Source organism: Styela clava, chromosome 14, assembly GCF_964204865.1.
Source record: "Styela clava chromosome 14, kaStyClav1.hap1.2, whole genome shotgun sequence".
Classification (NCBI taxonomy): domain Eukaryota; kingdom Metazoa; phylum Chordata; class Ascidiacea; order Stolidobranchia; family Styelidae; genus Styela; species Styela clava.
In genome coordinates this window covers 14,274,445-14,543,472 of record NC_135263.1, presented here as the reverse complement: position 1 = coordinate 14,543,472, position 269,028 = coordinate 14,274,445, and the positions used below count along the sequence as shown (strand labels likewise).

The window sequence follows — 269,028 nt, the reverse complement described above, 5'->3', positions numbered from 1 at the left end:
TCAGCATAACTTTTCTAGCGCATGTAATTTATTACATTAGATCAGTTCGTCTGTAATTTGCATAAAGGTGGTCCGCCAAAATTTTGGTCAGATTTTACCGGTCCGTCACTGAAAAAAGGTTTCCGATAGAGCAGTTGTTCTCAGCCTGAGTTACACGCATCCCTATAGTGGTATGCAAGCAGCTTTGAATAACTGCAACAATTTACGTTTGTATTCGCTAAACGGCGTTTACAGCGCTACCAATCCTTGTATTTGGAAATCGCCACCGCCCGTTACTGTCCACCAAAAACGGAACGGGCGTGTTTTCGCCGTTTTGCGTGTTACGTTACAATGCGTCTACATTAATAAATAAACCAGCTAATAAGGGAGTGTTCGTGATAGCGGGTAGAACTGATCAAAGTGTATTCGTCCGAGGTTTCGGATAATGGTTATGATGAGATGTATTGTGACGTGTCGCGCAAAATGGCAAAAACATGCCTATTTCGTTTTAGGTGGACAGAAGAGCGATAAAAGCTATTTCGCGAATACAAAAGTTAATCGTTGCAATAATTCAAAGCTGCTTTCGTACCAATCAAAAAGCTCCCGCGTATCAGTAATGGTATGCGTAAAAGGTTGAGAACATCTGCTCTGAGGCGTAGATTGATGACTTGTTGGGACAAAATTTCAGAAGAAACCATACGTGCCTCGTGCAGTCAAGTTCCAATCAGATTAGGGCGTGTAGTGAAGGCAAGGGGAGGATATATCAAAAAATAACAACGAATTCTATTATTTATCTTTATAATGCTGTTTTCTGCAAAATATCTTCTTTTCTCTTATATTATAGATATTTTAATGAACATTTGTACACACCTGTTCTGATCATCCTGTAGTCGGAGTCAATTGCCAAAAAAGCCCAACCAAAGTTGTCAGAATTGGGTGCATGAAGAGGTGGGACATTTAGACAGACAGCGCATGAACTCTCGATGACAATATGGTAAATGAAGACAGCCGGGATGATTTCCTTCTTTCTTTGGAAGCGTCCCGCTTTGGGGTCACAAAAATATGGTAACCCTATTCATATATATTCTTTAAAACACACCACCCATGCAACATAATAATAGATTTGAATTTAAAGTCAGTAAACTCGCGGTATTTCGATCATTTTTGGGTTTTCTCCGACTGCGGGCGGAGAGACCTCCTCATTGACACACTCCCCCAGGATTAGAGCTCAACCGATATATCATCCATGGTGACCGTAAATTTGAACCCATGCGTATATCCACGGGTTCAATCTATATGCGGGTGCTAAAACCCATGGGTTAGGGTTAGTATGGGTTTAACTATCCGTGGAACAAAAAAAATTCCATAGGTGCAATAGCATACAGGTGCAATTGTCATGGGTTCAAATGTACGTGGGTTCAAATGTAATGGAACCATCATCCATATATTGCGTGTTTGCCGATATATCATATCGGCAGTAAGCGGCCGATGTATATCGCTTATATATAACAGTTAAATGACCTAAAGTTCGTAAAAATTGTTTTATTCACTGTTGGACGTGATTATTTTTAATACATAATACACTTATGTGGTTTATTGTTTTTATATTTCAAATTACACATAAGGGGGTACCAAAAGTCTTCAGTGTTTCTTCAGTGTCAGTGTTTCTTCAGTCTTCAGTGTTTCAGGGCACCAAAGGGGCATAATCCGCCCCTGCGTAGAGATAAATAAGGCCCTTGATGTAAGTTACTAACATTGATCCACTTAGCCTACATGGTGGCGTGATAATAAAACGTGTTATTACATTTTTATCAAAACTTGCCCCTAAAAATTTAGCAGTTCCAGCAACCTCAACTCCCCCTGAATTGAGGTTTAGTTTAACAGGAAGTAGCTCTTGTGTTTTTAAAACGATATGTTATTTGTTTATGACTGCATAACATTATTAATTACGATTTTCTTATTTGTCTCCAGTTTTCTTTCATTTAAATGTTGTCATTAAGCAGAAACCTTTGGAATTATCATTATCGTTTCATGCGCTTGTCTTGAATTAGATTCCAGTGCTTCCTTTTTGTGGATTTTATCCCGGAAATTATGTGCTATTATAAATTAAATTCGATAGGTAACAATGGCACCATGTTTCACTATTTGTGACAACACTATTTGTGTGTTTTTCGTTGCGAAGGAAATATTTCGCTTCGATTTCGAAACCCAGTGTTTCGAAAATGCCCAGCCCTATCAGCTAGTCAATCGTTTATTGCTCAACACTGAGATGAATTACGCAATTGGTCTATAATTTTAAATATTTGGAAGAAGATAATGAATAAGCAAATTCAGTTTTAATACAGACATTGACATGGGATAGCCTACTGTAAAAAGTGTCTCGGTGAAATTCTCAATCCTACATCTTGAGTCAAAATAGGACAAGAATACTAGAAAGACTTATGATCATTTCTGAAGAGTGATATTGGTAATTCTGAATCCAAAATAGTAAAAGTATACACAAAATAGTAAATAAATAGCAGCGGTCTACATGTATATATATATTATACATTCAATAGGCTTGTAGAAAATGGAACTATGGACATAAGTCGGAACATTCCGATATTGGTTTGTCATTAAAACAGCAGGCTTGGAATTCAAACTACATATAACAGGGTGGCCCAAGTTTGTCAGCTTCCGGAGCCACAAAATTGTTTTTGCATTTTTCGCATGTCACAATAGTGCCAAGAATAGGTGCGACACAAAACAAACATTTTTATTTGTATCAATCAAGCCAAAACTAGCAAAAACTTACTGAAATGTGCAAAAATCAATATTTAGTACAAGATTTCAGACTCTTCATAACGAAAAGAGTGCTTTTGCAAATGTATCATCGATAGGATTCTTAAAGCAATTTCCCTTGACTTTGAAAATGCTCATTGCTCACAAGATTCCAAAAAGCTGTTTCAGATTGTGTTTTTTTGGCACCAGCACAACTTACAGACATACTCATCTCTATTGTGGTACAGTAGAAACTCTACTTAGGACATTAAAGCATTCCAGAAGTAGAAAATATCGTATTCAGGGACGCATTTTACCTGTAAATGCCCTAATCCTCAGTTTGAGAAACGCTGCTATAAAGAACAAGAGAGCAATGCTCAAATATATGGACACGCAGAACAATTCCCCAAAAATCATATGCGGTGACCAACGACTAACATACCGGCGGTGACTTACTAGTACCTGTATCGGGGTACCGTGACGGTACAGGGACTGTCATAGATATTTTAGGTCCTGTGACAATTGAAACATCAGTTGAAATATCTCGTGATATGAGTCAATTATGTACCGTATTATCGGATCAGGTACCGAACCACAGTCAAACATTTCACATAAAAACGTTACTAAATAACATGCGTCAACTTAACACCACCCGAATCGGGGTACAATTTTTGGTACAGTGACTGTCATAGCCGTTTAGGGCTGATGGACAATTCGACTACACGGACAACTCACCAGGCCTAGGGTGGTGTAGCCAGTCTGCGGACAATTTCATTCAAACCGCTATAAAACAAAAACCAATATATCTAACCCGTTAATTTTTTCACCGTGGGTGCATTGGCGGCATTTATTCTACACGCTGAACCTCGTATTAACTTTCTACGACAAAGGGTTAAAGCTATACAAATCCCCAAAGTACGGCACTCGAAAGACGTATTTGCGACCGAACGACCAGTGTGCGACCACGGATTTCAAGCCTTGATCATCGTTTCTGCTGCGTCGAGACTATCGCATACGCAGCCATACAGCAATCAAACAGACAAAACACGGTGGTCGCAAATTGGTTGACAATTGTTGGTATTGTGACAGCGTGAAAACATTGGGCTTCTAATTGCATTTCTGACCGTCATATATTTCAAGAACACGGTTATTTCGAACAAAACTCGTTAAATTATAAACAAAGCACCCCATCACAGCAATCAAACAGACGAAAACACGGTGGCCGCAAATTGGTTGACAAAGATATTATCGACGTATCGGAAATGCACAGCCCCTATTCCCCCTCCTTCAAATGTAGAAACGCGAAACTTTCAAATATGGTTAAAAGAAACACAACTCTACCCACCTGCCAAGTTTCATCTTTTTATTTCTCATATTTGTATGGATTTTCAAGCTTTTGACAGCTACGAGTTAGTCCAGTGTCACCGCGCTGTGTTACGGTACCAGAACTTCTCTATCTTTAGAAGGTCCTGTCTTGTGACAGCGTGAATTGAAATTGCAAGATGGTCCGTTGGACACAAAATGGCGTCCGATATCCGCAGAACGTTTAATGACGTCATAGCAAACAAAAACAAATCTTACAGAGCTAACAGAAATATTTGAAATAAATAAAAGTAATAGCCTTCTGGAGAAAAATTTCATCTTCAACCACTGAAAATTTCAAAGCAATTAGTCCAGTAATCAAAGAGAAAAGCGACTTTTTAAAAACGTGTCAAAGAAGAAGAACAACAACAACAACAACAACAACAACAACAACAACATAATATTGAAACGATCGTTATGTCCACTACGTGTCCAATTATTAGGGATGGAATCCACGAACTGATTCGATTTCGAGTCTATCGAATACGAGGCTGCGTTGATTTATTTCGCAATTTCTCTTCCGCCTTCATATTGCGCGTCTCTCGCGACATCTTGACGCCGAGTAATCACACTTTTCGCTTTTTCGGCTCTGATTCATCGCGAATGCGCTCCATCAAATCTCGCAATATTTAAAAATCTAAAAATCAGCACGCGTGCTTTTCCTGTTCTGCGTGCTTTTCCTGATTAATATGACCATCCGTATTAAACGGTATCGTATTTCTTTGTTTCAACCAGAAAATAGTCGAGAACAGGTAATATTTCTGTAAGATATGAACTTGTTGCGACCCAACAGGTGGTCACAAGACGCGCAAAAAAGCATGGGCCGCTGAGATCTTTTCCAGTATTTTGAGCGGGTACAGTAGGATTTTGAGCCTGGTGCCAAGTTACCGACGTCTTTTCATTGTAATGTAAATTCATTTCGTTTGAGGCGTCGATCAACTGCAGTTGCAACTGCAACTGCAACTCGATTAAAAAGAAAAAGCTTGATTAAAATTGTGATTCTATCTTACAGTCCAGATTTAAAAAATATTCATTTTCATAATTTTGGATATCTCTTGATTACGAATGTTCATCGCTAAGTAATCGAGCAATCAAACTGTTTTCCGTATTTTCAACCAGTTACTTATGCGTTATGCGAAAAAACAGTTTCATCACTAGCTTTTATTAAAACGAAGCAGGGAAATCGGCTACACGCCGATGCAGGAACTTCTTTACTTCTCTGAGGCCTCGTTTGCAATCCTATATTAGAAACGAAACAGCAGCAAAATTCTCACTAGAGGTAATTGTGTTTGTACATATGACTTGGCATGAATTATCAGAGTTTTTTTTTTTATATTGACGAGTGAGAACTTGAAATTCTCGATGTTATAGGCTGTCACGTAAGGGCAACATTACAACACCATCTGTGTCTAATAGTGTTAGTAGTGCATGTTGCACATCTGTGTTTTAGGCAAGTAAGGTCTTGAACATATATCCCATCTCTGTTATACTGTTTAATTATTATGCAGTTACTGTTACATTTTAGGGCGAATAAACATATATATATATATATATACATAGTCGCTCAGATTTAACGGAAGCAGGTGGGCGGAAAAGTCAGTTTACAAACGAGATAAACATTACCGTACATTTGCGTATTACATTAACATATTGTCCCAATATATATACAGGGAATTTTTTTAGGTACGCAACATAGAGCGTTCATTTTTTCAGGAAACATAGCATCGATAAGTAGCATAATTTATGTATTGTTTGCATTTTCAACAACCCACAGAATGGCAAGGAGATTAACCCAAGGAATGGGGTGAAAAATTGCTGTTTGGCAAGAAGCATATAAAACAGTGAGGCATTCAGCACTTTACGACGAAGTATTACGCAATTTATCAAAAATTCATGGAAACTGAATCTGTAATTGATGCACAAAGATCCGGAAGACCAATGGACGGATACTCTGAGGTAGCTGAATTACTTTCAAATTCTCTGTTAAAGAGGCGCCAAGTGTGCCTTACTGATTTACATGCTTCTTGCCAATCAACAATTTTGCGCCTCATTTTTTGAGGGTTAATCTCTTTGTCCTTCTACGGGTTGTTTAGATGCAAACAATACCCAAATTTTACTAGTTATCCATACTATGTTTCCTGAAAAAAATGAACGCTCTACGATGAGTACCTGAAAAGCAAATCAAAACTAAAAGTGTATACTTACTTTTGAGACATCCCGTATATATATATATAAATCTGAAATTGTCATTGCGGTGAACCACCCAACGGCGGCGAGAAGTCCAGCAATCCTCCCGCACATGGCTACATGTGATTTGAACAAGAGTACCCACACAAGGTAATCAGAGGTGCGGTGACGAGCGTATTCCTAACGCTTAGCACGATGCGACGCACCGCCGAGTCAAATGAGCAGGCAATAGTTTCATAACGATAGAATAGGAGATCAAAAACCTAGTTTAGCGGTTACTTAACTAATCCTGGTTTAAGTCCGACGCCACGAGGCAAAACGTCGTGGCATGTTGCTCTTTGACCCCGTATTCCCATGGCGATGACAACGCGAACCCAATTTTGTTGTAATTTGCTGTCTTTGCAAAGTCGGTTTTTGATGTATTTCGTTGATTTTGCCGAAGCAAAACAAGCTGGGCGGCAGAACTACGAAGAGCTGACGCGCATTACCCGAAATATCAAAATAATAACGATTTACCATAAATAGAATTCTTCCCACTACTGGTACAGTCTACAACAGGGTCGGCCAACCCTTTTTGGTCGAAGGGCCACATGTGATTCATTAATATTTGCGCTGGCCACTTGACATGGTAGTTATGAATATGATATAGTTTTGCTACTCTACTACAGGTTAATAATAAAAAAAATACCCTCAAATCAAACTTTCACAATTATTAGAACAATAAAACTGTTGTTTTCCAACCATTGACGGGGCGCCATCAGTGGTTATTACCGAAAGTTTAGCCAAAGACAAGACAAGACGCTTGATCATTTTTATCACAGCTCTCGAAAAAGCAATGCCTCTAGTCGTACCTTTGACAGGGGCAATGGCTGCGGTCTCCACGGTCATTTTATATCATCATCAACTACCTGCAAAAAGATAGCGAGTCACCAACTGAGCAGTAAACTTAATGTCACCGCTTCGTCCAGGGGTCGGTCGCTTCGCTACCCGCGAGGGGAAATGTAAAGAAATGTGTTTAGTAAGGTAAAAAGTAGGTGTTTGTTCTGATTTTGTTGGAAGACCCTGGTCGTTGCGCCGGACGAATGGCGGCATTCGTCCGGCGCGGTGCCCCCGACCTTTTTAGTCCATTAAATAGTTTAAATACCAGGTTAGAAACCGATCACCCCCAATGGAAATCAAGTTTTATTAATTTTAGGGCCCGTGATCACTCAACCGTGACGAATTTTTTTTGACATAAATTAGACCTCAATTAACTTGTATGACCCAGATATGGCCTCTCTACCTATTACCATTCTCGAGATATAACGTAAAATCACTGGAGCATGACTGAAGAGTTGGAGGAAAAAAATTCCTTTTAAAATGGATTCAAATAGTTTTTCCAAATATGCCCATGCTTTCACTTTCTCAATATGTCCTTTCAGAGGCCTGCAATAAGCCAAAATCACTAAAGCGTGACTGGGGAGTAAGAGAACAAAAATTTCTTCAAAAAAATGTTAAACTAATTTTTCCAACCATACCTATCTATTTCATTTCTCAATAGCTCCATTTTTAAGTGCGCAACCTTCTTACGCCACTGGAGGGCTATTGGGAGGGGGAAACACCGATTTTTCAGTAAAGAAAATTTCAAATATTTATACTCTTTGAGAATTAGGCAAATCTTGGCCCAAAATCCCATTCACATGCCTCAGAATTGCCTAAAAACAATAGAACCTAAGTGGGCGTGGCTTTGCACGAGTTCTCTCACCACAGAGGGCGTGGGGGCACAGCCCCCACCGCCAAAAAGACTTGGAAAAATTCCTAATAGTCGGGCAAACGCTTTCCGGCCCCGGAAACTTAGCTAAACGGCCTCTAAACCCCTAAATCACTCTCGCGTGACTTGATTGACAGCTGATTGACCAATGAACAGCCTCGGGCCACAAAAACCCCGTTTTGACCCCTTTCCTCTGGCCCGATCGTTTCCAAAAATTTTCTGCGTCATGCGGACAGGGATACCTGACTAACGTGCTAATCACCTACCTCATCTGCCCTACCCTACATAGTGGAAATGCTCATCAGTCGGTCTCCCACGCATAGAATTTTAACTTCCACCTCACGTGCAACGTTTTCTGATTTAGACTGTGCATTCGCACTTTCAGTGCGACAGGTTGCGAGACCATCCAGAGACGGTCGCTGCGCTACCCGCGAGGGGAAATGTAAGGGAGATATTTGAGTATAAACGAGCGTATGTTTCATTATGAGTTTGTTGGATGCACCAGGGTCGTTGCGCCGGACGAATGGCGGAAATTCGTCCGGCGCGTAGCCCCCAGCCACTTTAGTTCATTCAGTAGTTTAAATAACACGTCATAAACTGATCACTCTTGATGGATGTCGATTTTTATCAATTTTAAGGTCCGTGATCACTCGACCGTGACGAAATTTTATAGGCATAAACTTTACTCCAACTACCTTGTATAACCCAAATATGAGACCCCTGTCTATTACCGTTCTCGAGATATGGCAGAAAATCACTGGACCGTTACTGAAGGCTACTAGAAAAAAAATTTTGCTGATACGTGATTGAAATGATTCTTCTGATCATGCCCATGCCTTTAGATTCTTGATAAGACATCTCTGAAGCCGGCAAAAGACCAAAATCACTAGACCGTGACGGAGGCACGGGAGCAAAAAAATTTCTTGAAAAAAGTATTAAACTAAACTTTCTCAACCTACCTATGTATTTTTTTTTCTCAATATCTCAATTCTAAAGCGCAACATTCCGAACTCACTGGACCGTTACGGGGACGGGGAATCCCCAAAGTTCGGGTGGTGATATATTCTATTAATTAGTCCCTTCGATATTTATGCATCGCTTTGCCCGAAAACCGATTCCGAGTGCTCCTATTCGCCCGAAAACCATATTACCTAAGTGGGCGTGGCTTTCTACACGTTTTTTCGCCACTGGGGGGGCGGGGGCACATCCCCCACCCCCAAACATGTTTGGATAAATTCCCAATGCTCTGGCAAACCCTTTCCCGGCCCGGAAACGCAGCCAAAGGGCTTCTAAACCCCAAACCCACACTTGCGTGACTTGACTGACAGCTTGATTGACAGGTGGCCACTAAAAGCCAGTTTTGGCCCACTTCCTCTGGCCCGATCGTTCCGAAAAATTTTCTGTGTTCGTTTGGTAACAGCCCCCAGCTACATGCCAAGTTTCAACCCGATCGGCCCGCCAGTTTTCTTGGAAATACCCTTTTCACCCCCACATATCGCATATACTTTCAACTAACCTGCCCTACGTGCAATGACCTCTGATATATACTGTGCATACGCACTAAAGTGCTACCGGGTTGCCATACCATCCAGGGGAGGTCGCTACGCTACCCGCGAGGGGAAATGTATAGAAATATTTTTAGTAAATTAAGAAGCAGATGTTTGTTTGAAGTTTGTTGGAGGACCCGGGTCGTTGCGCCGGACGAATGGCGGAAATTCGTCCGGCGCTCTGCCCCCGACCCCTTCAGTCCATTAAGAAGTTCAAATACCACGTAATAAACTGATCACCCCTGACCGGAGTCGAATTTTTCCAATTATAAGGTCCGTGATCACTCAACCGTGACGAAATTTTTTTGACATAAACTAGACCTCAACTACCTTGTATGACCCAAATATGGCATCTCTACCTATTACCATTCTCGAGATATAACGTAAAATCACTGGAGCGTGACTGAGGAGATGAGGAAATAAAATTTCTTCCAAAATAGATTCAAATAATTTTTCTTAACATGCCCATGCCTTTACTTTCCTAATAGGTCCTTTCAGAGGCCTGCAATAAGCCAAAATCACTAGACCATGACTGGGGAGTATGAGAAAAAAAATTTCTTGAAAAAAGCATTAAACTAAATTTTCCCAACATACCTATCTATTTTATTTCTCGATAGCTTCATTTTTATGTGCGCAACCTTCTTACGCCACTGGAGGGCGATTGGGAGGGGGATGTCCCAAGATTCAGGTGGTGAAATATTCTATATATTGGTCCCTTTGAGATTTAAGCATCACTTTGCCCAAAAACCGATTCCAAGTGCTCCTAATAGCCCAAAAACCATATTACATAAGTGGGCGTGGCTTTCTACACGTTTTCTCACAGCTGGGGGGGGTGGTGGCACTGCCCCCACCCCCAATTATACTTGGAAAAATTCCCAATACTCGGCCAAACGCTTTCTGGCCCCGGAAACGGTGCTAAACGGCCTCTAAACCCCAAACTCACTCTTGCGTGACTTGATGGACAGCCGATTGACCAATCAGCAGCTTCGGGCCACTAAAATACCGTTTTGGCCCACTTCCTTTGGCCCGATCGTTCTGAAAAATTTTCTGTGTCATCACGACACCTTGCCCTGCATACGTGCCAAGTTTCGTCCGGATCGGCCCGCCAGTTGTCTGGGAAATGGGTTTTCATGGGGTCTGCTCTAGAAGACTTCGTCACATTATTTTTGCTCTATGAGCAAAGGCTTTTGACCATTACTGTGCATACGCACTAAAGTGCTACCAGTTTGCCTTACCATCCAGGGGAGGTCGCTACGCTACCCGCGAGGGGAAATGTATAGAAATATTTTTAGTAAATTAAGAAGCAGATGTTTGTTTGAAGTTTGTTGGAGGACCCGGGTCGTTGCGCCGGACGAATGGCGGAAATTCGTCCGGCGCTCTGCCCCCGACCCCTTCAGTCCATTAAGAAGTTCAAATACCACGTAATAAACTGATCACCCCTGACCGGAGTCGAATTTTTCCAATTATAAGGTCCGTGATCACTCAACCGTGACGAAATTTTTTTGACATAAACTAGACCTCAACTACCTTGTATGACCCAAATATGGCATCTCTACCTATTACCATTCTCGAGATATAACGTAAAATCACTGGAGCGTGACTGAGGAGATGAGGAAATAAAATTTCTTCCAAAATAGATTCAAATAATTTTTCTTAACATGCCCATGCCTTTACTTTCCTAATAGGTCCTTTCAGAGGCCTGCAATAAGCCAAAATCACTAGACCATGACTGGGGAGTATGAGAAAAAAAATTTCTTGAAAAAAGCATTAAACTAAATTTTCCCAACATACCTATCTATTTTATTTCTCGATAGCTTCATTTTTATGTGCGCAACCTTCTCACGCCACTGGAGGGCGATTGGGAGGGGGATGTCCCAAGATTCAGGTGGTGAAATATTCTATATATTGGTCCCTTTGAGATTTAAGCATCACTTTGCCCAAAAACCGATTCCAAGTGCTCCTAATAGCCCAAAAACCATATTACATAAGTGGGCGTGGCTTTCTACACGTTTTCTCACAGCTGGGGGGGGTGGTGGCACTGCCCCCACCCCCAATTATACTTGGAAAAATTCCCAATACTCGGCCAAACGCTTTCTGGCCCCGGAAACGGTGCTAAACGGCCTCTAAACCCCAAACTCACTCTTGCGTGACTTGATGGACAGCCGATTGACCAATCAGCAGCTTCGGGCCACTAAAATACCGTTTTGGCCCACTTCCTTTGGCCCGATCGTTCTGAAAAATTTTCTGTGTCATCACGACACCTTGCCCTGCATACGTGCCAAGTTTCGTCCGGATCGGCCCGCCAGTTGTCTGGGAAATGGGTTTTCATGGGGTCTGCTCTAGAAGACTTCGTCACATTATTTTTGCTCTATGAGCAAAGGCTTTTGACCATTACTGTGCATACGCACTAAAGTGCTACCAGTTTGCCTTACCATCCAGGGGAGGTCGCTACGCTACCCGCGAGGGGAAATGTATAGAAATATTTTTAGTAAATTAAGAAGCAGATGTTTGTTTGAAGTTTGTTGGAGGACCCGGGTCGTTGCGCCGGACGAATGGCGGAAATTCGTCCGGCGCTCTGCCCCCGACCCCTTCAGTCCATTAAGAAGTTCAAATACCACGTAATAAACTGATCACCCCTGACCGGAGTCGAATTTTTCCAATTATAAGGTCCGTGATCACTCAACCGTGACGAAATTTTTTTGACATAAACTAGACCTCAACTACCTTGTATGACCCAAATATGGCATCTCTACCTATTACCATTCTCGAGATATAACGTAAAATCACTGGAGCGTGACTGAGGAGATGAGGAAATAAAATTTCTTCCAAAATAGATTCAAATAATTTTTCTTAACATGCCCATGCCTTTACTTTCCTAATAGGTCCTTTCAGAGGCCTGCAATAAGCCAAAATCACTAGACCATGACTGGGGAGTATGAGAAAAAAAATTTCTTGAAAAAAGCATTAAACTAAATTTTCCCAACATACCTATCTATTTTATTTCTCGATAGCTTCATTTTTATGTGCGCAACCTTCTTACGCCACTGGAGGGCGATTGGGAGGGGGATGTCCCAAGATTCAGGTGGTGAAATATTCTATATATTGGTCCCTTTGAGATTTAAGCATCACTTTGCCCAAAAACCGATTCCAAGTGCTCCTAATAGCCCAAAAACCATATTACATAAGTGGGCGTGGCTTTCCACACGTTTTCTCACCACTGGGGGGGTGGTGGCACTGCCCCCACCCCCAATTATACTTGGAAAAATTCCCAATACTCGGCCAAACGCTTTCTGGCCCCGGAAACGGTGCTAAACGGCCTCTGAACCCCAAACTCACTCTTGCGTGACTTGATGGACAGCCGATTGACCAATCAGCAGCTTCGGGCCACTAAAATACCGTTTTGGCCCACTTCCTTTGGCCCGATCGTTCTGAAAAATTTTCTGTGTAATCACGACACCTTGCCCTGCATACGTGCCAAGTTTCGTCCGGATCGGCCCGCCAGTTGTCTGGGAAATGGGTTTTCATGGGGTCTGCTCTAGAAGACTTCGTCACATTATTTTTGCTCTATGAGCAAAGGCTTTTGACCATTACTGTGCATACGCACTAAAGTGCTACCAGTTTGCCTTACCATCCAGGGGAGGTCGCTGCGCTACCCGCGAGGGGGAATGTATAGAAATATTTTTAGTAAATTAAGAAGCAGATGTTTGTTTGCAGTTCGTTGAAGGACCCGGGTTGTTGCGCCGGACGAATGACGGAAATTCGTCCGGCGCTCTGCCCCCGACACCTCTAGTCCATTGAGAAGTACAAATACCCTGTAATAAACTGATCACCCCTAACCGGAGTCGAAATTTCCAATTTTAAGGTCCGTGTTCACTCAACCGTGACGAAATTTTTTTGACACAAACTAGACCTCAACTACCTTGTATGACCCAAATATGACATCTCTACCTTTTACCATTCTCGAGATATAACGTAAAATCACTGGAGCGTGACTGAGGTACTGGAGAAAAAAAATTTCTTTTAAAATGGCTTCAAATAATTTTTCTAAACATGCCCATGCCTTTACTTTCTTAATAAGTCCCTTCAGAAGCCTGCAATAAGCCAAAATCACTAAAGCGTGACTGGGGAGTAGGAGAAAAAAAATTTCTTGAAAAAAGCGTTAAACTAAATTTTCCCAACATACCTATCTATTTTATTTCTCGATAGCTTCATTTTTAGGTGCGCAACCTTCTTACGCCACTGGAGGGCGATTGGGAGGGGGAATTCCCAAAATTCAGGTGGTGAAATATTCTATATATTAGTCCCTTTGAGATTTAAGCATCACTTTGCCCAAAAACCAATTCCAAGTGCTCCTAATAGCCCAAAAACCATATTACCTAAGTGGGCGTGGCTTTCCACACGTTTTCTCACCACTGGGGGGGTGGTGGCACTGCCCCCACCCCCAATTATACTTGGAAAAATTCCCAATACTCAGGCAAACGCTTCTTGGCCCCGGAAACGGAGCTAAACGGCCTCTAAACCCCAAACTCACTCTTGCGTGACTTGATGGACAGCCGATTGACCAATCAGCAGCCTTGGACCCCTAAAATCCCGTTTTGGCCCACTTCCTTTGGCCCGATCGCTCCCAAAAATTTTCTGTGTTTGTTTGGTAACTACCTCCCGCTACATGCCAAGTTTCGTCTCGATTGGCCCGCCAGTTTTCTGGGAAATGGTGTTTACCAGCGGCGGCTGTTAATGTACTTCCAGCTTTAGTCTTTCGTGCAACGAATTCTGATCCATACTGTGCATACGCACTTTCAGTGCTCTCAGGTTGCCTGACCATCCAGGGTCGGTCGCTTCGCTACCCGCGAGGGGAAATGTAAGAAAGAGATTTGAGTATAAATGAGCGGATGTTTCATTATAAGTTTGTTGGATGCACCAGGGTCGTTGCGCCGAACGAATGGCGGAAATTCGTCCGGCGCGTAGCCCCCAGCCACTTTAGTTCATTAAGTAGTTTAAATGACACGTCGTAAACTGATCGCTCTCGATGGATGTCGATTTTTATCAATTTTAAGGTCCGTGATCACTCGACCGTGACGAAATTTTTTAGGCATAAACTTCACTCCAACTACCTTGTATAACCCAAATATGAGACACCTGTCTATTACCGTTCTCGAGATATAGCTCAAAATCACTGGACCGTGACTGAAGCCTACTAGACAAAAAATTCCGCTGATACGTAATTGGAACAATTTTTCTAATCATGCCCATGCCTTTGCATTTTTGATAAGACCTCTCAAAAGCCGGCAAAAGGCCAAAATCACTAGACCGTGACGGAGGCACGGGAGCAAAAAAATTTCTCGAAAAAAATATTAAACTAATTTTTCCCAACATACCTATGTATTTTATTTCTCGATAGCTTCAATTTTAGGTGCGCAACCTTCTTACGCCACTGGAGGGCGATTGGGAGGGGTAATTCCCAAAGTTCAGGTAGCGAAATCTTCTATTTATTAGTCCCTTTGAGATTTAGGCATCACTTTGCCCAAAAACCAACTCCAAGTGCTCCTAATCGCCCAAAAACCATATTACTCAAGTGGGCGTGGCTTTCCACACGTTTTCTCACCACTGGGGGGGCGGTGGCACTGCCCCCACCCCCAATTATACTTGAAAAAATTCCCAATACTCGGGCAAACGTTTTCCGACCCCGGAAACAGAGCTAAACGGCCTCCAACCCCTAAAATCATCAAGCGTGACTTGACTGACAGCGGATTGACCAATCAGAAGCCTCGGGCCGCTAAAACCCCGTTTTGGCCCCCTTCCCTTGGCCCGATCGTTCCCAAAAATTTTCTGTGTCCGTTTGGTAAGTGTCCCCAGCTACATGCAAAGTTTCGTTCGGATCGGCCCGTCGGTTCTCCGGATAATAGTGATATTGCAGCGCTCCCAGGTAGTACTTGCCAGCTATATCTCACGATCAACGTTTTCTGATTTCCACTGTGCTTTCGCACTTGCGTGCTCTCGGGTTGCCTAACCATCCAGTGGTGGTCAAAGGTGCGGCCTTCGGCCTCCCAACGAGGGGGAAAAGCGCTAAAGCGCACATTTGTAACGCTCGACGCTTTTTTAAAAACGTAGCACTCGCGTGTCTATCACCGCCGTAAGTCGCGCCGATCGAATAGCGGAAATTCGATCGGCGCACGCCCCCCAAATTTGAATTGTTTACCAAGTTTAATCGATCTGTAGGCGTTTCACCACTAGGGGGCGCGTGGAGGACTCTAATTCATGAAATAAAGAATTAGGGTCGTTAGTACAACGTGTCGGCCAGGTTTACAGGTTCTACTAACTACAGAACTCGAGATAAAGATTTTTGCGATTTGACCACTAGTGGGAGCACGTGTGCGGTAGAGACTTTAAACTAAGAAAAAGTACCACCTAAGCTTTCCACTGACAGAGTTTGAACACTCTATCTATCGCAGAACTCGAGATATAGATTTTCGCGATTTGACCACTAGTGGGAGCTCGGGTGCGGTTGGGTCCCCAAACTAAGAAAGAGTAACACTAGAGCTTCCCAATGACTGACTTTGAAGCCTCTATCTATCGCAGAAGCCGTAATTTAGCGATTTCAATATTTGACCACAAGGTGGCCGGATCCGTCCCAAATTTTTTTTGAGGGGTTAATTAGTTTAGTTATACACGTTTTCCAAGTATGAGCCCTCTGCCTACACGGGAACCCCTATTTCCGATAACGACACAGACCAGACTGCCGAAATGGTGTTGCCAGGTTTTAAAAAACTAAGAAATCCCTTTCTCGTTATCTGGGGCGGGGAGGGGAAACCCCCCCGCCTTGAAAAAATTCAAAATAATTTTAGCGAAGTCCCTCTCGCCTCGCGCGGCCCGGAAACCCCGGGAAACTGCAAGAAATCAAAGGATTACCTTATATGGAACGTCATGTGACCTACGCATTGAAGGAGAAAGGCACTTTTTGGCTTTCGGGCCGTTTTTCGGGCCCTTCCCTTGGCGGGATCGTTCTGAAAAATTTTCTCAGTAATGGGGGGACCGTCAGCTCTCTTTAGACACCTCGGGCGACCCTGTAGGACTTGCGGTTTTCTCTATTAGGCTTGTTGACCCCGACTTTTGCACTTCACAACCCAACCACACTTCGCACGTTATACGTGCACCGAAAACTATTACCTATTCGCGCCTCACGGCGCGGTCGGTTTGACAAACCGTGCTGCAACATCCAGTGGTGATCACAGGTGCGGCCTTCGGCCTCCCAACGAGGGGGAAAAGCGCTAACGCGCAAATATATAACGCTTGACGCTTGCTTAAAAACGTAGCACTCGCGTCTCTATCACCGCCGTAAGTCGCGCCGATCGAATAGCGGAAATTCGATCGGCGCAGGCCCCCCAAATTTGAAATGTTTATCAAGTTTAATCGATCTATAGACCAGAACTCGAGATACAGATTTTTGCGATTTGATCACTAGTGGGAGCTCGGGTGCGGTAGAGACTTAGAACTAAGAAAGAGTACCACCAAAGCTTCTCACTGACCGACTTTGAAGACTCTCTCTATCGCAGAACTCGAGATATAGATTTTTGCGATTTGACCACTAGTGGGAGCACGGGTGCGGTGGAGTCCCCAAACTAAGAAAGATTATTACCAAAGCTTTCCACTGACCGACTTTGAAGACTCTATCTATCGCAGAATCCGAAATTTAGCGATTTCATTAATTGACCACAAGGTGGCCGGATCGGTCCCAAATTTTTTTTGAGTGGTTAATTAGTTTAGTTATACACGTTTTCCAAGTATGAGCCCTCTGCCTACACCGGAACCCTTATTTCCGATAACGACACATACCATACTGCCGAAATGGTGTTGCCAGGTTTTAAAAACTAAGAAATCCAGTTTTCGTTATCTGGGGCGGGAAGGGGAAACCCCCCCGCCTTGAAAATATTCAAAATAATTTTAGCAAGGTCCCTCTCGCCTTGCGCGTCCCGGTAACCCCTTGAAAAGGCAAGAAATCAAAGGATTACCTTATATGGAACGTCATGTGACCTACGTATGGAAAGAGAAAGGCACTTTTGGGCTTTCGGGCCGTTTTTCGGGCCCTTCCCGTGGCGGGATCGTTCTGAAAAATTTCTCTGTTTCTGGGGGGACCGTCAGCTCTCTTTAGACACCTCGGGCGAGTCTCTACGACTTGCGGTTATCTCAATAGTCGCTGCGGCACCCGTTTCGCTAACGTACAACCCAACTACACTACGCACGTTACACGTGCACCGACAACGATCGCATGTTCGCGCCTGACGGCGCGTTTGTGTGACAAACGGTGCTGCAACATCCAGGGGAGGGTCGCTACGCTACCCGCGAGGGGAAATGTATGGAAATATTTTTAGTAAATTAAGAAGCATATGTTTGTTTGAAGTTTGTTGGAGGGCCCACGTCGTTGCGCCGGACGAATGGCGGAAATTCGTCCGGCGCTGTGCCCCCGACCCCTATAGTCCATTAAGAAGTTCAAATACCCTGTTATAAACTGATCACCCCTAACGGGAGTCGAATTTTTCCAATTTTAAGGTCCGTGATCACTCAACCGCGACGAATTTTTTTTGACATAAACTAGACCTCAACTACCTTGTATGACCCAAATATGGCATCTCTACCTTCTACCATTCTCGAGATATAACGTAAAATCACTGGAGCGTGACTGAGGAGCTGGAGAAATGAAATTTCTTTCAAAATATATTCGAATCATTTTTCTAAACATGCCCATGCCTTTACTTTCTCAATAAGTCCTTTCAGAGGCCTGCAATAAGCCAAACTCACTAGACCATGACTGGGGAGTAAGAGAAAAAAAATTTCTCGAAAAAAGCATTAAACTAAATTTTCCCAACATACCTATCTATTTTATTTCTCGATAGCTACATTTTTAGGTGCGCAACCTTCTTACGCCACTGGAGGGCGATTGGGAGGGGGAAGTCCCAAGATTCAGGTGGTGAAATATTCTATATATTAGTCCCTTTGAGATTTAAGCATTACTTTGCCCAAAAACCAATTCCAAGTGCTCCTAATAGCCCCGAAACGATATTACCTAAGTGGGCGTGGCTTTACACACGTTTTCTCACCTCTGGGGGGGCGGTGGCACTGCCCCCGCCCCCAATTATACTTGGAAAAATTCCCAATACTCGGTCAAACGCTTTCCGACCCCGGAAACTGAGCTAAACGGCCTCTAAACCCCAAACTCACTCTCGCGTGACTTGACGGACAGCCGATTGACCAATCAGCAGCTCCGGGCCACTAAAATCCCGTTTTGGCCCACTTCCTTTGGCCCGATCGCTCCCAAAAATTTTCTGTGTTCGTTTGGTAACTAGCCCCCGCTACATGCAAAGTTTCGTCCGGATCGGCCCTGTGGTTCTTCAGATAATAGTGATTCACGGTCGCTTAGAGTAGTTAGCTTTAGCTATTGACTTTCGTGCAACGAAATTTGATTCTATACTGTGCATACGCACTTTCAGTGCTCTCGGGTTGCCTAACCATCCAGAATAAACGTCTGCCTGCGGCACACGACGAGGGGGGCCGCGGGCGCACAAATGGTTGGTTGGGCTCGGGCCGGTTTTGTCTACGACGCTCGAGCCGCCATCCGTTGCGTCGGACGGATCGCGGCATGATCCGACCGACGCCATCGGCCCCCCCTAACATAAAGAGTTTCAACGATACGGACTGGAGTATATTTTTATCAATTTTAAGGTCCGTGATCACTCGACCATGACGAAATTTTATAGGCATAAACTTTACTCCAACTACCTCGTATACCCCAAATACGAGACCCCTATCTATTACCGTTCTCGAGATATGGCCTAAAATCACTGGACCGTGACTGAAGGCTAATAGAAAAAAAATTTCGCTGATACGTGATTGGAATAATTTTTCTGATCACGCCCATGCCTTTAGATTCTTGATATGACCTCTCAGAAGCCGGCAAAAGGCCAAAATCACTAGACCGTGACAGAGGCACGGGAGCAAAAAAATTTCTTGAAAAAAGTATTAAACCAAACTTTCTCAACCTACCTATGTATTTTTTTTCCTCAATATCTCAAATCTTAAGCGCAACATTCCGAACTCACTGGACCGTTACGGGGAAGGGGAATCCCCAAAGTTGAGGTGGTAATATATTCCATTAATTAGTCCCTTCCATAAATATGCATCACTTTGCCCCAAAACCGATTCCAAAGACTCCTAATCGTCCAAAAACCATATTACCCAAGTGGGCGTGGCTTTCCACACGTTTTCTCACCACTGGGGGGGCGGGGGCACTTCCCCCACCCCCAAACATGTTTGGAAAAATTCCCAATGCCCGGGCGAACCGTTTCCCGGCCCGGAAACGCAGCCAAACGGCTTCTAAACCCCAAAATCACTCTTGCGTGACTTGACTGACAGCCCATTGACCAATCAGCAGCTTTGGGCCACTAAAAGCCAGTTTTGGCCCACTTGCCCTGGCCCGATCGTTCCGAAAAATTTTCTTTGTTAGTTTCCCCCCGTCCCCCATCTTTTGACACCTCGGGCGTGTCTCTACCATTTGCGGTTCTCCGAAAACACTCACTACTAGAGCCGTCGCCTATATTACCCACATATCATACACTTGGCCGCCGGCTTTCGATTTCTGTTGCAACTATCGTTGCCATATGCACTGACGTGGGCGGAATAGCATCCAGGGTCGGTCGCTTCGCTACCCGCGAGGGGAAATGTAAGAAAGAGATTTGAGTATAAATGAGCGGATGTTTCATTATGAGTTTGTTGGATGCACCAGGGTCGTTGCGCCGGACGAATGGCGGAAATTCGTCCGGCGCGTAGCCCCCAGCCACTTTAGTTCATTAAGTAGTTTAAATGACACGTCATAAACTGATCGCTCTCGATGGATGTCGATTTTTATCAATTTTAATGTCCGTGATCACTCGACCGTGACGAAATTTTTTAGGCATAAACTTCACTCCAACTACCTTGTATAACCCAAATATGAGACACCTGTCTATTACCGGTCTAGAGATATAGCTCAAAATCACTGGACCGTGACTGAAGCCTACTAGACAAAAAATTCCGCTGATACGTAATTGGAATAATTTTTCTAATCATGCCCATGTCTTTAGATTTTTGATAAGACCTCTCAAAAGCCGGCAAAAGGCCAAAATCACTAGACCGTGACGGAGGCACGGGAGCAAAAAAATTTCTCGAAAAAAGTATTAAACTAAATTTTCCCAACATACCTATGTATTTTATTTCTCGATAGCTTCAATTTTAGGTGCGCAACCTTCTTACGCCACTGGAGGGCGATTGGGAGGGGTAATTCCCAAAGTTCAGGTAGCGAAATCTTCTATTTATTAGTCCCTTTGAGATTTAGGCATCACTTTGCCCAAAAACCAACTCCAAGTGCTCCTAATCGCCCAAAAACCATATTACCCAAGTGGGCGTGGCTTTCCACACGTTTTCTCACCACTGGGGGGGCGGTGGCACTGCCCCCACCCCCAATTATACTTGAAAAAATTCCCAATACTCGGGCAAACGTTTTCCGGCCCCGGAAACAGAGCTAAACGGCCTCCAAATCCTAAAATCATCAAGCGTGACTTGACTGACAGCGGATTGACCAATCAGAAGCCTCGGGCCGCTAAAACCCCGTTTTGGCCCCCTTCCCTTGGCCCGATCGTTCCCAAAAATTTTCTGTGTCCGTTTGGTAAGTGTCCCCAGCTACATGCAAAGTTTCGTTCGGATCGGCCCGTCGGTTCTCCGGATAATAGTGATATTGCAGCGCTCCCAGGTAGTACTTGCCAGCTATATCTCACGATCAACGTTTTCTGATTTCCACTGTGCTTTCGCACTTGCGTGCTCTCGGGTTGCCTAACCATCAAGCGCCAAGGAATAAAAAATTTCCCGCTTTTGCAATTAAAATTCCCGCAATAGAATTCCCAAGCTCTTCTACACGACGAGTTATGGTCTGTCTTGACAGGCTATTTTTGCAAACACCTAGAAATGCTTCTACATATGGCCCGCGGGCCACGAGTTGGACGACCCTGGTCTACAACACCAACTGAATCTAATATTCTTTTCCTAAAATCTCAGCGTAACAACAAACAGACTTAAATTATAGAACCCACATCCTACTTAAAAAACAGACAAAATGAACACATTTTAGCTGAAAACCTATCCCTGGCAAGTTCTGGGCCACAGGCTTCTACATATTTAACATTTTATTATTTTGAAAATTTGTATTGCAAAAATAACTAATATTCATTTGTTCAATTGACTGCTAAAATGTACTGACATTCAAGAAATGGAAAAAGTATAGAATCAATTCGGAAGAGGTGCTAAATTTTATCCTGGCTCTTACAGCTTTGAGACAGGAATGTGTCAACGTAATGCACACAGACACAGGTGCAATCATAGTTGTTGCTTTCGTTGCTATTTAAAAGTTTTATTTATTTCTTCTGCGGAAGACTCGCCAAGTGACCAAAAAACTCCGTTTCCTTCAAATGTTTTAGCATGCAAGGATTATTTGTTTGTTAAGCTTAAGTTAACCGGGTTCCACATATTTGTTGGACACAAAGGCGAGTTCCACATATTTGTTGGACACGAAGACGTAGCATAAAGCACTGCTGCAACCTTGACTTGACAACACTTTTACTATAATCCTATCCATAACAGTTGTTTGTCTTCATGACCTGAACAATATAAATAAAAATACAGGGTTAAAGATAGTATATTGATGAAGTGCGCTAGATATTAAAGAAGCAAATTCGACCTAGGCAATGACTAAAACCGAATAATTTGTATTCGAATTTGTACAGATTTTTTCGTATTCTGAAATGATATTTTTGAATAACATAAAATCCAACGTATATTTAATTATATGAATTTGGAAAAGTAAAACAGAGTATTTTTAGTTTTCAGATATAAAATGAAGGCTCTTTTGTCTTCGATTGTGATTGCATGTCGAACAACTTTGCTCTACTCTAAAATCATGTGACACCAGTTTTGCCTGCATGTAACAAGAAGTGACTAATGGGAATGATTTTGAAAAGTTTGTCACATCTCGGTTACTTGAACAGATCTGTGACAATACCAATAAGAATTATCGTAAGCATTTGGTTGATAAAAGTATCCTCACACCTCCTACGAATAATACAGATTATACACACAAAAACTAGAAATAATTTTCTTTTAACAGCTGATACTAAAGAGGCTCCTATTTTTACTGAAAAATGCGAACATAAATTTAGGACAGTTTACCTACAAATAATATGGCATTTAATAGTGACAAACTCACAAATTTGCTCTTCCAATAGAGCTGATGAAATTGATCATCATCATGGCACTCAGGCAGTTTACTTGTCTTGAAACAGCTGTAGAAATAAATGAAAAATCAGAAAACAATGTTACATTGAAGAAATAGTTATGATAGCATGAACCATTGCATTCATGATAAGTTATTGGCAATATATAGTTATCAATATACTCATTCCTGCATTCTAGCATTTGGTGAAATTCATGGGCATGGTACTACAATATTCTAGTTTCATTTTATATAGCAAGAGTCAGAATCATTAATACCATAAATATCGTACATCTGTGCATACCAATAACATGCAATATGATTTTACATTGGTGTATATCAAAATATCCAGCCAACCTTCTGCTATCTATTCGCTTCTTGCCTATTTTTTTGATCCAACTTCGGGAAGTTGCAGACTTGTGAATTAGCCGATGACAAGATACATACACCGGGGCACAGTGCAGTAGTGATACATGGATATCATAGGTAAATCTCAGTTCTGCTCATACACAAAATATAACCAAAAGGAATCTTTTGGGCACTGGTAGATCTAAATATCTGAAAATATATCATTTTTGTTAAAACATTTTGAAGTTTATATTACTGTATTGGGACTAGGAGTATCTGTTCGACGGTACCACTGCGCAACTGCTTACCAACGAAAATATACTAAAATACTAATTTTGAACAAGCAGTTGAGCTCTCTCCATCTGTTTTGCATTCTAGTTGGCCATTTATTTTGTTCTATAGCAGGGGTCACCAACGCGTTGCCCGCGGGCACCAAGTCGCCCGCGAAGACCATATGAGTCGCCCGCAGGTCTGTTCCAAACTAAGCTTAATAACGGCTTTTATAAGTAAGCTAAATCAATTAAATTTTGTCCTGCTATTTTAGTATAAATCACACTTTTATGGGAACTAAAAATGACACTATATTAATTATTGTAATCATCAACCTTATTTTATTTGACCTCAAAAATGTGACGGGTCAATTAACACTCTTCCAATTATGACGTCACACTGAGATCACTCTCCACGAACTCGCGCTTTTTCTTGTCCGTTGGTTAGCGGAGCAGTAACAATACAATTATTGATTCCAAAGAAAAATCCAACATTTTCACGATGAATGGTAGGTGGATATATTTATACCACCATAAAAACAGCCTGCGTGTGTCTCATTAGTGGGGCAATTTTAGCGACGGCAGAGCGGAGAAATATTTCACATCTTGTCACGTAATCTTCCGCGCTAACTACCCACTGGTCAGCACAGTACGGACAGAAAAAGCTCGCGATTCGAATCATACAGCAATCCTATTTTACGAGACCATCGTTCGTTTCAACCTATCCTTTCGAATCAACATTTTTGACAATCTCAGGATAGGAGGAGATTTACATATTTATCCCGGGGGAGAAGATAGCCGATAGGACGGCTTAACCATATGACAAACCACGGCTTCTCGCCGGTTACCATTCGATGTCGGGTATGGGATTAGTTAGTTATTTGTTTCCGGAAGCCTGGACTTGATGGCGAAGGAAGCCTTAACCGGCCAGTGGTTACGTGAACCACCCTACGGCGGCGAGGAGTCAGCAATCCTTTCGCACATAACTATCCCCGTATGAGATTCTAACCTGCGAACCTAACGCTCACGATGGGCCATAGCGCCGCGACTCACTCCACCAGGAACAAACATGGAACACGCCTCACTGATGAAAATCCGCAAGACTCGCTCAGAGTTACAGTGTCAAGTTACACGTCGGAGTATAATACAATGCAACATTTGATAGTACAACTGTTAAGTCCATTTTATCTTAGACTTGTGCAGAGTGTTGAAAATCAATTTAAAAACACTCAGTTCTGAAATACAAGTGTTATTGATAGAAATTTCTTTGCAACGTTGTGATAATCGTTTGATTTCCTGAAGAATCCTAAAGTTTATTAGTGTCTATACTTCACTAAATACCAGTAATTATATCAATAATTGAAGCTTAATCGAGCAACTGATTTTTTTAGAAGTGTACATTGAACTGGTAGCCCGCAGCTTAATTTGTACCCTAAAAGTAGCCCTCGGCTTCGAAAAGGTTGGTGACCCCTGTTCTATAGCATAAGATTCTCCTTAATATGGCTGTTCACATTCTGATATCTGCATGTTGTGTTTGCAATGTTGCATGCAATGTTGGGTTTCTGATATTCCACATGCGTGAACTTTGTTTTCTGTTTGGGTGGTGTGATTTTTTGTGAGGGTTGTAGACAGTATAATTTAACTCCTGTACCTAATATTGTAATTAGGTGACCAGTCGAGGTATATTTGGATTCTCCCCTACATTTTAACTTGCTGTAGTACTATATGCTGTGTCCTGCGTGTGTACAAAGTTTTTTCCTTGGTCGAATTTATGCTGTGTATAGCATGCAAATGTGTAAGGGTTAGTGTGATGTTAATGACTAAGATAATGGCATACATGTGTGTGGTTTGACTGACATCGAAAGGTTTTTGCATGGTTTGTGAACAATGTCTCTTGTGTCCCAACCACAATCTCTTCTTTCTCAGGTCTTTCAACTAGCAGTCTATTGATATTTAATTAATATTAATCAATATTTACACAATTCAACAACTTCCACTCAAAGGTGTAGGGTAGTTTTCTATTGATTCCTTATTTGCAATCATTGAATATTGTACTCGCAGATATATTTTTCGTTTTTCAGGACGTCATGATGATCAATTTAAATCCGTGATGAATTTGAACTGACCGCAGTGATCAACAACCTCAATTAAATTTACTTGCCTATAATCCATGACCCTAGAAACCTTACTTGAACCTTAAACAACATATATATTCCCTTAACCAATTTTCCTAACTCTGTATCATACCGCCCTAATTAATTTTGATTACCGGTACTGTTATTGAAAAATAGTATTTAAAATAATTTGGACGTTATTTGGCTTGTTGTGGGTTCTATTTGATGAGTGAAGCAGGTCTAGCCCACCTCTTCATACATCCAACTTGGCAATTCTGATTGGGCAATTTGGCATTAGGTGACTCCAATTATAATCAGCTTGACGATATCTTTTGAGGAATACTTTTCTATCCACAATACATTACTCTTGTTGCCCACTAATTCGGTATCCAATTTGGCAATCCTCATAAAATTATTAATTTGGTGTGGCAAAAGAATTTATTCATTTTTTTTTTTATTTGTTTGTATATTTTCCTTCCTTTTTACTTTTAAGTCTCGCTTTTTTCGCTTCCGACTGTATCATGTCTCGATGATTGTGTGTGCCTTAATTACTTTTTTTTTTACTTTTGGGTGAGCGAACACGTACTACTTCTTTTATCAATACCTTTCCATCTAAAATCTGTACGTTTCAAACCTTACTCTAGGTTTTGTTCGCTTTCCCGATTCTATAATCAGTTACTTTTACTTTTGTTTTTATCTATTTTTTTATCGTCTATTGCTGATTATGGAGTCGAAATAAACTTATACTTATATACTTACTGGGCTCTATGTCTGTTTATGACAAGAACCCACATAGCAATAGACTACTGGTACAAATGTAGTCTACAATCTAAGCTAAAATAAATCTTCACAAAAACTGCTGAGAAAATGAAAAAAACGCCAATACAGAAATATATCAAAACGCCAGGTATGTATTTACCTTACGGTCCTTACTATATTTATTATAGTATAGCCCAATTCCAGGGACGGACTAAAAGTAGGCACTTGCAAATTAGGCACTTTTTTAGGCACTTTGGAAAAAAAGTAAAAAGGTCGTAATACCTTTAAAAAAACATAATTAATTAGTTAAAAATGGTCAAATTAAATGTTGAAAACGCAAATTGCAACGGGCAAACTCAATAGCAATATTTAAAACGCAGTATTAAAGGCATCACTAATAAAAGACAGGGAAATAAAAATGTTACCGACACTGATTAGCCTGGGTAAATATCCAATAGATGCACTTGAGTCTAGTACTGGAATTTAGAAATAATAAATTGTTACCGGTAGGCACTTTTTAGGCACTTATTTAGGCACATCGAAAAAAAAAGTGAAATGGGCGTAATAACTTTTAAAATGATGATTAATTAGTTAAAAATTGTCAAATTAAATGTATAGCACGCAAATTGCAATGGGTGAACCGAATAACAATATTTAAAACGTAGTACTAAAAGGAGTCACACGCGCTCGGTCACCACATATGCTAGGCACATATTTAGGCACTTTGAAAAAAGAAGAAAACCGGAATTATCACCAATAAAAGACAGAGTATTAAAAATTTTACCCACACTGATTAGCCTGGGTAAATATCCAATAGATGCACTTGAGTCTAGTACTGGAATTTAGAAATAATAAATTGATACCGGTAGGCACTTTTTTAGGCACTTATTTAGGCACTCCGAAAAAAAAGGTGAAATGGACGTAGTAACTCCTAGAAAGATAATGAATTAGTTCAAAATATTTAAATTAAATGTTGAACGCGAAAATTGCAACAGTTAAACCCAATAACGATTTTTAAAACGTAGTATTGAAGGGAGACGCACGCGCTCTGTCACCACATATGCTAGGCACATATTTAGGCACTTCGAAAAATAAAGAAATAGGCAATTATCACTAATAAAAGACAGAGAAATAAACATATTACCCACACTGATTAGCCTGGGCAAATATCCAATAGATGCACTTGAGTCTAGTACTGGAATTTAGGAATAATAAATTGTTACCGGTGGGCACTTCGAAAAAAAGGTGAAATGGACGTAGTAACTCCTAAAAAGATATTGAATTAGTTCAAAATATTTAAATTGAATGTTGAACGCGGAAATTGCAACAGGTAAACCAAATAACGATTTTTAAAACAGAGTATTAAAGGGAGACGCACGCGCTCTGTCACCACATATGCTAGGCACATATTTAGACACTTCGAAATATAAAGAAAATGGTAATTATCATGAATAAAAATACAGAAAATGAAAATATTAGTCAAAATAATTAGCCTATTTGAATATCCGATGAATGCACTTGAGTCTAGTAGTGATATTTGAGAATAATAAATTGTTACCGGTAGGCACTTTTTAGTCACTTATTTAGACACTTCTAAAAATGCGTAAAATGGGCGTAATAACTTTTAAAATGATAATGAATTAGTTTAAAATATTTAAATTAAAAAATTAATATGCAAATTGCAACAAGTAAACCCAATGATATCGGTTTTTATATTTTGCATATTTGAAAATATCTTAATTCTTTACTTTGTAATTTTGTTTTTGATAAATTAAAATATAAGACATCCCCCGAAAAAAAGCCCTAGTGGTAATTTTAGGAAGAAATTTGAAATAAGACACTGTCTTAATTTCGGGGAAACACGGTGAAAGGTGTCTACCGGTAACAATTTATTATTCTCAAATACCACTACTAGACTCAAGTGCATCTATTGGATATTCACCCAGTCCCAGGCTAATCATTTTGACTAATATTTTTATTTTCTTTTTTTTATTGGTGATTATTCCCATTTTTTTTTTCGATGTGCCTAAATATGTGCCTAGCATATGTGGTGACAGAGCGCGTGCGTCTCCCTTTAGTACTAAGTTTTAAAAATCATTATTGGGTTTAACTGTTGCAATTTTCGCGTTCAACATTTAATTTAAATATTTTGAACTAATTCATTATCTTTCTAGGAGTTACTACGTCCATTTCACCTTTTTTTCGAAGTGCCTGAAAAAGTGCCTACCGCTAACAATTTATTATTTCTAAATTCCAGTACTAGACTCAAGTGCATCTATTGGATATTTGCCCATGCTAATCAGTGTGGGTAATATTTTTATTTCTCTGTCTTCTATTGGTGATAATTCCGGTTTTCTTCTTTTTTCGAAGTGCCTAAATATGTGCCTAGCATATGTGGTGACCGAGCGCGTGTGACTCCTTTTAATACTACGTTTTAAATATTGTTATTCGGTTCACCCATTGCAATTTGCGTGTTCAATATTTAATTTGACAATTTTCAACTAATTAATTATTCTTTTAAAAGTTATTACCCCATTTCACCTTTTTTTCGATGTGCCTAAAAAAGTGCCTACCGGTAACAATTTATTATTTCTAAATTCCAGTACTAGACTCAAGTGCATCTGTTGGATATTTACCCAGGCTAATCAGTGTGGGTAATATTTTTATTTCTCTGTCTTTTATTAGTGATAATTGCCATTTTCTTTTTTTTTCGAAGTGCCCAAATATGTGCCTAGCTTACGTGGTGACAGAGCGCGTGCGTCTCCCTTTAATACTACGTTTTAAAAATCGTTATTGGATTTAACTGTTGCAATTTTTGCGTTCAACATTTATTTAAATATTTTGAACTAATTCATTACCTTTTTAGGAGTTACTACGTCCATTTCACCTTTTTTCCGAAGTGCCTAAATAAGTGCCTACCGGTAACAATTTATTATTTCTAAATTCCAGTCCTAGACTCAAGTGCATCTATTGGATATTTACCCAGACTAATCAGTGTGGGTAATATGTTTATGTCTCTGTCTTTTATTCGTGATAATTGCCATTTTCTTTATTTTTCGAAGTGCCTAAATATGTGCCTAGCATATGTGGTGACCAAGCACGTGCGACTGCCTTTAATACTACGTTTTAAATATTGTTATTGAGTTTGCCCGTTGCAATTTGCGTTTTCAACATTTAATTTGACCATATTTAACTAATTAATTATGTTTATAAAAGATATTACGCCCTTTTTACTTTTTTTCCAAAGTGCCTAAATAAGTGCCTAAAAAAGTGCCTAATTTGCAAGTGCCTACTTTTAGTCCGTCCCCCAATTCCACGTTGTGAATAATTTTGTTCGGGCGTGGTACGGTACCGGTAGGGCGGTAGGTACTGCACAGGTATCACCGCAAATGCTAACTTACATGTCGCAGCCTCGTGGTACAGATATACAATTATTTATTCGTCGTGACGCTTGTACAAAGCTCCCTGCTACTCCTTTTGTCGCCCCAGAATACAATATAGATTGTACGGTAAGCGATAACATCCAACACGACAAGCGCCGCAATCCAAATGCACTCGACAAACCGAGTTAAACCACCTCCAGACCAGGTTTAAAGAACACAATACAATATAAATCGCCGATTTTAAGTCGAGATTTACGTCACAGAAAGTTAAACCATCTTTTTGATCCGGACTTAAACCGCCGATCCAAAGTTAAACTCCGATTCGAGGTTAAACTACCTTTTTGATCTCCACCCTTAATCATATGGCGAACCACGCCTCTTGTCCGGTTACCAGTCCATGTCGGGTATGGGAATGTGGCTTTTCACCTTTTAAAAGTTTGCCTCCAGAACTATTGAAAAATCTGACTACTGGCTACCATACTAATGCTACAAAGTTTTGTTGGTATTCCAAAGAAGACAAAAAGTTTATTGAAATGGAGGTCAACCGTTTGTTACAGGAAGGAATTGTAACGCCTAGCAGATCTACGTGGAGAGCTTAAGGTGTCGGCATAAATTGTGAAAATGGGAAAATAAGGTTTACAATCGATTATTCACACACAACAATAAATTTACTCAGACACGTTTCAACGAAATTGCTCATTATCGTGTGTATGGCATAAAAAGTGCATACCATCAGGTTCCACCTAAAATAAAGACCAGAAAGATACTGCTTTCGAAGCTGAGGGTGCCTTGGAGTCACAAATGGTGTGGGCTGCTTCCAGGGGGCAATGATGAATCTGATAAAAGAAGAAAACCTGACCGGTGTTTTCCCGTATCTTGATAACATTACCATTTTGTGGCCATACTCAAGAAGACCATGATATCAACTTGCAAAAGTTTCTAGAAGCCGCTCAATGACAAAATCTAAAATAGAACGAAAATAAAAACATATTTTCGACCAGAAAGCTTTTTATACTAGGTTACGAAATTGACGAAGGCCAAATACGTCCGGATCTTAAGCGACTAGCACCTTTGCGGAGTTTGCCCATTCCTAATGCAGTTATAATATTTCGCTTTAAAGCGTTGTCTTGGATTTTTCTCGTACCACTCAATTTGAATATCAAGGTTTTCTGATACTACCAAACCACTAGCATCTTCGACAGCATTGGCGACAATATCTCACTTGTAAACACCTCACTCCTATAACAGATCAGAGGTATGTATCATTTATGTTCAATCAAATCACAAAACAAAGATCAAAAATGATAAAATCATGCGATGGCGACTTTAACTCTGCTGCTATAGTTTCGACATTCGTTATCGTCCAGCGCGAGAAAATATATTCTCCAATGCACTTTCAAGAATATCGTGCGCAATTGTACAGAATCCTGAAAATCGTCACGCTCTGTGCCACTCAGGAATTACGTGAATATCTCGCTTTACTTGAGTCAGATTTTGCCATATTCGATGGATGACATTCGAAAGACCGTCTCAACATGTCCTGTTTGTTGTGAATGCAAGCCCCAATTCCATAAACCTCAAATCGGGCTACACAGGCGTCTCAATATAGACTTTAAAGGACTTCCACCGTCAATAATATTCGATACTTTTTGTGTATAGTTGAAGGATTGTCGAGATTTCCGTTCGCATTCCCACGTCCAGATGTTTCCACAGCAAGTGTCATTAAATGTCTCACACAACTACTCACCACATTTGGAATGCCTGCATTTATACATTCGGACAGAGGTTCTGATTTCATGAGTCAATAATTGAACTTTTCTGGATAACAAAGATATTGCAATAAGTCGCACTACACTATATAATTATGCAGGAAAAGGGCAGGTTGAACGTTTTAAAAGCACTTGTCCCGGCTTTGACCCGGATGGAATTGAACATCCAGACGTAGATCGTCTAGCGAATTTGAAAAGTTGTTCATGAGGTGTCTCATTTGTGGAATGCAAAACATCAGGCAAAGCCTCTTGCCATAATTGAACGGGATGGCGTTTCGACTTCACTCCATTCCATATCGTGCCATTAAAGAGATATATGTAGAGAAGTCGAAATCTGATCTTTTAGTAGATGAAGTCGAGCTTCTGGAAGCAAATCCGCAATATGCTCATGTCAGGCCTCTGTCGGTTACGAAATTTCCATGAATAAGCAAGGAACGGACGCTATCAAACATGAAGCATCATCGCACATTAGACACGAGTGTTCGATTCAATCAATGTCTCCATCTGTTAATCAAGGAAACAGTGAAACTCAAAGGCAAGGAGATGTTGTTGAAGAGCATATTGTCTCTAGACCCCCATCTCCCCCGGTTCTACAAAGATCAACCAGGGAACGCCGACCCGCAGACAGACTAAATCTCTAAAGTGGCAGAGAATCTAATAACTTGTAAATGTAAATCAATGTAAGTATTTCTTTATATTTAATTGATTGCTGTAGCGCGTTTAAATCAGACATCAATAATCGCCGTGCTGTAATTGTAGTGTGTTACTTCATTCAACTTTATTCATTTAACTATTGACACGCTCACTGTTAGCGTCAGCAGTTCGCTATGTATTTATTTTCTTATTTAATAGCATTTACTTGTGTTATATTTTACATTAGATTCATCCTATATGTGCTTTAGCTTCAAGTTGAACAAAGCCTCATATCAAGGTAGGCTACTCAATCCTTTTGTGTTGATTTTGCGTCAAAATACATATATTCAGTCGAAAATTGACATAATTCCAGGTTTTTGTAGAAATTCATTCGACTTTATTTACATTTTTTATGAATATATCTTGCCTTTAAAATAATAAAATCAGCCGCCTCCTGATCGAAACAATATGATGCTGAGTTTTGAAAATCACCAAAAGCGTCATATGCGTGTTACGTCAGTTATTCGTAAGCATACCAAAATTCAATCGATAATTTGACATATGATGCTGCGCCTAAAAAATCACATGAATCGCTATGTTCGTTTGAGGTCATTGTTGTTCCTGTTTCCTTCGCTGATTTTTTTTTCATTTTGAAACCTTTTTCGCCGTCTGCTTCATCGTTCATTCGATCTCCATGTTCTAGCAGCAGCGATCGTCACATCCTATATAGAGAAAGATCTTTAGCAAAGGATGTCTAATTGGAACTTCGGTGCACGGTACCAGGTGCTATTCAATATTTAGTTGAGATTCATTGATGTTATATACATAATATATATATAATCTTTGATTTCTATGTATTATTCACACGAAAATATATTTACTGCTTGACGGAATTAAAACCACGTCAACGATTTAACTGTTCATCGGTGAAATGTGTTTCTTGAAAACGAACATCAGTTTTTATATTTTAGAAAGAGAAGTCCTTCTCTTGATTTCGTGTAAAATCGGATACCGCCTGGCATTAAAGAGGCAACTTTAGCTTGCCTTCAGACATTTAAAGTATTTAGTAAATGCTAGATATGGATAAATATTGTCTAGGCCTAGGGCCACTGTATGGTGTGCTGTCTGATACCTTTTCAGTACCACAAGGTCAATTGTAAATATTATATGAGAGCTCGCTATTTAGCACTCGCTCACTTTTCGTGGGCTCTTTTGTTGAGGAATTAATTTACTGGTTCTGCAAGAAAAACAAAGATTCAGGCAGTTGCTACATGTCTAACAATCGCTTTCCAAAGCGAGTGGTTTTGAGTGGAAAGGAGGCGTAATAGTCGATAGATTTTCTAATTCCCTGAGTCCTTTTAATTGTATTTTTATTAGTATCAGAATTTGGCGCACCGAGGCTATAATATAGGATTGACTCTATTTTATCTGTTGGCTCCCAGTTGTCACTTATCCATATTCTTAAGTTGCAGTTTTGTTACATGGATTGCTCAAATGTCCTCTTTATCCGCTCAAAGACGCCGACAAAATATTCTCCAAATTTGGATGCATGCTGATCGCCATTGGATATATAAATGATATATTGCTTCCGATATTACATTTGAAGTAGTCAATAGCTTAAATTTTTTACTAATAATCATTTTCAATTTATTATACAAACAAATATTAATTGATTTGCTTGATTATTCCCCTTTTTCAAATTTATTTTATTCTTTCGTTTCTTGTTCTAAATCTAGGCGAACGTGACATCATTATGAAAAGCCCGTAGTAGACGTGACTGACCTCCTACACATTTGTAATTCATATTCAAAACGTCATTGATGGATTTTACAAAATCGCTTGAAATACTAGATTGCAAGTATGCCAAATATCGGTGATAATGAGACAGAATTATTGAAAGTATGAAGAACTGCGAACAATTTTCGAGAGATTTGACTTGCGGTGTTGGTGAGTTATAACAATCTTTGTCAGTTCAAGTTCACATCGACAAAAATATATGGACCATATCAATTTTTTAGTCGTAGCAGGATTTAAATTAATTTGTACGACACCTCCATGTGACGTCATAATGGCGAACTGTGAATTCAGGATTACGTAGAAATGTGCCTATGACTTGGGGATATACGCGATTTTGACTATATCCATCAGCCCTGAAAACCAATCATTCGAAAAACGTATGTAATTTACAATATCTACGATGTTGAATACCCAAAATAGCTTATCTGGTTCAATAACAATTTATTTTATATCTGAAATATATATTTCATCAATATATATATATATATATAGCGCTCTCTGCACACCCACCGAAAATAAAACTTTCCATGAATATTAAATATAAAGAATGAAACAGCAATGCATTCTTGAATAAGAGTCAACCAATATGAATTGGACTCAGATAGTGAATATCACAAGTCCCCACTTTTCCATGCTATATAGTAAAGTCGAATTTATACGCGCAAAGCTGGAATTTTAAAATAACGACAATTCATTATGACGAAACAATTGCAAAAATTGCACAGCATTACATAAATAACTATTGTATAAAAACCGCCAAAAATGACTTACGGTTATTAGCCTGACGCATCGTTTCGCTGTCACAATTCTTTCAATAATTTCTCAATTGCAATTTTAGAACGTGCTAAACGCCATTTTCTCAACAAAAATATACTGTAATCTGTTATGAGTCTGTTGCAGCAAATTTTATAGATATATTTTGGAAAAATATTTAAAAATCGGGAAAATGATGATGAAGCATTATTTATGTCAAGACACAATGCCCATATAACGTTCCGCAAAGTGGTGCAACTGATTTCCTTTTTTTAACCCAAAACATTGTCATGTTTTATTAACTATCTTCTATTCCTCTGTCTTTGATACGGAATTTTGTTTTCCAATTACTTCAATTTCTACTAATGACGTCGTTGCTTCATTGTAAATTTCCAATATGAATCGTTCCAAAGAAACGAAAAACACCAACAATCCATAAACTGGTATTAGGAGTACAGTGACATTAATATTAAATTATCGACAGGATATGTAGTTCCCAGCAGCAATTCTGGTATAATGACTCCAGTGGGCCCTCTAACAGTCATGACTAAAGGGTGAAATATGCCGATAGCAATGATGTTTCTGAAGTAATGACCGAGAAATATTCCAGCTGAGCACAGAACTGTCGCAATGAATGCTGAAAAAATAAAATAAAAACGTTACTTCAGTACATTCTACATTTAATTTGTCTTTGAAATTTTAAATAATGCATTTTTTGCTGTTTGGCCTCAATAACTGATGATGGGCGATAAAATTTAGACAGGCAAGGAAGTTTCACACTATTGGTTCAAATGGCACAATAAAGCTAGAATTAGTGCTCTTTCTTCAGATAGTTTTACTCACCGTTACAACTTACCTATGATACTCACATGACTCCTTGTGGTAACCAAATTTATTCAAAAATCTTCCAGCCGCGATAGATGTAAGGGCTTGTAAGCAGCATCCAATGGTTCGTAGAAATCCTGGGAACGAATCTGACATTCTTGGAAATGACTTCAGTATCATTGAAGAGTTTAACACATTTGCCATTGCAAATGCCGACATTCCCGGAGCACGACACGCGGTTAGCAACAAAAAAGTTCATATTTAGTAGCAAATGGACAACTGTCTTCATATTTGCTAACCAGTTTGCGTTTTTCCGCTCATTTGTTTGTTTTAATACGTTTTGCTGAGCAGCGGTTGGAGGAGACGGAGGATGATTAGCATGCAAATATAAGCATGGCAATCGTGGATGCAGACAATGAAAAACATGGTACTCCAAAAGCTGCCGTGAAAACTTCTTCAATCAGATTGGTAGTGATTAACCGTACATTGGCCTCAGTGGCATTATTGAATGATTCTAAAAATAGTGCGCCAAAAAAGCACTGCCTAGGCCATCTGCAAGAAATGCCATACCAATGACTGTTGCTCTTTCATTCACTGGAAACCAGCTAACAGCAAGTGTCATAGGAAGAACGTAAATTAATCCGCCAGATATTCCGACGAGCGAGTTTCCAATAAGCGTCAAAATAAACAGTAGATATAGAAAGTAGTAACAGTAGAAAAGTAGATATAGTTTAGGAACTTTCAAAATAGGATCATCCAACGCAGGGGCGTTGCGGCCCGCGGGCCGAATACGTCCACAAGGAAAATTGTGCGGAAAAATTTTAAATAGTGTGCGGACCGCGAAACAAGTTTTTAATTTAGTTTAATCCACGTGTACAATTGTTAAAACACCTTTATAGTTCAGAATCAAAATTATTATAATATATAAAGTTATTCAAAAATATTCACCGATAAAAGTGAGTTTATTCACATTTCGTTCGCGTTTCCAATCATTGAATATTGACTAATTTTCTGGGGATTAGCTCATCCCCCTTGTCATTATGTAAGTACTCCTACGGTGAATAAAGAAATGTATTAGGTGCACACTGGCTACTAGAATATATAAAGCAAGGTGGGCAACATACGGCCCGCGGGCCGTGTCCGGCCCGCGAGTAAATTTTGACCGGCCCGCGGACTGTAAGAATAAGCAAATTATCACACCGCACTGTCAGTGCGAGCTGGTGAAATAAACAATTGCTTTAGTGAACAAACAATTGCGTTAGCACACCTGTTAAACAAACAATATAAGGTCAAAGCGGAGGACGTTGTAAACATTCCCCATCACTGTTATCAGTCATATTTAGTTAGATTCTAAATATAAATAGATTTTAGATATTAGATTTTATATTAATTTTCATTAATCATGGAATATCCCAAGAAACGTAAAGTTAACAGACAGTGTCGAGTATTTAACAAAAATTGAATACCGAAGTATTCTTTGTGATAATCCGGCCCGCCGAGGACTTCATTTTCCCCCATCTGGCCCGACTAGTGAAGTTGCCCACCCCTGATATACAGTGTACTCAAATATAATTTGAAATTTTCAGTACAGTATTCCCAGTAATAAAAATTTACAAATGATATGTGCGTGATGCATTGAAGTGACTCAACCACAAGATATATGCGTCAACTTCTTCATGGGCCTCATAACACCAAAAGTTTGAGAACCCCTGTTCTAGAATACACACCGTCATTTATTCACCGTTTTTACCCTTGCCGGCGGAAACGTTTTAAGCTTCTCGAATAATGTCCTCTGCCAATGGCACGTCGCAAGCTAGTGCGCGGTTAGCCGCTCGCAAGAATCGTTTAGGAGGCAGACATTTTAGCAATCAATTTCAAAGACGAACGATTCCTGCAGTTTGCGTTTTTAGCAAACATTAAAAGCAGTCAAATAGATTGCAGTGAACATAAATTTTTACCAAAGCAGGTTTGTAGTCATTTAGGTGTATAACAAAGAATGCGCATTGGCTTTCGATTTTGATCCGAATTAACTGATCGCGGATGCACTCTTTTAAGATGGGAATGCACTGTGCACTTAATAGTGCAGTATGGATAATATTGCTTCTGCATATCGTAATGAATTCTCACGTAATGGTTTATGGTTTAGCCATTTGAACCTTACTGCGTTACTCTATTACGGCGTTATGTTGCTTGACTTTTCTTACGAAAAACACAAATCGCTTACGTGTGACGCAGTGGCGTGCCTAGAAGGGGGCAACCGCCCCGGGTAGCACATTGTAGGGAGGCAGCAGAACCAAGCTGTAGAGTTTGCGTTATCACACATGCTCTTCTAGATGTGTTCCTATTTAATTAAAAGCTAACAAGCAGTATGTGTTCTGTGGTGATGGTTATTCAACAAGGGTTGTTTCCCTAAACTTTGACCCCAGAAAAAAATTTTCTATATTTTATAATTGCAACATTTTTGATGCTAATTTTAATTAAACAAACGTTTCTTTCTTACTTGACCTTTACTTGATTTATTCTCGTGTATAACGACATCTATATTCTGTTTATCACCCAAATTATTTTAGAAGTTAGGTACAAGGGGCAGCAGACTAGTTTGGCACGCCCCTGGTGTGACGTCATTCCCCTATGGCCAACGACTTGTAAGCGACACGCAATATACACTGTTATTATCGCTTAATCGTAAATATATACTACTACTACTACATAAATATATGAAAAAGGGGAATGACGATATAGGTATATCTCGGAACGCATCGCTTAACGCCAATACTGGACTTCATTGCGCCAGTCAGACCATCGATTGATTGATTATTCTATTAGTTTTCTGTGTATAGGAAAACATCGCAGTGAGTGCATTAAGATATTTTTATGGAGCAATGACATCTTTTTACCACCTCTTTTGACGAACAACAGACCTGTTGCATGTGCTGGCTTTTGTGTCCTGTACTCATCATGCCGACGTTCAAATCCATTCGTTTTACATTGTTTGTTTCTGGAGATGAATTCCCGATTTTTTGAGAAACGTTTGCTTGCTCCAGCCACCATGTCTTATACTAACAGCGGAGAACTACCTTTTTGTTTTCTACTGACGTAACCTATTATTCACGCGTTGATCAAATATATAAGCTAGGGGGCGATTTGCTATGTGCGCCTCGATTTAATCGAATTGTAATAAACATAGCCAATATATGATTGAATATTATACATATTGTAGCCTACTTGTTTTGAATTTTTTGTTGTTTCTTATTTTAATAAATGATCTGTATATGAATCAATAAATGCATTTTACCTTAATATGTCGGTCGTTTACTTTCTGTTACGTAGCAATATACTCACTACATACCACAATATCGCAAGATGCAGATTATTTATCCGCTGGGCCGCGTTTGGTGTTTCTGAAGTATGCGTACCAAGATGGCTGCACTGGAACGTAGTATATGTACCAGGTTAAGGGTAGGCCCTAATTTTAGGTACAAATACTACGGGAGTCACTTGGCTAGTCCCCGAACTCGTAAAAGAACTAAAATATGGAAAATTGGAATAAAATTATGGCCTAACCCTAACCTGGTACACATACTACGGGAGTACCGAATAAAGAACAACAACAACCTAATAACAAAACGATCCATAGGCCCACTTCGTGCCTAAGAAGAGAGCAATGAACAAATATGTGGACGCGGGGGTCCAAATATGTGATTTAAAATAAAAAATACTGTATTGCGATTTTTGAGGGCGTCGTGGGGATTTAGGGTGAAAGATTAGCGTCGTGTTCCGGGGATTTCGATTTCAAAGAGTTTTTAGAATGGGTGTCCTAAATATAACTTGAGTCGGCGTACGAGATCTTTGGTAGCTCTTTAGTCGGAGCTCGGGCTCTTGTCTTCTAGACTTGTACAAATTATTCTACATCACGTTGTTCGGTTATGAATGCGCTCGCCCCCAGCAGACAATAGATGATAGCAGACAAACGACAATTGCGACAATTCTTCTTTCGTTTATTGTACAGTATACACAACATCAAGATTGTACTACAAGACTGGTTACTACAAGACTACATCTTACAAGACTGGATAATACTACAGAGAAAGCGATCCTTATATACAAAAAACGAACGATAATTATGTCTCTCCCAGGATTTTAACATAATCAAAATTTTAAAGAATATTATAAGGATTTGATCTATAAATCTATATTCCGGGGATTAGAATGGTACTATCGATCCCATTAGCCTTATTGATTGGGGTTTTGAATACTAATTACCACCTGGACGTTATTGATCCAGTTATTTTTCGTTGCCACATGTTGCCTAATTTAAAATGGGTTTTTTATCGATCTAATTTACGAATTCGGAGAATTTCGTCAATACTAATAATTAGCCTTTTTCTATGTATTTAAAAATGTTTGTCCAAATTACCAATATTTCCCTCTAAAATACTCCCTTCTTTTGGAATGAAATTCCGCGTTTCGAGACATAATTATGGTGCCCATACGTTCTAAAAAATTCACTATGAAACATTAAAAAAAACGGAAAAAAAACACAATTGAAAAATATACACATTGGAATCCAAAAATATGGGACAAGAAGATTTAAGAATGAGAGGGAAGTATAGGATGAGAGTAGGAGTTAGAGATTAAAAAAGAAAATGCGATTTATTGTTTTTTTAAATTTGATTTCGACAGATAAAACTGATATTTCAATCCAATATACTTCGTCACACTGAATTACTGATAGCTCATGTGTTTGAATAAATAGCGCTTTGTAAGTTCGCTTGTTGCGATATGTTGATAATGCCAGCTTCGGGCTTTGAAAAAAAAAGAAAAAATAGCGCTTTTTTTGTTAAAAAAATTGTCATATACTCGTGTTTAACGAATATATTGATGAGCTCATTTATGCACCGTTCTTATGACGATGTTATAAACGCTTAAAAGAGTGACTCGTTTGAATCATCTTTTAACAATAGTTCAGTGTTAATGAAATCTATCTAATCGAAATAGTTTGCATCCGTCAATGTTTAATTATTATAAATCACAAGAATTTTGAAATTGAATATTCACCTTGCTTGCATAATCAATTGGCCATAAGATTAGTTGCAATTTGAGTAAACACTCGAAGTCTGTTTTCAAGGAATTCATAGAAATTAAGATCCGAATTAATATCGCCAAAAAAAGCTAAAGAAGGACTATACATTGAGGAAAGAAGTAGTACGATAAATGTCCCAGTAGGAAAAAAATCTTATGTATATATATATACCAAAGTAAAACAAATTGATGAATAATATTTTCATTCGATTGTCTTGCTCGATCATTTTTCGCTGTGATCTTTAAAAATATCTACAAGCGTGCGCTTCCTTCGTACTTTTATAAAACTTATCGTTCGTTGTATTATATCATCAGTTAAATTTAGCCTGATACGATTTTTCACCTTTTATTTTTGATTTCGAACAAAAGTTCATATCGTTCATTGCGCGGACTTAGGTTTATCCGTCGTCTGATTCTTTTCCTGTCCGTACCTTTGTTCTACCATGCTCTAATTATCGTCATTTCAGTACCATCGTATGTGTTGTTGTTGACTTCTTTGATACGCGCTGTTGCTTGCTGATTTGACTGCCTCGAGAAGGTCACCAATTAATTTAGGATGGGTGTCCTAAATATAACTTGAGTCGGCGTACGAGATCTTTGGTAGCTCTTTAGTCGGAGCACGGGCTCTTGTCTTCTAGACTTGTACAAATTATTCTTCATCTCGTTGTTCGGTTATGAATGCGCTCGCCCCCAGCAGACAATAGGTGATAGCAGACAAACGACAATTGCGACAATTCTTCTTTCGTTTATTGTACAGTATACACAACATCAAGATTGTACTACAAGACTGGTTACTACAAGACTACATCTTACAAGACTGGATAATACTACAGAGAAAGCGATCCTTATATACAGAAAACGAACGATAATTATGTCTCTCCCAGGATTTTAACATAATCAGAATTTTAAAGAATAGTATAAGGATTTGATCTATAAATCTATATTCCGGGGATTAGAATGGTACTATCGATCCCATTAGCCTTATTGATTGGGGTTTTGAATACTAATTACCACCTGGACGTTATTGATCCAGGGGTCGGTCGCTTCGCTACCCGCGAGGGGAAATGTGAAGAAATGTGTTTAGTAAGGTAAAAAGTAGGTGTTTGTTCTGATTTTGTTGGAAGACCCTGGTCGTTGCGCCGGACGAATGGCTGCATTCGTCCGGCGCAGTGCCCCCGACCTTTTTAGTTCATTAAATAGTTTAAATACCAGGTTAGAAACTGATCCCCTCTAATGGGAATCAAGTTTTATTCATTTTAGGGCCCGTGATCACTCAACCGTGACGAAATTTTTTTGACATAAACTAGACCTCAATTAACTTGTATGACCCAAATATGGCATCTTTACCTATTACCATTCTCGAAATATAACGTAAAATCAATGGAGCATGACTGAGGAGTTGGAGGAAAAAAATTCCTTTTAAAATGGATTCAAATAATTTTTCCAAATATGCCCATGCTTTCACTTTCTCAATATGTCCTTTCAGAGGCCTGCAATAAGCCAAAATCACTAAAGCGTGACTGGGGAGTAAGAGAACAAAAATTTCTTCAGAACAATGTTAAACTAATTTTTCCAACCATACCTATCTATTTTATTTCTCAATAGCTCCATTTTTAAGTGCGCAACCTTCTTACGCCACTGGAGGGCGATTGGGAGGGGGAAACACCGATTTTTCAGTAAAGAAAATTTCAAATAATTATACTCTTTGAGAATTATGCAAATCTTGGCCCAAAACCCCATTCACATGCCTCAGAATTGCCCAAAAACAATAGAACCTAAGTGGGCGTGGCTTTGCACGAGTTTTCTCACCACAGAGGGCGTGGGGGCACAGCCCCCACCGCCAAAAAGACTTGGAAAAATTCCTAATACTCGGGCAAACGCTTTCCGGCCCCGGAAACTTAGCTAAACGGCCTCTGAACCCCTAAATTACTCTAGCGTGACTTGATTGACAGCTGATTGACCAATGAACAGCCTCGGGCCACAAAAACCCCGTTTTGACCCCTTTCCTCTGGCCCGATCGTTTCCAAAAATTTTCTGCGTAATGCGGACAGGGATACCTGACTAACGTGCTAATCACCTACCTCATCAGCCCTACCCTACATAGTGGAAATGCTCATCAGTCGGTCTCCCACGCATAGAATTTTAACTTCCACCTCACGTGCAACGTTTTCTGATTTAGACTGTGCATTCGCACTTTCAGTGCGACAGGTTGCGAGACCATCCAGGGACGGTCGCTGCGCTACCCGCGAGGGGAAATGTAAGGAAGATATTTGAGTATAAACGAGCGTATGTTTCATTATGAGTTTGTTGGATGCATCAGGGTCTTTGCGCCGGACGAATGGCGGGAATTCGTCCGGCGCGTAGCCCCCAGCCACTTTTGTTCATTAAGTAGTTTAAACAACACATCATAAACTGATCACTCTTGATGGATGTCGATTTTTATTAATTTTAAAGTCCGTGATCACTCGACCGTGACGAAATTTTTTAGGCATAAACTTCACTCCAACTACCTTGTACACCCCAAATATGAGACCCCCATCTATTACCGTTCTCGAGATATGGCAGAAAATCACTGGACCGTGACTGAAGGCTACTAGAAAAAAAATTCCGCTGATACGTGATTGGAATAATTTTTCTGATCATGCCCATGCCTTTAGATTATTGATAAGACCTTCCAGAAGCCGGCAAAAGGCCAAAATCACTAGACCGTGACGGAGGCTTAGGAGCAAAAAAAATTTTTCAAAAAAGTATTAAACTAAATTTTCTCAACCTACCTATGTATTTTTTTTCTCAATATCTCAAATCTTAAGCGCAACATTCCGAACTCACTGGACCGTTACGGGGAAGGGGAATCCCCAAAGTTCGGGTGGTAATATATTCTATTAATTAGTCCCTTTGATATTTAGGCATCACTTTGCCCGAAAACCGATTCCAAGTGCTCCTAATCGCCCAAAAACCATATTACCTAAGTGGGCGTGGCTTTCCACACGTTTTCTCACCACTGAGGGGGCGGTGGCGGTGCCCCCACCCCCAATATTACTTGGATAAATTCCCAATACTCGGGCAAACGCTTTCTGGCCCCGCAAACAGAGCTAAACGGCCTCTAAACCCCAAAATCACTCTTGCGTGACTTGATTGACAGCCGATTGACCAATAAGGAGCTCCGGGCCACGAAAATCCCGTTTTGGCCCACTTCCTTTGGCCCGATCGCTCCCAAAAATTTTCTGTGTCAGTTTGGTAACTACCCCCCGCTTCATGCCAAATTTCGTCAGGATCGGCCCGCCAGTTCTCCGGGAAATGGTAATTCAAGTGCTCTCACCTAAGATACTTCGTACCAATGACTTTCGTGCAACGAATTCTGACTTCAACTTTGCATTCGCACTTTTAGTGCTCTATGTTGCCTGACCATCCAGTGGTGGTCAAAGGTGCGGCCTTCGGCCTCCCAACGAGGGGGAAAAGCGCTAAAGCGCACATTTATAACGCTCGACGCTTTTTTAAAAACGTAGCACTCGCGTGTCTATCACCGCCGTAAGTCGCGCCGATCGAATAGCGGAAATTCGATCGGCGCACGCCCCCCAAATTTGAATTGTTTACCAAGTTTAATCGATCTGTAGGCGTTTCACCACTAGGGGGCGTGTTAAGGACTCTAATTCATGAAATAAAGAATTAGGGTCGTTAGTACAACGTGTCGGCCAGGTTTACAGGTTCTACTAACTACAGAACTCGAGATAAAGATTTTTGCGATTTGACCACTAGTGGGAGCACGTGTGCGGTAGAGACTTCAAGCTAAGAAAGAGTACCACCTAAGCTTTCCACTGACCGAGTTTGAACACTCTATCTATCGCAGAACTCGAGATATAGATTTTTGCGATTTGACCACTAGTGGGAGCTCGGGTACGGTTGGGTCCCCAAACTAAGAAAGAGTAACACTAGAGCTTCCCAATGACTGACTTTGAAGCCTCTATCTATCGCAGAAGCCGTAATTTAGCGATTTCAATATTTGACCACAAGGTGGCCGGATCCGTCCCAAATTTTTTTTGAGGGGTTAATTGGTTTAGTTATACACGTTTTCCAAGTATGAGCCCTCTGCCTACACGGGAACCCCTATTTCCTATAACGACACAGACCAGACTGCCGAAATGGTGTTGCCAGGTTTTAAAAAACTAAGAAATCCCTTTCTCGTTATCTGGGGCGGGGAGGGGAAACCCCCCCGCCTTGAAAAAATTCAAAATAATTTTAGCGAAGTCCCTCTCGCCTCGCGCGGCCCGGAAACCCCGGGAAACTGCAAGAAATCAAAGGATTACCTTATATGGAACGTCATGTGACCTACGCATTGAAGGAGAAAGGCACTTTTTGGCTTTCGGGCCGTTTTTCGGGCCCTTCCCGTGGCGGGATCGTTCTGAAAAATTTTCTCAGTAATGGGGGGAACGTCAGCTCTCTTTAGACACCTCGGGCGACCCTGTAGGACTTGCGGTTTTCTCTATTAGGCTTGTTGACCCCGACTTTTGCACTTCACAACCCAACCACACTTCGCACGTTATACGTGCACCGAAAACTATCACCTGTTCGCGCCTCACGGCGCGGTCGGTTTGACAAACCGTGCTGCAACATCCAGGGGAGGTCGCTACGCTACCCGCGAGGGGAAATGTATAGAAATATTTTTAGTAAATTAAGAAGCAGATGTTTGTTTGAAGTTTGTTGGAGGACCCGGGTCGTTGCGCCGGACGAATGGCGGAAATTCGTCCGGCGCTCTGCCCCCGACCCCTTCAGTCCATTAAGAAGTTCAAATACCACGTAATAAACTGATCACCCCTGACCGGAGTCGAATTTTTCCAATTATAAGGTCCGTGATCACTCAACCGTGACGAAATTTTTTTGACATAAACTAGACCTCAACTACCTTGTATGACCCAAATATGGCATCTCTACCTATTACCATTCTCGAGATATAACGTAAAATCACTGGAGCGTGACTGAGGAGATGAGGAAATAAAATTTCTTCCAAAATAGATTCAAATAATTTTTCTTAACATGCCCATGCCTTTACTTTCCTAATAGGTCCTTTCAGAGGCCTGCAATAAGCCAAAATCACTAGACCATGACTGGGGAGTATGAGAAAAAAAATTTCTTGAAAAAAGCATTAAACTAAATTTTCCCAACATACCTATCTATTTTATTTCTCGATAGCTTCATTTTTATGTGCGCAACCTTCTTACGCCACTGGAGGGCGATTGGGAGGGGGATGTCCCAAGATTCAGGTGGTGAAATATTCTATATATTGGTCCCTTTGAGATTTAAGCATCACTTTGCCCAAAAACCGATTCCAAGTGCTCCTAATAGCCCAAAAACCATATTACATAAGTGGGCGTGGCTTTCCACACGTTTTCTCACCACTGGGGGGGTGGTGGCACTGCCCCCACCCCCAATTATACTTGGAAAAATTCCCAATACTCGGCCAAACGCTTTCTGGCCCCGGAAACGGTGCTAAACGGCCTCTGAACCCCAAACTCACTCTTGCGTGACTTGATGGACAGCCGATTGACCAATCAGCAGCTTCGGGCCACTAAAATACCGTTTTGGCCCACTTCCTTTGGCCCGATCGTTCTGAAAAATTTTCTGTGTAATCACGACACCTTGCCCTGCATACGTGCCAAGTTTCGTCCGGATCGGCCCGCCAGTTGTCTGGGAAATGGGTTTTCATGGGGTCTGCTCTAGAAGACTTCGTCACATTATTTTTGCTCTATGAGCAAAGGCTTTTGACCATTACTGTGCATACGCACTAAAGTGCTACCAGTTTGCCTTACCATCCAGTGGTGATCACAGGTGCGGCCTTCGGCCTCCCAACGAGGGGGAAAAGCGCTAACGCGCAAATATATAACGCTTGACGCTTGCTTAAAAACGTAGCACTCGCGTCTCTATCACCGCCGTAAGTCGCGCCGATCGAATAGCGGAAATTCGATCGGCGCAGGCCCCCCAAATTTGAAATGTTTATCAAGTTTAATCGATCTATAGCTGTTTTACCACTAAGGGGCGTGTTGAGGACTCCAGTTCATGAAATAAAGAATGAGTGTTGTTAGTACAACATGTCGGCAAGGTTTACAGGTTCTACTAACTACAGAACTCGAGATACAGATTTTTGCGATTTGATCACTAGTGGGAGCTCGGGTGCGGTAGAGACTTAGAACTAAGAAAGAGTACCACCAAAGCTTCTCACTGACCGACTTTGAAGACTCTCTCTATCTCAGAACTCGAGATATAGATTTTTGCGATTTGACCACTAGTGGGAGCACGGGTGCGGTGGAGTCCCCAAACTAAGAAAGAGTATTACCAAAGCTTTCCACTGACCGAGTTTGAAGACTCTATCTATCGCAGAATCCGAAATTTAGCGATTTCATTAATTGACCACAAGGTGGCCGGATCGGTCCCAAATTTTTTTTGAGTGGTTAATTAGTTTAGTTATACACGTTTTATAAGTATGAGCCCTCTGCCTACACCGGAACCCTTATTTCCGATAACGACACATACCATACTGCCGAAATGGTGTTGCCAGGTTTTAAAAACTAAGAAATCCAGTTTTCGTTATCTGGGGCGGGAAGGGGAAACCCCCCCGCCTTGAAAATATTCAAAATAATTTTAGCAAAGTCCCTCTCGCCTTGCGCGGCCCGGTAACCCCTTGAAAAGGCAAGAAATCAAAGGATTACCTTATATGGAACGTCATGTGACCTACGTATGGAAAGAGAAAGGCACTTTTGGGCTTTCGGGCCGTTTTTCGGGCCCTTCCCGTGGCGGGATCGTTCTGAAAAATTTCTCTGTTTCTGGGGGGACCGTCAGCTCTCTTTAGACACCTCGGGCGAGTCTCTACGACTTGCGGTTATCTCAATAGTCGCTGCGGCACCCGTTTCGCTAACGTACAACCCAACTACACTACGCACGTTACACGTGCACCGACAACGATCGCATGTTCGCGCCTGACGGCGCGTTTGTGTGACAAACGGTGCTGCAACATCCAGGGACGGTCGCTGCGCTACCCGCGAGGGGAAATGTAAGAAAGAGATTTGAGTATAAAGGAGCATATGTTTCATTATGAGTTTGTTGGATGCATCAGGGTCGTTGCGCCGGACGAATGGCGGAAATTCGTCCGGCGCGTAGCCCCCAGCCACTTTGGTTCATTAAGTAGTTTAAACAACACGTCATAAACTGATCACTCTTGATGAATGTCGATTTTTATCAATTTTAAGGTCCGTGATCACTCGACCGTGACGAAATTTTTTAGGCATAAACTTCACTCCAACTACCTTGTACACCCCAAATATGAGACCCCCAACTATTACCGTTCTCGAGATATGGCAGAAAATCACTGGACCGTGACTGAAGGCTACTAGAAAAAAAATTCCGCTGATACGCGATTGGAATAATTTTTCTGATCATGCCCATGCCTTTAGATTATTGATAAGACCTTCCAGAAGCCGGCAAAAGGCCAAAATCACTAGACCGTGACGGAGGCATGGGAGCAAAAACATTTTCTTAAAAAAGTATTAAACTAAATTTTCTCAACCTACCTATGTATTTTTTTTTCTCAATATCTCAAATCTTAAGCGCAACATTCCGAACTCACTGGGCCGTTACGGGGAAGGGGAATCCCCAAAGTTCGGGTGGTAATATATTCTATTAATCAGTCCCTTTGATATTTAGGCATCACTTTGCCCGAAAACCGATTCCAAGTGCTCCTAATCGCCCAAAAACCATATTACCTAAGTGGGCGTGGCTTTCCACACGTTTTCTCACCACTGAGGGGGCGGTGGCGGTGCCCCCACCCCCAAAAATACTTGGAAAAATTTCCAATACTCGGGCAAACGCTTTCTGGCCCCGGAAACAGAGGCAAACGGCCTCTAAACCCCAAACTCACTCTTGCGTGACTTGACTGACAGCCGATTGACCAATAAGCAGCTCCGGGCCACTAAAATCCCGTTTTGGCCCACTTCCTTTGGCCCGATCGCTCCCAAAAATTTTCTGTGTCAGTTTGGTAACTACCCCCCGCTTCATGCCAAATTTCGTCAGGATCGGCCCGCCAGTTCTCTGGGAAATGGTAATTCAAGTGCTCTCACCTAAGATACTTCGTACCAATGACTTTCGTGCAACGAATTCTGACTTCAACTTTGCATTCGCACTTTTAGTGCTCTCAGGTTGCCTGACCATCCAGGGGAAGGTCGCTACGCTACCCGCGAGGGGAAATGTATAGAAATATTTTTAGTAAATTAAGAAGCAGATGTTTGTTTGAAGTTTGTTGGAGGACCCGGGTCGTTGCGCCGGACGAATGGCGGAAATTCGTCCGGCGCTCTGCCCCCGACCCCTTCAGTCCATTAAGAAGTTCAAATACCACGTACTAAACTGATCACCCCTAACCGGAGTCGAATTTTTCCAATTTTGAGGTCCGTGATCACTCAACCGTGACGAATTTTTTTTGACACAAACTAGACCTCAACTACCTTGTATGACCCGAATATGGCACCTCTACCTTCTACCATTCTCCAGATATAACGTAAAATCACTGGAGCGTGACTGAGGAGATGGAGAAATAAAATTTTCTCCAAAATAGATTCAAATAATTTTTCTAAACATGCCCATGCCTTTACTTTCTCAACAGATCCTTTCAGAGGCCTGTAATAAGCCAAAATCACTAGACCATGACTGGGGAGTGAGAGAAAAAAAATTTCTTGAAAAAAGCATTAACCTAAATTTTCCCAACATACCTATCTATTTTATTTCTCGATAGCTTCGTTTTTAGGTGCGCAACCTTCTTACGCCACTGGAGGGCGATTGGGAGGGGGAATTCCCAAAGTTGAGGTGGTGAAATATTCTATATATTGGTCCCTTTGAGATTTGAGCATCACTTTGCCCTAAAACCAATTCCAAGTGCTCCTAATAGCCCCAAAACGATATTACCCGAGTGGGCGTGGCTTTCCACACGTTTTCTCACCACTGGGGGGGTGGTGGCACTGCCCCCACCCCCAATTACACTTGGAAAAATTCCCAATACTCGGGCAAACGCTTTCCGACCCCGGAAACGGAGCTAAACGGCCTCTAAACCCCAAACTCACTCTCGCGTGACTTGACGGACAGCCGATTGACCAATCAGCAGCTTCGGGCCACTAAAATCCCGTTTTGGCCCACTTCCTTTGGCCCGATCGCTCCCAAAAATTTTCTGTGTTCGTTTGGTAACTAGCCCCCGCTACATGCAAAGTTTCGTCCGGCTCGGCCCTGTGGTTCTTCAGATAATAGTGATTCACGGTCGCTTAGAGTAGTTAGCTGTAGCTATTGACTTTCGTGCAACGAAATTTGATTCTATACTGTGCATACGCACTTTCAGTGCTCTCGGGTTGCCTAACCATCCAGGGGAGGTCGCTACGCTACCCGCGAGGGGAAATGTATAGAAATATTTTTAGTAAATTAAGAAGCAGATGTTTGTTTGAAGTTTGTTGGAGGACCCGGGTCGTTGCGCCGGACGAATGGCGGTAAATTCGTCCGGCGCTCTGCCCCCGACCCCTTCAGTCCATTAAGAAGTTCAAATACCACGTAATAAACTGATCACCCCTAACCGGAGTCGAATTTTTCCAAATTTAAGGTCCGTGATCACTCAACCGTGACGAATTTTTTTTGACACAAACTAGACCTCAACTACCTTGTATGACCCGAATATGGCACCTCTACCTTCTACCATTCTTGAGATATAACGTAAAATCACTGGAGCGTGACTGAGGAGATGAGGAAATAAAATTTCTTCCAAAATAGATTCATATAATTTTTATTAACATGCCCATGCCTCTACTTTCTTAATAGGTCCTTTCAGAGGCCTGCAATAAGCCAAAATCACTAGACCATGACTGGGGAGTGAGAGAAAAAAAATTTCTTGAAAAAAGCATTAAACTAAATTCTCCCAACATACCTATCTATTTTATTTCTCGATAGCTTCATTTTTATGTGCGCAACCTTCTTACGCCACTGGAGGGCGATTGGGAGGGGGATGTCCCAAGATTCAGGTGGTGAAATATTCTATATATTAGTCCCTTTGGGATTTAAGCATCACTTTGCCCAAAAACCAATTCCAAGTGCTCCTAATAGCCCCAAAACCATATTACCTAAGTGGGCGTGGCTTTCCACACGTTTTTTCATCACTGGGGGGGTGGTGGCACTGCCCCCACCCCCAATTATACTTGGAAAAATTCCCAATACTCGGGCAAACGCTTTCTGACCCCGGAAACAAAGCTAAACGTCCTCTAAACCCCAAACTCACTTTTGCGTGACTTGATGGACAGCCGATTGACCAATCAGCAGCCTTGAGCCCCTAAAATCCCGTTTTGGCCCACTTCCTTTGGCCCGATCGCTCCCAAAAATTTTCTGTGTTCGTTTGGTAACTACCTCCCGCTACATGCCAAGTTTCGGCCCGATTGGCCCGCCAGTTTTCTGGGAAATGGTAATTCATAGGGCCTTAGCCACTAGACTTCGTCACATTATTTTTGCTCTACGAGCAAAGGCTTTCGACCATTACTGTGCTTTCGCACTAAAGTGCTACAAGTTTGCCTGACCATCCAGGGGAGGTCGCTGCGCTACCCGCGAGGGGAAATGTATAGAAATATTTTTAGTAAATTAAGAAGCAGATGTTTGTTTGCAGTTTGTTGAAGGACCCGGGTCGTTGCGCCGGACGAATGACGGAAATTCGTCCGGCGCTCTGCCCCCGACACCTCTAGTCCATTGAGAAGTACAAATACCCTGTAATAAACTGATCACCCCTAACCGGAGTGGAATTTTTCCAATTTTAAGGTCCTTGTTCACTCAACCGTGACGAAATTTTTTTGACACAAACTAGACCTCAACTACCTTGTATGACCCAAATATGACATCTCTACCTTTTACCATTCTCGAGATATAACGTAAAATCACTGGAGCGTGACTGAGGTACTGGAGAAAAAAAATTTCTTCTAAAATGGCTTCAAATAATTTTTCTAAACATGCCCATGCCTTTACTTTCTTAATAAGTCCCTTCAGAAGCCTGCAATAAGCCAAAATCACTAAAGCGTGACTGGGGAGTAGGAGAAAAAAAATTTCTTGAAAAAAGCGTTAAACTAAATTTTCCCAACATACCTATCTATTTTATTTCTCGATAGCTTCATTTTTAGGTGCGCATCCTTCTTACGCCACTGGAGGGCGATTGGGAGGGGGAATTCCCAAAATTCAGGTGGTGAAATATTCTATATATTAGTCCCTTTGAGATTTAAGCATCACTTTGCCCAAAAACCAATTCCAAGTGCTCCTAATAGCCCAAAAACCATATTACCTAAGTGGGCGTGGCTTTCCACACGTTTTCTCACCACTGGGGGGGTGGTGGCACTGCCCCCACCCCCAATTATACTTGGGAAAATTCCCAATACTCGGGCAAACGCTTCTTGGCCCCGGAAACGGAGCTAAACGGCCTCTAAACCCCAAAATCACATAGCGTGACTTGATTGACAGCTCGATGTCTTGCAACCTCTGAAGGTGCCACTAAAACCCCCGTTTTGGCCCACTTCTTTTGGCCCGTTCCTTCTGAAAAATTTTCTGGGTTCATTTGGCAATAGTCCCCACGTACATGCCAAGTTTCGTCCCGATTGGCCCAACAGTTTCCCGGGAAAGCCAGAATGTTGGGGTCTACTCTAAGTAACTTTGTCCTGGCTACTGGCTTACGCGCAAAGGCTTTTGATCTATACTGTGCATACGCACTTTCAGTGCTCTCGGGTTGCCTAACCATCCAGGGTCGGTCGCTTCGCTACCCGCGAGGGGAAATGTAAGAAAGAGATTTGAGTATAAATGAGCGGATGTTTCATTATAAGTTTGTTGGATGCACCAGGGTCGTTGCGCCGAACGAATGGCGGAAATTCGTCCGGCGCGTAGCCCCCAGCCACTTTAGTTCATTAAGTAGTTTAAATGACACGTCGTAAACTGATCGCTCTCGATGGATGTCGATTTTTATCAATTTTAAGGTCCGTGATCACTCGACCGTGACGAAATTTTTTAGGCATAAACTTCACTCCAACTACCTTGTATAACCCAAATATGAGACACCTGTCTATTACCGTTCTCGAGATATAGCTCAAAATCACTGGACCGTGACTGAAGCCTACTAGACAAAAAATTCCGCTGATACGTAATTGGAACAATTTTTCTAATCATGCCCATGTCTTTAGATTTTTGATAAGACCTCTCAAAAGCCGGCAAAAGGCCAAAATCACTAGACCGTGACGGAGGCACGGGAGCAAAAAAATTTCTCGAAAAAAATATTAAACTAATTTTTCCCAACATACCTATGTATTTTATTTCTCGATAGCTTCAATTTTAGGTGCGCAACCTTCTTACGCCACTGGAGGGCGATTGGGAGGGGTAATTCCCAAAGTTCAGGTAGCGAAATCTTCTATTTATTAGTCCCTTTGAGATTTAGGCATCACTTTGCCCAAAAACCAACTCCAAGTGCTCCTAATCGCCCAAAAACCATATTACTCAAGTGGGCGTGGCTTTCCACACGTTTTCTCACCACTGGGGGGGCGGTGGCACTGCCCCCACCCCCAATTATACTTGAAAAAATTCCCAATACTCGGGCAAACGTTTTCCGACCCCGGAAACAGAGCTAAACGGCCTCCAACCCCTAAAATCATCAAGCGTGACTTGACTGACAGCGGATTGACCAATCAGAAGCCTCGGGCCGCTAAAACCCCGTTTTGGCCCCCTTCCCTTGGCCCGATCGTTCCCAAAAATTTTCTGTGTCCGTTTGGTAAGTGTCCCCAGCTACATGCAAAGTTTCGTTCGGATCGGCCCGTCGGTTCTCCGGATAATAGTGATATTGCAGCGCTCCCAGGTAGTACTTGCCAGCTATATCTCACGATCAACGTTTTCTGATTTCCACTGTGCTTTCGCACTTGCGTGCTCTCGGGTTGCCTAACCATCCAGGGTCGGTCGCTTCGCTACCCGCGAGGGGAAATGTAAGAAAGAGATTTGAGTATAAATGAGCGGATGTTTCATTATGAGTTTGTTGGATGCACCAGGGTCGTTGCGCCGGACGAATGGCGGAAATTCGTCCGGCGCGTAGCCCCCAGCCACTTTAGTTCATTAAGTAGTTTAAATGACACGTCATAAACTGATCGCTCTCGATGGATGTCGATTTTTATCAATTTTAATGTCCGTGATCACTCGACCGTGACGAAATTTTTTAGGCATAAACTTCACTCCAACTACCTTGTATAACCCAAATATGAGACACCTGTCTATTACCGGTCTAGAGATATAGCTCAAAATCACTGGACCGTGACTGAAGCCTACTAGACAAAAAATTCCGCTGATACGTAATTGGAATAATTTTTCTAATCATGCCCATGTCTTTAGATTTTTGATAAGACCTCTCAAAAGCCGGCAAAAGGCCAAAATCACTAGACCGTGACGGAGGCACGGGAGCAAAAAAATTTCTCGAAAAAAGTATTAAACTAAATTTTCCCAACATACCTATGTATTTTATTTCTCGATAGCTTCAATTTTAGGTGCGCAACCTTCTTACGCCACTGGAGGGCGATTGGGAGGGGTAATTCCCAAAGTTCAGGTAGCGAAATCTTCTATTTATTAGTCCCTTTGAGATTTAGGCATCACTTTGCCCAAAAACCAACTCCAAGTGCTCCTAATCGCCCAAAAACCATATTACCCAAGTGGGCGTGGCTTTCCACACGTTTTCTCACCACTGGGGGGGCGGTGGCACTGCCCCCACCCCCAATTATACTTGAAAAAATTCCCAATACTCGGGCAAACGTTTTCCGGCCCCGGAAACAGAGCTAAACGGCCTCCAAATCCTAAAATCATCAAGCGTGACTTGACTGACAGCGGATTGACCAATCAGAAGCCTCGGGCCGCTAAAACCCCGTTTTGGCCCCCTTCCCTTGGCCCGATCGTTCCCAAAAATTTTCTGTGTCCGTTTGGTAAGTGTCCCCAGCTACATGCAAAGTTTCGTTCGGATCGGCCCGTCGGTTCTCCGGATAATAGTGATATTGCAGCGCTCCCAGGTAGTACTTGCCAGCTATATCTCACGATCAACGTTTTCTGATTTCCACTGTGCTTTCGCACTTGCGTGCTCTCGGGTTGCCATACCATCCAGAATAAACGTCTGCCTGCGGCACACGACGAGGGGGGCCGCGGGCGCACAAATGGTTGGTTGGGCTCAGGCCGGTTTTGTCTACGACGCTCGGGCCGCCATCCGTTGCGTCGGACGGATCGCGGCATGATCCGACCGACGCCATCGGCCCCCCCTAACATAAAGAGTTTCAACGGTACGGACTGGAGTATATTTTTATTAATTTTAAGGTCCGTGATCACTCGACCATGACGAAATTTTATAGGCATAAACTTTACTCCAACTACCTCGTATACCCCAAATACGAGACCCCTATCTATCACCGTTCTCGAGATATGGCCTAAAATCACTGGACCGTGACTGAAGGCTGATAGAAAAAAAATTTTGCTGATACGTGATTGGAATAATTTTTCTGATCATGCCCATGCATTTAGATTCTTGATATGACCTCTCAGAAGCCGGCAAAAGGCCAAAATCACTAGACCGTGACAGAGGCACGGGAGCAAAAAAATTTCTTGAAAAAAGTATTAAACTAAACTTTCTCAACCTACCTATGTATTTTTTTTCCTCAATATCTCAAATCTTAAGCGCAACATTCCGAACTCACTGGACCGTTACGGGGAAGGGGAATCCCCAAAGTTGAGGTGGTAATATATTCTATTAATTAGTCCCTTCCATAAATAGGCATCACTTTGCCCCAAAACCGATTCCAAAGACTCCTAATCGTCCAAAAACCATATTACCCAAGTGGGCGTGGCTTTCCACACGTTTTCTCACCACTGGGGGGGCGGGGGCACTTCCCCCACCCCCAAACATGTTTGGAAAAATTCCCAATGCCCGGGCGAACCGTTTCCCGGCCCGGAAACGCAGCCAAACGGCTTCTAAACCCCAAAATCACTCTTGCGTGACTTGACTGACAGCCCATTGACCAATCAGCAGCTTTGGGCCACTAAAAGCCAGTTTTGGCCCACTTGCCCTGGCCCGATCGTTCCGAAAAATTTTCTTTGTTAGTTTCCCCCCGTCCCCCATCTTTTGACACCTCGGGCGTGTCTCTACCATTTGCGGTTCTCCGAAAACACTCACTACTAGAGCCGTCGCCTATATTACCCACATATCACACACTTGGCCGCCGGCTTTCGATTTCTGTTGCAACTATCGTTGCCATATGCACTGACGTGGGCGGAATAGCATCCAGTGGTGGTCAAAGGTGCGGCCTTCGGCCTCCCAACGAGGGGGAAAAGCGCTAAAGCGCACATTTGTAACGCTCGACGCTTTTTTAAAAACGTAGCACTCGCGTGTCTATTACCGCCGTAAGTCGCGCCAATCGAATAGCGGAAATTCGATCGGCGCACGCCCCCCAAATTTGAATTGTTTACCAAGTTTAATCGATCTGTAGGCGTTTCACCACTAGGGGGCGTGTGGAGGACTCTAATTCATGAAATAAAGAATTAGGGTCGTTAGTACAACGTGTCGGCCAGGTTTACAGGATCTACTAACTACAGAACTCGAGATAAAGATTTTTGCGATTTGACCACTAGTGGGAGCACGTGTGCGGTAGAGACTTCAAACTAAGAAAGAGTACCACCTAAGCTTTCCACTGACCGAGTTTGAACACTCTATCTATCGCAGAACTCGAGATATAGATTTTCGCGATTTGACCACTAGTGGGAGCTCGGGTGCGGTTGGGTCCCCAAACTAAGAAAGAGTAACACTAGAGCTTCTCAATGACTGACTTTGAAGCCTCTATCTATCGCAGAAGCCGTAATTTAGCGATTTCAATATTTGACCACAAGGTGGCCGGATCCGTCCCAAATTTTTTTTGAGGGGTTAATTAGTTTAGTTATACACGTTTTCCAAGTATGAGCCCTCTGCCTACACGGGAACCCCTATTTCCGATAACGACACAGACCAGACTGCCGAAATGGTGTTGCCAGGTTTTAAAAAACTAAGAAATCCCTTTCTCGTTATCTGGGGCGGGGAGGGGAAACCCCCCCGCCTTGAAAAAATTCAAAATAATTTTAGCGAAGTCCCTCTCGCCTCGCGCGGCCCGGAAACCCCGGGAAACTGCAAGAAATCAAAGGATTACCTTATATGGAACGTCATGTGACCAACGCATTGAAGGAGAAAGGCACTTTTTGGCTTTCGGGCCGTTTTTCGGGCCCTTCCCGTGGCGGGATCGTTCTGAAAAATTTTCTCAGTAATGGGGGGACCATCAGCTCTCTTTAGACACCTCGGGCGACCCTGTAGGACTTGCGGTTTTCTCTATTAGGCTTGTTGACCCCGACTTTTGCACTTCACAACCCAACCACACTTCGCACGTTATACGTGCACCGAAAACTATTACCTATTCGCGCCTCACGGCGCGGTCGGTTTGACAAACCGTGCTGCAACATCCAGGGTCGGTCGCTTCGCTACCCGCGAGGGGAAATGTAGAAAGAGATTTGAGTATAAGCAAGCGGATGTTTCATTGTGAGTTTGATGTAAGCACCAGGGTCGTTGCGCCGGACGAATGGCGGAAATTCGTCCGGCGCCTGCCCCCAGCCACTATAGTTCATTAAGTAGTTTAAATAACACATCATAAACTGATAATTCTTGATGGATGTCGATTTCTAGCAATTTCAGGGTCCGTGTTCACTCGACCGTGACGAAAATTTTTTGTCGTAATCTTCACTTCAATAGGCCGAACATGGAATGCGTTTTCAGTGTATGACTCGAATTTTTATTTTCTAGACTTATTAATAATGATAGCTTGAAATGCTTAAACGCTGTCAAACTGGCTTGTCAGACATTTCAAATTATTTTTAATCCCGGAATTACCTTAATAAAAGTCACAATGGAAATAACCTGTAACTATTACTCACTCACGACTTTAAAACGCCACTAGCACAAAACTAAAAGCCCAGTCCACTGTCACGACTTACACATCAATAACGAAAACTCTTTTTGTACATAAAACCACTTCTATTTTATATATAAGTAACGCGAATACAAATTTGTATAAGTTTTATTGTGCTGGCATACGCATTTTGTCACAAATCACACGGAGAAAATAAAATTTTTAAATGAGAAATAATGCATATAGTACATTTTCTAAGAGCTAGAAGTAGATTGTTCATTGGTTCGTGCTCTTTTAGGAGGCATATCATGGCCCTCCGACAAAACAAGGTCTCCGCTTCCCCACCGTGGCATTTTGGCACCAAGTATTTTGAGCTCGCTTATGTGCAATTTGAAACTGCTTGTCAGAGTGTCAGACCCACTTTTGCCCGGCCTGAACCAACCTAATACACGGAATCTTTTGTGTAGTCGCAATGCATTCCTCAAAAAACGCAACATTTCAATATAATTTAATCTACTTGGAGTCACCTTCAGGAATGAATGATCGAAAACGGCAAGAGCGATCGTTCTGCTACTGTAAGGCTCCCATTCCACGTCAAGTCCCGGAATGTCAATCCCAATTCTTACAACACTCATTTTCATGTCCACGGTACTGCCTGGACATTCAATTCCGTAACGTCCGTCACAATACCTGTGATCGCAGCTTTCCACAAAATTGGCGTGTACCACTCTTATGTGGTCCACTTCAAAACAGAATGATTGCATTGTGGTCGTTTCCAGTAACCCTTCTGGCAGTTTCATAATGTTTGGGACCCGAGGAGCTGTTGCAGGTAGGATAGGATGTATTGTCTTAATGACGGGCAGACCTCGCCATTCGCTCCGACATGTTGGATCAATCACAGTAACATGTTGTCCCATTTGGAGCCTGTTTTCCAATCGCAGAACAATAGCTTCCATCTTAGCTTCTACCATTAAGACTGACATTCTTGTGCCAAATCTGATGTACATCATTCGGTAGTAATTTACCGTTATGTTACCATGATTCGATCTTTTGCCAAGATTCTTCGTTTGAACATTGGTTGTCATTGCAGCTCTATTTGGTTTCTTTGTACGAAGAAGTTCTCCTATCATTTTGAAACCTTCTTCCATAACCACTTGGCAATTTTCAATCTCCTCAATCACTTTTTCTTCATAATTGTTTTCAACTATACGCTGCAAGTGCTCAAAGTCATTAACGTCCAACTCTCTAATTAGTACAGACATAGTTAGCTAAGTTGTTTAGGTTTCCTACGAAAATCTATTGAAATAATTGTATAATTTAAAAAACGACTTTGAAAACAGAGATGAGCACGGCAAAATTGAGTGCAATCAGCAATGATACTCATATCATACAATAAACCTAATCAACTTATAAGTAAACATACACACTATTTCCTTTGTGCCACAATATGTTAATTCTGAATTTTCAATAAAATCTTACGTTCTCTTAAATGAAACCAGTCATAGTAATATTAAACTATTTCAGTTTGAACGCGACATGTAGTGCTTTAGTTTTTTTTATAGGTGTAACATGCACATTTTTATTATTATTTTAATATGTGCGACACCTACAAAGCTTCAGTTCATTTTTAATGCATTTCTTTTATGTCGTACATTACTAACATCATTCGGTTTCATTTCTTAAAAGCGGGTTGACAACATTTCATAGCTGAATTATTTCATTTCTTCATTCAAATTTATGCATACCTAGAATATACGAACAAACTTCACTACGCGTTTTAATACGATGTCCTCCTGGAGACATTACATCGATGAATTAAAAATAACATATTATCACACCCCAAAATAAAGAAATTTCAATTTACAAAATCATTAACAGCACCATAATTTGTTAAGATATCTTTAAAAAATCTAAACCCTTATTGATATGAAACCGCGCTTTCAAAATGCTGTTTAATCAAAACAACTCTGAAACCGTATGCTAATGCTAGATCTATATGTACGCATTTCCTTTTTCATTCAAATACGTTTCTTCCTAACATTTCGTTAATATTTCTTCAATTTCTATATCATTGCAGAAAAGTCAACGCAAAATGTCACCGCCATTTTTTATGCGACGACTTTACATTCCTACCGGATTAATATCTGCTCCTACTACATATGTTGCCAACTCAATTATTGTCGACTTATCTTATTCAGTAACCTAACTTATCAGTTAGACCGACAGTTCGGAGATGATATGGATTAAATTACAATAGCATCTAAATCAGTTATAGAAAACTTGATTTTAAAATAAATTAAATTCTTGTGATCTTTATATTTACAGTTATATCTTGTATTGTTTGAAGAAATTAGACCATGATCTAACGAAAGCTCACAAATTTACTTACTATTTCTTTGAAAGAGATCATGTTATCTTTACTTATCACTTTAATACTATCTCGTTCAAGCATCCTTGTGGTGAGTACCACATACGGATCCGAAGTAGAAGGCAAACAAGGAGAAAGGACCTGCAGTTCAATACACAATATCCAAGTTCCCTTAGTTATCTTACTCAGATATGGAATATTGCAAATTAACAAACATCACAAATATATTGAATGTTGAACGTTCAACAATGGTAATGATACATCTTACTATCAATTTTAGACTTTATATGCCAATCACGCCAGTTATTGCTCGCTTTGTTGTGTGTTAGTTGTAGCCTTTTCGACGTAACAATGCCAGAAGGGATAATCGATTTGATGTCGCCTTCAACTCTGAATAAAACAAACATTCTATCTATTTACATACATGTCATCAACGAACTTATTGCGACGTCACTGTCCCTATGCTAGCGGGTTAGTGTCGTCTTAAAGCCGGAGTTTCATATCAAGATCAGGGCTTAGGCTAAGCCACTTTATAATACATGTTTGTTGTGAGTATTTGAATGCGGTTTGCCCTGCGTCATTTATCAACAAAACGCATTCGCACAAAAGTTCAGTCTAGGGACTATGCGGGCAGTTGAAATGCATTAGCATTAGAATATAATTGCGTTCGTAGCTATTCGTCTTGAAGATCACTCAAATTAAAGATTACTATTCCAAAATACCATAAATAAACTGCCAACCATAAATAAATTATTTTCGTATTTTTGCGTTCCTGAATTCTTCAAAAATTGATTTCTTCTTTCAGCACTTAAAATTACTTTAAGCAAAATATCCCCATTACAAAAGTATCGGCGTTCAAATCTCAATCAGCACATTTTACAAATGTTCAATCATTAGCCGATGAGTATATATCTAAAATGCCCTATTTCTTTAGCCCTGTTGTGTGCAATGTAACCTGCGGTTGCGTCTAATTACGATAAAATATAATTAGTACTCAAAAACACCGCCTGGATCCCCGAACATGAAATGAAATCAATGTAATAAAGTCTAGTAAATGAAGCTCATGTAGACAACAACGCTGTTATCCCAAGATATTAAAAGTACTGTTTTACTGCCCACAAAAAAACATACCTACCATCGGCGCCGGTAATTTGATTAATATATTTGTGCCTGTTCCGATTAATTCGCAATCATTACATACTTCATATATCGTCACATACCCAGAAAAGGTTGCATGCGGCTCCGTCGGCAGTTTTGGAATGAGTATAGAAATAGCTGATATATCACTCCCAACGCCCACTTTTCGTCCCTTAGACATTTTCAACCGCAATTTTGTTAGGATTTCGCTATACGAGTATATGTTGCTACTGTGATGACTTCATATTCGTAATGTAAAAAATATTTCCTTGCTGACACATGCTATGACTTCCTACAATTTTTCCATTTCATAGCTGCTTCCGTCCGAAATAGCTAAAGGAGTTCAAAATCGCCAAATCAAATGAGAACATTTTTTGAGAATGACATACAATACAATTATTTTAATTACACTTTCAACCTTCATAAAACTTATTTTAAGATACACATAAAGATGCTTCGATCATGTGTATACTTAACTGATTTCAATCCAATTAAACAACATAATGACATATTATTGAAATTTTCTGTTAAATTCAGAATTTATGTGCACACTAAAACTAATGTGTTTCTGCAAAGTTTTGTCTTACAGAGGGCGGAATCAAGAGAAGCGACAAATACATTCATCCTGTATTATATTAATAATACACACTAAAACTGCTTATTTTTACATTTCAACTATGCCTCAGATATGAGTCGTGGCAATAAATTCTAGCCTACATTGATGGGTTCAAATCATCGCCCGCTTGAAATACTTATAGCACTCCGAAGACATTATGATCGGACATATTATGCAATTGTTATCATGCATGTCCAGCATGTAAATCAAGCTCATTAACTGATTTCACCCCGAGTTTAGATAGTGATCGTTGGTGGATGGACATCTGTTTATTACGTTCACTTATTTAATAAAGCCGATGATCGCATTATAACAGTGCGTTAAATTTACGCACAAAGTTTCGCGAACAAAGTAAGAATTAGTTTGGAATCAAGAAAACTACTAATTGCAATTATACCAAATATGTCATTCATATTTACATTTCTTACGATTCGTATATTTATGGCTGACACACATGAGTGGATTTTTCAAATTATTTAAAGTTAATAAAAGCTTTGGGTACGGGCAAAAATTCAGTTAACTTATTAAACTTCATTACTGAAGACAATGAACGCTATTAACACTTGTTCAATTTTCTACCAACGGATTATTAAATTTTGAAACGTTGAATTTTTTTTGCAAAATTTTCTTCAAAACTGTACATATCTAAAAAGAAATACTTCATTGATTTCTAATGGAAGATCGACGTAGGTATAGCAGAATGTAATCGAATATCGCGACCTTCTAATAACCCTTCAAGCCTTAATAAGTATACCGAATAGCTTACACGCATTCTAGCGCCGCCGTCCTCATTTTGTTTGAGCATTTTAAAATTATTTTACTGAAGACAATAAACGCAATTAACACTTGTTCAATTTTGTACTAACGGATTATTAAATTTTAAAACGCTCAATTTATTTTCTAAATCTTTTTCAAATCTGTACATATGTAAAGAAATTACTTCATTGACTTGCAATGTAAGATCGACGTATGTATAGCAGTATGTCATCGAATATCGCGACCTCCTATTATTCTTTTATGCCTTAATAAGAATATTGAATAGATTACACACATCCCAGAGCCGCCGTCTTCATTTAGTTTGATCATTTTAAAATTCTTTTATTTTACAGTTTATCATAATCAAAAACACTATCTGCGCATTGACAATAAATTATAGCAGACTTTAACGGGTTTAACTGCTTATTCCGAATATTCCACGCCAAACTTCCATTTTATATAATAGATTATAATTAATATTTCAAATATCATATGTTATGGCCCACAGCCTTGTGTCGATTTCACTACTGAATACAATGAACGAAATCAACACTTGTTTGCTTTACTACTAACGGATTATTGAAATTTCAAAACGTCCAAATTTCTTTCTGAATTTTTCTCAAAATCTGTACATATGTAAAGTAAATATTCCGTTTATTTGTAATGTAAATGAAACTCACTCGCAGCAAGAATTGTTATTGTTCATCCCTGGTTGCATTACTTAATTATATTCAAAATATAGATTAGATCACTTAGTACAAAATCTCAAAACGTTCATTCAAGTTTAAATGAAACTCACTCGCGGAAATAATTGTTCTTATTCATAGATGGTTGTACTATTTAATTATATTCAAAATATATTATTTCAATTAAACGAACTATGACTGCCCAAAATTATGTACTCCACTTACTCTTTTCCGTTATAATAGATGGTGAGGTTTTAAACCAACTATAATGATAACATTTTTGGTGAATTTACAATCGAATAGAGATTCAACCAGATTTATTAACACACACTCCGATCGTGTGTTTCTTTCATCAACTTTGATTCAATAAAACAAACTCTTATGAGAATTTCTCACGCTAAATTTGTCGTTCAAAATTACGTAACACAGATTATAATACCGCAAAACGAAACGAACATAAAAAAAGTAAGTAATATAATATACATTTGAGGTACACTGATTTAGTTAATATTATTTGCAGTGCCTTATTTGAACCAAAAACCTGACACATATTATTTAAAACAAAGCACCAAAAATACACTACTCAACCACCAATGCTCAATATTTGCTTAAAATTTAATAAGATTTTTATTTTAATACACCTACACTTATTCTAAATAACGGTTAACGGTAAATGGGGATGCATGCGCAACTAGTACGAGACATTCCTTTTCCAGTTTTAAACAAACACTATACTTCCAAACAGTACTAAATCACAATATATATACCGATGTCCACGCCTCACGATTAATCATGTCGAACTGTGAACAACTAGTGTGAAAAAGGGCAAAACAAAAACACTACGACTTTTGATTGAGTAAACTCAGCATGCACTTTTATTTTTCACATAGCGACCTAATATAAAACAATGGCTTCCCCCCATGACTTCCCTTTTCTTTAGACATGAAATCGTTTAATTTAAATTCCTAACGATTTCGCATTTGCAGACTTGACGGATTGAGTTCTAATTTATCATTCACATTATCGCACATGACCAAGTAGTGTGAAAAGGGGCAAAACAAAAACTTTACGACTTTTGATTGCGGAAACTTAGCATGCAATTTCATTTTTCACAGAGTGACCTAATATAAAACAATGTTTTCCCCCTCATGACTTCCCTTTTCTTTAGACATAAAATCGTTTAATTTAAATTCCCAACGAGTTCATAATCGCAGACTTGACGGATTGAATCCTAATTTATCATTCGCATTATCGCGCATTCCCGTGACACAGAATGGGTGGAAATGAATTAGCACTCGTATTTTTAAACAATTGCAACAACTCTCGTCTTTTAAGCGTAGAAATAACTTGATAATTAAATTAAATTACTTGATTTATAAATTACAAACATTCGCTATGATTCCGATCTAAACATTATCATTGAGATATCTCAACCTTCTTGTACAGTTAGCTATACAGTCAACAGGCACTTCATAACCGCTATAATGTGGACATAAGAAATTTCGGTATATATGCTAACACTTACTTCTATTCCTTATCGTCATATATTTTGAACGATGCTTCGAATGCCGGAAGAAAAAAAATTATCTGCGGGGCAATATCGAATATGAGCGTAACGTCGTTCTAAATTAAAAACATGGCTTAAAGTGCGGCCAAGGCATTGCTGCATATATGAGATGTTCAGCAAATCTACGTTTGAATAAACGAATACTATTATCACATTAAGTTGCTTCATCTTGCATATTGTAACGAGGAAGTTCGCAGCCGATAACATGAAGTAGACTAATATTGACCTGGCGCAGCATTCCGGCATTGCTTGAGTTACCGCCTTCGGCTTTGATCCATCCAGTTAATTTAAAACCACAATGCTGCCTCAAAACCAACTTTAGAAATTTACCCATATCGAAGTAATTTCGATTTAGATGAGAACTATTTAACAAATATTCTCTTTCGAATACTAGCAGTCCTAACTTTCTACTTATGTAAGTCGTGACGGTGTTGTACGTGCCATCCAATGTTAGCGTGACCGCGGGAGCAAGCTCACACGCACCAGAACTGCTGCTTGGGCAGTTTTTCCCATAACGGCCATCGCATAATTCGTGTAAACAAACCTCGACGAACCCAACACTTAAAACTTTGAGACGTTCCTGGTAAATGGAAAAAGGTTTCATCACTCCTCGCAGCAATCTGCCAACTGGTAAGTTCACAAATATAGAACTGTTCGATTCTACAGATGCTGGTAGAATTGGATGTTTTGTTCGAAGAACGGGAACATAACCCCAGAACCGTACACAAATTGGTTCAAGAACAGTACATGCTTTCCCAATTGACAGCGTTTCTTCAAGTCGTAGCGTAACAGACTTCATCGAGGTTTCTGCGACGACACATGCGATGTCATGACCAAATTTGATGTAGATTAAGCGATAACAGTCTTCATCCTCCCATTTCGTGTCCGATGATCCCACAAATTTATGTTCGCTTTCCGACGTTAAACTTTCCGCAGGAACTGCTACATGCAGAATATCACCGATAATTTTGATGTTGGGTTTTGTGTCTCCTTCATCTAGCAACGTGATGTCGTCCAAGCTAACCTCTGCGTAGCCATCGCGTACTGCACTTTTAACGTGTGCTAAACCTTTACGATTCAAATCGTTTAATATGACAGACATTTTTTATTAATTCCTGCAAAATTTAAAATATTGTGTTCATGTGACGTTTTAACTATTTAAGTACTTACTATCAGAAGGATATCGTGATAAAGAGTTTCTAACTGCAGTTTGCGACTGCATTTATTAATATAATTGCACATTTTAAATATAGAATTGAAGAGATGTCGATAAGACGCCAACAATTCCATTGAAATATTTTTCTATACAATTGCCTTTTTTCAATTCTATAAATTACCGACCTTTGAAATTGAATGGATTGACTTTACGAACTTGCAATAATTTATGCATTCAATTAAAAGTTATATAGTAGCATGTGCTCAAGTATCATAGTTGAATGTCTTGCAGTATACTGGGAATTTAAAACGACATGGCAAAACAGGCAGAGACGCAATTATTTGTTAAATTTTTGTTCTCCAATTTGAAGTCTGCAATTCTTTCATTGCCTGAACTTATGAGCTGCTTTCAAGAGTGACGAACTCATTTTCGCCCGCTCTAACAGACAACTACTTTATCACTCCTATTATATATATCTTTAATCTGCAATTTAAGGATAAAACTTTCATTGCTTAGAATTTATTGGTTTTAAACGAAAAAAAAATAATAAAGCTATTTCAGTTTCATGTTGAATTTTTTTTTATGCACTGCTAAATTTAATGTCGTAAAGGGGGCAAATACAGTAAATTACAATTCAGTTTGTATTGATCAGTTAAACTAAATCTATGTTACATTCACTCAAACCCTTTCAGTTCCACGACATTCACTACGCTGACTCCGCACTTTAACAGACGCCTTAACATTATCCCCAGAATACAAACTATTTACTCTATTATGTTATCCCGATTAACTATATTATTTGTTAAATATTGAACAACAATTTGGACAACAAAAGTGTAATACTTTCGTTTCACCTTTAACTTTACAACTAAATCAGATGATAGTTGAATAAAATCAGATAAAAATTTATCATGTATCTGTAACGTAAATTTACTGTTGACAACGAACTGGTAAGATCAAAAATATAATCGGCGTTACATTAATTAGCATTCGCTTTCTTGGTTTTTTAAACAATTGCAACAACTCTCGCCTTGCGTATAAATAACTTTAAATTATCAACAATCGTCATGGTTCTAATCTGAACATTATGATTGAAATCTCCCAATCTTCTTGTAAGGGCAGCTCAACAGTCAACATGCACTTCATAACCGCTTTATTGTTGATTAATGAAAACGCAGTATATATGCTAACACTTATGTCTATTTTTCATTACCATACCTTTCAAGTGATGCTCCGAATGCCGGAAAAGAAAAAATGACATCCGCGAGAAACTATCGAAGATAGGATCGTTCTGAATTAAACAACATGGCTTAAAATCAGACTAAGGCATTGCGGGATATCTGAGGTTTATGAAAAATGCACGTTTAAAAAAAATTTTGTTGCCTTGTCGTGGCAGGTATGCTTTATTCCGTTAGTGAACCCACAAACTGTGCTGCCTAGAGTTTCAACTCCTGTAAAGGTCGTCCATGCCAGAAATTTCGCGAGGGAAAGGGTCAACTATAACAGTCCAACCCGGGGCTATGGGAGTCACGTTAACAGCTCTAATTTTTGCAAGTCCATTTATATATTTCTACACCTACTTTACTTATTTATTTTAGTCATGGCCACCTGTGACACAGTTATAAAATATTTGTACATTTTGCGATTTGTTACATTTATCAACAGGTTATGTGCCATTTTGAATATCTAAATTTTTCCATGAAACGCTTCATATGACATCATTTCCATAAATTATTTTTATAATTTTGCAATATCTTTATTTATTTGACGCTCATTAATATGTGTAAATATACACAATAATTTAAAACTTCAAATTTAGTAACTGATGGCCTAACAGCAATTCCAGACAGTTGGTTTACCATTATAATGTATAGCCTTAGTTACGGCGCACGATTTCAGATTATGACATTTCAATTGTCTGTATATTGTGTGATTGATATTTTAGAGATAATGAATTTGCTTCAGGACGTCATTTTCTGCCATGAAAACGCACCTAAAACCGATGTGAGATGAATTTAATGTTGTGGGACATAGCATTAAATTTCTTCGGTTATACTGTTTAACTGAAATATTACATGCATACTTTACACGTCAAATACGTAATACGTCATTCAAATTATAAGTTAAATTAAATTCATACTGGGCGACAAAGACTGCGGGAAGTCGATCGTAACTTTCTCGCTCAAGTTGTCGGGCAATCAGTTCATCCTGTACATAATTGAAGATTACTTTATTTTATCTCCAATATCCCTGTGGCGTCATTTGACCATCGTTGTTTAATTTAAATACTTCTTCTGTGTGCGCGCGATATGTTATCAAGTATTTCATTGTTCTTTCTTCTAAACTCTATCCAACTGTTTTACATAATTAAGAATTGACGAGACATAGCTATATAAATCCTTCAAAATTAACGAATTTCATATTAGTCAGGCAATGACGGTTAGAGTCATTCATAATTATATCCAGATCGAAACCTAAAAGAATATAGGTATTTGCAATTTACTTGTTAACTTTTTGGTCATGCCGTAGTATCTTTTCATCGCTCTGTACTATTATATATTCATTAGGCTTTTGCTTTACATAGTTTTGGTATAGATCAACATTTGATACAATATCCACAAAGCATTACATTAGTATCTTGTGTACATGAGGTAGGCAGTGAGTATCAAGTGTTCTTTCATTTTAACATGTAGCAATATTCCAACGACTTGTATCTTTCGCGTATTGTCGGTTTACAGATGTCGATTTAATTTTTTTTTAATTTCATGGCGCTCTATAAATAAATTATATTCCAATGTGAATAAATTCAATGAAATATGGCTGAGAATTTATAACCAGATACAATTTCGCAACGTTTTCCACTTTAAGTTGATTTTTCTTTAATTTATCCGGCCTCGCCGCTATGCCACTTTTTACCGGTGCGTACAAATTTATGTAGTTAGTACACGTTAACCACAGATATATTGCGTTACCCGGAGCATGACAACATTATCGCAACTAGCATCGTTTGCGCCATGGCGGTTCAGTAATCTTGTTGGATGACATATTCCATCCTACCGTTATCTTAAAAATGATTATATGATTACCAATTTATACTCTTTATCATAGCATCATTTTACAGAGTAATATCTCCATCTCCGTAAACCTATTGAGCTCCATAAGCTACTATCCAAATTTCAACATTACGTTCCATTACGTGATATATTTGTAACTGATAATACAGCACTAAGTTCAATCAGTTAGCCACCAGTCCAGTAAATTCATTCGCGTGTTTTCCATATTTTGAAGATCAGCTACGATTTAAGGTAAGAAGAAACAATATCATTTGTGTTAGACTTTGCAATGTTGCTTCAATATTTATTAACATACAACATTATTCAGGTATTGTGCATAATGGTTGGACGCAAACGCGCCAGACGTTCATGCTCATATTGCAACGCTGCTGACCACAACGTGAGAACGTGTAGCGTGAAATCATTAGTGGAAGCCAATGGTGAGAGGAAATTGCTTCAATGGTTGGCAACTGGCAATGAAGGCAATTCCACTGAACCGACTTACGAGAACGTAGAGGCAACTGGGACTTTTACAGGACGACAAGTATCGACTCGTTATCCTGTTTTTGGAGATACAGTTCGAGATTTGTTACCGACAACTGCCCCTTCGCCTTGCACTGACGGCCTTCGTGATGGTTCCTTTCAGAATCCAGGTGGTATGGTATGGCTTCAAAAGGTCTGTCGTTTAAACAATTTTCATTTATTAAACAATACTGGAGATGGTGACTGCGCCTACATTTCAATGCTAGATGGCATGCGATTTTTAGAATTACCCAATAAACCAGATAATGTCGAGCAATTTAGATCAATCGTTGCAGATGAACTCAGTTCTCGTGCTCATCTTTACATAAATTTATTAGAAACCGATGCTGATGATCTAGAGTCAGAATTTACTACTTTCGTTTCCTTAACACGAACTACTCGTGAATGGGCCCAAACATGTTGTTTTTATGCAATAGCTTCCTTATTTCCCATAACAATTCGTTTATGGGACGACAGGACGAGACATTTTGGTTCTTTTGGTACTTTTCCGCAAGTAATTAACATTGGGTATTTATCTAATGACTTACACTATGTAGCTCTTCTCCCTTCTTCCACATTGTATGCCAATCCACCTGCTAATGATTTTACAAGTTGTACTTCAGAAAGTCAACAGCCTACAATGGATGGAAGAAATTTCACCAACAGTTCCGACCCAATGGATGTAGATGGAAGTATTACACGTCGGATCAATAACATGCTCGAATCTTTCAACCTCTACAATCATTTTGTGCATATTCAGAGATCACCGCCACATGGATTTTACGAGGCTCTTATCGATTCATTGAAAAGTTATTCAACGTTTCGATACACGGTCAAATCACTTCGTCGTCGCTGTTGGAAGGAACTATACAAAAACGTTGGCGAATATCAACGTCAACATGCGATTACTTCTGATACATCTGAATACGGTGACATGTTGCGTGGAACACTGACTGATTCCCCACCCTATTCCATACATTTCAAAGCAACGGCTGCTAGCCTGTCTGGTACTATTGAGATATTCGACGCAGATGAGGGAACGAAAGTTTGTTACGGAAAAGGTAGTACGTTCTCTGTGATGCTAGCTCAAGCCAATTCTATGTTTTGGGCTGTTCTGCCACAAACAAGAATTCCATTTGGAGACTCATATACTGAAACAACACATGTATCCCCTGACGTTGATTTACAACGCCAAGCGGAAATTGATCAACACACTTTAACTTTTCACATGACATCAACCAACCCTGTACCTAAGCGCACGGAAAGGCCAAACAGACCGGACTATCCATCCACACTTAAAGGATTTATGCATGCTACCATGACATGTGCCAATTGCTGCCGGAACAATACCACTAAATATAATATCAATTTGCGTGCCAGGTCTCAACCACTGAAAGGAAAAAAATACGGTTATCTTACGCGTGGTTTAACAACCTCGCCACAGGTATTGTTGTGCGATCTGTGCTGTAAGTATTTATCTTCTACTTTTTATAGAATTTCATCATCCTGGTTTTGTTCTTGGCCTAGTGTAGTTTGGTCTACTTTGTCGCTGAGCGGTGACAACTTGCACATTTCTAATAAAGTTTGGTCTGTTTTGCCAATGACGATCAAGGAAATGTGGCGTGAAATGGATTTAAATAATACAGAGTGCCGGTTTTTGGATCGTACTCATGACATTCATAAATTTAATTCCCTTGTGGCAAGTTATGACATAGGATTTATCAAAGAAGCTTTCAATACATTTCCAGTCGCTGACGTTATATGCCCTTTGGGTTGTTGGGAATTTTTAGAAGATTGTGATTTCATTCCATTTTTGCATTATTTAGCAGGGCTAACAGATCTCAAAATATCAGGAGCTGACCCAGACGCATTCAGAGGAGCACGACCGGATTGGCCGCCTTTACCAACTGAGTATCTAGAAAGTTATATCTGCGCAGCTGGAATGGCAATATCTGATCGATATGGATTAAGTATTTTATGGTGTAAAGATAAGCACGATTCCCTCAAGCGTCCAACGATTCATCCACCAACAAATCCCGTTCTTCGACCGAATGCTGAACAAGGGTGCGAATTTTTAGCGCCGTGTACTCTTATTCCTCATATAAAACGTTTGGGGAAAATAAAGAAATGGAATTCATCTGGACACGTAATAGACGTACGTGGTGGACATTTCGGGATGTCGTCGTGCTCACTAAATCCAAATCCGTCAAAAATGAACATTTCGCAAGACCATCACAAAGTAAATTCTCTCATATTGGGTCAACGTCACGATGTCAGACAAAGACTTTTTGGAGACCCCAACAAACGCCGAGATGCTGAATCGTACTTATTTACATACAATGTACATCGTCGTGAAAAATCGGGTGTTTATGACGAAGACATCATATCGAAACATTTGTCTTCGGGAACGTACGTATCGCGAATCGACGCTTATTATATGTGGCGCGCCACAAGAGCAAGGCAAGTACAGACTTTACAACAATCCGACGGTGAGTTCATTAATCCATATAATATGTTTATAGTAATTGTTCATCCGGCCGACTCCTTCGGCTGCAGACCTTTTAGATGCCAGCTTGGAACCAATTTCAGTAATGAAATAACTTTTTCTAGTAATGATAGCGGTAACTTGTGGTCGCCTGCTGGATTAATAACTTTTATACTTATCCACTGCAGACAATTATACAACTTAGCCCTAATGCAGGCAATTGAAGAATATGACAAATATACCGCTTCGATTTTATGTACTGTTGCCTTTATTGAAAAATTTCAAACGCGTTGTAAACTTAGTATGACAAAGATTGTTTTTCAGAACAGCTTCAAAAGTAAGGTTCTTTCACTGCAACAACGGGACAAACATTCAGAAGCACACATACTATCAGTTATTCTGACCCTAATTGTTAGGAAATGCGCGACTCGCGTTACAGAAGATTTCATCGATACACCTTCCGAATTGCAAGATGAAGAGATGTTGTTAGTTGTCAAGCCTCCTACTTCCCGAAATCGTCACAATTTGCCTCCACATCATTTCATGAACAGGCATCTGCTTATGCTGTTGTCTTCCAAACATGGGCATGCTTTTAGGTGGGATTACGTTACTTATATTACTTTGTTTTAATTTCAACTCGTTTTAATTACTCAATTTATATTTTAGGTGGGATCAATCCATGTGTTGGTGGCTGGTTTATGATACAAAGATGTGCAAGTGCAATGTTATGCCAAATTTAATTTCGTGGCAACTAGCTATATACGGTGTCGTTTCGGACGCGGTTGACGAAGAACATCTTTCAAGATCATTAGACGGGCAGAGACATTTTAAGTGTGGAAATTCGCTCCACCATGCCTTTTTAATGAAGGAATCTCGTAACACTTGTAAACAATGCTTCAAAAGAACTTGCCCCAATAAAGCTGTTTGGGGGTGTCACTGGAGCTACTTAGGCACACAATGCAATGTCGGAATATGTCGGGCTCACTTCACGTCAGAAATGCGTAACGGTGAGGTTGTTCAAATACAGGTTGAATGTGAGTATGATCTGGCTGCTAGTGCGGTAAGTATGAACGAAGGTAATGATACACATTATGACAATACTGACAACTATTCTGTAAATAATGAGGATTTAAGCTCTGATGACGAATATAACAATAGTCTACTTACATTACATCATTCTAACATGGACTTTATCAATGATGAGTCGCCATGTGATCCATTACATACTCTATCGACAAATCTACCTTCATTTTACGAAAAGAGCGCTATCTTTCCTTTACATTTTCTGTTAAATGATACTTTCCAAGTTTTAAAAAGATGCGTACGGCGAAGGAAAAATGCAAGATCTCATAATCTACTTCATCACTTTGCTGGGAACGTTGATTCAACAACCGTATCTTTACTCTTCCCTGAGGCACAAATTCTTCCGACAACTTTTTGGGGAATGAAAAATAATTCTCCAGTTGGCGCAATGCATCAGGCCCATTTCTGCAATTTTAAACGTTCTCGTACTTGTAGATCATTGAGATCCAAAGACGATATGATTGGCATTCGAATTAGGGATCATAACTTGCCAACGAGTCAGCAACATTCAAACTTGCATTTTTATTTTGATTTGAAACTAAACGACAAATTGAACAATAATTCATCTGCACTTGTTTTCAGACGAGGACTTGAGCACATAGCCGAAAACAACTCTCTTCACTGTTCAGTACAAGACAGTCCTTTGCCTTACGACGAGTCTGACAGCAATGTGAAAATTCGGGAATTGACAGCGCTCACTACAAAGTATCCTTGGAGGTATTGGATGACAATGACATGCAACGAAGCAAGGACTCCTGGTATTATGATGGTAATTAAAAGTATCAAACATATGTGCAAGTCTCTACCAGATTATCCTAGAATTTATAATGCTAATATGGGAATGATTAACAGAATGTGGCTTCGTTTTGTTAACGTCTTTCTTAAGTATCTTGTTAACAGCCCAGATCAGCCTGCAGGACCAATAAAGCATATGTTCGCCCGCTTAGAATTTCAATCAACTGGATCTCCTGGCAACAAAGCCCACGTCCACATCGGTGCTGCTTTATTTGACGAAGAAGAAGAAACAACGTTGAGTCGTATTTCTTGCAATCCTGAAACAGTGTTCAATGATGAGAGATTCGGGGTCACGCGTCATCAACTTCTTCAAAAGGGAATCGTTGAAAATTCTTCTGATTTCGATGACCTCAAAAAGCTATATCATAGTCTTTCCACGCATGATTGTTCAAAAGCCGGCGAACGCTGCATGAAACGAAAAAACGACAAAGGAGAGGTAGTATGTAGAGTTCCTAAGCACCCAACAAGTTCTCAGTACTTTTTTCAGGAGAAACTTGATCTTTATTGTCCCGACATGATGGAACGAATGCGAAAAATCGGATTTGCCGACAACACAGAATGCCAACAACCGGATGGTTCAGTGTCCACCAGATTGATCATGACTGATCCGAGATTACGCGGAGGCAGATTCCACTACCCAACTACGCGTCCGCCTACATTTTTACCAACTATACCTTTACTGCAGTGCGCATTGGGATCAAGTTTCAATTGTACAGCTTGTGATCGTCGATTCGCAACATCGTATTTAATAAAATACCACGTAGGTAAAGAGAGCCACAGCGGTGGTAAGTATATGAAAGGACTCGAAAAAGGTAATATACAAATTATTGATGGTGGATTAAATCACGTTAAAATTTCTGGACAACAGCTACTTCATAACACAAGAAATAATAATTATAACTTAAAAGGTTTGGCTGTGACTGAAATAGGATATTATGAGATGAATACTTTCATTAACGACGCCGATTACACAACCTCAACAGCTGATTTTATTCATGTAAACACAAATCCTCCAGAGTATCGCGTTTGGAGAGTTAAATATAATAAAGCAGAAAGACAACATCGTACTTATGGCATGACAGGTGGTCGATCAACCTTTGTCGACTGTAGATTAGCTGATAACGTTCCTCATTGGCGACGCTTCACTATTAATCAACAATCGCACGCGCGAGAGTATTTGGATTCAGAGTTTAATTATTCCAATACGGAAAGATATAATATTCGACCACCAGAACTGTTGTGTGTCAATAAATTATTATTATATCACGAAATATTCACCTATACAGGTCATCGACCTTCTGAATCTAAATTTCGTTTATCTTTAGATCCAATGTCCGGCCCTTTCTACGATGCATGTGGATATGAAGTAAAAATAAGAAGATGTGGAATACACAAATTGCGACACTTCTTAACGGAGACAGAGCAGACTCCAGATAATATCGACGATCACCATATGCCCAGTCGGAACTTTCTCAAAGATCTTCTTCAACGTCTTTCACTGGAAAAGAGGCCCGGCACCCAACATTTTTCGAAAATTTTTGTTCACGACAAAACTGCCAAAGAAACCGTTGCTGTTAACTCGTATATATATCCCGATAAGAAGATCAACTTTATTTACCATCTAGTCATCAGTCTCGGTTGGTATGACTCGGAATTTGATTTGTTTCGCGACACAAACTCTTTCCGTGAAGTTTTTGTACGCGCTAAACTTCTTCCAAGAAAAGCACATTATACCCAAAAAGATGCAGATTACCTTTTCAAACTATATATGGATGCTGAAGGTCTCCACCTTCCGATCACTAGAAGAAAATTGGAACGATTAACGAAATTAGCCGACGAAATTATAACGGAAATTGTCTGCGGTTCCGGTGAAATAATTTCGACAGTACCTCCTATTTCCGAGTTGGCAATACGAATTGCTGCTGATGAGGAAATAACAACTATAGAAAACGTTCGAAAAAGAACTTTAATCGAATCAATACGTAACGCCTTAGTTTTCGCCGGTGTAGCAAACCTTCCAACAACGGATGAAGTTTTCAAGGCCAATTTACAACAACCACTTCAACATTGGATTGCAGATGTATTGGGACCTACCTCTACGTCTTTGATACCAAGATCAGTTCATCAATCTAACGAAAGTTATTTGGAACAGGTGGACAGTTTTATGACTACAATTAATGCATTGCGAGTCTACATGAGCCCCGAACCACATACTTCAGCCAAAAGATTTCCTTGTATTGTAGGACCGCCAGGTGCTGGCAAAACTTTTTTGATCCAACTTGCTGCGTTCGTCGCAATGTGCATGGGATTCCGAGTGGCGCTTCTCTCTTTGACCTCCGAACGAGCACGAGCTCTGGGCGGAATACATATTCATCAAGCTTTTCCGATACCAGTTACTCATAAATACAACAAATCACCGGACAGGACTTATTGCCACATGATGCAGGGATTACGCAAATATGGAAAGAAAATGGTTTTATTACAAAGAACAGACATATTCATCTTTGAAGAAATTGGTCTCATCTCAGCAGAAATGTACGCAATGTTGGACAGGTGTATGAAAGACATCATGTCTTCCGATGAATCGTTCGGACACAAATTCGTAATAGCCAATGGCGATCCTTGCCAACTTCCACCTCCGCAGGGCGCACCATTTTGGACATCCATTCACTTCACGGCATCTTTCCATTCAATATCTCTAAAACATTTCGTACGATCAGCGAGTGACATACATCTTCAGAAAATAATAACATTAATCCGACAGACTTCTTTACAAGAAGAACAAATTCGAGATATCGTCAGCATTCTAAGTGCTTCATGCAATTTTGTCGAAAAATGGGATGACGTTCCAGAAGAAGCAATGCGAATTGTGTCGACTCGTAAAGCGGAACAGATGGCTATTAGTGATTTTTTGAAGAGTAAATCGGAAGATCATAATGTGGAATTGAAAAAGTTTGTTGCTATCGATGAGGTGTATGACGGAGTTTCCTGGGGAACAGCCACAACGATGCAAAGTAATCATATAACCCGACAAGTTTTAGAACCTAAAGAAATTTTCCTGTTCAAGGGCTCTGTGCTAAGATTGACATATAACAACAATTTCGGAAATGCCAAGTTTTCACAAGGTCAGCTATGCGTTGTTGAAGACTTTGAAGACACCAATGATATCAACCCAGGATTTGCTGTTCGAGTTAAACTAGTTCCACCAGGAGAACGCTGTTTTTCTAATGTCGATTCCAATTGGAAAGATTTCATACTGAAGCCCAGGTATAGCGCGGATGTTCTACTAAGCGGATTGACACATGCGCGACGATTGCAGTTACCCATTAGATTTTACAAGGCGAATACCATTCACCGGGTTATGGGAGAAACGTGCCAACTAGTCGCCACGGAAATAAATAATGAAGAGCAACAAAAGCGTCATCTACGTCTATGGGAAAAGTCGCAACTTCTTGTTCTCTTATCGAGAGTTCCAACCTTGTCTTGTCTATTTTTTGTTGGTCATCGTTCCATAACATTAAGTACTGTGACTGAAATATTGCAGACCGAAGACTACTGGACAACACATATCAATGAAAGACTACTATCAACTGCAACTCGCCAATCTACTCCCATGCGAAATTACAACTACCCTTATTCCTTCAGCGCAAGAGAAATACCAGCTTTTAAATCCGGGGTAGTATATCTTCTCATTTCTCTACCATTCCCGAACGTATCATATTTAGGACAGACTGGACGCAACATCAAACGCAGAATAGCAGAACACAACGCCGGCAATGGTACTAATTTCACTAGTCAAGGACATTACATGCCATGGGTTCCGCTTGCTATAATTTACGGATTTTCGGACTATCTTACTGAACTAGATGCGGAAAGGCAGCGTAGACACGTCGAGAAAACAATACATCTTCATGTCCAACGAAATTCTACGCCTGAAACCGTATTATCTGTTATGGTAAATGTGGTGAAAGGAAATATTGACTCTGAAAACAGGATGCATTATTATGACAATCTCGTTGTTGAAAGATTGGGAAAACTTCGATTGAATGACAATAATGGAATTGTTGCAACTGAAAGCACTGAAACATGATTAACCTCAATATTCTTCTTTAATGCTTAAATTAAAAATTACAATACGTCTAACGCTGATAAAAACAAATATTTTTCCTACCTATAGTACTGTTGCCTTGTCGTGGCAGGTAGGCTTTACTCCCTTAGTGAACCCACGACCTGTGCTGGCTGGAATTTCCACTTCTGTTAGGGTCACCCATGCCAGAGAGTTTGTGGGTGAAAGGGCAAACTAAAACAGTACAACTTTTGCAATCAGTGATCTTAATCTTACTTACATTATTAAAATGATGCCGAGACTTTCCTTTACCTATTACGGTGATGAAATGGTAACATTAACTTTTCGTTCTCAATGATTACAAATATTTTAACGTGTATTTGTGCATTGACAGTTTTCTTGTCTTGATTCTCAACAGCTTTCGCAATACCTCATCATTTTATTTCCATTACTTACTTTATTTTAAAGTTAGTGTTTTTCATGTACAATTTAAAATTTTCTCCTTTTTAAAAAAACTAATATCGGATATGTAGAATTCCAAAACTTTACCAATTTCAATTATCAGACATTCAGATTTATTTTGAGTTGCGCATTACCATAATAAATGTCTACTTACATTACATTTATATTCAACAAAAAATTTCATTCGAATACTTAACGCCATTTGGGTGAATTTTTTTGTAACATTTTCTGATAAAATAGTTAAGTTTGTATATGATATAACTTATAAAACGATTTACAATGACGTACACGGAATATCACATCCTCATTTTTACAGTATCAATTGATTTTCATAAAATGCTGTTCAGGTACTGATTATGAAATACCAGTTGGGACGTTTTTAATTAAACCGCATAAACGACCAATACAGTAAGATCAGGCAGACTTTTAAAATACCACTCACCGGCGCAAAATCATGCGGAATGATCCACTGATACTAATTGCACAGCTAGCAAGCAACCTTAATTCTTATGAGCTATTGTGAATACTAATTACTAATATACAAACAGTATTATGATCATTTGCTACATTACGTATAATTCAGAATGCTTGAGTTAACTGCACCCATCCTTCAATAGCGGAAGATGTTCATAACATAGTAAATTAAATGCACCTTGAATAAAAAAAAAATATCAACCGCCCAGTATGAGCATCTCAATTCCCTAAGAAATGTTTATTGAGAAACATCGTTTAAAATTTAATGTCAACATATTATTAACTAGCTTTGCTTCAAAACACGCCACAAAACAACTGCGTTTAATGAAAAAGCATAATACAATATTTAAACAGCTCCCGCTATAGTTGACTCATCTGTTCGTGATCTTTCACCTGGCATTTCATGTTCCCCTATTACGAGTTAATCATTTTTAAACTTTGGAAATTTCTAGCCAAGTTTTTTAGGATCGCTAATATGCCATTTGAACTTGCTTAAATACCACGTCATAAACTGATCTTTCTTATTGGAAGTAGATTTCTATCAATTTTAGGGTCCGTGTTCACTCAACCATGACGAAAATTTTTTGTCGTGAAACTTACTTTAATTACCTCGTACAACCCCAATATAACATCCCTATCTATTACTGTGCTCGAGATATGATCCAAAACCACTGGAGCGTGACTTAGATGTGAGAAAAAAAAAGCATCTAAAACTGATTCAAATAATTTTTCTAGGTATGCCCATGCCTTTAGATTCTTAATAGGACCTTTCAAAGGCCTGCAATAAGCTAAAATCACTGAAGCGTTACTGGGTGGTAGTAGAAAAAAAATTCCATCCAAAACTGATTCGAATAATTCTCCTAGTCATGCCCACGCCTTCGGATTCCTCATAAGACGTTTCAGAGGCCCGCAATAAGCCAAAATCACTGTAGCGTGACGGGGGGGTTGCAGAAAAAAATGTCCACCAAAAACTGATTCAAATAATTTTTCTAATCCTGCCCATGCCTTTAGATTCTTGATGAGACCTATCAGAGGCCTGCAATAAGCCAAAATCACTAGACCATGACTGGGGGGTAGGAGAAAAAAATTTTCTTGAAAAAATTATTAAACTAATTTTTCCCAACATACCTATGTATTTTATTTCTCGATAGCTTCAATTTTAGGTGCGCAACCTTCTTACGCCACTGGAGGGCGATTGGGAGGGGTAATTCACAAAGTTCAGGTAGTAAAATCTTCTATTTATTAGTCCCTTTGGGATTTAGGCATCACTTTGCCCAAAAACCAATTCCAAGTGCTCCTAATCGCCCAAAAACCATATTCCCTAAGTGGGCGTGGCTTTCTACACGTTTTCTCACCACTGGGGGGGGCGGTGGAACTGCCCCCACCCCCAATTATACTTGGAAAAATTCCCACCAGCCACTTTAGTTCATTAAGTAGTTTAAATGACACGTCATAAACTGATCGCTCTCGATGGATGTCGATTTTTATCAATTTTAAGGTCCGTGATCACTCGACCGTGACGAAATTTTTTAGGCATAAACTTCACTCCAACTACCTTGTATAACCCAAATATGAGACACCTATCTATTACCGGTCTCGAGATATAGCTCAAAATCACTGGACCGTGACTGAAGCTTACTAGACAAAAAATTCCGCTGATAAGTAATTGGAATAATTTTTCTAATCATGCCCATGCCTTTAGATTTTTGATAAGACCTCTCAAAAGCCGGCAAAAGGCCAAAATCACTAGACCGTGACGGAGGCACAGGAGCAAAAAAATTTCTCGAACAAAGTATTAAACTAATTTTTCCCAACATACCTATGTATTTTATTTCACGATAGCTTCAATTTTAGGTGCGCAACCTTCTTACGCCACTGGAGGGCGATTGGGAGGGGTAATTCCCAAAGTTCAGGTAGCGAAATCTTCTATTTATTAGTCCCTTTGAGATTTAGGTATCACTTTGCCCAAAAACCAATTCCAATTGCTCCTAATCGCCCAAAAACCATATTACCCAAGTGGGCGTGGCTTTCCACACGTTTTCTCACCACTGGGGGGGCGGTGGCACTGCCCCCACCCCCAATTATACTTGGAAAAATTCCCAATACTCGGGCAAACGTTTTACGGCCCCGGAAACAGAGCTAAACGGTCGCCAACCCCTAAAATCATCAAGCGTGACTTGATTGACAGCTTATTGACCAATCAGAAGCCTCGGGCAGCTAAAACCCCGTTTTGGCCCCCTTCCTTTGGCCCGATCGTTTCCAAAAATTTTCTGTGTCCGTTCGGTAAGTGTCCCCCGCTACATGCAAAGTTTCGTTCGGATCGGCCCGTCGGTTCTCCGGATAATAGTGATATTGCAGCGCTCCCAGGTAGTACTTGCCAGCTATATCTCACGATCAACGTTTTCTGATTTCCACTGTGCTTTCGCACTTGCGTGCTCTCGGGTTGCCATACCATCCAGGAAAAAACGTCTGCCTGCGGCACACGACGAGGGGGGCCGCGGGCGCACAACTGGTCGGTTGGGACCATGCCGGTTGTGTCTACGACGCTCGGGCCGCCATCCGTTGCGTCGGACGGATCGCGGCGTGATCCGACCGACGCCATTTGCGCCCCCTGACATAGACAGTTTTATCCGTATGGACGGTTATTACCAAAATAGGTCGCATTGTCGAAAATTCTAACTTTCCTGATTGAAATATCGACATTGTGACAATTTTGTAGCAATGTCGAAATTTCATTCCAAGAATGTCGCAATGTCAATTTTTCATACCAGATTAGGGTTGTTATACGAATTATATAGTTTGTCGCAATGTCGATTTTTAGTTGTTGAATTTTCGACAGTGCGACAAAAAAGGATTAGGGTTGTTATGCTAATTAGATAGTTTGTCGCAATGTCGATTTTAAGTTTTTGAATTTTAGTCTGTTTTCATCGATTTTAAGGTCCGTGATCACTCGACCGTGACGAAATTTTATAGGCATAAACTACACTCCAACTACCTTCTATAACCCAAATACGAGACTCCTATCTATTACCGTTCTCGAGATATGGCCTAAAATCACTGGACCGTAACTGAAGCCTCCGGGAAAAAAAATTCCGCTGATACGTGATTGGAACAATTTTTCTGATCATGCCCATGCCTTTAGATTCTCGATAGGACCTATCTGAAGCCGGCAAAAGGCCAAAATCACTAGACCGTGACGGAGGCACGAGAGCAAAAAAATTCCTCGAAAAAAGTATTAAACTAAACTTTCTCAACCTACCTATGTATTTTTTTTTCTAAATATCTCAAATCTCAAGCGCAACATTCCGAGCTCACTGGACCGTTACGGGGAAGGGGAATCCCCAAAGTTGGGGTGGTAATATATCCTATTAATTAGTCCCTTCGATATTTATGCATCACTTTGCCCGAAAACCGATTCCAAGTGCTCCTAATCGCCCCAAAACCATATTACCTAAGTGGGCGTGGCTTTCTACACGTTTTCTCGTCACTGGGGGGGTGGGGGCACTTCCCCCACCCCCAAACATGTTTGGAAAAATTCCCAATACCCGGGCAAACCGTTTGCCGGCCCGGAAACGCAGCTAAACGGCTTCTAAACCCCAAAATCACTCTTGCGTGACCTGATTGACAGCCTAGAAATGGCAATGTCGCACATCCTTACTTTTGGGCCACTAAAATCTCGATTTGGCCCACTTCCTCTGGCCCGATTTTTCTGAAAAATTTTCTTTGGTATATTGGGACCCTCAGCTATCTTTTGACACCGCCCGCTTGTCTCTAGGACTTGCGGTTCTCCGTAACATACCCTGTTGGATCGGAGTCTGTGATTGACCTTCCATTAATATCTCTGGCCGCTGGCTTTTGATTTTTGTTGTGGCTATCGCCACCCATCACGAGACGTGGCGGGGTAGCATCCAGAAGAAAACGTCTGCCTGCGGCACACGACGAGGGGGGCCGCGGGCGCACAAATGGTTGGTTCGGCCCAAGCCGGGTATGTCCGTGACGCTCTGGCCGCCATCTGTTGCGTCGGACGGATCGCGGCATGATCCGACCGACGCCATTGACGCCCCCTACCATAAACAGTACTATCTGTATGGACGGGAGTCTATTTTTATCAATTCCAAAGTCCGTGATCACTCGACCGTGACGAAATTTTATAGGCATAAACTACACTCCAACTACCTTCTATAACCCAAATATGAGACCCCTATCTATCACCGTTCTCGAGATATGGCCTAAAATCACTGGACCGTAACTGAAGCCTACGGGAAAAAAAATTCCGCTGATACGTGATTGGAATAATTTTTCTGATCATGCCCATGCCTTTAGATTCTCGATAAAACCCTTCATTAGCCGTCAAAAGGCCAAAATCACTAGACCGTGACGGAGGCACGGGAGCAAAAAAATTCCTTGGAAAAAGTATTAAACTAAACTTTCTCAACCTACCTATGTATTTTTTTTTCTAAATATCTCAAATCTCAAGCGCAACATTCCGAGCTCACTGGACCGTTACGGGGAAGGGGAATCCCCAAAGTTCGGGTGGTAATATATTCTATTAATTAGTCCCTTCCATATTTATACATCACTTTGCCCCAAAACCGATTCCAAGTGCTCCTAATCGCCCAAAAACCATATTACCTAAGTGGGCGTGGCTTTCTACACGTTTACTCGTCACTGGGGGGGTGGGGGCACTTCCCCCACCCCCAAACACGTTTGGAAAAATTCCCAATACCCGGGCAAACCGTTTCCCGGCCCGGAAACGCAGCTAAACGGCTTCTAAACCCCAAAATCACTCTTGCGTGACCTGATTGACAGCCTAGAAATGGCAATGTCGCACATCCTTACTTTTGGGCCACTAAAATCTCGATTTGGCCCACTTCCTCTGGCCCGATTTTTCTGAAAAATTTTCTTTGGTATATTGGGACCCTCAGCTATCTTTTGACACCGCCCGCTTGTCTCTAGGACTTGCGGTTCTCCGTAACATACCCTGTTGGATCGGAGTCTGTGATTGACCTTCCATTAATATCTCTGGCCGCTGGCTTTTGATTTTTGTTGTGGCTATCGCCACCCATCACGAGACGTGGCGGGGTAGCATCCAGTGGTGGTCAAAGGTGCGGCCTTCGGCCTCCCAACGAGGGGGAAAAGCGCTAAAGCGCACATTTATAACGCTCGACGCTTTTTTAAAAACGTAGCACTCGCGTGTCTATCACCGCCGTATGTCGCGCCGATCGAATAGCGGAAATTCGATCGGCACACGCCCCCCAAATTTGAATTGTTTACCAAGTTTAATCGATCTGTAGGCGTTTCACCACTAGGGGGCGTGTGGAGGACTCTGATTCATGAAATAAAGAATTTGGGTCGTTAGTACAACGTGTCGACCAGGTTTACAAGTTCTACTAACTACAGAACTCGAGATAAAGATTTTTGCGATTTGACCACTAGTGGGAGCACGTGTGCGGTAGATACTTTAAACTAAGAAAGAGTAACACAAAAGCTTCCCACTGACCGAGTTTGAGGACTCTGTATATCGCAGAACTCGAGATATAGATTTTCGCGATTTGACCACTAGTGGGAGCTCGGGTGCGGTTGGGTCCCCAAACTAAGAAAGAGTAACACTAGAGCTTCCCAATGACTGACTTTGAAGCCTCTATCTATCGCAGAAGCCGTAATTTAGCGATTTCAATATTTGACCACAAGGTGGCCGGATCCGTCCCAAATTTTTTTTGAGGGGTTAATTAGTTTAGTTATACACGTTTTCCAAGTATGAGCCCTCTGCCTACACGGGAACCCCTATTTCCGATAACGACACAGACCAGACTGCCGAAATGGTGTTGCCAGGTTTTAAAAAACTAAGAAATCCCTTTCTCGTTATCTGGGGCGGGGAGGGGAAACCCCCCCGCCTTGAAAAAATTCAAAATAATTTTAGCGAAGTCCCTCTCGCCTCGCGCGGCCCGGAAACCCCGGGAAACTGCAAGAAATCAAAGGATTACCTTATATGGAACGTCATGTGACCTACGCATTGAAGGAGAAAGGCACTTTTTGGCTTTCGGGCCGTTTTTCGGGCCCTTCCCGTGGCGGGATCGTTCTGAAAAATTTTCTCAGTAATGGGGGGAACGTCAGCTCTCTTTAGACACCTCGGGCGACCCTGTAGGACTTGCGGTTTTCTCTATTAGGCTTGTTGACCCCGACTTTTGCACTTCACAACCCAACCACACTTCGCACGTTATACGTGCACCGAAAACTATCACCTGTTCGCGCCTCACGGCGCGGTCGGTTTGACAAACCGTGCTGCAACATCCAGAAGAGGTCGCTGCGCTACCCGCGAGGGAAAAGGGGATGTCTGTTTGAAATTGCTGTTAACGAAGTAGTGCTGTCGAGGTGGTTATTTCGTGTGGCATGTCGTCACGCCGGACGAATGGCGGAGATTCGTCCGGCGTAGGGCCCCCCGTCCATGTGCGCCAACTCGCATAATTTGGAGGTACCCACTTTCGAGTTGCTCAATAGCAGCATTGTTTATTTTGGTTTATATACTAGCGATTTATTCTAACCTAACGTTTGTGGTGTGTGAATTGATTGGCGGCTTGATTACCTTTCAACTTCTCTCTGTCCCACAAAAGCCCCATTTTAATCCACTTCTTGCGTTCCGATCGATCTGAAAAATTTTCTGGTTCGTTTTGGTAAAAGTCCCTGCACACGTGCAAATTTTCAGCCCGATCGGCCCGGCGGTTGTCTGGGAAATGCTCGTTCTACGGCCGACTCACAGTATATACTTTCATCTGCCATCGCCGAATGGGCGAGGCTTCAAACACGCCATGACTGACAGCTCGATTGGCCAATAACCGATTCGGGCCACTAAAAACCCGTTTTGACCCCTTTCCCTAAACGCGATCGCTCTGAAATATTTTCTGGGTCGATATGGTAAAGGTCCCTACACTCGTCCAAAGTTTCGGCCCGATCAGCCCGGCAGTTGTCTGGGAAATGCTCGTTTCCTACCCCTCACAGTATATAGTTTCATCTACCATCGCCGAAAGGGCGAGGCTTCAAACACGCCTTGACTGACAGCTCGATTGGCCAATAACCGATTCGGGCCACTAAAATCCCGTTTTGACCCCTTTCCACAAACGAGATATATCTGGAAAATTTTCTGGGTCGTTTTGGTAAAGGTTCCTGCACCCGTGCAAAGTTTCAGCCCGATAGGCCTGGCAGTTGTCTGGGAAATGCTCGTTCTACGCCCGACTCACAGTATTACTCAGAATTGTACCACTAACGCTTGACGAGCAAAATTTCACGAAATAAAAAACCTTCCGCACGAAGTGCTTGCTGTTGCCTAACAACCTGCCTCCGTCATCTCGGTCCACGCTCTTCAGACGTACACACCTCCGACCTCTTCATTATGAGTATATTTCTTTTTCGTTTATATAGTAGCAATATACTTTTATCCCACCGTTTGTGGTGTGTGACTTGATTGACGGCCTGATTAACTTGCAACCTCTCTCTGTCCCACAAAACTCCCGTTTTGACCCCTTTCCACAAACGCGATCGTTCTGAAAAATTTTCTGGGTCGTTTTGGTAAAGGTCCCTGTACCCGTGCAAAGTTTCAGTCCGATCGGCCTGGCAGTTGTCTGGGAAATGCTCGTTTCCTACCCCTCACAGTATATACTTTCATCTACCATCGCCGAAAGGGCAAGGCTTCAAACACGCCTTGACTGACAGCTCGATTGGCCAATAACCGATTCGGGCCACTAATAGCCCGTTTTGACCCCTTTCCACAAACGTGATCGTTCTGAAAAATTTTCTGGGTCGTTTTGGTAAAGCTCCCTGTACCCGTGCAAAGTTTCAGTCCGATCGGCCTTGCAGTTGTCTGGGAAATGCTCGTTTCCTACCCCTCACAGTATATACTTTCATCTACCATCGCCGAAAGGGCGAGGCTTCAAACACGCCTTGACTGACAGCTCGATTGGCCAATAACCGATTCGGGCCACTAAAATCCCGTTTTGACCCCTTTCCACAAACGAGATAGATCTGGAAAATTTTCTGGGTCGTTTTGGTAAAGGTTCCTGCACCCGTGCAAAGTTTCAGCCCGATCGGCCTGGCAGTTGTCTGGGAAATGCTCGTTCTACGCCCGACTCACAGTATACCTCAGAATTGTACCACTAACGCTTGACGAGCAAAATTTCACGAAATAAAAAACCTTACGCACGAAGTGCTTGCTGTTGCCTAACAACCTGCCTCCGTAATCTCGGTCCACGCTCTTCAGATGTACACACCTCCGACCTCTTCATTATGAGTATATTTCTTTTTCGTTTATATAGTAGCAATATACTTTTATCCCACCGTTTGTGGTGTGTGACTTGATTGACGGCCTAATTAACTTGCAACCTCTCTCTGTCCCACAAAACTCCCGTTTTGACCCCTTTCCACAAACGCGATTGTTCTGAAAAATTTTCTGGGTCGTTTTGGTAAAGGTCCCTGTACCCGTGCAAAGTTTCAGTCCGATCGGCCTGGCAGTTGTCTGGGAAATGCTCGTTTCCTACCCCTCACAGTATATACTTTCATCTACCATCGCCGAAAGGGCGAGGCTTCAAACACGCCTTGACTGACAGCTCGATTGGCCAATAACCGATTCGGGCCACTAAAAGCCCGTTTTGACCCCTTTCCCAAAACGCGATCTCTCTGAAAAATTTTCTGGGTCGTTTTGGTAAAGGTCCCTGCACCCGTGCAAAGTTTCGGCCCGATCGGCCCGGCAGTTGTCTGGGAAATGCTCGTTTCCTCTCCCTCACAGTATATACTTTCATCTACCATCGCCGAATGGGCGAGGCTTCAAACACGCCTTGACTGACAGCTCGATTGGCCAATAACCGATTCGGGCCACTAAAAGCCCGTTTTGACCCCTTTCCACGAACGCGATCGCTCTGAAAAATTTTCTGGGTCGTTTTGGAAAAGGTTCCTGCACCCGTGCAAAGTTTCGGCCCGATCGGCCCGGCAGTTGTCTGGGAAATGCTCGTTCTACGCCCGACTCACAGTATACTTCCAAAATCTCAAAGTGACACAAAATAAAAATGATTACGCGCAAAGCGCTTTTCGTTTATATACCCATCGATCTATTCTATCCTAACGTTTGTGGTGTTTTCATACGCAAAACTTTCGAAGACCCTGGCGTGCGACTGTGAGGAGTAATTCCCTGTTCGACGGCGATAAAACTTTCATTTAATTATCCTCTTCGAGAAATAAGTGACACTTTGATCGAAAACCCGTTCAAAAGTCTGAGAATAGCCGAAAACAAACGAAGCTCGAGTAGGCGGGGTCTGGCACACGTTTAACCACCACAGAGGGCGGGGGGGCCAGCCCCCGCCGCCCAAAGTACTCGAAAAAATTGCCAGGGATCGGCCAAACGCTCACCCGTCCCGGAAACGCCGTTAAACGGACTCGAATTCAATCGGCGTGACTTGATTGATTGACATATTGACAGGTAACCGCACCCCGATTTTCAACCCCCGTTTTGACCCCCTTCCCCCGACGCGATCGCTCTGTAAAATTTTCTGGGTTGTTTTGGTAACAGTCCGCGTGCTCGTGCAAAGTTTCGGCCCGATCGGCCCGGCAGTTGTCTGGGAAATGCTCGTTACCTACCCTTCGTCACTTCTTATTTCATCTATAACCACTTACGCTAAAAGCGCAAGGATGCACGACATTTCACTTTGACGGAGCAAAAAAACGCTCAAAGGTTGCCAGACCATCCAGAAGAGGTCGCTGCGCTACCCGCGAGGGAAAAGGGGATGTCTGTTTGAAATTGTTGTTTACTAAGTAGTGCTGTCGAGGTGGTTATTTCGAGTGGAACGTCGTCACGCCGGACGAATGCCGGAGATTCGTCCGGCGTGGGGCCCCCGTCCATATGCGCCAACTCACATAATTTGGAGGTACCCACTTCCGAGCTGCTCAATAGCAACATTGTTTCTTTTGGTACATATACTAGCGATTTCTTCTAACCTAACGTTTGTGGTGTGTGACTTGATTGACGGCTTGATTACCTTGCAACCCTCTCAGTCCCACAAAACCCCAGTTATGACCCCTTTCCTGCGATACGATCGCTCTTAAAAATTTTCTGGGTCGTTTTGGTAACATCCTCCGCACTCGTGCAAAGTTTCGGCTTTATCGGCCCGTCAGTTGTTTGGAAAATTCTCGTTCTACGCCAGACTCACAGTATACTTCAGAATTGTACCACTAACGCTCGACGAGCAAAATTTCACGAAATAAAAAATATTATGAACGAAGTGATCACCGTTGCCTGACAGCCTGCCTGCGTCATCATCTCGGTTGACGCTCTTCAGAGGTACCCACCTCCGACCTCTTCATAAAGAGTATATTTCTTTTTCGTTTATATAATAGCAATATACTTTTATCCCACCGTTTGTGGTGTGTGACTTGATTGACGGCCTGATTAACTTGCAACCTCTCTCCGTCCCACAAAACCCACGTTTTGACCCCTTTCCCCCAACGTGATCGCTCTGAAAAATTTTCTCGGTCGTTTTGGTAAAGGTCCCTGCACCCGTGCAAAGTTTCGGCCCGATCGGCCCGGCAGTTGTCTGGGAAATGCTCGTTCTACGCCCGACTCACAGTATATACTTTCATATACCATCGCCGAATGGGCGAGGCTTCAAACACGCCTTGACTGACAGCTCGATTGGCCAATAACCGATTCGGGCCGCTAAAAGCCCGTTTTTACCCCTTTCCACAAAGGCGATCGCTCTGAAAAATTTTCTGGGTCGTTTTGGTAAAGATCCCCGCACCCGTGCAAATTTTCGGCCCGATCGGCCCGGCAGTTGTCTGGGAAATGCTCGTTCTACGCCCGACTCACATATATACTTTCATCTCCCATCGCCGAATGGGCGAGGCTTCGAACACGCCTTGACTGACAGCTCGATTGGCCAATAACCGATTCGGGCCACTAAAAGCCCGTTTTGACCCCTTTCCCAAAACGCGATCGCTCTGAAAAATTTTCTGGGTCCTTTTGGTAAAGGTCCCTGCACCCGTGCAAAGTTTCGGCCCGATCGGCCCGGCAGTTGTCTGGGAAATGCTCGTTTTACGCCCGACTCACAGTATACTTCCAAACTCGCAAAGTGACAAAAAATAAAAATGATTGCGCGCAAAGCGCTTTTCGTTTATATACCCATCGATCTATTCTATCCTAACGTTTGTGGTGTTTTCGTACGCAAAACTTTCAAAGACCCTGGCGTGCGACCGAGCGGGGTAATTCCCTGTTCGACGGCGATAATACTTTCGTTTCATTATCCTCTTCGAGAAATAAGTGACACTTTGATCGAAAACCCGTTCAAAAGCCTACGAACGGCCGAAAACAAACGAAACTCGAGTGGGCGGGGTCTAGCACACGTTTAACCACCGCAGAGGGCGGGGGGGCCAGCCCCCGCCGCCCAAAGTACCCGAAAAAATTGCCAGGGCTCGGACCGTCGCTCCCCCGTCCCGGAAACGCCGTTAAACGGACTCGAATTCAAACTGAGCGACTTGATTGATCGACATATTGACAGGTGACCGCGCCCCGATTTTCAACCCCCGTTTTGACCCCCTTCCTCCGACCCGATCGCGCTGTAAAATTTTCTGGGTCGTTTTGGTAACGGTCCCCGCACCCGTGCAAAGTTTCGGCCCGATCGGCCCGGCAGTTGTCTGGGAAATGCTCGTTCTACCCCCGAGCTGTAGATATACTCGAAACTACCAATACTCACGCTAAAAGCGCAACGTTCTCCGACAATAAAATGCTGACGCACCTTCAGTGCTCGCCTTGCCGGACCATCCAGGGGAGGTCGCTACGCTACCCGCGAGGGGAAATGTATAGGAATATTTTTCGTAAATTAAGAAGCAGATGTTTGTTTGAAGTTTGTTGGAGGACCCGGGTCGTTGCGCCGGACGAATGGCGGAAATTCGTCCGGCGCTGTGCCCCCGACCCCTCTAGTCTATTAAGAAGTTCAAATGCCCTGTAATGAACTGATCACCCCTAATCGGAGTCGAATTTTTCCAATTTTAAGGTCCGTGATCACTCAACCGTGACGAATTTTTTTTGACACAAACTAGACCTCAACTACCTTGTATGACCCAAATATGGCACCTCTACCTTCCACCATTCTCGAGATATAACGTAAAATCACTGGAGCGTGACTGAGAAGATGAGGAAATAAAATTTCTTTCAAAATAGATTCAAATAATTTTTCTAAACATGCCCATGCCTTTACTTTCTTAATAGGTCCTTTCAGAGGCCTGCAATAAGCCAAAATCACTAGACCATGACTGGGGAGTGAGAGAAAAAAAATTTCTTGAAAAAAGCATTAAACTAAATTTTCCCAACATACCTATCTATTTTATTTCTCGATAGCTTCATTTTTATGTGCGCAACCTTCTTACGCCACTGGAGGGCGATTGGGAGGGGGAAGTCCCAAGATTAAGGTGGTAAAATATTCTATATATTAGTCCCTTTGGGATTTAAGCATCACTTTGCCCAAAAACCAATTCCAAGTGCTCCTAATAGCCCAAAAACCATATTACATAAGTGGGCGTGGCTTTCCACACGTTTTCTCATCACTGGGGGGGTGGTGGCACTGCCCCCACCCCCAATTATACTTGGAAAAATTCCCAATACTCGGGCAAACGCTTTCTGACCCCGGAAACACAGCTAAACGGCCTCTAAACCCCAAACTCACTCTTGCGTGACTTGATGGACAGCCGATTGACCAATCAGCAGCCTTGGGCCCCTAAAATCCCGTTTTGGCCCACTTCCTTTGGCCCGATCGCTCCCAAAAATTTTCTGTGTTCGTTTGGTAACTACCTCCCGCTACATGCCAAGTTTCGGCCCGATTGGCCCGCCAGTTTTCTGGGAAATGGTGTTTACCAGCGGCGGCTGTTAATGTACTTCCAGCTTTAGTCTTTCGTGCAACGAATTCTGATCCATACTGTGCATACGCAATTTCAGTGCTCTCGGGTTGCCTGACCATCCAGGGGAGGTCGCTACGCTACCCGCGAGGGGAAATGTATAGAAATATTTTTAGTAAATTAAGAAGCAGATGTTTGTTTGAAGTTTGTTGGAGGACCCGGGTCGTTGCGCCGGACGAATGGCGGAAATTCGTCCGGCGCTCTGCCCCCGACCCCTTCAGTCCATTAAGAAGTTCAAATACCACGTAATAAACTGATCACCCCTGACCGGAGTCGAATTTTTCCAATTATAAGGTCCGTGATCACTCAACCGTGACGAAATTTTTTTGACATAAACTAGACCTCAACTACCTTGTATGACCCAAATATGGCATCTCTACCTATTACCATTCTCGAGATATAACGTAAAATCACTGGAGCGTGACTGAGGAGATGAGGAAATAAAATTTCTTCCAAAATAGATTCAAATAATTTTTCTTAACATGCCCATGCCTTTACTTTCCTAATAGGTCCTTTCAGAGGCCTGCAATAAGCCAAAATCACTAGACCATGACTGGGGAGTATGAGAAAAAAAATTTCTTGAAAAAAGCATTAAACTAAATTTTCCCAACATACCTATCTATTTTATTTCTCGATAGCTTCATTTTTATGTGCGCAACCTTCTTACGCCACTGGAGGGCGATTGGGAGGGGGATGTCCCAAGATTCAGGTGGTGAAATATTCTATATATTGGTCCCTTTGAGATTTAAGCATCACTTTGCCCAAAAACCGATTCCAAGTGCTCCTAATAGCCCAAAAACCATATTACATAAGTGGGCGTGGCTTTCTACACGTTTTCTCACAGCTGGGGGGGGTGGTGGCACTGCCCCCACCCCCAATTATACTTGGAAAAATTCCCAATACTCGGCCAAACGCTTTCTGGCCCCGGAAACGGTGCTAAACGGCCTCTAAACCCCAAACTCACTCTTGCGTGACTTGATGGACAGCCGATTGACCAATCAGCAGCTTCGGGCCACTAAAATACCGTTTTGGCCCACTTCCTTTGGCCCGATCGTTCTGAAAAATTTTCTGTGTCATCACGACACCTTGCCCTGCATACGTGCCAAGTTTCGTCCGGATCGGCCCGCCAGTTGTCTGGGAAATGGGTTTTCATGGGGTCTGCTCTAGAAGACTTCGTCACATTATTTTTGCTCTATGAGCAAAGGCTTTTGACCATTACTGTGCATACGCACTAAAGTGCTACCAGTTTGCCTTACCATCCAGTGGTGGTCAAAGGTGCGGCCTTCGGCCTCCCAACGAGGGGGAAAAGCGCTAAAGCGCACATTCATGACGCTCGACGCTTTTTTAAAAACGTAGCACTCGCGTGTCTATCACCGCCGTAAGTCGCGCCGATCGAATCGCGGAAATTCGATCGGCGCACGCCCCCCAAATTTGAATTGTTTACCAAGTTTAATAGATCTGTAGGCGTTTCACCACTAGGGGGCGTGTGGAGGACTCTAATTCATGAAATAAAGAATTAGGGTCGTTAGTACAACGTGTCGGCCAGGTTTACAGGTTCTACTAACTACAGAACTCGAGATAAAGATTTTTGCGATTTGACCACTAGTGGGAGCACGTGTGCGGTAGAGACTTCAAACTAAGAAAGAGTACCACCTAAGCTTTCCACTGACCGAGTTTGAACACTCTATCTATCGCAGAACTCGAGATATAGATTTTCGCGATTTGACCACTAGTGGGAGCTCGGGTGCGGTTGGGTCCCCAAACTAAGAAAGAGTAACACTAGAGCTTCCCAATGACTGACTTTGAAGCCTCTATCTATCGCAGAAGCCGTAATTTAGCGATTTCAATATTTGACCACAAGGTGGCCGGATCCGTCCCAAATTTTTTTTGAGGGGTTAATTAGTTTAGTTATACACGTTTTCCAAGTATGAGCCCTCTGCCTACACGGGAACCCCTATTTCCGATAACGACACAGACCAGACTGCCGAAATGGTGTTGCCAGGTTTTAAAAAACTAAGAAATCCCTTTCTCGTTATCTGGGGCGGGGAGGGGAAACCCCCCCGCCTTGAAAAAATTCAAAATAATTTTAGCGAAGTCCCTCTCGCCTCGCGCGGCCCGGAAACCCCGGGAAACTGCAAGAAATCAAAGGATTACCTTATATGGAACGTCATGTGACCTACGCATTGAAGGAGAAAGGCACTTTTTGGCTTTCGGGCCGTTTTTCGGGCCCTTCCCGTGGCGGGATCGTTCTGAAAAATTTTCTCAGTAATGGGGGGACCGTCAGCTCTCTTTAGACACCTCGGGCGACCCTGTAGGACTTGCGGTTTTCTCTATTAGGCTTGTTGACCCCGACTTTTGCACTTCACAACCCAACCACACTTCGCACGTTATACGTGCACCGAAAACTATTACCTATTCGCGCCTCACGGCGCGGTCGGTTTGACAAACCGTGCTGCAACATCCAGTGGTGGTCAAAGGTGCGGCCTTCGGCCTCCCAACGAGGGGGAAAAGCGCTAAAGCGCACATTTATAACGCTCGACGCTTTTTTAAAAACGTAGCACTCGCGTGTCTATCACCGCAGTAAGTCGCGCCGATCGAATAGCGGAAATTCGATCGGCGCACGCCCCCCAAGTTTGAATTGTTTACCAAGTTTAATCGATCTGTAGGCGTTTCACCACTAGGGGGCGTGTGGAGGACTCTAATTCATGAAATAAAGAATTAGGGTCGTTAGTACAACGTGTCGGCCAGGTTTACAGGTTCTACTAACTACAGAACTCGAGATAAAGATTTTTGCGATTTGACCACTAGTGGGAGCACGTGTGCGGTAGAGACTTCAAACTAAGAAAGAGTACCATCTAAGCTTTCCACTGACCGAGTTTGAACACTCTATCTATCGCAGAACTCGAGATATAGATTTTCGTGATTTGACCACTAGTGGGAGCTCGGGTGCGGTTGGGTCCCCAAACTAAGAAAGAGTAACACTAGAGCTTCCCAATGACTGACTTTGAAGCCTCTATCTATCGCAGAAGCCGTAATTTAGCGATTTCAATGTTTGACCACAAGGTGGCCGGATCCGTCCCAAATTTTTTTTGAGGGGTTAATTAGTTTAGTTATACACGTTTTCCAAGTATGAGCCCTCTGCCTACACGGGAACCCCTATTTCCGATAACGACACAGACCAGACTGCCGAAATGGTGTTGCCAGGTTTTAAAAAACTAAGAAATCCCTTTCTCGTTATCTGGGGCGGGGAGGGGAAACCCCCCCGCCTTGAAAAAATTCAAAATAATTTTAGCGAAGTCCCTCTCGCCTCGCGCGGCCCGGAAACCCCGGGAAACTGCAAGAAATCAAAGGATTACCTTATATGGAACGTCATGTGAACTACGCATTGAAGGAGAAAGGCACTTTTTGGCTTTCGGGCCGTTTTTCGGGCCCTTCTCGTGGCGGGATCGTTCTGAAAAATTTTCTCAGTAATGGGGGGACCGTCAGCTCTCTTTAGACACCTCGGGCGACCCTGTAGGACTTGCGGTTTTCTCTATTAGGCTTGTTGACCCCGACTTTTGCACTTCACAACCCAACCACACTTCGCACGTTATACGTGCACCGAAAACTATTACCTATTCGCGCCTCACGGCGCGGTCGGTTTGACAACCGTGCTGCAACATCCAGAATAGACGTCTGCCTGCGGCACACGACGAGGGGGGCCGCGGGCGCACAAATGGTCGGTTGGGACCATGCCGGTTGTGTCTACGACGCTCGGGCCGCCATCTGTTGCGTCGGACGGATTGCGGCATGATCCGACCGACGCCATCGACCCCCCCTAACATAAACAGTTTCAACGGTACGGACTGGAGTCCATTTCTATCGATTTTAAGGTCCGTGATCACTCGACCGTGACGAAATTTTATAGGCATAAACTACACTCTAACTACCTTGTATAACCCAAATACGAGACCCCTATCTATTACCGTTCTCGAGATATGGCAGAAAATCACTGGACCGTTACTGAAGGCTACTAGAAAAATTTTTTTGCTGATACGTGATTGGAATAAGTTTTCTGATCATGCCCATACCTTTAGATTCTTGATAGGACCACTCAGAAGCCGGCAAAAGGCCAAAATCACTAGACCGTGACGGAGGCACCGGAGATAAAAAATTTCTTGAAAAAAGTGATAAACTAAATTTTCTCAACCTGCCTATGTCTTTTTTTTTCTCAATATCTCAAATCTTAAGCGCAACATTCCGAACTCACTGAACCGTTACGGAGAAGGGGAATCCCCAAAGTTGAGGTGGTAATATTTTCTATTAATTAGTCCCTTCCATATTTAAGCATCACTTTGCCCAAAAACCGATTCCAAGTGCTCCTAATAGCCCAAAACCAAATTACCTAAGTGGGCGTGGCTTTCCACACGTTTTCTCACCACTGGGGGGGCGGGGGCACATCCCCCACCCCCAAACATGTTTGGAAAAATTCCCAATGCCCGGGCAAACCCTTTCCCGGCCCGGATACGCAGCCAAAGGGCTTCTAAACCCCAAAATCACTCTTGCGTGTCTTGATTGACAGCCTGAAAATGGCAATGTCGCACATCCTCAAATTTGGGCCACTAAAATCCAGTTTTGGCCCCTTTCCTCTGGCCCGATTTTTCTGAAAAATTTCTCTGCTGATCGGGGTACCTTCAGCTGTCTTTTGACACCTCCCGCTTGTCTCTGCCACTTCCCGTTCTCCGTAACATACCTTTTGCACCCCAATTATCACTATACTTCATATCAATGTCCTGGCCCGTGGTGCCTGGTTTCTGTTGTGGCTATCGCCACGATTAAAAAGACGGCGGGATCCCATCCAGGGTAGACGTCTGCCTGCGGCACACGACGAGGGGGGCCGCGGGCGCTCAAACGGTTGGTTCGGACCAGGCCGGGTATGCCCGTGACGCTCTGGCCGCCATCCGTTGCGTCGGACGGATCGCGGCGTGATCCGACCGACGCCATCGGCCCCCCCTGACATACACAGTTTTCTCCGTATAGACGGTTAATACCAAAATAGGTTGCATTGTCGAAAATTCTAACTTTCCTGATTGGAATATCGACAGTGCGACAATTTTGTAGCAATGTCGAAATTTCCGTCCAAGAATGTCACAATGTCAATTTTTCATACCAGATTAGGGTTGTTGTGCAAATTATATAGTTTGTCGCAATGTCGATTTTTAGTTGTTGAGTTTTAGTCTGTTTTTATCAATTTTGAGGTCTGTGATCACTCGATCGTGACGAAATTTCATAGGCATAAACTAGACTCTAACTGCCTTCTATAACCCAAATACGAGACCCCTATCTATTACCGTTCTCGAGATATGGCCTAAAATCACTGGACCGTAACTGAAGGCTACTAGAAAAAAATTTTCGCTGATACGTGATTGAAATAATTTTTTTGATCATGCCCATGCCTTTAGATTCTCGATATGACCTCTCTGAAGCCGGCAAAAGGCCAAAATCACTAGACCGTGACGGAGGCACATGAGCCAAAAAATTCCTTGAAAAAAGTATTAAACCAATTTTTCCCAACCTACCTACGTATTTTTTTTTCCGAATATCTCAATTCTTAAGCGCAACGTTCCGAAGTCACTGGACCGTTACGGGGTAGGGGAATCCCCAAAGTTGGGGTGGTAATATATTCTATTAATTAGTCCCTTCGATATTTATGCATCACTTTGCCCGAAAACCGATTCCAAGTGCTCCTAATCGCCCAAAAACCATATTACCTAAGTGGGCGTGGCTTTCTAAACGTTTTTTCGCCACTGGGGGGGTGGGGGCACTTCCCCCACCCCAAACATGTTTGGAAAAATTCCCTACGCCCTGGCAAACCATTTCCCGGCCCGGAAACGCAGCCAAACGGCTTCTAAACCCCAAAATCACTCTTGCGTGACTTGACTGACAGCTTGATTGACAGGTAGCCACGCCAGGGCCACTAAAAGCCAATTTTGGCCCACTTCCTCTGGCCCGATCGTTCTGAAAAATTTTCTTTGTTAGTTTGCCCCCGTTCCCCATCTTTTGACACCACCCGCTTGTCTCTCGGACTTGCGGTTCTCCGTAACATAGCCGTTGGAGGCCCGAGTCTTTTACTACCCAATATAACTTCAGGCCGCTGGTGCCTGGTTTCTGTTGCAGCTATCGCTGCGATTAAAAAGACGGCGGATCCCATCCAGGAGAAAACGTCTGCCTGCGGCACACGACGAGGGGGGCCGCGGGCGCACAAACGGTGGGTTGGGACCATGACGGTTTTGTCTACGACGCTCGGGCCGCCATCTGTTGCGTCGGACGGATCGCGGCAAGATCCGACCGACGCCATCGGCTCCCCCTGACATAAACAGTTTTATCCGTATGGACGGTTCATACCAAAATAGGTCGCATTGTCCAAAATTCTATCTTTCCTGATTGAAATTTCGACATTGCGACAATTTTGTAGCAATGTCGAATTTTCCGTCTAAGAATGTCACATTGTCAATTTTTCATACCAGATTAGGGTTGTTATGCAAATTATATAGTTTGTCGCAATGTCGATTTTTAGTTGTTGAATTTTCGACAGTGCGACAAAAAAGTATTAGGGTTGTTATGCTTATTAGATAGTTTGTCGCAATGTCGATTTTTAGTTTCTGAATTTTAGTCTGTTTTTACCAATTTTAGGGTCTGTGATCACTCGACCGTGACGAAATTTCATAGGCATGAACTACACTCCAACTACCTTCTATAACCCAAATACGAGACCCCTATCTATTACCGTTCTCGAGATATGGCCTAAAATCACTGGACCGTAACTGAAGCCTACGGGAAAAAAAATTCCGCTGATACGTGATTGGAATAATTTTTCTGATCATGCCTATGCCTTTAGATTCTCGATAAAACCCTTCATTAGCCGGCAAAAGACCAAAATCACTAGACCGTGACGGAGGCACGGGAGCAAAAAAATTTCTTGAAAAAAGTATTAAACTAAACTTTCTCAACCTACCTATGTATTTTTTTTTCCCAATAACTCAAATCTCAAGCGCAACATTCCGAGCTCACTGGACCGTTACGGGGAAGGGGAATCCCCAAAGTTCGGGTGGTAATATATTCTATTAATTAGTCCCTTCCATATTTATACATCACTTTGCCTAAAAACCGATTCCAAGTGCTCCTAATCGCCCAAAAACCATATTACCTAAGTGGGCGTGGCTTTCTACACGTTTTTTCGTCACTGGGGGGGTGGGGGCACTTCCCCCACCCCCAAACATGTTTGGAAAAATTCCCAATACCCGGGCAAACCGTTTCCCGGCCCGGAAACGCAGCTAAACGGCTCCTAAACCCCAAAATCACTATTGCGTGACCTGATTGACAGCCTAGAAATGTCAATGTCGCACATCCTTACATTTGGGCCACTAAAATCTCGATTTGGCCCACTTCCTCTGGCCCGATTTTTCTGAAAAATTTTCTTTGGAATATCGGGACCCTCAGCTATCTTTTGACACCGCCCGCTTGTCTCTAGGACTTGCGGTTCTCCGTAACATACCCTGTTGGATCGGAGTCTGTGATTGACCTTCCATTAATATCTCTGGCCGCTGGCTTTTGATTTTTGTTGTGGCTATCGCCACCCATCACGAGACGTGGCGGGGTAGCATCCAGAATAAACGTCTGCCTGCGGCACACGACGAGGGGGGCCGCGGGCGCACAAATAGTTGGTTTGGACCTAGCCGGTTTTGTCTACGACGCTCGGGCCGCCATCCGTTGCGTCGGACGGATCGCGGCGTGATCCGACCGACGCCATTTGCGCCCCCTGACATAGACAGTTTTATCCGTCGCAATGTCGATTTTTAGTTTCTTAATTTTAGTCTGTTTTTATCAATTTTAGGGTCTGTGATCACTCGACCGTGACGAAATTTCATAGGCATAAACTACACTCCAACTACCTTCTATAACCCAAATACGAGACCCCTATCTATTACCGTTCTCGAGATATGGCCTAAAATCACTGGACCGTAACTGAAGCCTACGGGAAAAAAAATTCCGTTGATACGTGATTGGAATAAGTTTTTTGATCATGCCCATGCCTTTAGATTCTCGATAAGACCTCTCTGAAGCCGGCAAAAGGCCAAAATCACTAGACCGTGACGGAGGCACGGGAGCAAAAAAATTCCTTGAAAAAAGTATTAAACTAAACTTTCTCAACCTACCTATGTATTTTTTTTTCTCAATATCTCAATTCTCAAGCGCAACGTTCCGAAGTCACTGGACCGTTACGGGGTAGGGGAATCCCCAAAGTTGGGGTGGTAATATATTCTATTAATTAGTCCCTTCGATAAATATGCATCACTTTGCCAAAAAACCGATTCCAAGTGCTCCTAATCGCCACAAAACCATATTACCTAAGTGGGCGTGGCTTTCTACACGTTTTCTCGTCACTGGGGGGGTGGGGGCACTTCCCCCACCCCCAAACACGTTTGGAAAAATTCCCAATACCCGGGCAAACCGTTTCCCGGCCCGGAAACGCAGCTAAACGGCTTCTAAACCCCAAAATCACTGTTGCGTGACCTGATTGACAGCCTAGAAATGGCAATGTCGCACATCCTTACTTTTGGGCCACTAAAATCTCGATTTGGCCCACTTCCTCTGGCCCGATTTTTCTGAAAAATTTTCTTTGGTATATTGGGACCCTCAGCTATCTTTTGACACCACCCGCTTGTCTCTAGGACTTGCGGTTCTCCGTAACATACCCCGATGAAACGCTCCCTGTAATAGACCTTCCATTAATATCTCTGGCCGCTGGCTTTTGTTTTTTGTTGTGGCTATCGCCACCATATCACGGGACGTGGGCGGGAGAACATCCAGAATAGACGTCTGCCTGCGGCACACGACGAGGGGGGCCGCGGGCGCACAAATGGTTGGTTTGGACCAGGCCGGGTGTGTCTGTGACGCTCTGGCCGCCATCCGTTGCGTCGGACGGATCGCGGCGTGATCCGACCGACGCCATCGGCCCCCCCTGACATATACAGTTTTCTCCGTATAGACGGTTAATACCAAAATAGGTCGCATTGTCGAAAATTCTAACTTTCCTGATTGAAATATCGACATTGCGACAATTTTGTAGCAATGTCGAAATTTCCGTCCAAGAATGTCACAATGTCAATTTTTCATACCAGATTAGGGTTGTTATGCAAATTATATAGTTTGTCGCAATGTCGATTTTTAGTTGTTGGATTTTCGACAGTGCGACAAAAAAGTATTAGGGTTGTTATGCTAATTAGATAGTTTGTCGCAATGTCGATTTTTAGTTTTTGAATTTTAGTCTGTTTTTATCAATTTTGAGGTCTGTGATCACTCGACCGTGACGAAATTTTATAGGCATAAACTAGACTCCAACTGCCTTCTATAACCCGAATACTAGACCCCTATCTATTACCGTTCTCGAGATATGGCCTAAAATCACTGGACCGTAACTGAAGGCTACTAGAAAAAAAATTTCGCTGATACGTGATTGAAATAAATTTTCTGATCATGCCCATGCCTTTAGATTCTCGATATGACCTCTCTGAAGCCGGCAAAAGGCCAAAATCACTAGACCGTGACGGAGGCACGGGAGCCAAAAAATTCCTTGAAAAAAGTATTAAACCAATTTTTCCCAACCTACCTATGTATTTTTTTTTCTCAATATCTCAATTCTTAAGCGCAAAGTTCCGAAGTCACTGGACCGTTACGGTGTAGGGGAATCCCCAAAGTTGGGGTGGTAATATATTCTATTAATTAGTCCCTTCGATATTTATGCATCACTTTGCCCGAAAACCGATTCCAAGTGCTCCTAATCGCCCAAAAACCATATTACCTAAGTGGGCGTGGCTTTCTAAACGTTTTTCGCCACTGGGGGGGTGGGGGCACTTCCCCCACCCCCAAACATGTTTGGAAAAATTCCCTATGCCCTGGCAAACCGTTTCCCGTCCCGGAAACGCAGCTAAACGGCTCCTAAACCCCAAAATCACTCTTGCGTGACTTGACTGACAGCTTGATTGACAGGTAGCCACGCCAGGGCCACTAAAAGCCAGTTTTGGCCCACTTCCTCTGGCCCGATCGTTCTGAAAAATTTTCTTTGTCAGTTTGCCCCCGTTCCCCATCTTTTGACACCTCCCGCTTGTCTCTAGGACTTGCGGTTCTCCGTAACATAGGCGTTGACCCTCGTCTGTAACTAGACAACCCAATTACACTGGCCGCTGGTAGCTGGCTTCTGTTGCAGCTATCGCTGCGTTTAAAAAGACGGCGGATCCCATCCAGTGGTGGTCAAAGGTGCGGCCTTCGGCCTCCCAACGAGGGGGAAAAGCGCTAAAGCGCACATTTGTAACGCTCGACGCTTTTTTAAAAACGTAGCACTCGCGTGTCTATTACCGCCGTAAGTCGCGCCAATCGAATAGCGGAAATTCGATCGGCGCACGCCCCCCAAATTTGAATTGTTTACCAAGTTTAATCGATCTGTAGGCGTTTCACCACTAGGGGGCGTGTGGAGGACTCTAATTCATGAAATAAAGAATTAGGGTCGTTAGTACAACGTGTCGGCCAGGTTTACAGGATCTACTAACTACAGAACTCGAGATAAAGATTTTTGCGATTTGACCACTAGTGGGAGCACGTGTGCGGTAGAGACTTCAAACTAAGAAAGAGTACCACCTAAGCTTTCCACTGACCGAGTTTGAACACTCTATCTATCGCAGAACTCGAGATATAGATTTTCGCGATTTGACCACTAGTGGGAGCTCGGGTGCGGTTGGGTCCCCAAACTAAGAAAGAGTAACACTAGAGCTTCTCAATGACTGACTTTGAAGCCTCTATCTATCGCAGAAGCCGTAATTTAGCGATTTCAATATTTGACCACAAGGTGGCCGGATCCGTCCCAAATTTTTTTTGAGGGGTTAATTAGTTTAGTTATACACGTTTTCCAAGTATGAGCCCTCTGCCTACACGGGAACCCCTATTTCCGATAACGACACAGACCAGACTGCCGAAATGGTGTTGCCAGGTTTTAAAAAACTAAGAAATCCCTTTCTCGTTATCTGGGGCGGGGAGGGGAAACCCCCCCGCCTTGAAAAAATTCAAAATAATTTTAGCGAAGTCCCTCTCGCCTCGCGCGGCCCGGAAACCCCGGGAAACTGCAAGAAATCAAAGGATTACCTTATATGGAACGTCATGTGACCAACGCATTGAAGGAGAAAGGCACTTTTTGGCTTTCGGGCCGTTTTTCGGGCCCTTCCCGTGGCGGGATCGTTCTGAAAAATTTTCTCAGTAATGGGGGGACCATCAGCTCTCTTTAGACACCTCGGGCGACCCTGTAGGACTTGCGGTTTTCTCTATTAGGCTTGTTGACCCCGACTTTTGCACTTCACAACCCAACCACACTTCGCACGTTATACGTGCACCGAAAACTATTACCTATTCGCGCCTCACGGCGCGGTCGGTTTGACAAACCGTGCTGCAACATCCAGTTATTTTTCGTTGCCACATGTTGCCTAATTCAAAATGGTTTTTTTATCGATCTAATTTACGAATTCGGAGAATTTCGTCAATACTAATAATTAGCCTTTTTCTATGTATTTAAAAATATTTGTCCAAATTACCAATATTTCCCTCTAAAAGTTTAGGAAAACGGATATGACGAAAGAGATATGCACAGGAGAATTAAATTTCGACAGTCAGGTGGATACGGTATTTGATCATAACCTTGAGCTTGAAAAATATAAGTAGCCTTAGATGTCTTTTTGGCTTAGATGTCTTTTTGGCTTTTTTTTTTTTGGGGGGGGGGAGGGGTTAGGGGGGGGCAATGGGGTACATATGCTACATATGCCCCCGGGCGCCAAGGTACAAGGGCGCCAAAATGGGGCTTGCAGAAATTTCACAACAAGATTAAAAAAACGGTCACAAGCAAGATTGCACCGGCGGCAGACATCTAGTCTTAGTACATGGCCAATTGCACACTTGGTCAGACCACTTACGTCGACCGCCGACGTCATCAGGCACATAGCTTGCGCACGGTCAGATTTACATGGTAATTACATGATCAAAAAAACTGACCGGAAAACAAAGCAAAAGTTGATTTGGTAACGTTAGGTAACAAAATGCACGGGGTTAATTACGTAGTTCTGTATCGATAAGTTCTTGCCTGCGCACTCCGATGTAAGTTGATACAAGCAGCGCGCGAAGACTGATCATTTTCTGCGCCATAAAAGCATTTGCACTCAGCATCAACTTTTTTACGTTTTGTTGCGATTTGTCCTTCTATAATCAATTTAAACGAGTGATTGTGAATTATATACTTGTTAGATTATAATATAATTCAGTGTCTCAAAACAAATTCTGTTACGTAAAGAATATAATCGTCAATACAGTTGTTTTTTTAATATAATTCAGTGAAGCGTCGCGGGCCGGATTATATTGTTCCACGGGCTGGATCTGGCCCACGGGCCGTAGTTTGCCGACCCCTGTTTTAGGTGTTGAAAGAAAAACATTGGTGATAAACCAGTTTGCGACAGTGAAATCAAGAAAACCAAACTTATTGTAGACTATATAAATCATCTTTGACAGTAACTGAGTGGGACATTATGGACATATGCTATAGCTTTGTTTCTTCTTTAAATAAAATGTTCCACTAAAATTTGAATTGTTTTTACATATACAATTAAATGTAATAGAAAATATGAATAAACGTGGAGGTTGGGGCGCCAATTTTATAGTTTGCCCCGGGCGCAAAATATTCTGGCTACGCCTGCGTGGAGGTCGACTCCGTGTCCAATAAAACCCTGATTATACTGAGTAAATTTGACGTCGCATCTCACTGCAGTTCAGCATGCAGCAGCAAAAAACAATTCAAGTTGGTTTCTTAAAGCAGGCACTTGACATTATTATCCCTATATTTGAGCATTGTTTGTTTGGTTTTAGCATGATATCTGGAGCATTCAATAGTGTGCTAAACTTGAATTCTAATTAGGACTCCGTGTATAATGAGATCCGTGTCTGCAGAGATTTTTTTCAAATAAATTTAGTTTCACCTACAGTATTCCTCATTCATCGCCTATAGTATACCATGGTCCACTACAACTCTCTTTTCGGGCGGTGTTGTACTTTGGCAAGCTATAGTATGCAACAGGGCTGCTTGAATAAGCTAACAGATAAGCAGTGGATCAAAACAACGTTTTAAAAAAACTTATTCAATTCAATCTGAAGTACAATTAGAAGTAGTATATGATATTGTTTTGAACGCAGCATTTCATACTTGGGAATGATCTGATGTTTAACCACTTCCTGCACCATTGTTAGAATTTTTCAAATCTTTGAGCAGCACTGAGGCATGCTGTAACAACTGCAAAAAGAAACTTAAGTTCTCAACCAAGGCTTTGTCAAACTTGATCACGCACTTGAAGAGATGTTCTTCCCATCTATATCCTAAATACATAAACTTCAAAAGAAAACATCAGGAAAACACGATGAAGGCTAAGGTTGATCATAGCCAACCACCTATCAAGTCATTTTTTCAAACTTCATCTTCCCAGCGGTGGCAGAAGATTTGAAAAAGAAAAGACCAAGAAAATCAGACAGTGAAGTAGATAGCTATTTGGAGGAAGAAATTTTGCAATTTGATGGAGACCCATGAATGTATTGGAAGAGGAAATCAGAAGAACTTCCCACGCTTGCTTCTTCAGCCAAGGATTATTTGAGACTAACAGCAACATCAGCCCCGTCAAAATGAGTTTTTTCAATTGCGGGTAACTTTTATACGGCAAGAAGAAATTTATTGGGTTCAGAAACTTTTCACAGCCTAATCTTCATCAAGTGCAATCCAACAGTTTTTGAGCAAGGGAAAATGTAAATACGAACCAAAATGTTATAATTCTAAATGTAATTGTAATTTGAAATTTTCTGCACGAAGTAATTGTATTTGTAATTGGACTGAATTAATGTAATTGATCCAACTCTGCTTGATACACACCAACTATCAAAATTTTTTCATCAAAAAATCGTTCACACAGAAACATTTCTTTAGAAAAATAATATATTAAGTAATTGCTCAAGATAAGTTACCTAACAAACAGTTATAGCGCCAACAATTATGTACTCTTTGTTAAGAAATTTTATGCCACAATCTTAAGCTACCAACAGGGATAATTATAATATACTTTATTAAATAAATGAAAAGCAAATATAATGAATTGAAAATAAATATTCGTGAAAAATCTAGTTCAGACGCTATCTTGTAGTTATTGAAAACCTATTTTACCCAGTGTGACATAAACAACGATATAATGCATACATAAACACGACTAATGCTTTGATCACATCAACACACGTTAGCAATAATTATATAGTCTTAAGAGTGACTTTACAGTTAACGTGTACCTTATTGGAAAAGAAAAGCAGATTATGAGGGGTTAGCACATCCAAAACGTGACCCCGTGTAAAAAATGTTAAAGCATGGTATAAAAGTGACCGCGGCGTTCAACTTTAAATCACTTGTAATGCATTTTGTGCTACTGAGAGTTACTTCCGGATTTAAGTGCAACAATATCATTGAGTACATCAGTATCATAGCGACCTTTTTGTCTGTATACTCTGACATTGTTTGACCACGAGGATGACGAAGAGTACATGAATCTGTCTCCGAGTATAGAAATCTAAAACACAAGATAGTGGTTTTAATTGTTGGTAGACTATGTAACAAAAAGGGAAAATTTCAATTTTTGTATAAACGTCATAACTGGAATGAAAATATATCTAATATTATCTGCACTGTGAATAATTATCATACGTGACTTGAAATCATTTTCGGTTCCGAAGTCACTGATAGGCTGCTAATAAAATTGTATTTCAAATAAAAAAAATATGGTATTGAATATACCAGTACATTGATGTGATTGGATTGTAAAATGGAAAACGAACAGTCTATAATCAAAAATGAGCCATGCAAATATTCATACTCGTTACCTGCATTTCAATCAAAGATACGATTTCGTTGTTTTCCCTGATATCGTATTCACATTTTTTATATTGCTTGCGAAAACTCTTCATCAAATCTTCAGAAATGAACGCCTTTATTGTCCATTTTGTCAGTAGTATTTGTTTAACCTGGTGCAATAATTTGCAATTATTTCTAACAGATTTATATTCTTTATATCACCAGTAATTCTAATCAGTAACATTGATATTAAAATGTTCCTGGAGTCAAACTCATACCGTTTTCAAAGTTTTCGTAGATGCTGGAGGAGCTGCAATGTATGCAATTGGTCTTTTCTCATTCCCTGTTTTTACAATTTGTTCAACTTTATGTGCTATAGCTCGAGCTATGTTCAATGGTTTGATTTCAGCCACATCAGCACACTTTTTTGCACGCAGACCTTGAGATTCTTTTCGGCAAGCTTAAAAAAATTTCCTCATTATTCATCGAACCTAACGTAGAGCAATATTTTTGTTAATTCGATGAAAAATGCTTTTTCAAACACTCTTATCACATATGAAAATATATTAAATGCAGATTTGTTAGGTGGATCGAGACTTGAAGATTAGAATTAAACACAAACCGAAGTTTTCAAATGAAAATTATATATCAAGTATACAGTTTTATTGAAAGCAAACCCATTTTGGAAACTGAACATGCAGAATATTTATTGAATAGCTTGTCTGGTATCGATATTGACTTATGTTTTAAAATGATGTTTATGGCACAGTATAGCCTGTCTGACATGGAATTAGTTACGGCAATCCAAAACTTTGACAAAACTATTAAGATAAGGCAAATTTTTTTATATATCCTTAAATATGAAATAGTAGGCATTTCTTATTAGTTTCATGATTGTAAACAGAAATTTATTTTTCATTCAAATTTGTTTACTTCGTTGCCAATCATCCGGATCAAATCTCCAATGTACACACACTAGCTTTGTTGTAGAATCTTCTTTCCACGTTCTAAGCAAATCTTCTGCAATTTGTTTAGTAAATGGAGGTAGGTTTGCTGTTCCAATCACCAGAGGAAATAAGTCTCTGTGAGATAATGCTCTGGTATCCTTGAAGTTAAAATCAGGTATTGTGCGACGGCGACCCACTGTTAGCACAATACGAATATCAGTTACTTAGAGTGAACAAGGGCAAATGAAAGTAGTATGTGTTTGAAGAAAATATTACTTACACTCAATAGTTTGCCAGGGAAACGGAAATATTGCACATTTTTCTTCTGTTCCGTATGCTTTCTGGAGACTTTCGATATCAGGTTTGGGGTGCAAAAAGCCAGAGAATTTGTATTTCGGAAATGTTATAACGCGACGATCGAAGAGACGAGATCGAGTTTTGTAGCATTTACTCCCTTCTTGTAGTCCCGGAGCAATTATACTCATGTTCAACTCGCGACCGACATGCAAAAGAGAACTGCAAAAACAAGAAACACTCAAAATCGTACGCTTTCAATAGAACCTTCCCTATCAGATCATCGTGCCATCACGCTCGGGGCCATCCAAGCGATTTCCGGAATTGGCATTGGTCTGATAACCCAATTTGAATATGCTTTTTGGACACGAGGTGGACCTATGGATCGTTTTGTTATTATTTGGTCGTTGTGCATCTTGTTGTTGTTGTTGTAAACAAATCGCTTACCTATTTACCTATGAACCAATTGCTTTAGAACTTATAGTGGGTAACGATTATTGTTGTCGATATTTCTTTTATTTGTTTCTCAAATTTCTGAAATTTTTTACTTCAAATTTTTGTGTCTTGACGGCATCAAAATTATTGCGCACCATGTGACGGTTCTGTGATCGCGTTCAGCGTTCTTGTGCCCAGCGGAAGTTATTTGATAGATTAGGTACTGTAAATAGGTAAATTACCGGTACCGTAAAATATTTGATACAACAGTTGGGACTCGAATCATTTGGTATTGCGATTCACGTTGAGACTGGTTATATTAATCATCAGTGTCCCCGGACCCGGGAAAGCTAGAACAGTCTGGGTACCCTCCTGGTACCGACACTGGTGAGTTAAGGTATGATAGCTGTTCCACAGTTCAAGCTTCGTTCAGAATATGATTTTTGAGGAATTATGAGTAAAAAAGTTGTTTTGAGTATTGCTCTCTCGTTTTCACAAAATTATCACTAATATTCCTTGACCTATTATCACAAACATTTCAATTATTTCTTACCTCAATAATTTTAATCAATCTTAATTGTCTCTAGAATTTATCAAAATAAATAAATCTGTTTTGCAATGACTACTACGTTGTTTTAATATTACAATTGGCAGTCGATATTTTGCCCTAAAATAAGATTTTAATTTTAAAGATAATATAAACCACTTACCAATGGCGAGTATTATTTGCTTCTCTCGTTAGAAATACAGCATTTATTTTTCCATTACAGTGTGAATGCATCTTGCTGGATGGTATCACAGAAACTAATTTACGAATCATATTAATGTCTGTCCTCCATTCCACTGGAACGTCCCGCATTGGTTTGTCTGAACTGGTATTGGAATACAATGAAAAACAAGTCAAACAACAAATCATCACGACAGCTGGACTATACAACAGACAGGTGTTTGTGATCTCGACAGTTATCACCCAAGTCCTATTAGAGTTTGCTCTCAAAGCAAACCACAACCACTTACCCAGAGAATAATATAATCACGATTTGAAGTGTTGAAGTAAACGCCATGAGCTTTATATATACACTATATAAATATGTACTAATCTCTTAATCAGGACTTGTGAATGTTACCATATGACGTTATAATACCCAATAGCGCCGCAAGTGTTTAATGACCTTAACAAATCGTGATGTTCGTTTCTTACCGTTCCGCTGCCCGGTGTTTCCATTGGACACGAAATGGACGTATAGATCGTTTTGGGCGCTCCAGAAGTGTGTGTACCAATATGAAGATAACTAATTTTGTTCGCCTATTTTACATCAAGTTGTGTAAAGGGACTGAAACCTATATCCACGGGGGCAGGGGGTATATTCACTTGGCTAATATATACAGACAGTCCCCGCACTCGTAATAGAAGTAAAATAAAAAAAATCGGTATAAAACTAGGGCCTAACTCTAACCTGGTACACACACTACAGGGTTACTTTGTCTAGTTATTGTGTTGTCGCGCCGTAATTCCGTGATCGCGTCTCAGGGATCTGGTGGTCAGACTACCGGTACTGTGAAATGTTTAATACCACTTTGTTTGGGCTTGTGTGTCCATTTATTTGGGCACTGCTCTCTTGTGTTTCTGATAATATATATACTAAGTTATATTATCGAGTCGTGTATTAAAGACTCGTAAGGCCTTATATAGAACAAAACAGTGAAGGACAAGTAGGTTGTCAGTTCATTTTAAGCAATGATATTGGCAAGGAACACTAATGAGAAGAAAAAATTGTCAGAAAGATTCTTCATTACAATACAAATACTCACTTTGACGAATTCACAAATGCAATAAATCTTACCTTCCAACCCGGTGTGTATGAAAATGTGGCATAACTAGCGTTCTGTTTAGCCTAATCGCAAGAAAAATTGATTCCCATAATCCATCAAGTTGATTGTTAGGTCCGTTCGTAAGAATTGGAAATAAATATCTTTAAAATAGTAATTGATGAAATTGAAAAAAATTGAATAAATTTACATTGAATGACGAGTCACTGGATGATACTGTTCAGAAATCGTGAGTTCGACTCTGGGATACGTATCTAACTTTAAACCACGTCTTTGTTAAATAACCTTCTATTCCATATTTACCAGGAGATCCACTCAGGTCTAAGAAACTGCATGTTCTTAAATACCAATAATGAGAAGTCTTGTGTATATGAGGTATAGCCGGAAACAACACCAAGTACAATCGCATGATGAGTTTCGACTCTAGTTTTACAGTTATTATCACCGAGTGGCCTGCGCTCAATTTAATGTCAAAGGCACTCGGATTGAAAAAGATAAAAATGTGTATATAGTATATATATATATAAAATAGTGATGAAAACGTGATGTGTTTTCGTACCTTTTTGAGTTTAAAACAAACTTTGGTTTCACAGTCATTGTCCAGTCTTCAGCTATGGGAACCGGACAGTTAAAATTTGATTTGACTACAGGCAGTTTTTCATTGGAAACGACGGTGTCAATTTCTTTTTGTTGAATTGGAATGTTGTCGTCGACAACGTGAGTAATAAGTTTTGATGATAAACTTGCGTCAATGCCATTTTGTTCTTCATTTTTTCTGTTTGTCTTCTTTCTCATAAAACTGTTTTTGTTTATATTGGAAGAATATTGACGCCCTCTAAGAAATTGATATTTATCTATACGATTGGATTGCGAATGTCCTACATTGTTTTCATACTGAATGGAACTGTTGGTGAAATCCTGTAATATATAATGCCGTATCAAAATCTTTGCTGCTAAGAAAATGAGGTAAGAAATTGCTGATATAAGAAGAGAAACAGTTTGTATAATACAGACATAAATTGAAAACGTATTGGCAACACTTTGCTGCGAGTTTTGTTGTGTTAAATCTGGCAAAATCATTTCCTTCGTGAGGGGCCGAAATATTTGGAGGTTTCGACAGATTCAAAAGAATGTTCACAGCAACTGCATTTGAATTCGTTACAGTGAAGTCTAGCTGCCCTATTAAATTCATGTTAGTATGCTCTCTCTTTAGTAGAAGTTATTCATTATATTTAGTATGTATCCAAACAAACCTTTGATATTTGTGCCGCACATGGTTCTTTAATATACATCCAAGTAATGATTAAACATATAATAAACAGAACTTTCTTTGTCACTATAATACGTAAAACACGGTTTTTGAATTTTCCGAACGATCTTATGAAACTTTGCATATTCCAATGTGATATATCCTCCAACGAGCTACTCGATGGATTTTCATTTCCTTCCAATCTGTCGACCATATAATCCTTAGTTTTTATACAGTAAAAAGAAGCAGTTAAAAGCAGTACCCGAGCTCATCTCACTGCGTCATAGTTTATATGCAAGCAGCTAGAACTACTTCAAAAATATGACACCATTCAATTATTGTTCGATAACATATTATATAATTCAGAAGTTGGTAAAATTATCATGTACTGGAAACGAAAATTTTGATTTCAATCTCAAGATCAAAATACATGCACCATACTATGCCTACGTTTATGATACAGACATGTACGTATTCATTCTTTAACTGATATCGAATATAGTTGACAGCTTCACAAATATTTTTTGTTTTTATCTCTAAGCGTAGTGTTTAAATAAAAAATAATATCCCGTCACATATTTCAACAACAGTCCTTTCTGTCCGATACGCCAATAGTGGTTTGTTTTATACAAATGTCTACCAAATTCCAGGTGAATAAATATTAAATGGTGCGAATTTTTGACAATCCCTTCATTTTATTCTCCCCCGAATGTGTAGCCGTGCTTGTCGGCCTAGCATGATTACCCGATATCCCAATTTTCTTGTTACCAGTAAGCATTTTATCGCTTGATTCGTCTTATTTAGTCTATCTCATTGTAACTCTGGTGGAAGGAATATAGTTTGTTGCATATACTTGGCTTTCATTTTTTACATTAGATCGTGTCTGGATTCATTGTTTTCATGTTCAAAAAATTCAATCGGTATCAATAAAACATGGTTTTGGCCTTTACCAGGAAGTTCCTGACAAACTTCTTCATAAAATGACACGAATGGATATAGCTGAGACTCTGTAATGCGGTCAGTGACACATTTTTTTCGATATAATATTCCCCTGTTGAAACTAAACCCACGAGTACTCTATCCTTCCTATAGCTCAAAACTAACTTATACTTTTTCCGACTTAAATTTAACTGAACAGACTTGTCACCAGTCGCTTCAGGAAACACATTCGTAAGACGATTTAACATCTAAACCATGCCCTGCATACAATAATATGAGCTATATTTACTACACTGTATAGCATTATTGTGTATCTGCCTGTTGAATACTTAGCGAAAGTACCTTAGTACGTTCTAATACTTGCGTAGCCACTACGATTCTCAAAGATGAGATAAGTACCCGCCCTCGGGCAATGTTCCAACACAATCATTTAATTACCCGATCTGTCTGAATATTAATATTCAGGGAAATTAGATAAAGCTAATTCTGGAATAGAACATGAATTAATCTCAAATACTATTTTGTTGTACACTTTTGTAGTATTGATATTGTATAATATTAAAAACAATATCAATTTCAAGCACTTTTATTTCCAATTACGCAATAAGACAGGAAAACTTAAACAGTATCAGCTCTGTAGCAGATGCACGATCGTTGTGATGCCTCCCCGAGGAAGAAAATAAAATAACGCAACAAGAATGTTTAAAGATTCCTTTGTCTCACTTTTTCTTGCAGTCTGGCATAACATTCAAGACACGTTCTCTCCATTTGGTTTTAAACGATCCATCATCAGCTGCCAGGCCGCATATACAAAAAAAAAAATGATTTTGCATTAACATGCACACATATGCGTGAATAAATCTGCTTCTGTTGTCTCGGATGCAATAGGTAGTAAGTTGACCATGGGCGTTGATGTGCCACGTTCCAAAAACGACATAAATGTATAGATATATCGTATGGGACTACGCACCAACTATCGACTTGATTGTTGCTAATAATTACATTAATATATCATATAATTTAAAACTTATTTGTATTCATTTTTATGTTCCCCAATTGTTCAAAGTAAGTTTTATATGTCCCGCATACGTTCAAACCAAGTCGATAGACAAGCAGACAGTACAAATTTAAATCCCTTTAAATGTGATTCATACATATCGAATTCGCTACCCGGGCTGAAAGCTGAGTTAAATTATTTGAATTAAAAAATGATTGAATTTTCCCGCTGATACGGCATTTTGAGCATATAAGTAATTACATCTTTTGCTCAGCCTAGGTATGGAAATGAATAACAAATATTCAAATCCGTGACTAATCAGATGACTAAGTTGACTTCCATACAACGAACGATACTTCATGTTAAGCAATAGTTATTTCCTCGCGATTATCTTTACAAGTGCCGTTTCCATCTCATCCATGTTATACATGTAAGGTCCAATTCCGCTGATATACTTGACTTTACCATCCTGAATAATGGCCAATCTTTCTGGTAAAGCACCGTAAGCTCGATTAGTGTCATCCCCCATCACGTCGACGAGTAACGGACAATCTAGGTCGATATTTTCTTGAAATACACCTGCAGCTCTCAGACGATCATCCATGGAAACATGTTGATACAAAGCATACCTATACACAATAAATAAATGAGTTGATATGGGTATATCAATTTAGAATTGATAATTGATTTCGAAGAAAGAAAAGTTGAGAAAGCTAGGATTTAAAGCTTAAAAATGCGAAAAAAATATATTCAAGTTTGGAAGAGATTTGTTTTACGGTTCTCGGAGAGAGCATGTCCTACGGTTCATCTCCCCGCAACATTATTCTAGCAAAATGATTTCAAAGCCCATTTAGTATTCAATAAACAGATAATTCCAAATATTACTCGTTTTTATTCATCTTCCATCCATCAATTGGGTGGGCTTCTTCGATATAAATATTAACAAAATCTGCTCTGTCTCCGTATTTGCTGACAATGTCTTTGAAAAACTGCAACAAAAATTGGATAATATATATATTATCAACAATAAGACTCAGTTATCAGTCCTAAACGCACGCTTTTATCTGGTAAGTTTCCGTTATTTTCAAGGTTACGTAATAGGCCTTGAACCGATGGTTGACAAGACCCATTTGTGTTACCTAAATTTTAACAGGTAGCATACTGGAAATTTGTTACAATTGCTAGTAGGGCGATTGTTGCAAAAGTGGATGGAGCAGTAATGTATTGCAAAATATTTTTTATATCAAACCAGCATGTCAGCCATGTACGGAGGTCAGGAACAGGATCCTAAGTTCAATACGAGCGGTCTTCCCTTCTTCATGTATTTGAATACACTGAAAAATATGAAAATAACACAACAAAAAATGATAAGAAAAAGCACATCATTGTAAGTTTTAAGGTTGAAATACGTGCATACAAAACGAAAAAATAATGGCTATGTCATTTGTAAATCTTGAAACCTTTCCGTATGTGAGACACCTATTTTGAATTCTTAATTAAAATTGCAAACTCAAAGAAACACCATCTGCATCCCAATATTCTACATACCTTGTTTGCTTTTTAGTTTTGAAATCAATAACTTTGGTATCTGGAGCATCACCCCCGATAACTGCAGTACGAGACATGTCGATAACAAAAACTGACTTTGCGAATGACTTTATAGCCGCTACTGACCTAAACCAAAAAATATGTTCTTGCATTGGAGTATTACCCGGAAACAAGTATTAAACATAATTATTATTATTATTCACATTAAAATATTTTATCGAGTCCGGTTCGGAAGTCGGAGTGGTTTAAATTTATCTCGATTACAGAACAACTTACGTCATGATTGTCTGCCTTCGGTAATCAACGCCAGTCGTCTGTAATATTCTGCCCTTCCTTGTGGATGGATCAAGTGATTTCTCGCTTTTTTCTGTGGATAAATGGACATTACTTTGCGCATCCGATTTTAAGTTGCCAAAAGTGATACTCGCACAAGAGCTATATTAAAGATATTGAACTATACTCTAATACAGGGATGTGCGACCTACAATACACGAGGCCAGATACAAATAACTGTATGAAACCGCGGGCCGCATATTTACTTAGCGTTAGGCTTTCTAGTAGTTCTAGACACAGAAATTTTGGTTATCGATCTTGTGACATGCGTTGTTCGCTTTGCACAAGCTCAGACGTAGGCATTGCAACGCAAAAAAATTGGAATTACTCGCACATACTAGATTAAATCAAAAACTGGTTTCGCGGGCCGCACGCCATTCAAAATTGGCGCTTCTCCGCGGGCCGCACAAGTTTTCCTATTGGGCCGCGGGTTGAACATTCCTGATCCAGTAGGCTAGTTGTTTTTATTGTGTATTTTGAGGTAAAGGCAGTGGTGGGATTCAAATTTTTTGTCAGTCGGTTCCCTCACAAAAGTTAAATTTTTCAGCCGGTTCTGTTACAAACAAAATATTGACAGTAACCAGTAATGCTAACCGGTTCGCTGATCTCATAAAATTCCGTGAGAAGGTTCTATAGAACCGGTGCGAACCGGCTGAATCCCACCTCTGGGTAAAGGTTATACTGATATATGCAGTAACGAATTCACAGGAATAGGCAACAACAATCAGTGGTAAATCACGCACTGTCGACGACATACTTGAGAGCACAGATTTCTGCAGAGTCCAAATTGTAAGTAAAAGGAATCAAATCAAAGTTCCCGAAAGCTGGAAAACTAATGTCCTGATAAAGCTTTGGCTTGTAAAGTAAACTGTTCTGCGTTTTTTGAAAAGGGGTTAAAAAATTCACAACTTACTTAAATTATGTGGTAAAGTAAGTTATGTTAATATATTGTAGAATGGAATTAAATTCACATTACGTCTAGTTACACTAATCTGTATTTCATAATATATCAGTGACAAAAAAATATATATATACGTATATATATAGTCAATGCTGAAATATAATTGATGGATACTGCTCGAACTTTGCAATGACTCCTACAATCTATGGGTCAGTCAGATAAATCTTTTTTTTTAAATTGAACAAATTGACTAGGGTTAGAAATGAATGAAACCTTAGTAAAAAAAGGCACCTCATTCTATATAAGATTCTGTATGGTATCGTTGTAATATAATTTCGTAACTTCACTAAAAACAAAATATATCAGTAACAGAAAAACATACCCTCGATTCTTTTGTTACGAAAATAAATCTTGATATCTTCTCTCCACTCGGAAAGTAAACAAGAGATAAAGAACCAGAGGTTCTTTAGGAATCGGCTGACCAATTCCTGTCTTCCCATATTTTAACTAATAGTTTTTATTTCATAATAATATCCGGGATTTTGCATCAATGCCTGCAAAATGTGAAGTAAAAGCAGCATTTTTATCGTAAATTCTATGCACATTGTATTTGTATCTTAAGTGTTTTTAAATACATCTTTACTTGAAACAAATTTCTTAAATCCTGAAAATTCCGAAGGCAGAAAATAAATTTGTACATTTTTAACCGTAATAGCGATAATTATGATTTGTCGCAAGGTCGTTTTCCCCACTTAAATAACTGCTCGCGTATGGTGAAAAACGACACTATTTATTTTGTTTTTATGGCTGCTAATGATTTCTAGAAACGCTTCCGGCCTCAACTGTGTAATTATTAATAAGTCGTTGAGGTAGGACATACCGAGAAAAGTGTACCTCTTCACTCCTTGCGCAGTTTACCAGGTCAAAATGATAAATCTATATTTCAGAATATGCTTTATATTAATAGCTAAAATTTTAGAGCTTTTGAGCTGTTTTATAACTGTACTAATATAACCAAGAACGTATATTCTGGCTAATGTTTGATTGAGGATGTTTCCTTTGTTGTCAGACGACGAATACCACTCTGACGCCTGCGCCGATCCCCCAGTCTGTCCGACACACGTTAACGAGGCAATGTCTTTATTGTCAACGATACAATAGAATGATCCAACCGGATAGGATCACAATCATTAATATTGGGTAGCTTATATACTAATTACTAATAGATGTAAATGTACTAATCAAGTATGGAGCATAGATAAATTATATTAAAACTGGTTTGTCATTAAGAAATGGCTTAGGGCTATTTAACTTAGTTATGTCCAGTAACTAAGCAGGTTGTGACATCTTATAATTTTAAGGAATCTGACTTCACTGGTTATTCATATTATAAATTTGAAAAATAACAGTAAAATCTAACTAAAATAACAAGATTATTCTCACACTGACACCCTATACCATGGGTGGGCACAATTTTTTGTGTAAGAGCCGCATGCTGCAAATCAGAACTTTAAAAGAGCCGCAGAATTCGTAATTTATTTTATTATTAAATTTTTTTTATTTTTTTTTTAAAGAAATTCTTCTTCTTCGCCTCTTTATTATTAAAATGCCATGAACAGAAAAGAAATTCACACAAGAGTATAATAACAATAAATAAATGATGCAGGCAGCTATGCTCAAATTTATGCACAATTTGAGCTCATTTAATCTGTGTTTTCTTATAGCTGATTTACGAGGGTAGTCTCGTAAGAAGTTTTCATGATTCGTTTCATGGTGCCGTTCAACATTGCTGACTTTATTCTCACTTAGTAGGTTTTAGCAGATTAAGCACAAAGGTCCATTCTCCTGACTGGTAAATGCGTATTCTTTTTCCCATTCTGACTTGACAACTCTGTTTTCATCTTCGTACTTTCGTTTTTCAATTGAGGACATATCGCACAGTAACTTAAACTAACTAACCGCAATCAAGCTGCAAAACCGCCGACGCATCAATAAACATTGACCATTGTGACGAAAGATTTGCTGACTTGACTGACTTAAATTCAGAATTCAACGCTACAGCGATTTTCATACTGAAACATAATTTGTCCTAATCATTGACGAAAACTTCTTTACGACTTTTAATAAATTAAATGAGTTTACATTAAAGTTTTTCTCTTAGTTAAAATTTGGGTAATAATTTATTTTAGCGAGGAGAGCCGCACAAAAAGCCGCGGTGTGCCCACCCCTGCCCTATACTATAGCCTGCCCTGTCTACCCGGCGTCAAGACATTGTACAATTTTGCAATGTTTTCATCATTACAAATGTGTAATCGCCAAGAGTGTGGTTGGTAACGTGATATACATATACAGCCGAAAATATACATATAGCGCCAACTAAATATCCATATACAGCCAATTAATATCCAAATGCAGCCATTTTGGTGATGTACAAATACTGCCAAGTCATATGCATGTACAGCCAATTAGATATACATACCTATGATATAATAAGTGTGTTAGAGTTAGGGTTTTCAAAATAACTCTCAGAAACTCAAAAACGGCTTTTGATGAAGTTACTTACAATAAGTGTAAAATATATGTAATAAAATATTGTGATATTAACATCATTTAGTCTCTAGTGACAACTAAGTCTCTACATGTTATTTGTTCAAAGCCTATAATGTCAGCCAATGTCTCGTGGTGCATGAATACATACAATAGGTTGCAATCCATAATGCCATAAGATAAAGCCCCACAGCAGCTGATTGTAATAGCATGCGAAATGTGTCGCTGCCAACGAGGACATTGAAAATCTCTTTTGGTTATTCGTTTTTTTTTATATTTGGTTTTCTTTGGTTATTTTGTCAACGAACTAATCAAATTAAAGTTTGGTGCAAACTATCATTACTCACATTACATATTGATTATTCGAGAAAGCATCGCCAGATTACGTTTATATTTTGCAAAAATCTGCAGAGAAAGATTCGACAATGCAAACTCTTAGAGCAGCGTTTCCCAACCTTTTTTTGACGCGGACTATTTTCTCAGCGGCGAAAACCTTTGCGGACTCAATGTGCGTTTATTGCAACCGCACTCTGTGTGAAGAAGCAATAAAACCAAACACAACCGAATTTTATTGAATCAAAATCGGAAGTTGGCCGGACTCATTTGAGACCGCGGACTCTGGTTGGGAAACACTGTCTTAGAGCCATCATTGAAGATGGATGGCCGATTACCAAGAAACAGCTTCCACGGTCCATGCAAGGATATTTCAATTTTAGAGAAGACCTCTGTTCAAAATGGGCTAATTTTGAAAGGATGTCGCATTGTTGTACCAGAATCTGCCAAACAATATGTTCTGCAGCGCATACACGCAAGTCACATAGGGATACAGGCTTGCATTCGTAGAGCAAGAGAGGTTCTGTTCTGGCCAAAAATGGCCCCAGTGACATACATGATTATCTCTCGTCACGACTACTTGCCGAGTGTTTCAACCCAATCAACAAAAAGAGCCGATAATTCACCATGAGATTTCTTCTCGACCATGGCAAATTATTGCGTCCGATTTATTTGAACTGCAGGCAGAAACTATCTTGTGACCGTTGATTTTTACTCCACTTTTTGCGAAGTTGCGAACTTCATACTACCACATCTGCGGAAGTTATCGAAGCATTGAAACAACACATGGCTAGACACGGCTTACCAAAAAAATTGATTTCTGACAACGCTCCTCAATATAGTAGCAAGGAATTTAGAAAATTTGTTGAAGATTATGAATTTCAGCATGTTACAAGCTTTCCTACATATAGCCAAAGCAACGACAAAGCAGAGTCCGCCGTTAAACAAATTAAGAGCTTGATGATAAAAGCTATTGAGAGTAAGAGTGATGTATTTCTTGCGTTGCTCGATTGACGTAATACGCCGAGTGAAGGAATACCAGGTTCACAAGCACAAAGGTTATTTGGAAGACGCACAAAAACACTGCTTCCAACATCAAAATCTCTTCTTCGCCCGAAAATTGTTACGAATATCGAACCACATTTAAAGAAGCGTAAAGACATTCAATATGAATATTACAACAAGGGAACGAGGGAGCTGATGAAATTGTACCAGAATCAGAAGTCAGAATGAAGCCGGACCGTGGGAAAAGATGGCGCAAAGGTAGAATTGAACGACAAGTTGACATCAGATCGTATCGAATCCGAACTGAATATGGTGGTCTTTATCGAAGAAATCGAGGGCATTTGAGGCATACAAGCGAACCTGATGAGTTCCACCCCTTCACAAGGAATTACGATTGTAATATTTATGATCCATACACATCCTCCTATAACAATGGTGATATGAAAACGCAACATGGCCCAATTATTAATGATAATATTAGTCCCGATGGCAGTGTTTCAGTTAATCATAGTGTATCTGATCAAATAGAACATAGATCACCCCCCCCCCCCCCCTCTTCGCAGATCTACAAGCACTGTTAAAAAAACTGATAGATATAAGTATTGATTGATAATGTTTAATTTTATTGTACATTTATTAATGCTATTTGTATTAATATGCTATTTCTTGTTTGACGGGAAGATGTGACGTAATGTGATTACTCGAATGATGAGTAGCGCGACAACTCCTAATTGTTGCGGCGCAATGCATCTCATCTACTCGTCTGGTCCGCCAGTCGATATACAGTTGTGTTATCTTGTAGACGTTTGATTATGATCGCTGTTTTAAGTGGTATTGTTCAAGTTGTGCCGCTTTTCTCAATAAAAGGAGTTCAGTTGTATACGAGTTTCTATTCTGAGCAGATACCAATTAAGAAACGAAACAGTTGGGGCCTATTGGATATTTCTCAAAAACTACTCACCGGCAGTTTCATGTCTTATGTTGAATGATGCTCATTTTTCATATTTCAATCAAAAGTTTTTTTAGAGTTTCTGTACGCGTAACACGTAGTAACTTAAACAAAATGCAAGGTGTGCAATGATAGTTTCTGCCAAACGTTAATTTGATTAATTTTATGCAATTTATTACCAATAGCCAAAGAATAGTTCTTTCAAATAAGTTTTTCAACCATCACATTTCTTGCATTATCAATCCCATGCAGGGATGATTATGTGCGAAAGGATTGCTGGACTCCTTGCTGCTGTAGGGTGGATCAAGTAACCGCTTGTCGGTTATGGCTTCCTCCACCATCAAGTCCATGCTTCCGAAAACAAATAACTAGCTAATCCCATACCCGACATGGAATGGTAACCGGACGAGCGACCGTGGTTCGCCATATGGTTAAGCCGTCTTATCGGCTTTCCTCTCTCCCGGTATAAATATGTAAATCCTATCTTGATGACTTTATTTGTATATTGATTTGGCTATATATGCATAGGACTTGGCAGTATTTGTACATCACCAAAATGGCTGTATATGGATATTAATTGGCTGTATATGCATATTCTTGGCAGTATATGTATGGCACGGTACCAACCCTATCGATCGCCAAACGGAAATATGGTACGATTTTTCTAAGATTTGGCAACTTGACGATTAATATTGACAATAAGTATTTTGAAAGAATTGTATTCAAAACAATATTCGAGTAAATCATATTCAATCCGATTCCATAGGTCGATTTCACATGAACGTATTGATAATTACAGTTTCATATCATTTCACTAGCATTGTACAGTACATAAATAAGTGTGCACACAACCTAGCGTGTCTATAAAAACCGTGCGTAATATCAACTTAACTGACGCTAAATATTCACTTACTATTTTTGGCTTTTCTGTGGGAACATAAGTAATATGCCTGTAGCTACTTGAAACATACTAAAAATTTAAACCTCATTAAAAGCTGCTTTGAATATTCTATCAGAAATGGATATCGCCGTTTTGCCGAAGCCTTATGGATCAATTTGATGGCAAGACGGAATGAACAATAATGATGACAAGGCATTTTATTTTTACGTATTATGACATTGATTAAAACCATACGACGTGTAACTTTAACATTCTACGCGTGTAATAATAATTAAATTTACCCAATTGGTGAATAGAGATATAGCGTAGCATAGAGTATAATAATGACATTACTAACACAGCTGACTAATAATTCAGCTTGTAATGTTATGACATAATATCGCCTCGAATCTATTCTGAACACAGTCAAATAGAACACACATATTATAACAAAGCAACACATCACACTTTTAATTTCCAATACCTAAATGTCTCATAATAAAACACCATATTACGCGCTGTGAAATAGCGACACTTGTACCTGCTCACTTCTCTTGTTACTATCGCTTGTTTTTCATGACATCAGCAAAATTGCAGCGTTGTCGGCAGTTTACCTGTTAATTATTGACTGATATCAAGTTGCGGTCATATAGAAATTCGATACTGCTTGCGATGTGGTTGGTTTTTGTGCCACAAAAGGTTGGTTCGCCGTTAAATGCACTCGAAAATTGTATGTGTTTTCAAAAATTTAAAATCTTCGATGGATTGTAGCTGCATGCTCAATGTCAAAACTGAACCAGTAATCGGATGCACGCTGCCTCGACGAACGTAAACAGCCATAAAGTGCGCTGTTCTGAACGAGGTCGCTAAATTTCTTGCAATATGTTGTCGATGTAGTGGAAATGATTTTATTTCAAAGTAATAGAGGATGAGTGCCACCTATAAGCTCGCAAGCAAACACTGCACTTTTGACGTAATAATGTTATTTATTGTTTATTGCCAATTTGTTTTGTTCATTAATCACGCAAGTATATTTTGTAGTAACTTCTAATTACAACAAAAGTAATGAGCGTAATCGTTCTAAAACAATTCCAAAGTTCCAGAAAGCGTGAAGTCCTGAAACTTGTTTTTATCGTGAGGCTACGAGGACGCCCCCAACTCGCTAACGCGGCATGGAATGTAATCTAAGATTTTTCCTATCTTTGTTACGCCCGTCCTTCCTGTTCAAAACCACGCGGAGTGCGGATACCCGGCCTTGGACGCCATCAGCCTTCATATTATATAATACACACACATCTTTCGGTGCCATTTATTACAAGCAGTTAAACATGAATAAATGTTAATACGTAATACCATCTAATTAAATACTCTTGAATATAAAACTACGACTGTATAATTTGAATTGTGACATCTCTACAATCGCAAGCCACTCCGTCACTATGGCATGCTGTCAAACCAATGCCACAGTGAATATAATTTCAACAATAGAGAAATTTGTAGGCCGTGATGTGCCAGTTGTAAGCACTGAGATGTGTTGTATTTAAACAAACTGACTAGCAAGAATGAGCACTGTTACGTCACGGTATTGTACTTTATGGGGCCATTTGCAGAAGTAAACGTAAATGGAGCCGTGACAAATTGTCACCTAGTTTGAACACCACTTTTTAATTTGACTTTCATCTGTATTTAAAAGTTTTCGAACGAATGAACGAATATATCTGTAGCTCTAGGCCTACAGGTGATATTAGGATGGGACGATATATAATTTACAAGTACTTTGAAATTGAAAATTCGGGAAAAAAATAAAATAGCCATGGTTAAAATAGAACAATTGAACTTAATATATATTATAGTTTCTACCATTGTTACATGTTGTTATCTTGACTACCATAATCCTCATTTCATCATGAAGAGTTCGTTTAGCCCTTGACCGCTGTAAAATATACAGATTCGATAAGAAAATGTCGTTAATGTGTGAAAATTGAATAGCAGGTATGAATCACTTATTTATACCCAGGTAACGAATGCCATTCCATACTTGGCCCGGTAATGTTTTTAAAAATGTGAATATTTTACCTCTCCCTACCATGCATGGTGGGAGGTAAAATTGTTGTATACAAGTATACAACGTGAGAGCAATTGCCAAATTTCGCGCACATGTTTTTTTTTTTACGACTTGCTGTGCATATTAACACTGACAATAATTACATTCGCTGCTTTCGAAGCTCTTATGCAATAATAATTAGGGCGTGACGTCACCGAAATCGTCACGTGAAGCGCCGAATTTGCAAATTCCATAAATACAATTGTGAATTTCTCGGCAAGGATTTATGCCATAATAATGATTTTGTTGGAGAATAACACAAGAAAACATTAAATTTAATTCGGTATAAATTATAACTAGTGTTTAACCCTCTACTATAAACAATAACATTCAAGTTCAAGTTGTTTTCTCCAAATTTTTGGGCGTTTTGTCGCATATCTAAAAAACACAGGAGACGTGCTCTTTAGCGTCATTTCGCTGAATAGAACTTTAGCATACGCTTTTAAAAAGCCATGAGTGAGGTTTTAGGGCCAAATGGTTGACCAATTTGAAAAAAAATTAAAGTGACTATATAAATGGGCTCAGATAAAGCTGGTTTTAACGCAGGTCGCAACATTTATTGCTCTGCAGCGGAATATATACCAGCAAAAACGTGCTATTGCCTTAATATTAGATTCATAAATACCAACCCACCAGTTGGAATCCCGAAGTTGTTCCACGGTGCAGGAGCATTGAATGTATTCTGATGATTTTTGAAGAAAAATTTTGATATCAGATAAAACATTAGCGCTGTAGACGCCAACAAAAGAATCCTGATGAACAAGAAAATGAAATATTAAAAAGGTTATTTAGACATCAATGGAGGTTCAAGGTTACGAAATTTAGTCAATATGTCCTTTATTGAAATCAACCGATTTTCATTGGATAAATGCATCGTTCTGATCGTTTGAATTTCCTTGATAGTTCCAGCCAAAAGAATCGCAGTTGAAGTTGGATTGAAATTTTCAGACTGGGCTCGCATTTGAGCTCCAAAGGATCTGTCGACTGCTTTTCCCATGTTATAACGCTCTCGAGCATCCATTTCGAGTAATCTACACTATTAATCGCCAATAAAGATGATCATAGCTATTCAATTTTTTGAGGTGTTTCCACACCTTCAACATGAATATGGCCCTATTCATGACAAGCTACGTACAAAGTTATTATTTGGGAATGAATGAGGGTATTCCTTCCAGTTCATCTTTGCCTACCCACTCAATTACAAACAACGTGCGATACTAGCATAGGTAAATCCAACGATATAACCAAAAGACTACTATGCTTAATTGTGATGCGGGTCTGAATTTTGAAGATCGTTCGGTTTCTAGTGTCTAGTGTTTGTCTCGTTTACAACCCCAGAGTTTAGAGAATTGCTGCTCCAACTTCAGAAATTTAATCATCATAGAAATATAGGCTTCATTCATCAATACTATACGCTTCACCCTACTATCGAAATCTTTTTGTACGTTTCGTAATTTGGATCCATGTGCATAAGCAGCTCAGCTTGAGAGACATAAGCGTATTACTACTATATATGTAACGCAATAGGAAGTATTGTTTCCGTTCAAATATTGCCGTTATTTATATTACAACTGCAAACGAAAAAGACGATATCCTGATTCAGACTTATTGTACATGTGTTTTCGAAACATGTATTTTTGTATTTATTAATCGTACAAATCGAAGAAATATCATTAGAATCATAAAATCTGTTCCGTACTTGAACTTACCAATAGCATAGAACACCAAGACTTGGAGAAGGCAGATAAATCTCGTATGTTGTCAAATGAACGCCGGTTTCGTCCTTATTATTTCCCAAGTTTGTAGCAGTGCGATCTATCACTTTCTTATGTACGTCCTGCTTTGTCTTTGAACCTTCTTTTGGTACTATTCAGAAACATTGTGAAACGTAAGTTCATTTTTCCGAAAAGAAAAATACTAGAGACGGACGATGCGTCGTAATTGTTTGCTTAAAATCACATTCTAAATCAACAAAGCTTAGTAGCTTCATTCCCTGGTAGATTTTAGCCTTCGTTCTTAATGAAGGTAATAAAAACACGTCATAATATGACTTGTTACCTAAATGGAAATTCAAACCACGTGTTGTTTTCAAGCTATTCCATGCAGAAAGCAGTTTTTGTGGTAACTTTCTGTTTTGTTCAGGAATTCTATTGAATCTTACTACTTCAGGCTTTCAAAATATGTTTCTCAAGAATAGTTGATTAAATAATATACCAATAAGTGTTATTGAGTTAATTTAGTGAAAGTTCTTTCAACTATTCACCTGTGTATATTGGACCTATCGTTCTGTGCTCCACCGGAATATCAGCATCCGATACGTCACGTTTCTTTCTACCGGCTGCACAAGACTGTGTACAAGCAGCTGATGTGTCGGTAGTCTCACAAATGTAAGTTGTAACGTGGAAATAAAGCGGGTCTTTAGCACCATTCTGAAAATGATAATAACTGATTTGTTTGAACATTAGGTATAACCTGATGCACGTCGACGCTTGCTTAGTGTTAGTTGAAACAAAAATGAATTTTCAATGTTATTTCTTAACATATTTTTTTGTTAAATGGAAGATTCTCTAAACACACGAGTATTGAGAATCGATTATACGGGTTAATACGAAATATTTTGTTTAAGTTTGTGTAATAGCTGATAAAAAATACAGCAATTCATAATGTTATTTTAAACATTTTAATCTGATAATAAATAACACAAGTATTTTAACTAAAAAAGATTAAACACTAAAAAACTGAAGTTGCTAATGACTACTGTTAGGAAATTGAAAATGGTGTATATTAATCTAATGGAAACAGATTACTACCAAGTTGAGTCAATTCGTAAATCTAAATTTATTATAACTTAAAATGGCAAACTGAAAAAACAATCCCAAATTTAAGCATTTCAAAAATCTACACGAACAATCAATCAGAAAAATTGTAGGTAACAATTGAACTTTTGATGATTTACTTTTAAAAGGGCGAACCAATTTGCGTGTTCTCATTCATGTCGTTTTTAAATGCCTTTTTTAGCTTTTTCTATCGTCCATGCCAGGGGTTTTCAAACTTGGGTATACATGTACCTCCAGGGGTTCATTTTGTTCGCGTTGTTCCCACCAACGTGGTTGTGTGACTCGACATTTCAGGGTTGCTTGGAATTGAATCAAAATACCGACAATAGCTCGAAGAAGAACTGTTGCCATTGTTTCACTACTTTGTATTAAATAACTTATTGATAATTAGCTTAGATTACTGGGGCTTAGTCAGCCGATATATTGTTAGTTTGATTGTTCGTATAAGCTTGGATTACATTGTTGTGAAATACTTTGTGTGCTTTAATTAGTATATAATAATAACGCAGTGTTTTAATATCGAACTAAAAATACAAATTTTAAACTTTTTATAATCAAACATATAAGAAAATTTTGGGGATATATAGGCGATTTATAAATTCTACAAAGGGTACCAATGAACAAAAAGTTTGGAAAATCATGGTCTATGCTTTCATTTACCAGCAAACAGCACGGCTATGTCCATTTTATGTCATTATTAAAATATAACTATAAAATAATATTTGGCTCTATATTTTCTTTAATACTCGGTTGCGTTACTATGTTATAAAGGATAGACTAAATAAATTATAGATGAAAAATGAGAATAACTTACGGCTGCTGAGCCAGTTGTGGCAAATTCAAACATGATAACGGAAAACTGAACTTCTGTATCGGTGGTAGTTCCCAGGGTGAATGTGGTGTCACCAGCACACTGGCTTGTCAGTATACTATGGGAAGGTGATGAGGCCTTGTCTGTATCTGTAGTAACTACGATGTCCTTTAATATTGCTTTGAGGCCGGTTGGAAGTGTCGAAGTCACGGAGAAATAGATGCGATCCATCACATTAAGCTGAAAAAGTTTATATCCTTACCCTTAATTACGACTTCATATTCCAGGTGAAATATATTGAAAGTAAAATTTTGTATAATATCACAAAACTTGTGGAATATAGTATTCGAGCTCATTTTTACTGAATAATTTTAATACGGTGTCAAAGTAAGGTGAACGTGAATTTATTTAAAATACTCTTCTAACTTTAAAATTGTTTTTATTTGAGTTTTAGTATTCTTCTGAGTATTTCAATACAGGAAATGGATTTAAAACAGATCCCATGTTTGAAAAAAAAGATTTGTGTAATGGCTTTTTGATTGTGTTTCGAAACGCAACCCCATTTTCACTATGCTTGGACATTTATAGTTTGCAATTTATTATATATATCAAATACTTACAGTCACTGGGAAGTCTCCTGATGTATAGGCAGTTGTGTATGAACTAGATTGGTACAAAGCAAGGTCAACAGTAAATGCTCCGATAACCGATACTGCGTCCGTGAGTGACGGGACTGCGGGATTCACTATTCCGAGCTGTTCATCGGTGTAACGTGGGTACGTGCATGAACTTTCAAAGCTAACTTGCTTGACATTGCTTGACACTCCGTAATCTTTTGTAACTACCGTTTGAGTGTATTTGACAAATTCAATATCGTTGACTGTTGTGCTCTAGAAAACATTTGAAGTGTGTTAATCTAATTTGCAATACAAAAGTTTCCAATGCTTGTGCCGATGGTGTCACAAGCGCTTCAAGCCTCACGTGAACCGTTGTTTACATGTAGGCCTATAGTGTTTTTTTACAGACGAATTTTATTCTTCACTTGGCAAGATTTTCATTTAATTTTATATTCAGTGCATGTCACTGTGTACAAACATACAAAAGACGTCTATATTGACGATGTATATTGTCCCTTACATAGGGCGGACATTTTAAAAACATGATATATACCCCTTTTTGGAAATGGTAAAATCTCACTCTTTGTAGCAGTGGTTTCCAAACTGGGGCACATGTACCCCCAACTTTTTATAGGGTAGGCTACATTAGACTGTGTATACGAATTATTATTTCCATATCTTATAATCTGCCCCAAAATATTTTAGTACCGGCACCTATTGTTAATAATTTGAAGAACTCCCTCAGTGGAAGTTTTACTACAACTGCAGAAGCTACATTCTGCATTCGAAGACACGTGATCACAGCATGCAAAGCAATTTTGCTGATACACGAGCGATCTATGAATTGCCTAGACTAGACCTATTTGTAACTCTGCTCCATAGAGTAAAATCGCACTCTATATATATGACTCACTGTTAATGTCCATGAGCAAGCAGTAAGACCAATGGTAAAAACTATGTCAGTTCCAGAAAGCACTGCATTCGTATCTCCAGTACAACTGACGTCGTTTAAAACAAGATCTGCTTTGTTGAGACCTCCCAGAAGGCAAGATGGTATAGTGATCGTTACTTCGTTGATTCCACAAGAAACTGAATGAACATCTAAAACAATGAACGTGAATTCGTAAATAAGAAAGATTTCTTGCATTTTTCTAATAGTGTTTTTTCATTAATTTAAACATATCGATCGCGGCAGGTGTTGACATTGTTTCAGATGTTAAGCAGATGTAACGATGTATACATACGTTTTAAAACGCTTTTAATACTTTCATATTTAGTGCGATGCTCAAACATATGGACACGAATGCCAAAATGGTTATGCAATCTGTCAGAGTGAACTTCCGGTATATCAGTCATATCGACTTTCGATAAGCCCAAAAACCGCCGAATTTAACTGAGCACGAGATCCGCTGAACTGCGGTCGCGGAACCGCTACAATTAATTTTGATATTCAATTTCGTTGACGTCGCACAAAACTTCAGATACAAAAGCGAATCTCACAGAGCCCACAGGAATCTTTGAAATGAATGAAAGTAATAGCCTTCTAGCTGCATCAAAATACCAAAACGATTTATAGGCCCATTTTGTGTCTAACAAGAGAGCGATGCTCAAATATATAGACACGAAAGCCAAACGAAGAAGTACGGGTATCTAATCTTTCCGACTTCGAGTTGTCACCAACACGCAACGATCGTGGACGCGAAGCGGAACCTCCACAAGGGGCGCAATTTTTATGACAAAAAAACGAATCCTACTGGAATATATGATAAATAAAGTAATAGCCCTCCAGCTAAAAATACAAACCTCAACCACCGAAAATTTCAAAGCAATTGGGGAAGCAGTTTATGAGAAAATAAGCACAAGAACATGAAAAAACATTCTATCAACAACATAATAAATAAACGTTCTATAGATATGTATACATTTCGTGCTCAACAAGAACAACAACATAATAAAAAAACGATCCACATGTACCTTTCGTGTCCAACAGGCACTGCACACGCCGAACCTACGTATAAAAATAGAATATTTACTTACTAACGGTTTTTCTAGAAATGCAGGCAGATGTATCAATCATTGGAAGAACCGTAGCACTGTCGAAATTTGCTCCATTGTCGTTACCAGCATCGGAATAAAATAGGTAAGGACAGTTGGCCAATGTGCTGTCATTGCAGGCCAAAAACCTTCAATAATTGAAAAAGAGTTATCACTTTAAAGCAGTCAGATTTACATTATACCATCAGATAATGTAGACATGATATTATTTTTTACATATATACACCTAAATTTTGAATATTATATATATATATATCTTGTTTATTGTCATCGGGTTTGTAGCATTGAACGCTAGATTCAAGTATTTCAAACGTCAAAAACATCCCCCCAGTCTATCGATAGTCTATTGTTTTTCATGATAGATTTTTGGGCGATATACAATGATCGCCAAAAACTACATTTGAAAATCAAAACAATTGCACAACGCTTCATTTTGAGACGGTTGGTACAAAATAACATTTTCCAAAGATTCCATTTATGTAAATCTACTTAGAGTCGATTCGTATTTCCATAAGGTGGTCTCGTAAAATGTTTACACTCCCATTAGTTCGTTAATTCCACTAAAAACGTTTCTCAACTTAAATCAACCAATAACAACATTCGTACCTAAGTTGCGGTTCATATCTTGGTGCCAAGATAGCGTCGAGTGTAGACTGATCAGTGCGACCGTAGACAAAAACTTGATCGTAGTATTCATGTATCTTATATATGTAATTATCCAGTACACTATCAAGTGCCGTGGAAGCTGGAGACACCATGCCCACAACGGCTAAAACCAAACATCAAATAATTTGTTTTTTAAATTACTCAGTTGAATTATTGTATAATTATGCCACGAAAAGTTATATATATATACGTGGTGAGCCCAAAAACTGTTACCATTTTGTTACATTCTGTATGTCAAAAATCGTAACGTTTCTTTAGGGCTGTATTTTATAACTTTTAAATAATGTGGATTGAAATGAGATTCCTACCGACTCTCGTCGTAGTTGTTTCGTCGTTCGCACCACTGGGTGCAAGAACTACAGTATTGGCTGCTCCACTGTCGAAAGTTTTATAGAGGGCCTGAATAACATTGCTGCTTCCGCATATATCATCTTTAGTTAAGCTCGAAATTTCTGATGCCAGTGTAGTTGTCGATGTCTGAGCGCCATACCTGAAAAATGTGTTGTACATAATAGTACCCGATCTGAATAGTGACTTTACAGATGCTCCAAATTCTTCTTTAAGCCTATTGTGTACCATGAAAAATACTTAATATGAATCACACCCTGTTCAGAAAGATATTATGATTATAATGCTATTTATTGATCTGATTTTGGCTGCCGCCAATACCAGAAAGTATTTCGATCTCATTGTGTCCTATAAGAATATTATAATGTAACTTTATGCTATACTGGGATGTCATAATGTGTCTTTCGTTGTCCGGTTGTATGGTCACCTCCAATAATATGAAAATGATTGGTACATTACAACCAACTAATTCCTGGAACCTAGTTGAAATCTTCAAGATGGGACATTTTGGTATAAAAAATGTGATTCAAAAGGTCGTCGGACCTTTTATCAATGCGTTTCTAAGCACTAAGCATCAAAATTGAAACATATTGCTTCTAAAATTATATTTTCAAATAATTGTTTGAATATTGAATCCATAATCTTCGAAGAACTAACTTGGCACTAGCTTTTTCATGAACTTTTCATACAAAGTCTAGTTACATGTTAGCTTAAGTACATATGTAAACTTATCTACGACACCATGATCATAATCCACCCAACTCCCGGTTTCTGAAACAATTTACCTACAGTGTGTCAGATTCTGCATTTACCTATACTGTTCCTGCTTTAAATCCACATGATTGATCGGAAGAAAAGATTAGGTATGAGAGTCAAGAAATCTAACTTACGCGTTTGTTACGTCGAGTGTTCTACCATTAAGCATTGTTCCGACGACATAATCTCCATTCTCTACTCCTGGACTGAAAGCTGTGATATATTGTGAGACCGTATTTTTCCAATCCTATAATGTGAAAGACGTATTTTAATTTTGTTTTGTCAGCATATCAATAAAGTTAATGGGTTTCAGTATTCATTATAGAATAACGTCCATTTTAAATCAATCTACAAACAGAACAGAAATATAATTCGTCTAACTTCTAACACATATATATCCAAAAAATGGTTTGCTTTTGCTTTTCAAGATTATGTAAATACAAACACGTTAATTATACTATTCTTCCTTCATCATTCAAGTATATTGATTTGGTAAAAAAGTTAAAACTATATAAATTTATAAATACCAATTAGAAACAAACGTCTCAAATAAATGCTCACGTTGAACGGCGTGTAGTCAACTCCAGTGTCAAAATTATTTTGAATTAAAACGCATAAGTTCATAACATTAAAGCTGAAATCATTCAGCCATAATATATCCACGCCACAAGGAGTAATAGGAACACATGTCTCCGAATCCCCATCTAGTTGATAGTAACAGTCGCAACCACACACAGGATCATTTCCATCACTCCTATCAATGCAGTATTGGGAGCATCCGCCATTGTTGCCATCAGCGCAGTCTCGTACTAAACAAACGGATAAAAAATATTTAACCCTCTACTGCGTCATCGTTTTGTGAACAGTGGAACATGAAATTGTATTGTTAAGATTCGTTTAACTATGTAACAATTTAGTGGCGATTCATCTGTGATGAGAATTGCCGTTTCGATCAGTGTAATAGGCTACAGTACTGATGCCTCACCTGCCCCCACAGCGACAAATTCAGCAAGCAAAAACAGAAATATGATCATCCTCTATTCCAATGCAATTTCGATCATACAATAATATATGGAGATGAACACTATGGTAAAATAAAATATTTGATGGTTAAGCCTACATCTTAAACTTTGACAGAAATTTACTATAAGCCAGCAATTTGTTATATTTAATAAAACCTAATTAAAAGATTAGCATTTTATTTTATTGCAATAAAATGATGGAGTTTTTTAGCCGACCGAATACACAGTATATGCAGACTTAGATATGCAGTTTCATGTAACTGATCTAAAGTGATATCTAATAATTATTCAGTTACTGATTATTCGCTCAAATCTCCATGCGTTTTCTGTTCAAATTAACAACATTCCGTGCTATGTTTTAAATATATTTTATTAATAGCCTACTGTTCCGCAGTCACATTTATCGACAATAATAATTCAATATAAAATATATTCAGCCGGTGATTTTGGATCCAAATGATCGTTTGGAATCATCCAAATCACCAAATTTCTTCAGTTAGTTCGCATTTAGATACCTGTTTCGAAAACCTCACTTGTTTTTTTACGATATCTCACGATCGAATGATTAATATTGCTCAGGAAACGGGGAGCATATATCTTGGTTGTGCTTAATCATCCCGTTATACAACGAGATCCGTGTTACGTTGTAAGTGCCAGCCTATTTATAATTGTATCATCCAAATACACCGCAGCCATACATAAGCTATACATTAAGATGCTTGTATATGTGATATCCAACTGTGCCCCTTACTTGGCAAGATATAAATTTGAGCGGAAATAACCGAACTATATACAACGTGTATACTTGCGTTTATGTTAAAGAAATAAGCTTGTATGTGTGAATAAAATATATCAATTTGATACAAATCTTATTAAATATGTTTCATACTTTTTAGAACTTTCCTTTTTAGTAACCTATTTTAATCATTGCTTTTTTGCCTTAACTCAATGATGGAAGTCCACAAAACAAACATCAGGGATGAATAAATAGCATAAAAATAATTTGCGTTGATATTTATTATAAAATATATGAATTGCCACAGGTCAGATCGTGTTCGCAATCACGTTCTATTGAGAGCAAATTCGATCAATTTAGAAAACACTATTAAAAATATCGAAACAACAATAATTCATAAAAGAAATAGAACGAATAAAAGTAATTGTGAAAGACGATGGCCAACCGTAATAAACCAATATTTCCATTTTTTTCCTAAAAATTCAGCTGCGTGCTAATCAAGCACAGGAATCATTTTTCACAACGTTGGAGTTAAAACCAAATTGATCCATCATAAAAGAAAGACGAGAAAAGAATCCAAAAGAAAATGAAGGTTTTGTTGTTTTTGTAACACATGGCTTTTTCGTTGGCTTCACGTGTGAAGCAGTTGGTTTCTGATTCGTTAATTTCCCTTTGTCGGGATTCTTTGAAAACTCATTCTTTGCAGACGACTTCGGTACAAGCGGTTTATTAACACTTGGTCGTTGACGATTTTTGATTAATTCTTTTTTATTAACAGACTTCGTTTTCGGCTTTTTCACGACAGTCTTTTGATTTTGCATTTTCTCATGCTTTTTCTGTTCTACTGATGACTTTATTTTTTTGATGACAATATTTTCTGTTGGATTCTTGCTGGTTTTCTTTTTCGGATATGACTCGCTTGTTGAAGCGTCTGATAAACAATTTTCTAGCAGTCTTGCTTGTTTCTGAACATTCTTTTTTGATGAAACTATTTTCGATAATTTATAATTTTCTGGAATGATACCTTGTGAAGTTCCGGCTAAAACAAATATAAGTGAATAGGTAAAAGATACAAAGAGTATTATCGCACTAAAACGTATCACAAGTGTTGTGCCTATAAAATTTCAAAAATATCCTGATAAACCAACTGAGGAATTTTCTTGTGTTTTGGTTACAATAAAATCAGGCATTTCATTGTTTAAAAAGCAAACATTAATGAACAAAAAAAATAAAACAAACCTCCTTTAACTATGCAAGAACATTTATAAATACAACAGTGAGAGTACGCTTTGTTTTCACAATCTTTTGGATCGACGAGTTTCTTGTTGCGGAAATCATAGCAAGGAATCGTTTTTCTTTCAAATCCTTTAACTGTATACAGAAATAACATATGTTATAAATAACGATACCTATTACAGAGAATTCTCTTGATTATTCGTTAAAGCAAAGCAAAAAACATTGTTGAACGCAATTTTTTTTTAGGGAATTAAGGAATAGGATATGTGCTGAAATCTTTATATAGTCTAAAACATATATCAGATAGGAGGCAATAAAATTTTGAACCTACCAGGAGCACATTGTGTTTTGCTGATTTTATATCTGAGCTGAAAAGGGGTCAATGATGCTGCAATATCGCAAATCCCGACGACCACGACAAAGAGTAATAATTTCATTTTGTTAGAAAGTAATTCTGCAAAAATAAACAGATTTTATTTTAATGGTGTGATCAACTAAATTTAAGGTTGAAATAGAATTGGAATAATACTGTATAAATACCCATTTGTGCAATTTATCATTTACGGCTAGTACAAGCACTTAGATATTTCGGTAGCTCTGAACATATTTGTTCGAGATACAATATTCGAATTATGTTGTAACAAGAAATTGTTTGTAGCTTTTATAGATGCAAAGTTTCTGATTGACATTTGTGTTTCTGGCCTCGGGCAACAATTGCCCCATATTACTATGTAAATTTGCACTCTTGTAACGTTTCTTAGCCACAAATCGTAATTTCATTTACCTTGGTATCGTCATAGTGACGCATTTTCTGTAAACCCCAACAAAGTGCTCTTGAATTAATACTATCCGTAGACTCAAAGAATCGTTAGATTTAACTATTTTTATTGTCGCGATTAATACGTCATAGCAAGTTTAAAAATAGAACAAGATTGAATTGTTGGATTGAGCTCTTTACGTGAAAATCAGGTTGCGATGGATTGACAAAGATGAAACAAGATAAAATGAGACATGCATTTTTGTAAAAGTTCTAAATAACGCCAAGAAGACTTTATTTCGTAGTATTTTTCTGCCTTTATTTGATCGTGATTAACATGATGTTAATCATTAGTAAGTAAATGACATCAAGTATTTTAAACCAATATGAAATATAATTATAATGAGGATTAAGGGTTAGACGGTAGGGATAAAACAAAACCTAAAAATTCATTTCTTTGAGCACTAGAATCATTATTATAAATGAAATTACCACTATCATAAATTATAAACTGAAACATGTGAACATGCATAAGCCCTGCATATTCGTAAAAATTAATATGACAATGTGATCAGCACATTATGAGTTACTTCTATTTTTAAACAATTTATGACGCAGTTATTAAGCGATTAAACGTTAACCTTCAGTAAATACATGGTTTAAATAAATACTGAAAAAGTAGTTGACTTAAAATATAATGCAGTATTTGTATAATTATAATATTATGACGTCAAAAATTCGTAATTTTCGTGTTCGAACTTTGTTTGCAATTTGCTTCAAAAATGCGTCATCAATCTGTGGGCAATAAATCTGTTTAACAATAAATACGACAAATGTCATTCTATCGTCTTGGATTAAAAATGTATTTATACGTGTGAACTTATACACCTATATAATTATTGCACGTGTGTAAATGTAATCGAATATGTGAATTTATATTTATCCTGAGCCATACGTTCTACACAGTAGATTTCTGTTATAATATGTTTATAAAAAAAAACAAGGATCTCCAGCGTTATTGTGTAATAATTAAATTTAAGTATATGAATAAATTTGCCATATTTTTTTTTTATTACAAAAAAGCCTGATTACTGATTTGCTACGTAATTGATCTAAACTTTATACAAAAATAATTCTCGCATACAAGAAAAAATTCATTGTCAAAGAAGGATAAAATGATGGACTGAATTCAAAAGTTTTGCAATGTATTTTCTGTAAATGCACTAATAATATGGTATTTTATAAATTTTGAATACCCTGATACGAACCACCCAAAAATTAGTAAAACATCAAAACAGACACTTGAATACAAAAAATTGTGAATGAATTTAGACAAAATTAGAATACCAAACCAGACATATTTGAATTGAATATATGTGTATTGAAACCACATTTCTTTCACTTTTATTATAATTATAAGGAATAATGTAAATTCAGTGAAAACTTTCTCTGTTTTTCAAATTTGCTTTAAAGGAGATCATTGATCAATCAAATGGGATTTAGGTTTTAATCTTATCCCAGCCTAAACTCCATTACAATAACATTTCATACTGGGATAAAACCGTTGATGTCATTAACTAACTAACATCAAAAGTCACAACTAAATAAAGACATATGATTACTTACAATTAAAGTCTTCTTGCTGACGTTATTTGGAAATTTTACAAAATTCATGTCCCATTTTATCTGTGTTTAAGTTATTTGAATTTATATCTTGTCCCGTAGTTCCTACGTAAAAAACTTAGTCTATCGGATTTATTCAGATCTATTTTTAATCTCGCTATGACGTTTTATTCTGGCAATAGCAATAGACAAGTCTGTCGATTCTTTGAGAGCATTAAATTATGATATTTATTTGAGTGTGGTTTGTTTGGGATTATTCAAAATACGTCACCATGACGCCACCGAGTGTGTTGTTTCTTCAGGAGCATTAATTAATGTTATTTTTTAATGAGTGTGGTGTGTTTGTGATTACTGAAAATACGTCATTATGACGCAACTGATGTTCTCTATTTTTATTTTTGCAAGTTCGATTAGTCAGATATTTTTTGACTCGATCACACTCTTTAGAATGTTAATTTCATATTTGGGTACAAACGTTCCCATAACTACATTGTCTTGAATTTTCTTAATGACACAATATTTTTAATCTTGCCTAGAGACGTGTGACGCAATTTTCAATTTATATTATAAAATGTTTACAACAATTCGTCATTCTGTTGCATTCAATAACATCATACTGACGTAATTCTAGTCGATTTGGACAAAATTTTGAAAAAAATTGTAGAATCAAAAAATCAGCAGACTTGCCAAGTATAAAAAATAGATTAAATCATTGAATTAATATTTTTAGGTAGAAAATTAGGCTATAATGGACAGAATATTTATGGTGTTATAGATTGAACTTTATGTTTAACGACACATAGACAAAGGATAAAATGAGATCAAGATTTTTGTAAAATATCCAAATAACGCCGGGAGGACTTTATTTAAATGCGTTTTACTTTCTCCATTCAATTGTGATTAGCATATTTTTTTTATCATTAGTAAGTTAATGACATCATGCATTTTAGTGCAATATGAAATAATAATTTTAAAGAGGTTTACAGGTTTAACGGTCGGGATGAAACAAAACCTAAAAAATTCATTTAATTCGGCACTAGTCTTTGCAAGATTAATCTTATAAAGATATATCGCTTTATAGTTATACCAAATTCACATTGTTTATTATTCAATGAAAATCGATTTGGCAGATTATGGATTAGTAGATATATCTGTAGTCAACAGAAATTCCTGTTTCGATGTTCAAATTTTTCTAAATTCATTCACACTTTTCTGTTTTTAAAGTTGCATTTTGAAAGTTTTATAAATTTTGGAGATTTTACATCGAGATATTAGAAAAAAAAGAAGAAGTACTTTTCAATCGAGTATATTTGACAGAAAAGACACGTATCACACCTAAAAGTGAATCTCATTAAAGCTTCACGGCATTGTGAAATCTAAAACTAAGATCATAACAAAATGTGACACTTTCTTTTGTGAATTTCCAATAATACACACACAATATATTTATTTATACAATTAAAATATAAAAGAACAATGTTAAAAAAAAATACAGAAAAATGAATTTCAGAAATAGGCAGAAATGTACTGTGTAGAACCTATGGCTCGGGATAATATAAATTCACATATTCGATTACATTTACACATGTGCAATAATTATATATGTAAAGTTCACACGTAGAAGGACTTTATTTAATCCGAGACGATAGAATGACATTTGTCGTATTTATTGTTAAATAGATTTATTCCCACAGATTGATGACGCATTTTAAGCAAATTGCAAACACGAAATGTGCGACTTCTTGACGTCATAAATATTAGTATGTGTATACAATTACTGAATTATATTTTAAATCAATTACTTTTTTTTATCGAAACTATAGATTTACTAAAACTTGCCGTTTAATCGCTTAGTAACTCATGATGTACTTACGGATCACTTTGTCATAAAAATTCGTGATTTTCATCAATCTTTTGCAAAGAATGTGTTGGGCCTATGCATATACATATGTTTTAATTTAATATTTATGATAGTGGTGAATTCAGACTATTTCCATCTTTCAGTTTTCTGTATTTTTTCCCTAAAATTGTTCTTTTATATTTTAATTATTGTATAAATAAATATATTGTGTATTATTGGGAACTCACAAATGAAAGTTTCATATTTTGCTATAATGTTAGTTTTAGATTTTAATAATGCTGTAAAGCTTTAATTACATTCACTTTTGAGTCTGATAAACATTTTGTTTAGGGGAAACCATTTTCGGTATTTGATTTACAAGAATCTAACAAAATCTGCAATAATTATTTTGTTAAATATACTCGGTTAAAATGCACTAAATATAAAAAAGTTAAACTTCTATATATTTTTAATATCTCGGTTAGAATAGATCTTCAAAATTTATAAAATTGTTAAACTGCAACTTTAATTAAAACAAAAACTGCGGGTGAACTTGAAAAAATTACGAAATAGAACCAGGATAATCCATCTACTAATCCATAATCGATTTTTTTCGAATAATAAACAATGTAACTCTAATATAACTATAAAGCGGTTTATATTCATATGATTGATTATGCAAAGAAACTAGTGCTCAATTAAATAAATTTTTAGGTTTTGTTTAATCCCGACCGTCAAACGTCTAATCCTAATTAAAATGATATTCCATGTTGGGCTATATCGCATGATGTCATTAACTAATGACAATTTATTTTATTACATTTAAATAAAGACAGAAAAATACTAGCAAATAAAGTCTCCTTGACGTTATTTGAAACTTTTACAAAATTTCATGTCTCATTTCATCTTTGTTAATCCATTACAGCCTGATTTTTACATGAAAAGCTTAATCCAACGATTTAATCTTGTTCTATTTTTAAACTCAATATGACGTATTTATCGTGGCGATAGCAATATTCAAGTCTACGGATTCTTCGAGTCTACTAATAGTATGTGTTCAAGAGCACTTTGTTTGGGTTTACAGAAAATGCGTCACTGTGACGCTACAAAGGTAAATAAAATTACGATATTTGGCTAAGAAACGTAACAAGCATGCAAATTTACATAGTAATGTAGGGCAATCGTTGCTCAAGGCAATAAACACAAATGTCGATCTGAAACTTTGCATCTATAAAAGCTACAAACAATTTCTTGTTGCAACATAGATTCGATTAATGTATTTCCAACAAGTATGTTCAGAGTTACTGAAATATTCAAGTGCTTGCTCTAGTCATGATACAAATGAATATTGTACAGTTTCAACTACTATTTCCATCTCAAAGTTGGTTAATCATAAGAGTAAAATAAAACCTGTTTTATTTTTGCAGAATTACTTTCTAACAAAATGAAATTATTACTTTTTGTCGTGGTCGTCGGTATTTGCGATATTGCAGCATCACTGACCCCTTTTCAGCTCAGATATAAAATCAGCAAAACACAATGTGCTCCTGGTAAGTTCAAAATTTTATTGCCTCATATCTGATATATATTTTAGATTTTATTACGATGCCAGCACATATTTCATTCTTGTATTAATTCAAAATATTAAAAATTCGTATAAAATTATAAAAAGAATTTTTATTTAATTTCATATAATATTATCTTATAATACCACCGTCCTTCATGCTTTGCTTCAACAAATAATCAGAAGATTTTTTTATAATAGTTTTGCTATTTATAACATATGGTATTTCTGTATACAGTAAAAGGATTTGAAAGAAAAACGATTCCTTGCTATGATTTCCGTAACAAGAAACTCGTCGATCCAAAAGATTGTGGAAACAAAGCGCACTCTCACTGTTGTATTTATAAATGTTCTTGCATAGTTAAAGGAGGTTTGTTTTATTTTTCTTTGTGTTTATTAATTTTCGCTTGTTAAACAATGAAATAGTTTGTCTGCTTTTATTGTTTGAGTGCAATAATAGGCTCCGTATGTTTATCCATTCACTTATATTGTATTTTTTATATATATTTAGCCGGAACCTCACAAGGTATCATTCCAGAAGAATACAAATTATCAAAAATAGTTTCATCGAAAAAGAAAATTCAGAAACAAGCACGACTGCTCGAAAATTGTTTTCCAGACACTTCGCCAAGTGAGTCATCCACGAACAAAATTACTAGCAAGAACCCAACAAAAAATAACGTCATCAAATAATTGAAGTCATCAGTGGAACAGAAAAAGCATGAGAAAATGCAAAATAGGAGGACAGTCTCTAAAAAAACGACTACGAAGTCTTTTGACAAGAAAGAATCAAACAAAAGTCGTCAAAGACCAATTGTTAATAACCCGCTTGTACCGAAGTCGTCTGCAAAGAATGAGTTTTCAAAGAAACCTAGCAAAGAAATATCAACGAACCAGAAACCAACAGCTCCTCACGTAAATCCAACAAAGAAGCCTTGTGTTACGAAAACAACAAAACCTTCATTTTCTTTTGGATTCTTTTCTCGACTTTCTTTTATGATGGATCAATTTGGGTTTAACTCCAACGTTGTGAAAAATGAGGCCTGTGCCTGATTTGCACGAAACAGAATTATAACAACGCAATTATTTGTTGTTTTATTTATTTTTTATTTTAAATATAATTGTTATTTTGATATTTTAAATAGTGTTTTTTGAATTAATCAACAATGCTCTCCATATGCGTGATAACAGAACAAGAAACACTTGTGGCAATTAATATAATAAATATTAATAGAAATTATTTTTTGTGATTTTAATCATTTCCAGCTTTTTTTATTGGATATTTTGTCTTAGATTTTAATCAAAATAGCAATACTGTGTAGATGTCATGGTGTTTATACAATTCAGAATAGAGCTTAAGAACATTCCAAAATTGGTTATTTTGTTTTACGTCGTCTGGTGTATGGTTAAAATATTAAATCAGGAAATAAGACTCAATAATTTAATTATTAGCTTGAGTCTGAATGAATATTTGAAATCAAGGTGGGAATGTTTTGTAGGCTACCCGAAAAAATGCATAGATTGTTGGTAGTTAGACTAATCTTGGTATTTTAGACTCTGTGATTTTCAATGTGTTTTTCGTATTGAATAAGGTGGTATACGTAGAAAGTTGTTGTTAGAATTACTACTAATTTACCCGCTAAATTTGTTAATTTAAATGTTAGTATTAGACAATTAAACAATGGACTAAAGGTTCAAATTTTTATTAACTAAAATTTATTTCAGTTATGAAACAGTCCCAATTAAATACACAGTTTGTTATCAAGATATAGAAAGTAGTTTCAATAAAGGTTTGATCAGAATTATATTGTACAATGTGAAGTCAATTCTCAACGATTCCCGATTTTTGAAACCATCACTGTCGCCAAAAGAACGTGAAAATCACGTGTTTAATGCTTATTCAAAAGCATAAACGCAAGAGGCAATAACTACTATAACGAAAATATCGGTCAGAGACCGAAGACTTATCGATCGAAAGTTGGGGGATCCCCAAAACAGCGCTCTTATTCCATAGTGACCTTGTGTCCCATCACTAATTAATTAATAACTCGCTAATTATACGACATATTTCGCCCAAAATCAATAGACTCCTGGTCCAAGATATGACGAATGCACATGCGAAATCTGGAGCAGATTCAATCTCGTTTTCGTGAGATATCGCGTGCATCTAACAGACAGACAGACTTAAAGACAGACAAATACCTATCAACATACTTACCGATTAAAATCCATAGGTAATTAACCTTCAAATTACTTGAGAGTGGTAATCAAACTGATCTACGAGAGTCCATTTTGCCGAATTTAACACAAGGCTTTGCAGATGCAAACTGCGGGTTTTCAACTACAAAAGTACGCATTCTTTGTTCTGTTTTTAAATCAACGATTTTCTTGCTACTGAAATTATAGCAAGGACCGGTGGGTTTTATTTCGAAACCAGAAACTGCAACACTATTTGTTCAGCAATATTCAAGATTTCCGGAGAGTCATCAGACTATTCATTTACTCGCAATCGTATCAATATTGCTTATTGAGATTCGAATTCCACAAGGGACAATTATGTGAAAAAAATTGTCGCCGCAGAATGGCTCACATAACTTCCGCTTATTTTTTGACCATCGAATTTCATGCATTCAGACCGGTCAACTATTCTCTTCTGAATATTGATTTTTATCTAGCCCGCAGTGATTGATGATGAACCCCGACATATCCAATAGAAAGTGGTTATAGTATAAAAGCACTATATTTTTATCCAAAAGACAAAAAAAATGCAGAGAAGCGTGGAAATAAGTTTGAGAGTAATTGTTGTTGTAATAATTTAATATTATAAAATTTTTTAAATTCTGCTGCATGCTAATCAAGCACAGGAATCATTTTTCACAACGTTGGAGTTAAAACCAAATTGATCCATCATAAAAGAAAGTCGAGAAAAAAATCCAAAAGAAAATGAAGGTTTTGTTGTTTTCGTAACACATGGTTTTTTCGTTGGCTTCACGTGAGAAAAAGTTGGTTCCTGGTTTGTTGATTTTCCTTTGTCGGTCTTCTTTGAAAACTTGTTATTTGCAGACGACTTCGGTACAAGCGGTTTATTAACACTTGGTCTTTGACGAGTTTTGTTTAATTCTTGTTTATTGACAGACTTCGTTTTTGGCTTTTTCACGACAGTCTTTTTATTTTGCATTTTTTCATGCTTTTTCTGTTCTACTGATGACTTTAATTTTTTGATGACAATATCGTTTGTTGGAATCTTGCTGGTTATCTTTTTCGGATATGACTCGCTTATTGTTGAAGAGTCGGATAAACAATTTTCTAGCAGTCTCGCTTGTTTCTGAACATTCTTTTTTGATGAAACTATTTTTGATAATTTATATTCTTCTGGAATGATACCTTGTGAGGTTCCGGCTAAGAAAAAATAAAAATGAATAAGTAAAGAGTATTATCGCACTCAAACGTATCACAAGTGTTGTGCCTATAAAATTTCAAAAATGTCCTGATAAACCAACTGAGGAATTTTCTTGTGTTTTGGCTACAATAAAATCAGACAAACTATTTCATTGTTTAAAAAGCGAAAATTAATAAGCACAAAAAAAATAAAACAAACCTCCTTTAACTATGCAAGAACATTTATAAATACAACAGTGAGAGTACGCTTTGTTTCCACAATCTTTTGGATCGACGAGTTTCTTGTTGCGGAAATCATAGCAAGGAATCGTTTTTCTTTCAAATCCTTTAACTGTATACAGAAATATCATATGTTATAAATAACAATAATTATTACAGAGACTTCTCTTGAAAAGCAAAGCAAGAAACATTGTGATATTGTAAGATAATATTAAATGAAATTAAATAAAAATGCTTTTTGTAATTTTGAACGTAATTTAATTTTTGGGGGAATTAAGGAATAGGATATGTGCTGGAATCTTTATATAGTCTAAAACATATAACAGATATGAGGCAATAAAATCTTGAACCTACCAGGAGCACATTGTGTTTTGCTGATTTTATATCTGAGCTGAAAAGGGGTCAATGATGCTGCAATATCGCAAATCCCGACGACCACGACAAAGAGTAATAATTTCATTTTGTTAGAGAGTAATTCTGCAAAAATAAACCAAATTTTATTTTAATGCTGTGATTAACCAAATTTAAGTTTAAAATAGAAGTGGAATAATACTGTATAAATACCCATTTGTGCAATTTATCATTTACGGCTAGTACAAGCACTTAGATATTTCAGTAGCTCTGAACATATTTTTTCGAAATACAATAATCGAATTATGTTGTAACAAGAAATTGTTTGTAGCTTTTATAGATGCAAAGTTTCAGATTGACAATTGTGTTTCTGGCCTCGGGCAACAATTGCCCCATATTACTATGTAAATTTGCACTCTTGTAACGTTTCTTAGCCACAAATCGTAATTTCATTTATATTGGTATCGTCACAGTGACGCATTTTCTGTAAACCAAAACAAAGTGCTCTTGAATAAATACTATCAGTAGACTCAAAGAATCGGTAGATTTAACTATTTTTATTGTCGCGATTAATACGTCATAGCGAGTTTAAAAATAGAACAAGATTGAATTGTTGGATTGAGTTCTTCACGTGAAAATCAGGTTGCAATGGATTGACAAAGATGAAATAAGATAAATAGGGACATGCATGTTTGTAAAAGTTCTAAATAACGTCAAGAAGACTTTATTTCGTAGTATTTTCCTGCCTTTATTTGATCGTGATTAACATGATGTTAATCATTAGTAAGTAAATGACATCATGTATTTTAAACCAATATGAAATATAATTATAATGAGGATTAAGGGTTAGACGGTAGGGATAAAACAAAACCTAAAAATTCATTTCTTTGAGCACTAGAATCATTATAGCAATTCTTATAAATATATACCGTTTTTTAGTTATACTAAAGTTACATTGTTTATTATTTAATTTAGAAATTTTATTCAGAAATTAAGTCAGAAAATTATGAATAAATATACACGTATTCAAATTAAAAACTCCTGGTTATATATTTATATTTTTCTAAATTCATACATATATATATATATATTTTTAAGTTGCAGCTTTAAAATTTAAAAAAATTGTGGAGACTTTACATTGAGATATTAGAGTGTCATTAAAGCTTCAACCACTTCATTGAAATCTAAAACTAAAATTTTTCTGAGTTTTCAAAAATCCCAAATATCTATACAATTAAAATACAAAAAAGCAATTTTAGGAAAAAATGCAGGAACATGAGTTGTGGAAATAGGCTGAAATTACCACTATCAGAAATATTAAACTGAAACATGTGAACATGCATAAGCCCTGCATATTCGTAAATATTAATATGACAATGTGACAATTTATTTTATTACATTTAAATAAAGACAGAAAAATACTAGCAAATAAAGTCTCCTTGACGTTATTTGAAACTTTTACAAAATTTCATGTCTCATTTCATCTTTGTTAATCCATTACAGCCTGATTTTTACATGAAAAGCTTAATCCAACGATTTAATCTTGTTCTATTTTTAAACTCAATATGACGTATTTATCGTGGCGATAGCAATATTCAAGTCTACGGATTCTTCGAGTCTACTAATAGTATGTGTTCAAGAGCACTTTGTTTGGGTTTACAGAAAATGCGTCACTGTGACGCTACAAAGGTAAATAAAATTACGATATTTGGCTAAGAAACGTAACAAGCATGCAAATTTACATAGTAATGTAGGGCAATCGTTGCTCAAGGCAATAAACACAAATGACAATCGGAAACTTTGCATCTATAAAAGCTACAAACAATTTCTTGTTGCAACATAGATTCGATTAATGTATTTCCAACAAGTATGTTCAGAGTTACTGAAATATTCAAGTGCTTGCTCTAGTCATGATACAAATGAATATTGTACAGTTTCAACTACTATTTCCATCTCAAAGTTGGTTAATCATAAGAGTAAAATAAAACCTGTTTTATTTTTGCAGAATTACTTTCTAACAAAATGAAATTATTACTTTTTGTTGTGGTCGTCGGTATTTGCGATATTGCAGCATCACTGACCCCTTTTCAGCTCAGATATAAAATCAGCAAAACACAATGTGCTCCTGGTAAGTTCAAAATTTTATTGCCTCATATCTGATATATATTTTAGATTTTATTACGATGCCAGCACATATTTCATTCTTGTATTAATTCAAAATATTAAAAATTCGTATAAAATTATAAAAAGAATTTTTATTTAATTTCATATAATATTATCTTATAATACCACCGTCTTTCTTGCTTTGCTTCAACAAATAATCAGAAGATTTTTTTTCATAATAGTTTTGCTATTTATAACATATGGTATTTCTGTATACAGTAAAAGGATTTGAAAGAAAAACGATTCCTTGCTATGATTTCCGTAACAAGAAACTCGTCGATCCAAAAGATTGTGGAAACAAAGCGTACTCTCACTGTTGTATTTATAAATGTTCTTGCATAGTTAAAGGAGGTTTGTTTTATTTTTCTTTGTGTTTATTAATTTTCGCTTGTTAAACAATGAAATAGTTTGTCTGCTTTTATTGTTTGAGTGCAATAATAGGCTCCGTATGTTTATTTATTCACTTATATTGTATTTTTTATATATATTTAGCCGGAACCTCACAAGGTATCATTCCAGAAGAATACAAATTATCAAAAATAGTTTCATCGAAAAAGAAAATTCAGAAACAAGCACGACTGCTCGAAAATTGTTTTCCAGACACTTCGCCAAGTGAGTCATCCACGAAAAAAATTACTAGCAAGAACCCAACAAAAAATAACGTCATCAAAAAATTGAAGTCATCAGTGGAACAGAAAAAGCATGAGAAAATGCAAAATAGGAGGACAGTCTCTAAAAAAACGACTACGAAGTCTTTTGACAAGAAAGAATCAAACAAAAGTCGTCAAAGACCAATTGTTAATAACCCGCTTGTACCGAAGTCGTCTGCAAAGAATGAGTTTTCAAAGAAACCTAGCAAAGAAATATCAACGAACCAGAAACCAACAGCTCCTCACGTAAATCCAACAAAGAAGCTTTGTGTTACGAAAACAACAAAACCTTCATTTTCTTTTGGATTCTTTTCTCGACTTTCTTTTATGATGGATCAATTTGGGTTTAACTCCAACGTTGTGAAAAATGAGGCCTGTGCCTGATTTGCACGAAACAGAATTATAACAACGCAATTATTTGTTGTTTTATTTATTTTTTATTTTAAATATAATTGTTATTTTGATATTTTAAATAGTGTTTTTTGAATTAATCAACAATGCTCTCCATATGCGTGATAATAGAACAAGAAACACTTGTGGCAATTAATATAATAAATATTAATAGAAATTATTTTTTGTGATTTTAATCATTTCCAGCTTTTTTTATTGGATATTTTGTCTTAGATTTTAATCAAAATAGCAATACTGTGTAGATGTCATGGTGTTTATACAATTCAGAATAGAGCTTAAGAACATTCCAAAATTGGTTATTTTGTTTTACGTCGTCTGGTGTATGGTTAAAATATTAAATCAGGAAATAAGACTCAATAATTTAATTATTAGCTTGAGTCTGAATGAATATTTGAAATCAAGGTGGGAATGTTTTGTAGGCTACCCGAAAAAATGCATAGATTGTTGGTAGTTAGACTAATCTTGGTATTTTAGACTCTGTGATTTTCAATGTGTTTTTCGTATTGAATAAGGTGGTAAACGTAGAAAGTTGTTGTTAGAATTACTACTAATTTACCCGCTAAATTTGTTAATTTAAATGTTAGTATTAGACAATTAAACAATGAACTAAAGGTTCAAATTTTTATTAACTAAAATTTATTTCAGATGTGAAACAGTCCCAATTAAATACCACAGTTTTGGAAACATTTTGTTATCAAGATATAGAAAGTAGTTTCAATAAAGGTTTGATCAGAATTATATTGTACCATGTGAAGTCAATTCTCAACGATTCCCGATTTTTGAAACCATCACTGTCGCCAAAAAACGTGAAAATCACGTGTTTAATGCTTATTCAAAAGCATAAACGCAAGAGGCAATAACTACTATAACGAAAATATCGGTCAGAGACCGAAGACTTATCGATCGAAAGTTGGGGGATCCCCAAAACAGCGCTCTTATTCCATAGTGACCTTGTGTCCCATCACTAATTAATTGATAACTCGCTAATTATACGACATATTTCGCCCAAAATCAATAGACTCCTGGTCCGAGATATGACGAATGCACATGCAAAATCTGGAGCAGATTCAATCTCGTTTTCGTGAGATATCGCGTGCATCTAACAGACAGACAGACTTAAAGACAGACAAATACCTATCAACATACTTACCGATTAAAATCCATAAGTAATTAACCTTCAAATTACTTGAGAGTGGTAGTCAAACTGATCTACGAGAGTCCATTTTGCCGATTTTAACACAAGGCTTTGCAGATGCAAACTGCGGGTTTTCAACTACAAAAGTACGCTTTCTTTGTTCTGTTTTTAAATCAACGATTTTCTTGCTACTGAAATTATAGCAAGAACCGGTGGGTTTTATTTCGAAACCAGAAACTGCAACACTATTTGTTCAGCAATATTCAAGATTTCCGGAGAGTCATCAGACTATTCATTTACTCGCAATCGTATCAATATTGCTTATTGAGATTCGAATTCCACAAGAGACAATTATGTGAAAAAAATTGTCGCCGCAGAATGGCTCACATAACTTCCGCTTATTTTTTGACCATCGAATTTCATGCATTCAGACCGGTCAACTATTCTCTTCTGAATATTGATTTTTATCTCGCCCGCAGTGATTGATGATGAACCCCGACATATCCAATAGAAAGTGGTTATAGTATAAAAGCACTATATTTTTATCCAAAAGACAAAAAAAAATGCAGAGAAGCGTGAAAATAAGTTTAAGGGTAATTGTTGTTGTAATAATTTAATATTATAAAAAAATTTTAAATTTTGCTGCATGCTAATCAAGAACAGGAATCATTTTTCACAACGTTGGAGTTAAAACCAAATTGATCCATCATAAAAGAAAGTCGAGAAAAGAATCCAAAAGAAAATGAAGGTTTTGTTGTTTTCGTAACACATGGTTTTTTCGTTGGCTTCACGTGAGAAAAAGTTGGTTTCTGGTTTGTTGATTTTCCTTTGTTGGTCTTCTTTGAAATCTTATTATTTGCAGACGACTTCGGTACAAGCGGTTCATTAACACTTGGTCTTTGACGATTTTTGTTTAATTCTTTTTTATTAACAGACTTCGTTTTCGGCTTTTTACCGACAGTCTTTTTATTTTGCATTTTCTCATGCTTTTTCTGTTCTACTGATGACTTTAATTTTTTGATGACAATATTTTCTGTTGGATTCTTGCTGGTTATCTTTTTCAGATATGACTCGCTTGTTGAAGCGTCTGGTAAACAATTTTCTAGCAGTCTTGCTTGTTTCTGAGCATTCTTTTTTGATGAAACTATTTTTGATAATTTATATTCTTCTGGAATGATACCTAGTGAGGTTCCGACTAAAAAAAAATAAAAGTGAATAAGTAAAAGTTACAAAGAGTATTATCGCACTCAAACGTATCACAAGTGTTGTGCCTATAAAATTTCAAAAATGTCCTGATAAACCAACTGAGGAATTTTCTTGTGTTTTGGCTACAATAAAACCAGGCAAACTATTTAATTGTTTAAAAAGCGAAAATTAATAAACACAAAAAAAATAAAACAAACCTCCTTTAACTATGCAAGAACATTTATAAATACAACAGTGAGAGTACGCTTTGTTTCCACAATCTTTTGGATCGACGAGTTTCTTGTTACGGAAATCATAGCAAGGAATCGTTTTTCTTTCAAATTCTCTAACTGTATACAGAAATACCATATGTTATAAATAACAATAACTATTTCCGAGAATTCTCTTGATTATTCGTTAAAGCAAAGCAAAAAACATTGTGATATTGTAAGATAATATTAAATGAAATTAAATAAAAATGCTATTTGTAATTTTGAACGCATTTTTTTTTAGGGAATTAAAGAATAGGATATGTGCTGGAATCTTTAGATAGTCTAAAACATATATCAGATATGAGACAATAAAATCTTGAACCTACCTGGAGCACATTGTGTTTTGCTGATTTTATATCTGAGCTGAAAAGGGGTCAATGATGCTGCAATATCGCAAATCCCGACGACCACGACAAAGAATAATAATTTCATTTTGTTAGAAAGTAATTCTGTAAAAATAAACTAGATTTTATTTTGATGCTGTGATTAACCAAATTTAAGGTTGAAATAGCATTGGAATAATACTGTATAAATACCCATTTGTGCAATTTATCATTTACGGCTAGTACAAGCACTTAGATATTTCAGTCGCTCTGAACATATTTTTTCGAAATACAATAATCGAATTATGTTGTAACAAGAAAATGTTTGTAGCTTTTATAGATGCAAAGTTTCAGATTGACATTTGTGTTTCTGGCCTCGGGCAACAATTGCCCCATATTACTTTGTAAATTTGCACTCTTGTAACGTTTCTTAGCCACTAATCGTAATTTCATTTACCTTGGTATCGTCATAGTGACGCATTTTCTGTAAACCCAAACGAAGACCTCTTGAATAAATACTACTAGTAGACTCAAAGAATCCGTAGATTTAATTATTGCTATTGTCACGATTAATACGTCATAGTGAGTTTAAAAATAAAACAAGATTAAAAAGTTAGATTGAGCTTCTCACGTGAAAATCAGGTTGCAATGGATTAACAAAGATGTAAAAACATAAAATGTGACATGAATTTTAGTAAAATTCCCTAATAACGTCAAGAAGACTTTATTAGGTAGTATTTTTCTGTCTTTATTCAATCGTGATTAACATAGTGTTTATCATTAGTAAGTTAATGACATCATGCCTTTTAAATGCATTATAACGAATTTTATTATCATATACAAATTTATAGTTATACCCAAAGTTACATTGTTTATTATTTAAAATAAATTAATTCAGAATATTAGGAATTGATATACCTGTATCCATTAAAAGATACTCTTGTTCATCCACAATTTTATATTTTAGAGTTGCAGTTTTAAAATGTATGAATTTATGAAGAATTTACATCGAGATATTAGAATGTCATTAAAGCTTTACCACATCATCAAAATCTAAAACTAAGATTATTCTGAGTTTCCAGAAATCCCAAATATCTATACAACTAAAATACAAAAAAGCAACCTTAGGAAAAAATACAGGAAATGTGGAAATAGGCTGAAATCACCAATATCATAAATATTAAACCAAAATTGAACATCAACATCTGATGCATGTTGATGCATTAGTCCTGCACATTAGTAAAAACCACGAATGTTTATGACAATGTGATAAGTACATTAGGAGTAACTTCTATTTTTAAACAATTTATGACGCAGTTATAACTTTCAGTAAATAAATAGTTTTAATAAAAACTGAAAAAAAGGATAATTTAATAAAATATAATGCAATATTTGTATAATTATAATATTTATGACGTCAAAAATTCGTAATTTTCGTGTTCGAACTTTATTTGCAATTTGCTTCAAAAATGCGTCATCAATCTGTGGGCAATAAATCTGTTTAACAATAAATACGACAAATGTCATTCTATCGTCCTGGATTAAAACTGTATTTATACGTGTGAACTTATACACCTATATATTTATTGCACGTGTGTAAATGTAATCGAATATGAGAATTTATATTTATCCTGAGCCATACGTTCTACACAGTAGATTTCTGTTATAATATGTTTATAAAAAAAAAGGATCTCATGCGCTATTGTGTAATAATTAAATTTAGGTATATGAATAAATTTGTCAGAATTTTTTTTTATCACAAAAAAGCTTAATTTCTGATTTGCTACCTAATTGAAATAAACTTTATAAAAATAATTCTTTTATACAAGAAAAAATATAGGTCCCTTAATAGGCAATACATATTAAACATATCATTATCACCTCAACAATATTTTTTTAAAGTTAATCTAACAATCATTCATTGTCAAAGAAGGATAAAATGATGGACTAAATCCAAAAGTTTTGCAATGTATTTTCATGTCACATTTTATCTGTGTTGTCGCGTATTTCCAACGTAAAAAACTTAGTCTATCGGATTTATTCAGATCTATTTTTAAACTCGCTATGACGTTTAATCCCGACAATAGCAATAGACAAGTCTGTCGATTATTTGAGAGCATTATTTAATGATATTTATTTGAGTGTGATTTGTTTGGGATTATTGAAAATACGTCACCATGACGCCACCGAGTGTGGTGTTTCTTTAGGAGCATTAATTAATGATATTTATTTGTATGTGGTGTGTTTGTGATTACTGAAAATACGTCATTATGACGCAACTGATGTTAATACAATTACAAATTGTGTTTAAAACTATTGGTGAAATGCAAACATAATTTGAATTGTAAAACAATAGTTGGTCAAGGCAATCATTATTCGACTGGTAAACTCAAGGCTGCAACGTATGCAAGTGTGTCTTCAACGCCAAAATGGCCATTTGGAACATGTTCCAAAGAGAACATAACTTTCATGCACAACGTGAAACTTTTGGGTACAATCTTACTAAAACAGAAGGTCGGTTGATAAGAAAATTAACAAGTAATCATAAAATTTATAAGTTCTCTATTTTGGAGTCTCTCTGTAGATAAGTGGAAAGATTATTTTTGCAAGTTCGATTAGTCAGAAATATTTTGACTTGATCACACTATTTAGAATGGTTATTTCATATTTGGGTACAGACGTTCCCCATAACTACATTGTCTTGAATTGGATTAATCTTTTTAGGTAAAAATTAAGCTATAGTGGATGGTAATGTCTGGGGTGTTATGGATTAACATTTATGTTTAACGAAACATAGAGATAGAATGAGATTGGGATTTTTGTAAAATACCCAAATAACGCCGGGAAGACTTTACTTAAATGCGTTTTACTTTCTCAATTCAATTGTGATTAGCATATTTTTTTATCATTAGTAAGTTATTGACATCATGCATTTTAGTGCAATGAGGTATAATAATTTTAAAGAGGTTTACAGGTTTGACGGTCGGGATGAAACTAATTCGGCACTAGTCTTTGTAAGAATATTCTTATAAAGATATACCGCTTTAACTATGATTCTCCATAAATAAATGTGTATCACACCTGAAAGTAAATGTCATTAAAGCTTTACAGCATCACTAAAATTTAAAACTAATATCATAGCAAAACATGGTACTTTTATTTGTGACTTTCCAATAATACACAATATATTTATACAATTAAAATATAAAAGAATAATGTTAGGGAAAAAGAAAAAGAAAAATGAATTTCGGAAATAGGCAGAAATGTACTCTGTTGAACTTATGGCTCAGGATAAATATAAATTCACATATTCGATTACATTTACACATGTTCAATAATTATATATGTGAAGTTCACACGTATAAATACTTTATTTAATCCAAGGTGATAGAATGACATTTGTCGCATTTATCGTAAGCAGATTTATTGCCCACAAATTGATTTTTGACCGACGCATTTTTGAAGCAAATTGCAAACAAAATTCGAACACGAAAAGTAAGACTTCTTGACGTAATAAATATTATAATCATACAAATGATGAATTATATTTTAAATCAATTACTTTTTCATTTTCTATTTAAACTATGGATATATTGAAACATAACGTTTAATCGCTTAATAACCGCGGTATAAATTGTTTAAAATAGAAGTAACTTACGATGTAGTTATACTGATCACTTTGTCATAAAAATGCGTAATTTTTATCAAGCTTTCGCAGAGAATGTGTTGGGCTTATGCATATACGTGTTTAACTTTAATATTCATGACAGTAGTGAATTCAGCCTATTTCCACCTTTCCGTTTTCTGTATTTTTTCTTTAAATTGTTGTTTTATATTTTAATTGTATGAATAAATATATTGTGTATTCTCACAATGAAACTCACAAATGAAAGTTTCATATTTTGCTAAAATATTAGTTTAGATTTTATTAATGCTGCGAAGCTTTAATTACATTCACTTTTGAGTCTGATAAACATTTTGTTTATGGGAAACCATTTTTTTGGAATTTGATTTACAAGAATCTAACAAATTCTGCAATAATTATTTTATTAAATATACTCGGTTGAAATGCTGAATATAAAAAATTTAAACTTCTATATATTTTTAATATCTCGGTTAGAATAGATCTTTAAATTTTATATAATTGTTAAACTGCAACTTTATAACAAAAACTGTGGATCAATTTAAAAAAATTACGACATAGAACCAGGATAATCCATCTACTAATCCATAATCGATTTTTTTTGAATAATAAACAATGTAACTTTAATATAACTATAAAGCGGTTTATATTCATATGATTTATTGTGCAGAGAAACTAGTGCTCAATTAAATGAATTTTTAGGTTTTGTTTGATCCCGACCGTCAAACGTCTAATCCTAATTTAAATGATATTCCATGTCGTGCTATATCGCATGATGTCATTAACTAATGACAATTTATTTTATTACATTTGATTAAAGACAGAAAAATACTAGCAAATAAAGTCTCCTTGACGTTATTTGAAACTTTTACAAAATTTCATGACTCATTTCATCTTTGTTAATCCATTACAGCCTGATTTTTACATGAAAAGCTTAATCCAACGATTTAATCTTGTTCTATTTTTAAACTCAATATGACGTATTTATCGTGGCGATAGCAATATTCAAGTCTACGGATTCTTTGAGTCTACTAATAGTATGTGTTCAAGAGCACTTTGTTTAGGTTTACAGAAAATGCGTCACTGTGACGCTACCAAAGTAAATGAAATTACGATTTGTGGCTAAGAAACGTAACAAGCATGCAAATTTACATAGTAATGTAGGGCAATCGTTGCTCAAGGCAATAAACACAAATGTCAATCTGAAACTATAAAAGCTACAAACAATTTCTTGTTGCAACATAGATTCGATTATTGTATTTCGAACAAGTATGTTCAGAGCTACTGAAATATTCAAGTGCTTGCTCTAGTCATGATACAAATGAATATTGTACAGTTTCAACTACTATTCCCATCTCAAAGTTGGTTAATCATAAGAGTAAAATAAAATCTGGTATATTTTTGCAGAATTACTTCCTAACAAAATGAAATTATTACTTTTTGTCGTTGTCATTGGGATTTGCAATATTGCTGCATCACTCACCCCTTTTCAGCTCAGATATAAAATCAGCAAAACACAATGTGCTCCAGGTAAGTTCAATAACGATGCCAGCACATATTTCATTCTCGTATCAATTCAAAATATTAAAAATTCGTGTATTATTCGTATATAAATTATAAAAAGCATTTTTATTCAATTTCATATAATATTATCTTATAATACCTTCGTCTTTCTTGCTTTGTTTCAACAAATAATCAGAAGATTTTTTTGTAATAGGTATTGCTATTTATAACATTTGGTATTTCTGTATACAGTAAAAGGATTTGAAAGAAAAACGATTCCTTGCTATGATTTCCGTAACAAGAAACTCGTCGATCCAAAAGATTGTGGAAACAAAGCGTACTCTCACTGTTGTATCTATAAATGTTCTTGCATAGTTAAAGGAGGTTTGTTTTATTTTTCTTTGTGTTTATTAATTTTCGCTTGTTAAACAATGAAATAGTTTGTCTGCTTTTATTGTTTGAGTGCAATAATAGGCTTCGTATGTTTATTTATTCACTTATATTGTATTTTTTAAATATTTTAGCCGGAACCTCACAAGGTATCATTCCAGAAGAATACAAATTATCAAAAATAGTTTCATCGAAAAAGAAAATTCAGAAACAAGCACGACTGCTCGAAAATTGTTTTCCAGACACTTCGCCAAGTGAGTCATCCACGAAAAAAATTACTAGCAAGAACCCAACAAAAAATAACGTCATCAAAAAATTGAAGTCATCAGTAGAACAGAAAAAGCATGAAAAAATGCAAAATAAGAGGACAGTCTCTAAAAAAACGACTACGAAGTCTTTTGACAAGAAAGAATCAAACAAAAGTCGTCAAAGACCAATTGTTAATAACCCGCTTGTACCGAAGTCGTCTGCAAAGAATGAGTTTTCAAAGAAACCTAGCAAAGAAATATCAACGAACCAGAAACCAACAGCTCCTCACGTAAATCCAACAGAGAAGCCTTGTGTTACGAAAACAACAAAACCTTCATTTTCTTTTGGATTCTTTTCTCGACTTTCTTTTATGATGGATAAATTTGGGTTTAACTCCAACGTTGTGAAAAATGAGGCCTGTGCCTGATTTGCACGAAACAGAATTATAACGACGCAATTATTTGTTGTTTTATTTATTTTTTATTTTAAATATAATTGTTATTTTGATATTTTAAATAGTGTTTTTTGAATTGATCAACAATGCTCTCCATATGCGTGATTATAGAACAATAAACACTTGCGGCAATCAATATAATAAATATTAATAGAAATTATTTTTTGTGATTTTAATCATTTCCAGCTTTTTTTATTGGATATTTTGTCTTAGATTTTAATCAAAATAGCAATACTGTGTAGATGTCATGGTGTTTATACAATTCAGAATAGAGCTTTAGAACATTCCAAAATTGGTTATTTTGTTTTACGTTGTCTGGTGTATGGTTAAAATATTAAATCAGGAAATAAGACTCAATAATTTAATTATTAGCCTGAGTCTGAATGAATATTTGAAATCAAGGTGGGAATGTTTTGTAGGCTACCCGAAAAAATGCATAGATTGTTGGTAGTTAGACTAATCTTGGTATTTTAGACTCTGTGATTTTCAATGTGTTTTTCGTATTGAATAAGGTGGTAAACGTAGAAAGTTGTTGTTAGAATTACTACTAATTTACCCGCTAAATTTGTTAATTTAAATGTTAGTATTAGACAATTAAACAATGAACTAAAGGTTCAAATTTTTATTAACTAAAATTTATTTCAGATATGAAACAGTCCCAATTAAATACCACAGTTTTGGAAACATTTTGTTATCAAGATATAGAAAGTAGTTTCAATAATGGTTTGATCAGAATTATATTGTACAATGTGAAGTCAATTCTCAACGATTCCCGATTTTTGAAACCATCACTGTCGCCAAAAGAACGTGAAAATCACGTGTTTAATGCTTATTCAAAAGCATAAACGCAAGAGGCAATAACTACTATAACGAAAATATCGGTCAGAGACCGAAGACTTATCGATCGAAAGTTGGGGGATCCCCAAAACAGCGCTCTTATTCCATAGTGACCTTGTGTCCCATCACTAATTAATTAATAACTCGCTAATTATACGACATATTTCGCCCAAAATCAATAGACTCTTGGTCCGAGATATGACGAATGCACATGCAAAATCTGGAGCAGATTCAATCTCGTTTTCGTGAGATATCGCGTGCATCTAACAGACAGACAGACTTAAAGACAGACAAATACCTATCAACATACTTACCGATTAAAATCCATAAGTAATTATCCTTCAAATTACTTGAGAGTGGTAATCAAACTGATCTACGAGAGTCCATTTTGCCGATTTTAACACAAGGCTTTGCAGATGCAAACTGCGGGTTTTCAACTACAAAAGTACGCTTTCTTTGTTCTGTTTTTAAATCAACGATTTTCTTGCTTCTGAAATTATAGCAAGAACCGGTGGGTTTTATTTCGAAACCAGAAACTGCAACACTATTTGTTCAGCTATATTCAAGATTTCCGGAGAGTCATCAGACTATTCATTTACTCGCAATCGTATCAATATTGCTTATTGAGATTCGAATTCCACAAGAGACAATTATGTGAAAAAAATTGTCGCCGCAGAATGGCTCACATAACTTCCGCTTATTTTTTGACCATCGAATTTCATGCATTCAGACCGGTCAACTATTCTCTTCTGAATATTGATTTTTATCTAGCCCGCAGTGATTGATGATGAACCCCGACATATCCAATAGAAAGTGGTTATAGTATAAAAGCACTATATTTTTATCCAAAAGACAAAAAAAATGCAGAGAAGCGTGAAAATAAGTTTAAGGGTAATTGTTGTTGTAATAATTTAATATTATAAAAAAAATTTAAATTCTGCTGCATGCTAATCAAGAACAGGAATCATTTTTCACAACGTTGGAGTTAAAACCAAATTGATCCATCATAAAAGAAAGTCGAGAAAAGAATCCAAAAGAAAATGAAGGTTTTGTTGTTTTCGTAACACATGGTTTTTTCGTTGGCTTCACGTGAGAAAAAGTTGGTTTCTGGTTTGTTGATTTTCCTTTGTCGGTCTTCTTTGAAATCTTATTATTTGCAGACGACTTCGGTACAAGCGGTTCATTAACACTTGGTCTTTGACGATTTTTGTTTAATTCTTTTTTATTAACAGACTTCGTTTTCGGCTTTTTACCGACAGTCTTTTTATTTTGCATTTTCTCATGCTTTTTCTGTTCTACTGATGACTTTAATTTTTTGATGACAATATTTTCTGTTGGATTCTTGCTGGTTATCTTTTTCGGATATGACTCGCTTGTTGAAGCGTCTGGTAAACAATTTTCTAGCAGTCTTGCTTGTTTCTGAACATTCTTTTTTGATGAAACTATTTTTGATAATTTATATTCTTCTGGAATGATACCTAGTGAGGTTCCGGCTAAAAAAAAATAAAAGTGAATAAGTAAAAGTTACAAAGAGTATTATCGCACTCAAACGTATCACAAGTGTTGTGCCTATAAAATTTCAAAAATGTCCTGATAAACCAACTGAGGAATTTTCTTGTGTTTTGGCTACAATAAAACCAGGCAAACTATTTAATTGTTTGAAAAGCGAAAATTAATAAACACAAAAAAAATAAAACAAACCTCCTTTAACTATGCAAGAACATTTATAAATACAACAGTGAGAGTACGCTTTGTTTCCACAATCTTTTGGATCGACGAGTTTCTTGTTACGGAAATCATAGCAAGGAATCGTTTTTCTTTCAAATCCTCTAACTGTATACAGAAATACCATATGTTATAAATAACAATAACTATTTCCGAGAATTCTCTTGATTATTCGTTAAAGCAAAGCAAAAAACATTGTGATATTGTAAGATAATATTAAATGAAATTAAATAAAAATGCTATTTGTAATTTTGAACGCATTTTTTTTTTAGGGAATTAAAGAATAGGATATGTGCTGGAATCTTTATATAGTCTAAAACATATATCAGATATGAGACAATAAAATCTTGAACCTACCTGGAGCACATTGTGTTTTGCTGATTTTATATCTGAGCTGAAAAGGGGTCAATGATGCTGCAATATCGCAAATCCCGACGACCACGACAAAGAATAATAATTTCATTTTGTTAGAAAGTAATTCTGCAAAAATAAACTAGATTTTATTTTGATGCTGTGATTAACCAAATTTAAGGTTGAAATAGAATTGGAATAATACTTTATAAATACCCATTTGTGCAATTTATCATTTACGGCTAGTACAAGCACTTAGATATTTCAGTCGCTCTGAACATATTTTTTCGAAATACAATAATCGAATTATGTTGTAACAAGAAAATGTTTGTAGCTTTTATAGATGCAAAGTTTCAGATTGACATTTGTGTTTCTGGCCTCGGGCAACAATTGCCCCATATTACTTTGTAAATTTGCACTCTTGTAACGTTTCCTAGCCACTAATCGTAATTTCATTTACCTTGGTATCGTCATAGTGACGCATTTTCTGTAAACCCAAACGAAGACCTCTTGAATAAATACTACTAGTAGACTCAAAGAATCCGTAGATTTAATTATTGCTATTGTCACGATTAAAACGTCATAGTGAGTTTAAAAATAGAACAAGATTAAAAAGTTAGATTGAGCTTCTCACGTGAAAATCAGGTTGCAATGGATTAACAAAGATGTAAAAACATAAAATGTGACATGAATTTTAGTAAAATTCCCTAATAACGTCAAGAAGACTTTATTAGGTAGTATTTTTCTGTCTTTATTCAATCGTGATTAACATAGTGTTTATCATTAGTAAGTTAATGACATCATGCCTTTTAAATGCATTATAACGAATTTTATTATCATATACAAATTTATAGTTATACCCAAAGTTACATTGTTTATTATTTAAAATAAATTAATTCAGAATATTAGGAATTGATATACCTGTATCCATTAAAAGATACTCTTGTTCATCCACAATTTTATATTTTAGAGTTGCAGTTTTAAAATGTATGAATTTATGAAGAATTTACATCGAGATATTAGAATGTCATTAAAGCTTTACCACATCATCAAAATCTAAAACTAAGATTGTTCTGAATTTCCAGAAATCCCAAATATCTATACAACTAAAATACAAAAAAGCAACCTTAGGAAAAAATACAGGAAATGTGGAAATAGGCTGAAATCACCAATATCATAAATATTAAACCAAAATTGAACATCAACATCTGATGCATGTTGATGCATTAGTCCTGCACATTAGTAAAAACCACGAATGTTTATGACAATGTGATAAGTACATTAGGAGTAACTTCTATTTTTAAACAATTTATGACGCAGTTATAACTTTCAGTAAATAAATGGTTTTAATAAAAACTGAAAAAAAGGATAATTTAATAAAATATAATGCAATATTTGTATAATTATAATATTTATGACGTCAAAAATTCGTAATTTACGTGTTCGAACTTTATTTGCAATTTGCTTCAAAAATGCGTCATCAATCTGTGGGCAATAAATCTGTTTAACAATAAATACGACAAATGTCATTCTATCGTCTTGGATTAAAACTGTATTTATACGTGTGAACTTATACACCTATATATTTATTGCACGTGTGTAAATGTAATCGAATATGAGAATTTATATTTATCCTGAGCCATACGTTCTACACAGTAGATTTCTGTTATAATATGTTTATAAAAAAAAAGGATCTCATGCGCTATTGTGTAATAATTAAATTTAGGTATATGAATAAATTTGTCAGAATTTTTTTTTATCACAAAAAAGCTTAATTTCTGATTTGCTACCTAATTGAAATAAACTTTATAAAAATAATTCTTTTATACAAGAAAAAATATAGGTCCCTTAATAGGCAATACATATTAAACATATCATTATCACCTCAACAATATTTTTTTAAAGTTAATCTAACAATCATTCATTGTCAAAGAAGGATAAAATGATGGACTAAATCCAAAAGTTTTGCAATGTATTTTCATGTCACATTTTATCTGTGTTGTCGCGTAGTTTCTACGTAAAAAACTTAGTCTATCGGATTTATTCAGATCTATTTTTAAACTCGCTATGACGTTTAATCCCGACAATAGCAATAGACAAGTCTGTCGATTATTTGAGAGCATTATTTAATGATATTTATTTGAGTGTGATTTGTTTGGGATTATTGAAAATACGTCACCATGACGCCACCGAGTGTGGTGTTTCTTTAGGAGCATTAATTAATGATATTTATTTGTATGTGGTGTGTTTGTGATTACTGAAAATACGTCATTATGACGCAACTGATGTTAATACAATTACAAATTGTGTTTAAAACTATTGGTGAAATGCAAACATAATTTGAATTGTAAAACAATAGTTGGTCAAGGCAATCATTATTCGACTGGTAAACTCAAGGCTGCAACGTATGCAAGTGTGTCTTCAACGCCAAAATGGCCATTTGGAACATGTTCCAAAGAGAACATAACTTTCATGCACAACGTGAAACTTTTGGGTACAATCTTACTAAAACAGAAGGTCGGTTGATAAGAAAATTAACAAGTAATCATAAAATTTATAAGTTCTCTATTTTGGAGTCTCTCTGTAGATAAGTGGAAAGATTATTTTTGCAAGTTGGATTAGTCAGAAATATTTTGACTTGATCACACTATTTAGAATGGTTATTTCATATTTGGGTACAGACGTTCCCCATAACTACATTGTCTTGAATTGGATTAATCTTTTTAGGTAAAAATTAAGCTATAGTGGATGGTAATGTCTGGGGTGTTATGGATTAACATTTATGTTTAACGAAACATAGAGATAGAATGAGATTAGGATTTTTGTAAAATACCCAAATAACGCCGGGAAGACTTTACTTAAATGCGTTTTACTTTCTCAATTCAATTGTGATTAGCATATTTTTTTTATCATTAGTAAGTTATTGACATCATGCATTTTAGTGCAATTAGGTATAATAATTTTAAAGAGGTTTACAGGTTTGACGGTCGGGATGAAACTAATTCGGCACTAGTCTTTGTAAGAATATTCTTATAAAGATATACCGCTTTAACTATGATTCTCCATAAATAAATGTGTATCACACCTGAAAGTAAATGTCATTAAAGCTTTACAGCATCACTAAAATTTAAAACTAATATCATAGCAAAACATGGTACTTTTATTTGTGACTTTCCAATAATACACAATATATTTATACAATTAAAATATAAAAGAATAATGTTGGGGAAAAAGAAAAAGAAAAATGAATTTCGGAAATAGGCAGAAATGTACTGTGTTGAACTTATGGCTCAGGATAAATATAAATTCACATATTCGATTACATTTACACATGTGCAATAATTATATATGTGAAGTTCACACATATAATTACTTTATTTAATCCAAGGTGATAGAATGACATTTGTCGCATTTATCGTAAGCAGATTTATTGCCCACAAATTGATTTTTGACCGACGCATTTTTGAAGCAAATTGCAAACAAAATTCGAACACGAAAAGTAAGACTTCTTGACGTAATAAATATTATAATCATACAAATGATGAATTATATTTTAAATCAATTACTTTTTCACTTTCTATTTAAACTATGGATATATTGAAACATAACGCTTAATCGCTTAATAACCGCGGTATAAATTGTTTAAAATAGAAGTAACTTACGATGTAGTTATACTGATCACTTTGTCATAAAAATGCGTAATTTTTATCAAGCTTTCGCAGAGAATGTGTTGGGCTTATGCATATACGTGTTTAACTTTAATATTCATGACAGTAGTGAATTCAGCCTATTTCCACCTTTCAGTTTTCTGTATTTTTTCTTTAAATTGTTGTTTTATATTTTAATTGTATGAATAAATATATTGTGTATTCTCACAATGAAACTCACAAATGAAAGTTTCATATTTTGCTGAAATATTAGTTTAGATTTTATTAATGCTGCGAAGCTTTAATTACATTCACTTTTGAGTCTGATAAACATTTTGTTTATGGGAAACCATTTTTTTGGAATTTGATTTACAAGAATCTAACAAATTCTGCAATAATTATTTTATTAAATATACTCGGTTGAAATGCTGAATATAAAAAATTTAAACTTCTATATATTTTTAATATCTCGGTTAGAATAGATCTTTAAATTTTATATAATTGTTAAACTGCAACTTTAAAACAAAAACTGTGGATCAATTTAGAAAAATTACGACATAGAACCAGGATAATCCATCTACTAATCCATAATCGATTTTTTTTGAATAATAAACAATGTAACTTTAATATAACTATAAAGCGGTTTATATTCATATGATTTATTATGCAGAGAAACTAGTGCTCAATTAAATGAATTTTTAGGTTTTGTTTGATCCCGACCGTCAAACGTCTAATCCTAATTTAAATGATATTCCATGTCGTGCTATATCGCATGATGTCATTAACTAATGACAATTTATTTTATTACATTTGATTAAAGACAGAAAAATACTAGCAAATAAAGTCTCCTTGACGTTATTTGAAACTTTTACAAAATTTCATGACTCATTTCATCTTTGTTAATCCATTACAGCCTGATTTTTACATGAAAAGCTTAATCCAACGATTTAATCTTGTTCTATTTTTAAACTCAATATGACGTATTTATCGTGTCGATAGCAATATTCAAGTCTACGGATTCTTTGAGTCTACTAATAGTATGTGTTCAAGAGCACTTTGTTTAGGTTTACAGAAAATGCGTCACTGTGACGCTACCAAAGTAAATGAAATTACGATTTGTGGCTAAGAAACGTAACAAGCATGCAAATTTACATAGTAATGTAGGGCAATCGTTGCTCAAGGCAATAAACACAAATGTCAATCTGAAACTATAAAAGCTACAAACAATTTCTTGTTGCAACATAGATTCGATTAATGTATTTCGAACAAGTATGTTCAGAGTTATGGAAATATTCAAGTGCTTGCTCTAGTCATGATACAAATGAATATTGTACAGTTTCAACTACTATTTCCATCTCAAATTTGGTTAATCATAAGAGTAAAATAAAACCTGTTATATTTTTGCAGAATTACTTTCTAACAAAATGAAATTATTACATTTTGTCGTGGTCGTCGGTATTTGCGATATTGCAGCATCACTGACCCCTTTTCAGCTCAGATATAAAATCAGCAAAACACAATGTGCTCCTGGTAAGTTCAAAATTTTATTGCCTCATATATGATATATATTTTAGATTTTATTACGATGCCAGCACATATTTCATTCTTGTATTAATTCAAAATATTAAAAATTCGTATAAAATTATAAAAAGAATTTTTATTTAATTTCATATAATATTATCTTATAATACCACCGTCTTTCTTGCTTTGTTTCAACAAATAATCAGAAGATTTTTTTGTAATAGGTATTGCTATTTATAACATTTGGTATTTCTGTATACAGTAAAAGGATTTGAAAGAAAAACGATTCCTTGCTATGATTTCCGTAACAAGAAACTCGTCGATCCAAAAGATTGTGGAAACAAAGCGTACTCTCACTGTTGTATCTATAAATGTTCTTGCATAGTTAAAGGAGGTTTGTTTTATTTTTCTTTGTGTTTATTAATTTTCGCTTGTTAAACAATGAAATAGTTTGTCTGCTTTTATTGTTTGAGTGCAATAATAGGCTTCGTATGTTTATTTATTCACTTATATTGTATTTTTTATATATTTTAGCCGGAACCTCACAAGGTATCATTCCAGAAGAATACAAATTATCAAAAATAGTTTCATCAAAAAAGAAAATTCAGAAACAAGCACGACTGCTCGAAAATTGTTTTCCAGACACTTCACCAAGTGAGTCATCCACGAAAAAAATTACTAGCAAGAACCCAACAAAAAATAACGTCATCAAAAAATTGAAGTCATCAGTAGAACAGAAAAAGCATGAGAAAATGCAAAATAAGAGGACAGTCTCTAAAAAAACGACTACGAAGGCTTTTGACAAGAAAGAATCAAACAAAAGTCGTCAAAGACCAATTGTTAATAACCCGCTTGTACCGAAGTCGTCTGCAAAGAATGAGTTTTCAAAGAAACCTAGCAAAGAAATATCAACGAACCAGAAACCAACAGCTCCTCACGTAAATCCAACAAAGAAGCCTTGTGTTACGAAAACAACAAAACCTTCATTTTCTTTTGGATTCTTTTCTCGACTTTCTTTTATGATGGATAAATTTGGGTTTAACTCCAACGTTGTGAAAAATGAGGCCTGTGCCTGATTTGCACGAAACAGAATTATAACAACGCAATTATTTGTTGTTTTATTTATTTTTTATTTTAAATATAATTGTTATTTTGATATTTTAAATAGTGTTTTTTGAATTGATCAACAATGCTCTCCATATGCGTGATTATAGAACAATAAACACTTGTGGCAATCAATATAATAAATATTAATAGAAATTATTTTTTGTGATTTTAATCATTTCCAGCTTTTTTTATTGGATATTTTGTCTTAGATTTTAATCAAAATAGCAATACTGTGTAGATGTCATGGTGTTTATACAATTCAGAATAGAGCTTTAGAACATTCCAAAATTGGTTATTTTGTTTTACGTCGTCTGGTGTATGGTTAAAATATTAAATCAGGAAATAAGACTCAATAATTTAATTATTAGCTTGAGTCTGAATGAATATTTGAAAACAAGGTGGGAATGTTTTGTAGGCTACCCGAAAAAATGCATAGATTGTTGGTAGTTAGACTAATCTTGGTATTTTAGACTCTGTGATTTTCAATGTGTTTTTCGTATTGAATAAGGTGGTAAACGTAGAAAGTTGTTGTTAGAATTACTACTAATTTACCCGCTAAATTTGTTAATTTAAATGTTAGTATTAGACAATTAAACAATGTACTAAAGGTTCAAATTTTTATTAACTAAAATTTATTTTAGATGTGAAACAGTCCCAATTAAATACCACAGTTTTGGAAACATTTTGTTATCAAGATATAGAAAGTAGTTTCAATAAAGGTTTGATCAGAATTATATTGTACCATGTGAAGTCAATTCTCAACGATTCCCGATTTTTGAAACCATCACTGTCGCCAAAAAACGTGAAAATCACGTGTTTAATGCTTATTCAAAAGCATAAACGCAAGAGGCAATAACTACTATAACGAAAATATCGGTCAGAGACCGAAGACTTATCGATCGAAAGTTGGGGGATCCCCAAAACAGCGCTCTTATTCCATAGTGACCTTGTGTCCCATCACTAATTAATTGATAACTCGCTAATTATACGACATATTTCGCCCAAAATCAATAGACTCCTGGTCCGAGATATGACGAATGCACATGCAAAATCTGGAGCAGATTCAATCTCGTTTTCGTGAGATATCGCGTGCATCTAACAGACAGACAGACTTAAAGACAGACAAATACCTATCAACATACTTACCGATTAAAATCCATAAGTAATTAACCTTCAAATTACTTGAGAGTGGTAGTCAAACTGATCTACGAGAGTCCATTTTGCCGATTTTAACACAAGGCTTTGCAGATGCAAACTGCGGGTTTTCAACTACAAAAGTACGCTTTCTTTGTTCTGTTTTTAAATCAACGATTTTCTTGCTACTGAAATTATAGCAAGAACCGGTGGGTTTTATTTCGAAACCAGAAACTGCAACACTATTTGTTCAGCAATATTCAAGATTTCCGGAGAGTCATCAGACTATTCATTTACTCGCAATCGTATCAATATTGCTTATTGAGATTCGAATTCCACAAGAGACAATTATGTGAAAAAAATTGTCGCCGCAGAATGGCTCACATAACTTCCGCTTATTTTTTGACCATCGAATTTCATGCATTCAGACCGGTCAACTATTCTCTTCTGAATATTGATTTTTATCTCGCCCGCAGTGATTGATGATGAACCCCGACATATCCAATAGAAAGTGGTTATAGTATAAAAGCACTATATTTTTATCCAAAAGACAAAAAAAAATGCAGAGAAGCGTGAAAATAAGTTTAAGGGTAATTGTTGTTGTAATAATTTAATATTATAAAAAAATTTTAAATTCTGCTGCATGCTAATCAAGAACAGGAATCATTTTTCACAACGTTGGAGTTAAAACCAAATTGATCCATCATAAAAGAAAGTCGAGAAAAGAATCCAAAAGAAAATGAAGGTTTTGTTGTTTTCGTAACACATGGTTTTTTCGTTGGCTTCACGTGAGAAAAAGTTGGTTTCTGGTTTGTTGATTTTCCTTTGTTGGTCTTCTTTGAAATCTTATTATTTGCAGACGACTTCGGTACAAGCGGTTCATTAACACTTGGTCTTTGACGATTTTTGTTTAATTCTTTTTTATTACTTCGTTTTCGGCTTTTTACCGACAGTCTTTTTATTTTGCATTTTCTCATGCTTTTTCTGTTCTACTGATGACTTTAATTTTTTGATGACAATATTTTCTGTTGGATTCTTGCTGGTTATCTTTTTCAGATATGACTCGCTTGTTGAAGCGTCTGGTAAACAATTTTCTAGCAGTCTTGCTTGTTTCTGAGCATTCTTTTTTGATGAAACTATTTTTGATAATTTATATTCTTCTGGAATGATACCTAGTGAGGTTCCGGCTAAAAAAAAATAAAAGTGAATAAGTAAAAGTTACAAAGAGTATTATCGCACTCAAACGTATCACAAGTGTTGTGCCTATAAAATTTCAAAAATGTCCTGATAAACCAACTGAGGAATTTTCTTGTGTTTTGGCTACAATAAAACCAGGCAAACTATTTAATTGTTTAAAAAGCGAAAATTAATAAACACAAAAAAAATAAAACAAACCTCCTTTAACTATGCAAGAACATTTATAAATACAACAGTGAGAGTACGCTTTGTTTCCACAATCTTTTGGATCGACGAGTTTCTTGTTACGGAAATCATAGCAAGGAATCGTTTTTCTTTCAAATCCTCTAACTGTATACAGAAATACCATATGTTATAAATAACAATAACTATTTCCGAGAATTCTCTTGATTATTCGTTAAAGCAAAGCAAAAAACATTGTGATATTGTAAGATAATATTAAATGAAATTAAATAAAAATGCTATTTGTAATTTTGAACGCATTTTTTTTTTAGGGAATTAAAGAATAGGATATGTGCTGGAATCTTTATATAGTCTAAAACATATATCAGATATGAGACAATAAAATCTTGAACCTACCTGGAGCACATTGTGTTTTGCTGATTTTATATCTGAGCTGAAAAGGGGTCAATGATGCTGCAATATCGCAAATCCCGACGACCACGACAAAGAATAATAATTTCATTTTGTTAGAAAGTAATTCTGTAAAAATAAACTAGATTTTATTTTGATGCTGTGATTAACCAAATTTAAGGTTGAAATAGCATTGGAATAATACTGTATAAATACCCATTTGTGCAATTTATCATTTACGGCTAGTACAAGCACTTAGATATTTCAGTCGCTCTGAACATATTTTTTCGAAATACAATAATCGAATTATGTTGTAACAAGAAAATGTTTGTAGCTTTTATAGATGCAAAGTTTCAGATTGACATTTGTGTTTCTGGCCTCGGGCAACAATTGCCCCATATTACTTTGTAAATTTGCACTCTTGTAACGTTTCTTAGCCACTAATCGTAATTTCATTTACCTTGGTATCGTCATAGTGACGCATTTTCTGTAAACCCAAACGAAGACCTCTTGAATAAATACTACTAGTAGACTCAAAGAATCCGTAGATTTAATTATTGCTATTGTCACGATTAATACGTCATAGTGAGTTTAAAAATAAAACAAGATTAAAAAGTTAGATTGAGCTTCTCACGTGAAAATCAGGTTGCAATGGATTAACAAAGATGTAAAAACATAAAATGTGACATGAATTTTAGTAAAATTCCCTAATAACGTCAAGAAGACTTTATTAGGTAGTATTTTTCTGTCTTTATTCAATCGTGATTAACATAGTGTTTATCATTAGTAAGTTAATGACATCATGCCTTTTAAATGCATTATAACGAATTTTATTATCATATACAAATTTATAGTTATACCCAAAGTTACATTGTTTATTATTTAAAATAAATTAATTCAGAATATTAGGAATTGATATACCTGTATCCATTAAAAGATACTCTTGTTCATCCACAATTTTATATTTTAGAGTTGCAGTTTTAAAATGTATGAATTTATGAAGAATTTACATCGAGATATTAGAATGTCATTAAAGCTTTACCACATCATCAAAATCTAAAACTAAGATTATTCTGAGTTTCCAGAAATCCCAAATATCTATACAACTAAAATACAAAAAAGCAACCTTAGGAAAAAATACAGGAAATGTGGAAATAGGCTGAAATCACCAATATCATAAATATTAAACCAAAATTGAACATCAACATCTGATGCATGTTGATGCATTAGTCCTGCACATTAGTAAAAACCACGAATGTTTATGACAATGTGATAAGTACATTAGGAGTAACTTCTATTTTTAAACAATTTATGACGCAGTTATAACTTTCAGTAAATAAATAGTTTTAATAAAAACTGAAAAAAAGGATAATTTAATAAAATATAATGCAATATTTGTATAATTATAATATTTATGACGTCAAAAATTCGTAATTTTCGTGTTCGAACTTTATTTGCAATTTGCTTCAAAAATGCGTCATCAATCTGTGGGCAATAAATCTGTTTAACAATAAATACGACAAATGTCATTCTATCGTCCTGGATTAAAACTGTATTTATACGTGTGAACTTATACACCTATATATTTATTGCACGTGTGTAAATGTAATCGAATATGAGAATTTATATTTATCCTGAGCCATACGTTCTACACAGTAGATTTCTGTTATAATATGTTTATAAAAAAAAAGGATCTCATGCGCTATTGTGTAATAATTAAATTTAGGTATATGAATAAATTTGTCAGAATTTTTTTTTATCACAAAAAAGCTTAATTTCTGATTTGCTACCTAATTGAAATAAACTTTATAAAAATAATTCTTTTATACAAGAAAAAATATAGGTCCCTTAATAGGCAATACATATTAAACATATCATTATCACCTCAACAATATTTTTTTAAAGTTAATCTAACAATCATTCATTGTCAAAGAAGGATAAAATGATGGACTAAATCCAAAAGTTTTGCAATGTATTTTCATGTCACATTTTATCTGTGTTGTCGCGTATTTCCAACGTAAAAAACTTAGTCTATCGGATTTATTCAGATCTATTTTTAAACTCGCTATGACGTTTAATCCCGACAATAGCAATAGACAAGTCTGTCGATTATTTGAGAGCATTATTTAATGATATTTATTTGAGTGTGATTTGTTTGGGATTATTGAAAATACGTCACCATGACGCCACCGAGTGTGGTGTTTCTTTAGGAGCATTAATTAATGATATTTATTTGTATGTGGTGTGTTTGTGATTACTGAAAATACGTCATTATGACGCAACTGATGTTAATACAATTACAAATTGTGTTTAAAACTATTGGTGAAATGCAAACATAATTTGAATTGTAAAACAATAGTTGGTCAAGGCAATCATTATTCGACTGGTAAACTCAAGGCTGCAACGTATGCAAGTGTGTCTTCAACGCCAAAATGGCCATTTGGAACATGTTCCAAAGAGAACATAACTTTCATGCACAACGTGAAACTTTTGGGTACAATCTTACTAAAACAGAAGGTCGGTTGATAAGAAAATTAACAAGTAATCATAAAATTTATAAGTTCTCTATTTTGGAGTCTCTCTGTAGATAAGTGGAAAGATTATTTTTGCAAGTTCGATTAGTCAGAAATATTTTGACTTGATCACACTATTTAGAATGGTTATTTCATATTTGGGTACAGACGTTCCCCATAACTACATTGTCTTGAATTGGATTAATCTTTTTAGGTAAAAATTAAGCTATAGTGGATGGTAATGTCTGGGGTGTTATGGATTAACATTTATGTTTAACGAAACATAGAGATAGAATGAGATTGGGATTTTTGTAAAATACCCAAATAACGCCGGGAAGACTTTACTTAAATGCGTTTTACTTTCTCAATTCAATTGTGATTAGCATATTTTTTTATCATTAGTAAGTTATTGACATCATGCATTTTAGTGCAATGAGGTATAATAATTTTAAAGAGGTTTACAGGTTTGACGGTCGGGATGAAACTAATTCGGCACTAGTCTTTGTAAGAATATTCTTATAAAGATATACCGCTTTAACTATGATTCTCCATAAATAAATGTGTATCACACCTGAAAGTAAATGTCATTAAAGCTTTACAGCATCACTAAAATTTAAAACTAATATCATAGCAAAACATGGTACTTTTATTTGTGACTTTCCAATAATACACAATATATTTATACAATTAAAATATAAAAGAATAATGTTAGGGAAAAAGAAAAAGAAAAATGAATTTCGGAAATAGGCAGAAATGTACTCTGTTGAACTTATGGCTCAGGATAAATATAAATTCACATATTCGATTACATTTACACATGTTCAATAATTATATATGTGAAGTTCACACGTATAAATACTTTATTTAATCCAAGGTGATAGAATGACATTTGTCGCATTTATCGTAAGCAGATTTATTGCCCACAAATTGATTTTTGACCGACGCATTTTTGAAGCAAATTGCAAACAAAATTCGAACACGAAAAGTAAGACTTCTTGACGTAATAAATATTATAATCATACAAATGATGAATTATATTTTAAATCAATTACTTTTTCATTTTCTATTTAAACTATGGATATATTGAAACATAACGTTTAATCGCTTAATAACCGCGGTATAAATTGTTTAAAATAGAAGTAACTTACGATGTAGTTATACTGATCACTTTGTCATAAAAATGCGTAATTTTTATCAAGCTTTCGCAGAGAATGTGTTGGGCTTATGCATATACGTGTTTAACTTTAATATTCATGACAGTAGTGAATTCAGCCTATTTCCACCTTTCCGTTTTCTGTATTTTTTCTTTAAATTGTTGTTTTATATTTTAATTGTATGAATAAATATATTGTGTATTCTCACAATGAAACTCACAAATGAAAGTTTCATATTTTGCTAAAATATTAGTTTAGATTTTATTAATGCTGCGAAGCTTTAATTACATTCACTTTTGAGTCTGATAAACATTTTGTTTATGGGAAACCATTTTTTTGGAATTTGATTTACAAGAATCTAACAAATTCTGCAATAATTATTTTATTAAATATACTCGGTTGAAATGCTGAATATAAAAAATTTAAACTTCTATATATTTTTAATATCTCGGTTAGAATAGATCTTTAAATTTTATATAATTGTTAAACTGCAACTTTAAAACAAAAACTGTGGATCAATTTAAAAAAATTACGACATAGAACCAGGATAATCCATCTACTAATCCATAATCGATTTTTTTTGAATAATAAACAATGTAACTTTAATATAACTATAAAGCGGTTTATATTCATATGATTTATTGTGCAGAGAAACTAGTGCTCAATTAAATGAATTTTTAGGTTTTGTTTGATCCCGACCGTCAAACGTCTAATCCTAATTTAAATGATATTCCATGTCGTGCTATATCGCATGATGTCATTAACTAATGACAATTTATTTTATTACATTTGATTAAAGACAGAAAAATACTAGCAAATAAAGTCTCCTTGACGTTATTTGAAACTTTTACAAAATTTCATGACTCATTTCATCTTTGTTAATCCATTACAGCCTGATTTTTACATGAAAAGCTTAATCCAACGATTTAATCTTGTTCTATTTTTAAACTCAATATGACGTATTTATCGTGGCGATAGCAATATTCAAGTCTACGGATTCTTTGAGTCTACTAATAGTATGTGTTCAAGAGCACTTTGTTTAGGTTTACAGAAAATGCGTCACTGTGACGCTACCAAAGTAAATGAAATTACGATTTGTGGCTAAGAAACGTAACAAGCATGCAAATTTACATAGTAATGTAGGGCAATCGTTGCTCAAGGCAATAAACACAAATGTCAATCTGAAACTATAAAAGCTACAAACAATTTCTTGTTGCAACATAGATTCGATTATTGTATTTCGAACAAGTATGTTCAGAGCTACTGAAATATTCAAGTGCTTGCTCTAGTCATGATACAAATGAATATTGTACAGTTTCAACTACTATTCCCATCTCAAAGTTGGTTAATCATAAGAGTAAAATAAAATCTGGTATATTTTTGCAGAATTACTTCCTAACAAAATGAAATTATTACTTTTTGTCGTTGTCATTGGGATTTGCAATATTGCTGCATCACTCACCCCTTTTCAGCTCAGATATAAAATCAGCAAAACACAATGTGCTCCAGGTAAGTTCAATAACGATGCCAGCACATATTTCATTCTCGTATCAATTCAAAATATTAAAAATTCGTGTATTATTCGTATATAAATTATAAAAAGCATTTTTATTCAATTTCATATAATATTATCTTATAATACCTTCGTCTTTCTTGCTTTGTTTCAACAAATAATCAGAAGATTTTTTTGTAATAGGTATTGCTATTTATAACATTTGGTATTTCTGTATACAGTAAAAGGATTTGAAAGAAAAACGATTCCTTGCTATGATTTCCGTAACAAGAAACTCGTCGATCCAAAAGATTGTGGAAACAAAGCGTACTCTCACTGTTGTATCTATAAATGTTCTTGCATAGTTAAAGGAGGTTTGTTTTATTTTTCTTTGTGTTTATTAATTTTCGCTTGTTAAACAATGAAATAGTTTGTCTGCTTTTATTGTTTGAGTGCAATAATAGGCTTCGTATGTTTATTTATTCACTTATATTGTATTTTTTAAATATTTTAGCCGGAACCTCACAAGGTATCATTCCAGAAGAATACAAATTATCAAAAATAGTTTCATCGAAAAAGAAAATTCAGAAACAAGCACGACTGCTCGAAAATTGTTTTCCAGACACTTCGCCAAGTGAGTCATCCACGAAAAAAATTACTAGCAAGAACCCAACAAAAAATAACGTCATCAAAAAATTGAAGTCATCAGTAGAACAGAAAAAGCATGAAAAAATGCAAAATAAGAGGACAGTCTCTAAAAAAACGACTACGAAGTCTTTTGACAAGAAAGAATCAAACAAAAGTCGTCAAAGACCAATTGTTAATAACCCGCTTGTACCGAAGTCGTCTGCAAAGAATGAGTTTTCAAAGAAACCTAGCAAAGAAATATCAACGAACCAGAAACCAACAGCTCCTCACGTAAATCCAACAGAGAAGCCTTGTGTTACGAAAACAACAAAACCTTCATTTTCTTTTGGATTCTTTTCTCGACTTTCTTTTATGATGGATAAATTTGGGTTTAACTCCAACGTTGTGAAAAATGAGGCCTGTGCCTGATTTGCACGAAACAGAATTATAACGACGCAATTATTTGTTGTTTTATTTATTTTTTATTTTAAATATAATTGTTATTTTGATATTTTAAATAGTGTTTTTTGAATTGATCAACAATGCTCTCCATATGCGTGATTATAGAACAATAAACACTTGCGGCAATCAATATAATAAATATTAATAGAAATTATTTTTTGTGATTTTAATCATTTCCAGCTTTTTTTATTGGATATTTTGTCTTAGATTTTAATCAAAATAGCAATACTGTGTAGATGTCATGGTGTTTATACAATTCAGAATAGAGCTTTAGAACATTCCAAAATTGGTTATTTTGTTTTACGTTGTCTGGTGTATGGTTAAAATATTAAATCAGGAAATAAGACTCAATAATTTAATTATTAGCCTGAGTCTGAATGAATATTTGAAATCAAGGTGGGAATGTTTTGTAGGCTACCCGAAAAAATGCATAGATTGTTGGTAGTTAGACTAATCTTGGTATTTTAGACTCTGTGATTTTCAATGTGTTTTTCGTATTGAATAAGGTGGTAAACGTAGAAAGTTGTTGTTAGAATTACTACTAATTTACCCGCTAAATTTGTTAATTTAAATGTTAGTATTAGACAATTAAACAATGAACTAAAGGTTCAAATTTTTATTAACTAAAATTTATTTCAGATATGAAACAGTCCCAATTAAATACCACAGTTTTGGAAACATTTTGTTATCAAGATATAGAAAGTAGTTTCAATAATGGTTTGATCAGAATTATATTGTACAATGTGAAGTCAATTCTCAACGATTCCCGATTTTTGAAACCATCACTGTCGCCAAAAGAACGTGAAAATCACGTGTTTAATGCTTATTCAAAAGCATAAACGCAAGAGGCAATAACTACTATAACGAAAATATCGGTCAGAGACCGAAGACTTATCGATCGAAAGTTGGGGGATCCCCAAAACAGCGCTCTTATTCCATAGTGACCTTGTGTCCCATCACTAATTAATTAATAACTCGCTAATTATACGACATATTTCGCCCAAAATCAATAGACTCTTGGTCCGAGATATGACGAATGCACATGCAAAATCTGGAGCAGATTCAATCTCGTTTTCGTGAGATATCGCGTGCATCTAACAGACAGACAGACTTAAAGACAGACAAATACCTATCAACATACTTACCGATTAAAATCCATAAGTAATTATCCTTCAAATTACTTGAGAGTGGTAATCAAACTGATCTACGAGAGTCCATTTTGCCGATTTTAACACAAGGCTTTGCAGATGCAAACTGCGGGTTTTCAACTACAAAAGTACGCTTTCTTTGTTCTGTTTTTAAATCAACGATTTTCTTGCTTCTGAAATTATAGCAAGAACCGGTGGGTTTTATTTCGAAACCAGAAACTGCAACACTATTTGTTCAGCTATATTCAAGATTTCCGGAGAGTCATCAGACTATTCATTTACTCGCAATCGTATCAATATTGCTTATTGAGATTCGAATTCCACAAGAGACAATTATGTGAAAAAAATTGTCGCCGCAGAATGGCTCACATAACTTCCGCTTATTTTTTGACCATCGAATTTCATGCATTCAGACCGGTCAACTATTCTCTTCTGAATATTGATTTTTATCTAGCCCGCAGTGATTGATGATGAACCCCGACATATCCAATAGAAAGTGGTTACAGTATAAAAGCACTATATTTTTATCCAAAAGACAAAAAAAATGCAGAGAAGCGTGAAAATAAGTTTAAGGGTAATTGTTGTTGTAATAATTTAATATTATAAAAAAAATTTAAATTCTGCTGCATGCTAATCAAGAACAGGAATCATTTTTCACAACGTTGGAGTTAAAACCAAATTGATCCATCATAAAAGAAAGTCGAGAAAAGAATCCAAAAGAAAATGAAGGTTTTGTTGTTTTCGTAACACATGGTTTTTTCGTTGGCTTCACGTGAGAAAAAGTTGGTTTCTGGTTTGTTGATTTTCCTTTGTCGGTCTTCTTTGAAATCTTATTATTTGCAGACGACTTCGGTACAAGCGGTTCATTAACACTTGGTCTTTGACGATTTTTGTTTAATTCTTTTTTATTACTTCGTTTTCGGCTTTTTACCGACAGTCTTTTTATTTTGCATTTTCTCATGCTTTTTCTGTTCTACTGATGACTTTAATTTTTTGATGACAATATTTTCTGTTGGATTCTTGCTGGTTATCTTTTTCAGATATGACTCGCTTGTTGAAGCGTCTGGTAAACAATTTTCTAGCAGTCTTGCTTGTTTCTGAGCATTCTTTTTTGATGAAACTATTTTTGATAATTTATATTCTTCTGGAATGATACCTAGTGAGGTTCCGGCTAAAAAAAAATAAAAGTGAATAAGTAAAAGTTACAAAGAGTATTATCGCACTCAAACGTATCACAAGTGTTGTGCCTATAAAATTTCAAAAATGTCCTGATAAACCAACTGAGGAATTTTCTTGTGTTTTGGCTACAATAAAACCAGGCAAACTATTTAATTGTTTAAAAAGCGAAAATTAATAAACACAAAAAAAATAAAACAAACCTCCTTTAACTATGCAAGAACATTTATAAATACAACAGTGAGAGTACGCTTTGTTTCCACAATCTTTTGGATCGACGAGTTTCTTGTTACGGAAATCATAGCAAGGAATCGTTTTTCTTTCAAATCCTCTAACTGTATACAGAAATACCATATGTTATAAATAACAATAACTATTTCCGAGAATTCTCTTGATTATTCGTTAAAGCAAAGCAAAAAACATTGTGATATTGTAAGATAATATTAAATGAAATTAAATAAAAATGCTATTTGTAATTTTGAACGCATTTTTTTTTTTAGGGAATTAAAGAATAGGATATGTGCTGGAATCTTTATATAGTCTAAAACATATATCAGATATGAGACAATAAAATCTTGAACCTACCTGGAGCACATTGTGTTTTGCTGATTTTATATCTGAGCTGAAAAGGGGTCAATGATGCTGCAATATCGCAAATCCCGACGACCACGACAAAGAATAATAATTTCATTTTGTTAGAAAGTAATTCTGTAAAAATAAACTAGATTTTATTTTGATGCTGTGATTAACCAAATTTAAGGTTGAAATAGCATTGGAATAATACTGTATAAATACCCATTTGTGCAATTTATCATTTACGGCTAGTACAAGCACTTAGATATTTCAGTCGCTCTGAACATATTTTTTCGAAATACAATAATCGAATTATGTTGTAACAAGAAAATGTTTGTAGCTTTTATAGATGCAAAGTTTCAGATTGACATTTGTGTTTCTGGCCTCGGGCAACAATTGCCCCATATTACTTTGTAAATTTGCACTCTTGTAACGTTTCTTAGCCACTAATCGTAATTTCATTTACCTTGGTATCGTCATAGTGACGCATTTTCTGTAAACCCAAACGAAGACCTCTTGAATAAATACTACTAGTAGACTCAAAGAATCCGTAGATTTAATTATTGCTATTGTCACGATTAATACGTCATAGTGAGTTTAAAAATAAAACAAGATTAAAAAGTTAGATTGAGCTTCTCACGTGAAAATCAGGTTGCAATGGATTAACAAAGATGTAAAAACATAAAATGTGACATGAATTTTAGTAAAATTCCCTAATAACGTCAAGAAGACTTTATTAGGTAGTATTTTTCTGTCTTTATTCAATCGTGATTAACATAGTGTTTATCATTAGTAAGTTAATGACATCATGCCTTTTAAATGCATTATAACGAATTTTATTATCATATACAAATTTATAGTTATACCCAAAGTTACATTGTTTATTATTTAAAATAAATTAATTCAGAATATTAGGAATTGATATACCTGTATCCATTAAAAGATACTCTTGTTCATCCACAATTTTATATTTTAGAGTTGCAGTTTTAAAATGTATGAATTTATGAAGAATTTACATCGAGATATTAGAATGTCATTAAAGCTTTACCACATCATCAAAATCTAAAACTAAGATTATTCTGAGTTTCCAGAAATCCCAAATATCTATACACCTAAAATACAAAAAAGCAACCTTAGGAAAAAATACAGGAAAAGTGGAAATAGGCTGAAATCACCAATATCATAAATATTAAACCAAAATTGAACATCAACATCTGATGCATGTTGATGCATTAGTCCTGCACATTAGTAAAAACCACGAATGTTTATGACAATGTGATAAGTACATTAGGAGTAACTTCTATTTTTAAACAATTTATGACGCAGTTATAACTTTCAGTAAATAAATAGTTTTAATAAAAACTGAAAAAAAGGATAATTTAATAAAATATAATGCAATATTTGTATAATTATAATATTTATGACGTCAAAAATTCGTAATTTTCGTGTTCGAACTTTATTTGCAATTTGCTTCAAAAATGCGTCATCAATCTGTGGGCAATAAATCTGTTTAACAATAAATACGACAAATGTCATTCTATCGTCCTGGATTAAAACTGTATTTATACGTGTGAACTTATACACCTATATATTTATTGCACGTGTGTAAATGTAATCGAATATGAGAATTTATATTTATCCTGAGCCATACGTTCTACACAGTAGATTTCTGTTATAATATGTTTATAAAAAAAAAGGATCTCATGCGCTATTGTGTAATAATTAAATTTAGGTATATGAATAAATTTGTCAGAATTTTTTTTTATCACAAAAAAGCTTAATTTCTGATTTGCTACCTAATTGAAATAAACTTTATAAAAATAATTCTTTTATACAAGAAAAAATATAGGTCCCTTAATAGGCAATACATATTAAACATATCATTATCACCTCAACAATATTTTTTTAAAGTTAATCTAACAATCATTCATTGTCAAAGAAGGATAAAATGATGGACTAAATCCAAAAGTTTTGCAATGTATTTTCATGTCACATTTTATCTGTGTTGTCGCGTATTTCCAACGTAAAAAACTTAGTCTATCGGATTTATTCAGATCTATTTTTAAACTCGCTATGACGTTTAATCCCGACAATAGCAATAGACAAGTCTGTCGATTATTTGAGAGCATTATTTAATGATATTTATTTGAGTGTGATTTGTTTGGGATTATTGAAAATACGTCACCATGACGCCACCGAGTGTGGTGTTTCTTTAGGAGCATTAATTAATGATATTTATTTGTATGTGGTGTGTTTGTGATTACTGAAAATACGTCATTATGACGCAACTGATGTTAATACAATTACAAATTGTGTTTAAAACTATTGGTGAAATGCAAACATAATTTGAATTGTAAAACAATAGTTGGTCAAGGCAATCATTATTCGACTGGTAAACTCAAGGCTGCAACGTATGCAAGTGTGTCTTCAACGCCAAAATGGCCATTTGGAACATGTTCCAAAGAGAACATAACTTTCATGCACAACGTGAAACTTTTGGGTACAATCTTACTAAAACAGAAGGTCGGTTGATAAGAAAATTAACAAGTAATCATAAAATTTATAAGTTCTCTATTTTGGAGTCTCTCTGTAGATAAGTGGAAAGATTATTTTTGCAAGTTCGATTAGTCAGAAATATTTTGACTTGATCACACTATTTAGAATGGTTATTTCATATTTGGGTACAGACGTTCCCCATAACTACATTGTCTTGAATTGGATTAATCTTTTTAGGTAAAAATTAAGCTATAGTGGATGGTAATGTCTGGGGTGTTATGGATTAACATTTATGTTTAACGAAACATAGAGATAGAATGAGATTGGGATTTTTGTAAAATACCCAAATAACGCCGGGAAGACTTTACTTAAATGCGTTTTACTTTCTCAATTCAATTGTGATTAGCATATTTTTTTATCATTAGTAAGTTATTGACATCATGCATTTTAGTGCAATGAGGTATAATAATTTTAAAGAGGTTTACAGGTTTGACGGTCGGGATGAAACTAATTCGGCACTAGTCTTTGTAAGAATATTCTTATAAAGATATACCGCTTTAACTATGATTCTCCATAAATAAATGTGTATCACACCTGAAAGTAAATGTCATTAAAGCTTTACAGCATCACTAAAATTTAAAACTAATATCATAGCAAAACATGGTACTTTTATTTGTGACTTTCCAATAATACACAATATATTTATACAATTAAAATATAAAAGAATAATGTTAGGGAAAAAGAAAAAGAAAAATGAATTTCGGAAATAGGCAGAAATGTACTCTGTTGAACTTATGGCTCAGGATAAATATAAATTCACATATTCGATTACATTTACACATGTTCAATAATTATATATGTGAAGTTCACACGTATAAATACTTTATTTAATCCAAGGTGATAGAATGACATTTGTCGCATTTATCGTAAGCAGATTTATTGCCCACAAATTGATTTTTGACCGACGCATTTTTGAAGCAAATTGCAAACAAAATTCGAACACGAAAAGTAAGACTTCTTGACGTAATAAATATTATAATCATACAAATGATGAATTATATTTTAAATCAATTACTTTTTCATTTTCTATTTAAACTATGGATATATTGAAACATAACGTTTAATCGCTTAATAACCGCGGTATAAATTGTTTAAAATAGAAGTAACTTACGATGTAGTTATACTGATCACTTTGTCATAAAAATGCGTAATTTTTATCAAGCTTTCGCAGAGAATGTGTTGGGCTTATGCATATACGTGTTTAACTTTAATATTCATGACAGTAGTGAATTCAGCCTATTTCCACCTTTCCGTTTTCTGTATTTTTTCTTTAAATTGTTGTTTTATATTTTAATTGTATGAAGAAATATATTGTGTATTCTCACAATGAAACTCACAAATGAAAGTTTCATATTTTGCTAAAATATTAGTTTAGATTTTATTAATGCTGCGAAGCTTTAATTACATTCACTTTTGAGTCTGATAAACATTTTGTTTATGGGAAACCATTTTTTTGGAATTTGATTTACAAGAATCTAACAAATTCTGCAATAATTATTTTATTAAATATACTCGGTTGAAATGCTGAATATAAAAAATTTAAACTTTTATATATTTTTAATATCTCGGTTAGAATAGATCTTTAAATTTTATATAATTGTTAAACTGCAACTTTAAAACAAAAACTGTGGATCAATTTAAAAAAATTACGACATAGAACCAGGATAATCCATCTACTAATCCATAATCGATTTTTTTTGAATAATAAACAATGTAACTTTAATATAACTATAAAGCGGTTTATATTCATATGATTTATTGTGCAGAGAAACTAGTGCTCAATTAAATGAATTTTTAGGTTTTGTTTGATCCCGACCGTCAAACGTCTAATCCTAATTTAAATGATATTCCATGTCGTGCTATATCGCATGATGTCATTAACTAATGACAATTTATTTTATTACATTTGATTAAAGACAGAAAAATACTAGCAAATAAAGTCTCCTTGACGTTATTTGAAACTTTTACAAAATTTCATGACTCATTTCATCTTTGTTAATCCATTACAGCCTGATTTTTACATGAAAAGCTTAATCCAACGATTTAATCTTGTTCTATTTTTAAACTCAATATGACGTATTTATCGTGGCGATAGCAATATTCAAGTCTACGGATTCTTTGAGTCTACTAATAGTATGTGTTCAAGAGCACTTTGTTTAGGTTTACAGAAAATGCGTCACTGTGACGCTACCAAAGTAAATGAAATTACGATTTGTGGCTAAGAAACGTAACAAGCATGCAAATTTACATAGTAATGTAGGGCAATCGTTGCTCAAGGCAATAAACACAAATGTCAATCTGAAACTATAAAAGCTACAAACAATTTCTTGTTGCAACATAGATTCGATTATTGTATTTCGAACAAGTATGTTCAGAGCTACTGAAATATTCAAGTGCTTGCTCTAGTCATGATACAAATGAATATTGTACAGTTTCAACTACTATTCCCATCTCAAAGTTGGTTAATCATAAGAGTAAAATAAAATCTGGTATATTTTTGCAGAATTACTTCCTAACAAAATGAAATTATTACTTTTTGTCGTTGTCATTGGGATTTGCAATATTGCTGCATCACTCACCCCTTTTCAGCTCAGATATAAAATCAGCAAAACACAATGTGCTCCAGGTAAGTTCAATAACGATGCCAGCACATATTTCATTCTCGTATCAATTCAAAATATTAAAAATTCGTGTATTATTCGTATATAAATTATAAAAAGCATTTTTATTCAATTTCATATAATATTATCTTATAATACCTTCGTCTTTCTTGCTTTGTTTCAACAAATAATCAGAAGATTTTTTTGTAATAGGTATTGCTATTTATAACATTTGGTATTTCTGTATACAGTAAAAGGATTTGAAAGAAAAACGATTCCTTGCTATGATTTCCGTAACAAGAAACTCGTCGATCCAAAAGATTGTGGAAACAAAGCGTACTCTCACTGTTGTATCTATAAATGTTCTTGCATAGTTAAAGGAGGTTTGTTTTATTTTTCTTTGTGTTTATTAATTTTCGCTTGTTAAACAATGAAATAGTTTGTCTGCTTTTATTGTTTGAGTGCAATAATAGGCTTCGTATGTTTATTTATTCACTTATATTGTATTTTTTAAATATTTTAGCCGGAACCTCACAAGGTATCATTCCAGAAGAATACAAATTATCAAAAATAGTTTCATCGAAAAAGAAAATTCAGAAACAAGCACGACTGCTCGAAAATTGTTTTCCAGACACTTCGCCAAGTGAGTCATCCACGAAAAAAATTACTAGCAAGAACCCAACAAAAAATAACGTCATCAAAAAATTGAAGTCATCAGTAGAACAGAAAAAGCATGAGAAAATGCAAAATAAGAGGACAGTCTCTAAAAAAACGACTACGAAGTCTTTTGACAAGAAAGAATCAAACAAAAGTCGTCAAAGACCAATTGTTAATAACCCGCTTGTACCGAAGTCGTCTGCAAAGAATGAGTTTTCAAAGAAACCTAGCAAAGAAATATCAACGAACCAGAAACCAACAGCTCCTCACGTAAATCCAACAGAGAAGCCTTGTGTTACGAAAACAACAAAACCTTCATTTTCTTTTGGATTCTTTTCTCGACTTTCTTTTATGATGGATAAATTTGGGTTTAACTCCAACGTTGTGAAAAATGAGGCCTGTGCCTGATTTGCACGAAACAGAATTATAACGACGCAATTATTTGTTGTTTTATTTATTTTTTATTTTAAATATAATTGTTATTTTGATATTTTAAATAGTGTTTTTTGAATTGATCAACAATGCTCTCCATATGCGTGATTATAGAACAATAAACACTTGCGGCAATCAATATAATAAATATTAATAGAAATTATTTTTTGTGATTTTAATCATTTCCAGCTTTTTTTATTGGATATTTTGTCTTAGATTTTAATCAAAATAGCAATACTGTGTAGATGTCATGGTGTTTATACAATTCAGAATAGAGCTTTAGAACATTCCAAAATTGGTTATTTTGTTTTACGTCGTCTGGTGTATGGTTAAAATATTAAATCAGGAAATAAGACTCAATAATTTAATTATTAGCCTGAGTCTGAATGAATATTTGAAATCAAGGTGGGAATGTTTTGTAGGCTACCCGAAAAAATGCATAGATTGTTGGTAGTTAGACTAATCTTGGTATTTTAGACTCTGTGATTTTCAATGTGTTTTTCGTATTGAATAAGGTGGTAAACGTAGAAAGTTGTTGTTAGAATTACTACTAATTTACCCGCTAAATTTGTTAATTTAAATGTTAGTATTAGACAATTAAACAATGAACTAAAGGTTCAAATTTTTATTAACTAAAATTTATTTCAGATATGAAACAGTCCCAATTAAATACCACAGTTTTGGAAACATTTTGTTATCAAGATATAGAAAGTAGTTTCAATAATGGTTTGATCAGAATTATATTGTACAATGTGAAGTCAATTCTCAACGATTCCCGATTTTTGAAACCATCACTGTCGCCAAAAGAACGTGAAAATCACGTGTTTAATGCTTATTCAAAAGCATAGACGCAAGAGGCAATAACTACTATAACGAAAATATCGGTCAGAGACCGAAGACTTATCGATCGAAAGTTGGGGGATCCCCAAAACAGCGCTCTTATTCCATAGTGACCTTGTGTCCCATCACTAATTAATTAATAACTCGCTAATTATACGACATATTTCGCCCAAAATCAATAGACTCCTGGTCCGAAATATGACGAATGCACATGCAAAATCTGGAGCAGATTCAATCTCGTTTTCGTGAGATATCGCGTGCATCTAACAGACAGACAGACTTAAAGACAGACAAATACCTATCAACATACTTACCGATTAAAATCCATAAGTAATTATCCTTCAAATTACTTGAGAGTGGTAATCAAACTGATCTACGAGAGTCCATTTTGCCGATTTTAACACAAGGCTTTGCAGATGCAAACTGCGGGTTTTCAACTACAAAAGTACGCTTTCTTTGTTCTGTTTTTAAATCAACGATTTTCTTGCTTCTGAAATTATAGCAAGAACCGGTGGGTTTTATTTCGAAACCAGAAACTGCAACACTATTTGTTCAGCAATATTCAAGATTTCCGGAGAGTCATCAGACTATTCATTTACTCGCAATCGTATCAATATTGCTTATTGAGATTCGAATTCCACAAGAGACAATTATGTGAAAAAAATTGTCGCCGCAGAATGGCTCACATAACTTCCGCTTATTTTTTGACCATCGAATTTCATGCATTCAGACCGGTCAACTATTCTCTTCTGAATATTGATTTTTATCTAGCCCGCAGTGATTGATGATGAACCCCGACATATCCAATAGAAAGTGGTTATAGTATAAAAGCACTATATTTTTATCCAAAAGACAAAAAAAAATGCAGAGAAGCGTGAAAATAAGTTTAAGGGTAATTGTTGTTGTAATAATTTAATATTATAAAAAAAATTTAAATTCTGCTGCATGCTAATCAAGAACAGGAATCATTTTTCACAACGTTGGAGTTAAAACCAAATTGATCCATCATAAAAGAAAGTCGAGAAAAGAATCCAAAAGAAAATGAAGGTTTTGTTGTTTTCGTAACACATGGTTTTTTCGTTGGCTTCACGTGAGAAAAAGTTGGTTTCTGGTTTGTTGATTTTCCTTTGTCGGTCTTCTTTGAAATCTTATTATTTGCAGACGACTTCGGTACAAGCGGTTCATTAACACTTGGTCTTTGACGATTTTTGTTTAATTCTTTTTTATTAACAGACTTCGTTTTCGGCTTTTTACCGACAGTCTTTTTATTTTGCATTTTCTCATGCTTTTTCTGTTCTACTGATGACTTTAATTTTTTGATGACAATATTTTCTGTTGGATTCTTGCTGGTTATCTTTTTCGGATATGACTCGCTTGTTGAAGCGTCTGGTAAACAATTTTCTAGCAGTCTTGCTTGTTTCTGAACATTCTTTTTTGATGAAACTATTTTTGATAATTTATATTCTTCTGGAATGATACCTAGTGAGGTTCCGGCTAAAAAAAAATAAAAGTGAATAAGTAAAAGTTACAAAGAGTATTATCGCACTCAAACGTATCACAAGTGTTGTGCCTATAAAATTTCAAAAATGTCCTGATAAACCAACTGAGGAATTTTCTTGTGTTTTGGCTACAATAAAACCAGGCAAACTATTTAATTGTTTGAAAAGCGAAAATTAATAAACACAAAAAAAATAAAACAAACCTCCTTTAACTATGCAAGAACATTTATAAATACAACAGTGAGAGTACGCTTTGTTTCCACAATCTTTTGGATCGACGAGTTTCTTGTTACGGAAATCATAGCAAGGAATCGTTTTTCTTTCAAATCCTCTAACTGTATACAGAAATACCATATGTTATAAATAACAATAACTATTTCCGAGAATTCTCTTGATTATTCGTTAAAGCAAAGCAAAAAACATTGTGATATTGTAAGATAATATTAAATGAAATTAAATAAAAATGCTATTTGTAATTTTGAACGCATTTTTTTTTAGGGAATTAAAGAATAGGATATGTGCTGGAATCTTTATATAGTCTAAAACATATATCAGATATGAGACAATAAAATCTTGAACCTACCTGGAGCACATTGTGTTTTGCTGATTTTATATCTGAGCTGAAAAGGGGTCAATGATGCTGCAATATCGCAAATCCCGACGACCACGACAAAGAATAATAATTTCATTTTGTTAGAAAGTAATTCTGCAAAAATAAACTAGATTTTATTTTGATGCTGTGATTAACCAAATTTAAGGTTGAAATAGAATTGGAATAATACTTTATAAATACCCATTTGTGCAATTTATCATTTACGGCTAGTACAAGCACTTAGATATTTCAGTCGCTCTGAACATATTTTTTCGAAATACAATAATCGAATTATGTTGTAACAAGAAAATGTTTGTAGCTTTTATAGATGCAAAGTTTCAGATTGACATTTGTGTTTCTGGCCTCGGGCAACAATTGCCCCATATTACTTTGTAAATTTGCACTCTTGTAACGTTTCCTAGCCACTAATCGTAATTTCATTTACCTTGGTATCGTCATAGTGACGCATTTTCTGTAAACCCAAACGAAGACCTCTTGAATAAATACTACTAGTAGACTCAAAGAATCCGTAGATTTAATTATTGCTATTGTCACGATTAAAACGTCATAGTGAGTTTAAAAATAGAACAAGATTAAAAAGTTAGATTGAGCTTCTCACGTGAAAATCAGGTTGCAATGGATTAACAAAGATGTAAAAACATAAAATGTGACATGAATTTTAGTAAAATTCCCTAATAACGTCAAGAAGACTTTATTAGGTAGTATTTTTCTGTCTTTATTCAATCGTGATTAACATAGTGTTTATCATTAGTAAGTTAATGACATCATGCCTTTTAAATGCATTATAACGAATTTTATTATCATATACAAATTTATAGTTATACCCAAAGTTACATTGTTTATTATTTAAAATAAATTAATTCAGAATATTAGGAATTGATATACCTGTATCCATTAAAAGATACTCTTGTTCATCCACAATTTTATATTTTAGAGTTGCAGTTTTAAAATGTATGAATTTATGAAGAATTTACATCGAGATATTAGAATGTCATTAAAGCTTTACCACATCATCAAAATCTAAAACTAAGATTGTTCTGAATTTCCAGAAATCCCAAATATCTATACAACTAAAATACAAAAAAGCAACCTTAGGAAAAAATACAGGAAATGTGGAAATAGGCTGAAATCACCAATATCATAAATATTAAACCAAAATTGAACATCAACATCTGATGCATGTTGATGCATTAGTCCTGCACATTAGTAAAAACCACGAATGTTTATGACAATGTGATAAGTACATTAGGAGTAACTTCTATTTTTAAACAATTTATGACGCAGTTATAACTTTCAGTAAATAAATGGTTTTAATAAAAACTGAAAAAAAGGATAATTTAATAAAATATAATGCAATATTTGTATAATTATAATATTTATGACGTCAAAAATTCGTAATTTTCGTGTTCGAACTTTATTTGCAATTTGCTTCAAAAATGCGTCATCAATCTGTGGGCAATAAATCTGTTTAACAATAAATACGACAAATGTCATTCTATCGTCTTGGATTAAAACTGTATTTATACGTGTGAACTTATACACCTATATATTTATTGCACGTGTGTAAATGTAATCGAATATGAGAATTTATATTTATCCTGAGCCATACGTTCTACACAGTAGATTTCTGTTATAATATGTTTATAAAAAAAAGGATCTCATGCGCTATTGTGTAATAATTAAATTTAGGTATATGAATAAATTTGTCAGAATTTTTTTTTATCACAAAAAAGCTTAATTTCTGATTTGCTACCTAATTGAAATAAACTTTATAAAAATAATTCTTTTATACAAGAAAAAATATAGGTCCCTTAATAGGCAATACATATTAAACATATCATTATCACCTCAACAATATTTTTTTAAAGTTAATCTAACAATCATTCATTGTCAAAGAAGGATAAAATGATGGACTAAATCCAAAAGTTTTGCAATGTATTTTCATGTCACATTTTATCTGTGTTGTCGCGTAGTTTCTACGTAAAAAACTTAGTCTATCGGATTTATTCAGATCTATTTTTAAACTCGCTATGACGTTTAATCCCGACAATAGCAATAGACAAGTCTGTCGATTATTTGAGAGCATTATTTAATGATATTTATTTGAGTGTGATTTGTTTGGGATTATTGAAAATACGTCACCATGACGCCACCGAGTGTGGTGTTTCTTTAGGAGCATTAATTAATGATATTTATTTGTATGTGGTGTGTTTGTGATTACTGAAAATACGTCATTATGACGCAACTGATGTTAATACAATTACAAATTGTGTTTAAAACTATTGGTGAAATGCAAACATAATTTGAATTGTAAAACAATAGTTGGTCAAGGCAATCATTATTCGACTGGTAAACTCAAGGCTGCAACGTATGCAAGTGTGTCTTCAACGCCAAAATGGCCATTTGGAACATGTTCCAAAGAGAACATAACTTTCATGCACAACGTGAAACTTTTGGGTACAATCTTACTAAAACAGAAGGTCGGTTGATAAGAAAATTAACAAGTAATCATAAAATTTATAAGTTCTCTATTTTGGAGTCTCTCTGTAGATAAGTGGAAAGATTATTTTTGCAAGTTGGATTAGTCAGAAATATTTTGACTTGATCACACTATTTAGAATGGTTATTTCATATTTGGGTACAGACGTTCCCCATAACTACATTGTCTTGAATTGGATTAATCTTTTTAGGTAAAAATTAAGCTATAGTGGATGGTAATGTCTGGGGTGTTATGGATTAACATTTATGTTTAACGAAACATAGAGATAGAATGAGATTAGGATTTTTGTAAAATACCCAAATAACGCCGGGAAGACTTTACTTAAATGCGTTTTACTTTCTCAATTCAATTGTGATTAGCATATTTTTTTATCATTAGTAAGTTATTGACATCATGCATTTTAGTGCAATTAGGTATAATAATTTTAAAGAGGTTTACAGGTTTGACGGTCGGGATGAAACTAATTCGGCACTAGTCTTTGTAAGAATATTCTTATAAAGATATACCGCTTTAACTATGATTCTCCATAAATAAATGTGTATCACACCTGAAAGTAAATGTCATTAAAGCTTTACAGCATCACTAAAATTTAAAACTAATATCATAGCAAAACATGGTACTTTTATTTGTGACTTTCCAATAATACACAATATATTTATACAATTAAAATATAAAAGAATAATGTTGGGGAAAAAGAAAAAGAAAAATGAATTTCGGAAATAGGCAGAAATGTACTGTGTTGAACTTATGGCTCAGGATAAATATAAATTCACATATTCGATTACATTTACACATGTGCAATAATTATATATGTGAAGTTCACACATATAATTACTTTATTTAATCCAAGGTGATAGAATGACATTTGTCGCATTTATCGTAAGCAGATTTATTGCCCACAAATTGATTTTTGACCGACGCATTTTTGAAGCAAATTGCAAACAAAATTCGAACACGAAAAGTAAGACTTCTTGACGTAATAAATATTATAATCATACAAATGATGAATTATATTTTAAATCAATTACTTTTTCATTTTCTATTTAAACTATGGATATATTGAAACATAACGCTTAATCGCTTAATAACCGCGGTATAAATTGTTTAAAATAGAAGTAACTTACGTTGTAGTTATACTGATCACTTTGTCATAAAAATGCGTAATTTTTATCAAGCTTTCGCAGAGAATGTGTTGGGCTTATGCATATACGTGTTTAACTTTAATATTCATGACAGTAGTGAATTCAGCCTATTTCCACCTTTCAGTTTTCTGTATTTTTTCTTTAAATTGTTGTTTTATATTTTAATTGTATGAATAAATATATTGTGTATTCTCACAATGAAACTCACAAATGAAAGTTTCATATTTTGCTGAAATATTAGTTTAGATTTTATTAATGCTGCGAAGCTTTAATTACATTCACTTTTGAGTCTGATAAACATTTTGTTTATGGGAAACCATTTTTTTGGAATTTGATTTACAAGAATCTAACAAATTCTGCAATAATTATTTTATTAAATATACTCGGTTGAAATGCTGAATATAAAAAATTTAAACTTCTATATATTTTTAATATCTCGGTTAGAATAGATCTTTAAATTTTATATAATTGTTAAACTGCAACTTTAAAACAAAAACTGTGGATCAATTTAGAAAAATTACGACATAGAACCAGGATAATCCATCTACTAATCCATAATCGATTTTTTTGAATAATAAACAATGTAACTTTAATATAACTATAAAGCGGTTTATATTCATATGATTTATTATGCAGAGAAACTAGTGCTCAATTAAATGAATTTTTAGGTTTTGTTTGATCCCGACCGTCAAACGTCTAATCCTAATTTAAATGATATTCCATGTCGTGCTATATCGCATGATGTCATTAACTAATGACAATTTATTTTATTACATTTGATTAAAGACAGAAAAATACTAGCAAATAAAGTCTCCTTGACGTTATTTGAAACTTTTACAAAATTTCATGACTCATTTCATCTTTGTTAATCCATTACAGCCTGATTTTTACATGAAAAGCTTAATCCAACGATTTAATCTTGTACTATTTTTAAACTCAATATGACGTATTTATCGCGGCGATAGCAATATTCAAGTCTACGGATTCTTTGAGTCTACTAATAGTATGTGTTCAAGAGCACTTTGTTTAGGTTTACAGAAAATGCGTCACTGTGACGCTACCAAAGTAAATGAAATTACGATTTGTGGCTAAGAAACGTAACAAGCATGCAAATTTACATAGTAATGTAGGGCAATCGTTGCTCAAGGCAATAAACACAAATGTCAATCTGAAACTATAAAAGCTACAAACAATTTCTTGTCGCAACATAGATTCGATTATTGTATTTCGAACAAGTATGTTCAGAGTTACTGAAATATTCAAGTGCTTGCTCTAGTCATGATACAAATGAATATTGTACAGTTTCAACTACTATTTCCATCTCAAAGTTGGTTAATCATAAGAGTAAAATAAAACCTGTTATATTTTTGCAGAATTACTTTCTAACAAAATGAAATTATTACTGTTTGTCGTGGTCGTCGGGATTTGCGATATTTCAGCATCACTGACCCCTTTTCAGCTCAGATATAAAATCAGCAAAACACAATGCGCTCCTGGTAAGTTCAAGATTTTATTGCATCTTATCTGATATATATTTTAGATTTTATTACGATGCCAGCACATATTCCTTTCTTGTATCAATTCAAAATATTGAAAATTCGTATAAAATTATAAAAAGCATTTTTATTTAATTTTATATAATATTATCTCATAATACCTTCGTCTTTCTTGCTTTGCTTTGACGAACAATCAGAAGATTTTTTTGTAATAGGTATTGCTATTTATAACATTTGGTATTTCTGTATACAGTAAAAGGATTTGAAAGAAAAACGATTCCTTGCTATGATTTCCGTAACAAGAAACTCGTCGATCCAAAAGATTGTGGAAACAAAGCGTACTCTCACTGTTGTATCTATAAATGTTCTTGCATAGTTAAAGGAGGTTTGTTTTATTTATTTTTTTTGTGCTTATTAATTTTCGCTAGTTAAACAATGAAATAGTTTGTCTGCTTTTATTGTTTGAGTGCAATAATAGGCTTCGTATGTTTATTTATTCACTTATATTGTATTTTTTATATATTTTAGCCGGAACCTCACAAGGTATCATTCCAGAAGAATATAAATTATCAAAAATAGTTTCATCGAAAAAGAAAATTCAGAAACAAGCACGACCGCTCGAAAATTGTTTATCAGACTCTTCGCCAACTGAGTCATCCACGAAAAAAATTACTAGCAAGAACCCAACAAAAAATAACGTCATCAAAAAATTGAAGTCATCAGTAGAACAGAAAAAGCATGAGAAAATTCAAAATAAAAAGTCCGTCTCGAAAAAACCGACTACGAAATCTTATAACAAGAAAGAATCAAACAAAAATCGTCATAGACCTAGTGTTAATAAACCGCTTGTACCGAAGTCGTCTGCAAAGAATGAGTTGTCAACGAAGCCTAGCAAAGAAATATCAACGGACCAGAAACCAACTGCTTCTCACGTGAAGCCAACGAAGAAGCCTTGTGTTAAGAAAACAACAAAACCTTCATTTTCTTTTGGATTCTTTTCTCGCCTTTCTTTTATGATGGATCAAATTGGATTTAACTCCAACGTTGTGAAAAATGATCCATGTGCTTGATTTGCACGCAGCAGAATTGTAACAACGCAATTACTTGTTTCTTTTATTTATTTCATGAATTATGGTTATTTTGATATTTTGTATAGTGTTTTTTGAAATGATCAAAAATGATCTCAATATGTGTGAATATAGAGCAAGATTTCACTTGCGGTATTAATCATATTTTGTGATAAATATCAATACAAATTATTAATTGTTATTTTATTCGTCTGTAGAGTTTCTTATTGGGTATTTTGTCATAGATTCCAATCAAAATAGCAATGCTTGCTGTGTAGATGTCATGGGGTTTATGCAATCCTGAATAGAGCTTTTGACTATTTTAAAAAACTGGTTATTTCGTAATAGTATTGTGTTTGTTAAAACATTCACCTAAACAGGAGACTCAATAATTTGCTAGGTTTTTTTGACAACTCATTCTTTGCAGACGGCTTCGGTACAAGCGGTTTATTAACAGTTGGTGCTAAGAAAACAAACATATCCCGTTCGAATTTAATTTTTGAAATCTGAGCACTCCACCCGCTATTCTTTCCAACGAATATTCAATTACTCGCCATTACTGTATACCAATTCTTCCACAGGTTCGAATCTCACAAGAGACAATTAAGTGAAAAAAATTGTAGCCGTTCGAATGGTTGACATAAATTCCGCTTACTCAAGATTTCCTCGAAAATCGAATTTCAGGCATTCAGACTGGTCAACTCTTCATTTCTGTAGCTTATTTTGTCTTTCGCCCCAGAGATAGATAATGTCCGTTATATTCAATTAAAAATACAATGTGTTTATAGTATGAAAACCATATATTTTTTTATCCAAAATATGAAAAGAAAGAAAGAAGCGTAAAAATAAAAGTAAAAGCAATTAATTGGGAAATTTTAAGTGCGGACATAAAAGATATAATACGATAAGATGAAATATATATTCACATTTTCAGAAGGCCATTGTTCAAATACCTTTTATTAAACATTTCCCACTGTAATTGCTTTTGCATTTTAGAAATACGTTCAAGTTTTACATCAAGGGATACATATTGACCCATTTTCAGTGCATCATAACGTTCATTTATATTTTTAACTATCGGGCAACCAGGCCAAAATCCGTCAGATCGACAGAGAATCGGGCCAGGTTCGCTCATAACAATATCATCGTGAAAGGGCATAATTAGAGCTGGTCTAACTGCGACATCCGCAGGGTGCCGCCCAATGCGACAATCATAACAGCGAGGTTCGCCGCTGTGGCGACTATTCCTGCCACAAAATTGACTACGCAATGCCATTGCTTTGTCAGTGCATTTAATGATAGAACGTTTATATTCTTGAATGAGCTTCAACTTTGCTAGAAGTTTTCTCTGTTCCTGTTCGTGATCATTCTTACTTGCTTCGTACAATTTTTCTCGCCAGTATGACTCGCGCAATTTTGATTGCTCTGTTCTACTTTTAATCGCAACAATCTGGCTATTTAGTTTATTTAAAGTGAGTCGCCTTGACTGAAGACGTTGGTACATTTCCTCAAGAGAGTCTTTTTTATTTTGTGGTGATTGGTTGTTTTTGTGCATTTTGCTCAATGGAACATTGGTCATTTTTGAAATGTCTTTCAGAACCTAAAAATACGAGTATTTATATAAAAATGAAGTACAATCACAATACCAAAGTACGTTGACATTATACGTTAAAGATCTAAGATTTGAATATCACCACATCACCTCGGATACACAATACAAAACATAAAAATTTATGATACTTGAAACGTAGTTTTGTACTTAATCAATTGAAATGACTCACAAAAATTATTGTTCGTAACGATGATTTGAACCTTCTTTAGTAGGAATAAATTTAAACAATAATAAACTACTACGCTAGCCGTGTAAGTAATTATCATCAATACTGTACCGTTTGTTTGGTTTTCAGGACTTTTTCTTTTCTGTTTTCGTCATGGAATTGCTTCATTTCATTCAACTTGTTGTAAAGCTGAGCTTCCGAAACAGAAAAATTATTTTCCTTTGCTAAAACATTTCCACGACTTTCGGAGTCTGTGGATTCTACATTAAACCCGACAACTACTGGGGATCCAACATTGGTTATAGTTTTGACAGACGACGCAAATGTAACGGCGCCAGTAGTCATAGATGTTTGAGTTTCTCTTTTATCATAGAAATGATGCTGTGGCGTAGATAAACTTGAAAAACTTGCATTTCCGTTAGATTTCTTCCCGCTCACAAGAAGAGATGATTTTGGAGTGCTGGTATATTCATCCGTTAAGGTGCACAAATGACTTTGATTCGATACGACACTGTTATTACTGGTGTCTGTATCGTATGGATATGTACTCTCAGTATCTTCTAGTGGCGCAACATTTTTGGCAATTTCTTCCCCTGCACTATCTTTTGATAATTGTCTTTTCTTGAATCCTGGACTTCCTGTAATATACCCGGACGAATTGAACTCATCCAGTAATCTTTGAACATCAATATCTTGAAGACATGTATCTTCGGTCGTTTTTTTCGACCCAAATTTTTCGTCAAAAACTAATGTACTAGCCACTTCAAAACTCTTTCCTGCGTCCGCAGTGTCAAAAAGACATTTCTTGAACATAATTCTGAAGATTTGACAAAAAGCTAGACCAAGAACAGCAAAAAATCCAGTCGCTACGACAATAACGAGGTCTTTCTGGTTTTCACGAACAACACTCCTCAAACGATAATAAACACTCGAACTTAGACTACGATATCTGCCAGTATGATAAACACGGTGTTTCAACCTGGTTATCCTGATGCCTTCACGAAGTTCGTTTTGGTCTCCGTCGGTTTCACATAAACTGTCACTGAAGTTGAGTCTTTTGACTTCGAGACCATTTGTTGTACAAATAGTGATCATATATACCAATGTCAAAGTCAGGACAACACGAGATATCCAACCGAATTCTTTTTTTCTTGTAGTGTGAAAATGGTACGCCATTCCACAAAAATTTACCCAAGAATGAATTTTAGTCCAAGTTCGTAACGTTAGCAACAGTCTCGTGGTAACTGGTTGGTAGGCTGGGGAAATTGTTACATCACAATGGTTATTCTGCTTGAGTAATCATGCGTAATTAAAAACTTTTGTTTTTTATCTGGCATTACCAACTTTCATGACCTTTGACCGATGCTGCCAGCTCCGTTTTTTGTGCTGTTTAGGGGGACACTCGTTGCGTAGCACGTTTCGTCAGGTTTATACTTGTGCGTTGCTTTGACTTGTTTAAATATATCGCTGTGTGTTAGCGTTTTTTCAACAGCCTTTTTCTCATTTATAGATTGAATACAGACTAGCTTGTATATCTGTTATGAATTTGAGCTGCTCTGTTACACAGTCACACAAATCAGACGGATCTACTTCAAAAGTGATGGTACTGGCAGACTGGATTTTCTCATTCAGTCATTGCACTGGAATACACCGAGCAGGATTTACCTGATATTTGGGAGCTAAACTTTCCAGAGGAAAAGGATTACATACCTAAGAGCTATCTATGAAAGGACGTACTTTGCAAAGTAAGAGTAATCGAAATAAAATTGTATTGTATATTGTAATGAACTGCAAAAGAATGTAACTATATCGAGTGAGAAAGCAGCTATCAAGAAAGGAAATTTCACCCTTGATTAGGTACCAATCATGTTTTAATAAGAAGATTACAATTGAAAATTAGGAAAAGGAATGATCCCCCAAGTTGTTGGGACTCTGCATAAATGCCCTACTGGATGTGGAATCTGTTTAATAGATGATCGGGGCTGAAGCCTGGATATCATTTGGATGCCTTCTCAGCATGGTAGACCAGAGGATGTCAAACTCGCACCCCTCGAACACTCAACAATAATTATGATATTTTTTATTAAAAATGAAATTTTACATAAGTTGATTTGTATAAATTGCAATAATGGTGATATGCAAGAAATTAATAAGTGAATGGCATTTGAAATTTAAGGTAGACTTAATTTTTTGAAGAAAGTTATGTCTCAAATTTACAATAAATTGGGATCTGGTCTTATTACACTGGCTTTGGTTGCATCAGCATTAAAAAAAAAAAAATTTCTTTATTCAAATTTGAACACAATAATATTTTGCTTAATTTAGAATTCCCAAGATAAGTAGGTTCAAAATATATTGCAACAACATGAGAACACAATTCAACTTTCCCAACCAAGAATGCTTAGCAAGGGTACACTTTGTTCAAACTTCACCACAGCTCTTTTTGTGATTGTATAATCTGCATCTGAAATATATTGAGAAAAACATACATGATGAATAAGGTGCAATGCAAATTTTTGAATATATTACCTATGTAGAACAGCGAACGAATCATGAATTGTATAAAATGATGGTGATTTTGGGAATGAAAATGATAGCTTTTACAGTCGCGATGAATTGATTTTGCTTTATCAAATATGACATACCTCAATCACTTCATTCTAAATTTTCTATTACTCATGCAATCACCTTTAGACTTATAAGACTTGAATATGTTTCTGTTCTCAGGATTTTTGATGGCCCGGCTGACATTTGTTAGTTGGTGGCAATAAGTTCACCGAGACTGTTTTTCCTATTTCACAGTCAGATTTAAACTGCATCATTTTCTCTTCTCACTTTCAAATCTCATATGTTGGATGTACATGGAGTATGAATTCTGCTTTCGCATTCATACCTAAAAGTTATGTAATTTTTATTTATTTATTCTTCTGCAAATAAAAAAATATAGCTCGATTTGATGTTGCAAGTGACAATATTTAATAGTTGCCATTATACAGAAGTTCAGCAAATTGATATGCTAAACCGTTTTTTTTTCTCAAAACTACTCTGTCTTATTGTATTTCGCAGACTTTTTTTTATCTCATTCTAAAATTATATGTGATGTTTCACAGGAATCTTTACCCTCCCTCCCCTTGTTGGACAATTTTTTCGAATGACTAATATTCTCTACCGTGACCTTTTTTTAATATTTCAATTTTTGACTCATTTCAAATGTTGGTGTCGCAGACTTATGATGACCCCTTCTGTTTCTTGCGATGAAAGCCACCTGCTTTTAAAATTGCGACTAAATCCGTTTCTGTATTGTATAAGCTGTGCCTTGAATTTGTGTATTATTTCCTGCATGACGAAATGAACGAAGATAAAAAAAAATTAATCACTGAATTTTCCCGCCTTATGTTTTTTCTCTCTCTCTCAAATGCTACCGTATATGAATATTTATATCACTCCCTGTTTTGTTGGTAATTTTTTGAAGGCTAAGTTTCTCTTTGTATCCATTGCTTTCTTTAATTGCAATTTTTACTTTTGACTCGTCATAAATCTAGGTGTCGCTGACTTATGATGACCATTTCTGGCCCTTCGCGATTTCCTGTCAATTGCAATGAAATCTGTTACTGTAATGCATAATTTTTTATCTGTTGTGAACTTGTGTTGTGATTTATGGCACGACGAAATAAACGTATTGTCTATTGTCATAGTTCATGTTTTTAATGAAAATAATATATAGGTTCAGATTCTAATATATAAAACCAAAAAGGCAACACATATTATATATGTTAAACAGTAATGTCATATCGGTGTTTGAAACTTTGTGTCATTTCACCTTGTATCGAAATATATACTATAATATATGATTGTTTGGAATCAACATGTTTTGTTATTTCATGATTGGAGTTTTTTGGCCCAATGCTATATTTGAAAGGTTTGTCATACTGTATTTTTGTGAGGTTTCCGATTACAACTTATATTCACCTTATGTAGTCAAGTCAGCAACAGCAAACAGACGTCTTTCAGCCTGTGATTTCGCTCCACAAATTTGCCATCAAGTTACAATTTCTTCAAATTTAGGTATGGACTATCATTTTAAAGGGCTTATATTACAATAATTTTCATAATTCGGACAAGGTTTCATTTTTGGGGAAACGCGGTAGTAAGCAGTGGCATTGACACAACTTGAAGAACTGTATGGCAGGTACCGGACTTCAGTGCTACCAGGTACTGCAGTACTGGTAGCCGGACATCCTATCTAATATAGTCAGCATAGTATATATAGTACGGTACCGTATTTTATACCTTGGAAAAAGATATTACGAGTTCCACCTGATCCAGTACACTCCAGGTGCAACATTGGCCCTGAAGCAACAGCTCAAACTCGCTAATGAAAAGCGAAACCGCCGCGTCCCCCAAGAGTGAGATAAAAACAGTGTCTGGCAGCAGCCGTCACGCTCCGATGGTTCGTTTGAAAGTCCGTAATTCACTAAGAAAGGATATTTTTAAATTTCCGTACTAAATTTTTTTTTAACCCAAGTTTTTTTTGCAAATTGAATTTGATTTATAAGGATTCGAAAATAAAATCTTTTTCTGAAAATCCGGTTCGGATAGGATGTTTCCCCGAATAGGACTTCAATGTTGAAAAGCGACAAGTCGACAGTGATGGAACAAATTAGAGCTGACTTGTGCCAAGCATGGTTCATGGTTGTAAATATGGGCTCGTTTTCGTAGTTTTGGATATCTTTTGCTCTTTTTCAACCATATTTCTAAAATTTAGCCTCATGTCATAAAACTCATCGGTGCTTTCGTTTTGAGGGATATTTGGTTTCGGTACCGGTATGATACTGGTAGTATCCTTGTCATTGTCTTTTACTGCATAATGGCAGTTTCTCGAATATTCAGAATATTTGGGAGCAAACCAGAAAGTAATGATTTTAAAAATGTAAATCTTTTTTACACACGAACCCAAGAAACATTCTCAAAATTAGCATCTCGGTGATTAAGTATAGGAAGAATACCGGTACTGTTATATCACTCCAATTATCGCTTATTTCAAGCCTCAGGCAGTTACCGTATCCACTGGTATGTTCTGGCTTCTATCTTTCAGTAGAAATTTTTGATGTGACGAACAATATTCAACCAGCTTAATACATAAGTATTGTATTTATTAGATAGTCTCCTACATTGCATGCAAAACAAAAAAATGTTATGAAATGGACCTACTAGGAGTCAAACCCCACCCCTAAAAGCTGAAAATGCCATTGATCAAACCATCTTATAGCCTAATCCCAAAAATATTCTGTAAGAGTTCTGGTCAACTCTCCAATGAGTATCTTTTTTATTTTATTTCTTATTTATATACATTTAACTGTGAATCCTAATAGCCTAGTGAACTTGGGGGGAGCTGACTCCGATGACCTTATGGTCGTATCGCTCCCCCCAGTCTATACCGAATTAACTTTGTGTATATTGTATATATTATTTTGTGTACCATTGTTCGTTTACGGTTGACAAAACAATAAATCTCTCTCTCTCTCTCTCGGTATCGGGGTCAAGGGCCAAGGAAACATTTCAAATGTGTTCTGTGCGTTCCACTTTCTAAAGTAGCCTATATTGCAAACCCCTTGTATCGTTTGGTTGGTGGAGGTTTGGTATCATGCTAGCCATTTGTGTTAGCGCAACTATTGCGTTCAAAATTTGGGAATTAGAGCTGTGGAGTGCTAGAGTACGATCTGGATCCTGGAATATATAAATATCAGTATATTGTATTGTTAGATGATACCGTAGACTTTGCAGAGTTTGCTTGCAATATTGCAAGCCTGTTCAAACTTCTGAACTTGGGTGCACAGGTATTATACTCTGATATTTCTGTATTTAGCTCACGAGATTGGATTTGTTTCATTCGCTGATTGTCTGTTAATGTTTGATTTGTGATAATTGAGTTCCTGTACAGATAGGAATGGATTCATACGGTAGCTGGACTCCTCGCCGCCTTACGGTGGTTAACGTAACCGCTGGTCGTTCACGGCTTCCTCCACCATCAAGTCCATGCGTACGAAAAAAAACAAATAACTGACTAACTAAACCCATACCTGCATACCCGACCTGGACCAGTAACCGGACGAGAGCCCGTGGTTCGCCATATGATTAAGCTGTCTTATCGGCTTTCCTCTCCCTCGGAATAAATATGTAAATCCTATCCTATTGCAGTATTGGTTGAATATTAGTGAACGAACTTTAGCACAGAATATAAATAATGTGATTTATTTTTTTCAGTTTTAGCTTAAAAACTCAAAACCAGAAAACTGTTATGTATTCTTCAATTCCCATACAATGTTTTCGGTGTTCTATGGCTTGTAAAAGGATTATGTGTGTTTCAAATTACACTGATTCATTTAGTGGTTACTCAAGAACAATATGTAATATTATTTCTTCCAATATGGGGAATAATATTCTTCAGAATAAACATCGAAGAATTAACAATTCCAATTTTAAATTTTCAACGATTCACACTTTAAAACGGGAGGATGGAACTGAGGTTGAAATCAAAAAAATGGACTGGAAAGACTTTAATAAGCATTGTCTTGAAACAATTGATATCAATTTTCCTGCAACACCAGATCATTCACAATCATTTGCGGATTTTGCCAATTATTCAAAAAGTTTGAAAGCACTGATAACAATGGGTGTTGAGCTTCATTCAATTGAAAGAACACACCCCAAAGCACTAGATTTCTTGGCAACTCTAGACTTAATTAATGACATGAAGCCAAAAGTTGAATTTTTAATAGATCTCGGAATATTACATGAAGAAGTAAGCCGAATTATTACAAAGAATCCTCTTATCTTGGATCCTAAATTGGACATACAGAATATGAAAGAAGTGTAAGTTGATGAGAAGAGGTATATCCTTCTATTTTTTATTTGATATGTTTAGGAAAACTTGCTCGAGCATGGGCCAAATTTAATATCAGAGTAATCTAAGAGGAGAATAGTTCAAACAAGATCTATTTTGAGTATTTGTCTACCAGTATGTTCTACTTCATTATACTTTAACACCATACGCATGCCATAACAAGTAACACATAACAAAGCCAAAAATTCCAAATCTCTACTTGAGGAACTCAAAATTTCAACTCAATGAAAGTGTACCACAAACTCCGATTAAACAGCCCTACGTATACTTATACATCTTTTTCTATCCACAGAGTTGACTATCTCTCTGAAAAAAAGTTTACAAAAGAAGAAATGTTGTCCTTGATAGTTAGATGTCCAGCTGTGCTATCTAATCCTGTGCTTGAGTTGGACGGGATTTTGGGATTTTACCAAAAGCTTGCTACAAACAGATCAGAACGAAAAATTCAATTCACAAATAAAGAACTGAAAATTATAATAATCAGGTCTGTTCTCAATTTATGACATAATTTTCACAACATGCTTGGTCTGCTTTATGAAGGTAGGAAGAAGACACTAAAACTACTAAGGTGAATTTCAATTCTTGGATGGGTATTTTTTTTTGCCAAAAGCTCATTCAAAATGAAAGGAGGGATGTAATTTATTTGGACATTTTAGGAGGAATTTAGTAATCATAGGGCAAAGTTGAAAAAGCTGTTTTGAGAAAATGAGTATAAGGTATATTTTTTATTTTCATTGAAATACTTGGGATATGTGGGATAATATAAATATAGTGGGATATGCTTAGGATAGGATTCACATATTTATCTCGGGGGAGATGAAAGCCGATAATATGGCTTAATTATATGGCGAACCATAGCCTCTTGTCTGGTTACCAGTTCATGTCTGGTATGGGATTGGTTGGTCAGTTAATTGTTTCAGATGCATGGACTTTATGGTGAAGGAAGCCATAACCGACAAACGGTTACGTGAACCACGTTACGGCGACGAGGTGGAAAGCAATTCTCGCCCACATAATTATCCCCCACTGGATTCGAACCTGTAAACCCACGCCTAAAGGTGAAGATAATTTATTTTGTAATAAATGTTGAGAATAAGGCAAAAGATTAAAACATGCTCTGAAAGAGACATGGTCATTCTCATAGACTCTGGAATTGTCATAAATCGAAAGTTAAGACTGTAATTTATGATTCATGACAATTTGTATATATATTTCAATTTCAAATAAGCATTACCGGTACTTTGAAAAATTACAATTAATTCAAGAATAAATAGGTTCTCTTCTATCCTAAATTGCTAAAAATTTTCACTTATATTTACAGGTGTCCAATACTTATTTTAAGCAATCTATATGGAGTATATGAACAAGTCAGAACTTTGGAACTTTCTTGTGAATTCACATTATTACAAATAAGAAAGTTAATTTTGGGATTTCCCCACATACTTATCAAAGGTTAGTCACATTGGGTATATAATGGAAACCCCGGTTTAGAATTAGATTTTATTTTTTGAAACTTCAGCCAAGGCTGCCCTAGGATCTATGTTGCAAGGATGATTCTATTGTAGGCATTTGCAGCATTTCCGGCATAGGTGGTCACTTTCAACTTATTATTTCTCATTTCATTCTGTAAATTTTTATTGCGAGGAGTTTCATGTTGTCAGTTGCATTGTTTCATCTTTAATTAATAGTTTGAGTTTGCCATTCCAGTTCCAGTATAGATTTTGGTCTAATAATATATCAATTTCTGCATCATTTCTCAAAGTTTTTACCTAGAGTGCTTAGAAAGCACCATTTCACAGAGATCATCGGTCAGCTTTTTCTCTGAATTTTATATTGATATTTACAGATGCTAAGCAACTTGATCTTTTATACAAATTCTATAATCGTGAGATGGGATATTCAAATGAAGAACTTGTTGATTTTCCAATGGCATTCGGTTCAAGAATAGGGGTAAATATTGCATAAACATAACACTTTCGTACATGAATCAACAATATATATTAATATTGTTCGATATGGCCCAAAGTCCCAAAGGAAATTATCATGGCTTCATATTGTTGAGGCATTGTGTTTTTGTACTGAACATTAGCTTTTCAGGTGGTGGGACTGTAGTGTTAGCCAAAACTGATAATTTATGATTTCAAGTGCATTCTGAGCACCATTATTGAATGTGAAATACAAAAAGAAGCTGATGTATACTCTCTTGTATGAAATCAGATAATGCTGAGGGATTGAGATAATGTTTTTTTCCCATATCCAATGGTGATCCATTGTAAAGGGCAACCCCGGACACAATCTAGTTTACTGGATAACTTGATAGAGTAATCTCCTATATAAAATCCACCGTAATTTTTCTGTATTTCTCCCATTTATTTTTTTATTTCACAGATTGTAATGGAGCGCCATTATTTTTTGAAACATTTGAAGAAAGCACAATATAAAAGAGATAAACCAGGTTATATATCATTAGATGATGTGTTTCGTGGTACAGATGAAATTTTTTGTGAGAAACATGGACAAGATGTCAGAACTTTCAGGAAATTTATTAAAACTCTGTAGTTACTGCTTCCATATGTGTTGCAGTATTTTGTAATAAGTCATAGCACTTTCGTGTCGCTTTCGCCAATAAAGAAAATTTACTTTGTTATATAATTGATAGCAGTTAATAGTTCTGCTCATTCTATTTACCATTGGCAGTTGTAGTATGCTGGGAATGGGTTAAAAAATGTCCACCTCTACAATTCTGTAACAATATAGTAAGTCAAGGTAAATTCATATTTTTCTCGAGGTAGTCTTATCTGGCCATGGATAAAAAATATTCTTCATGATAAGGTTCGTAATATTCAATTTATATTAAAATCAAATGTACCGTTAACTAGAAATTTCTTAAAGAATTGCACACTCTGAATCTTAGGATATCCTCGAAATCGCTTGTTTAGGGTTCTGGTCTGCTCCAAAAATGTTGGTGTTCAGTGATTACGAAAGACCTAGTCCTTTTGACGGACCTCCGGAAGTATGTGCACCAAGATGGTGCACAACCTGAAAATAGTATGTGTACCAGGTTAGGGTTCAGGTTGTGCGCCATCTTGGTATACATACTTCTGGAGCACTCTTGTGATTTGGAAACGGTGTCACGAAAATGTCTTTTCCCGTTTCAACACACTTCTGAGTTTTGGTAGACATACTTTCAGGGCAAGTGGTTAGAGTTAGCATATGAAGTTGGATTCAATCACGACTATGTTCTGGGTCAGGATAGTTAATTTGGTGGCAGGATGTTGGGGTATTCACGTAATGAGTTTCATTCATGCAAATGGGGCTCAGCGCTGATTCCCAGAGAAAATTCGGGCTGGCAAATATTTCAAGCTTTTTGTGCCAACCGATTGGTATCCGTAAACAAGCATAAATGAAACATTTTTTTTGTGGAGGGCTCTCTGGGCAAAGATTATTTGTCACTCTTGCCGCCGGGTGCTGAGGATGTAAACACGGCTGGCTCATTTTTATTTCACCGTCGCGCTTAGTTGTTGCCGTTTTCTCATTTGAATTCTAGTTCGCAATTTCATACGCAACCAGTTAGCTGGTGGCATGCACTTTCTTGGCAGTTCCCGCGAGAATGGCCCCTGATTTGGACCAAGTCCTTGTTTGTCAAAGTTTTTGTTGTCGTATGGCGAAAGTTGCCAAGTTAATTTTCGTTCTTCATCTGAAGTATGCACTGATGGTGGAAGAGGAAAATTCTCTTGTGGTTGTCGTGCTGTTGTAGGTGGCGGACTTGGTGTAGGTGTTTGTGTATGTATATGCAGTCTGAAAATATTTAAAATAGGTTAAGTTCCAAACAGACGAGGCAAAATATCTGACTGCGCATAGGACAATATATAAATGCGAAGGCAACAAAGTGCTACGGTAGGAAAAACGGCAAGGCGTTAGGCAATTATTTTCAGATTTACAGTTAGTTTTAATACAAATGTCGACAAAGCCATAAACAACACAATCTATTAAGCGGTTTCGAACTTTCAAAAAGTATATTAGGCGACTGAAAGTAGGTTTGAGGAAACTAAATGTGAACGAATTTTTTTATAGAATTTTTATTCGCCCTTGTGATTATGGGGCAATAAAAAGAAGTGATTTATACAGTGGTTATCAATAAAGTCACTCCTGATAAAAAAAAAATGACCTAACACAGACCAAAAAATACGAGCGAAATCTGTTACTCGACCTAGGTTTTTAAATTTAAGTTGTACTTAAAATAATTTTAAACCCTGGAGAACGCAGTAATAATTGATAAAACTAAATACTTTACGTTGGCAGGTGATGGCTGTAGTCTATTTCTGATTGAGGAGGAGTTCCAGGATCTCTAGGTTTATTTCGTTGAAGATGTATTATAGGCAAATTCGGAGCGTTTGAAATCGCATGTTTCCAATGAGGAATTAATCTGTGTGCCTTCAGACCTGTGAATCAATGAGATTAATATTTTCTGGTACTAGCCGATATAAAAGAACATCCAAGTCATAAAAACTATTTTCGTTTATAGCTATATAATTTATCGCCTGAATTTTACGTTTAAGCCATCAGGCGGACCTAATTAGTAGGGCTGGGAATGGTTAACCGGGTAATCATCGGGACGCAACGAGCAAACGTCACGTGATGGTTTACCGGGTAATTTTACCCGGTTAACGGTTAAAGTGTTTCCCTGAAATTCTCAGCTCCGATAATCTGACGATGCATACCTGTAGGAAATGAATGGTTTTCTATAGTTGTTGTAAGCGCAGCAGCAGTTTGCGGTGGGCGACGGCATTTTGTGCTTCTTGGTTTTATCCGCAGATCAGGTGATATACCTGGTCCAGCCGGAGTCCCAGTTCTGTAAAATAGTTTTATTTTAAATATAATGTTATTTCATGCCTAGTTTTAATATGGAGTCATTGCTGACATTCAATTCATTTGAATCTGTTCTGGACAAAGACTTTTTTGCCAAGCCAATGGAAATATAGTTTTATTTTTTATACTTCTTCGCGATATATATACTAAAACTGATTCTAGTAGAATCTATATCATAAATACAATCTGTATTATGTACCTTGGATCTTTGTGTATAAGAAAATGCGATTCACTCAGAGGTTCCTTGTATACATAATCTCTTTGCAACCGACTTCTCAGATGTCGTTCAAGAGGAAGTCTTGGTAGTCTATATGCTGTCGATGGAGCTCGTGGATCAGAATCTCTTGCTGAAACGAATCCTGATGTTATTCCAGGATAACTCCTTGCAGCTCTCCTGCTTTGTAAAGGTTTAAATGGTGAGCCCTCAGTCTGAATGAATCTTGGCAATTGTTGCGCTAGAGATTGATTTTGATTCCACCTAAAATAATAAGGTTTTCATTGGAATTTCAAATAGAAATGCCTACTTTGTTGATTACGTGTTGCTCTAATTTAATTTTTTTGTATTGGATTTCAACGGCAGCTCAAATCTTTCGTATATATATTTAATCTCTCCAATTTTTTATTGTTTTCCCGTTTATTTTTAACTAATCTATGGTTTTAACGCAAAACTGTTTCGTTATTTATCATTTATTCCGCAATTAGTTTTAAACTCATGAAGTAAGAATAGGAAATTATTTTATTTCTGGGGATGGGAAATCTGATGAGACGGCTCAATCATATGCCGTATCACGTCCTCTCGTCCGATTACCAGTTCATTCCGGATGTTGTATTAGTCGGTCAGTTATTTGTTTCAGATGCATGCACCTGAGTAGCTGTGTCAACCTCTAAATGAAAAATCCGTCTTAAAATTGGCGTAAATTTACGTCCAAAACACGAATATAACGAGAGGGCAAGCTATATAACTTGCAAATATTATTTATCAACTCACCGTATGGAAACCTGCATAAGCGACATGATCTTAATGAAGTAAATATTTCAACTAAATGTAACTATAAATATTCATATTATGGATCAATGCAAAGAAGGACATTCACTTCTCCGTTTCGTGAGCATACTGCAAAATAATCTAATGGTTATATTGTGCGATGCTCAATCTAAAATATGCCAACATTGATTAAAGTAATTACTAGGAAACTACTAATTACTTAAACTAAATCTCGTTTTTGTTTTTTCTTCGTTAATCTAAAAATACTCATGTACTTACACTGGTTCAGCTAATCTTAACAAGGATATGTCAACACTTCGCTAAAGCGTCTCACTGATATTAAACAATGTCATAACACGGAATGGTGGTATCGCGTATCAAGGTATGTTGATAGAATATACAAACTAAACAGCTTGTTCCTCGGTAATACAAGATCGAATGCCTATTATTCAATTATTTCGCTTTGGTCTTCGGCTCGTGTTGATCATTTTGTGTTCACTTTTTCACATTTAATTAAGATCGTCGTTTTAAATGTCCAGCTTAAAATTCGATTACGTGATTTCGTTTTGAGCCACATTATTTTTACAATAACATGGTCAGAGAATGTTACGAATATTTGTATTTCCGTTTTTGATAAGACGATATTGATCTTAGCTTATTTTATCACCTACAAGTCAATATAATCATTGTCACATAGGGCATAGGCTACATCGGCCGAATTAATTGCAGTAGGCGAATACAGTCAAAGACTTTTATGTAAAGGTCCCGGTGCGGCGATACATCTTAATATGCTCACTAAAATCACAGACAATCCTTATCTGAACTATTTGTTTTATTTCGCGGCTAAGGAAAGAAGAATTTACTGTGAAGAGTTACTGTGCCCTTGAATCATAATGGAATTTTATTCAACATGAATTTTTTCAGAGGATTAGTTTTCATTTTACAATACCCACAGAATTTCATTAATAACCATCCGACTTTTTTACGTCTTCACTTTAAATTTGTATGTAAGCATCATGATTATGATAGAACCGGCCAGAATCTAATTTCACTTCAAGTTCCAGAAGAGTCAGATGCTATTTTTGCAACTGGGAAAAGCGCAACAGAAAATACATTCCGTGCAAGGATGATATCTGCACTCGCGCCCTGTCTTGTTTCAATTTGTTGTATATTATATATATATATTATAAGTTTTGTTCTGTACATACACATTAGATGCTGTGGCCTCGTGCAAAGGATATAAATTTATTTATTTCATTTTTTATGTTGATAACTGGGTAATAGCTACTATGTGGACTTACCGCAAACGAAAAAGTGTTTGCTCCAGTTTCTTCTGATACAATCTCCATTCCGAATCAGCTGCTCTTGCTTGGTCCACCAGAAGCGAAATTGCGGATGAACTATCAACTTTTTGAACAAGCATTCTGACTGTTTCAAAATTTAAACTGCTATCGGGTGCAGTTATGAAACGAAAATACGGAAAGTTTTTGTTTTTAGCTTCCAATATATGTAGGATATATGTAATATCTTATTGTACATGTACTTTCTCATATATGCTAAGTTGACCATAACAAAGCAGAGTGTTACGTTTAACCCTGTTGCAACCCATTTATCCAATATCTGTGCAAGTCTGGCGACGCTTGATAAAAGAGTTAAATTCACCGTGTTGTAATTTTTTTTATTCACATCCATTTCCATTGTTAGAAATTTTATGTGTTTCGGCATATATATCATTTTCTATTAAAAAGTGAACGAGGTCTATCTAGAGAGTTTAGTTCAGTTTACTTATGGTTATGATTTTCCATTACTGACCTATTCATGTTACCATAACACGGTGTCAGGAAAATAGTCCACTTTCTATGGGTATTGTATAAAACAGGGCGCAAAACATGACATTTTCGGACGCCTACCAAGCTCGTCGAGCTGGAATATCATTAGGTAAAGCTTCATATGTACTGTTTGTCTATAAATATTGCAAACTTCTGCCTTTTTGGACACTTAGTGGACATAGCGATTGTTTCAATATCATGTTGCTGTTCTTGTTCTTTGACACGTTTTTAAAAAGTCGCTTTTCTCTTTGATTACTGGACCAATTGCTTTGAAATTTTCAGTGGTTAAAGATAAATATTTTCTTCAGAAGGCTATTACTTTTTTGTTGTTGCTATGACGTCATCAAAATTATTGCCATTAGGTGGCGCTACGTGTCCATATATTTGAGCATAGCTCTCTTGTTTTCTGCCTATTGCAATACCTTATTGTTAAATTATCTACTATCAATGCATTATCGGCAGTGTCGTATTTATCATTAGACAAGGTAAGCTGAAGCGTAGGGGGAAACATTAATCATTTTTAAATCGTTTTCAAATTGTAAAGGCTTGTTATTGATAGAATAAGACCGGTTTAAAATGTCATAAAAGCGATTTTTGCCATGCCTTCCCACCTCTCGCTACCATGAACAGGTAGTCTATTCGTACTTCACGCAATTTAAAATTTTATTCATGACACCATACCACATTTTTACACAAACGCGAAAAGCTTACTATGGCGTAATAATAGTTTACTACCGGTATGGCGTCATTGTTGAAACGAAACCACACAAATAGCCTAGCCATTGTCTTAATCATACCCTGATTGTCGGTATCAACTTTGCATATCATGTAGTGTGATACTTCCGACAGTCGCAGATAGGCAGCAAAACGAGCTATGAAGTCATCCATATTTGCAGCAATCAATTTATTCAACTTAATTTTGAGATTGTGTTTCAAGACAAATATGTTTTATATTAACAATAACTATGTCATCAAAAATCAAGAAAAAAAAACATAAATTGGAAAAATAATAGTGCAGCTTAACTTTGGTACACATATACCACAAAAACTCGAATACTTCTTAAAGCTTTATAGATTGCGGGAGTGAAATGAGTATGATAGAGCATATATTTAAATTTCCATTACCAAATAACTAGCAGAAAATAGCAATTTCACATTTGATAATTTCAGATTTGACAACATCAGTCAACAACACTACTATATGTGTATTGGAATCGCCAGCAATTCAATACACAGAAATATTTCAACATCAGAGTAAAACAAATGGCCGCATTTTAGTGTATCCCCATACATCTGAGAAAATTAATTTCTGTAACTTGGACTTTTAATATGGTCAGATGTTCCCAGATGAAAGATTTTAACTACAATCCACATTTAGAACAAGTTATTTACAGAGTTTAATTGAGGAAAAATCTTTTACCTCCTACTTTATGATGTATATTTATTGACTCAAAGTTGAAAATTCCTTTTTCTTTTATATCATTGAATTATTGCCCAAAAACAACCTTAACATGTTCAGATGAAACATCACAAAAAGATTTTTCTAGAAGCAAAACAATATTTTTTAATTTCTCAATTTTTGTACAAAGCACGAAATTACCATCTGGGGAGTGAAAAGTCCTATTAAAGCGTAAAATCCACGACCAATCCATGTCAACGGGTAAACAGACATTGCATCCTAATATTTGACCAAAAAAATGAAATAATCAAGACAGGAAGTATCTTGGTTCAGAGCGTCTGGTGTTTGCAAACTCTTGCATAATAAAAATTTGATAAACAACTCATTCAAAGCAAGAATTGCCATCAGGAATAAAGTGAAAAAGACGAAATGATAGAATAATCACAATGTGAAAAAAATACATGACATGCAAATTTTCTATTATCTCTGCTACAAGAATTCAGGTCCATGAAATGCAATATTGCAAATAACCAGCACTCAACAGAAAGTAGAAGGTTTAATATGAATACATTTCCTTAATATTAGTATTCAGTCCTCCTTGCAATCTACTGCATGGCATCTATCCATATTTGCATATCACATATTATACCCCTTGTATATTTTCATAATACCCTGTCAACACTGGTATCAACCAGTTCAAACCAGCTTTTGAAGTGATTACCCTAACTGATATGCTCAAATGATTGATGCTGATAAAATCTACTAATTTTATTCAAATTTTATGTAATGGAATAAACTGAATGAATAATAAAATGTTTGTAATTTGTTGTAAATAAAGTAAGCACCTGCATACAGCGAAGTAATATGCCGGATAGATGGCATCCAGGTACGAGTTATGAGTTTCAAATTAATTAAATGATTATGTCACTACTTAGAATGCTATTTATTATGTCTCTCAGTTTCTCCGAACACTTGGACAAAACCATTTAAAATTTCAATAAATATTTACTAATATAATCCAAGTTAGGAGATAGACAAAACATAGGGTACTCCTGGAGTATGCGCACCAAGATGTCTCATAACCTGAACCCTAACCTGGTACACAACCCGAGTTCAGGTTGTGCGCCATTTTGGTGCGCATACTTCAGGAGGTCCAAACATAGATCGAAGAAATCCAAGAAAACAACATAATAGAGAGGAATACAGACCATTCGCTCTGAACAAGAAGAATAGTATGTTCTGGTGAATATACCAGATATTAGAAATATGCATCATAACAATTTCATTGTAAATATACGAAGAAAATATTTATTTAGAACATAACAGAGAAACTCGAAAAACGGATTTTGCTTCGATATATTTAATCAATACATGGATCAATATACCAAACCTTTTTAAATCAGAACGTCATGTCTTATCATGATATCTTATCAAGATTCTCTTCCACAAGATAAATTATGGTCTTATCATATACGTTAATATTGAAGTTGAATATATTGAAAGCGGTAATTTCAATTGTCTGTATTCGGAAAATGATACTTTTTCAAAATTTAATTCAGACATATCTTTTGAATAGCTTTAGTCAATAGTATAATGCTTTTCATCTAATTATATAAAGTAAAATAAATCCATATAATGATTATGTAATGTATTAATACTGTTATCAAAAGGTTGTGAAGAATTATGTAAGAATATTGTTCAAATCAATTCAAATATAATACTGATTGTCTGATGGACACAAAATTTTATTTTGAATTCTGTTTTGAAGTGTTTGAATATAATTTACTGCTTAGTATAGTAGTTGCTGTACATGTAACTGCCTGTCCAAAGACTCGCTAAAAGGGAAACTATATAAATAACAAAAGTAATTGCTGTGAAAATACAGTGCTTAATGGTAGATTACACCAGGGCTTCGCGAACTGGGAAACAAACTTCAGGGGTCACAAAGTGTATACCAATTTCACACAAAGCACTATATCTTATGTACATTTTTAGAATTGTACAAAACATAAATCTCACGATTTCGAGAAAATACATAAGATCAGAGAAGCGGCGCGATTGCATAACAATGTCGATTTTACAGGCGTCACAGAAAATTTTTATATATTGGAAGGGTTGAAAGCTCAAAAGTTTGGGAAACCCTAGATTACACCATCATTTGAGAATACACAGCAGAAGAAAGAGTATACCTTAATAATATATAATACAAATTATTAAAAATGTAATTAATCAATAAAGGTTAATAAAACTGACTGATCAACTTAGTTTTCTCGCAATAAGTTGCCGTATGGTCCCAAAAACGCCGCCATCGAATAATGCTTGACAAATACTAAACGTTAGTTAAACCAATATCCTCCAAGTGTGGAAATTCTCACACGGTTGTTTCAAACTGATATGTTTCTGGAACATTGATGCATACTACTCTTATTCTATCTTCTTGTATTATATCATCTGGTGGACTTGATGCGTCCACACAAGCGGGTAAATCGGAACTTGATATGGATGTAATATTAGAATAGCTAGCGCTTCGTCTCAGATGAGATGTGCCAGGATCAGGTCTTTGCGCTTCAGAGAAACGAACTGATTTTGTTCTTCTTGGAACTGCTGAGTCATCCCGAGACGCATTTGGTTGCCTAGTCATCTTTCTTTTCAACCAACTTGATCCTTCTAGTTTAGGAAACTTAGGATGATTGACGGGTGAATTTTCCGAACTTGATTGTAAACCAGGAGTGGATCCATCCATGGTTTTATGAACGTGAACATGAACTTGGGATACACCTGCAGATTCCAGATCTGAATAACGAAATGAACTTTGGTAAAAGGTACAAAACTGTGTCAAATATTTTTTTACTATCTCTCATTTATTAAAACTGGGATATGCAGGGTTTATGGACATGGGTCAGACTTTTGTCACGTTTTTCTAACACCTAACTTTCTTTGGGAATAGTTAGCCAGTTATTCATTTCAGATGCATGGACTTAATAGTGGAGAAAGCCATAACGACCAGCGGTTGGGACAACCACCCTAAGACGAGTAGGAGTACAGCAATGCTCTCGCATACAACTATCCTCCACAGGGTTCAAACCTGCGAATCCAAGCAGGGTATTAAGAGCACACTCTCATTGCAAGAAACTCTCAAAAAAAATGAGAGTACTGATTAAAGAGTCGAAAACAATCACTGATGCACCCAGCTAGACTAGATTCCAGTTCAGGCGACTTGAGGATACTTAAGGCATTTTTTTGTAACTTAAAAGCAGAACACACACCTGAATCACTGTCATTATCACTGTTTGCATTTCTCAGCCATCTCAAAGTGAAGACAGATCCAACAGATGTCGCAAGATTGTGACTGCGATTCATCACACTTGTTCCCAGTTTCTCTATATTTGTGTTTATCGACTGAAACAAATTAAAATACTATAAGATGAACATAGAGGTGAACTGTTGACTTTGACTTCATTTACTAAAATAACATACGGTACTTAACAAAAACTTGTAAACCAATATGAAAGTCTTTTGAAACAATATTCTTATATCCAAAAGTAACCAAAACCGTCTACCATCCCATAGAAATTTAATTTCATAATATAAAAAGTTGAACTAAACTATATATTGTATGATTTTCTACAGTTTCAGGGGTTGAATGTTGCACAGAATGACAATTTTGGAGCGAAAATATTCTGAATCCAAGAATACAATATGGAAATGGAATACAGTCGTATCGGCTTGCACGTAATTTACGGATTTACGGAATTACATAATTATTTGGAGTTACGGAAGGGAAGTTACGAATTACGTAAAGTCGTAATTATTGCATTGAAACGAGCTTTCTTCAAAGCAGTCAATTTCGTCGATTGCGAAAAATGAAAGCTCAACAAGTAGAAGAAGTTAGAGTTCCGGTATTCGCAGCCGTTTTTCTCTCTTTTCTCTCTCTTGATACGTAGGTGAAGGAAGGCATGACGCGTTGCCATTTACTAACCTATTATCAACCTATCTGGCATGGCCAATGTAAATTATTAACGTAGTTAAGGGGGAAGAACTGAGTAGGGCCGTTTGACGCCAACACACCTGGTTTCAACTTCTCTCGCATCTTATCTAGCATGGCCATGGCCAATGTACATAATAACCGTAGATAGGGGGAAGAATTGTGTAAAGACCGATGGACGCTAACACGCCCGGTTTCAACTTCTTCGGGTGAAATGACTAATGAACGCAGGAGATCAATCTATCAAACATTTGTATCCATTTTACTTTTATTTATTATTTACTTGTTCCAGTTTTCCGTTCCTTATGGTATATATGTTCCGTTTCTATTTTATAGTCACGCGTTTAAATAGTGGCAATTCCCCACCAAGTGTTGATTAGCAATGCTTAACCATTCTTTATTGTTAATATCAACACTTGATATATGAACATGGAATATCATACTGTTTTTGGCTGTTTTATTTCAGACTTGGGGTATAAACAGGAAAACATCCATAACCTTTCAATACGACGATCTTGTGAAATTTAGCGAAGAGCTTTGGCGACGAATTGGAACCAAATAAGCGAAAAGAGCGATTGATCACTCGCGCCAATACCTCGCCGTGATAATTAATGTCGCGCTTATCAAATAGTAATATGACGACAAAAGAGAGATTGCGTAATGAACCAACGCAACTTCGTCTTCTCGGCATCGGTAAAGCGATTGAGACCGCAGAGAAACAACAAAACGACGGATTCCTCGCGGACCACTAAAAATTTAACTGCTATCAAATATGAGCCAGTGTGTTTATTCTGTGCGAGATCCATTTTCTATTACAAAATCTTGATGTTCTGTTAACGGTTTTATCGTTATATATCAGTTCGGACTTGGCCTTGCTCATGATGTTTTTCACAATTCCTCCCAATATTTCGGCCATATATGATTAACTGTCTTACCAAATGCGGCAACTTATTTTGATTTATCGTCGACTTGAATACCACCGGCACTCGACCAAATTTGTGTCAATCTTGGCCGATAGGATCGCCGACTTGAGTCAGCAAATAAATGTCGTGAGTGTAAAATAAATGTCACAAAATGCATTGTTTTGCGATATAACTTTGTATTTTTGGAGAAGGCATATCATATAAGTTCGATATTCACATTATACGCAAATAAATAATATTTGATCTGAATTTATCGTTAATTTATTCTATTTTAGTATATTCTATTTATTTAATTCTAATTTATGTTATAAACATTCACTACGCAAAATGATTAAATGTAAAATGAAGCATGGTAATCGGAATATCGTCAATAAGTCGACATCAATAATTATTATTATAAAATGCTAACAAGGCAGTAATGTCGGATAATGCAGAAGACGCTGCAAAAACAAGTCTTCGTCGCGAGGAAATCTCAAGTATAATCAAACCAGAGAATACGCTCGTCGTTGGTTAATAAATTAGAAACCCGTAATTTTTATTCAGTACTAAGGTGGTTTTAAAAAACTATCATTTTCATAAATATCCGTATACCAGTGTCGGTAATGATAAAATAAAATTGATCGCATAAAAATGGGACGGTTAATTTGCGAAGGCGATAAAGGAAAACCAAAGCTAACACAAAAGATCAAGATTAATTTGAATTCACTCCTTGATAGTTGTCTTTAACATCTGCCGCCGGCGTGTAGTACTATATGAAAACCCAACTTCAATTTCTTATTCGGAAAAGAAGTGGATTCAATTGGTTGGTATGATAGGTTTAAATGCGTGGGAAAATATCGCAATTACGGGGTCATTACGTAATTGATTTTGCCGTAATTACGGAATTGATTTTTGTCAATTACGTGCAAGCCTAAGTCAGTCGATTCTATAAAGTAATCTTTTTCAAATGTTTGATCCATTTGAGAAATCTTGATTCTATTCTCCGTAAATTTAAAGTTATAACTTAGGATTGGATTTTCATATTTAAACCAGGAGAGAAGAAAGCCGATAATATGGCTAAGCGTGGCGAACCACGGTCTCTCACGCGGGTTACATTCCATGTTCGTTATGGGAATGATTGACTAGTTATTTGTTTTAAATGCATGGACTTGATGGTAGAAAAAATTTTAACCAGTAAACCACCCAGCATCGCAACATTGGGTTGGATTAAGCTACAAATCTGCTTCAGGTTTGAAATATATTAAACATTCTTCATACCTGAAAGTTTGGCATACTCGGCATAGTGATGTTGGGCATGCTGATTGTAGGCATTGATATACTCGGCATAGAAACACGAGGGAATTGTACCGAAGAAGGTAATTCAATGTGTAGACGGTCTCTGTTTTGAGAAAAAGTTGATAGAAATTGTTTTCTGAATTCTATTACGAAGAATATAGGCATTGCATTCACCTGGTCTATGGTTTTATTTTTACATTCTCTCTAAGCAAATTGTGACATCTTTGTCGTGACTCGTTCATCCATTGCTTTGTGCAATATACGGTAGTTTTGATTTAGTCAGTAATCGTACACACAATCGCAGAACACATAAGAAGAAATGTTATAGGCTATTGAAGACTGACAAATATACCTATTTTTCATATAAAACAATCAGTTTAACCCAAAGTATGCACCCTAACTTCTTAACACGGCCTACTTTTTTAAAGCAGATCAAAATCCACGATGAGTCGCCCATTTTTGTATTATCTCACCTCAAGTGTGAAGCATATTCCCATACATTTGTAGAAAATTCAGAATTCCTTGCATCATACAATGTTCTTTTGACTGTGTGAGCACCTTTAATAACAGTATCTAAGAATACCTGCTGACATGTGAAGTCATACTTTCTGTAATATCTGTGAATTACAAAAACAACAATTTTTAAAAAAAAATTCTCTACATATAACAATAAAAGGATAGGATTCACATATTTATCCCAGGAGAAAAGAAAGCCATTGAGACGGCTTAACTATACAACGAACCATGGGCTCTCGTCCGGTTACAAGTCCATGATTGTGGATTCACTTGATGGTGGAGATAGATCATTCACCAACTCCTAGACTTGTTTGAGTAAGTTAAGACAATATGTTGATAAAAATCAAGAAATAATATACGTTTACAAAACTTAAAATAATTTTTTTTCAAAAATGAGAAATCAATTGTTTGGGGCCTACAAATATTAAACTACTGTATTCTAAATTGAATTGATTGGAATTTCAAGAAATTTAAAAATATAATGATATAAGTACTTGTTTGCATTGAGTGAAGCTTCCGACTCATGTAATCCTTTACGTTTAGATTTGATAGGAGATTCTGTCTTGAATGACATCGCCTCTTGCACCCTTTTAGCTCTTTGATCACGAAGGTGTTGACAATAATAGCTGAATATAAAAGTTTATTGATCGTACACCTCAAGACAAGATATAAATAGTAGAGCATGTTATAACAACTGATGACATTTAACCTATAATAGAAACTAAAATGAATGAAGCTTGATGAGCCAAGCGGCAAGCACATATCAAAAATTACTGTTTTGTAATTAACAAATCAATAACTGAAACCAGTCATTTCTACAGGAAATTAATATTTGCTTAAAAGATTAAAATTACTTTATAATCAAAATTGAGTATTTTGTATCGAGTGACCCATAAAACTTATATTAAAATATATTGAAAATAAATTTTGTTACATTTAGTGTTAATATTTGCATAATACTATAACAAAAATACAACATTAAAAGATTGAAACTTCCCCTAAAATCAAAATCGCTGAGATGTATGAAGTGACCCATAATACTTTTCCCATATGTATTCAATATAAAGGGTGTCTCAAAAGTGTACACTTTTAATTTTGATTTGCTTTTCAGGTACTCATCATAGATCGTTCATTTTCTCAGTAAGAATAATATGGATAAGTAGTAAAATTTAGGTATTGTTTGTATTTTTCATCAACCCTCAGAATGACAAGGAAATTAACCAAGAAATGAGGTGAAAAATTGCTGTTTTTGCAAGAAACATATCAATCAGTAAGGCAAACTCAGCGCCTCTTTAACAGAGAATTTGGAATTAATTTGGCTCCTACGCGATGAACAATTTATGCAATTCATCGTAAATTTATGGACTATAATCGGAATAGTGAATATTTCATTTTCGACCATCTATAACTTTTCCATTTCAATATAATATTTAATTTGTTTAGACTATTCTTTACTTCCCGATAAATCAAAATTCAAATGTACTTACTGTAATAGGTTGACGCTATTCAGTACAATAGCAACCATGAATGAGACAGCGGAAACAACGATTGCAACAATAGATCCAACAGGAGCAAGAATTACACCCACTTGCACAAAACCAGTGACTGAGCTGATGCTGTTGTTGCCAACACATCTAAATGCATTTACAAAATTTGAATTTGCAGTACTGGTAATTTTTGATTTATTAATATCCCTCTCAGGTATAGTAATTCTGAGAGATTATATTGTCAGGAATTGTACTCCTATACTTGATGATATACGAAGAACTAATATCGCGGTTAATTGAAATGCTTGATGTAGGGATTGCAGGTTACCCATCTTGGGTTCGAATTCTTTACCCACTACCTCACTCAGTGTGTAATAAATTGGATAGGCAATGCCGAACGAGAAAGATTAGGGTCGCTCCTAAAATAATATCCCCTTACATATCGTTAGATATTACCGAATGTTTGTCCGGGCCTTGTACATAAACGAAAATTAGAAATATATAAAACAAATCATAATTCATTGAATCTCCAATGTGAATTAAACTAGCATATATACCCTATGTTACAGGATGTAATTTGAACAATATAATTTCTCAGTCATAATCAATTACATTTAAAGGTCCAAGCGTACTCATGTAAGAATATAAATTTAGAACAGACATCCACTATTTATATGATGTAATGATCTACTACACACTGCCTTAGGGTTTGCTTTAGAAGCACGACATACTAAGTAATTATTTAAGATTGAAACTGTGGATGACTATTAATCAAAGAACATAAGAAATCACATCAATCAACGAAAAAAAAACTATGGTATACCAAATGCAAAACAAGGTGCCTTGCTAAGACTTCAAAAATTTTTCATGAGTTTTATTCGACTTTCAATAATTAACTGTGTTAGAAGTCTTCATACTAACTCTTTTTCTACCAAAGGGCTAATGGATGACATACTAAATTTTTTATTCACATACAATAAATGCATAAAGCACATTTTATAAAATTGGTATAAACTCAATCAGATAGAACAATGAGCTTAGTAATACCGGTAATCCATGAACAATATGGCATGAACTAAATGAACTGTTGTAGCCTAGCGAGCTAGGTGGATTCATATAGCTTCAGAGTCAGATTTCGAGTCAAAGTTATTTGAGACGCTGCACGACTAAAATTTTCAAAACATCCTGATCTCATAATATTTTATACTAAAACTAGAATTGCTGATTAAAAATTTGTCTAATTAGAATGTTGAAAGTCATTGAAAAAAAAACTTACTTATAAATCCCAGTTTTAGAAAGACGAAGATCATTTATTGTGAGAACATGACCATCGCTGCTGAGAGAATACAAACTTCTCAGTTGTCCATCATGCAATAATGATTCCATGGAAATTTCTTTCCCACCTGGTGATATCCACTGTGTTTCTGGGTGTGGTAATCCATCGAAAATGCATGAAATTTTGCAATTATCATATTCATTACAGGTTACATTTTTTGGTTTTTGCATTGTGACATTATAGCATGTCAAATCTTCAATTTCTAAATCAGCCAGCCTTGATCCGAATGACCAGTATGGATAAGAACACACAAGATCATCTAGGGATATTATTGATTGGTCGTGAGTCTGGAGAAATTTCCAAACTTCTTTCTGCATGCAGTCGCAAGATATTGGATTGTTTTTCATAATTACTAGTGATTGGTTTCTAATTTTGACATCCTTGTCTTGTTCAAACTCCAACTGTTTACCAATATATTCAAACACCTCCAAGGATATACTTCTCAAATAATTGCTTGACAAATACAAGTATTTGAGGTTGTTAAAACCATGGAATGCATCGGGACTCAAATAACTGATATGATTGTTATTTAGCATCAATGAAATCAAAGTTTTCTGAACCGAACGAGGAAACTCATCACTTGACACAGTCTTCAATTGATTATTTCCTAAATAGAGATGTTTGAGATTCGTAAGACCCGCCAGCGGGCCACAATCTTCGTTTGGAATTTTCCACAATGAATTCCCTTGAAGCTTCAAATTCTCGATGAGAGGTGGTAAGCGTATTACGCAATTCCTCTGCGCTGTTTCCATTTTATTTTGATCAGCATAATAGTCACCAAGTAGTAATTTATTATTAGAAACATCCAGAGTATTCAAATGTGACAAGCCAATCAAGTTTGGCAGAATTTCAAGCTGGTTATTTTGAAGATATAACTTCCGTACATTTTTTAAACCTCTCAAAGACAGCTTATGAAATCCATTGTGAGAAAGATCGAATACTTCCAAGTTTTCATGAAGCATATTTAAATTCAAGTCAATTGAAATAGCATTGTTGCTCATGTTCAAAAGTTTCAAGTTGGGAAACAGTTCCAGAAATGATGGAAATTGACGAAGCACACCATTACTTAAATTCAATGAAATAAGTCCCTGCTTTGGTGGTAATGTTGTTACATTAAGTTGCACATTTTCAAGAAATAATACTGACAAAGCACGAAGTGAAGAAAAATCTTGACTCAGAATATACTGAAATTCAGTTTCATTTAGTGGAGTAGCGATGGATAAGGAATTCAGATTTCGGGGTAAATTTGAAACAATATCTCGACTGAAATTCTCGCAAATAGCAGTTTTCCATCTATCACCTTCCCCATTTGAACAAGGTAACAAAGTGCTTGGGCATGTAGTTTCTTCACAGGAACATTCCAAAGGACAAACAGGTATACTGACCCATGCATAAGTAGATTCCGATATTACAGATGCAAGTATTATACAGCAGAAAGCATGAAAGCTATCTATTTTAATCATCTTTTGATAAACTTGGAATTGTGATTCCAGTCACTGATAAAGCTTCAAATTAGATTTACATTTTAACAACCAAAACAAACTTATTATTCTTCTACAGTTCTATGATAAAAAAAATAAGGTTAAAAACATGTCTCAAATAATTTGCATAATGACAAAGAGAACTCAACTGATTTTACTAAACAGTTGGTCAAATGGTCGATTTTGGAAGATCATGAAAGTCAAGACTCCCGTATATCTCAAAATAAAAATTGTTAGGCTACAAAATATATATTTTTAAATTTAAAGGTTTTCAGAAACCATACAAATGCAGATGGTTTTCATTTACCCCAAAACAGTTTATAGTCACTTTGATTTACCCATAGCCCGGTACCGTACTGTCTTACTGCTGCACTGTGGTACCGTACGGCGTACAGTACCGGTAGTATGAGAAATTCAATCATAGGCAAATCACTGAATTAACGGCAATCATAAAACGCTAATTGTGAATATCTTCACAATGAATGGTAAGTTAGCATAAGGACCTGCTCTCCATATACTGATATAGTTACAGGGTTAAAATACCGTACTGTAATATTAATAATTTCATTGCCTTTCCTCTCTTTATTGATAAACTTCATAATACCGCACAGCGATACCGGTACCAAATTTCGAAATTAAATCCCATACCGGTACCAGCAAAAAAAAAAACTGACGATTCAATCTCATAATGAAAACTATACCGTTATTGGTATTATTAGGATTTCTGGATTTAGATTGCGGTAAAGAACAAGCGCACTAGCGAAAATACGGCGGCATTGATTGAAGCATTTAACTTGACATTCATATCGTCGACGTCCTTTAATCGCCTTTCTTTGCCGTGTCATTTTCCAGATTTCCCCGTGTCATATTTCCAAAGAAATAAGAGTGGATAGTGGATATAAATATTAAATTATTCTGAGTTGTATTTTTAAAGAAAATTAAATGAGCTGTTGTAACAATAAAAAGAGCAATAATCTTATTGGTAATTTTTATTTACAAACGACCTCGCTTATTTTTCCATGCTAATGCCGTCATTTTTTTATATCTGGTAACAGTATTACATTGAAATCAGCTGTTTCTCTGCGATCGGTAGCTGGTAAGTGCCAAAGTGAGGTCTCAGCGTCAAGTCATTAATTCGTTTAGCGGAGTCGGTAAGCCTATTTCCTTAGTAATTTGTACCGGTACCGGTATCTAGCAATTTCTTTCCTAAATACGAAGTTTTATCCTGATTTAGGACCTGATAAATTATGTTTGTATTGATTGAAACCAATGGGATAATATATTTTAAAAGTATAACGTTAAATCTGTAGGTCAAATCACTTCTTGCCGTCAGAATCACATTTGTAGTCACCAGTACTCATGTCAGTGAGTTTTTGAAGAATGGGTCATAAATACAGAAATAAGTCCATTAGAATGTATTCATATATTTTTTTAATTTAATTTAAAGACATAAAATAATTGACAAAAAAAAGGAGAATTAGAATTTAGAAGGATGGAGTTACGTACGGTTGTGAATTACGTATACGATTTAATCCCATTCAAGACGATTTGATAAGTTGGAATAGCTGAATTTGGTAGAAATATCTTTTGCATTTAATTATGATTCTCAATTGATAAACATTGGGCCATATTTTTTCTGTGAATTTTGAAAGTAATTTTTATTTTCCTGAGAAATTGGAATTTTGAACTTTTATTTTTCCATACCCAATAACAGTAAATTCCTTTTTCATTAATTAAGAGATAAGCCTGTGCATTAAATATCTAAATATATAAAACAACAATGACAGATATCTCACAAGAAGATGAAGTTGATTCTGAACTTGTTGCACTTACTGCAATCTATGAAGATAAACTAAAAATTGAGGATGTTGAAGAAGATAAAGTAATAACCATTACTATTTATCCTGCGACAGCAGAGGATAAGTCGTCCCAATATGTTTTCTTGAAGATTTCATTTACCTTGCCTCAAAGATATCCTACTGTGCCACCACATGTCAATTTTTCATTATCAAGAGGATTATCAGACTCAAGTTTAAGTGAATTGAAAAATAGAATGGATGAAATAATCGAAGACAGAGAAGGCGAATGCATTATTTTTGACCTAATGGAGCTGGCAAAAGATAGTTTAACCTCTAACAATATACCAAGTTGTGAATGCTCAATATGTTTATCAAATTTTCAAGAGGGTGATGATTTTTTAAAAACTGAATGCTATCATTATTTTCATTGTCATTGTTTATGGAATTATTACAACTACTGTGCTACAAATGACAAAACTACAGAAATAGCAAATTGTAAAACTGTACCTCCAAATAAGATCAATACAACAGTGCCTTGCCCAATATGTAGGATTCTACTAACACTGGATCATGAGCAATTAGCAAATGCAAAGCCACCATTGCTTGATACACTCGATGAACCAGACTCCCAAATAATGAAACAGTACCATGAAAAGTATGATGAACACTATCAGAAGCAACTCAAAAATGGTGGTTTAATAGATTTGGAATACGAACAAAATAAATTTCTTTTATCCAATATTCAAAGAAATTATGAAACTCAAATTGCTGCTGAGGCAGCTACTTCGGTGAGCGATCAAAACGACACATCAAGTGATGTTGAACGTAGGCAAAATGATAAAAAAGAAATTCAATCGAACGGCAACCAACGTCAGATGGGTAATAATGAAAAATTTCAGCATGGACGATCACATTATCAAAACAAGAATAGACAACAGCCTCATTTGAGAAAAAGTCATGAAAAAGATTTTGAGACGTCAGAATTTTCTAATAGAGGGAATAGGGTAAACAAAAGACACTATCACAACAATAGAGGAAGCCGAACTCCGCAGTATATTCCACATCGAAACCATCAAAAAATAGACACAAAAACTGATGAATCAGAGGACAAAAGCCGTAAAGCGAATTCTGGTAATGCATCTTCTAATGAAACAATGAATAAAGTCGATATATCACACGTCCACTTCACTAGATGTAGTAAAAAAGGAATGGCACATTGTAGCACAGCAGAAGACAGAAATGTACTTAAAGATGACGGTTCAGGTTCCAATTTTAAAAAATATGGATATAGACAATTTGATGCACCCCACCATTACAGAAACAATGATATGGGTAACAGAACCCAGTATTACAATTATAGGCCACACAGATTTTTCAAAAACCGGGGTGAAAGAACTGCTACTCCGAAAACTAAAAATCCCACCCCCTCCTCCATGTAACACAAATGCTGTAAACTGTGAATATCGAACATAGTTATGCGCACGAGATAAGTCTCCTATATTTTTGAGTGAGTGTGTATGACGTTGATAAAAAATATTTGGCAAAAAAAAAGAAATCCTATTTATGTGCTTGTAGATGTACTATTGCTTTAGTTATAGACCTATTTTTATAATATTACGGAGAATAAAGTATATTAATGTCAGAATTCTTAGTTTGTCGAGCCATGTACCGGTAATCTATGCCGTTATTTATGTCTTTATGACTTTGTGGACAATTCCAACAAGCTCCAAGCACTATGTCAGGGGTCGGCAACCTACGGCCCGCGACGCTTCACTTGCTTATAGTAACAAAACATCCGTTTTGACGAATATATTAGATTATATTATAACCTAACTATTATATATTTCACAATTACTCGTTTAATGAGCATATAATTTAATTATAATTAAGCAAATGGCAACAAAACGCAAAAAAGTTGATGCTGATGTGCAAAGGGTTCAATGGCGCTGAAATTATTCAAATGGAATTTTATGAGATTCAATGAGGAAATAAATCTATATTCTATTCGAGAGATATATCATTGCTTGATTTTTATTATAAAAAATACCATTCGTTCGGTTTTTCAACTTTCTAAAAGTATGTGCGGCCCGCGAGCGACAAAAGGTTGCCGACCCCTGCACTATGTTCTTGTCCAGATGTACGTCTCCTTTTAAACTGTGATAATAACCATTGGCAAGGCAAGCAGAGGGGAGTGGTTTAGGCAGTCATCCCTGGCTTCTTGGATTAATCTAAACAGAATAAGAATAGACTGAAGTCTCCCAGACCCAACCATACTACTACACTGTATGAATATCATACAAATTGTCGAAACATGTTTTACAATTTTAGATTTTTATTAATTGGCAACAAACTATGTACTGTAGTAATTAAAGCAAAGCATATATGATGGTGGTGCAAACGAAAAGGTAACACTGCAGTGTTATACAATAAAAAAAAATTAATAAAATAAAAATTACAGATAATATGAAATTCAAAGCAAATTACCACAAGCAAGATTTTACATTCACACACGATTGATATAAAACATTCGAATGGGTATATATGATAAGGGATGGATAAGACAGGCCTAAACCTTTTAGATTGGATTTTCATGGTGACTCGGTATTGCCAAGAATGCAGAAAACCATATAAAAAATACATCAATTGCATGCAATGTCACAGTGAAATAAATGGAGAGATCTAGCCACTAATTCATTTAATATTTTAGTAACTTCATGTAATTCTGCATCAAATACAAAGCAATTGGTTCAGAATAAACAATATACTAGTATTCACATCAATAAACTAGATATCATTGGTGCGGCATCGGAAGTGTATAGAATGCCAAGTAAAATATTCAAAAATCAAATGATGATTTCAAATAGGCAGAAATTTGTGTATTTTTAAGATACCCAGAGCTCAAACTGTTTGGTCTCAAAAAACAAAATTTGAGAAAAAGATAACAGTGAATGGTACAAATAAACTTAACTAAAATAGGTAGTGTGAAAAGAAGCAAAACCTATGTTTGAATTCGAAATATAATCCATACAGTTGGTAAACTATAATAAATAAAATTGCAACTTCGAATTGATATGCACCCATTTTCAGTGGAAGTGTTCAGCTACCAAAAAATTGCTTAAAAACAACAATGAAGTATATTACAGTAACATAGTTGGACAAGCAACTACTTTGAAGTGTGCCATTCACTATTATCAGTTTAAATTATAATATTGGCTAATGAGCACATACATAACTTAACAGAGAAATTCATATTGCATAACAAACAAGCACCTTCTCAGAAAATGTTTGTATGTAACTGCAGAAAATTACTTGATTTGCAAATGAATGAATTGTTACTAATGTACCAACCGAAAACTGACAATAGCTAATAAAAATCTACTAGTTATTAGCACTCATAAAATAACGTACATAAATCATTTTGTATTTGAATGAAATTGTATGTTTTTAAGAGGTAATTTTTTGCTATCGCAAATTTTAATTTCTATATATAAAACCACGAGTCTAAAAACAAATCAAAAATCTACAATTCAATTAATCATCAAAAAAATTAAAATTACAGAAAAATGTGCACAATAATTAAAATTGAATACTAATTGTCCCTCAACGTTTATAGATGCTTCCATCTCTTCCGCCAGAAGAAGTTGAGTCAGATCTTATCAATGGTTTGTTTGTGTCTCTTCGTTGTAAACTACTTGGTTGAGGACCTTCAACACAGCATGGAACTCTTATTTGCTTTGTAGAGACATGCTTGTATATTTTGTAGATCAACACAGCACCAAGTATTATGCTCAAAATTATAACACCAATAAGATATCCAGGCATGCGATAAGATTCCTTTGTATTGTTTGTAGATGTTGAAGACGTTGTCCCAGAATACACAACACTTTTGCCATTTACCGAATAAGAGAATGCCACAAAACACAGAAAGACTAAATAAGTTTGTTTTTGTAACATGATTTAATCAGTATACCTTGTTTAATACAAATCAAGAAAATGATTCTGCAATAATATTGAAATAGTGTGGCAATAAGATAATTCTCAGGCAACAAGTTTTTGATATGATATCTGGATACAGATTGTCATTGTGTGAAAAAATTATAATTCAGTAATTACTGAATGAACATAGGTAACATTGTAACTCCGTACCGTACTACCTACCGGTACCGTAACTCTGTTTTAACTGTGCAGTTATTACGGTATTAACTATATTACGGTTACTGCATCAATTAACTTTAATTCTGTAATTACTGAAATTCAGGAATTAGAGGTCACAGCCAATGGCTGAATGGGTTGCTCCTCGTCTAGCTTTACTAATAGCGATATCACGCTCTGTTGGGTTTAAAAGGACGGTACCCGATATTTTGAAACTCCTACTTCCTAACTTATGACAAAATACTGGTAGGCCTGCACAGAAATCCCAAAACACCGTCACCAAAAACATAAAGAAGTTGTAACGATTTGATCGATCGCCTTCGGTGGGGTAACTGCTTGCTAACTGGGCATACTATAGTCCGGAGTTCTGTCGGATATTTATTTTAACATTTTTGACTCCTTGATTATCTGAAACACAGCTTTTCAGCCAACTTCGATTCTGCTCAACGACTAACATAACGATTCTGCTCAATGTTCTAGAACTCCAAAAACCTCAAGATATTTTGTAACCGGGACTATTTTGCTAGCCCATCATCAATTCATATTTCAAAATCAGCATGGCGATTAGTCCGATTTTTTTTAAAACATAGTGAGAGTCAAAAATGTTGAACCTGTGAACTATTTATTCATGTTATTTGTATTGGGTGGTAACAGACTCTTGATGACAAAAATTATCAATATTGATTACCCTATTTCATCAGTCTTTTTTTTATGAAAAAATCATGAAAATACCCCTATTCCTTTTCATGTCATTCACTGAAACTTCGTCCCAACATCAGCATGCGTATCAAAGCAATACTTATTATGTTGTTCTTTGTTTTAATATACATAAAAAAAACTAAGAAAATTAAAATTATGACTGTTTTTCTGAAAGGGGGTTTCCAGTGAATCGACCAGAATGGTATCGAACAATATTAGCATACAATCAATTCACAATCGCATTAAATATTCTATAATTAAACAACTTCTTTTATACGCCACTCACTAGTGTAACAACCAGGGCAAGCAGGCAGTGGCGTATCTAGAGTGTGACAGCCATGGCTTGTACCATGGGCGCCGTTTGGACAGGGGCGCAAAAAAAGTTTTAATCGTTAAATGTTTCAATAAAATAATTTCGAATTGGTAATAACTCAAACTCGTAGTTTTACTCAAATAATACCGTACAATTCACTCATTTCCATGAGTGTCATTATAAATTGTGAACTAACTATCAAGGAGGGCGCATTTTCAAATTTTGCCATGAGCGCAATTTTATGTAGATACGCCACTGCAAGCAGGTGAAAAATATGAAAGTTGGAGTTGAAAAGATATATATATATACACGAAACAAATTTTGTGAAGTCCTGTTGCTGTCATGTTAAGGCCGATAAGGTGGTGGTGGTGCTTGGGCTGATTTTACATTTTTTCGGGGCTTTTTAGTGGGAATTTCCACATGCTCCATCGCAATATTGTCGTGCCCTTGATCAATATTTCTCTCTCCCACTCTTCTTCTCTTTTTGCAGCAACATGCACTGAAAACAGTAATATTCAAATGTGATCTAAATTTAAAATATATTGCTTACTGATAATGAGTTTTGTGAGAAGGTTAGAAACCACAGAATGATACCAAAGAACAATGGAAATATGGATAATGACAAAAGTATATCAGTTTAATATTTTCTTACCATAGACAATCACAAATACTATACAGACATGCAATGCCAATAAGAATCACAACAGTCCCAATGAATCCAACGAAAATGCAGAACCAGACAATGCTGTAAGTATCCTGTTATAAAGAATAGAATCGGTCTGCTTTTCTCGTATGTATCATAACAATACAAAAAGGAAAAAGGAATTTTGATAATCAACGTGCAACGGGCTGCTTACTCAACGTCAGAAGTCTTTAGAATAATATACATGTGACCCTGGAGACCAAAATACCTATTTGAGTCGAGGTAATTTAATTGATAATACCTATAAAAAATGGTTGACAATAAATACCTTAAAAGGGTCGATTTTTCCTATATCATCCAGTCGAAACCCGACAACTTTCTCCAGTTCGTTATTTATATTGTCGAATGACATTATATATGACTCTAGCAACTTGATTTGAAAATTGTTCTCTACCTTTTTACCAGTATTTTTAAACAGAAATGGAAAATTTTATTATTTCACTAATACTGAAAATATGAACTTGGTTTGCTGATGTCTGAAGGAATGGGGTTATCATATTTTTATTGTCTACTCTAGTCAAGTGTAGACTTGGAAAAAGGACACGTTTTGTTGTCAACCGAGATTGATTCATCAATTTATTGAAAAAGGAAATTGCTGTCTACTTCCAATGCTGTTGAATTAAGTATTGAAATCTCAAACCGAATAAACCGAAAAGGACAACTTCAAGTAGATTTAATAATCATAATAGAATTTTATCGCTGCAAAGTCAAAATACGCGTCGCTAACATTGCTCCATAATGAGACTTCAAAATCTCTTCTCAAGTCATAGCCTATAATGACTTCGTCTTACGACTACAGAAATTACCCAAAATTAACCCAGTGTTTCGTTGCTCGTACAAACGGTTGAGTGCACTTGAGTCGGTATCGAGTGTACAGATCATGTGATAATAAAAGTCGAATTCATTTTGAAGGCATTGGTCAAACATGATGCGTTGTTAAGTGAAACATAAAAAATTGTTTTAGATTTTGCGAAAAAGAATATTTCATTTCATGGGAAGAGACTTTTCCGTCAATGGAAAGCTCATGACAAGCTAGCCCTAATTAAATGCCCTCTTCATTTATTCCAATGTCATTCAGTATATAAGATGAACATTTCTTCAAGTATATATACATAAATTATATATATATTAAATAAACTACTGCTCTGCTCATGTAGCCCTAAACACAGCCTTCTTTTTACAGACTCAATCGTCAAAATATGGGTCTATCTAATATTTAATCCACAATATGCATGGTTGAATTGGAAATCTGACGTTTTCATTAGACCGCGTCGGTACGAGTAAAATAACCACTTGGCTCATTCAACGTAAAAATATACCATAATACCATTGACGAACGACCCATAAAATCTCCATGTAGTTAGGCATCATAATGGACTATTCTAAAATTGTCTTCGATATGAAAACTATCATGAGAAAATGTGAAACTCCTAATGCTTTTCAGTGTTTCACTATTGCTCAATAGTCTGTAGTCAAAAACTCCATACACGCATTGAAATGAGTAGTACTGTATTTCCGACTTTCAAATAATTTATTTTCATATAATACTGTTATATCATTTTTCATTACCAAATATATACAAAAGTAAATATGAAGGGGCTGCTATATTGGTGTATTTTCAAATATTGAATATCCTTGGGTTGATCCATATGGAGTATTCGTTTTCAAACCTAGTTTTAACAACAACTCTTGCCTCCTGGATTGTCTTTCCATTTGCATTTCAATTCGCTTCAACCTCCGCTCTTCTCTCCTTGACGAATCTGTGAATAAATGATGTGCTGAATTTCCTTGTTTGGTTACTTTCTATAAATTACACTCGAAATTGGCTCTTTTTGGCAACACTCGGTTAATCGCAAATATAGAAATGTGCCTGGTTATCTGGGCTACAAAAATCTACACCATTGAATAATGATATTGTTAAGAATGTTCTAGTCTAGTCAATATCTGAAAAAACGAAATTTGTTTTACATAATTTATCACATGTATCCTACGACATAAATTTATCTAATGGTGCCTTTCGAACCCAAATAAAATATACTCACCATCACTTGAACAACAGCAGCAGCAACACAAATAATAGAAAAAATCAGAAATACATCTGCAGAATTTGACAAGATAGCAACATAGTAGAATAATGACTACGAGTACTGAAAGTAAAAGAAAAAATATTTTTTAGAATTGTTACGCTATTTAATGTTTTGTGAGAATTAGATTCAACTTTTGTCAAAATGGGGAAAAGATATTAAGAATTTGAGAAGAGCCGTGTTCGATTTGACGGATTTTAAAAGGTAAGGTTGGTGACTTACCTACTGCTGCAATCGTTATAGCTACAGTTTTGTAATCAAATGTACAGAATCCCCATCTCACTCCCGACCACATACCATATTTTGATTTGCATTCCTTGCTGGTGAAAAACAAATGTCCCTGTGGTACATATTTACATCTAAAAAGTGGTGACATTGGTTAAACATTATATTTCGTTAGCGACACCTATAAACAGCAAAGACTACAGTAAACATTTTGGAGGTTTCAGAAAATCATCTGCAAAGTTCTCATATTTTTACTTACAATTTATCATTATCACACCAAACACAATCTTCCCTTTTCCCGCATATTTCGCACGATTTAAACGGACGACAATCCGCATTAGATGAAGCAGGTTTATTTCTTGAAACTGTTGTGTTGTGACCTGCGTTTAAAATTGAAATTTTTTTCTAATTGGATAATTATCTAGAGTTGAATGAAACAAAACGGAACGAATACCTACCGGTGGGTTGGTTTTTGCCTTGATTACTCCTTTTTGTTCTTTCGTGTAAAAATATTTGCTCATTTGAATATCTCAGTTCATCAGAATATACTTTATTGATTTGTTTAGCAGTTTTGTCAGCTTGTAGATATTTTGTATAACATAATAATAATATTATAAAATATTCTGCTAGACGCATGTCGTAGTTCTTGAATTGATATAACCTAGAATATGTATGTAAAATATGTTAAATTAGTAACTTACTGACATCGATGTTCGTACCAATACGTTCGATATTTATACCTTTATACTTATAATTATTCACTTTCAATTCTAAAAATTAAATACTTTTCTGTAACATTCATTTTAAATATTTTGTCCATAGTCCGTGAGTGCATTTTAATGAAAGATTCTAAGCCACCATAAATCCTACCGTTCCCAAATTTGAAAAAAGCCCCACTCAAAACTATACTTTCTGAATATTTTACAACTTTATTCTACATTTGGAAAAATGTCAGGAAAAGCTAACGTTAGTAAAATCACGAACCGACGTTTATTCTGTAATGCAACAGACAGGACAGTATTGTACAGTACATATGCCCGTTGAATTAATCTTCGCCTACAACGCTCAAACGCACTTTTCAAGATCAGGAATCTTAGCCAAAAACAAATTTCAATAGATTTGGTTTGTAGCTGTCTACCGGAGGGCATGTGACGTCACCAAAGTAGCCGTAGGCGATCGAAGAAGTATATCTTGTCGAACCAAGTTTGATTACAGATATGTGATTTAAGTGTATTGCTATCCGAATACTGTGTAATGTCTATACCGGTATATGAACTACAATTATCAAAATATGGTTTCAGGTAATACTTTGGCTCTTGAGTTTCCAGACTACCGAATAGAATGCCTACCGCGCTTATGTATAATGAGTAGTGAGGTTGAGTTATATTAACCCTTTCATTCATGACTTTTTCGCTCACAACGAAAAATTTATTTTTGTATTGGAATGAAGTATTTACGATGTCAATAGCATATATACTGAAAATGATGACGTCATCGTCGAGTTCTGTGACGTTGTTCGGGAACAACATCACGAAAGAAAGGGGATGAGTGAATTTTTTAAAATCCCCATTACTGCAATGAAACTACTAATAATGAACACTAACATGGATCAATTTTACAACGAAATTTCATAAATCATAATCAATCATAAATGTTTGCTATACTTGCCAACACAGCGAGCAAAATCCGCTTCTACAGATTTTTTCTTATTGATAGAAATGTTCAAATATATATATATATCGCTAGATTGAGATCGACGGAATAGTCTGGATAAGATGGGGACATTGTTAACGATTGTCGTACCAGTTCTTTTCTAGATAATGGTGGAGGTTTTGCAATAAGAGACTCAAATGGGCACCGATTCAATTGATTTTTCTAATGATTACCCGCTCTTGCACGCAGTTCAAAATCGATGCATGGACGACAGAATATCAAAAAATAAACACCTTCAGTGTTTGCTATACTCTCCGAACATCGTCCATGTAATTATTTTCAGATACTGATCTTTACTGTGGCACATATATATGTGTTGGACTAGGCTCATGGGAAAAGCGCCAATATACGAATCGTCTTTTTTGTTGCCTCGCAGATTTATCATATATATATAATTCCAGTGGCGGCGCGTGGTCATTTTGACAACCGGGGCAAGCTACTGCGGGACCAAGTCACCCCCATCTACGGGGACAGGATGAGCGCTGTAAGTTCTCCCATCATTTTATGAGTATAAAAACCATTCCATCGGTAACAACCAATCGGCAAAAGCGACAATTTTTAACGATAAAAAAGTGTCTTTAAAACCGGTCCAAGTCAAGGGATTAATAAATATATAGACATAGTTTATTTTGAAACCTCTTTCAAAAGGAAAGGCAATATTTACCCAGATAAATACAATGACATATTAACAGAAACTTCGGGAAAGCAGACAAAACCTAAAATAAGGTTTAAAACGTTACTATGAAGAAAGGAAAGTTAATGCAAAGATAAGGACATGCGTCGCTCACTCATAGATATATATGCTGCTACTAATAATTCCATAAACATTTGTTCGCAATTTGAGCACGGCATTTTCAAATACTTAGTGGTTTCAGAATTGAATCGAATATTTTTCAAATCCAATCTCGAATACTTGAAAGATTGGTAATTGAATGCGACTTTTTTATTGAATTACCGAAAACATACACTTCATAATTCAGGCAGCTGGTTTTGTGTTCATACAGAATAAGAAACCTGTTTCAACAATAAACCCCTCGCAATGACCGACCTAGATCTTTAGTAAACAAGAAAAAGATGGCGGCGATTCCAAATTTTCGTCTGACCGATTCCAAAAATTTACTATTTGATTTAAAATGCCCAACCCTATTCCAAGTTCACAATGGTAAAAATCAAGTGCATAGCAAGATTTATCATCGCCATAGGGGCAATAGGGGCAGCCGCCCCGGGAAGCATGATTTATGGGTGAGTTTGTTGCTTAGTTAGATGATTGAAATAATAATAATACAAATATTTCACTGTTTATTGATCATTGATTGATTTATACTCATGTATAACAAAATCTATAATTTGTTTATATCTCTTATTATTTTTGAAGTTAGGTATGAGGGGCATTACAATGAGAAACTCGCCCCGGGTTGCAAAAAAGTTTGACACGTCCCTGCATGTAACGCAAGTTTTTCTCACTGGCGCATTCGAATTCCAGCATTTAATATAATGCTTTCAATACTTGTCTTGGTGAATGCAAGATACAAGACCCATTACCTGATTTTCAATAAATGACGAAAATTTTCTACAAAATTAAAAAAGAAGTAAAAAACATTTTTTTTCAAATTTCAAGCAGTTTTTCAACAACATTTAGACATGAGTCAATTATTCTATTACCAAAGCAATGTAAAGCAAACGATTCCATCATTGTTCCAGAACTATAACTACCAACCACGGCCATATTTTTTATTATCTTCAATAATTAGGTTATCGTACGAAATCACACATGCTCAATTTCCGATCTGCATTAAAAAAAACTTTAACCCACTTGTTTCTAAACTTGCCAAGACAATATTAAACTATGAAGGTCACCAAAACGCGCGTGTTACATGTTGTAGTCAGCGGGCGCGTTTGATAGGTTAGTGGGTATGTGGGCCAACCAATCACATCAAATGTATTTGTTGTTGAGGAACAACAAAACTAACGAAAGGGTTAACGAGGTCTGGTAACTATAAAATTGATATCACTGACAATATAATGAAGTGATGCATTTATTAACGAGTTTACTGAATAAAGTTCTGATCATAGTCAGGATAATTAAGGACCTCCATGTTCTTGTATGTTGGCATATCGTTTTCAACGTGCTGGATACCATTATTCTTAGTTCCAATTCCATGTTAGCGCTCAACAATCGAGGTTTGTACTTTTTTCAAGTAGTTAATTTTTGAAAATGATTCTTCGCGTCGATAAGTGCTTCCGAAAAGAACGAAAGTTTTACCTGCTATAATTTTAGCGTTGAGTATTCAACCTGTCCAGCGAATTGTCATCTCCTTTGATTCGAAGAAACTACCTTTTTAACAAAATCAAACAGGAATTCCATACTAATATCAAAGTATATAAGTCGTACCTAATAGTTAGATTTTTGACGGCTTAATCTTATGACTCACGACCTCTCGCCCAGGTGGTGATGGAGGCCGAAACCGACCAGCGTTTACGTGAACTACCCTACGATAGCGAAGAGTTCTGCATTTTCCTCCGTGGTTAGCCATATGATTAAGCAGTTTTCTCCCCCGGGATAAATATGCAAAATACTATCCGAACCAGCGTAGGTGATCAGAGCTGCCGCGACCACAATCGACCGGTCGCCGGTTTTTGCGCCCCTACTGTAAACCAAGGTATTTTTATGCCTAGTCTTTTCTCTTAGTATATGTTTTTATCGTTATTAGCTCGAATTAACTTGCGTTAATCGGCCCTGTTTAGCGCGTACCGAAACACAAACGATATATTCAGTTCCAGTAACTTAAATCATCTTGTCATAATCGTCGGTGACCAGTATCTTTCCCTTCTAAAATAATCCGGATATAATCATACCTATAACAGACTAGATATTTTAGTTGATTATATTTCCTTGCAAGGTTTATAACAGTCACAAGAACACAAAGTTACAAAACAAAAAGAAGAAAAACAAACATAACATACAAAACAAAGGGCAGTATTATACAATAAACAACTTACAAATCTCGTTTTTTAAACAAGATTTAATTTCGGTCCACGAGTAACCGAGTGAGATTAGATGATACAGAGCAATTATGGAAGAGACCTGAGAGCAAAAATCCTTTTTCAAAGCAGTGAAGTCGACGAGAACAATAAGTGCACCTAAAGAGAAAACAATATTCTAGCATGAATTCAGTTTTAAATTTCACACAAGTAATCAATACCCATACTTCTCTAGGCATTATATTGCATACAATTTGGTGTGATTAGTCCTCACTCCAGAAAGCAAGTCAGGGAAATCTAGGCAGTCAGAAAAAAAAACTACCACACATTGGAAGTCAGTCGAACGTTCCAATTCTAGTTTGTTTGACCCAAAGATTTCCACAAGCGCAAAAAAACAAAAATACGCCTCCCATGCAATAACCCATTTCTATTTCAGGAAAAAATGAAGGCTCCTCAATGTTGAAAATTTTGATCTCATTGCATCCGAAAGTAACCACAAATTTTAGGCCAGCCGAGAACTCATATTCACAATCTGAACCCAAAAGTGTTTGAATGGTTATTTTTAACATGCACAGAAACTTTCTATCAAAAAGTTTCTATTCCATATTCTAAAACAGTTATTTCCAAATTAAAATAACTCGCTAAAAACAAGGTTATATTACCATAATATCACAGTGTGCCACTCAACCACTACACATCATGCAAGCCTCCTTATTTTGCAAGGAACAAGCCATTGCTGCTTCATTTAACTCTCTCTGAAAACAAGGTTTATAGTTATGAAATTAATTTCATTACACCATCAGTTTTAATCACATAGAATTAGCATCCAGTGTGTAGCACATGACAAGCTGTGGGTGAAAAAGCCGAGCCCATTAGCTTCACACGTATATGGTTTGACGACGCTTTCTTGGTCTACTGAATTAGACATCACTGCTCAGAACAGTGATTCCCCAAGTTGATCGACTGTGGGCCAAAATTAGAAGCTGAAGGATATTCGCGGGCCGGGAGCGTCCACAAGAGACCGATACATATAAGTAAGATACTGAACTGAATTATTAAGAATATACACACGCTTAAACTGTGATAAGTGTTGAACTACTTCACTCAAGTTCGTTGGGCCATATAAAATTGTTATGCTGGCCGTACTTGGCCCGTCCACTGGTTGAGAATGTCAACAAACAAGACTCAAACCCTTCTTCTTACTTGTTATTTACTAATCGAGCATGTGTCATCCAAATTAAATTAAGCTATTTAAATAAAGGGAGTTGTAATGCAATTTAAATATAGTCTTCTGTGATTGGGTGGGTCAAGATTGACAATAACAGCCTTTAACAACTTCTCAAGAATACAGTTGAAAATGACGACACAAACTTCATGAGGTCAAATACTTTGACCTGACCATCTTGAAACCCCAAAAAATACTCAAAAATCAGAACGATTTCATTTTCAAATTTGTGCCCCTAATACTTTATATACTGTATAATTGCAACCCATTATATATTGCACATATTTCACGGGAGTTATACCTCTTCTTGTTCAGATTTGGCACCACTTTCTTTTGCTTCTTTCAATTTCTTCTGATCAACAGTGAATTGAATGGCTTGGGCAGCTGGTTTAGTTCTCAAATAATACATACCAGTCTTCAAACCCTGGAAATAAAGATTAACTTTAGAAAATAAAAAAATTGAATATATGACAAACTCACAAAAGATTTTAAGAAAAAGGCACCATCTCGGCAAAATATATCAAAATTTTTGCTCTATTGGAGTAGAAAAGTTGAAACAACTGTTTTATGTGAAAAAATCTGTCACCACAAAGAAATCCGGATTCCAGCTGAGAATACTTTGCATATTATCCATCAATTTTTCTGTATTAATATTACTATAAATATCATATTGTTGCAAGACATAATTCAAGACAACAACCTATTCAGAGATGAACGAGTATACTTTTATTTTATAGCTGCCTAAACATTAAACCAGCTGTTTATATGGCAGTCCAATACGCCCTCCATGTAAGAGGCTATGGTGATTGGGACTAAATATCCACCTCTACTACTCTTAGACACAAGAGCATCCTAGCTACTATATTCCCAACCTACCGATTTCCACCCGTAGAAGTGCATGCTTGTTAGTTTTCCATAATTAGGTTCAGCAATGTGAATGTTCAAGCTTTGACTTTGGTCGATATATGGGGCTCTATCAGCAGCCATCTTGATTATATTTTTTTGAGATATTTCCCAGACAGTTCGATATAGACGTTTAAGATCATCAGGAATTTGAGGAATATTCTGAATGGATAATAGAAGGATTACAGAAAAAGGAGAAATCCATAATGAGTAAGAATTGAAATCTCTGAAATACCTGTACTGATCCATTGCTTGCAATCAATTGCAGTTTCACATCTTCATTCCAAATTCCCATTTCAGCTAAGTCAACCAGGAGATGTTGATTTACAATCTGCAATACAAATAATAAATAATATCGAAAAATACCTTATTGTTAATTATTTTCACAGTGGTCTGAAGCAATGTCAGTATAATTCTACTGAGTAATTCCCTCCTGTTCCATATCTTGGCATTTAACTCGCTAAACTAAATTTTGGCCCCAATCCCCCCACATTAGTTGAAAAAAGATTCAAACAGTCAACAATACACTTCCCATATTTCCATTAAACTATGCATAACACAATTTCATTTTATCCATTTTGTCTGGCAAATCACAAATTGAAATCAATTACACAATAATAATTTTATATGTCTTTGATTGAAAAATATTTGTTACAAAACTTTAATCAAAAAAAAGACTTCTGCCAATATTTAAAACCTGCTTGATAGAATTATGTAAATCCAAAAAATAAAATTGATGTTTAATGTGAAAAAGTAACTGGAGAAAAAAAACATAGAAGTCAAATTTTAATACCAATTTCATATCATAACACCAACATCTAAATTAAAAAGAAAGCAATATTCATTAAAATATGCACAATCGGTAAATAACCTTTTTTGAGCCACCAGATAACCATTATTTCCCTACTGATAGAATTTGACTTGCCTGAAATTCTCCTGAAAGTACTCTCCTTGTGTATATATTGCTTGTATATGGTTCTATTGCCTCATTATTTCCCAAGATTTGTGCAGTAGATGCTGTCGGCATTGGAGCCATCAGAAGCGAATTTCTTACTCCATGGCTGGATAGAAGAAAATTTGTACCATGATTAGACTGAAAAAATGCTCAAGTGCCAGATTAAAACTATACATGATTAGGGATATTTCAATTTCTGACATGAAAATATAATTCTTAATATTCTGGTATATAATTGTATTTGGCAAGATGTGTTAGAGGTTAGAGCGCTAAAGCACTTCACTAAGGGAGCATTGCTGGTTAAAGATCTTGAATTCACCCACCATCACCTTACCCTATTTCTATGATGATGTTTATCTCCTCATGTATCTGTTGTTGCATGTCCAGAGCCTTGTTATGAGTAAAAATATGTAATAACTCCTTAACGATAATAATAACTAATAATAATCAAACGAGAATATCGGTTAGAGACCGAAGACTTATCGATCGAAAGTTAGGGGATCCCCAAAACAGCGCTCTTACTCCATAGTGACACCTTGTGTCCCATCACTAATTAATTAATAACTATGTAATTATACGACATAATTCATCCAAAATCAATAGGCTTCTGGTCCGACATATGATGAATGCACATGCAAAATCTGGAGCAGATTTAATCTTGCTTTCGCGTGCATCTAACAGACATACAGACATAGACAAATACCTATCAACATACTTACCGATTAAAATCGATAAGTAATAATGTGAGATTATGAGAACCCATACTACTGGTACTACTGGACTTGCAATAAGTAAATACAATCCTACTGAACTAATACGAAAACAAAAAATAAATACGAAACGCACCTTTTTATGTCAGCTTTCAATGCTTCCCAATCCCATAAATCAGTGGGTGTTACTCCCCACAAGTCATATTGCAGTTGCTGTGAATAATCAAAAAAATTCATTTAATAAATTGATAAATTCTCACAAATGTTGAAGGGTAAAATGCTTTTTGAATCTGTGTGATAAATCAAGTCAGTATGAGATAATTGCATTTTGTGGTCTCTTATCTTCAATAAATTAATTAGTAGTGACTATTAATGCAAATAATCGAGTAATTAGATGTTATATTATTCCATTTCTTACTCACCCCTTTGCTTATAGGTGATCCTTCATATGTTTCATAATGACCCAATTCTTTAGCAATTTCACATGATGCAGTCAATGCACCATAATATATTGTTTCAAATATTTGAATATTCAATTTCATTGCCTGAAATATAAAAATGAAATGAAAAAAACACAAATAGATATAAATAAATTTACAATTATCCCAATCTTAGTGTTATAGAATAGAAGAAAAATTCAGATTCCCAAGAGGGCGTACTGAAGTAAATTTGCATAAAATAATATACCAAGTCTACATAATTAATACTATACTGCTTCAGTGACACCCTCGAAATTGACTACCACATCTTATATATAGAGCAGAGAACAGTCAATATCTAGAGTCTAGTCCCCATTTTATGACTCGCAACCTTCCATTCATATGACCTGCGAATGAGACCCCTCGAGTCAAATCTTCCTAAATTGTCGCATTTGTCTTAACCCTAATTATAAACCTGCATCACAGATAACAAAAATTAAAAATGCACTCAAGCACTCTAGAAGAGACTTCAATATTTTTTCAAACTTAAAAAAAATTATTGGACATTATAATTTGGAACTCTTGACCTTACAAAAGAGAATTTCAAAGTGCCATAGATGAAATTTCATGTTCAGCCAAGAAACAGAAAAAACCTTAACTCAATCCAAGTATATCACTTACCTCTTCACTGTCAAATGGGAATCTCATCTTAATGAAAGCATCAGCAAGACCTTGAACACCAATACCAATCGGACGATGCCTCATGTTCGAGTTTCTAGCCTGGACGTTCAAAAACAATAAAATCATTTGAAGATTGCAATATAAAAAATAATCTTAAACTTCAACTTTATCAGTTCCTTCGTATTGGACATGAAGGGTACCTATGGTTTGATAAATTGTTGTTTTTGAAATGGTGAAAAAAATAAAATTTTCTCAAAATGGTTTCAATTTTTCAGCGTTTAGCCATTTACTATTTTTCCGGCAGGGTCCGATATTCAGTACAGACATTGTAGTGGCCATATTATTCTTTCGACCATCATGTTCGTATTTCAAATAGTTGAACATTTCTCTCTTGTTTCTACGATCATTGAACTTTTAACTTTCAAATTAATAAACACAAAATCGTATCCAGCAATTCTAGCTGCATGCCTGCACCCAACATATCACAAGGTTAAGTTAGGCAAAATGTATTTGATTGAGTTGTACCATGAAGACATCATTACTCTGGATAGAAATTTATACTTTAAAATCAATAAATTTTTTCCCTCCATCAAATCACAAGAAATTTTATAAAATATCAATCACTAATTCTTTTTAACAAATAGTATTGCTTACCTCAGGAACAGGATAGTAATTGATGTCGATGATCTTGTTTAGATTATTTGTGATCACTTTTGTAACTTCAAACAACTTCTTGAAATCGAAAGTTTTATCTGGTGTGACGTACATTGGAAGTGCAATAGAAGCAAGATTACAGACAGCAACCTGCAAATGAATAGGGAATAATGTCAGAATGGAATCCTATCTCTGTGAAATGAGCGTTATTGATCAAATGGCTTATGCTGAGGAATAATGAAAAGATTATAGTAAACTTTGGGTAAGTAGAGATTGCAACGTCATAGCCAGTGTTGGGATTCAGGGGACCCGCGAACTAATTCTTGGAATGTCATAATAATCAGCAAACCATCTCATCGAGTTTATTGTTTTAGATGTTAAATTAGATGATTTGAGGCAATGAGTAACTTGCACCATAACTGACGACTGCAATTGTATTTGGTGTTTTGAAAATTATGTATAGCCGCAAAAAATGGCCCCCAAAAAACGGAACCCAGTCCATCCTGTTGTCAGTGACCTAATGAGTTCAATACAAGAGGACCAGTTCATAAAATTTTGAATCCCATCATTGATCATAGTCATTTTCATGATCGGACTTGCATAAATTGCTTGCTGCTCAACACCGGCGTACAATGCACCACCATACGTCTATATCAGGGTGGTCCAAACCCAGGCCTGTGGGCCACATGTGGCCAGCAGCGTAATTATCTGTGGCCCGCGTCGCCTTTGCTGAAGGGTAATCAAATAATCGCATTTGGTGTTGTTTCGTCATAAAAATAATCAGAAAATCTTTTCGACATCTTGTTACATCACTTATGTCACTAAATTGACTAGTGTCTCGGCTAGCTGAAGCAACTAGCAAAGTTGAATATTGTGCTTGGGTATTCCAAATTGTTCACTGGCTTTGTATCTTTTTGATTGGGAATATATTCCAACAATAATAAATAAATAAATATCAATGGGATGTCCTGAGAATATAATTCCTTCCGCCCTCCGGTGATTTTTTGCAACCAGCCTAAAGTATTACAAAAATGCTTCTAATATGTCAGAAATATTAGTAATTTCCCTCCCTTACATTTGGTAAAATGTGATAATCAATTAATCTGCAGTTATGGCAAATATAATCTAAAACGGCATTTTGCTATCATGTGAGCAATGAGCATTTTCAAATTTTGAGGGATTTTGCTTTGAGAACCCCACCGATGTCCGAATGTACTTATATTTGCTGGAGCACTTTCTCCGTTGTGAATAGTTTAAAATCTTATATTAAACATAGATATTTTGCAGGTTTTAGCTTAATAAATGACAAATAATGATCAATTGTTTGCACAATGAAGTGTTTGTTGGTCGTTTTATCTATTTCAGACACTATTGTGGCCCGCGAACAATGCAAAAATAATTTTGTGGCCCGCGAAGGCGACAACCTTGGACCACCCTGGTCTATATGGTAGCTCTTAGGATTTTAGTGGTAAGTTATCTCTCAGATGGGCATCATTTAGTTCTGAATTAGTGTGTTTTAAGCGAATTCCCTCCCAAAAAATCTAAACTAAATCTAGGTTAGAGGCTGTAAAAAGATAACATGGAGCTAAGCCACGTTGAGAAATCCATGAATTTTTACTCAGTTCATGAATGGAGTAAAATAACAAAATGTCCAATTTTAACATTTCAGATTTACTATATTAAGTGTATAAAGTCAAGAGTAACATATTTGAAAGTTCTGTCTCACATTCCTTTTTCGCTGGCTATAATTCCTTGATGAAAAACCGTTCTAATTTGGATTTTTTCCAAATCTTCATTAAGCGTTTTAGCAGGGTTCTTGGTGTTTTTTGACGGTTTTTCACTGTTTTTAAGCGTTTTAGCAGGGTTCTTAGTGTTTTTTGACGGTTTTTCACTGTTTTTAAGCGTTTTAGCAGGGTTATTGGTGTTTTTTTAGCAGGGTTAATAATAGGGATGTCCTTATCGTTTCCGTTTTCGTTTAGAGCTGTATTCGAATAGTTTTTTCCAATTTCGGTTAATCGTAATTTAACATGTATAAAACTTGCGACGTCGCGCACGATCTTTTTCGGTATTTTTTTTTCAAAGTACATTAGTAAGTGCTGAATCGTCCGTCGCGTGAACCATAGTGACCTCTGCTTTCTATCAAGCGTGACGAAACGGACATGTCTGGGCATGTCCAGACTTGTGCGATTATTGCCGACAATCTGATGTTGACGGTGCAGGCAACCGGTATCTCTGTTATGGAAGTGATTAGTTTTCTATTGCGAGTTTATCATAACTGCATAACGCACGGTGGAAGTTTTAAAGGTAAAGATGGGTACGGTGTCGTTTGGTTGAATAGCAGTGCAGCAGTACCGTACCGGTAGCCTAATGGAATCGGAGTTTATCTGTGCCAGTAGGCTACGGTACTAGTACAGTCATACGGCACTGTGCCGCACAACATGAACATTATTATGTGTACCAGTTTAGGGTTCAGGTTGTGAGCCATGCACATACTTCAGGAGCTCTAAAAAGGAACTGTGGTCCCTGGAGCTGTAGCCAAAGCCACTGTGATTAAGAATCAGCTTCCCAGCCCTGATTAGAAGCTTGTGATGGCAACAGTATGTTTTCTTTAATTCAGAGAAATAACTTTCTCAGAGAATGCTCCAGTGATTCGCATCAGTTTAGTTTGACAGACTATGTCACATGTTCATTTCACCCACTTATGTTGGGAAATAAAGTTACTGAAACACTTGTGAAGTATTATTTTGGTTCTAGTAATTTAGTTTAAACGATATTCGAAATGTTTTTTCTGAAGCATTCTAGAATAGTTTAGTATTCTGATACGGACATCCCTAGTTAATAAAAATGCTTTATTTTTATTCAAACTTGAGGCACTAGGGGTGTTTTTATCAATTTTTATGCAGTCAGTTCTCAATATATTTTAATATATCCTTGTTTATTTCATTTTATTATATTTCATTTACTGGTAACACACCTTTAGGGGCCAAGAAATGGTATAATAGATTTTGAATTTCTGAAATTTTTAAAGACTTTATGAATTCCCAAACAAATATCCTTGATAAAATGCTAATTCTTTATTCTCAATTATAGTTTTTAAAATCAAGTTGCGCATACCTCATCTGCACTTGTGTATTCCACGATTTCTGTACATAAATTAGAACTTTTGATTGTCCCAAGATTTTGCTGGTTTGATTTTCTATTGCATGCATCTTTGTACAGCATGTATGGTGTACCAGTTTCAATCTGTGACTCAATGATGGCATACCAAAGTGCTTGAGCTTTGATTGTACGTCGTGCTCGCCCTTCTTTTTCATACCTTCAAAAAAATTTTTTTTTGTTTGGATCATCATATTTTTTCCATGTTATTGGAAAGAATTTCCATTCTCTGGTTAAAAATAGATTTTCCATCATTCTCATTTCTTGGTTTGGCGGGGTTATGACAAAAGCAGTTAACTTACTTTTCATATAATTCATCAAATTTTTCTCCCCAAACGTCTGCCAATCCTTGTGCTTCATTCGGACAAAACAAAGTCCAATCTCCATCGCTTTCCACACGTTTCATAAACAAATCAGGAATCCACATTGCATAAAATAAATCTCTGGCACGAGATTCATCTTTACCTGGTCATCATAAAACAAAAAATGTTGTCAAAACTCCTTCTGTCTTAAATCCTCGTGCCCAAGCAGAGTATTGCAATCACATGTATACAATACACCAGGGCTTACCAAACTTGGGGTCGCGACCCTGCAGAGGAGCGCGGAATAAATTTTAGAGGCGGCAAAGAGTACACCAATTTCAAAAGAATTACAAAATAGATTGTACTTTTATAGACTTTTGATTCGAAACACGATTATTAAAACTAGTACAAAACAAAAATTTCTCAATATCGAAAGAATTCATAGGATCAGAGAAGCGACGCGCTTGCATAACAATGCCGACCCAACAGGGTCAGAGGGAAAAATATTGAAAGGGGTCGCGAGTCTCGCGAGCTTGAAGGTTTGGGACCTGCAATACAAACATATTGATTTTTAAAAGTATAATATTTGATAAAATTTATCTGTTATTACTTGGATTATGCTTATGGAATACCGAATATGATTTTTAATAGCACTTTTTCGAGAGCAAAACGCACTTTTTCAATAATGTCACCATATTAAATCAGATATCTTCGACTGGTCAAATGGGGTCAAGTCTTGGATACAGACCAACCATCTTGCAGTGAGAAATGGGACTGGGCTGGGACAAATGAAGAACACACCAATTCTTCCAAAACTATAACAAAAAAGTAAACCTGTATTTTTCTTAGCATCCAAAAACTCAAATACATCAGCATGCCAAGGTTCAAGATATATTGCGAATGCGCCAGGCCTCTGCAACAGAAAACAATATAATTAAAAAAAAGTGTACATTATTGATGATACATGTCAGTGCAAATTTAATTCTTTTTAATATCCTCAATCAATTATACACGTCAAGTACATCCTTTGAGTAAATGTTTGAATTAGTCACAAAGAAAAATCGGGAATTGTTAACTAAAATGTCTTTACTAAGAATTTTATTAATGCATGCATTTCTTTCTCATTTTGCATTTAACATATTAATAAACTGTCTAACCTTGTTTCCTCCTTGATCAACATATCTAGCTGTGTTATTGTAGACTCTGAGCATGGGTAACAAACCATTAGAGTTTCCATTAGTCTGTGATTGAAAGAATATAAATCAAAAATGTATTTATCATGAAGTGATTTTTCCCAAGCACATATCTCTTAATTAACAGCCAGTCTTTTAAGACAGGGGTGTGCAACATTTAATACAGGAGGGCCAAATACAAATAACTGGGTGAAACCGCAGATAGTAGCTGCACTTGCAGGCACCAAAAATGAGGTTTATGATATAGGTTGTTTGCTTCGCCCAAGCTAGCTGTTAGGGCCTCCTGCGTGGGGGAGGCCAGGGTTACTGGCGATGTACTGAAATAAAAGTACTGTACTCAATATCAAAAGGTCATAATAAAAAATAGGACTCCGGTATTAGGCTTGGAATTCCTCTCATGTACCAGATTAAACTAAATTAAAAACTTGTTTCGCAGGCCTCACAATTTTTCACTGTGGGCTGCACGAGGACCGCAGGCACACCCCTGTTTTATACTAAGATCCAGGATACTCAAAGGCTTTTTGAGAGAAAACTATATTGAAAGTATTCGAAACTACGATATATCAAATAATGTAATGCATTGAGCGTCAGTACAATTTCAATTTTGGATTGAGTGAATGAAACAGAATTTAACGCTTAATTGACTATTAAAATTACAGTTAACATGTGCAAGACCGCAAAAAAGTTCATGCTATGAATCACTGCTGGTATTACAGTCACAATTCGGAGACTGCTTATCAGCCAGTAGAAACATGTCTCGTGAAGTTCTTACAATATTTTTTCTATGACAGAATAAAACCAGCAAATTCATTTCTTTGAATGACTGGGGAACGCTGTCAACGCTGCTACAAATTGTGAAAGATACCTCTATATCGAAAAGACCAAAAAGGTATAATATGCTTTTTTGATATGTTTACAAAAATTCTCAACCACTCAATGTCAATCACGTCATATGACGCTTATTCTTGTCTTTCTCTCCGAACAACGCTCTGTACAACCGGGCACTGATATCAAGGACAAAAAACTTCAAGGTTCTGAATTGCCTACCCAATTTATTACACCCTAGATGAGGTGTTGGGCACAAGATTTGAACCCAAGATATCATATTTATGAAAAAACAAGAATCTTTTGGTTCTGAATCGCCTACCCAATTTATAACACCCTGGATGAGGTGTTGGGCACGAGATTTGAATCCAATATGTGCATTATGTGACGTCAACACAGTTCGAGTCTTAACAATTTAACATCAATAAATTGATAAATCCTGGATCAAAAAAACTAGTTTTCAAACCTCCAACACTTATTGTAAACAGGTATTGTGCGAAGCAAACCACACTTACCCCGGCTATGTAACTTCCAGAGGCTCGAATATTAGAAACACTCAGACCAATTCCACCAGCAGTTTTTGATATAAGTGCACACTGTTTCAAGGTTTCATAAATACCATCAATACTGTCATCTCTCATTGTAAGAAGAAAGCAACTGGAATATGGAAAAATTAATTACCGTATATTGTCCAATTATTTTCAAACCTGTTACACAGCAAATGATAAAATGTAGATATACCATATAAATCCAGATATTTTACTGGAATATTTTCATGGAATAAAATCTATGGCTACATATTTAAATTGTAAACAGTAGATAACACAATCAAGATACGTGTGATGTCAAATTGAACTTTCGATAATCCGGTTAATGGTTCACAATCGTAACTTCGAATTTTATGCGGGATAATTATTAGAGAATAGCCCTTTCCTTTGTAGGCTGTTTCATATAACCTCTTGTCGGTTACTGATTTTTCCATAAACTTAATCAATGCGTCTGATAAATAACTGATTCTGAATAAGCTGTGGTTCGTCATATGATTCAACTGTCTTATTGAATCTCATCTCTTCTGAGATAAATACAAAAATTAAACCTAATTAATAGAATAGTTAATTAATAAATACTCATAAAATATTTACTCTAACCTTGAAAGTTGGGGTTTATTGGTTCCAGCATTGAACAGTGTTGGTGAAGCATGTGTGAACCATTTCTCCGACAGAAGATTATAAGTCTAAATAAAGATAAAGAGTAATTGTAATCCTGAGAATGTATTGAAGAAAAGTCTAAAAAATAAGTTCAGTCATAAACAGGGTATTTTCTGTTTTATACAGTTTGTAGTGTCTGTATTCCCACTTGCACAAAATATTATGGTATTGAATTTAGGTGAGTAAAATATTTTTATTACTTCAAAAAGTTTAATTTTTATTTGTGTTTCAAGCATGAATGGTACCTAACAGCACAAAATAATCTAATTCATATCATAAACAAGATTAGTATAACAGGAAAAAAAATAGACAAAGCATAGATAGACAATATTCGACTAAACGGTGCACGATATAAAAAAACTCTACATTTCCATTATACTAGAGTGCTATATTACAGTAATAATACAATATTTACTATATACCTCCAAAACTGCATCAATATCCCTCTTATGAATACCAATAGCAACTCTCATTAACATTTGTTGTGGTCGTTCAGCAATTTTTCCATTCAATTTCAACAAATATGATCGTTCCAAGGTCTGAAATAGATTTTAAATTACCTCAGTCATTTCCAATACCCATCCATAATAAATTTGAAAAACACAGTGAGTTGAGGCCTAGAATTAAAACAATGACTAAGATATTCATGTAAATTTTACTGATCTTTCGATTAAAAATAAAAGTTTCTGAAGTGAGAAGTGAACACGAAGGAACTTTTTAATCATTACACAAACACAATATCCCAGACCCAGTACCCACAAATTTAAAATAAATAAACAAAAAATATATAAGATATAATAAGATACCTTAAAACCGAAGAAGTTGTATGAAAAGTCACGATCATATATGATAGCAGAATTCAGTCGCTGTAAATAAAATATCAAAATTACAATAAACTGAAAAATATGCAAAAAATTATTTCTATTATTACTACTCATTACTTTAAAAAGTTTTACTCAAAGACCACAGATGATTATTTATGCTTACATCAGCATTTTCCATTATAATGTCATGGGTTTCCTTAGAGATCAGTGGAGAATGACAATCATTTCGAGGGTTGACGTATTCAAACAAGTCAGTCATCACAGCTGAAAAATAAAACGTTCATCATAAGCATAATATTTTTGTATGTATATGCATAGTTCAAACATATATTATCGAAATATTAAATATCAAGAATATAATATGACTAATATTTAATATCTGTATTATCGGTATATACCGGGTTTACATAAAATCTCAAAAAATTTTCAAATTTTTCCTAAAATCAGAAAAATAAATGACCCCTTTATTTTTATGCAAATGAGTTTGAGCAAATGAAATGTAATACAATGAAATCACCGCTAAAAAGCTTCTTTGTCTCTTTATGAAGATTAGAGACAGCAAGTCGAGCAGCAAGAAGTGCATAATCTGGATGTAAAGTCGTCAGCGTCGCAGCTGTTTCCGCAGCCAACGTGTCCAATTCAACAGTGGTTACACCTTCATAGATTCCATTAATGACTTTCATGGTGATTTTAGCCTGTGTAAAATAAGATAAATTTGAGATGTGAAGATTTAAAAATACTGTACTCATGATATATCAGTATGGCACAGTTCTCCGATTTCAACAATATCCCCTATATTCAAAGACATCAATTATAACAATGAATTCATAGCCCTTCTTTACAGGACAGACTGGCAGTGTTTGACCCCCATATCGACACAAAAGTGGCAAATCCTGAAATCAGCATTTCCCAATAAAGTAAAAGGAAGTGAAATCTATAAAACGTCACCCTTGGATTTCTCATGAAAAATAATTCAATTTACCGAAGGAATAAAATTTTATTGTAGCATAGCATTTATTGTAGCATTTGTTCTGTAAAAATTAGTGAACGGAACAAAATTTTTTAATCTGTCACGATTGATTTATATCAGTATTTCGATCTCATGCATCTGCTATTGCAGTATTGCGCCAGACACCCTTGTTTCTGAGACAAATGGAGTGTTTGTTTCATAAATCAGTAGATCTAAATATCGAGGAAAACAACTGTCTTGAACTTAAAAAATCAAAACTAAGAAATAACCAAGCAAACGATCAAACATACAGGATCAACAAAATCCATGTTCAGCCCATAACATAACTTTGAAACTCTTGACGTGATTTTATCGAACATAACTTTCTCACGTCTTCCATCTGAAACAAAATCATATGTTGTAATACTGTCAAAAAAACAAGATTCAATGATTCAGAAATTAATATTTACCATCTTACCTCGTTTTAGAACATACATCGTGCAGTGTGAGAGTGTTGAAACAATTTACACAAACAAAATTTTCTTTATGAAAGCAAATAGTCAGTGGATAACCAAATGGAAAAAATGAATTGAATTTATTTTTATTCCAAATCAAGTGAAAATAACTCAAACCCAGAATCCTGTGAAATGGAATTTATATGCATAAATATTAGAGTCAGACAGTATTACAGTGTTAACCATCAACCTGTTAAAATACAGCAGTACAGACATAACTCTGTAACCAGGTACCGTAACTGCAGAATGTTATACAAAGATTATAAGATGCAGTTCTATCTGACTGCAGGACTGTATACGTACAGACGTACATGATTGTACTGTTCAGACAGTTATATGTCTGTACGTGTATACCAGTGGTTCTCAAACATTAAGGCGCGCCCCACAAGGGGGACGTGGACAATTTTTTGAAGGAACGTTAAACTAATTCTGTAATTAAAAATATTTGTTAGATTTGATCCTCACCACAATATTTCAGTATTTTGGATATTTACATTTCTTTATTCAGTTATTTCAGTATTTTGGATATTTCAATATTTACTGATTTACGTTCTATCCATGCATTTTCAAGGTGTTTTTAAAATAAAACATAGGCTACTTCAGTACTTTCGCCTTACCATCTCTGCATCTGCAGATCTGCTATTTGTAGGAGTTCATTACAGTATCGTACTATTAGCTAGTTCTGTAGTTACCGTACTTTTTAGGTGTGGGCACGAGACTCTTGCTGTCTTGAGACTTGACAAATTCAGAAATTCTAAATACAGAAATAGGGGGCGGTACCTGTGGATTTACACATTTCAGTAATACTGTAATGTACTGTAATGCCTGAATGTTGTACAGTATTCTGGTACCGGTACCGGTATAATTAGACTAAATCAGGAATTATTGCATCATCATATTACAATACTGTCAGACTGTGCCTATGTTCTGATATCGCAGTACCGTATTAAAGGATCGCACAGTCGGACTAAAACATCGAGATTGGAGGTTCTGAAAATACTGTTATAATTTGCCCCACCTAGTCTACCTATCTCTCTTTTTCGTTACTCATAAATTTGGAAAGTATTAAAGTGCCAAACAAAGAACGACGGTTGTTTTGATATTTTGGCGCTACAAATTTGAAGCTGCCCGCCAAACTTAGAGAGGGAGTGGTCACTTTTTTGTGGCTTTGGGGCCAGGCCACTGAAATGGGGCCAGGCCACAGAGAAATTGGGGCCAGGCCACGGAAAAATTGGGGCCGGGCCACAGAGAAATTGAGGCCGGGCCACGGAGAAATCGGGGCCAGGCCAGGCCATGGTGCTATGCAGTAATACGGAGCCACACTCAAATTCTGGTATGAAAAGTGGATTAGTCCTATTTTTTGTGTGTTCAACGGGTTAGTAATGATCTTGAAGGTACAGACAAACCTTATTAGTGAAAAGAATACGATTGAATCACATTTAACCGAGAATTTATTGCCTGGAAATACTGGATAGAAAATGGAGCCACAGACTTGAGCAGTTCAGTAATATGGGGCCACACTCAAATTCGTTTTGAGAAGTGGATTAGTCTTATTTTTTGTGTGTTTAACAGGTTAGTGATGATCTTGAAAGTACAGGCAAACCTATGTGGCGTACCAAAATTGATATCACCACTCAGGTTCTTTCTGCCAGCTTCTTGGACACTGAAGTTGCAATAGATGTCGATCACAAAATAATCTTCTTGCGGTTCCAACCACAGCAGAGTAACTAAGTTAACTAACTAGATTAATTATACACCTGTAAGAACTTAATACAACCAAATACTCCAATAAGAAATACAATAAACAAATAAAAACACAGTACAAATACCGTAGGATACATACGTAACACAAGATACGGAATTGGTCTATGACGTCACAGTCATGAACTATATACTTATAATGGGATATGAAAAACCGGGTAAAACATACCTAGATATACATAAGAATAACTAGTATGACACTAAAGATACAACACAAATCCTATCTTATCGACAAACACGTAATATACATGGAAATACGCATAGAAATCACACAGGAAATAAACTGCGAAAATAGACTAGTTACGGAAGTGTTAAATACAAGCTAACTAGTGAACAAAGCTATGCCAAACTGGAGAAATAGTAAACCTGCACTACTAATATCATTTTACAACAAGAATTACATAAATTTACGGCATTAAAACACTATAATAATAACCTAATATACAGAGGAATATCTACACTGCCGGCAGTCTGACAAACCAGCTACAAGAGAAAGTTACACAGTTGTTCACTAGTGACTCAAGTGGTAAGAATAAATATGGGCGTACAGAATAAAACAGAGTTATAGACGTGGTCGTCTCATTACTCCCCCCTTTTTCAGATGGGAAATTACAAAAAAATTTTCCATCTTCAAAATTGAAAATCCATAAAAATATGAAGAAAATGTAAAGAACTGTACACTCAAATGAAATGTATATCTAAAAACAAAACAATGAATTGTTAAAAGCATGATAAAAGCACTATCACAGTCAAATCAAATGTAATCATCCAAATATCTAGGCCTTCGCCTAGTACGTTGGTTATTATCAGAGTTCGCATCAACTGTAACTTCTTCTGGTACAGTGTCTGGCCTTGAAGAAAAAGGTAATTCTTCAAATATATCATGAGCAACCTGCTCATTATTTTCCATAATAGGTTCCACATCAGGTAAAATGTCAAATCCGGTTAAGTCAATGTCGTTGTCTTCTTCATCTTCATGAAGGTAAGGTCTTAACTTGTCAACATGTACAACTCGAGAACGTGTCCCCGAATTCTTCTGAATCCTATACAAGTGATTAGGTAAACAATCCACAATTCGATAAGGTCCAATCCAAGGAATACTCAGCTTGCGATGCTTAGGTGGGTAATAGTACCACACCAATTCATCTCTCTGGAATGTAAGTGGTTTAACACCCAGATCAAAATTTCGCTTTTGTCTGGTTGCAGCAGCATTTAGATGTTGCCTAGCATGAAGAAAAGCTTTTTCGGTTGCACAGGAAAACCATTCGACAAACTCAGTGTAACAAGGATGAGTAGATGACTCTGGTTTGCCAAACATAACATCAACAGGCATCTCGATTTCTCGTCCAAGCATTAACTTGTTCGGTGAATATCCTGTACTATCATGCACAGTGGAGCGATATGCCATGCAAAGATATGGGAGATGGTCGTCCCAATCATTTCGATTCTCATTTACAAAAGCTTTCAACATCTGCTGTATGGTCCTGTTGAAACGTTCAACTTGTCCATCTGAACGAGGATGATATGGAGTTGTTCGAGTCTTTTGAATCCCGTACAATTGACACATTTCTGAAAATAATTTTGATTCAAAGTCTCTTCCTTGATCTGAGTGGAGAATTCTTGGTACCCCAAATCTCGAAAAGAATTGAGTAACCAATGCATCAGCAGTGGTGTCAGCTCGCTGATTTGGTAAAGCAAAACATTCCACCCATTTAGAGAAATAGTCCGACAAAACCAAAATGTGTTCATTTCCATTTTCAGTTACAGGCAATGGTCCAAGAAAATCAATGGCAATCCTTTCCATAGGAGCTCCAGATATAAGTTGTTTCAAATCTCCCTGTCTTCTTCCGTAAAGCATCTTTGTTGAAGCACAAGACTTGCAAAATTTGCACCATTTCAGAATGTCCCTTTTGAAACCAGGCCAATAAAATCTGCGCCTTATACTCTTGAAAGTTCGATTAGCACCAAGATGACCTGCAGTGCGCAAAAAATGGAGCTTATGAAACAAGTCCTGCCTCAAATTTGATGGAACAATCAATTGGATATGCGATTCCTCCGATTTACAATCAGGAATCCAACGACGATAGAGAAGTCCATTATCTACAAAAATCAAATCCCATTGTGACATCAAACGTTTGGTCACTGTTGATTCAGGCATGTATTCTTGAATATCAGGTTTCTGAGCAGTAAGTTGTTTCCATTTCAAAACAGCAGAAATATCTGGATCTTCACTTTGCCAAGATTTAATTTGCTCATCCGTGTAGGTATTTAACCAATTACAATCGGAACAGTCTGACGATGATTGACCGGGCTGTTTTGATATTGCACTTACAATAACATTACTCACAGCCACATCACCATTGGTACCACAATCAGAACAATCTTCTCGCTTGCATTTGCGAACTTGGCGTGACAATCCATCAGCATTGCCATGTTTCACGCCAGGTCTGTGTTCAATCTTAAAGTCATAAGCGCCAAGTGTTAATATCCATCTTGCTAACATTCCTTGAGGTTCACGAAAATTGATCAACCATTTCAGAGCAGCATGATCTGTGCGAATTCTGAACGGTCTCCCGAGAAGAAAATGACTGAAGTGACGAACAGCCCACACCACAGCTAATAGTTCCCGGTGTGTAGCACAGTATCTACGTTGAGACTTGGACATAGTCTTACTGGCATAAGAAAGTACACGTTCATTGTCGTCCTGAACTTGAGATAACACTGCACCAATCCCAAAACCACTGGCATCAGTATCCAATACAAATTCGCCGATTGTCCTCGGAAAGCTAAGAATTGGGGCAGATGTCAGACAATGCTTCAAAGTTTCAAAAGCCTTTTGACATTCAGTACTCCATACAAAGGAAATATTCTTCCTGGTCAATCGAATAAGAGGTCCAGCAATTGTTGAATAATCTTGAACAAATTTCCGGTAGTAGTTCGCTGTGCCTAGAAAACTACGAATATCGCTGACAGAATTAGGCGTTTTCCATTCTTTGATAGCCGCAACATTTCCAGGGTCGCAACAGACACCGTCAGATGAAATAAGATAACCAAGATAAGAGGTGCTTCGACGGAAAAGTTTACATTTCGAGGGCTTCAAGCGTAAACCGGCACGGCGAAGTCTTATAAAAACTTCCCGAAGATTTGAGAGTGCCATTGAGAAATCACTACCATGAGCCAAAACATCATCAAGAAAATTGAAACACCCGTTCCACAGGAGATCACCAAGGATATTGTCCATCATCCGTTCGAATGTTGCGGGAGCATTAGCCAAACCGAAGGGCATCACTACAAAGTGAAAATGACCACGGCCTGGGATACTGAATGCTGTCTTTTCACGGTCTGCAGGGTCAACCTCCACTTGCCAATACCCGCTTGCGAGATCAAGAGTTGAGAACCATTGTGCTCCGTTCAAGGACTCAATAATATCCTCAATACGCGGCAAGGGATATGCGTCTTTGTATGTGACGTCATTAAGCAATCTAAAGTCCACACAAAATCTAGTAGAACCATCCTTTTTAGGAACTAGAACAATGGGAGAAGAATATGGGGAATCGCTGGGTTCTATGACACCCTGGGCCAGCATATTATCAACAGCTTCTTCGGCTATCTTCCTACGCGCCCACCCCATTCGGCGAGGAGCCTGCCGAATCGGCTGTGGTGTGGTTGTGATGATCCTATGCTTTGCTGCCGAAGTACGGCCAAGTTCACCATCTGGTCCTACAAATACATCATGGAATTCACAAATCAAGTTGACCAACTGTTCACGTTGACTCGGGGTTAGATCCTCAACGGAATTGACCATGTCATGTAGATGTTCTGGTAATTCAGAAGCTATAACCCGATTATCGGATTCGTCAACTTGAATTTGTGCTACAAGTTGAGGGTGTGCAATACCAATCAAAGATCCAGCCCTGATCTTAAGTTGTCTGCCTTTTTGGTTCACCGCTAGAACAGGAACAGTGGACTTTCCTGGATCCACTACAGAAGAAATCAGCTGAACGCCATCAGCAAGGAAAGAAGAATTCAGCGGTTCAACAAGAGCAGCAACGTCAGACAAATTGCTTTTCGTCCAAGGACGACTAAGTTGTGCAGGAATAACAACCTTAGAATATGGCGGTATAGTAATATCTTCACGAACAGTTACACGACAACACGGTACAGACTTTTCAGTAAACAGTTTGATTTCATGACCCTCTATCATCATGTGTCCAGATGATAAGTAAAGAACGCAATCATGTTCTCGGAGATAGTCCATGCCCAAAATACCATTAGTCATGCCTAGGTTGGCAACAACAACAGTGCGTCGTGATACAAACGAATCAATAGACAAATCAACTTCCAATGTACCCAGTGGTGATAAATCATGTCCTCCCACTGCAACAAGAGATTCTTCGAGCGGTGCTAAATGTGCTTCTTTCCCACCTATAGCCTCAAAGATGGAAATGTCAATCAGAGTAGTCATAGCACCACTATCTACAAGAAAATTGAACGGTTGATTGTTTACAAGTACCTTCGCATGCCAACTATTGTCATATTGCAAGGAACAAATATTCAGGTCTATATTCTGGTTCGTTGGTCCGTCATCAAGTAATAATTCAGCGGACACTGAGGACCTCAAGCCCGCTGAGTGTCGTTTAAATTTGCGGTCGAAGAGGAAGCAGCTGTTGCAGGATCAGCGGGATTCTGAAGATGTGGACAATCCCGTTTAAGATGACCAGTCTGCTTGCAATTAAAACAAGCCTTGCAATCCCTGCCCCAGTGACCATGTTTACCACATCGAGGACACGGGTTGCGTGGTACACCATCAAAATTGCGATTGTTGTTAGCGCGTGGCTTAACATATCCTATGATCTCATCCAGTTTTGCTACAAGTCGCTCAAAACTGCTCTCGAGAAACTGAAAAAGGTCGGTTTGCTGATTAGCTGCATCACCAGTGTTACTCTGTTTCACTGCGGCAATGCGAGGTTTAGGCATGTCTCTTCTCTCAGAGTGGTTAGTATCAACAGAGTAATACAGCGTTGCAAGAGACAGTGCACTTTCAAAAGTATCAGGCTGTTGCATGGTAACATGTTTGATCATGCTTTCATCGGTTAAACCGGCGAGAAACTGCGATTTCAAAATATCATCTTGACCAGCAATATCAAGATTTGGGTAAGCAAGAATAACAAGCTCTTTCAATTTGTTACCATAATCCCGTGGCGCTTCATTTGGCTTAATCCTACGACAATGAAATGTAGTACGATATGAGCTCGCATTTCCGGCAGGTTTGAAATAATGATTAAAATGAGCCACAATATCACGATAGCTAGTACGTTTCATTTCTGGTAAATCTTTCAACACATTTAGAGCTTGACCTGTCATGCAAGTAGCCAATTCTAATCCTGCAGTGTCGTCATCCCACTGATTATAACTGGTAACCAATTCAAAATGGCATAAATAACTGGGCCACGTCATGACAGTGGATCCATCGAAATACATTGGCTTTTTGGCATTTCTTGCCATCATCGTAGCATTAGCTGTGCTATTGAGAACACTACGACTAACATTGGCATTTGAGACACTACTAGCGCTCACTGGAGGAGCTGATTGTGTAGCCACTGTAATCATTTTCGGCCTAGTACTAAGTTGCCTTCTGACATTTGTGCCCTCATTACCATTATCATTCAAAAAAGGAATTGTAGGTGCAAGGTTACTCACATGACCATTCTCCAAAAATTTCACCTCTAATGTCTGTGAGAACGCGTTCCGCTTCCCTTCTGGCTGTCCATCTTCTGATCCAAAATCAGAAATTTCATCATGCTTGAGAACAGGCGCTGCTTTTGGAACAACCGTTGCGGGTGTTGAAGTGATTAAGCTGACATCTGGGACATGTGACATGGGCTGTGTTTCTTCAGAATCAGCAACTTTTCCTGTTTTAACCACGCCAGAAATATCTTGCAGCATGTTGTAAACATGTTCAAAAGATGAGCCAATTTTCGCATTCTGGAGTTCAACTGATTCTAGTTGACTTCCAATCTGTTGCACACGACTGTCTATCAGTTGCAAACGACTGTCAGTCTCCTCTTGCTTTTCCAACATTTCCTCTTGTTTTTCTTCTGATTCCTTCAGTTTTGCCTTCAATACCTGTATTTGCAGATGCAAAAGTTCATTCTCCTCTTTGGCTTGCTTTGGTGCCGGTACAATCTTTCTTCTCTTAACCATTTTTCCAAAATATCAGGCAACCGCAATTGAAAAAAAATTCGGCAACCTCAAATGTCCAATATTGTCCAAATATTATCCGTCACAGACTAGCCTACCTAATCGGCTTAGTCTTAATAGTCCTTGTGTCAAATAATATATCCTGGCGTGTGCTCGCCAAAAATTCGTATATGTGGCGTACCAAAATTGATATCACCACTCAGGTTCTTTCTGCCAGCTTCTTGGACACTGAAGTTGCAATAGATGTCGATCACAAAATAATCTTCTTGCGGTTCCAACCACAGCAGAGTAACTAAGTTAACTAACTAGATTAATTATACACCTGTAAGAACTTAATACAACCAAATACTCCAATAAGAAATACAATAAACAAATAAAAACACAGTACAAATACCGTAGGATACATACGTAACACAAGATACGGAATTGGTCTATGACGTCACAGTCATGAACTATATACTTATAATGGGATATGAAAAACCGGGTAAAACATACCTAGATATACATAAGAATAACTAGTATGACACTAAAGATACAACACAAATCCTATCTTATCGACAAACACGTAATATACATGGAAATACGCATAGAAATCACACAGGAAATAAACTGCGAAAATAGACTAGTTACGGAAGTGTTAAATACAAGCTAACTAGTGAACAAAGCTATGCCAAACTGGAGAAATAGTAAACCTGCACTACTAATATCATTTTACAACAAGAATTACATAAATTTACGGCATTAAAACACTATAATAATAACCTAATATACAGAGGAATATCTACACTGCCGGCAGTCTGACAAACCAGCTACAAGAGAAAGTTACACAGTTGTTCACTAGTGACTCAAGTGGTAAGAATAAATATGGGCGTACAGAATAAAACAGAGTTATAGACGTGGTCGTCTCACCTAATTAGTGAAAAGAATACGCTTGAATCACATTTAACCGAGAATTTATTGCCTGGAAATACAGGATAGAAAATGGAGCCACAGACTAGAGCAGTTCAGTAATATGGAGCCACACTCAAATTCGTTTTGAGAAGTGGATTAGTCTTATTTTCTGTGTGCTTAACAGGTTAGTGATGATCTTGAAGGTACAGACAAACCTCATTAGTGAAAATAATATGCTTGAATCGCATTTTACCGAGAATTTATTGTCTGGAAGTACCGTACAGGATAGAAAATGGAGCCACAGACTTGAGCAGTTCAGTAATATGGAGCCACACTCAAATTCTGTTATGAGGTGTGGATTAGTCTTATTTTTTGTGTGCTTAACAGGTTAGTGATGATCTTGAAGGTACAGACAAACCTTATTAGTGAAAAGAATATGCTTGAATCGCATTTTACCGAGAATTTATTGCCTGGAAATACAGGATAGAAAATGGAGCCACAGACTTGAGCAGTTCAGTAATATGGAGCCACACTCAAATTCTGTTATGAGGTGTGGATTAGTCTTATTTTTTGTGTGCTTAACAGGTTAGTGATGATCTTGAAGGTACAGACAAACCTTATTAGTGAAAAGAATATGCTTGAATCGCATTTTACCGAGAATTTATTGCCTGGAAATACAGGATAGAAAATGGAGCCATTCCCGGGTTGTAACATACGATACGGTTCAAGTACCGTACATGTCTTAACATTACCAGTTTCCACATTAGTTATAAACAAAAATTTAACTAAACAAATACGGATGTCTTAACATTACCATTGCGCTAGCCTGGCCCCAAATATTCTGAGGCCTGGCCCCATTTTCTCCGTGGCCTGGCCCCAATTTGTCCGTGGCCTGGCCCCATTTTCTCCGTGGCCTGGCCCCTTTTGTGTGGCCTGGCTCCAAAGCCACAAAAAAGTTATCACCCCTGTTGCAAACTTACGGCAGAATTGCGCGCAGGCATTTAATTTCTCACGTGACTTGGAAAAATTGATCTCTCGTCGCTCCGCCTGAGGCTTCCATATAAAGAAGTCACTTCAACAGGATATATTTCAATGCAAAAAGTGCTTGACTGCTAATGACGGAGAAATTTTATACCCAATCATCACGGCTATATACATGCAGAATGTTACATGAACCAAATTTATTTTTGAGGACAACATAATTCATAGCAGTACTGGTACTCTTATAAATAAGTTATAACAACGCGTACGTTTGTATGATTACCCCCCCCCCCCACCCAATTTTAAAATTTTCCTCATCGTTGCCTTTGTTATCATTACAAATTTCAAGTTATTGTTTGCATCATTTTGCTTCTAATTGTTCAAGTATTGCTCATTTGAAGCACTTATAATGGTTTTCATCTACTGACATTTACATATCCATCGATGCTCACTTTATTCTGCCAAAACAAAATTAAAAACTGTTTTCAGTCGGTATTGAAGACGTTTACAATTGATAATCACTCTTTATGTTGGGTTTATGCTTAAATTCATTCACGGGACAAATTGACGGTAAGGTTTCATTTTTTATTGTAAAGTATACACTATTCTCAACCCCTTTCCATTTCCATTTGTGACCCGCAAAGATCCGCAAGATGGTGCGTTCGAAAAGCGCCATATATTTAGAGCCATGTAAATCTTATAATCAATTTGAAAAAAATACCGACTCGATGAAACTTCAAAAAGCCAGCAACTATGACAACTACTGCAGATCCTCAACATTTACTTTGTCGTTTGAATTTCGCAATATCCCCAAATGATAAACAAACATAATCATTCCTTAATTTGTTTTGTATTGCAGAGATTTTTGGGTACTCCCGTAGTATGTGAACCAAGATGGCGGACACCGGAACGTAGTATGTGTACCAAGAACGTTAGGCCATAATTTTAGGTACAGATACTACGGGAGTCACTTGGCTAGGTTTTGTTCATAAAAACAATATCGATCACAAATATCATTATTGATTTGTTTTCTCGCATGTCGCTTCGTCGCGAAGAGCCATTTTTAGGGGTATCTACAAAGTGTATTTTCATTCTGGTGGTAAATAAATTACTAATTAGTAGCCTACTTACTGTTAACATGTTAAATATTAAGAATTTCATTGAATTGTCTCGTTTGCGATCACATCGGCTGTTACAGAGATCGCCCCATTCATTAGGAAAACACTATTACGGTGGGGAGCTTGTCAAAAATTATCTGAGGCTTAAAACCCATGAGTTGTCCCATTTGAATACGTACGCCAAAATAGTAGCATTGTGCTATTGACTTTTTTTTTTTTAAATTCATTTTTCACAAACATTTGATAATTTTGCTGTATTTTCGCCTATTTAGCCCGGAGGAATTATAGTAAGCCCTCGGGGATATTGAGCAGATCGTTCAATATGTCAATTTTAAATTATTACGACGGACAAATTGAGATGTGAATAGGTTTGGAAGAGACATCGGTATCATGGATCAAATGCAGAAATGATGTATTCAACATAAATAAGAGAAAAAATACGATATTTAATTTTCCGAGATTTCCACCAAACAACGAGAGATAATTAGACTTTCGTTTTTCCGTGTGGAAAATTGTGCGACATTTTGAATCAAAACATAAAAAGTATCTTATTACTGTAAATTATTTTATAAGTTACGCTGTTACTTTAGACATTTTTAAAATATGGAAGAAAACGATAGAAAAAATAATCGAGCAGATAGGAAAACGAATAACGAACATGCAGGAAGGAATCTTTCAAAAACAATTTCTCTGATGACATCGCAACAGTGCAATTACCTTAGCGACAAAGAACATTTAAATGAACAAATGAAATCTTTCCAACTGAAAATAAATGCTACTGGATGTCTTTCTCTGGATGATAACACCTTGAGAACAATTGAAGATGGAAGAGAAGCGCTTTCATCAAGTACGCTCCTCAAAAGCAGTCCTCCACGGCGAAAACAAAAGATGATCAACACACAACCGGTCAAAAAACGTCGCCAATATTTCGAACGTTCCACTTCTGAAAGTGAGGGATTGATCATAAACAATAACGTGTGTGTACCTAACGACATTCCGTTAAAAAAATCTCAGAAGACGATAGTTACAAACAACTTGCCAAGAGACATATTCGTCCGACGTTCACCCCCGAAGCACCAACCTGTAGTGAAAATGATGGTTTCTGAACAAGCAAAACGCACAAAGAGTAGTGAAAATCTTTCTTTAGTATCGCAGATATCGAATACACCTCAAAAGTGAGTGTAAAAATTTATATATATGTATGTATTTTTATGAATTTCGACCCTGACGTGTTTTGTTAAAGTCGAATTAGTCCATCTTAATCACCTCCTACCAAATGAAATTGGTGCTTGAACTGCGATTTAACCCAGTAATCTTTCTCGCGTAATCACTTCCGTACAAATTGTTTCTGTTTCACCTAACTCACTTCTGAGATAGTCGGAGTATAGGCCTAAATACAAAAATTATTGCATTATATGAATTCATAAAACAACAAATAATTTCGATGCTTTGAAATAAAATAACTTAAAGCCGTAAAACAAATGAGTTAAATATACATTTGTCGTTATTTCCCCGTTTGTATGTATTAAAAAATAAATACCACTCAAAACGCATAAAATATTATCTAAGTGTATTCCTGCATCGAAGGTCTAGGCTTTTCTTATTTGTGATTCCTATGGAAATATCAAAAAATGTTTTACATAATACGTGAAATTTAGTATTTGTAAAATTTTCTTATTTGAATTTTTCATTCGATTTCACGATGATGTCAGATTTATGCACGTTAAATTTTGAGCATTTACCGGAAAGAGAAAAGCCTCGGGTCATTGCACTGGAAATTAATCGCTCAAGATGAGCCCGCGGGGAAAGAGCTCGATTCGCGACGGTTATCTTATTCGGAATTGATCCTACGGCTATGGGAATCAAAGCTAAAATAATATGTTATACTAAGTAATAATATGATACAAAATTTTGCTAAAAAGCACGAAATTTACACTCCTAACGAGGCCTGCTATTACAATAGTTTTTTTTTTAAATCCCGATGGGGATTATTGAAAATTATTTCGATAAATGTGACCATTATTGGGTACAATCTGGGGATAGACATATCTCAAATATGACAATATTCGAAAGATATAGAAGTTTTTATAGCAAAAAAAAGACAATCTCCTATAAGCCAACTGAAATTCAATTTTTCATTTCAGCTCAACAGTCCGAGTAAGCGGGATACCAACACCTGCAATACCGAATCGTTACACGGCACCCGTCCACATCGATGTCGGAGGTCACATCTACACTTCATCCTTAGAGACGCTCACAAAATATCCCAACTCAAAGCTGGGAAAGCTTTTCAATGGAGCCGAGGTTAATATTTATTCATCCGTAGTTATACTCGTGTATTCATTGAATATTCAAATTCCGTGAAATCTATAACAGGAGTTTGGCGTAATTGGGTTTAAACAGCGTTTGTATTTTAAATTATGAATTTCCGGGCTCGCAGTATATTTTATTCTCCCTAGGAATGACATACATGCTATAAATTTCCGAATGGAAAAAGTATGATAATACCATACGTGGATGTAATTCCACTACAGAAGTGCCGTCACATGGCGTAACAATTTTAGTGGCAGAAATATTTGACCATGGAGTAGGGGTGTGTATCATTTCTCGAATTTCGTTGTTCATGTTGTGGGTAAAATAATGGCAGTGTCTCCTAAAACGCTATTACATATATTTTCCGACTGCTTGTGGCTGTTTGTAGTATGGTATCTGAATCAAGAGTAGAAACAAGTGTGAAAACGCCGAACTCACAAAGAAAAACAGTGATGGAATGTTACCAATATGTTACCGTGTTCTAATTATTAAATATGTATTTCACTCACATAGCCTATCGTGTTGGATGCTTTGAAGCAGCACTACTTTCTTGATCGAGATGGGAACATGTTTAGATACATTCTCAATTTCCTAAGAACTTCAACGCTTGATTTACCGCAAGATTTCGAAGAACTTGATCTCCTGATGCAAGAAGCTCAATTTTTCGAACTTGACCTCATGCTAAAATTACTCACGAAGTTTAAACAAAAAAGAGAAGCGAAGAAGAGACAGGTATAAAACATATGCCGGTGTAAAATAAAAAAAAGTCTATTTTTCATTAAATCTAAAATCTCATGTACCGGTATATCAATAACAACATATTAGAGTACTTTTGTTCAATTACAGGAATTTTTGATCTGTCGAACAATACAGGAATCGGAACAAATAACATTGAGTGGTAGTGCAGTTTTAGTAAACGAAATCTTACACACACCAGATCGAAAAAGCGAACATTCGAAAGAAATTTATTCAAAAATATCTTGTGACTTGGAATCCGTTGAGGTCAGTTGCCCTTTATATTATAATTTAAATTAGATCTAGAAATTTTCCAGATTTTATATTTATTAACTGCCAATCGACTGTTTTGAAGATTTAACTTTTATTTCAGATACTACAAAGAGCACTTGATTCCGGATGCTCTATGCTGAATTCCGTGACAGGAAAAAGCTTCAATGAAAACTTCGTGGAATGGATTTTTTCTCGAGATGCTCAGGAACCCACTATGAACGGACAATACGTGACAAATCACAAAATTATCCAACAACGATCGAATCCGGATAGCATTGTTTCTTCTAAGTGACTCAAACTTTAAAACGTAGCCTGTAAGACATACAATAAGTGTCCAAACTTTTATTTACAAAATATACCTCTCCCGAACATTAAAATAGATAGAAACAACCCCAGCGACGACACCGTTCATCGATAGACCACACTTGTGGATAAAAAAAATATTATTTGAGAAAAAGTTCGTTTTAATTTCCAATCAATGTGTGATTACTAACGATTGAAGTTCCGACTAAATCTTAACAAGACTTTTTAAACGCAGTTTATTAATCACACTGATGGGGTGCGCCGTTATGTCTCGGTTAATTTTTATTTCACGCTATACTTAAAATCATATCTCAAGCGGGAAAATGAAATAAGGTGTAATATTTATACTCAACCTTTTTTACTTTAATTTTTTTTTCTATTGCAAGAACAGTCGTGGTCCACGACTCGTGGATATTAATTTCAGATACCTGTAATCAACTTTTTGTAGATTTCAACGTTTTAAAACCTTTTTTGAAACAATCATATTAACATAAAATAACAGAGTATATAGGTACGTTACTGAGATCTAACTGACTGAGTTATAACCAATCCTGATAATGTCGTAGCATCTGGTTGCATCGCATTTTTTCGTGCGTCTTAAAAATGGGATACGGCATTTTTGAGATACATCTTTGATTATTATCTACGTCTTTCTATTCCCGTCATTTTTTGAATTGTATTACATCACATATATATACAATATTTTTCTCTTTATTCATGAGCCACACAAATGGCAAAGAAAAATCTATAATGTTAGAAAAAGGCCGAAAGCACAAAACCACGAAAGAGTGTCGACAGTCAGTGGATTTTCAAGTCTACATCAAAAGAGTACTTTTTGCGTTTTTTGCAGCATTGTTGCAAGAATAGCATTCGTTTATTGACACCGAACTACATGGTAAAACCGAAGATGATCATAATGTGCATTTATAAGTACATTAAGCGGATACATATGCTTTCCTTCCTTAATTGTACTTCTATGAAAAGATGTGTTCAAAACTATCTTCTTGATTGGCATAATGATTAATAAACTGTAATATAAATCCAAATCCATTGAAAATTGTTAATAGTCTAACATGGATAACAAAGGCATATGAGCGATACGCTAAGACAGTGGTTCCCAGACTTTTTCCCGTGAGCCGCGACGCATATTTTCATGAAATCAAAGACTACAGTTAGGCTACAAGCAACCCCACCACGAGAAAAGTTCAAAGAACAGTATATTCTATTTAATTATCTCAATGAGAACAATGTGCCTATATATAGACTGTAAGTTCGGGGGACGTTGTTGTACTTAACCATTTATTTTAGTAGTTCCCAACCTTTCTACCCCGACGAGCCAGCAACATCAATTAAAATAAGCTCGCGGACCTGTAACGAAATATTGAAATAAATAAAACAGACAAAAAACTGTGCCTTAGTATCATACTTTAAAGTTTAAACTAAAGTTTTGGAACACCCTCGAACAAAAAATTACAAAACACCAAAAACAGTTCAGACAACAAACGGTCGATTGGAGTCAAATATTACCTTCACATTCACGTGTCCAGTGAACATTAGCCCACAATTTGAAAATATTTGAACGCGTATGACGATGCTCCGAAAAAACGGTAAACCCTAAGAAGATTCGATAACATTGTGCGAAAACCACGACGTAGAAATCTCTGAGATTCGGAATATTAACGGGACGCCGAGTTCTTTGGAACATAGACAGATTTGATAAAGCGTAGTAGGTTGTGAGGAATCGCACAATTGTTTGGGAAATAGTAAGATTGCTTTTAAATATGAATTTATTTAAAATTTTATTCTGTATATTCCAACATTAATTTTTGTTCAGTCCAATGTTAAAATATAACAGATTGCTTCATGATTAATTTGAAAGCAAAACAGAACATTGAAGTAAAATAGGTGAAAACGTGTACGCGGTCTTCTTTTGTTAAGTGTCTTTTATTTTGCTTGATTTATTGTCGTTCTGTTTCTGACTGCGTGAGGCGCTTCGAAATTATGTATGAAATACAACACGCTCCATACTTTTGCTTGTTTTAGGAAGATTATTCAGATGATTAAATATGAAATTCTTAAATACACGGATACGAAGTCAAATGACTAACCACTGTATCACCATCACTGTATCTGACCATTCGAAAATTCAAATTAAGTCCCAGCGCCATAGGCTCCAATTCCTATAGGCAAAGACAACACCACAGCAGGGCAATGAGCATTGAGACTCGACTTTGTCGGAAAGGAGTCAAATTGGTCTGACGTTATGTCGCAATACTCGTAAAAATAGCAAAATTTAGGATGAAATATCAAGCCTCACATGACTCCGATGAATATTCTAATTGCCCGCTTGGATAGAAGAGAGAGAGAGAGACTTTATTATTTCGTCAACCAGAAAACACATATATCGTCACGCTAATAACCGAATTGCGTAAGTCATTTTTAGCAGTTTTGAGAAAAACGTAAAAAACTTCCTAATGATTTTGTTATGCAATTGAGAGTCAATAATTTGCCATGGTTCAATTTTTTGATCGTAGCCGGATTTAAGTTAATTTGTATGACGCAGTTAAGTGACGTCATAATGGCGCACTGTGACTTAGGCAGAAATGTGTCTATGACTTGGTGACATACGCAATTTGCAACTTCACTATATGCACCAGTCCTGAAAACTAA

The 269,028-nt window shown here is 36.5% G+C and overlaps 25 protein-coding genes and 2 long non-coding RNA genes across 29 annotated transcripts; 10 read left to right on the top strand and 17 right to left on the bottom strand.

Moving 5' to 3' along the window:
• Positions 1 to 21,774: 21,774 nt before the first annotated feature.
• LOC144432129 (uncharacterized) lies at positions 21,775 to 23,826 on the bottom strand. The gene is made up of 3 exons (XR_013480403.1): positions 23,231 to 23,826; positions 22,868 to 22,943; positions 21,775 to 22,262 (listed from the first exon to the last, which is right to left on the bottom strand). It is a non-coding gene; the product is annotated as an uncharacterized LOC144432129 (long non-coding RNA).
• An 81,754-nt stretch (positions 23,827 to 105,580) lies between these two features.
• LOC120340713 (uncharacterized) lies at positions 105,581 to 111,948 on the bottom strand. Its single transcript, XM_039409058.2, has 9 exons — positions 111,441 to 111,948; positions 110,747 to 111,105; positions 110,202 to 110,330; positions 109,068 to 109,229; positions 107,909 to 108,144; positions 107,615 to 107,824; positions 106,960 to 107,141; positions 106,711 to 106,851; positions 105,581 to 106,400 (listed from the first exon to the last, which is right to left on the bottom strand). The coding sequence occupies exons 1-9, from the start codon at positions 111,648 to 111,650 to the stop codon at positions 106,257 to 106,259; spliced, it is 1,773 nt and encodes a 590-aa protein (XP_039264992.2). The 5' UTR covers positions 111,651 to 111,948; the 3' UTR covers positions 105,581 to 106,256.
• A 997-nt stretch (positions 111,949 to 112,945) lies between these two features.
• LOC120340714 (thyroxine 5'-deiodinase-like) lies at positions 112,946 to 116,821 on the bottom strand. The gene is made up of 6 exons (XM_039409060.2): positions 116,537 to 116,821; positions 115,197 to 115,287; positions 114,921 to 115,046; positions 114,622 to 114,706; positions 114,258 to 114,361; positions 112,946 to 114,001 (listed from the first exon to the last, which is right to left on the bottom strand). The coding sequence occupies exons 1-6, from the start codon at positions 116,652 to 116,654 to the stop codon at positions 113,746 to 113,748; spliced, it is 780 nt and encodes a 259-aa protein (XP_039264994.2). The 5' UTR covers positions 116,655 to 116,821; the 3' UTR covers positions 112,946 to 113,745.
• Positions 116,822 to 123,161: 6,340 nt separating this feature from the next.
• On the bottom strand, positions 123,162 to 133,646 carry LOC120341389 (uncharacterized). The gene is made up of 14 exons (XM_039409884.2): positions 133,523 to 133,646; positions 133,048 to 133,146; positions 132,624 to 132,871; positions 132,197 to 132,309; positions 131,267 to 131,448; positions 130,899 to 131,061; positions 130,275 to 130,420; positions 129,151 to 129,338; positions 128,241 to 128,510; positions 127,624 to 127,860; positions 126,236 to 126,401; positions 125,682 to 125,838; positions 124,606 to 124,724; positions 123,162 to 123,801 (listed from the first exon to the last, which is right to left on the bottom strand). The coding sequence occupies exons 2-14, from the start codon at positions 133,094 to 133,096 to the stop codon at positions 123,788 to 123,790; spliced, it is 2,052 nt and encodes a 683-aa protein (XP_039265818.2). The 5' UTR covers positions 133,097 to 133,146; positions 133,523 to 133,646; the 3' UTR covers positions 123,162 to 123,787.
• Positions 133,647 to 133,763: 117 nt separating this feature from the next.
• On the bottom strand, positions 133,764 to 135,958 carry LOC120341391 (uncharacterized). Its single transcript, XM_039409887.2, has 4 exons — positions 135,841 to 135,958; positions 135,388 to 135,510; positions 135,060 to 135,191; positions 133,764 to 134,859 (listed from the first exon to the last, which is right to left on the bottom strand). Exons 2-4 carry the CDS (start codon positions 135,491 to 135,493, stop codon positions 134,318 to 134,320), a joined length of 780 nt encoding a protein of 259 aa, XP_039265821.2. The 5' UTR covers positions 135,494 to 135,510; positions 135,841 to 135,958; the 3' UTR covers positions 133,764 to 134,317.
• A 4,679-nt stretch (positions 135,959 to 140,637) lies between these two features.
• On the top strand, positions 140,638 to 141,533 carry LOC144431923 (uncharacterized). The gene is made up of 3 exons (XM_078119698.1): positions 140,638 to 140,826; positions 141,079 to 141,210; positions 141,352 to 141,533. Exons 1-3 carry the CDS (start codon positions 140,721 to 140,723, stop codon positions 141,531 to 141,533), a joined length of 420 nt encoding a protein of 139 aa, XP_077975824.1. The 5' UTR covers positions 140,638 to 140,720.
• A 2,094-nt stretch (positions 141,534 to 143,627) lies between these two features.
• Positions 143,628 to 145,079, bottom strand: LOC144431909 (uncharacterized). The gene is made up of 3 exons (XM_078119669.1): positions 144,813 to 145,079; positions 144,439 to 144,570; positions 143,628 to 144,239 (listed from the first exon to the last, which is right to left on the bottom strand). Exons 1-3 carry the CDS (start codon positions 144,916 to 144,918, stop codon positions 143,695 to 143,697), a joined length of 783 nt encoding a protein of 260 aa, XP_077975795.1. The 5' UTR covers positions 144,919 to 145,079; the 3' UTR covers positions 143,628 to 143,694.
• Positions 145,080 to 146,818: 1,739 nt separating this feature from the next.
• LOC120341102 (uncharacterized) lies at positions 146,819 to 148,515 on the top strand. Its single transcript, XM_039409538.2, has 3 exons — positions 146,819 to 146,937; positions 147,192 to 147,323; positions 147,465 to 148,515. The coding sequence occupies exons 1-3, from the start codon at positions 146,832 to 146,834 to the stop codon at positions 148,004 to 148,006; spliced, it is 780 nt and encodes a 259-aa protein (XP_039265472.2). The 5' UTR covers positions 146,819 to 146,831; the 3' UTR covers positions 148,007 to 148,515.
• A 7,487-nt stretch (positions 148,516 to 156,002) lies between these two features.
• On the top strand, positions 156,003 to 157,471 carry LOC144432182 (uncharacterized). Its single transcript, XM_078120343.1, has 3 exons — positions 156,003 to 156,121; positions 156,347 to 156,478; positions 156,619 to 157,471. Exons 1-3 carry the CDS (start codon positions 156,016 to 156,018, stop codon positions 157,158 to 157,160), a joined length of 780 nt encoding a protein of 259 aa, XP_077976469.1. The 5' UTR covers positions 156,003 to 156,015; the 3' UTR covers positions 157,161 to 157,471.
• A 1,408-nt stretch (positions 157,472 to 158,879) lies between these two features.
• Positions 158,880 to 160,307, bottom strand: LOC144432132 (uncharacterized). The gene is made up of 3 exons (XM_078120225.1): positions 160,107 to 160,307; positions 159,726 to 159,857; positions 158,880 to 159,517 (listed from the first exon to the last, which is right to left on the bottom strand). Exons 1-3 carry the CDS (start codon positions 160,210 to 160,212, stop codon positions 158,976 to 158,978), a joined length of 780 nt encoding a protein of 259 aa, XP_077976351.1. The 5' UTR covers positions 160,213 to 160,307; the 3' UTR covers positions 158,880 to 158,975.
• Positions 160,308 to 165,158: 4,851 nt separating this feature from the next.
• LOC144432166 (uncharacterized) lies at positions 165,159 to 166,727 on the top strand. Its single transcript, XM_078120303.1, has 3 exons — positions 165,159 to 165,277; positions 165,531 to 165,662; positions 165,803 to 166,727. The coding sequence occupies exons 1-3, from the start codon at positions 165,172 to 165,174 to the stop codon at positions 166,342 to 166,344; spliced, it is 780 nt and encodes a 259-aa protein (XP_077976429.1). The 5' UTR covers positions 165,159 to 165,171; the 3' UTR covers positions 166,345 to 166,727.
• Positions 166,728 to 168,034: 1,307 nt separating this feature from the next.
• Positions 168,035 to 169,823, bottom strand: LOC120341150 (uncharacterized). 2 transcript variants are annotated; one of them, XM_039409594.2, is made up of 4 exons: positions 169,740 to 169,823; positions 169,286 to 169,408; positions 168,905 to 169,036; positions 168,035 to 168,696 (listed from the first exon to the last, which is right to left on the bottom strand). In XM_039409594.2, the coding sequence occupies exons 2-4, from the start codon at positions 169,389 to 169,391 to the stop codon at positions 168,434 to 168,436; spliced, it is 501 nt and encodes a 166-aa protein (XP_039265528.2). In that variant the 5' UTR covers positions 169,392 to 169,408; positions 169,740 to 169,823; the 3' UTR covers positions 168,035 to 168,433. The 2 variants fall into 2 exon arrangements, with proteins under 2 accessions (XP_039265528.2, XP_077975797.1); XM_078119671.1 differs by lacking the exon at positions 169,740 to 169,823 and having other exon boundaries at positions 169,286 to 169,529.
• A 4,513-nt stretch (positions 169,824 to 174,336) lies between these two features.
• LOC144432183 (uncharacterized) lies at positions 174,337 to 175,805 on the top strand. The gene is made up of 3 exons (XM_078120344.1): positions 174,337 to 174,455; positions 174,681 to 174,812; positions 174,953 to 175,805. Exons 1-3 carry the CDS (start codon positions 174,350 to 174,352, stop codon positions 175,492 to 175,494), a joined length of 780 nt encoding a protein of 259 aa, XP_077976470.1. The 5' UTR covers positions 174,337 to 174,349; the 3' UTR covers positions 175,495 to 175,805.
• A 1,394-nt stretch (positions 175,806 to 177,199) lies between these two features.
• On the bottom strand, positions 177,200 to 178,974 carry LOC144431916 (uncharacterized). 2 transcript variants are annotated; one of them, XM_078119676.1, is made up of 4 exons: positions 178,891 to 178,974; positions 178,437 to 178,559; positions 178,055 to 178,186; positions 177,200 to 177,846 (listed from the first exon to the last, which is right to left on the bottom strand). In XM_078119676.1, the coding sequence occupies exons 2-4, from the start codon at positions 178,540 to 178,542 to the stop codon at positions 177,584 to 177,586; spliced, it is 501 nt and encodes a 166-aa protein (XP_077975802.1). In that variant the 5' UTR covers positions 178,543 to 178,559; positions 178,891 to 178,974; the 3' UTR covers positions 177,200 to 177,583. The 2 variants fall into 2 exon arrangements, with proteins under 2 accessions (XP_077975802.1, XP_077975803.1); XM_078119677.1 differs by lacking the exon at positions 178,891 to 178,974 and having other exon boundaries at positions 178,437 to 178,680.
• A 4,513-nt stretch (positions 178,975 to 183,487) lies between these two features.
• Positions 183,488 to 185,003, top strand: LOC144432159 (uncharacterized). Its single transcript, XM_078120280.1, has 3 exons — positions 183,488 to 183,606; positions 183,832 to 183,963; positions 184,104 to 185,003. Exons 1-3 carry the CDS (start codon positions 183,501 to 183,503, stop codon positions 184,643 to 184,645), a joined length of 780 nt encoding a protein of 259 aa, XP_077976406.1. The 5' UTR covers positions 183,488 to 183,500; the 3' UTR covers positions 184,646 to 185,003.
• Positions 185,004 to 186,342: 1,339 nt separating this feature from the next.
• LOC144432131 (uncharacterized) lies at positions 186,343 to 187,792 on the bottom strand. Its single transcript, XM_078120224.1, has 3 exons — positions 187,592 to 187,792; positions 187,212 to 187,343; positions 186,343 to 187,003 (listed from the first exon to the last, which is right to left on the bottom strand). Exons 1-3 carry the CDS (start codon positions 187,695 to 187,697, stop codon positions 186,462 to 186,464), a joined length of 780 nt encoding a protein of 259 aa, XP_077976350.1. The 5' UTR covers positions 187,698 to 187,792; the 3' UTR covers positions 186,343 to 186,461.
• Positions 187,793 to 192,509: 4,717 nt separating this feature from the next.
• Positions 192,510 to 194,005, top strand: LOC120341269 (uncharacterized). Its single transcript, XM_039409753.2, has 3 exons — positions 192,510 to 192,759; positions 193,013 to 193,144; positions 193,288 to 194,005. Exons 1-3 carry the CDS (start codon positions 192,654 to 192,656, stop codon positions 193,827 to 193,829), a joined length of 780 nt encoding a protein of 259 aa, XP_039265687.2. The 5' UTR covers positions 192,510 to 192,653; the 3' UTR covers positions 193,830 to 194,005.
• Positions 194,006 to 194,529: 524 nt separating this feature from the next.
• Positions 194,530 to 196,789, bottom strand: LOC120341195 (uncharacterized). The gene is made up of 2 exons (XM_039409668.2): positions 195,716 to 196,789; positions 194,530 to 195,426 (listed from the first exon to the last, which is right to left on the bottom strand). Exons 1-2 carry the CDS (start codon positions 196,778 to 196,780, stop codon positions 194,749 to 194,751), a joined length of 1,743 nt encoding a protein of 580 aa, XP_039265602.2. The 5' UTR covers positions 196,781 to 196,789; the 3' UTR covers positions 194,530 to 194,748.
• Positions 196,790 to 197,669: 880 nt separating this feature from the next.
• On the bottom strand, positions 197,670 to 198,771 carry LOC120342883 (uncharacterized). The gene is made up of 2 exons (XR_005569547.2): positions 198,293 to 198,771; positions 197,670 to 198,068 (listed from the first exon to the last, which is right to left on the bottom strand). It is a non-coding gene; the product is annotated as an uncharacterized LOC120342883 (long non-coding RNA).
• Positions 198,772 to 201,846: 3,075 nt separating this feature from the next.
• On the top strand, positions 201,847 to 205,067 carry LOC120341545 (transcription termination factor 3, mitochondrial-like). The gene is made up of 5 exons (XM_039410077.2): positions 201,847 to 202,477; positions 202,801 to 202,992; positions 203,830 to 203,960; positions 204,355 to 204,458; positions 204,897 to 205,067. Exons 1-5 carry the CDS (start codon positions 201,903 to 201,905, stop codon positions 205,065 to 205,067), a joined length of 1,173 nt encoding a protein of 390 aa, XP_039266011.2. The 5' UTR covers positions 201,847 to 201,902.
• Positions 205,068 to 205,124: 57 nt separating this feature from the next.
• On the bottom strand, positions 205,125 to 209,511 carry LOC120341546 (uncharacterized). The gene is made up of 6 exons (XM_078120216.1): positions 208,642 to 209,511; positions 208,366 to 208,491; positions 207,577 to 207,855; positions 207,230 to 207,360; positions 206,803 to 206,950; positions 205,125 to 206,306 (listed from the first exon to the last, which is right to left on the bottom strand). The coding sequence occupies exons 2-6, from the start codon at positions 208,389 to 208,391 to the stop codon at positions 206,006 to 206,008; spliced, it is 885 nt and encodes a 294-aa protein (XP_077976342.1). The 5' UTR covers positions 208,392 to 208,491; positions 208,642 to 209,511; the 3' UTR covers positions 205,125 to 206,005.
• Positions 209,512 to 211,247: 1,736 nt separating this feature from the next.
• On the bottom strand, positions 211,248 to 222,666 carry LOC120340645 (uncharacterized). The gene is made up of 7 exons (XM_039408957.2): positions 221,053 to 222,666; positions 219,777 to 219,923; positions 218,784 to 218,915; positions 218,247 to 218,390; positions 217,756 to 217,876; positions 214,857 to 214,989; positions 211,248 to 214,383 (listed from the first exon to the last, which is right to left on the bottom strand). Exons 1-7 carry the CDS (start codon positions 222,573 to 222,575, stop codon positions 213,962 to 213,964), a joined length of 2,622 nt encoding a protein of 873 aa, XP_039264891.2. The 5' UTR covers positions 222,576 to 222,666; the 3' UTR covers positions 211,248 to 213,961.
• A 1,645-nt stretch (positions 222,667 to 224,311) lies between these two features.
• On the top strand, positions 224,312 to 226,378 carry LOC120340644 (E3 ubiquitin-protein ligase RNF25-like). Its single transcript, XM_039408956.2, has one exon. It carries the CDS (start codon positions 224,374 to 224,376, stop codon positions 225,829 to 225,831), a length of 1,458 nt encoding a protein of 485 aa, XP_039264890.2. The 5' UTR covers positions 224,312 to 224,373; the 3' UTR covers positions 225,832 to 226,378.
• A 2,965-nt stretch (positions 226,379 to 229,343) lies between these two features.
• LOC144432029 (uncharacterized) lies at positions 229,344 to 230,703 on the bottom strand. The gene is made up of 3 exons (XM_078120038.1): positions 230,528 to 230,703; positions 230,209 to 230,312; positions 229,344 to 230,055 (listed from the first exon to the last, which is right to left on the bottom strand). Exons 1-3 carry the CDS (start codon positions 230,609 to 230,611, stop codon positions 229,902 to 229,904), a joined length of 342 nt encoding a protein of 113 aa, XP_077976164.1. The 5' UTR covers positions 230,612 to 230,703; the 3' UTR covers positions 229,344 to 229,901.
• Positions 230,704 to 231,771: 1,068 nt separating this feature from the next.
• Positions 231,772 to 233,635, bottom strand: LOC120341539 (uncharacterized). The gene is made up of 6 exons (XM_078119977.1): positions 233,553 to 233,635; positions 233,027 to 233,229; positions 232,828 to 232,948; positions 232,566 to 232,702; positions 232,302 to 232,406; positions 231,772 to 232,019 (listed from the first exon to the last, which is right to left on the bottom strand). The coding sequence occupies exons 2-6, from the start codon at positions 233,202 to 233,204 to the stop codon at positions 231,862 to 231,864; spliced, it is 699 nt and encodes a 232-aa protein (XP_077976103.1). The 5' UTR covers positions 233,205 to 233,229; positions 233,553 to 233,635; the 3' UTR covers positions 231,772 to 231,861.
• Positions 233,636 to 237,152: 3,517 nt separating this feature from the next.
• On the bottom strand, positions 237,153 to 251,904 carry LOC120340964 (ribonucleoside-diphosphate reductase large subunit-like). Its single transcript, XM_078119779.1, has 22 exons — positions 251,746 to 251,904; positions 251,579 to 251,667; positions 250,836 to 251,013; positions 250,482 to 250,582; positions 250,301 to 250,360; positions 249,917 to 250,033; positions 249,435 to 249,520; positions 248,802 to 248,943; positions 247,426 to 247,509; positions 247,103 to 247,181; positions 246,269 to 246,431; positions 245,925 to 246,126; positions 242,811 to 242,960; positions 242,157 to 242,255; positions 241,479 to 241,601; positions 241,193 to 241,269; positions 240,317 to 240,452; positions 239,627 to 239,722; positions 239,365 to 239,553; positions 238,790 to 238,912; positions 237,926 to 238,018; positions 237,153 to 237,422 (listed from the first exon to the last, which is right to left on the bottom strand). Exons 1-21 carry the CDS (start codon positions 251,762 to 251,764, stop codon positions 237,947 to 237,949), a joined length of 2,385 nt encoding a protein of 794 aa, XP_077975905.1. The 5' UTR covers positions 251,765 to 251,904; the 3' UTR covers positions 237,153 to 237,422; positions 237,926 to 237,946.
• Positions 251,905 to 263,065: 11,161 nt separating this feature from the next.
• LOC120340777 (uncharacterized) lies at positions 263,066 to 267,427 on the top strand. Its single transcript, XM_039409136.2, has 5 exons — positions 263,066 to 263,909; positions 264,879 to 265,038; positions 265,561 to 265,779; positions 265,894 to 266,049; positions 266,156 to 267,427. Exons 1-5 carry the CDS (start codon positions 263,338 to 263,340, stop codon positions 266,345 to 266,347), a joined length of 1,299 nt encoding a protein of 432 aa, XP_039265070.2. The 5' UTR covers positions 263,066 to 263,337; the 3' UTR covers positions 266,348 to 267,427.
• Positions 267,428 to 269,028: the final 1,601 nt, after the last annotated feature.

Coding starts and splice junctions, on each gene's coding strand:
- LOC120340713 (XM_039409058.2), bottom strand. CDS start 111,650: ATGGTCGACAGATTGGAAGGAAATGAAAATCCATCGAGTAGCTCGTTG. Junction 111,106..111,440: donor GTGCGGCACAAATATCAAAG/GTTTGTTTGGAT, acceptor TATATATTACAG/GATTTCACCAACAGTTCCAT. Junction 106,852..106,959: donor CTACGAAAACTTTGAAAACG/GTATGAGTTTGA, acceptor TTATTGCACCAG/GTTAAACAAATACTACTGAC.
- LOC120341389 (XM_039409884.2), bottom strand. CDS start 133,096: ATGATCATATTTCTGTTTTTGCTTGCTGAATTTGTCGCTGTGGGGGCA. Junction 130,421..130,898: donor AGATATGAACCGCAACTTAG/GTACGAATGTTG, acceptor CAATTATTGAAG/GTTTTTGGCCTGCAATGACA. Junction 127,861..128,240: donor CAGGAGACTTCCCAGTGACT/GTAAGTATTTGA, acceptor AAACTTTTTCAG/CTTAATGTGATGGATCGCAT.
- LOC120341391 (XM_039409887.2), bottom strand. CDS start 135,493: ATGAAATTATTACTCTTTGTCGTGGTCGTCGGGATTTGCGATATTGCA. Junction 135,192..135,387: donor CAAAACACAATGTGCTCCTG/GTAGGTTCAAAA, acceptor TTCTGTATACAG/TTAAAGGATTTGAAAGAAAA. Junction 134,860..135,059: donor TTCTTGCATAGTTAAAGGAG/GTTTGTTTTATT, acceptor TATTTGTTTTAG/CCGGAACTTCACAAGGTATC.
- LOC144431923 (XM_078119698.1), top strand. CDS start 140,721: ATGAAATTATTACTTTTTGTCGTGGTCGTCGGTATTTGCGATATTGCA. Junction 140,827..141,078: donor CAAAACACAATGTGCTCCTG/GTAAGTTCAAAA, acceptor TTCTGTATACAG/TAAAAGGATTTGAAAGAAAA. Junction 141,211..141,351: donor TTCTTGCATAGTTAAAGGAG/GTTTGTTTTATT, acceptor ATATATATTTAG/CCGGAACCTCACAAGGTATC.
- LOC144431909 (XM_078119669.1), bottom strand. CDS start 144,918: ATGAAATTATTACTCTTTGTCGTGGTCGTCGGGATTTGCGATATTGCA. Junction 144,571..144,812: donor CAAAACACAATGTGCTCCTG/GTAGGTTCAAGA, acceptor TTCTGTATACAG/TTAAAGGATTTGAAAGAAAA. Junction 144,240..144,438: donor TTCTTGCATAGTTAAAGGAG/GTTTGTTTTATT, acceptor ATTTTTTCTTAG/CCGGAACCTCACAAGGTATC.
- LOC120341102 (XM_039409538.2), top strand. CDS start 146,832: ATGAAATTATTACTTTTTGTTGTGGTCGTCGGTATTTGCGATATTGCA. Junction 146,938..147,191: donor CAAAACACAATGTGCTCCTG/GTAAGTTCAAAA, acceptor TTCTGTATACAG/TAAAAGGATTTGAAAGAAAA. Junction 147,324..147,464: donor TTCTTGCATAGTTAAAGGAG/GTTTGTTTTATT, acceptor ATATATATTTAG/CCGGAACCTCACAAGGTATC.
- LOC144432182 (XM_078120343.1), top strand. CDS start 156,016: ATGAAATTATTACTTTTTGTCGTTGTCATTGGGATTTGCAATATTGCT. Junction 156,122..156,346: donor CAAAACACAATGTGCTCCAG/GTAAGTTCAATA, acceptor TTCTGTATACAG/TAAAAGGATTTGAAAGAAAA. Junction 156,479..156,618: donor TTCTTGCATAGTTAAAGGAG/GTTTGTTTTATT, acceptor TAAATATTTTAG/CCGGAACCTCACAAGGTATC.
- LOC144432132 (XM_078120225.1), bottom strand. CDS start 160,212: ATGAAATTATTATTCTTTGTCGTGGTCGTCGGGATTTGCGATATTGCA. Junction 159,858..160,106: donor CAAAACACAATGTGCTCCAG/GTAGGTTCAAGA, acceptor TTCTGTATACAG/TTAGAGGATTTGAAAGAAAA. Junction 159,518..159,725: donor TTCTTGCATAGTTAAAGGAG/GTTTGTTTTATT, acceptor ATTTTTTTTTAG/CCGGAACCTCACTAGGTATC.
- LOC144432166 (XM_078120303.1), top strand. CDS start 165,172: ATGAAATTATTACATTTTGTCGTGGTCGTCGGTATTTGCGATATTGCA. Junction 165,278..165,530: donor CAAAACACAATGTGCTCCTG/GTAAGTTCAAAA, acceptor TTCTGTATACAG/TAAAAGGATTTGAAAGAAAA. Junction 165,663..165,802: donor TTCTTGCATAGTTAAAGGAG/GTTTGTTTTATT, acceptor TATATATTTTAG/CCGGAACCTCACAAGGTATC.
- LOC120341150 (XM_039409594.2), bottom strand. CDS start 169,391: ATGAAATTATTATTCTTTGTCGTGGTCGTCGGGATTTGCGATATTGCA. Junction 169,037..169,285: donor CAAAACACAATGTGCTCCAG/GTAGGTTCAAGA, acceptor TTCTGTATACAG/TTAGAGGATTTGAAAGAAAA. Junction 168,697..168,904: donor TTCTTGCATAGTTAAAGGAG/GTTTGTTTTATT, acceptor ATTTTTTTTTAG/CCGGAACCTCACTAGGTATC.
- LOC144432183 (XM_078120344.1), top strand. CDS start 174,350: ATGAAATTATTACTTTTTGTCGTTGTCATTGGGATTTGCAATATTGCT. Junction 174,456..174,680: donor CAAAACACAATGTGCTCCAG/GTAAGTTCAATA, acceptor TTCTGTATACAG/TAAAAGGATTTGAAAGAAAA. Junction 174,813..174,952: donor TTCTTGCATAGTTAAAGGAG/GTTTGTTTTATT, acceptor TAAATATTTTAG/CCGGAACCTCACAAGGTATC.
- LOC144431916 (XM_078119676.1), bottom strand. CDS start 178,542: ATGAAATTATTATTCTTTGTCGTGGTCGTCGGGATTTGCGATATTGCA. Junction 178,187..178,436: donor CAAAACACAATGTGCTCCAG/GTAGGTTCAAGA, acceptor TTCTGTATACAG/TTAGAGGATTTGAAAGAAAA. Junction 177,847..178,054: donor TTCTTGCATAGTTAAAGGAG/GTTTGTTTTATT, acceptor ATTTTTTTTTAG/CCGGAACCTCACTAGGTATC.
- LOC144432159 (XM_078120280.1), top strand. CDS start 183,501: ATGAAATTATTACTTTTTGTCGTTGTCATTGGGATTTGCAATATTGCT. Junction 183,607..183,831: donor CAAAACACAATGTGCTCCAG/GTAAGTTCAATA, acceptor TTCTGTATACAG/TAAAAGGATTTGAAAGAAAA. Junction 183,964..184,103: donor TTCTTGCATAGTTAAAGGAG/GTTTGTTTTATT, acceptor TAAATATTTTAG/CCGGAACCTCACAAGGTATC.
- LOC144432131 (XM_078120224.1), bottom strand. CDS start 187,697: ATGAAATTATTATTCTTTGTCGTGGTCGTCGGGATTTGCGATATTGCA. Junction 187,344..187,591: donor CAAAACACAATGTGCTCCAG/GTAGGTTCAAGA, acceptor TTCTGTATACAG/TTAGAGGATTTGAAAGAAAA. Junction 187,004..187,211: donor TTCTTGCATAGTTAAAGGAG/GTTTGTTTTATT, acceptor ATTTTTTTTTAG/CCGGAACCTCACTAGGTATC.
- LOC120341269 (XM_039409753.2), top strand. CDS start 192,654: ATGAAATTATTACTGTTTGTCGTGGTCGTCGGGATTTGCGATATTTCA. Junction 192,760..193,012: donor CAAAACACAATGCGCTCCTG/GTAAGTTCAAGA, acceptor TTCTGTATACAG/TAAAAGGATTTGAAAGAAAA. Junction 193,145..193,287: donor TTCTTGCATAGTTAAAGGAG/GTTTGTTTTATT, acceptor TATATATTTTAG/CCGGAACCTCACAAGGTATC.
- LOC120341195 (XM_039409668.2), bottom strand. CDS start 196,780: ATGGCGTACCATTTTCACACTACAAGAAAAAAAGAATTCGGTTGGATA. Junction 195,427..195,715: donor TCCTGAAAACCAAACAAACG/GTACAGTATTGA, acceptor TCGTATTTTTAG/GTTCTGAAAGACATTTCAAA.
- LOC120341545 (XM_039410077.2), top strand. CDS start 201,903: ATGTATTCTTCAATTCCCATACAATGTTTTCGGTGTTCTATGGCTTGT. Junction 202,993..203,829: donor CTGAAAATTATAATAATCAG/GTCTGTTCTCAA, acceptor TTATATTTACAG/GTGTCCAATACTTATTTTAA. Junction 204,459..204,896: donor CATTCGGTTCAAGAATAGGG/GTAAATATTGCA, acceptor TTTATTTCACAG/ATTGTAATGGAGCGCCATTA.
- LOC120341546 (XM_078120216.1), bottom strand. CDS start 208,391: ATGTCGCTTATGCAGGTTTCCATACG. Junction 207,856..208,365: donor CTTATGCAGGTTTCCATACG/GTGAGTTGATAA, acceptor TTATTATTTTAG/GTGGAATCAAAATCAATCTC. Junction 206,951..207,229: donor AAACCATTCATTTCCTACAG/GTATGCATCGTC, acceptor ATTGATTCACAG/GTCTGAAGGCACACAGATTA.
- LOC120340645 (XM_039408957.2), bottom strand. CDS start 222,575: ATGATTAAAATAGATAGCTTTCATGCTTTCTGCTGTATAATACTTGCA. Junction 219,924..221,052: donor TCTAAAACTGGGATTTATAA/GTAAGTTTTTTT, acceptor AAATGCATTTAG/ATGTGTTGGCAACAACAGCA. Junction 218,916..219,776: donor AATAGCGTCAACCTATTACA/GTAAGTACATTT, acceptor TTTTATATTCAG/CTATTATTGTCAACACCTTC.
- LOC120340644 (XM_039408956.2), top strand. CDS start 224,374: ATGACAGATATCTCACAAGAAGATGAAGTTGATTCTGAACTTGTTGCA.
- LOC144432029 (XM_078120038.1), bottom strand. CDS start 230,611: ATGTCATTCGACAATATAAATAACGAACTGGAGAAAGTTGTCGGGTTT. Junction 230,313..230,527: donor GAAAAATCGACCCTTTTAAG/GTATTTATTGTC, acceptor TCTTTATAACAG/GATACTTACAGCATTGTCTG. Junction 230,056..230,208: donor AGTATTTGTGATTGTCTATG/GTAAGAAAATAT, acceptor TACTGTTTTCAG/TGCATGTTGCTGCAAAAAGA.
- LOC120341539 (XM_078119977.1), bottom strand. CDS start 233,204: ATGCGTCTAGCAGAATATTTTATAATATTATTATTATGTTATACAAAA. Junction 232,407..232,565: donor TATAACGATTGCAGCAGTAG/GTAAGTCACCAA, acceptor TTTTACTTTCAG/TACTCGTAGTCATTATTCTA. Junction 232,020..232,301: donor CTGCTGTTGTTCAAGTGATG/GTGAGTATATTT, acceptor ATTTATTCACAG/ATTCGTCAAGGAGAGAAGAG.
- LOC120340964 (XM_078119779.1), bottom strand. Junction 247,510..248,801: donor CTGGAAGTTACATAGCCGGG/GTAAGTGTGGTT, acceptor TTTCAATCACAG/ACTAATGGAAACTCTAATGG. Junction 239,723..240,316: donor TACTTTCAGGAGAATTTCAG/GCAAGTCAAATT, acceptor TTTGTATTGCAG/ATTGTAAATCAACATCTCCT.
- LOC120340777 (XM_039409136.2), top strand. CDS start 263,338: ATGGAAGAAAACGATAGAAAAAATAATCGAGCAGATAGGAAAACGAAT. Junction 263,910..264,878: donor ATATCGAATACACCTCAAAA/GTGAGTGTAAAA, acceptor TTTTCATTTCAG/CTCAACAGTCCGAGTAAGCG. Junction 265,039..265,560: donor AGCTTTTCAATGGAGCCGAG/GTTAATATTTAT, acceptor TCACTCACATAG/CCTATCGTGTTGGATGCTTT.